The sequence below is a fragment of the Equus caballus genome, chromosome 2 (genome assembly GCF_041296265.1).
Source record: "Equus caballus isolate H_3958 breed thoroughbred chromosome 2, TB-T2T, whole genome shotgun sequence".
Lineage (NCBI taxonomy): Eukaryota > Metazoa > Chordata > Mammalia > Perissodactyla > Equidae > Equus > Equus caballus.
This window is the reverse complement of record NC_091685.1, coordinates 65998700-66287057: the sequence shown is the minus strand read 5'-3', so window position 1 is coordinate 66287057 and position 288358 is coordinate 65998700. Positions and strand designations below refer to the sequence as shown.

Here is a 288358-nt window from a genome sequence, read left to right as displayed (position 1 = left end):
GCGTGGGCCAAGGAGGCAGCAGCCAGGAGGACCTGCTGCCCAAGGCAGCTCCCTCGTCTGAAAACACACACAGGCCAATGCCTGGATCTGAAAAGGCCCTTTGAAATCGTCTCTACAGAGAGAAAACTGAAGCCCAGAGAGGGGAAGGGACTTGCCCAAGATCACACTACGGGTGAGGCCAGAAACGAGAAAAGGCCCCAGGTCTCTGAGAGGCAGCCCAGGGTTCCATAATCCACACCATGTGTATTTATGGAAGGGAGTCAGCCAAAACAGTGGATCACAATCAAAAATTTTTTAATCTTTTTCAACTTTGTCTATTTTGGAAAATGGATACATGCCAAGTTGTGCAGGACTAGAAATAAAGTGGACCAAAATTAATTGCAATCCTTTGGGAACTCTCAGTCTAGCTCTCCCTCATTTGTGAACACAACATGAAGCTGAGCCTCTGGGTGAGAATGACAGGGTTGGAAAGAAGGCCAAACCCCTAGTGATCAAGAGGCTAGTAGGTAGAGTTCCTATTTTCACCACCAGGGGGGGTAGCCTACCTGTTTTTCCAACAGCCAGGCAGGGAAATTGTCTGGGTTTCTCCATCCTCTGGGTCTTTCCAGAGCCAAGACGACCACTCTCGCCACTTTTCCACTTATAGGAGGTAACTTTCAACAACTCTTGGATGAGTGGGACAGAAAACTGCAAAAGTGTGAACTGGGATGTAAACCTCTCATCACACTTTAGGAGCTAAAGGGATGAAATTACACTCTGTTGTTTAGATTTGAGGGGATTTTGCGGGGGAGGGAGATTTAGCTCCATTTTGTAAAGGAAGACAATTTCTGACATGTTAAGAGACGCAAATCTTTAGCAAAGATAAGTTGACAAGATGTATCAGTTGGAGGTGAAGTTTTTTTTAATTGTACATAAAAGTGTATATAGAAGGAAAGAAACTAATTTGGAAAACAAAGGGAGGGCAGAACAAATATAATGGAGAGGTGGTGAAGAGAGCAGCGCTGAAACACATTATGGACGGCAACGCAGCCTCCCTGCGCTCAGGCCCAGTGTGTCGCTTACCAGCTGAGTGATATTAGGAAAAGCACTTAACTTCAGTCACTCAAATGTAAGTGAAAAATAATCATTACACAAGAGGCTGTAAATAAGTGGATGGGGTTAGCACAATGTCTGGCAATCATATGAGTTCAATAGATGTTAGTGTATCTGAATCTATTAGTTGCTGATAAGAATTGATGGCGCATGTCAGGTTCATACTCAGATTGTTTGACAAGAGGTCGGAAGAGACAGGTTCCAAGGTACATGGCAGGTGTTTTCTTATACAGCACTTCTAATCTTCAAAACAATCCAGCCAGAAGGTTATCTTTACTTATAAAGTTTGCCAATACAAACAACAACTAGCTAGAAGATACAATGAAAGAAAAGACTCTACTTACGATAGCAAACAAAAAATGAAATACGTGGAAGTAAATGTGACAAGGGATGTGCAGATGCCTACATGAAGATACTTTAAACCTGTCGAGGGACCTGAAAGAAGACTTGAAGAGATGGAAAGATTTGCCGTGTTCTTAGATAAGAAAGTCTACTTCTTCTAAATGTGGCAACTCTCCCTAAGTTACCCTATAAGTTAAATGTGACCTCATCAAAAACATCAAAAAGTTTAAAATCAAACAAGCCAATTCTAAAGCTCATATGAAAAAATTTAAAAGTAAGGGGCTGGCCCCGTGGCCGAGTGGTTAAGTTCGCACGCTCCGCCGCAGGAGGCCCAGTGTTTCATTGGTTCGAATCCTGGGCGCCGACATGGCACTGCTCGTCAAACCACGCTGAGGCAGCATCCCACATGCCACAACTAGAAGGACCCACAAAGAAGAATATACAGCTATGTACTGGGGGGCTTTGGGGAGAAAAAGGAAAAAAAAATAAAATCTTTAAAAAAAAAAAGTAAGAATCTCATCAAAAGTTCTAAAGACGTTGGGGCTGGCCGAGTGGCACAGCGGTTAAGTTCGCACGTTGTGCTTCAGCGGCCCGGGGTTCGCTGGTTCGGATCCCAGGAGTGGACATGGCACCACTTGGCACGCCATTCTGTGGCAGGCGTCCCACATATAAAGTAGAGGAAGATGGGCATGGATGTTAGCTCAGGGCCAGTCTTCCTCAGCGAAAAGAGGAGGATTGGCAGCAATTAGCTCAGGGCTAATCTTCCTCAAAAAAAAAAATTCTAAAGATGAAGAGTAGAAAAGTAACCCTTCTGGATGCTAATTATTCAGTTTCAATAATTAAAACAGTGTGACAAAGGCATATGACTAGACAGACCACTAAAGTCAAGATATGGACCGGCGTCAGCCCGTGGCCAAGTGGTTAAGTTCGTGTGCTCCCAGAGTTTCACTGGTTCAGATCCAAGGCATCGACATGGCAACACTCATCAGGCCACGCTGAGGCAGCATCCCACATGCCACGACTACAAGGACCTGCAACTAAAATATATAACTAGGTACTGGGGGGCTTTGGAGAAAAGAAGAAGGAAAAAAAAGAAGGTTGGGAACAGATGTTAGCTCAGGTGCCAATCTTTAAAAAAAAAAAAAAGATATGGACCAATACAAATGACTATTTAGAAATGATAGGCCATCTGATCAAGGATTATTCAATAACTAGTGTCAGGAAAACTAGAGAGCCATCTGGAAAAATTACAAGCTTGGACCCTTGCCTTACACGTTAAACTAAAATTACTTCCAAATGGATCAAAGCTGTAAAGGTAATGAGAGGAACCCATGACAGCACTAGAAGAAAGCCTTGAATTATTTTATAACCCATCTACCTGAAACAAAGCACAGGTACTGCTGTGGACTGAATGTTTGTGTCCCCCGAAAGTCTGCTTGTTTAAATCCTAACCCCCAATATGATGGTATTAGGAGTTGGGGCCTTTGGAAGGTGATTAAGTCATGAGGGTAGAGCCCTCATGAATGGGATTAGTGCCCTTATGAGAGTCATGCGAGAGCTTGCTTCCTCTCTCTGCTCTCTGCTGTGTGAGGACACAAAGGAAAAGATGTGAGGACACAGCCACTTGCAAACCAGGAAATGGGCGCTCACCGGACACTGGAACTGCCAACACCTTGCTCTTGGAATGCCCGGCCTCCAGGACTGTGAAAAATAAATTTCTGTTCTTAAGACACCCAGTCTATGTATTTTGTTATAGCAGCCGGAACTAAGATAGACACCATTTTAAAGTAATAAATGGACTATGCAAAACCAATAATTTCTTCATGTAAAAGTCAAATCACTAAGTACAAACTGGGACCGTACTTAGGGAACATGATAAACACTAAATTTTTAGAAGTTAGAGTAAAACCTCCAATTAAATTATTTTAAAATTTTCATAACACCTTTAAAATTACATCTCTGAATAGATATTTTTCATATCTGTTTTTACACTGCAAAAAGTCACAGACAATTCCTGGTAGAGACTTTTAATGAAGAGCTCCTCAAGTTTTTAGTAGTTTAAACCCTGTTCAAACAAGGAGGTGATAAAAATCAACTTAAACCATTTTTACAGTCACTCGAAAGTTTGTAACAATCAAAATTATACATGAAGAGTCTAACAGCTCTTCCTTCTCTTTATTGACAAAGGTAATGTTTAAATAGTTTATAACAGCAAGAATGGATTTTGAATCCATATAAAACTTTCCAAAATAATGATGCTCTGATTTGTTGAACATGTATTTCAAAATAATGATGAAGCGCTAATCTGAGAAAAGTCACCATCAGCTGGCTGGGGTGCCACTTAAAGAGCACATCACATGCAATTGGACTAAAGCAGCCGGAAAATGTGAAGACAGCTCCAGAGCCTCTCCCTAGAGCACCGCCTGCAAGGAGTCCTCACCTAAAGCCTTGCCCTCCCACCCCTTACCAGCCACACCTTGGCAGTACACCTGGCACTTGGGCACCAGGATCACCACCTCCTCCAGCAGCCCCCGGGTTCCCTGGTCTGTAATGGTCAGGCCAGGCTCTGCAGCCAGCAAGGGTGGGTATCAGGGATGGAGTCCCTCTCTTGCCAGCAGCCAGCACTGAATCCAGGCCATCCACAGAGAGCACAGAACCTGCTTCCTGTGGCCCCATGCTGTTCGAGTGCCCTGGAGAGGCTGCAAGCAGCAGGAGGCACCTGGCTGGGCTCCCACTGTCCCAGACCCAGCCCAGGACTGAGGGGATCAACATGTTGTGGCACCCTGGTTGGCAGGTGTCTTAGTCCATTGAGGCTATTATAACAAAATACCACAGACTGGTGGTTTATAGATGGCAGAAATTTATTGCTTACAGTTCTAGAGGCTGGAAGTCCAAGATGAAGGTGCTGGGAGATCCGGTGTCTGGTGAGAGCCTGATTCCTGGTTCACAGACAACACTCTCTCTGTGTCCTCACACAGTGGAAGGGTCCAGGGAGCTCTCCGGGGTCTCTTTTAGAAGGACACTAATCCCATTCATGAGGGCTCTACCCTCATGACTTAATCACCTCCCAAAGGCCCCAACTCCTAATATCATCACCTTGGGGGTTAGGATTTCAACATGTGAATCTGGGGGGACACAAACATTCAGACCACAGCAGAGGGGTTGAGAGTTTTGGACGTAGCTGCTCTGGCTTTCAGGCCTGTTTTTGCTGTCTTTCAGCTTCCCTCTATTTCTGACTCCTTTACTTTGTAATTCACATGTCATATCCCACTCCTGAGGAAGAGGAAGACATTTGCCTCTGTCTGGCCAAGAATCCCAAGATGGGTTTTCAGTGGAGTCCAAGAGATTTAGCCAGCACTAGAGTCAGCATCCCTTTTGCTCCACTAATCGTGCACTCAGGATAATCTGATTATTCTTCCTCTGCGCTCTTTGCTTCCACGTTCCAAGGCCCCACCTGCTCTTATCCACCTCCCATCAAGGGCTTGTCTCCAGCCTTTCTGTTCCCTAAGAGACCCGTCCTTAACTGTACAGTGGAGCCCAGGACCCTGGGGCTCAAATGGTCCTTCTTCTGGTCTTGACTACCTTGATTCCTGGTCGGTCTGGTCTTACACCTTCTTTTAGAAGGACACTAATCCCATTCAGGGATTCCCTCACCCTGAATGGGCTCCCACTTCTATCATCCCTCTAATCTTACCTTGCAACACTCTCTGTTGTTTAATTTGAGTGGGAAGGGCTGACTTCCAGCACAGTCCCTCCAGGACCACTCTTTCCCTTCCGGGAGAGCAGAATTGGTCCAGACTCCGCCAGCAGCTGCAGCACTTCTTGCCCTTCCTGCCCCATCGTGCTGCAATGCTTGCCTGGGGGTAGTACATATCGAAACCGGGTTTAAAAAAACGAAAGATATTAAATGAAAGTGGACACCAATGAGAATCTACCAGTTCATAATGCCAACTCCAGATTGGCCTTCTGGACACAAACCAACTCTGTCACCTCTGGGTGAGGCCTTTGCCATTTTGTGTCAAAGACTTCACCCATCTCTGGCCTTGCAAATTTTCTTCACTTGAAAGCATTGAGCAGTATTTAAACTAAAACGCAGCCATATCTTAAGAATTCCTCCCCTTCACCCAAAGAATCTTCTTCCTTCCCAGTGAAAATACTCTGTATGATATTATAATGACAATACATGTCATTATACATTTGTCCAAACTCATAGAATATACACCAAGAGTGAACCCTACTGTAAACTATGGACTCTGGAGGATAAGGACATGTCCATGTAGGTTCATCAGTTGTAACAATGTACCACTCTGGCGGGGGATGGTGATAGTGGGGAGGCTGTGAGTATGGAAGCAGGGGGTACATGGGAAATCTCTGTACTTTCCGCTCAGTTTTGCTGTGAATCTAAAACTGCTCTAAAACATAAAGTCTTTAAAAAGAGAGAGAAAAGAGTAAACTACTGCTGCTCACCTGAGCGCAAGAGCAGGGTGAGCCTCCCAGACAGAATGATGAGAAAGAGACTCAGACACAAAAGAGCAATGCTGCGGAACTCCACTTGTATGAACTTCAAGAACACACCAAACTGTGACAGAAGTCGTGGTGGCAGTTGTTGTGGGCGATGGCAGGGAAGGAGCACAGAGGGACAGGTCTATGTCTGCATCCAGTGGTGTGACATGGGTATATTCATTAGTAAAAGTGCATCAATCTGTACACATAAGATTTGTGAACTCTGTGCTAAACTTCAACGTAAAAACATTTAAGTGACATGAGGAAGCGTGCCCACTTCTCTCTTCATAAAGATGAATCTGAATCCCAAGCTTTGCTGAGGTCCAGAGAGAAAACTTGCAAAGTGCCTGGGGCTCCTCAAAGACAGTGACAAATGACAGAAGTGCTATAGAGCAAGGCAAAGAGTTTACAGCTTAGAATGTCCTTTAGATTCCTTCCTTCTTCTGTAGAATGGCATAGGGTGCTCACATCAGATCACGGATTGAATCACTCACAGTATCAGCCTGACAAAATTTGCAGGAGACCTACAAATTTCCCAATCCCTGACATTTCAACCAAACTCTCATTTTCTCTTCCAGATTTGCTAACAGTGCACAGACGCTCCTCACCAGTCCCCTGCCCTCCCAGGCCCCCATTCCCACCCACCACCGGCCCCCTCCCCCACAATGGGCACTCCCCAGATAAAACTCAGGCTTTCCAACCTGTGGCGCCAGCCTGGGAAAGGCAGACAGAGCACGGGCCCTGGGGCCCCTCCGCCTGCTCCCCCCAGCCCTTCCCTTCCCTGGCACCAAAACAGATGACTTCATCTGCGGACCCAGCTCCTATCAGCTGCCAGGCCTCCCTGGGACCGGAGTGGGGAAGGAGCCTGGAGGCAGAGGACGGCCTGAGTTCTGGTTACTTTGGCACAGGCTGGAGCTCTGGGAAGTGTCAGCTGCAGCTTTCAAATCAGAGGAGCCCTGGCCTTGTTCTGAGGTTCCTGCTGCCCCGGCCAGCAACGCCCCTGCACATGGCCAGCTCTCCCAGCCCAGCCTCCACCCTCCTCCACACTGCACTGGGGTACAAGGCAGCTGCAACTGGCAGCCACCACTTAGCCAGGCGCAGAAGGGCAGAGGGAGTCTCCTTTTGTCCTTCAAAATAAAAGTTCCATTCCTGGTCCTGAGTTCCCATGCCATGACAGCAGACTATGTTGGTAGTCTCAATCCAGCCCAGAGCATCGCTAATCCAGCTCAGGAATTAAAGTCTCCATCACTGTCCAGTTTCAGTGTCTACTTACCTGCTCCAGTGTCGTGTGAGACTATGCTGAGACCTGCAGGGAGCTTGAGAGATGTGCTCATGCAGGTGATGGCCCCAGGGGAAGTGCCATGTCCTGCTGGGTCGTCTCACTGCTCTGAGGGCTTCACTGCTGGCATCATTTTCCAGTCTGGTCCAACACTTCAGGGATGCTGGTTACTACTCCGGCCAGGCTGGGGCTCGTGCTGTCACCCACAGAGGATGGGCTCTGGAGCTGGACTCTGGCTTCTCACAGCCATGTGATCTTAAGCAAAGTAAGTTCCCTAACCTCTCTGGACCCCAGTTGCCTCATCGGTAAAATGAGGATATAATTTTTACTCTCTCAGAGTGCTATTGTAAGGATCGGATAAATTAATAAATTAATACTTCATGCCTGGCGTGTAGTAGACACTCAATAAATATGTTATTTTTATTACCTGGGTCTATCTGGTGCCAGTGGTCTCTATGATATGGTGGTCAGCTTCCGCCTCACTCAGCCCCTAATAATTTGACTATACTACCCTTTGGGTGTACAAATAAAGACTCTATGCCCCCCAGCCCCCGGCTGGGAGCTCCTGGGCTCCCTCTTGCTGGATCACAAGGCCCACATACGTCCTGGCCTCCATCCTCTCCTTCCAGGCCAGACACAGTGTGATTCCTGGTGCCCAGGCACTTCGACCACTCCCTGACTCCAGAACTCGCTAGATGGAGAAGCAGATTTGGTCAAGCGGACATTTGTCAAACATCAGCGGAGAATTGCATTGTGCCTCTTCCCCATCCCAGAGAGGAGGGCAATGTGCCATCCCAGCAGCTCCCCAGATAAATGCTCTCCTTCAGGTCCACTCTCTCCCTTGCCACTCACTTCCTATGCCTTTCTGGATCCACCAGGCCAATTTACTCTCCAACCTTTGTGCAGACTCTGAGCATCTTCTCTCGGCCAGGAGTCATCTCCAAGGTAGACTCTGCACCCCGCTCTTAGAGGTCGGATGTGGGACAGATGGTCAGGGAGCAGGAAGAGCCTTGGAAAGTAGTTCTCATTCCCTGTGTTTCCCAGATCTCACATTCCTTCTAAATGTCATCTCTTTCTAAAAATCTCTAAAGCTTCCTGCATTTTTTTGAGGCTCTATGCTCTTATCTTTCCATATCCTGACTTTAACATCCCTTACTCCCCAACAAAAGCTCCATATAATGGAAGGGTGGTTTGTATGTCTCCATCTAGTGCCTGTGAACATTGAGAAAGGAGAGAACCAATGACTTGCCCAAGGTCACACAGCTTATTCCAGAATAGGATCCAGGCCTTCCTGTTCTGGTTCTAGAGAGCAGGCCCTGTATCCATCCAGTTGCTCCAGGAGAGGAGGTTTCCTCTCTCCTTTAGGGACAGCCAGGAAAGGGCACATAGGGCTTGCCTCCAGACTCTCTCTCCACAAGTCCTGATAGCCCCCCAGTTGGAGTGATAACCATGCACAGCCTCCTGTTAATGCCTACTGAGGGTCTGCATGTGCTAGGCAGTGTGTGGGCACTGGGAATGTCCAGGCACTTAAATCCCCCCAGACAGTAAAACCCTCCAAGGCTACAGTCTTCATGAGATGGCGTCTTTGAATTATAATGCTGAGTATTGGTGAGAGTGCTCATCAACAGGAACTATAGTGCTTTGATGGAAGTAGTGAAAACTGAAACACCCATTTTGGAGGGTAACTAGACTCCATGGTTCAAAACACTTTAAACCCATGACCCCAAAATATTCCAGCTGTTCTCCATGACCCTCCCCTCTCATTCCAAACCTCACATCTAGCTCAAACCTCTTCTTGACCCGAGTCTGAATCCCTGGCTCCACACCAGCTTCGCTCCTGCTTCTCGCCCATTGTTTGCATTTGGTTTTCTATACATTTGATATCTAACTCTAAATTCTTTTACAGAATTCCTAGACCCACTTCTCTGACTCTTCTCAGTCCAGACAGCTCTGGTCAGACACTCCTATTTATGGTCCCTCATACCCGAGAACAGAGCCCCAGATACATGGTTGTTACCGTGGCTAGGATATCAATGTTCAGTAAATGAGAAAGTAAAAAGTCTGAAGCTTTAGGAGACTGGAGATTTAAAGGCCCAGAAATTTCTAAGGAAAAAGCCAGTAGCTTCTTCAACTAGGGCTGGAAATATAGGGCTTATATAGAATCAGCTCAGAAACTCGCCTTCCAGACAAGTTACCCCTCAAGTCCACTCTTAATGTTTCTTTTCCCCTTTTTAACCATATTACACATAGATGCTCATGTTGGGAGCTCAGGAGGGTATAAATGTGACTTACTCTGTCTACCCCTCCTTAAGGATACAGGGCTCTGGCCCCAAGAGCAAGTGCTGGGGAGCATCTGGCCTCCTCCACCTAGGGGGCGCTGCTGGGTGGAGCCAACTTGCCGAGCTCCCATGGAGATGGCCCATGGCAGGGCCCAGATTTCTCAAGTCCAGAGACCTAGTTTCTTCACTTCCCAGCTATGCAACCTGAGGGGAGTCATTTAACCCTTGTAGACTTCAGTTTTCTCATCTGTAACAGATATGAGAAGCCCTGCTCCACCTCCCTCCCAGGTTGTGAGGACTAAACAAGATCGTTGGTACAGGCCATCTTCACACTCTGTACAGCCCCACACAGTCTCCAGGTTTCCAAGCAGAGTCTCACAGGCTCCAGCCTCTTCTCCCCAGCCCTGGAATGAGGACACAGAGCAGTTTATTCCTCTGGCCTTGTCAGTACAGAGCTACCCAGCAAACTTGAGGGAGCAGGAGCCCCATCCAACACTTGTGGTCTCCCGCACTCCCTTCTCCATGCCTTTACTTGACACATAGAAGAAAAGACTCAACATGGATATCAATAGCAGCCTAGATCAGTGGCACCAAAACCACAAACATCAGACATAGCAGCAAGGAACACAGGGCAGGGAGATGTGGTTTAGAAGTATAACAAAATTATAATGCCAGAGGGATCCTAGACACTTTGCCCGACCATGAGGTCCTTGAGGGCAGAAACTAGGACTTACTGCTTTTTGTATTCTTTAGGACTAACAGAGTACCTGGCGCTTACTAAACTATTATAGAAGGATGCCACAGCGTAAAGCCTGAAAGGTGTGGGAAGAGAGGGAGACACTGGCGGGAGAGAGAGGTCTTGCTGTCAGGGCATCCCACCCAGAGTACCTTGGGCACGGTAGAAAGAGAGGAAGGAGGTTTACAAACTTGTTGTGTGTGCGCCTCAAGCTGAGCCACTTTGCTATCCTCCCTTCCAGGCCACAGTACCAACTTGGGCCCCCTGTGGTTACTCTAATTACCTTGATTTGCTGCTGGCATACCCAGATGATTCTGGGCACCCAGCTATCCTCAGCACCACCACAATCATGAGTTTAGCCCCTCCTCCTAGGTCGCCATCACCTCTACCCCTCTGATGTGCTCAGAGCTGTTCACTCTGCCCCGGTGCTGGGTCTGGCCCCAGGCACAGCCATGTTGGCCAAGGCCTCTCAGGAGGGGCAGGCAGAGGGCTGGGGAGCAGCTGTCAGGCTGTGGTATTATTGTCCAGATCTGGAAGGCCGCTTATCTGGGACGCCCACACGGGGAAATGAGATAGTCCGGCAGCACTTTTCCCACCAATATTCTTATCTTGACTGGAAAGAAGACTCTGTTTGTGTGTGTGTGATTTTACAAACTCTCATGTATGGCTATTCAAGTGTTTTTCACTCCCTGACTTCTGACCATATGGATTATGTTTGTGTAATTTTATGACTTGAATACAAAGTATGAGTCTCCGAAGTATGTCTGTTTGCTATATCAGAAGAGAAGTAGACGGTAAAAAGGAAGACAAGAGGTGGGAGCCACTAAGCAAGAAAAGCAGCATCAGGGGAAAACATCAAAAAGATCAAAAACAATCAGTTTGGGAGAAAGGATGAAAAAATGACTATTTTCATGCATTGATTAGGAAACGCGTGTTTTGATACAGCCCTTTGGGAGAGCAATCTTCCAAATATTAAAATGTTGAAGTTAAATGTGTCTTCTCTTCACTGGTAAGTTGATTCCCCCATCCACTCAAGAGAAATACTTGCATATGTACACAAAGAGATTTACAAGGCTGTTCATTGCAGAAATTATAAACAAACTAAATGTCAATTGACAGGAGATTGCTTAAACATAGTATGGTATATCAATAATCTGGAATACTAAGTATCAGTCAGAAAAAAGATCTTTAAATCAAAATGAAAATATTCCCCAAATATGTAAGTTAAAAAAAACAAATTGCAGAATTTATACGGATTATACCACATAAGGAACAAATTTATATGTATACATATGTATCTATATAGAGAAATAGATATCTCTATCTATATCCATATCCATATTCATATCTAGAGAGAGAGAGCCTGGAAGGTGTACACACCAAACTGACAGCAGCAGTTACCTCTAAAGAAGAGAGCTGGAATTAAAGGCAGGGAAAGCATCTTTTGCTGTATGTGCGTGATCTGAATTGTCTTGCAATGGAAGTAAGTTTTCTGTATGACTTGTGTAATTACAAATACTTTCTAATTTTTTTTAAGAAATCAACAAGACTAGAATCCACTCCATAGACATAATCTAATCTAGACCTGACCTAAACAAAAACCAGGAAAGGAAATAAATATCTTGTTTTCTGTGGCGAACCTGTGATTCAGCCTGGTTCTCATCCTCCTGGTATGGTGAAGGGAGCAGGAGCAGGAACGGCCTGGAGGAAAGGCACCTTGGTCACCAACACACCCTGACCTACCTAGTGTACATGCTGGGGAGGGCCGGGGGGCAGTATTTCTACCTGTGTTGTTCTGGAAAGTAGCTACCACTGCAGAACCCAGGGAGGGTGGCTGAAATTTTTCCCCAGAGAGTTAGATCCAGAAACAGGTTCAATTTGGGCCAATCTTTTATTTATTTATTTATTTTATCAATTGGGAAACTGAGGCCTGGAGAGGTAGAGCAGAGCAAAAATTAATCCTGCAAGTCTACAGTTATTTCTCCTCCTCTTTCTGGGCAGGCAGGAGAGAGGGAAATTCAATCTGTAGACAGCAACGAAGATGTTCACTCCCCAACCCAAAGAGAAATTCTGGCAAACCTCTTAAACTTCAGCAGACCCACAGATACTGCTAGAATAATCCAAAATCTCATTCCCTGGGGAGATGGGAGGCAGGGAGCCTAGGATCAGAAGGTAAAAACTAAAGCTCTCAAGTTCTATTGATGCTCCCCACAAAATCTCTTTGCCCAAGATAGAACCTCTACTCACAAGGGAGGGACCAAAGCCAAGCAGAACTAGTCAAGGAAAACTTGTCCCCCATTCCTCCACCTCAGATCCAAAGCAGTTCTCTCAAACCATAGTTCAGCTGCATATGAAATTCTAGGGCATTCTCCTTTAGCACATTGTTCCATTGTCTTCTGCTTTCGTAGCTGTTGAAAAGTCTGCTCTCAGTCTAATTGCCATACCTTGGTATATTAATCCATCTTTTCTCTCTCGTTGTTTTAGAAATTTTTCTCCTTGTCTTTGATGTTTCACAACGTGTCTGGGAATAGATTTTTTTTTAATCCTGTTTATTGAATCTGAGGACACTTGTCTTTTATTAATTCTGGAAATTTCTCAGACATTATACCTCCAAATATTACCTCTTCAAATAATTTGTTCTTTGCATTCCCTCCTTTCACTTTAGTTTGAACTCCCTGAAAGCAGAGCCTGAGTGAAGGATTTAAGTGCAACTAGTTTATTCAGGAAGCAATCCCTGTGATCAGAAGCAATGAGGTATGGAGAGTGAAACAGGAAAGTTTGCATTATTGGACTGGTTACCACTGTGACTAACTGGGGCTCAGTCCTGCAGAGGATTCTTCAGAGAACTTTACAGAGTATGCCTCAGATTGCTTCAACAAAGAACAGTTGAATTGAGACATTTATTTATTTACTCCCATCCTCCGTTGGTTGAGGGCTGCTGCTAGAAGTGTTAACACCTTCAAACTTCTGAACTGTGTTCATGTGTAAGCTAAGTGGGCTTTTGCAGTGTTGGTGAAAGCCTAGGGTCAGCACAGAGAAACACTGTGGCATGTGGCTCTGTGCACAGAATTGTCCACCACTGCTGCACCAAATCAGGTGGCTCAAGTGATTAGCACAAGGCACCACCAACATCATCTTCAGACGTATAGTGAGATTTCTCAGTCCATCTTTCATTTCTCAAGACTTCACTTTTATGTTTCCATCTCTTTTTTGTTCTGGGCCTCATTTGTGGCAGTTTCCTCAGATCTATACTCTCATTTGCTAATTTTCTCTTTAGCCATATCTAAACTGCTATTCTTTTGCATAATAGCATTTTCTTAGGGTTTCTAGTTCTTCTTTCATCTCTAACATATGTATTTTCTTTCAGATTCTCCCATTATCTCAATCTCTTGGGGTGGTAATCCTGCTGTTCATCATGTCTTCTGACTTTCTATCATGGTAGGCTATCTTCCTGTGTGTTGTGTGATTTATTTCTATCAAACTATTTTCAGTGAGGATTCACTCAGCCCTCACCCCTCGTCTCGCTCCGCTACTGTGGGAACCACATACACTCTGGGAAGAGTATTATTCCTCCAAGCAGCATTTTATTTGATTCTGCCAAACACTCCAAGGGTATCATAAACTTAGGACTAATTGTTTTTATTGCAGTAAAATATACATAACATAAAACGGACCATTTTAACCATTTTTAAGTGCACAGTTCAGTGTCATTAAGCACATTCACATTGTTGTGCAACCATCACCACCAGCTATCTCCAGAACTTTTTCATCTTCCCAAACTGAAACTCTACACCCACCAAACAATAACTCCCTTCAGCCCCTGGCAACCACCATTCTGTGAATTTGACCCTACGTCTCTACGAATTTGATGACTCCACGTACCTCATATAAGTGGACTCATAGAATATCTGCCCTTTTGTGACTGGCTTATTTCACTTAGTTTAATATCTTCAAGGTCCATCCATGTTGTAGCATGTGTCAGAATTTCATTCCTTGTACACCTAAAACTAATAGTGTTATATGTCAAATATATCTCAATTTGAAAAATAAATAAAAAGAATTTCATTCCTTTTTATGGCTAAATAATATTCCATTGTATGTACATGCCACATTTTGTTTATCCATTCATCCGTGGATGGACATTTGGGTTGTTTGGAACCGATTTTTAAGTCAATTTCTCAGCTGGAGTTTTGGGCTGTTCTGTGAGATGCTTTTTCCACCTGGTGCCCCAGGCACAGTCTCCCTCACCAGTGGGTGGGGCTTTAGTCCTCCCTTCACTGAGCATGCAGCTTTCCAAGGGCCCTGACTTAGGCAGGCCTCTCAGTTCCCGTTTTCCTTTCTTATAGGTCTGGGGCCTCATCACATGTCCACGTGAAAGTGTTCAAACCCAAGCCTCTAGCCAATGGGACCCATTTCCTGGTCAGAAGCTGCCCTACTCAGACCCAGGGCCCACCGCATCGGCTCTCACACTAACTACTCTGGCTTTCAATTCCCTCTTCATCCCTTGAAGCTTGGGATCTCCCTTTCCTTCTTTGAAGAAGTGGTTTTCACCTTGCCTCGTATTAGAATCAACTGGGGACATTTTAAAAATCCCAGGATGGGGCCGGCTCCGTGGCCAAGTGGTTAAGTTCACACGCTCTGCTGCGGCGGCCCAGGGTTCGCATCCTGGGCGTGGACATGGCACCACTCGTCAGGCCACGTTGAGGCAGCGTCCCACATCCCACAACTATGAAGGACCTGCAACTAAGATATACAACTATGTACAGGGGTGGGGTTTGGGGAGATAAAACAGAAAAAAAAAAAAAGAAGATTGGCAACAGTTGTTAGCTCAGGTGCCAATCTTTAAAAAAAAGAAAAAAAAATCCCAGGACACAGGCTAATCACATTCAAATCTCTGGTAATCAAAAGTGAAGTTACTTAATCAAAAATATATTATGTAAATAATCATACAAGAGGCACTGGGATATGTAAAAAAAATATGAAGGTGAACCAGAATTGTCAAAATATGGCGAGGCCTGCTCTAGCCCTGCTGCCTTTGGTGGGCAGCTTCGGGGTTCTAGACCTAACAGTGGGAAATTGTGGTCTGTGATCATTTCCAGGCTGCAAGCTTAATCTGCAAATAATACCAATTATCCATTTTAACCACCTCCTTCAGCCACCTGCTTGGGCTCTTGCTTGCAAAGCCAAGATTCGGTGTCGTTAACACTCTGATGTTCCCCACCACAACTTCCTATGAGGAGTGGACCATTTTTCGACAAGAGCAAAGAAATGAGTCTGTCCAGTATCAAACCAGCAAATGCACACATCATCTTCATTCTATCACCTCGATTGAAGAGTACATTCCTCTTTAGCCCATCCATGAGACTTTGGTTGATGTTCAGTTACTTGCATCAACTCCGATAAATCTGTCAATGATACTAATAGCAGCCAGTGGGTATTAACAACTTTTGCTATTTAAATTGCCCTGCTGCCGACAAGGCCAAGAGTGTGGACCCCAAATTTTACATTCGTATTTTTTTTAAAAGATTTTATTTTTCCTTTTTCTCCCAAAGCCCCCCCAGTACATAGTTGTGTATTTTTAGTTGTGGGTCCTTCTAGTTGTGGTATGTGGAATGCCGCCTCAGCATGGCCTGACGAGCGGTGCCATGTCCGTGCCCAGGATTCTTTCGAAGCGGCGAAACCCTGGGCCACTGAAGCAGAGCACGCAACCTTAACCACTGGGCCGCAGGGCCAGCCCCTACATTCGTATTTTTTATTGTCTTTACATAAATGTAATTATACAATATATAATGAATATATAACATATAACAAATAGATAGTATAAAATATACTATATGATAAATATAATAATTATTACTATTATTATAAATTATTTTAAACATAGAGATAAGTGTATAAAAACAAACTCCAATATTACCACCCCCAGGATTTAATAGATGTTGATACTTTGTCATATTGACTTCAGATCTCTTTAAAGGAAAAAAAAATCATTACGTTTTTACCATGCTTTCCATCCCTACCCTCCCCAGAGGTAACTACTACTTTGAAGTTATGTTTATCATTTGCAATTACATTTTATACTTTTTCTACATCTGCACATATTCATAAATAACACACAGAATTGCATGCGCTTAAAGTTTTTCCGTAAACTGCATTGGAACGAGGGGAATGCCCGGTTATCCCACACACGTGCAGTGTCTGCAGACTTCAGTAGATGTCGCTAGCGTTCCAGCCATCGAGGAATACGGTTTTCGGTTCTCAGTGCAAGGTTTGGGATTTCCGGATGTTTTTACTCTCATTTGCAGTTTGAGACGGTCTACGTGCGAGATACAGGAGCTTTATTTTTCAAAACGGAAGAGCAGCACTGTAAGCAATGTTACCTCAGATTAGAGGGAAGGCTTGTGAGACCCGGGGTGTCAAGAAAGGCCCCGAGCAGAGGCGGGAGGTCTCGTTCTAGTCCTGATGCCTCAACTGACCAGCTGTGCCATGCTGGGCAGGCAGGCAGGCTCCCTCCCCGGGCCCCAGCGCCCCCCTCTGCAGAACAGAGACTTGGACACCTTCAGAGAGAGCAATCATTGCATCTCACCCGCCAGCTCTGGTCCTTTGACAGAGGATCCCTGGGGCCTCCTCTGGGCAGGAAAAGAAGAGTTTCCATAATCCACAAGCGATAGAGGGGAACTGGCAGCGTACAGGCCTGGTGTTTGCCATCCCAGAGGCAATCTCCAAAGACCCTCCTGTCTCTGGATCCACCTCCTACCCGTCCCACGTGACTGTGTAGCAGCCGTTGATTCGCAGGCCTGGGGACATGACCATCGTCTCATCTTGGTTGCACACAGATTTCATTTTACTTGTAAAGTGGGTGTGGCTTGTTAAATACCAGGAAGGCTTCTGAGATTAAAACTTGTTGGTGGCCAATTTAGGGTCAGGGAGCCCAGAAGTTCAGAAACTTCTCAACTTTAGACTGCAATCAGGCCTTGGCTTTTTCTAAAACCACATTGCAAATTAACCCTGGCCCCCAGATCCGCAGCAGGGCCCTGAAGGCACGCGTCTCCTACTTCCCCACTCACTAAAATGTGCCAACAGATACAGCAAATTTGATGAAACAAGAAAAAGTCCAGAGAAGGAAGTGCTGCCAGTTTGGTATTTTACCGGGAGTCAGTGGCGGCCAGTGTCTTCCCATTAGACATCTGTTTGTCCTAAAAACTGTTTGGCCTGGAGGCGGGGGCATGGACAAGGGTGTAGGCCATGAGCCTCAGGAGGTCTGGATCCCCCTGTGGCAATCTCCAGAGGGCTCAGAGCAGGCTCCTCCCACTGGCCCCTCCCTGACCTGCCCTCTCTCTGGCCTCAGGGCCCTGGGGGAGGCCTGAAGAGGCCGTGGGAGTTTGGCTACCATTATCCGGCCCTTATCTGAGCCCACTTAGTTCAATGACTAGGAGCCGACCTGAGGGTCACGCCTGTCTCCAGAGAGCCAGTGCTATCTCGGTGACCTGCGGAAACCTTGGCATGAGCTCATGTTTTCTGACGACAAAGAGGACCCCTGCCATATCACGGCCCCGCGCCCCTACTCCCGGCGTCTGGCATGAGCCCGGTGACGGCTCCACCATTACTCACTGAAATAGCAACACTGATAACTGCAGCAGACAGAAATACATTGATGAATTTCCATTCAGAAAAGTGCCTCCTCCCACCATCCCCTCTGTCTTCACGCCGGCTCTCTTGGATGGACATTCAGGCACACAGGCAGGGCCTTTCACAGACACAGCCTCGAAACCGTCACTACCCCACCACCCCACCATGAAGATACGGTGTGTTCATAACCCCTGAAGAAGTACGTGTTCAAGAAATCGTGCTGAAACACACTTTCTCCTCATTCAGGAAAACGCCATGAGGACAGAAACCTTGTTTTATTCATCTGTATTTTCCAAAATCTGACACTGTCTGACAAACAGCAGGCTGTTCAATGTAAATAGACTGGGTTGAATTGGATTGGGTAGGGCTGACAGAACACAGGGCTAGGAAGCAGGCCACGAGGTTGCTGGCCCTGCCTTGACTCCCAGGGGGACCTTGGGCAAGTTAGTTTCTTCTCTCTGGTCCGCGTAGAGTTACACTATACAGTCTTAAAATCTTTGTTAACAGGAGCATTTAGGGCATTTACATTTAACATAATTACTGACATATTTGAATTTAAATCTACCATTTCTTTTGTGATTTTCTTTCGTCTTGGCTGCTCTAGGCTTGTTTTTCTCTGTCTTCTCTGCCATCACTTGACTTCATTAATTTTATCATTCCATTTTCTTCCCTTTATTACCTTAGAAGTTATGAGGCCTGTTTTTATCATCATTACCCTAGAAATTACGACATGCAGAGTTAACTTCTTATCAAATTCTAAAGTTGAACAATATCTTTATCCCACTTCCAGACAATACAACAACCTATAACAATTTAATTCCACTTACCCCTCCAGCTTACATGCTATTGCTATATATTTCAATTTTTCTAGTTATTTCAAAGCCCATGAATTAGTATTACTATTGTTGTATACAGTGCGTGTTCATTTACATTTACCCAGATATTCACTCACTTTCTTTGATCTCTATTTACTCTTCATCTCAGTCCTTCTATCTGGGATTGTTTTGCTGTCTGCCTGAAGCACATCCTTCAGAATTCCCTGACACAGGTCTAACATTGGAAGATCCCTTCTGGTTTTATTTATCAGAAAATGTCTTTATTTTGCTCTTATTCCTATAAAAATATTTTTGCTGTACAGAATTCCAGATTGGCAGTTATTTTCTTTTTTTTGTTTTTTTTTTTTAAGATTTTATTTTATTTTTTTTCCTTTTTCTCCCCAAAGCCCCCCAGTACATAGTTGTATATTCTTCGTTGTGGGTCCTTCTAGTTGTGGCACATGGGACACTGCTTCAGTGTGGTTTGATGAGCAGCACCATGTCCACACCCAGGATTCGAACCATGGGCCGCCTGCAGTGGAGCACGCAAACTTAACCACTCGGCCACGGGGCCAGGCCCAGATTGGTAGTTATTTTCTTCCAGCATGTTGAAAGTATTAGATTACCTTCTAGATTCCATTATTACTGGTGTGGACATCCCTTTTTTTCCTCCTCACCCCAGCTACTTTTTTTTTTTTTGAGGAAGATTAGCCCTGAGCTAACATCTGCTGCCAATCCTCTTTTTGCTGAGGAAGACTGGCCCTGAGCTAACATCTGTGCCCATCTTCCTCTACTTTATATGTGGGACACCTACCACAGCATGGCTTTTGCCAAGCAGTGCCATGTCCACACCCGGGATCCAAACTGGCGAACCCTGGGCCACGGAAGCAGAACGTGCACACTTAACCACTGCACCACTGGGCCGGCCCCGACCCCAGCTACTTTTAAGATTCTTTTCTTTGTCTTTGGTTTTCTGCAGTTCTACTAAGATATGTCTAGTATGGATGTATGTTTTCTCTATTCACCTAGGGATTTATTCTATTATACTTTAACCTGTGGATTAGCGTCTTTTATCAATTCTGGAAAATTCTTGGCTGTTATTCCTTCATATATTGTCTGTGTTCTAGTCTGTCTTGTCTCCTTCTGGGACTCCAACTAAACATACACTAGATGCTCTTATTCTATCTTCTGAATCTCTTATACTTTCTTCTCCTTTTTCCATTGTTTTGTCTCTCTGTGTTGCATTCCATATGATTTCTTGCGGCTAATATCCTTTTCACTAATTCTCTCTTTAGTTTGGTCTGATCTGCCGTTATACTCAGCCATTGAACTTTTGACTTTTGATTATTGTATGCTTCATTTGTAAAAGTTCTATTTGGTTTCTTTTAAGATCTGTTAGGTCACTTTAGAAAGTTTCCTGCAGATATTTTCAAGCTTCTCTCTTATTTCTTCAAGCATGCTAAGTATACTTTTTGTGGGGATACACCTGGAATAATCAGACAGAGAGTGGATCTCTCTCTGTCTGATTATTCCAGTAGTCAAAGTATTTGTAGATCTGCTTCTCTTGTCTGTTCTTTCTGCTGGTTCTCGTCATGGTACCTTGTTTTCTTTTGATACCACATTGCCTTTTATTGTGAGCTGTTCATTATACTTGAAAAAATATTTATAACAGTAATTTCAGATCCAGTTTTCTCCAAAGAGGATTACGCTTGCTTCTCTCAGGTGTCATGTTCCTCCAGAGCTACCTTAAACCAAGTTCAAAGCTTAAACCTTGGACCACCCAGGCAGTGAGAACCCCAATCGCTAACCCTCAGTAGGACAGATGTACATCTAGTTCACCCTTACTCCAGGGACGTAGCCCTTGGTAATTCCAGCACATTGTGGGAGAAATTTTCTATTATGCTTTCAACTTTCATGGGCTTGGACTTTTATTTCTTTCCCCCATCATCCAATCCATGATGCTGTCAAAGGAAAGTTCAAATTTACTGGGATCAGTAAACACCCTCAAGGAAAAAGTGGTTTCCAGATTCTGTGTACATGTCTAGGTTCTTGCTTACACAGCAATTTTGACCTGATAGCTTGGTACTGTTATCTCCATACTAAAATGCTTTTAAGAACTTTTTCTATTCCAGAATGTATTGTATTCAGTAGGAGGTATTTGGCCCAAATAACATAACCTGCCATGGCCTGATCTCTTGAGCTGGTTTAACATTTATTTAATGAATAGTTTGGTAGTTTCCCTCAAGCAAAGAATATTCTGTCTCAGAGGAATATTTAAAGACAGATAACTGCTTGCCACTTTGAAAAGATAGTGTTTGCGACTTCTACAAAGATGTTTAAAACTAAAAGTGTTGCATCTTAATCTTTAACTTACCTAGATAATTCCCATAGTTTTTCATGTTATTTGATATACATCTGTATTTGTTACCCATTGCCACATAACAAATTATCACAGACTTAGGGACTTAAAGCAACATATATTTATTATTTCACAATTTCTGTACATTGGAATCGAGGAATGGCTTATCTGAGTCCTCTGCTTCTGGTTCTCTCAGAAGGCTACAACTGAGACATCAGTCAGGGCTGGGGCCTTGTCTAAAGGCTTAACTAAGGAAGTATCTGTTTCCAAGCTCACTTATGTGTTGTTGGCAGGATTCACTTCCCTTTGGAATGATGGACTGAAGGCCTCAGTCCCCAGCTGACTGTTGGCTAAAGGATGCTTCCAATTCCTTGTCATGTGGGCCTCCCTCCCAAACTTGCTTCATCAAAGCCAGCAAGGGAGTGTCTGCTAGTAAGACAGTAGTCAAAGTCTTTTTAATATAATCATAGAAGTGACATCTCCTTGCTTTGAGGTATTCAATTAGTTATAGGCAAGTGACTCAAAGGGAAGAGATTACACAGGTGGGAATACCAGGAGGGAGGGATCATTGGGGACCATCTCAGAAGCTGTCTACTGCAACCTCCTCTGGGTGAGCTTTCATGTGTGGACACAAGCAAGGCCCCAGGAAGTGCTCAGTGTGACAAACTCCTCTCCATCTAGGGGACACTTTGCTCCAAAGCCCATGCTTCAAAGCCAGCCAGAAGGATAAGAGTCCTGGCTCTATCAGACAATTGTTGAACAAATTACTTAACTTCTCTGGAGCTTAGTTTCCTAATCTGTAAACTGAGATAATAAATATCCTCAAAAGACATACGCAATCCAATATTCAGCCGGCATGCCAACCAGTTCTTGGGATGCTGAAATACCTTCAACCATGCTGGTAAAACATTTGTTTCCCTGAGCCTCCTGGAGGTCCCTTGGCCACTCCAGTATTCCTGATCCTTCCCTCGGGACCTTCTTGCACCCTGCACTATCCAGCAATTACTGGAATAACGTCTGCACAACAGTGGGCCTCTAGGACCACCATGCAGGCCATTTCCACCCTGTCCCATCCTGAATGTAAAATGTTTTTAATACCACTCTGGTTGTTGGTGTTGTATAAATATTGAGGCCACCAAGAGCTCAATAAACAGAACCCCACTTTCCTGCCTGTATTCCAAAAAATTTTGAGAGATAAAATAAACAAGTCAAGATGGAGAGACTGGTTTTGAATCTACTCACCAAGTTGGCCTGACATGGAACCCTGAATGAGATGGTCTTGCCTGTGGGATCCCAGTCAGCAGTGGACCAAGGCCAGCCTAGAGGGCACTCAGGGGAAGCCTCTCCTAGTGGGAAACAGGGTTCTTGCTTCCCAGGACCATGTAGGGAAACTGCATGATGTAGAAGAAGCAGCTTTCCTATTTGCATTTGGAGGAGAAGGTCTGTACCCCAGCTCTGGTTCTGCCAGTGGCGCCGGAATCTGACTGCCTGGGTTCAAACCCCAGCCCCACTAGTAACTAACTGTGTGGCTTGGGCAGGGTTTTTCAGTGGGAGGCCACTTGAGTCAGGCTACAGGGTTTGAATGCCAGATCCACTCCTTCCCTGCTCTGGCCCTGGGTGACCTGTTAACCTTTTTTTGGGCCCCATTTTCTCATGCAGCTACCTCTTAGGGTTTTCATGGAGATCAAATGAGTTCATGTATGTACAGAACTTAGAACAGCATCTGTGCATAGTAAGTATTCAATAAATAGAAGCCACTGTTATTCAATAAATAATCCAGACAAAGCACTCGGCACTCCATAAGTGTCTGATTACAATTATTAATCGTGCCTCAGTTAACTCACCTGCAGAGTGGGAAGGACAATATCTACCTCAAAATGTATGAGAAAATGCTGAACGAAATACCACATGCAAGTTAGTCAATTTTATTTAAATGTCTCATTTCACAAACATCTTTTATCCCTCCCCCAGGTGATGCTAGGGCTGGAATGATGAGGGCAGTCACCAAATGGGAGAACCCGTCAAGAATGGGGCCCAGGAGATGAGGGAGTGCTGGCGGACAGGAGCCAACTCCACTTCTCCCCGACACCACCCCCTGGCAGCCCAGCCAGCTCTGCCACACTGACCTCGTCCAAAGAGCCCTTTCAAGGGCAGGTCGAGAAAGGGTGTTTCTCTCAAGCCCCCTGAAGAGGCCAGAGGCTTGGACCACAGAACTGTAAGAGGCCATGAAGAGCAGCTGGTCCAGACTCAGAAGCCCTGTGCCATTTTGGAAGAGACCCTGAGTCCACACACCCTGACACACCCTGAGTAGCCCCTGCAGCCTGTACAGAGGGGCAAGATGCCCGTGAGAAGGCATGGACAGGGCCCAGGGAAACTTGAACCTGGCCTGGGCCCTGGCCCTGGCCCTGCCCTTAGATACGTGGACACCTTGAGTGAGTCCAGTCACCTCTCTGAGCCTGTTTCTGTAACGGGCATAACGTCCTCGCCCTGCCTACCTCCCAGGTGGACTGGACCTCCTGCAAGAAGGTCACTGTGAACTCTTTACATCTAAGACATTTTACACACGTGAGTCAAGTGCTCCCCCACTTCCCAGCTTCTCCCTGCCAACCCAGGCAGCGAGCACCATCTTCCTTGGCCTCCAGAGACTGCGTGGAAAATGCTGAGCAAGCCAAAGTCCAGCCCCATTTTCACCCCAATAACGTCCCCTCTCACAGCCCCTCCCCCATTCGATGCCTCCCTGGACATACTAAATTGTCTGGGGAGCATATTTCAGGCTTTACTTCCTACCCATTCATCTGCCAAACTAATAGTCTGAACACCTGCTGCACGTGCCTGGCCCCAGGCTGGCTCTGGGGACATAGAATAAGAAGATCCCCTGTCACCAAGGGAAGAATATCAGCTCATGGGGCCAGGAGTGATCAGGGCAACAAAACAGAGAAGTGCAGGGTCGCTAGGAGCACAGAGGAGGGTGCCCCAGCCGGCCTCACCGGCCAGGACAGGCTGCCCAGAGGAGGAAGGGCCTGCGTGGAATCCTCGAGATGAGCAGGTGACGCCTGGGCAAAGGAGGGTGGGAAGGTCATGCCGAGAGGAACAGCCTGTGCAAATGGAAGCAGGGCACAGGGGAGACCTGGAGGGTGCAGCTGTCTCCACGTCTCTGAAAGGGGGGCCACGACTCCTCCTCCCCTCCCAGGGGAGCAGGTGCATCTCCAGGGACTGAGGATACAAGGTGCTCAGAGCAGTGGCAGCAAAGCTGAAAAGCCACCAGCTGAATTCTGAGACCCAGGCTCCAGGTCAGGTCAAAACCTCAGGACCTGTCCCCCAAAATAAGACTTTGTTGTTGTTGTTTTCTTCTTAACTGTGTAAATACCCACACACGTTCCCTGTTCCCCTCAGCTGAGACCAGGTCAAGCCACCGACCTCTGAGTCTTTCCTTCCTCCAGCTCCTCCTCTGTCCCCTCAGCCAAGAGGACCACGGCCACACTGTCCTCCCCCCAGCTGCCCCCCGTCTCGGCTCTGTGTCTGCAGCCACATCCGAGACACGGGTGTCCCTGAGAACAGGCAGACATGTGGGGAGACCTCAGGCAGATCAGGGTGCCGGGCAGGAGAGGAAAACAGGAAGGTGGAGGTGATAAGGGGAGAGACTTGAGGGAACTGGAAAAAACTTCTAAAAATAGCAGGTTTGGGGAAATCCTGGCCTGAAGAGTAGCAGTCCCTGGTCATCAGGATGAGAGCAGAGCTGGCCCAGAAATACTCTTTGGCACAGGGCAGGGGGAAAAGACACAACTGTGTGCTGCTGGGAGTGGCTCCTCAGGGAGGCTGGCCCATTCATTCATTCAATATGACGTTTATGATTGATCTATTTCTTTTATGTTTTGCATAAACACAAATCTGGCAGGTCCCCGTGGGCCAAGGTGACTGGGGAACACCAGGCTTACTTTTCCTGAACATGCCAGGCACACTCTTGCCTCAGGGCCTTTGCACTTGCTTATTCCTCTGCGCAGAATGCTCTTCCACAGATATTCACATCACTCCTTTCTTCATCTTCCTTGAGTCTTTAGTAAAATGTCATCTTCTCCATGATGCCTTCCCTGACCATCTTATTTAACATTGCAGTGACATCCCCCACTAAAAAAAGTCCCTATCCTTATCTTCCCAGGCCTGCCCCTCACATTTGTAAAACCTGGAGCAAGAGTAAAAATGGTGATCCCCAAAATAAGACCCAGCCCCTTTCTCCTCCCACCCCTATTTCCACTTGGCACCTCAAGGAGACTCACACATCTGTGTGAACATCCCAGCTATGTCCCCAGGAAGCAGCCACCCCTTGATCACACTTCGGGCTTAGGGCTACATACAGCTGGGTTCCATTTCACTCTATAAGGTCAGGCCCGGGGAAAATCTACACAGCCCTGAACATGGACTCAGGGCCGTTGGACAGTAAGTTTTGGGGTCCTGGGTAACCAGAGTATGGTATGGTCTCGGGAGGGGACTCAGGCTGCCAGGCACGCCTCCCCTTGGCCTGGCAAACCCCTCACCCTGGAGGAGGGCCAGTGCAGGCCTCTGAAGTGTGGAGCATTTTAGGGCAGTGGTCCTTCTGGCCCAGGCCTAAGGATGGGACTGTCCCTTCCTTACTTTGTTTTTCTCCATCTGATGTACTATATATTTAACTTACGTATTTGGCTTGTTGTCTGATTCCCTCCAGCAAAATGTAAGCCCCGAAGAAGGCAGGGATCTGTGTTGATCAGTGTTATATTCTCTGTACTTATAACAGTACCCATCACATAGTAGGTGCTCAACAAGTATTTATTGAATAAATACCATTATTTGGGGGGTTTGAGATGCCAGGATAGAAGCCAGGCTGGGGGCCAGCCCAGTGGCATAGTGGTTAAGTTCGAGAGTGCTTCGGCAGCCCAGTATTTGCCAGTTTAGATCCTGGACGCTGACCTCTGCACCACTTATCAAGCCACACTCTGGCAGGTGTCAAGAAGCCGGGCTGGGGGATCCCTTGTCTTCATAAAGCTTATTTGTCCTAGAGAGGGCTTCTGGCATCAAGGATGACATGGTGCATGGTGCCAAACTCCTTTTCAAATCTACAAACCCTAGAGAGGAAAGTATGAGTTTTGCTCTTTCGGAAGGTAGCTTAAAAGATACAGTGGTGTATCTTAATTGTATGCATGGTATCTACTTCAATATGAACATAGTGAGTGAATGTGGATTTTGACAAAGACTCTCTCCTCCACCGAACTTAAGTCAGGCTCCCCGGAGCCCTCCTCTCCACTAGGCCTCGACCTTGGCCCCCATCCTGCCTAACCCAGTTTTAGCAAGAAGCTTGCTAAGTCAGTTTACCGAGAATCCCCCCACCCTTAATATCTGATCCCCCAAGATATCTGATCAAATTCCTCACGCCCCACCTTGCTATCTAAGTCCTTGGCCTACCTTTAGCAAGAATCCTATTAGATCAGGCTGGCAAGAATCCCCCTACCTTTGATGTCTCCTCTTGGTCGTTTTCCCTCCACTCACCCCCACCCTACTCCTTGGCTATAAATCCCCACTTGTCGTTGTATTTGGAGTTGAGCCCAATCCCTCTCCCCTACTGCAACTGTCATGACCCCCACTGCAATAGTCTTGAACAAAGCCTTCCTTACCGTTTTAACAAGCGTCAGAATAATTTCTCTTTAACAGGAATGCAAAAATCTATGAGACAGGGTCCCCAGCCTCAAAGAGTTCCAGTCAAGTGGGGAAGTCAGATGCAAAAACCAACAGACAAATACAAGATAACAAGCATGGAAATAAAAGAATGGTCTAAGTGTCATCACATGCAGATGAGAGAGCAACACTCCCTGTGAGGGGTCACATGGGCTGAGTTTTGAAGGGTGAGTAAGAGTTCCTGCTTTCTAGAAGCTCAGTAACTAGCTGAAGAAGCATAATTTTTGCACATTAAACGATGCTAAATATATGTGATCTTATGTTTGTAAAATGCATGCATTTGCACAGAAAAATTTGTCTAGAGGGATAATTAATAAAAAGTAATTAAAAATTAATAGTAGTTATATCAAGGTAGTAGGATAACGGGTGAGTCTTACTTTTTTGTACAAAAGAGCACATATATTACCCTTTTAATTAGAAAACATTAACATAAATAACAGGCCACATCCACACGTCCAACATAGCTTTTGGTCCTGGAGCTCAGATGGCAGACTCTTGTCAGATGTCCCGGAAGGCTCAGGAGCAAGCAGAGCCTTTAAGGATGTGCCAGTTTCAGGCAGAGTGAGCTGGGGGAGAGACCTTCCAGGCCAAGAGAAGGGCTCCACCAATGGTGTGGAGGGGGGAAATCACAGAGATGTTTTGATGGGGGCCAGCAAGCCCATCTGCCTGAGTCGAGAGTAGTTGGAGTTAAGGCTGGAAGAGCAGGCTGTGGCCAGATTATAGGGTCTGGAATTGCAGACACAGGCTGTTGTTCTCTAACCTACAGGCTAAGGGCACGCCCCACAGCAGGCTTGGACCCAGGATGCTCTGTCTTCAGCTGTGAGGCCTCTCACTGCCACCCCCATGTTACAGATGACAAGATGCTCATACACAGCACAGCTGCATCTGGATCCCAAGTCTCTTGACTGCATGCCTTGGGTCAATCAGCACGAGAGGACCTGGATGTCCAGGAAACTGAGTTTGATAAAGAAGGAGGAGGAGGAGAAGGCAGGAATTCCCACGGAGCCCTGAGGGAAAGGAGAAGAGAGAAACCCTCATGCCCCGTGAGATCTGTGGATGTGCTGCAGGCACGGATGGGAGAGTCCCAAGCCAGACCTCAGGACAGGGCTTCCCTCAGGCACAGCCCTGTGCACAGATTTCATTCTCACAGGGACGGAAAAAAGGAAATGCTTAGGTCACAACAGTAGAAGCTACGGAAGTGGCTCCAGCTGGCTTGTGGGCCGCTATTCGTCCTCAATGGAGGAGAAAGCCCCTTCTTGCCTGGGATAGTTTCCACCCTATCCGATCTGGACCAAAGCTGAGCTTTCCCGATCCCCTCCTCCCCCAGAACGCGCCTTGCTTTCTGCTGGTGATGGCTACAGGTCTCCAGGCTGGACGCTGGGTGGCGCTGCAGGCATTAACGGAGGGAGCCGCCGGGCTCCGCCGCTGCTGGGAGGACCGCCTGAGATGTGCCGTGCATCCTGGAGCTTCCTCTCCACCCATGGGCTGGGTCAAGGAAGATCAAGGTTCGTGGTGACTTCAAGGGGCCCACCTGCGGGCCTGAGTTAGAAATAAATACAAACCAGGAGCGCCAGCTCTGGCTGGTGCTCGAGTGAGCTCCGGAAGAGGGTCTGTCGAATCTATGTAAGACGATGGGGCAGGAACGGTGGCTGTGCATTTTAGAGGCGAGGAAACTGGTCCCTTGAGATTACAGGACTCAAGTTTCTTTGGCTCCAAAGTTTGGTAAGCACGGTTGTTTCTCTTTTTGTTCTTTGTTTTGTGAACAGTGCATGTTTGTGCAATAAATAAAAATGGCAGAGGGAGGTGGAATCAAGGGGAAAAATAGAGAACAGAAGATAGGCCTGAACTGTGGTTTGAGAGCTGGTAAACTATGTGGGAGGTCACCTACGTGGACAGTCACAGCTAGGTGATGCTGGAGCCTGCCCTGGGAATGAGTCCACCCAGGTCTCGCTGGAGCGGCTCCTTTATTCCCAACCTGTCAGAACCTCAGCTGGGTTCACTGTAAAATGGGCTCACTGACCGATGCCAAGCCCATCTCAGACGGAAGAAGTAGAATAGGCAAGGGCATGCTGTTAAAACTGTTTCATGCTCGATCAGTGTAAAGAATAGTTAGAATCCTCATCCTAATCGTCACTGTTGGTAAAGTGCCCGGTGATGTGCAAAACCACTCTCAGGGGGCAGAGCAAAGACCACCCAACCCACACCCCCCGCTACTTCTGCCTTACTTGGGCATCAGTTTGGAGATGGGATTCATCTACAGTGTTTACACTTTGCAGCCAAATTTCCTGGTAATTTATATATCCATAGTTTGAAGGATTTTCAACCAGGAGCCATAAGGGAGCTGGGATCAAAAGGTGGAAAGTGGGGTCAGCCCGGTGGCACAGTGGTTAAGTTCGCTCACTCTGCTTTGGCGGCCCGGGTTCACCAGTTCAGATCCTGGGCGCAGACCTACACACTGCTCGTCAAACCATGCTGTGGTGGCATCCCACACACAAAATAGAGGAAGATTGGGACAGATGTTAGCTCAGTGACAAACCTCCTCAAGGAAAAAGAGGAAGATGGGCAACAGATGCTAGGTCGGGGCCAATCTTCCTCACCAAAAAAGAAGTGGTAAGAGGTGCCCAGACTCAATGACCTTCCCAGTCATATGAGGTTATGATGCCATAAGATACCTGCCAACCTCATATCTACCCCGCCTCCTCTGCCGTGTGACCCTCTTTGCTGCATTTGCCCAGGTCCTTACAATTCCCCTCCACCAGCAACAGATTTCTGGTCACAATGTGGGCAGGGAGCTATAGAGGCCAGGAGGGAAACCAGACAGGGCCCACTCTTCCTGTATAAATAACTTACATGTTTATAACACTCTCTGTACTTTGCTTTTATTCACTCAGAAGAAGATAAACAGTTTAGTTTCAAAAATGGGCAAAAGGTGTGAATAAATACTTCACAAAAGGCAATATATGAATGGCTAATAAGCACATTAGTTGTCAGGGAAAGGCACATTAAAACCACGATGAGATACCACACAGCCCCACTGGAATGACTGCACTGAAAGACCGCCCACACCAAGTGTTGGTAGGGATGGGGAACAACGGGAGCTCTCACACACTGCTGGTGGGAATGTAAAATGGTACCAGCACTTCAAAACAGCTTCACGGTTTCTTAAAAAGTTCAGCACACTTACGTATGACCTAGCCATTCCACTTTTAGGTATGTACCCAAGAGAAATTAAAATATCTGTTCACACGAAGACTTGCATTTGAATGTTCGTAGCAGCTTTCTTTACAACAGCCAAGAAGTGGAAACAACCCAAACCTCCATTGACAGGGACAGGTAAACAAATCATGACCTATCTATTCAATGGAATAGTACTCAGCAATAAAAAAGAGTGAACTGTTGACATATGCACCTCCATAGATGAATCTCCAAATAAGAAATACTGTATGATTCTATTTGTATAAAATTCTAGAAAATGCAATCAAATTCATTGTGAGAGCAAGATCGGTGGTTTCCTGGGTTGGGGATAGAGAGAAAAGCAGGAGGGAGGGATTATGAAGGGGCATAAGAAAACTTTTGGAGGTGATGGACATTTTCATTATCTTGGTTAATGTGATGGTTTCATGGTGTATATTCGTGGGTCAAAACTTATCAATGCATACATGTTAAATACAGGCAATTTATTATAAGTCAATTATACCTTAATAAAGCTATTAAAATTTTTTAATATTTAAAAAGGAACGCACTATTGATATACATAACAACGTGGATGGTTGTCAAAATCATTACATTGAAAGAAAGAAGCCAGATGTAAAAGAGAATGTACTGCGTGGTTCCATTTAATTAAATGGGGGGCCAGCTCAGTGGCATAGTGGTTAAGTTTGTGTGCTCCACTTCGGCGGCCCAAGGTTCGTGGGTTCAGATCCCAGGAGCAGATCTACACACTGCTCATCAAGTCATGCTGTGGTGGCATCCCACATACAAAATAGAGGAAGATCGGCACAGATGTTAGCTCAGGGCCAATCTTCCTCAAGCAAAAAGAGGAAGATTGGCAACAGATGTTAGCTCTGGGCCAATCTTCCTCACTAAAAAAAAAAATTCTTGAAAATGAAAACTAATACTTAGTAACAGATAGCATATCAGTGGTTGCCTGGGGGCAGGAGTAGAAGTAGGGGTAGTTTACTAAGGGGCATAAGGAAACTTTTGGGGGTGATGGAAGTATTCGTTATCTTCATTATGGTGATCGTTTCATTGATGTAGGCATATGTCAAAGCCCACCAAATTGTACACTGCATATATGTGTAGTTGACCATAAATCAATTATACTTCAAAATAGTTGTTTAAAACTGCATCAGAGGGGTGAGCCCCATGGCCAAGTGGTTAAGTTCGCGCAATCCGCTTCAGCGGCCCAGGGTTTTGCCGGTTCGGATCCTGGGCATGGACATGGCACCGCTCATCAGGCCATGCTGAGGCAGCATCCCACATGCCACAACTAGAAGGACCTACAATTAAAAATATGCAACTATGTACCAGGGGACTTTGGGGAGAAAAAGGAAAAATAAAAATAAAATCTTTAAAACTGCATCAGAGCATCAAAAAAATTATGAAGTATAATTACAACCAAGGGGATATTGCAGAAATGACCATTTGGCTTCTGAGGCAAAGTCGTAAAAGACGTTGTGGCTTCTGTCTTGCTCTCTCATGGATCATTCACTTGGGGAAGCCAGCCGCCATGTTGTGAGGACACTCAAGCAGCCCTGGGGGAGAGAAACTGAGGCCTTCTGCCAACAGCCAGCACCACTTTGTCAGTCATGTGAGTCTGCCATCAAGTCTTCCGATGACAGCAGGCCCTGGCTGACATCCTGCCTGGGATTCCATGAAAGACTCTGAGCCAGAATAGCCCAGCTCCAACTGCTCCCAAATTTCTAATCCATAGAAACTGTGAGATCGTAAATTATCGTCATTGTTTTAAACTACTGTTTTGGGGTGATCTGTTGTTCAGCAAAAGATAGCTAATGGAGGTAGTGATGGGAAAAAGCACTAAACACAAGACAGAGAGCTGAGTTTCAGTTCCTGCTCTTCCACTTATTGCTGTGTCACTTTCCTCTTTGAGCCTAGTTGTTGTGTGTTTGCACCACTATAACAAGAATACCGTCAACTGGGCAGCTTAAGCAGCAAACATCTATTTCTCACAGTTCTGGAGGCTGGAAGTCCAAGGTCAAGGTGCCAGCAGATCCAGTGTCTGGTGAGAGGCCTCTTCCTGGCTTGTAGACAGCGGCCTTCCTGCTATGTCCTCACATGGTGGAGAGAGAGCTCTTGATCTCTTCCTCTTCTTATGAGGACACTGATCCCATCGTGGGGGCTCCACTTGTAACCTCATATAAACCTAATCACCTCTCAAAGGCCCCACCTCCAAATACCATCCCATTGGGGGTTAGGGTTTCAACATGTCAATTGGTGGGGGACACAAACATGCAGTCCATCACAGTTATCCTATCTTTAAAGAAAAATAGCATGAAAATACAACTTGCCTCACAAGTTCCCTTAAAGGATCAAATGTGTATAAAGCATCCAACACAGTGCTGGTCCCAGGAGGAGACTTAACACATGCTGGTTATGTCCTCGAACCATACTTTTCCCCATTCTCCCACTGAACACAGATCTTCTCCTCTGTGAAATGGACTTGAGATGCCTGCCTCCAGGGTGGCTGTGGGGCTCTAATGGGAGTGTATTTGGGGAAGCTTTGTAAACTCTGAAGGCCTACCTAGTGCTGTGCTCAGCATTTAAGGGCCTGTCTCAGGAGAATCTGCGTAGTGCAGCTTCCTCTATCGGAGGGTCAAATCAGGAGTCCACCAGAAGTCATTGGTATCATGTGGACATGGATGGAAAGCCGAAGAAAGACTTCGCCCCACTGCTGATGTCAGGCCCACGCGCTCTCTATTGCCAAAGAGCTGGGGCTTTATAAAGCTCAAACTCCACAGTAGAGAAAGGCACGTGACTCCATGGTCAGGAGACACTGAGGTCGCTGCGTGGGCCAAAGCTCCAGAAAGGAAGCAAAAATGCCAAAAAGACCTTTCGTAATGACTTCTGAAGAAACAAGCAGAGTTTTGCTGCGCTGTGAAGTCTGTGCCTTGTGCTGAGCGGTCCAGGGTCCCTGTTCAAGGGCTCTGACCTCCCCACCCTTCATCCTGCCCTCGGGTCCTCCTGAAATGGGAACTGGTCTGAGGGTGCCTCAGATAAATCAGGCCTGACAGCAGGCCAGGAAATACACAAACTGGGGAGAGAAAGAGAAAAGAAAACAATCACCATGACTTGGTCAAATTATGCCTGCAAGTCCCTATTCACGCTCTCTGAAAATTTTTCCTCAAAATCTGGATTTCTTTTTTTTCCTTTGTTTTCTTTATTTTTTTTATTCCTTTATTCTAAAATACCTGGACAAAGCCATGAATGAATATGTTTTAAGAGCAAGCTATACATCAACGAAACTGAATGAAGTACAACTATGTAAATCAGTATGTATGAGTGTTAGGTCTATAACACTTGATCAAAAAGCATGTCACAAAATGAGATCACAAAACCTCAAAATAAGTAGAACCAAGTAATTATCATTTACAGATTCGTAATTCATGATAATTCAATTTTTAAAAAGGCAAAATGGTTGATATGTCTTCCATTTTGAATGGCTGTTCCCTCTGGGAAGGAGAGAGAGATAAGGAAAGTGTACACAGATGCTGCGCTTTCATAGCCAATGTCATCAGTCTTAGGTTGGGAGCAGGGTCACAAACATGCATTTCATGATTATGGTCCATAACCTGCATGTTTTTCACATTCTCTCTTAAAATCTGGATTTCTTTTATTCAATTTTCCTAAAATATTTTGCATAGAAGTGAATATAAAAGCATTAAAGAATTTTGAAAAATTAAAAGGGAGCAAATCCTACACAGTTCTACGATCCTATTTATATTTCAGCTCACAGCCTCCTCTCTTTCCCTACATAGAGGGTTTGTTTTTAGCCTAGTTATGATCATACTGTACCTATTTCTGCTTTCTGCTCTGAACATTGTATCATAAGCAGTTTTCTAAATTACCTAGAATCTTCAAAATCATTCTTCTTCATAGCCACATAATGGAATATGTATAATTCTTCATGAAAATTCCAAGAATCCCAGTGACTTCTGTATGGCATACATGAGTTTAAAAATGTAAATATGCTATTGTATTAGTCTCTTAGGGCTGCCATGACAAATTACCACAAACTAGCTGGCTTAGAACAATAGAAATGTGTTCTCTCACAGTTCTGGAAGTCAGAAGTCCAAATTCAAGGTGTCAGCAGGACCACACTCCCTTCAACGGATCTAGGAAAAAATCCTTCCTTGCCTCTCTCCCAGCTTTTGGTGACTCTTGGCAATCCTCGCGCTCTTCGGCTTGTAGCTGATCACTCTAATCTCTGCCTCTGTCTTCATATCTCCTTCTTCTCTGTATGTTTCTTTGTGTCCTCTCCTCTTCTTACAAGGACACCAGTCATTGGATTTAGGGTCAACCCTCATCCAGTATAATCTCAACCTAATACATCTACAAAGACCCTGCCTCCAAATAAGGTCACACTCTGAGGTTCTGGATGGACATGAATTTTGGGGAGACTCTATTTAACAAACTCCAGCTGCCTTCTGCAAAAATCTGAAACACAAAAAGCTGGCTTTTAAACAAGGCATCAATGGGCAGCCACAAGCTAACCAATCCAAGAGTACTGACTGTGGGCTCTTAATCTGTTCCGTAGAAAGTTTGCACTGAAAGAAATCTTGGAGATCTGTCCAAACTTCTATTTCCCAAGGACCTATTTCAGGATTGTATTGTTTATCTCCTGCTGAGTAATAAATGAGCACACACTTAGCACCTTAAAACAATACACATCTATTATCACACAGTTTCTGTGGGTCAGGAATCTGGACACAGCTTTGCTGCCTTCTGCTTCAGAGTCTCTCACAAGGCTGCACTCAAGGTGTCAGCCAAGGTTGTGGTCTTACCTGAAGGCTCAGCTGGGGAAGGATGCGCCTCCAAGCTCACTTGGGTGGTTGTCGGAAGGATTCTGCTCCTTTTGGGCTGTGGGACTGAGGGCCCCAGTTCAAGCTGGCTTTTGGCCAGAAGCCATCCTCAGTTTCTTGCCTTGCAGGTCTTCCCACAGACTGGGTGACCTAAACAGCAGAAATTTATTTTCTCATGGTTCTGGAGGCTGGAAATTCAAGATCCAGGTGTTGGAAATGTTGGTTTCCTCTGAGGCCTCTCTCTTTGGCTTGCAGATGGTTGTCTTCTCGCTGTGTCCCACATGGCCTTTTCCCCTCTCTGTGTGCTTCTCTGGTTTCTACATCTCCTCTTCTTATAAGGACCCCGTCAGATTGGATTAGGGCCCACTCTAAAGGCCTCATTTCACTCAATCACCTCTTTAAAGACCTTGACTCCAAATACAGTTATACTCTGAGATACTGGGGGTTAATGTTTCAACACATAAATTGGGGGGTGGGGGTAGGGGGCACGATTCAGCCCATAACACAGACCTGACCTCATTTTAGCAGCTCCTACCATCATCAGCTCTCACCATCAGGCTGGCAGCCAGTCGGTCCATCTGACTGAGGAGAGCTGCACCAGCAGCCTCAGAGCTCATGGGAGACCTTCTTATGGGGCAGAGCCTGAGGTCCCAGGAGGATTGCTGCATTCCCATGTCCCACCACTGCCTTGGTCTCCTTTACTCTGGGGATTAACCCCAGCATCTGGGGTCCAAAATGGACACCTCTGGGCAGCTGTTTTCCCTAATCCACAAATTCCCACTCATTCCTTAGGGCCCTTTCCCCGACACCCTGGCCCTGTCTAAACTGCTCCTCAATCTCGATTCCTCATAGTTCAGCTGCACTCTCTGACCTGCCAGTGACCCTCACACTCAGCAGGTCTGCAGACAGATCCTATCAGGCACACACCACTGATTATATTGATCTCCTTGGGACAGCGCCTTCACTGGAATTCCACAAAGACACATCCTCCTGGTTGTCCTCTTCCTTAGCTGCTTCTTCCTGATCCCTCCTTGTATCCCTGACCTCTTAACCTTGCAGCATCTTCAAGCTCGCTCCCAGGGCTTGTTTTTTTGGCTGTTCTTGCTACTTTGGTGAACTCAGTCTCGTGGCATCAGATACCATCTGCACACTGATTACTTGCAAATCCCTATCTTCAGTTTGGCTGCTATGAACTCCAGATTTGGCTCTCTCTTCAACATTGTAGCTGGAACATTTAATAAGCTATCTCACTCTGGGCATGTCCAACACTGAGCTCCTGGTCTTCCCCCAGAAAACTTCCTCCTCTGAATCTTTCCCCACTTAACTTTATGGCAAATCTGTTCTTCCAGTTGCTTAGCCCAAAAAATCTTGGAGTCATCCTTGATTCCTCCTTTTCTCTCAAAGCCCACATCAAATCCATCAGGCAGTCTTGTTGGCTCTGCCTTCAGCATAGTCCCACGTCTCACCACGTCCCCTGCAACCACCCTGATCCCAGTCACCCTCTCCTCTCACCCAGATTATCACAGCAGCCTCCTGACTAGCTTCCTTGCTTCTGCCGCTTCGTTCCTTCAGAACCTTCTCAACCCAGCAGCCGGAAGGCGCCTATTAAAAAAGTCGAATCATAGCACTTCTCTCTTCAAAATGCACCAACAGCTCCCATAACACTCAAAGTCAAAGCCAAGGCACAGGAAGGAGAATGGGGGTTGCCAGGGGCTGGGGGAGGGGAAGGAGGAGTCAGCATTTAAGGGGTGAAGAGTTTCAATCTGGGAAAATGAAAAAGTTCTGGAGATGGATACTGGTGATGGTTGCACAGCAATGAGAATATACTTAATGTCACTGAAAATTACACTTGAAAATGGTCAAAAATGTCAATTTTATATTGTGTGTATGTTACCACAATAAAAATAAGTAGATAGATAGGCTAGATAGACAGATTTAATTTAAAAATTAAAAAAAAAAAGCCAAGGCCCTACACATTCTGACTGCCTTTTATTTTCCTGATGTCATCTCCTACCATCCCCAACACACATATCCCACTTCAGTCACACAGGCCTCCTTACTGTTTTTCAGACACACCAGGCATTCAGTGCTTTTGCACTTGCTAATCTCTCAGTCAGTTGAAAATGCTCTTCCCCAAATATCCAGGTGGTTCCACTGCTCCCCTCTTCAGCCTCTACTGGTGGGTGGGGCTTTCCCACGCCATCCTATCTAAAATTGCAAACAACACCCTGTACCTCATTGGTACTTCCCATCCACCCACTCTGCTTTATTTTTTCCCATCACATATCATCATCTGACACACTATATTATTATTTATGCATCTTTTTTTATTGTCTGTTTTCTACCACTGCAGTGGGAGCTCCATGGAGCTGAGATTTTTATCTGCTTTATTTACTGCTATATCCTCTGCTGCTAGAACTGTGCCTGGTACATGCAGATGCCCAATAAAATGTTTAAGTTAGTATTTATTGTGCACTGGCAATATTTTTTTTAAAACTAGAAATCTTATAAATTTGTGGCAAAATTATCATCTTGCCGCACAAATCTTCTGCAAACAGTAAAAAAATGAGATTCTGAAAGCTACATAGAAACAAAGGGAAATGTTTATGATCAAAGTGGAGGTGGCTATGTACATTATCATTGCAAGGACCTAAAAGGCGTATTCGTGTGGGCAAGAATGGAAAGAAATGTGCAAAATGAGAATAGTCGTTAGGATAACAGAAGTACTTTTATTTCCCCTCAGAAAAAAATAGCATTATTATTAGTTAGAATATTCAGACTCTGCTATGTGCCACATAATATTCTAAACAAACTACATGTCTAGTCTCATTTAATCTTCACAAAAATAAGCCCTGTACTATGGTGGTAAGAAGTTTAGTAACTTGGTCAGGATCACACAGACAGTGACAGAAGCCAAGTGAGACTCACGTCTGACTCACGTCAAAGTCTTAACCAATTTCTGAATGAGTCAGCTATATCCACAATGGTGCTGCATAACACGCCACCCCAAACCTTGGCGGCTGCAACCAGGAATTTGGTCTCCCTCTTGCCAGTTTTCAGGTTGACTATGACTTGGCAGATCTATACTAGGCATAGCTGGGGGCCTTGCCTCAAGCGGCAGGCTGCATGTGTGGCTCAGGTCAGCTCCACGTTTGTTCTGAGGCCGGTGCTGAAGGGGCATGTTCTTAACCAGGGTCCTACACTCCTGGTGGCTCCTCCCGTGTCCATGCCATGCTTTTCCCTACATGCGTCCTTTTACTTACGGCATTGTTCCCTTTCCTTGGTGAAGACCTAGGGACCTAGGTTGGTCTTAAAAATTCAATACTCAGAGCTGTTAAATATCTGAAAATCGTGTGCTCTCATGAAAAGAGAGTGAAATTAAAACCTGAGTTGATGGTCTAGTTCCACTCACCAGGCAGGAGGTTACGGGCAAAACTGAAGAAATCTCTAGACTTCCTTTCTCGATCTAAAAATGGAAACCATGTGAGTGATAGTCAAAGAACTTAGTGACCAATTTGCTGCCTGGAGGTTTCCTACTGTGCTAGATATTAACTCTTTCCCGCCCTTTAGTTCAGAGGGCCCCAGGGAGGTCTTGAGAGATGGGGAGGATGTGAGGGGGGGCAGGCACTCAGGGGTCTTACCCACCATAGAACTATTTCACTGTTTTCTGTCTGCTGAGGGCGCACGACTGCGTCCAAACTGACTGTCATCCCTGGAGATCAAGTGTCCCAGCCCTACTGCCAGGACAAAGATGTGTTGATCAAGAAATTATGGAATCAAGGAGAGAGGAAGGTGCCATCATAATAGGAAAATCCCACAGATCTCATAGGTGCCACCTAGCCAGACAGCCTTCAAAACTGCAGGATGGATGCTGCTGAAAGAAAGTCTCCATCACTGGAAACAGAACCTCTGATGATGAGGTTCTTTCTCTGTGACAATTTTGCCTTTCAGGACGTAAAGCAGAAATCAGTACTACCCACAGCCGGTAGAACGAGAGCAGTTCATAGTCGTTTTGTTTGGCCCCATTTCATATCTGTTTGTTCATTTGTTTTTCATTTAAGGCAACATTGAAAACCAAGAGACTTCATCTAAAAAGACAGACGTCCACTTCTACGGAATAAACCAGAAGATATGGCAATGTTCTGCTGGCAACCCTGCATGGCCAGGATCTTCTGGAACTGAGTAGAAGTTATCGTTTGATTTAAGGCCTACGTGCTCTATTTCTCTCCACTCCTCATCACTCCCTTGGTCTCTTCCCAACACAGAGGCCAAGTATTAATTACTACTTATCATAGTCCCTGAACTGTTTTTGTTTATAATCGAGAAATATTTCTCTGTGCAATACTCTTCTCAAAAATGGGAAAAGGAACTCAGAGCTACCGACTCAGGGAAGCCTCTGATGGACTCTGACATGACAAAGACAGTGTATGAAATATGGAAGGGGGCCCACGGGGCCATTGTGCACCCCTGTGCAATTCCCCTCATCACTTCTGTGAGTGGCGCCCCCTAGGGTTGTGCAGCAAACAACCTTCACAGCTGTCCAGTGCATCCTGGAGGCACAAGAAAGATACAGATGTGGCAGAGACCCATGAGAGCAGGGCGGGCAGGCTACAGCCCCAAGTGGGGATGGGGAGTGCACTAAGGCTGACAGAAGGAGCCCTTCAGCTTTGCTAGAAGAAAGAAGAGAAGCAAAGAAGGTTCAGGATTGATCATGACAGCAGACCACAGAAGACAGTGAACGCGTTTAACTCCTTTCTGCTTTCATCTTTGCCAAAGCACATGATCCTCAAGGGGGAGAGGGCAGAGCAAACACCAGGAGGCCTCTGAAGTCCAAGGTTAGCAATTTGCGTGTTGTCCATGTTGGCTGGTCGCTGGGGCTTGCAGAGGACTCTGGACTCAGGAGCAAACGAGGCATAACTGGCCTCTCTGGGTGAGACATCACTGTGACGCTTTCTATAGCAGTAAAAAGGAAGTTTCTGGACACCAAGAGACTAGACAAAATGGGGTGCGTTCCCTTTATTTCCTTACCACTAGCCCTGCCTTGGGCACAGGCTGAAACTTCATGGGGCCTGGGGCCTAAGGGGCTGCCAGAGAGTAGCTTCAAGCCCCTTTTTTCTTCCCCTAGAGCAGAAAGGGGGCTCCCCAAAGACATGCTACCATCATTCTCTGACTGCATTTGTAATGGGGGCAAGTGGTTTGTTTTTTAATTGTCAAGTTGAAACGTTGAAAAGCAAAGATACTTTGTAGACCCAGAGGGGCTGCTGCAAGACATTCTGCAAGCAGGAGTCTCTCTGTTCTTCTGCTTGGCATATTTTCTGGGAGAGGGGAATACAAACCTTGGTGAGGGGTCTCAAGACTAGACAGCAGTCACAGCTTTGTTCCACCTGCTCCTCAGAGAATAATGAATTTATGGTACAGTTAGTGCCAGGCCTCTTGGGGCCCACTGGGGGCCCTCTTGGGGGACTGGCTGAGAGGCTCCCTCCACAGGTGCACGGACTAAATGAGCAGGAGGGGCTGGGGAGGCAAGGACTGAGATGAGAGGCCCACGTGCAGGGCCAGAGACGGTCCTGAGAAGGGACAGAGATGAGCAGGGTACCATCCTTCCCTCCCAGGCCTTCCCAGGGCACTTTTGCCCAAGTAACCACAGGCCTGGGGTCAGGTGACCACGGGGAACCAAGAACCATGAGAAGAACAAGAAGAACGAGTCCTGCGGCCTCAGGAGAGTGAGCGCGCTCTTCCCACCACAGGGATCAATACAGGCTTCAACGAAGAGATGCATTTATTCTTAGCCTGGAGCTCCGAGGTGGAAATGGAGAGAGAAGAGAGCATCTGAAGCAGAGGGCACCGCAAAAACAAATTTCAAAGACGTGGCTGTGGAAGAGCGTATGTGAAAGCTCTTCAGAACTGAAGGCCCACCGGAGTCTATTACCATCTCCTACCCTGGTTAACGCCGCCCCCAGGTCCCACATTCCAGCCACACCCAGCCCTCTGCAGGGATGTGCCAGACCTCGTCCCTGCCAAAACTTTGTTCTGCTGTTCCCTTGCCTGGAAAGATCTGTGACATTGCTCCCCACGTCCCCTCCTGCTGTCGAAATTCTGTCTTTCAGAGTCTAACTCAGAGGTCTCTTTGGGAAAGCCTTCCCTGATTCTCCCAGTCAGAATTCCAACCATGCTCCCTCTTTCTTCCCCTCCTCTCCTGACACAGTGTGTGTGTGTGTGTGTGTGTGTGTGTGTGTGCGCGCGCGCGCGCGTGTTCAGGTGCAAGTCATCCATTCCCCACTTAGAATGCCACCAGCTCCTCGAGATGGGCCCTGGGGCTCCCTCTGCTTTCTGCCCTGCCCTGTTTTCCCTGAAACCTAGCTCAAGGAGGGCCTTGGTTGGTCTTGGTTTCTGCCCCTGCCTGAATTGCTGAATCCCAGCCAAATAAACTGGGTTTGTGTCCTGGCTTTACCGCTGACCAACCGACTATGGATCCTTGGACAGATTACCTCCCTCCCTGTGCCTCACTTTCCTCATCTGTTAAAAGGTCTTATAGTGTTGATCTAAAGCCTGAATGACAGTGTGCACTGCAAGTGCGTGTTGACTATTATTATCATTTATATTGATTTGTTATGTTTGTATAACATATATTTTAAGATCTGTCTTTGAGAATTCCAAAGTCCTTTTCACCTTGAACCCAGAGATAAGAATTTGCTGCAATGACTGCAATTGTGCAAAAGACATGACCCGTCCTTGGGCTCCCAGCTACTCGGGCTATTCTGGAAAGACAGAGGAATTCCTGTCATCCTCTTTGCAGCTCAAACCACAGGTCAGGCTTTTAGAAATCCATAAAATATTTAGGGCAGGGCTTTTGCTACACCAGACTTCTTCATAGCTAGTCAACATTTTTACAAATAAAACAACATTATTACTCATCATAAGAAAGGAGATGAGAGACATGTGGTTTCATTATGTCACCCTAATGTGGAGAAAGGGGAAGTCAGGTGACTTAACGAAGAATCTGAACATCAAAAATTAGAGAAAAAGTCTCTTGCCTTTAGAAAAACCATCTGTGACCCCACTGCATCCGGAGGAAATGGTACTTAGGTCTCAGTGGGGAATGCTGCCCCCCACCTCCACCCTGAAGCTGGACTGCTCCAGAATTGGGTCCATTTTGGAGGCCACGCTTTTAGGAAGATTGTGGCAAATGGTAAGAAGCCCAATCAGGATGATGTCAGCTCTGGGAACCATATCCCAAGAGCATAAACTGATGGTACAGAGCCTATTTGGCCCTACCCCAAAGGCTATGGTAGCCTTGCCCGGGCAGAAAGGGATACTTAAACCTGGAGAGTGAGGCAGGTGGGGCAGAGATCCAACTCTGTATCCGGAAATTCAGAAATCAGAGAGGCCTTGTGAGGTAGCAAGCATCCCAGCATCTCAATTGTTCAAGCACAGGGCCGGTGACCACTAGCCAGCCATTACATATAGAAAGTACTACTGCCTTGCATGGGAGGTACAACAGATGTACAGAATGTTGTAGAAGGTTGACCTCCCTGAAAGCAGAGAGGCTGTCAAGACTCTCTCTGTATCCTGTGGGGGATCGGAATTGGCCACCCCAAGATATGTCTCTTTGGCATGTGGATTATTTTTGGCTAGTTACTGCAGACATGAGGGAAACTCTGAAAAGTAGAAGTTACCCTTTGTAAGAGACATTTCCATTTGTACGGGAAATCTCTGTCTGTAAAGATGTCTCCCTCTCTGTACCAGGAAGAAGTGAAGATGACCTTATCTCTAAAAACTCATCAATGCAGACTTAAATCTGCATGATAATCTTACTCTTGTTTGCTGTGCTTTTCTGGTAATCTCCCATAACTGACTCCCCCTACCCACAACATCCTCCTTGGTAACTGAAGATGGTATTTAAGATGAGAACCTCCACCATTTTGGCAAGTTGCTCAGTTTTCCTGAGTCTCTCACCTGTATACATGTTATAAAGCTTTGTTTGATTTTCTCCTGTTATTCGTAGCCCAGCCAGAAGGACCTAAAGTGGGTAGAGGAAAGCTCTTCCTCCCCTACAATCCCCAAAATCCAGTATAGTACCTGCCACTTATAAGGCCCTCCATGGTGTTTAAGTACACTTCAATTTTAAGATTACTTAGACTCTTTCAAGGACTGTAACATAAATAAAAATGCTGCTGAACAAGACCTTCTGACCAAAGAGGTTCTGCTTATGTGGATATATAAATATCCCCTAAACGCCCTTTCTTCACTTATGCAGCAAACAGCCCATCACAAAAGGCACAAGAGGTGAGTTTTGTAATGCAGCATGTTTTTGACCTGGTGGCAACACATTTTCTGCATATTCCAGAAGCAGCAAACAATTCTCAGTAATACTAGGCCCAGAAAAGTACCTGAGGGTAGACTCGTTGTTTATAGAGCAATGCTGAGCAGGCTTTTCATGTTTCCCTCTTCCTGCCATTAATTAGCTTTTACTATTAAATTCTGTGAAATATACCACTCTCACCCGCCTGCATAATTACCAACTCCCAAACCACAGAAACATTCCAGAAACAGGAGCAGGGAGAAAGAGTCTGGGGAAAGAAATGGCAAGGTCCCATAATGATGAACACCTATGGAGGCCACTACATGGCTACAAGCTTTACCTGGTGTTCTGGGCTGAATCGTGTCCCTCCAAAATTTGTATGTTGACACCCTAACCCCCAGTACCTCTGAATGTGACTGTGTTTGGAGGTAGGGTCTTTAAAGATGTGATTAGGTTAAAATAAGGCCAGGCCTTTGGGGTGGGCCCTAATCCAATGTGACCAGTGTATTTATAAGAAGAGGAAGTTTGAACACAGAGACACACCAGGGGTGCTCAAGCACAGAGGAAAGACCACGTGAGGCCAAAGAGAGAAGGCAGCCATCAGTATGCCAAGGAGAGATCTGAAGAAAGCAGCCCTACCAACACCTTGATCTCAGATTTCCAGCCTCCAGAACTGTGAGGAAATAAATGTCTGGTGTTTAAGCCCCCAGTCTGTGGTCTTTTGTTATGGCAGCCTGCGAGGACAAGTGCACCTGGGATATTTCATTTCACCCTATTTTCCTAATTTTGTCCCTAATTTTGCAGAAGAAATTGAGGCTCAGAGAAGTCAGTTAATTTGTCCCATTTCTCACAGTGAGTGAGTTTCATAGCCAGGATTTGATATTAAGTCTGCGGGTTGGAAAACCCACTGTCTTTGTATCATATCAAGTTGCCTAGAAAACTATGTTTTCTTGAAAATGCTCTAGAATCTATCCTGTACTGGACCAATCAATGTAGAATGTTCCAATGGAAGGGATGTCTTGCTAATATCGTAGGGAAGTCAGGCCCCACTCAATTTAGTCACCTGCACTTGCGTCACCACCCCCCACAGCAATGTCATGAGGACCTGAAGACCTGATGTCGAACTGACAGGGTGCCTCCATCAAGTCCTCACATAGTATTAGAGCCACATAGTGTCCAATAGGACCTGACAGGAAGCAGCTGGGGGGTGGGGGCAGGAGTCCTTTGCCCTCTCTGAAGGAGACACTAACTATTATACAAACTCTGATCTCAGCTCTTATCCTCATGGATATCAGAGAGTGGGGCCCCTTACCTAATAATTATGATGATGACCATCACCTACAGCTTCCATCTACTGAATACTGTGCTGGGCATTTGACAGATGTTATTCCTTTTTTTTTTCTTCTTCTTCTTCTTCTTCTTCTCCCCAAAGCCCCCCAGTACATAGTGGTATACTGTAGTTGTGGTCCTTCTGGTTGTGCTATGTGGGACGCCGCCTCAGCATGGCCTGATAAGCGGTCCCATGCCCACACCCTGGATCCGAACTGGCAAAACCCCAGGCCACCAAAGAGGAACATGTGAACTTAGCCACTCAGCCACAGGGTCGACCCCAGATGTTATTCCTAACCCTCACATCCGTTTTGTGAGGTAAATAATGTTGACGCAAAATAACCAATAACCATTCTATAGATAAGAGAGATAAGGTGAGTGTTACCTGAGCCAGGGTAAGGATTATAATTCGGGAGGGCAGTTTCCACAAAGGAAGAAAGCATTCTAGAGAAGCATGGTTTTCAGTACACTCATACCTTTTTAGAACAAAGAACATACATTAACATGCCCAGGATACATATTCATCAAAGTTTCAAAGAGGTATTCCATTGCAAATTAGCAGGTCAACATGACCCTGATGTTGGGAAAGGGACTACCAGGGGCATTGGGCATTACCAATAGGGCATAGGAGGGGAAGTATGCATTCTTGAGAGTGCGTTCTTTAATGGTTAAAGCAGATGTACAACGTGTGTTTGATAGGCCATAAGTCAGGCTTCTGTAGTTCAAGCCTAATCAGTTTTGAACCAGAAGATACCCCGCATACCTCGATATGTGAAAATCTCTTGTCAATATTATCCCCCTATCACAGATGATACAGAGGATGAAACTGAAGTGACTTAGAAAAGCTCAGTGACTTGCTCAAGAACACACCACCTAGCAAGGCACAGAGGCTGAATTCTAGTTCCCCAAAACCTGTCTTTTGTCTAAATCACCCTAGCTCACACCTACAGAAACCAGAGGACACACAGATACACACCTGTGTAGCTCACTAGTGGTGTTCCCAAGACCCCCAAAAAGAGCCCCCAAGAGACTCCTGAAGCCTCTTCAGTGGGGAAGCCACTACATGAGCCAGGAGACCTCCAGGGATGGCAACCTCATCATCCACTGCTGGTGGATCATCATGCACTTAATTAAATGGAAATCCAGCCAGGAATAGACCAAAGATAGTCTACAGATCATGCGTTCCTGCCAACCCATCTCCCTGGCTCCTAGCAGCCTGTTTTTTTCAGCCCCATGCCCTTGACTCACACTCCAGCAGGCAGTCAGGGGGCTAGGGAAGCAGCCAGCATCCACACTATTGATGAGGATTATTTTAGGCTGGTTACTTTTAAAAACTGCAGATGGGAAGGAGGCTCTGATGAGTAGAATTTACTTACCCTTTGTTAGAGACATTTACATTGTAAAGGAAATCTCCTGTGTAAAGGTGTCTCCCTCTCTGTACCAGGAAGAAGGGGGGATGACCTTATCTCTAGAAACTCTTAATCAATGCCAAAGGCAAGGACTTAAATCTGCATCTTGTTTACTGTACTTGTGTGGTAATCTCCCATGATCAACACCCCCCTCCACCCCAAACATCCTCCTTTGTCTTTAGCTAAAAATAATATTTAAAGTGGTGGCTTCAGCCACTTACTTAATCCAGTTTGATTCTTATCTAAAAATTATAGGACCCCCCCCCAATAACCAGACCCCACCTGCACTGATACCATTTTAATGACTTTTTTTTACATATTCTTTCCTTTGTCTTGTAAAGAGATAACTCACATACCTATGCCTTAAATTTAGCCCTACCCTCAACCCATGCCTGCAGCAGCTCTGACTGCCCATGGGTCCTGTCCCCACGCTATCCCACACTATTCTCTAAATAAAAGAGTACTACTGCCAGACCTTGAGAGTCCAAGAAATCTTTCTTTCGACTCCTTGGCTCACCGATCCCACATCACTATGACCTTGACATTGGTTAACTCTGGTCCTAGAAACACCAGCTTGGTGATGATCCCTATCAGTGAATGCATCATGTGTGTTGACATCTATACCAAGCAGGGTTACCAATCGTCTGAGTGTGCCTGGAACGACGAGCAGCATGGGCACTGCATTCAGATCCACAGTGCTTAATCCAGAAACTAGAGTTCTAGTTAGTTATAGTTTGGATGAGTTGCATGTCCGTGTTATTTCTCTAGGCCTCATCCTCCTCAACTCTCTATTAAGGGGTTAAGTTCAATCATCTCTGAGAATCTTTAAGCACCAGTGTTTTTGGATTCCACTCCCTGGATTTCATCTCTAACCTAGAGGGACTGTATCAAGCTCCTTGTGTTAGTCTGGGTTCTCCAGAGAAACAGAACCAATAGAATAGAGAGAGAGAATGAGAGCGAAGGGGCGATTTATTCTAGGAATTGGCTCACATAGTTATGGAGGCTGATAAGTCTCACAATCTGCTGTCTGCAAACTGGAGACCCAGGAAATCCTGTGCTATAATTTAGTCTGAGTTTAAAGGCCTGAAAACTAGGAGAGCTGAGGGTGTAGCTTCCCTTCTATGGTCAAAGGGCTGAGAACTAGGGGTCACTGGTGTACGCCTTGAAGTCCAAAGGCCCAAGAACCAGGAGCTCAGATGTCTGTGGGCAGGAGAAGATGGTCAGTCATCCCAGCTCAAGAGGAGAGAAAGAATTCACCCTTCCTTTGCCGTTTTGTTCCATCCGGGCCCCCAGTGGATTGGATGATCACCCGCCTCAACTGGTGAGGGCCCATTTCTTTACTGAAACCTAATGCTAATCTCTTCAGAAACACCTCACAAATACACCCCAAAATAATGTTTTACCAGCTATCTGGGCATCCCTTAGCCCATCAAGTTTACACATAAAATTAACCATAACCCTCCGAGATGAGAATCACAGTCAAACTTTATAATTCATACATTTACCCCTTTACTCAATCATTCAGCCAATGTCCACTAAGTCCCTACTGTGAGCCAAATGTTGGAATAGCTACACAAAGATTTTGGAAGAGAGTAGCATACAACTTGACAACCAGGTTTACTAGACCCTTGAAGGTACGCAGCCTCCAGATAAATACCATTGGTTGGGCTGACTGATTAACATCTGTCTCTCCACCTAGATCCTCAGTTCCTTATCAGTCCTGCTTGCCACTCAGGCCCCAGCCTGGTACAGTGCCTGACACATAGCAGAAGATATAAATGTACAGATACTGCAAACCTGAAGAATATATTATTTTTATATTAATACAAACATGAACATATTATGAATGAAAATCGAACTTCAAATGCATTTTTAAGAAGAAAACTTTGGGGCAGAAATGAGGGAGGGACGAACAGGTGGAGCACAGAGGGTCTTTAGGGCAATGAAACTACCCTGTATGATACTGTAATGGTGGATACCTACTGTAATTTGTCCAAACCCATAGAATGTGCAACATCAAGAGTGAACCCTGATGTAAACTACGGACTCTGGGTGATCATGACACGTCAGTGTAGGTTCATCAGTTGTAACAAATGTACCACTCTGGTGAGGGATGTTGATAGTGGGGGAGGCTATGTGTGTCGGGGGGCAGGCTGTATATGGCAAATCTCTGTACCTTCCTCTCAGTTTTGCTATGAATCTAAAACAGCTCTAAAAAATAAAGTCTATTTAAAAAGTGAACAAAAAACTTCCGGGCAAATTTGCTCTCTAGATAGATGTTTCTAGAACATGTTCCCCCTCCCAGGGAGCTTCTGGAGTACAGCGATCATGCCGACTGGGAAGGAGCTGTGTCCCTGCCCAGCTGCTGGGTTTCCCTGCTGGCCAGCTCATCTGCTCTCTACAGGCACAAGCTGGAACGGGGGAGACCAGAACAACTTTGGGTCTCCAGCCATGCACAACCCCACCAGCATTCTTGCCCTGACTCTCTTAGTTCACCTGAGCAAGGGTGGAATTTCCAAAAGAAACTTTCCTAGAGAAGTGAAATTAAAAACAGAGAGTACAGCTGGCCCCAGAACTCTAACTGGTACAGAATCTTTAGCCTGGAGAGGCCAGGCTGGGGTAGATGAGATCTTGTGGGATGAATGTCAGCAAGGACTGAGACTTCAGAGAATGAGGAGGCTGCCCTGGGTGAGACAGGGAAGGAATGGGTTGTTTTGCGGCTAAAAAGGAAGGGGAGAGATGCATGAACGAGGGAGGGAGCCAAAAAGATGGAGAGGACGGGACAAAATGAAATCCAGCATGGTGGGGTCACCAAAGAACATTTTCTGGATTCCTCATGTTCTGGATGCATTTCTGCAAGGCAAAACCCTCCTCCATCTCTTGAACACCTCCTCCCCATCCTCAATGCCTACTCCCAAATCTCCACGAGGGGTCAGGATGTGTGTGAGCTTCAGGTGTGTGGAAATGAAGCCAGGTGTGGAGTTTTATGTCTTCAGAAAGCAAGCACTACCTCCTCCCCCAGCGCTACTCCTTCACCTGGAGATTTGCAAACATCTTAGGGACAGCCAAAGGCCGTGAAATGTAGTATCTCCATCCATTTACCAGGATCTAAAGGGAGGGGAGGCCCTAGTTGAAAAGCTAATGTGCAAGCAAGCAAATAGAAAAGCAAAAAGGGGCAAGTTAACAGATATTTTGCCTTCATTAACTCAGGTTTGTCTTAGATACACAGACCCTGGTTCCCAACTGCCCCCTGGTCTCGAGCTGATGTGCTGGTCCACTGCCAAGGCTGGCCCCAGGCTTGAGCAAAGCCGGTCTTTTTTCCCTTGGCTTCCTGACCTACATCTGGCTCAGCGCTACCAGCAGACTCTGACGACAGGTCAGGTCATGCTAGAATCCTGCCTCCCACATGTCATCTTCCCTCTGTTGGCAGGAGGCTCCATTCTTTTACAGATTCACAAGCCCGTAACCTGAGCCAACCTCCCATGAAGCTCGTGTTCCAGGCCACTTCTTGTTGAATGAAAGGCAATAAACTGAGCTGAGATTATGGCTGTTCCCTGCCCCCATCGAATGTTCAAGCCTTTCTCAGCTCTTGTTGCAAAAGTCACAAACTTCCCCCACCTGCTCCCTGATGACTGATCCACTACTTCCTTAACGTATACCAATGGGTTGATTAACAACTGAAAAATACTTTATATGTCCAGTCACAGACACATCTACCAATTAGGGGAGGTCTTCTCACCGATATAGAACCCTAGATAAACAAACAGGATGGAAAGCTCATGCAGATAAACATCTGGAGGAAACAAAGGATTTCTTGTGTCACGTGGATTTCCAAAATCTGAAGACATGCTTGAGCAAAAGCAGAATTCATGAAAAATAAAAATACTTCTTTGTAGATGAATTTTTGAAAATTGCTTATTGCCCATCTACAGCAAACAAGACATTGTTTCTGAAATCAATAGAGAAATTAAACCATTCTCCATGGCTGAATTCACTGGTATCTAAAACGAGCCAGTGCAATGGTTATGCATTTAAATGGGAATAATTTACGCTTTACCTTCCCTTGGCGAAAAGAATCTCATACACAGAAACTATTTCTGCTGGCATGTGGTAATAAAATCTTTCCCCATCTGGACTGTGGGCTGGGCTGAAAATGATTGAGAAACCCTTGTCAATGCAAAATGACCAATAACCATTCTATAGATATGAGAGATAAGGTTAGTTTTACTTGACCAAGCTGAGGATTATAACCAGGAGGGCAGTCTCCACAAAGGAAGGAAGCATTCCAGAGAAGCATGCTTTTCAGTACAGTTTTATACTTTTTTAGAACAAAGAACACACATTAAACACACCCAGGATATATATTCATCAAAGTTTCAAAGAGGTATTGAGTTGCAAATTAGCAAGTCAACATGACCCTGACGTCCAGGAAAGGGAACTCATCCTCAGGAGTACTAATACTGGAGGTACTGATACTGGTGGGCCTAGGAGGGGGAGTATGCATTCTTATCTTAAAAGCATACACTCTTTTGTTTCAAGATAATGTTTAATGCATTCCATACTTTAATAGTTCAAGCAGAAGTACAGTGTATGTTTCATAGGCCATGAGTCAGGCTTCTTTAGTTCAAGCCAATCAGTTTTGAACCAGAATAGCTACCCCACACCTCAATACGTGAAAATCTCTTGTCACCCTGAATTGGGGTACTTCCCTATTGCCATTCCTCCTGATAACTTTGTCGACTGGACCTTCAATATTCACTGCTGAGGGCATGGAGCTGCTTTTTCACAGAGAGGTAAGTCAATAGGTCTGTCCCTAGGGCAAATTTAGTATCTAGGACAAAAATACTCTGAAACATTCCATGAAATCCCAAGGTATGGGACCAGAAGTAGACTCATCAATTCCCCGTAACTCAAACCCTCTTTGCAAGCTTCTCAGCAGCCCTGGATTGGGTCCAGGACACCACATTGTGCTAAAGAAGGTGACTGTGTTCTCAGAAAGATACAGGAAGAACACTGGACTGAGTCAGGAGGCTTAGCTGCTTAAGTGCATGTGACCTTGGCACATAGCCCAGCCTCTCCTCAGTTTTCTCATCTGGAAAAAGCCTACCTCACAGGGCTGCTAAGAGGCTCCAAGTAGAAAAGGTTATGAGGGTGAGAATGCGTTGTAAACTGTAAGGAGCTATATGAAGTCAAACACAGGCATTGTCAGTAGTTCTGATTTGGAGCAGGCTGAGTGATAGCTCATGTTTACTGAGCTTGCTCTGGGCTGGGCACACAGGGTCTCACATATATTAACTCCCTGCCATGGACTAAATTGTGTCCCCCAAATTTCATATGTTGAAGCCCTAACCCTCGATGGGATGGTATTTGGAGATGGCACCTCTGGAAAGTAATTAGGTTGAGATGAGGTCATGAGAGCACTCTTATAAGAGGAGACATCAGAGAGCTTGCTTCCTCTCTCTCTACCGGCTGGCATGGAGGAAAGATCACATGAGGACACAGTGAGACGGCAGCCATTTTCAATCCAAGGAGAGAGCACTTACCAGACACCAACTCTGCAGGCATCTTGAGCTTGGACTTCCAGCCTCCAGACTGTGAGAAATAAAGTCCTGTTGTTTGAGCCACCCTGCCTGTGGTACTTTGTTATGGCAGCCTGAGCAGACTAAGACACTCCCTTGATCTCATAACATCCCTATGAGATCAGCCCTATCATCAATGCCATTCTACAGAGGAGGAAAAGGAGCCCAGAGAGTTTAATGAACTTGCTTAAGGCCAAGGCCACCAACTGGGAAGAGGTGGAACCAGGATTATGAATTCATGACAGAGACCAGCTAGAGCTCACCTGAACCATTTCTTCCTCCTGAGCACGCAGCTAAACCACCTTTCCCAGCCCTGTGACATCCACAAATTTTTCTTCAGTGTAATGTATGTGAAAGCATTGTATACTGCTCACAAGCTAGTGGGGTGAAGAGGACATGGACATTTCCCCCATTCTCTCCCTTTCCTTTGACAGGGACCTTGGAGTCCATGTGTAGGAGATGGCAGCACAACAAGAAGGGAGCAGCCTGGGTCCCTCAGTGACACTACAAAGCAGAGCACCTCACCCCAACCAACCCTCACTGGTCTCCAACTTTAGTCAGAAATGAGCTGTTGTTGGGATAGGCCTGTTTGTTTTAGCAGCTTGCATTAGTTACCCTGACTAATACATCCCCAAGAGTCCTTCTTAATGGAGACTATTGAACCCTCTCTTGACTATAGCCACAGGCAGCAAGTAGGTGCTACCATTTAGGATGGCTTAACAGTTTAAAGTTGGTTCTAGACATCAAGTATCAGCAAGGTAATCAAACCACAATTATATGTAAAAATGATGACGGTATTTATTTGCAATACAAAAACCTGAATAAATACTACCTTAATTCTTTTATTTTTTTAAAGATTGGCACCTGAGCTAACATCTGTTGCCAATCTTTTTTTCTCTTTACTTCTTTTTCTCCCCAAAGCCCCCCAGTACATAGTCGTATATTCTAGTTGTAGATCCTTCTAGTTATGGCACATGGGACACCTCCTCAGAATGGCCTGATGAGCGGTGCCATGTCTGCGCCCAGGATCCCAACCAGCAAAACCCTGGGCCACCAAAGCAGAGCGTGCAAACTCAACCACTGGGCCACAGGGCCAGCCCCAAAGATATTTTTTAAATGAATATAGGAAAGCTCATTTACTATTGCACTTATCTTCAAGGAAATTTACTTTGATCACTAACACATGCACAGCCTAATCCAACATGGCTTATAGCAAAATTCCCTTTTAACTCCCAGTACCCAGCACAGCCCCTGTCCCACAATAGACTGTCAACTAACATTTGTTGAAAAAAACGATTGGCCTTCGCTCCCTCGCTGTTTTCTGCTCACCACCAGGTTGAGACTCTTATGGTCAGGAATATCCCCAGTCAGTTTTTTCTCTGAGGTTTCCAAATAGCCTGCCTCTTATGGGAAAGTCCAAAGCAGCCCTCTTCTCTATGACAGTGTTATAGACTGAACTATGTTCCTCTAAAATGCGTGCCTTGAAGCCCTAACCCCAGGACCTCAGAATGTGACTGAATTTGGAAACAGGACTTTTAAAGAGGTGATTAGTTACACGAAGCCTTTATGGTGAGCCCCAAGCCAACGTGACTGGTGTTCTCATAAGAAAAGGAGATTAGGACACAAAAAGAGATACCAGGGATGTGTGAACAAAAGGGATATTTGAGCCCATCTTTGAAGAACAGTTTTTGTGTAGTTGTTTTCAATTTATATTTTGTTTTTGTTTCATATGCTTATAAGACTAGAACTTTTAGTCCAATGTGATATCATGAAAATTTCCAAAGACACCAAAGCTGGAAGAATTTTACAGTGAATTTTATGTTGGATATTGGTTCACCCGCCACCCAGATTCTACCTTCAACATTTTATTGCATTTGTTTTATTGCACATCTATCCATCTGCCCATCCCTCGCTTCCTCCGTGCATCCATCCATCGTCTTAATGCATTTCAGAGTAAATTGCAATAACTTCCCTTTCAGCATCCATATCATTCACCAGAATCCAATATTTGCTTACAGTGGCTTCTTTTGATGTTAAAATGTACCTGCACTGATGAAATGCACAAATCTGAAGTGTATTTTCTCCAAGTGTTGACAAGGACATATACCTGTGTAACCCCAAACTCCATCAAGATATAGACTATAATCATCACTCTAGAAAGTTCTCAAGCCCCTTCTCAGTCAATCTCCACCCTCACCATCCCCAGGGGCAACCATTATAGTTTTTGTTCCACCATACAATAGTTTTCTTTGTTCTAGAATTTCAAAGGAATCACAGAGTATGCCCTCTTTGCATATGATTGCTTTCACTCAGCATAATGCTTTTGAAACTGATCCTGTAGTTGCATGTAACAGTAATTTGATGCCTTTTTGTGTTTGGGAAGGATGATTGAATATATCACGGCTTGTTGATTCATCCTTCTACGGATGGACACCTGGTCTGTTTCCAGGTTTCAGCTTTTATGAACAAAGCCACTATGAACATTGTTGCACAAAGTCTTTTTGTGGCCATATATTTTCTTTCTCTTGGGCAAATACGTAAAACTGGAATTGCTGGGTCATAGGATAAGGGTATATTTAGTTAAAAAAAAAAACCACCAGAGTGTCTCTTAAAAAAGTGGCCGTATCTTCTTACTCTCCCACCAACAATATACAAGGACCCCCATTGCTCCACATCCTTGCCAACATTTGGTGTTGTCAGTGTTTTTAATAAGACCAGAAATTTCTCTATATTTGGCTCTAGGCAATAGAAAACGGGAAAGGCTTTGTCATCACTATCTTGAGTCTGTACAGCACTGTGGTTGGTGCATTATCTAATTTAAATTTATTTCTCATAACAACCTGTTCAGAGGCTGGGAAAAGTGAAGTAATTGTGGAACTAGGATTCAAACCCAGGTTTTTCTGGTTCCTTTTCTTTTTGCACACTGGCTAGGAGTAGTGAAACACAGTGTTGAGAAAGGAGATCCCTGTGCAAGGGAGTGTTGTCGACCTTTTCCCATTGGTCAGAGCCCTTCAGGAAGCTCAGAAGAGTCTGGTTCATGGTAGCGTCTGGTGCTTCTGGCCCTGTAGGTTTGGATGAATGGGGACAAGGGATTAGGGGAGAATGAAATCCTCCTCTGAACACCTGCTTCCTTCCACCTGCTAGAGGTCTCAGGAGACCAAAGTCTTGGGCTCATACAAGGCCTGAAGGAAGAATGAGGGGCCCAAGGAGACCTTCGAAAGGTCTTCCCTGCTGCCCGAAGCCTCTGAGGAAAGGAACCTCTGGGGCTGAGGGGTGCTGGTTGCAACTCAAATTCCAATTACAGTTCTGCTGGGATTAAATAATACCCCCCAAATAGGCTGTTTGACCCAGTCAGAGTTAATTCTGTACCTGGAGAGCGCTCAGATTTATTGGAGCGACTGGTGTTCAATGCTGGGGTTTGAGATACAAATGGAGAGGAAATGGAATGAATGGAGCCCCATCTATTTAGTCCTCACAGTTGTATGAGGTGAATATAATTATGCAACCTGTCACTTATCCAAAGTCACACAGTTCCATATGGCAGATTCCAAATTCTGTCCACCTCCTGGTGGAGAAGACTGACGCAGGGGCTATAGGATCCAAGCTTGGAGCTGGAGTGCTGAGAGAACAGTCCTTCCAATCCACGAGACCACACGTGGGAATCCACGCCAAGACAATGTTCTTCACAAGGCAGGCTCAGCTTCAACTGCACCCACTCCGTGTGGAGGCCCCAACTCTGAGACAAAAGGCCGAAGCGTGTGGATCTTGAGGGAAGGGAGAGCCTTCCAAGCTGTCTTAGTAGGGACTAGAGCCCAAAGCAGGCAGAGAAGGAAGTTCCCCTGCAGAGGGAGCCTTGGCAAACTGCAGAGCCCCAGCAAAGAGAGAGCAATTCTTAGAAGGTGTGCTGTGCAACCCCTGGCTACCTCTGCAGGTGATCTATTTACATTTTAACAGCAATCTCTTGAGCACAAAATACCTTGGCCAGAGAAAAGCCACTCTTTGTCCCTTCCTAAAATCCCATCACAGACTCTGTGGCCTACAGGTGTGTGAGTTGTAGCCAATCCTGATTGCCTGATGAAGCTGGAGAGAGGTTGGGGCTGTGGATTCACGTGGTCCTATTATAAATGCTGCTCTGCTCCTAATAAACTGTGTTAACCTAGGATGTATGGGACTTCTCTGAGTCCCTTTTTCTTCATCTGTAATATGGGGGGAATTTTCCCACATCACAGGGTTGGTGAGAATATTTTTTAAAAGGTGTATATTACATAATAGAGTGTATTACATAATAGATTATCAATAATTGTTGTTTTTCATTCTCTTTCCCTACTGTTTTTGGCCAAATAGATTGTTAAGAAGAAAGTTAACTTGTTCTATCATGTTAAATATTGTCAGGTTCCTTCTGGGGATGGTGAAAACCGTTGTCACAGTTTTGCCTGGGGCCTGTGCCCTTCCTTTTGTCCTGTTGCTGTCCTTGGACACCAGTCCAGGTAGGAAGGTTGGTCTGATCTTGTGAGACCCTTACAATTCTAAGCCTGAAGGTAAATTTGAACTAGTGGGTTTAAGCAGCAAAAAGAAAATAGAGGATTGCTCTTATCAGGTGTCACTCTGTTGGGTCAACACTTGGGAAAAAGAACTGGCCAAAGCCAAAACCATCAGAGCCGCCCCCTCGTCAACTACCAAAGAACCTACTGAGTGTGAACAGACCATCGATTAAAAATCTCTCCAGCAAGGATTCTGCCTCCCTGGGATTTAGAAGCTGGCAGAGAGAGATCAGAGGAGAACAAACTTACAAGGGTTTACAAATAAGGGGGAAACAAATCAGGCATTTCTTTGGAAAAGGGACTTTTTTTTTTTTATTTATTTTATTATTTCTTTTTTCTCCCCAAAGCCCCCCGGTACATAGTTGTATATTCTTCGTTGTGGGTTCTTCTAGCTGTGGCATGTGGGACGCTGCCTCAGCGTGGTCTGATGAGCAGTGCCATGTCCGCGCCCAGGATTCGAACCAATGAAACACTGGGCTGCCTGCAGCGGAGCGCGCGAACCTAACCACTCGGCCACAGGGCCAGCCCCGAAAAGGGACTTCTTAAAGGACAGCCAAAAAGAGGGAAAAAAAGGATTGTTTCTACTCTAGCCTTTTCCAGAACTTCCCTAATCAACCCTCCTTTTTTTGGTAATAGGCCTATTGAGATATGACTGACTTACCATAATATTCATCCATTTAAACTGTGTAATTCAATGGTTTTTAGTATGTTCATGGTATGTACCAGTTTAGTATGGTTTTTAGTCATGTAAATCACCACAGTCAACTTTAGAACACTTTTATTATCCCAAAAAGAAATCCCTTATCTTTTTAGCTATCACCTCCCAAATCTCCCATCTTGCCTTCCCCCCAAGCCCAAGGCAATCACCAATTTACTTTCAGTCTCTATAGATTTGCCTATACGGGATGGTTCATATAACATGTGGCCTTTGTGCCTGGCTTCTTTCACTTAGCATAAATGTTTTCAAGGTTTGTCCATGTTGTAGCATGTGCCAGTACTTCATTCCTTTTTATGAATGAATAACATTCCATTGCATGGCCATATGGCATTTTGTTTATCCATTCATCAGTGGATGGACAGGCAAAAATCCTTGTCCTGATAGAGCTTAAGATCCAGGGGGAGGTGAGGAAAATAAGCAAATTATCTGGTGTATTCCTTTCTCCATGAAGCATTCCTGGATGCCCAAGGAAGGGTTAATTCTACTCTAGTAGTGCTTGTTTATTTTTCTTTTACGTCAAAAGTGATTTCTACCGCTGTAATGGCACTCATGCAAAATTCCACAAAATTGGTATAATGTGTGTAAAGCAATCAGCACTCCTCCTGTCACGCTATAAAGATGAGAGAGAGAGAGAGAGACTAATCATGGTTACGTGTGTGTCCTCTCCATTTGTGCCTCCTCTTATTAGTTCCATCGTGGAATTCAAAACTTATTGACATCCATACGGAAGGTGACATGTCAAAATGCTGATTTGCAGTCTGGAGTGCAAGACGGGAGTCTCTGTCCTTCCCGTTGTCCTAAGGTCCTTGGGAACTCCCCTCAGTTGAGGATGTAGTAACCTTGTGCAGACTCTGAGACTTCTTTCCTTCCACTCTTATCCTTAACTGGAACCAAACAGGTGCAAGGACACGTGTCCAGAGAGCTCTCTGATGGGCCCTGACAGGCACGAGGACTATGTGACAGCTGATGGTCAGGCATCTGCAGGATGCAGCAGGTAGCCTGGGCCTCCTGGAGTTCACCAGACCTACAGCTTTCTTATTCCCAGTAGCACTGGGATAAAATACCAGGCTGGATAAATACCAGCCTCTTGAATAAAATTGGGATCATACCAACCTTGCAAGGTTGTCATAAGGATTCGAAACACCTGAGGATTCTTGGGTTTATCTCCGTCAGCCTCTCCAGGCACTCGCCCAAATGAACTCCGAGGGAAACAGTGTGCTGCAGTGTATGCCCCCTTCAGGAGAGGCCTCCTGGCACCCTCTTCCAAACGGATCCTCTGTAGTCCTGAAATTAGTATTCAGTGGTAATAGCTACCATTTTTAATTATTACCACATAGTTGCAATATCTTATAGTCACGTCCTTAGAATATCAACGCTAAAAGGGCCTTTTAAGGCTCTTCCGGGAGGCCCGCCGTCTCTGCAAGCCTAACTCTGGCAGTGGTTTCTGAATGAATGAAATGAGGGATAGTTATCCTTTCCCCCAAGCAGGGATCCAGCAGGCTGCGAATGCGCTGTGTTCAGGCAGCGGCGGACCCTAGGGAATTTCTCTGGGCTGGGAGGAGGCCCTTAGGGCCACTTTCGCCTCCTTCTGTTCCCCAAGGGGCCCAGTCCGCAGGCTTAGAGGCCGGCGGGGCTTAGTGCCCCTATTCCCGGGCTGGCGAGCTGGCTCCCAGCGGGATCTCCTGAAGCCGAGCCGGGCGCGGGGTCCAAAGCGCGAGCTGGGGGTGGGGACAGAGTTGGGGTGCGGTGTCCGCAGTGGGGTGGGCGGGAAGCCGGGGCGGGGTGCGGAGCCCGCAGGGGGTAGGCGAGGGGTGGAGGGACCCGCAGCGGGAGAACAGGGAGCCGGGGGCGGGGCGGCGGCTCGCGGCACCCACGTGACTTGTCGGCTGCCGCGACGCGGGGCGGGGCGGCGCGGGGCGGTACATAGGCGGGGGCGGCCGGGAGGCCACTGCAGCTGCTCGGACCCGGCCGGCTCCGTGGGGCGAGCTCGCAGGCGGCAGGCCCAGGCTCTCGGCGGCGCGGCGCGGTGAGTGCGGGCGGACAGGCGGGTGCGGGCGCGGGTGCGGGTGCGGGCGCGGGCGCGGCGCAAGTGACCTTGGCTGGGCATGGGGAGGTTGGGGCCTCTCTGCGCCGCGCTCCGGGCCCAGGCGCGGTCTCGCCGCGTCCGCAAGGCCGGCGGGAAGGAGGGACCCTCGGGCTGTCGCAGCTGGGCGTGCATCTTTTAGCCGCCTGCTAAAAGTCCCAGTGGTGAGACAAGCAAAAAACAACCCTTCCGCGGGCAGCCGGGCCCCCTGCCCCCACCCCGGCCGGGGAGCTCGCGCGCGCCGGCCCCTACCCTTGGGCTGCGTTCGTGCCCCGGGCAGGGTCAGCCGACCCCGGAGGCGGCCAGGGCGGAGTTGCGGGGTTTTCTGGGGAGATGGAGGGAGGAGCCTGCGAGGAAGAGCTTGGCCCGCGTCCCACTGCCTTTTCGGCTAGAACCTAGCTCCTCAGCCCCTTGTGAGCCTCTGGACCACAGTTCCTCGGCAAAAATTGCTAAGATAATAGTATCTACCTGCATCTATTTTAAGTGTTTTCTTCTTCCAAAGGGTTTGCCTGGGCAACTTTCTGCGCACAATCACACACAATTCCAGGGACCCCGGAAGACAGGAGACTGGAACTGGGTGGAGTACGGTGGAACCCACACGAAGGGTTAAAGCCACGGTTGGGATGAGAATCTGTCTAAGCAGAGAGGAGGCTAGGGGACTGTATAGGGCGTGGGGGAGAGTACTCCACCTGAGAGTGCGGGGAGAGGAAGAGCATGCCACGCCCTAGTCCTTGACTGCTGTGGAAGGGAGACAGTGCCTCAGGCCCGGGGTGGTATGGGAGAGGGGAGAGCAGGGTAGAGTCTCTGGGGCATCACCTCTTCCCTCAGTTAATGACCCTGGTGGCCTGGCAGAGGGAGCATCTAGGGAGCAGGGGTGGCAGTGGGACTGAATTGGAGGGCTCAGCAGACAGTCCAGATAAATGTGAATCATGTTTGCCTTCTTAGTGGGTCTAGGTCAGCCCCTTCTCCGGGCGCTGAGGAAGCCAACAGGCTGGTGCAGGGAGAAGGGCAGCAACCAGGCTTCACATCCCTCTACCTGATGCTATAGAGACCCTCACACCCCGTGGGAGTGGAGGTGCTTGGTTTCAAAGGGAGACCTAACACCGTTTGTTACCTTGGAAAGACTGGTCCTCAAGTGCTGCTTCAAACAGAGGTGAATGCAGCTGAGATGCATTCATCTAATTGAATTTGAAGATGCAGAATGATAAGGGGAAGAGGCTTAGAAGGGCGTCTGGTTTGGTAAAGCTACTTTCCTTTTCTTCCGTCACCTCCTTAATGGAGAACTGTTTCCTGTTGGCACTGGTGATGGTGACCTAGTGCCCTAGAGTAAAGAAAGGGGCTGGGCTGCCCCCGCCCTGTGTCACTTTCCCAGAGAGAATTGAAGGCACCTTGGAGAAAGGGTCTGCTCAAACCTTCTGGGGCGTTTGTCCCAGAGCTGGGGTACTGCTGAGTGGAAAAGTGCAGATCCCTTATCTGGGGGCTTCCCAGCCCCCAGAGGGAGGCAACACAGGCCAGATGCAGCCCTGGCTCCAGTAACTTCCCTGATGTTGGGTCCGGATAGCCCTGTTTCGGAAGTGGTCAGGTGGTGAGGGTGGAAGCCCTTTGGCTCCAGGATGTACCCGCCCACGTGCTGCTGATTCAGCAGCTGGAACTGAGGCCTTTCGTGGAGACTGGTTCTGTCTCAGACTGCTGGACCTGAGAGTTGGAGTAGGAAGTTGCACACATTTTAGGGGTAAGAGAAATTTTGTGTTAGTGTTGGTAGTTGAATGGAGACGCGAAAGGACAGCCCTTCCAGGGGAGCCTTGGAATGACTGGGTGACTTTTCTTAGGTGTGGTAGTCAGCTGTGGTTGTGTAGAATGTCCCTGTCCTTCGGAGAGAAGGACTGAAATATTTCGGGGTGAGGACTCACAACATCTGCCACCAATTTTTTTTTTTTAAGATTTTATTGTTTCCTTTTTCTCCCCAAAGCCCCCCGGTCCATAGTTGTATATTCTTCGTTGTGGGTTCTTCTAGTTGTGGCATGTGGGACGCTGCCTCAGCGTGGTTTGATGAGCAGTGCCATGTCTGCACCCAGGATTCGAACCAGCGAAACACTGGGCCGCCTGCAGCGGAGCGCGCCAACTTAACCACTCGGCCACGGGGCCAGCCCCTCTGCTAGCAATTTTTGATAGATGGGCTTGAGGAAAGTATTAGGAATATGAGGTCGAACTATATGAAATGGGAATTTGTGTGGGTCAAGAAGGTGTGCACTCTGGGCACTTCCATATCGTTCAGTCTCACATGTAGTGTGATGGTGGGGGTTGACAGTAAGTTGAATCAGCTGAGGTACATACAGGTCTGTATCGCACACATGGGATACTGGGAAGCAGTCAGCAGTCTACGCCTGGTCCCATAGCATCATCTCTCTTGGTTTACGCTCTTGGCGCACACTCCAGGAGCCCCCTAAGAGAGGGAGCATGGGAGAGAAATCCCGAGTTCTTCCGTGGTTAATGATGTGCATATTCCACCCTAGGTTGGATAGGGAGAGGGGATCTAGGGATCAAATGCCATTCCATATTTAGACTTTAATTAGTTCTGTTTTTAACCTCAAGCCTCCTCCCCACCGCTATCCAGAGCGCCTGGGGGCCTCTAGGTCTCGGGCGTGTGTGGGGTTTTTAGGGTGAGTGCGTTCCCTCTTGGTCACAGTTCCCCTTTGCAGGCAGCAGGTTTCAGCTTCTTTGCTCTGCAAGTCCATTACCGCTACTGTGCCTGCTCCGCTCTTCCTGAGGGACCTCGTAGCTCCTATCTGCTCTTCTCTTCTCTTGTTTTTTTTTTTTTTTTTTTTTTTGGTACTTTTAATACTTTGTATCAATCCATGAACAATATTATTTAAATCCATGTAACTTTGTACTGCATGTATCCTTTTCCACACCTATTTATGAGAGCTATTTATATTGATACGTATAGATCAAGTTCATTCATCTTAAATGAACAGTGTATTTATCTACTGAGGGAAAATTAGGTTGTTTTTGCTTTTTCACTGTTGCTCACAGAGCTACGCCTCGTATCTCTCAGACGCTTGCAAGAGTTTCTCTGGGGCAAAAGCAGGAGAAATAGAGTTAATTGCAGGGTGGAAAGGTGTGTGCACCTTCCAATTGCTGGGTACTGACAGTGCTGTCCAGTGAGGTTTACTCCTCACTGCGTATACTCCCAGCAGTGTTAAGTGTTCCTGTTCCTAATTTTTACCAACACTAGATATTACCAGACTTCAATTTTTGCCAATCTGATTGGCTTGAAATGGTGTCCCTGTTTTAATTTTCATGACTAGGAGTTAAAATGTAATTCTTTGCCCTAGGAAATTGTTGATTAGTGAAGCTTTTCTGTTTTTGTTGTTGATCAGTGGTAGTGTTTGTAGTTTTAATGTGTTTATGAACAGCTAGAACTTAATAAGGTTTCTTTAGATCCTAACCTAGGTATCTGGACTTCTATATTAGGTAACGTTTTCTAATTTTTAACTCTCAGAATGTGTGTGAGTTTTGGGTACTGGCAGTCTGACTCTCCTACTTTACAGATGGAAAAACTGAGGCACCTGCAAGTCTGTGACATGATGGGGGTCACTCAGATAATTGTGGTGGAATCTCTCCTAGAATTTGGCCTCTTGACCATTCTCCATCCCTGGTCAGCTAGACCATTCAGGGGTTACTCTTCACCTATGAAACAGAAGCATTATACAAGACCAAAGGTCCTCTGCCAGCATCACTGTTTGATGAATGCTGGGTGCTGGGAAGGATGCATGCCTGCAGTCTTATTTATTTTTTTTGAGGAAGATTAGCCCTGAGCTAACTACTGCCAGTCCTCGTCTTTTTGCTGGGGAAGACTTGCCCTGAGCTAACATCCATGCCCATCTTCCTCTACTTTACACGTGGGATGTCTACCACAGCATGGCTTTTTGCCAAGCGGTGCCATGTCCACACCCAGGATCCAAGCTGGCGAACCCCGGGCCACCGGGAAGCAGAACGTGCGAACCTAACCGCTGCGCCACCCAGCCGGCCCCCAGGCCTGCAGTCTTGATTGTGTTATCTGTCTCTACCAGGCCAATAACTCATTTAGTTTGGTCATCAAGATAACCTAGAGTTACTAGCAAGGATAGGGGAGGGGGATGGGCCAGATACCACCAAGATAGTAAACTGATTCATTATAGACCACTGTGAGAACATCTAGATATTCTGCCAAGAGACCCAGCAGGGGCTGGGCTTCTCCATGACCCTCTGATCTGGCTTTGGGGCAGGATGTATGCACACGCCTGCGTGCATGCACGCACACACAAGTCACATGGTCTCCAGGCTTGCGCAAGACCTAGGAAGGTGGTGCCGACCAAGGGCTTCAGCCCTTCAGGGTTGTGGGATTGTCAGACATTAGCTGGGAGCCATCTGCTGCCTGTTCTTGATCCACTTAACCTTACAGGAGTTGGGGTGTGCTTTGTTCTTATGGGCAAGATAGCAGAAGGCAGAATAAACCATCATTTGAGGGCTTGTTGCTAAAAATAGGGGGATCATAGTTTTTCATCCACCCTGGGATATTTTGAGAATAAAAACAATTAGCCTGGGAGAGCGAGAGTTAACTGACCTGTGCCTGGGGAGAGGTATACTCACCCCACTAGTGAATGAGAGACGGTTTCCTGGTGGCAGTTCAGCGTAAGGGCTGCCTGCTCTGAGCCAGGCTGCGGGGAAGGCACTTTCAAAAAAAACATCTCTTTCCATCTCCCAACAGCCTTGTGAGGTATCTCTTCCTGGGGGGTCCAGGAGAGGAAACCAGGACCAAGCCAGAGCCAGAGAGGTGAGGTTTTTCCGTTGCTTGCTTTTGTGGCCGCCAGTGTCTCAGCTGCCGCAGCCGGCAGGGAGATGTAATCTAGCCTAGGATCGAACTGGGGAGCTGCTGTGTGCCTGCAGGCTGGAGAGGCATGGAACACTAATCTCGTGTACGTCTCTAAGGATTTCTAAAAGCCTTTATAAAGTCCTCCCAGGGTCCTTCAGAATCTGGGCAGTGTGCCCATTTTAGAAACCAAGATATGGGGATGTAGTGTCCCCTTCACGTCTCAGTCAGTCTCAGAAGTGATGAGCCAAGCTGGTGAGCACAAGCTTCTGGAACTTTTGCCCAGATTGTCTTGTTTCTCAAGAATACAAAATATTTCGACAGTTGAGGACCTTTCTGGGGTCCATTGTTTAAGCCTAAGATAGTAATTTTCTTCTCTTTGCAGGTTGTGGGCTGCTATGGCTGATCTAAGGCAATGTTCCATTTGTGGCCGCTGTAGCTACAAGGTTTCCAGACACTGTGGGAGAGTAGCTTGAGTAGGCTGGCCCTGCTGAACCTGGTGGGAATTAGTCACTTATTTTGGAGAGATGATTGGCAGGTGGGTAGCAGGGGAAGTACTTCTGAGTGGCCTAAAGGGTTTAGCTGGGTGAGGCAGGCGTGGGGCCTTCTCACTGCTTCTCCTGGTTCCCTTGGAGCCTGCTGGTGGCCAGCTATGGTGGACATCTTCTCTGGGTCACGGCAGGTGCTTGGGAACATTCAGCTGTAGGGAGCCCAGCTCTGGGGGACAGAGCCACCTGGTGCCTGTTGATCCTCATGGCTTTATGGAGACAGGTGATCACTAGGAGCCATTTTTTGTTTTTTTAATTTGAAGATCATAAGCCAAGAAGCAGTTAAACACGTTTCCATTGTGAGCAAAGACATGAAACACGAAAGACCACATCAAGGCTGTAATTCAGACTCAGAAAGGAGGGGTCTCAGGTGTGCTTCAAGTGGATCGGAGCATGTTCGAGATCAGGGCGCTGACGTCGGTCACCACAGCGCTGCTCCAGCATTGAGGTGTAACCGGGCAGACTCAAGCCCAGGGGGGTGAAGGTGTGCCCAGTGTTGTCATGTGGCTGTACTGAAGTGGTCGGCCCTTTGGGAACAACTGCCGTCAGTGACAGCAAGAGACTAGACCAGTCTCTGTGGAAGAGAAAGAAACTTAGAAAGTTCTCTAGCAAGGTCCCACTAAATTTTCACAACCCTCTCTTTCCGCCTTCCCCCCAACCTGTCACCCTCTGCTGATATATAAGGCACAACCTTAATTTGTGGCGATTGGCAAAGTGTGACCACTCAGTTTTTTGATTCTTTAGAGCCAACTGTGAAAGAGGTCAGCAGTGTATGAACAGCAGCTGTGGGCAAGGAAAAGTGAGGTACTGGATGAAAGCCTGTTGGTGGATATTCATTCATCTTTTTCTGTATTGGCCAGAAGATTGCAGCTGGCTTATTTGGAAATTTCAGGTATATATGTCTTTTCTCCTTAGAGCCAGTACAGATTTAGAATTCAGTCTACCTGAGGGCTCTGTAACCTCGTAAGAAAGCTTTTTTAAAAATCAAGGTTGGTGGCAGCCAAAACTGATTTCATGTCCTTAGGGATGTCAGGACTTGAAGCCTCCTGCGACTTGGCATCAGCTCCTCTCCTTCTGTGTTCATTCCACCTCCTTCCAGAGTCCCAAGGTCCACGTTAGTCCCAGGAATGGCTTCAAAGTAGTCTGGGGAATGGTTCTGCTGTGAGGGGAGGTGGAAGGATCGCCTGGCAACAGGTCCTTTTTTGCACACGACAATATTCTGCAGAACTTCAGTGGAACGTGCTTTCATATAAACCGTTAAGTGCTATAGGGGTTTGGAGAGGAAAGAAATGAGAGAGCCCATTAATTTTTAGCCAGACGTTAACTTAGAAAAGAGGCAGGGGGTGTGGTGGAGCCCCCGGTCTGTGAGGAAGTCCAGCTGACCTAGCGCTGGGTGTAGCATCTGCCTGTGGCTGTTCCCCCCAGCCCTGCCCCGGGCCCACACCCTGAAAGGGAGGGAGTCTGGTGACTTGCAAGTTTCTTATCCTGTTTGGGCCCCTCTTCCCTCATGAAATAAGGACTTTCTGTTCATTCTCTCCTATAGTTAAAGAAAAAAACCCATAGAATTGAGTAATAAAAGGGAAGTGTGTGCCCAAAAGACAGGAAGGGAGAGCTGGTTCTGTTTCGTGGTAAGACCCCATGACCGGCTTGTTAACAGCACAGCTTGTTTTAACCACATGTGTGTGGTTTGTCCAGTGTTCCTGATTTGTGTGGCTGTGGAAAGAAAGATGGCTGGTGCTCACTAGAATGAAATGGCCACAGCTCTCGGGTGTCTGTGTCTGTACCTCCAGGAAGAGAAATTTGAGTTAATATTCTTTGGGCTCTCAGCGGTCTCAGAACCCTCAAAATGGAAGCCCATTTGGAGGTTAATTGAGGTTAAAACTTTAATTTTAGGGGGTCAGCCCGGTGGCATAGAGGTTAAGTTTGCGTGCTCTGCTTTGGCGGCCCGGGGGTTCACAGGTTCAGATCCCAGGCACAGACCAGACCCAGCACTGCTCATCAAGCCATGCTCTGGCAGCATCCCACATAAAATAGAAGAAGATGGGCACAGATGTTAGCTCAGCAACAATCTTCCTCAAGCAAAAAGAGGAAGATTGGTAACAGATGTTATGTAGCTCAGGGCCAGTCTTCCTCACAATAAAACAAACCAAATGAAAAAAACCCTTCAATTTTAATTCATACTCTTCTTTGTGATGTTGAGGTACTGGGGACAGGTTTGGAGCCGACTGGAGTTCTCTTGCACAGGCTAGAAGTGGGGGAAAGAAGAGAAGAGAGGGAAGGAAGGACGAAGGGTGGAGAGGCGGACCTGGAACTCAGGAGCCCACGTGAGCAGCCTTCATTGCCTTGTTGCTGTGTGGCAGGCACTGTGACAGCGCTTCTGCCCAGCCTCAGCTCACTCTTGACTTCCACCTCGAGAAACTAATGGTTATTAGCTCCATTTTACAGGTGGGGAAACTGAGGCTCAGTGAAGGCTCATGCTCAAGGGCGCACAGTTAGTAAGTGGAAGAGCCGAGATCGGAATCTAGGTCTCCTGACTCCGAGCCCTGTGCTAATCCTTACTGCCCACTGCAGTGGCTGGTGACCACTTGAACCCCAACTCAGACGCTCTCCCATAGTGCCACAGCGCTGTGCCAGGGGTGCTGGGGCTGGAAGGAAGGGCTTCCCAGGTGCTCAGTCTGGATGGGGTTGGGAGTCGGTGGTTCCTGCTGAGCTACGAGCTCCCGGGTCTGCAGGTCGCCAGGGCCCTGGTTCTCCACTGAGGTAGGGTCATGAGGGAGAATAACGTGGACAGGAAACATGGAGGACCTGTGGAACCAGAGGAAAAGAACAGTGTGTGCACCAAAGTCTCACATCTGGTGAAGTAGCGTGGGGGGCCTGGCAGGCCACAGGCACAGGCCCAGCGATGGCCGCGGCAGGTGTCAGGGCAGGAACTGGGAACCATCTGGGAGATGGGCGTGGCCTGTGTTTTCTTCCACCACAGAAACCAGAGAAATCGTGTTCAAAGATCCAGCTTGCTGTGGAAGTGCTCCCGTTCTCCACTAGCTTATGATTTAACATCCCAGCAAACAGATAGCTAAGCCCCAAGAGGGCCTCTGGGGGTCACTCCTGTTTGACATCCAGGGAGCATTCTGCCAGGACTGCCTCAGATTGCCTCAGGCTCTGGCCATGTGCTGGTCTCCCTGGACAGGTCCTGGTGAGAGCTGAGGATGGCACCCCTTCCAGGTGCCATTCTAATCGGCCCTCAGCCAGACCTCGACGTGCAGGGCGTGCGCACTCTCAGTGTTTCCACACTAGATTCTCCCATCTTGGAAAGATGTTGATGCCAAGGGTAGATCAGAGGGTGTCAATAGAAAGAAAGGAACCTGACCACTTTGCTTCTCTGCCCAGAGGCCTCAGAGAGCTGCCTTGCCCCTTCCACCATGAGGACACAGCGAGACATTTACCTAAGAGTTTGGAGACCATGTGGGCCCCTGATGTGTGTTGTGTGAGCAGCAGCCTCCCCATGAGTCACCAAAAATGGGAAGGTTAAGTGTTTTGAGCAGGAAGCCTCTTTGGTGGCTGGGGAGACAACTGGAGATGCACTGGGGGCTCATGAAAACAAGTGTTCTTTTCTCACTTTGGTGGCACTGGATCTTTCGTAGCACTAGCTGTTATTCTTCCTAAAAGAACAAAACCTCCAATATAATGTTCCTTTAAAAAAAAAAAAAAAAAAGAGGGGCTGGTCCGTGGCCGAGTGGTTAAGTTTGCACACTCCACTTTGGTGACCCAGGGTTCATCGGTTCGAATCCTGGGCGCGGACGCGGCACTGCTCCTCAGGCCATGCTGAGGCGGTGTCCCACATGCCACAACTACAAGGACCCACAAGTAAAAATGCACAACTATGTACCAGGGGCTTTGGGGAGAAAACGGAAAAATAAAATCTTTAAAAAAAAAAAAAAAGATGATATAGTGAAAAATGTCTCCCTGCCACAGTTTCTTGTTCCTTTTGTGTGTTTTTCGTGCTGCGTTGCATGTAGTGACAGGAATGTATGTGGACATTGCTCAAGGGGCCCAAGTGCTGACTGTGACTCACCTGTTCCTTGCTTTCTTTCACTTCCTGGCTGTCTTGGGCATTTTGACTTTATCGGTACAGTATGAGTCACTTCAGCTAGTTCATTTCTTACTGGCTGCTTGCGTTCTGTTATTTAACCATTTACCATTACGTAACAGTTACTGCTTTGTTTCTGGTCTTTTGCTAATAGAAAAAATATTCAGTAGACATCCATGTACCCATATCTTTGCATTTCGAGGCTAGTAGGATAAATCTGTAAATGTCGAATTGCTGAGTCAAAGGGCATGCGGATGGAAAAATGGATGGAGCCGGCCAGGTGGGCCTCTCCATGGTCGTCTTCCACTGGGTCTTCATCACCAATGCGGTGTCTGTTTCCCCACATCCTACAGCCACTGAAGTCTAACAGGCTGTCCAGGCTTTGCTGGTCTGACTGAAGATCAATGCCTCCTTCACTTTTTCTGCATCTCCCTATGGTTGAGCGTCTTTGTTGGCCTTCGTAATTCTTTTTCTGTAAATTCAGTATGACCTTCTGCCCTTTTTCTATGATGCTGTTCTATTCTGAATTTTCAGAGCCCTTTGCATATTAAGGAAATGAAACCTTAGGTATATGTAGGCACAATTTTTTTTTTCAGATTGTCACTTTCTATTTTGTTTTTCTAGAAGAGCGGCTTTATTTTCATGTAGTCAAACATTTTGCCTTTAAGGTTTTGTTTCATGTCAATCTTAGGCATTCCTCACTCCAATATTACGTTTTTAAAAGTGCATTTATTTTCTTCATACAACATCTGTGTTTTTATTCAAGATCTTTGTTTCCTGTAGCACTTTTTGTGTAGGAAATCAAGTGTAAAGCTTCAGCCTTACTCTGTTTTTCAAAATGCCTCCCCAGTTGTGCGAGCACCGTCTGCTCACATGCCGGTTCCTCGGTCGCGTCTACTCCGTACATTGGATTCCCACACGTAGGACGTGCTTCTGGGTGGTCTGTTGATCGGGCTATTCCTGGACCAGCTTTGCCCAGGGTTTTATAATACATCTACTACCCTGGAGGGCCAGGCCCGCGTCCGTGCTCTTCTCCAGAACTGTCTTGCTGTCCTCACACGTTTATTCTTTCAGATGAATTGTTGCTTAAGCAACAGTTAAGTTTATATTTCCATCAACTATAATTCGCCCTGTGGGAGGCAGCACCGTCATCTTCCTGTAACCCTCGCAACAACCTGTGACCTGTGAGGGGGTGAGTTGTTTCACATGGCCTGCTGTGTAAGCCCCTGAGGTCAGGGACGGCACATCCCCCAACACACGTGCGGTGCTGTAGCACCCAGGACCCGTGTCTTGTTTTCATCAGAGCAGCTCGCCTCAGAGGCCAAGCTGGAACTTTACAGTCTCCTGACTTGCAGTCCGAGATCTAAGGCCCACGGTTGTGATGTGATGGTTTTCGTCTCGGAGGCACCGTCTCTGAAAACAGAAGCAGAGCCCTTGGCTGACTGGAAAAACCAGAGGGAATCCCAGGGGACTTGTGCCACTGGCCAGACCAGCTCTGCTTCCCTGCCTCTCCCGAGACTGGCACACGCTGAGCTTGGGTTGGCTGGTGTTTTGCTTGTTTTGTACCCAAAATGTGGCCTGTGGGCTTTGTTTTCTCCTGGATTTTTCTCATCCCGTTGGTCCTCCGCTTGACGTAATCACACAGACTTTTTATGCTTTCAGAGCACTAAGGTGGGAAGAGTCTCAAACTTGGTTCCTCAAATCCATGGAAAGGCAGTTTGGCAGAAGTGGAGAGGTCACTGGACTCGTTTAGCCTGGAGATCTAGGGTTATTTGTTCGTTTGGGATGGGCTTGTTGATACTGCTTGTTGCCTGGGCCCTGGGGTTGACAGACGGCAGGTCAGCCCTGGCGCTGTCCTCACAGCCCACAAGATGGTGGAGGCCACAAACCATCCAATAAACAGTACTGTCTGAGAGTGTGAGCCCTGCCCTAGCTCTGAGCGACAGCCCTGGAGACCCAAGCAACACGTGTCACTGGCCCGAAGCGGCTTGGGGCCCTCCCTCACTGCAGGCCGCATAGCCCCTCTACTTTCTCTCTCCTGGCTCCCAGCCACCTGGAGGAGAAGCACACACCATCTGTCTTAGGCCGTTTGGGCTGCTACAGCAGATTACCACAGACTCGGAGGTTTCTAAACACGTCGATTTCTCATGGTTCTGAAGGTTGGAAGTCCAGGGCATCAGCATGGTCAGCCGAGGGCCCTCGTCCAGCTCACAGACTTCTCACTGTGTCCTCACATGGTGGATGAGAGGAGGGATCTTTCTGGGCCTCTTTTATAAGGGCCCTAATTCCGCATATGTGGGCTCCACTCTCATGACCTAGTCACTCCCCAGATGCCCCACTCCCTATACGTCACATGGGAGGTCAGGATTTCAACGTGAGTTTTGGGGGGGTGGGGGTATAAACATAGTCTGTAGCGCAGTCCTGGGTGCTACGGGCACAGGTTGGGGCTTTGAGATGAGGCCTGGGAGCCCATAGGCACCACAGATACTTGAGGGCTCTCTGCTGCCACGCCCAGGCTTCACAGAAGAGGGACCTGAGGAACAGAAGGGGCAAATGGCAGAGCCAGGATGAGAACCTGGGTCTTTCGACCACTGGGTTGTTCCTGGCCCCAGAACCGTGCTGCCTGAGATAGCGCTCTTGTGTGTGTTAGACACTTGAACTGAGTGAAGGAGGAGCATGCTGATGTCTTGTGTTCTTTCTAGGTGAATCTAGGATCCAGCTTCCAAAATGTGGCAGCTCTTGGCCACCCTCAGCTGTCTGGTGGTGCTGACCAATGCCCGGAGCAGGCCGTATTTCCAGCCGCTGTCAGATGAGCTGGTCAATTATGTTAACAAACGTAACACTACGTGGAAGGTGAGCTGTGGGGGCTGCTTCCTGCATGTGTCCCCTCCGAGAATTGAGCTCTGCACTCTGGTTCCCGAGGGAGGTGGCTGCAGCTGTTTGCATGTCTGAATTTTGGGGAACGCAAACATCCGGTCTAGGGCAGTGCCCCAGCCCCCTTGCTCTGCTGAGTTGGATGGGACCCCTCATCTTGTCAGGCCTTGCACCTGGGCAGTGTGCACACTCACATGCGCCCCCTCCCTGGAAACAACCCCTCTTTTGGTGGGTGACTGCTGTGGGCGGGGCTCTCTTCCAGGCCGGACACAACTTCCACAATGTGGACCTGAGCTATGTGAAGAGGCTGTGTGGCACCTTCCTGGGTGGGCCCAAGCTGCCCCAGAGGTGAGTGCGTGCTCCCCGGGGAGGATGCGCTGATGTACCTGAATGGCTGCCATGTGAGCGGCAGTGTTTGGGAGAGTGGGAAGGACGGAAGAGAGAGGCCTCCCTGGTGTCCGTAGGTCTCACTTCCCCTAGAGCTACAGGGACTCTACTCGAGGTCCAGGGCTCAGCCCCAAATGCCAGAAGTTCCCTGTTGTGCTTCTCCGGGTGTCTCCAAGCCCCTGTGGGGAAGGCCCTGGGGCTGGGTCTCCACAGTATGGATGGGCCCGATTTTGAATAATTTAAGGAAAAGCTAAAGAATAGCCATATGATCTGCCATTACTGTTTTATTTTTCTAGAAAACTTGGCAGTGGACATTCTCATATGGCTATTACTCTTATAGGAAGCGTTAGAAAAATCTCACAATGAGGGTGAGATAGTTAAGTTATGGGACATCACACAATGGTTAAGACAGTAAAAATGGTGCAAGGAACCTGGGCAGATGTTTGTGATTGGGGGTGGGGTGGAGGAAGCAAGAAACACAATTATCTGGACCCTATGGTTAAGACTCTTGAAGAGTATCCATAAAATATTTCTAGAAAGAAGCATATGGAATGATAAGTTGTGTTGAGCAGTAGAATCAGGTTTTCTTTTATAAAATTTCAAGGGGACATCCCTGCACATGTCCTCATCCCTCACTCCCTTTCTAGGTCCCAAGTCAGCTGGCCTTTGCAAGGATTGGGGTGGGTTGAGTGGTCAGATGTGAGCTTGTAATAGAGACCTTCCTTATCCAGAGTTTGGTTTGCTGAGGACGTGGTTCTGCCTGAAAACTTTGATGCCCGGGAACAGTGGCCAAACTGCCCGACCATCAAGGAGATCAGAGACCAGGGTTCCTGTGGCTCCTGCTGGGTGAGCCCTGCTGGCGGGAGGGGCTGGAGCAAAGCGGGAGGAGGTGGGGTGGGAGTGACCGGGGAGAAGGTGTTGGACCAACTGTGACTAGGCAAGTCACATAAACTTCCTGACTCTCACTCTCCACGAATGTAAAAATCATAAAGATCCTAAAATCATGAGTTCTTGCAAGGATTGGGTGGAAGAATGGACGTGTGAAGCACCCTGCGCAGGGCACAGCCTGTGTGTGGGTTGTGAAGCTGTTTATTTCTGTTTGACACACTGTCCTGGTCCATCAGCCAATACCATGACTTTTGACCCCTGCTGTGCTTCTTGAAGCCTCCCATCCGTATCTGTACTCAGTGAACTGTCTTTTGTTTTTTTAACTGTGGTAAAATACACGTAATCTAAGTTTAACCATCTTAATCGTTTTTAAGTGCACTGCTATCACCACCGTCCATCCACAGAGCTCTTTATCCTCTTGCACAACTGAAACTCTCCCCATGAAACACTAACCCCCTGCTTCCTCCCCTCGCCCCTGACAGCCACCTTTCTACTTCCTGTCTCTGACTTTGACTAGTCTGGGGACCTCATATAAGTGAAATCAGACAGCATTTGTCCTTTGTGTGAGCTCTGTCTTTATATTGAAATCCAAAACCACGTGTTTCAGAAATGAACCAAGTGCCCAGGTAGAGGCTTAGGGGTGGGGACTGGTTTCTTGCTTCAGAGCTGAGCTTGAGCGCCAGGACCCTCGCCTGATATCCGGAGAAACTAGCCACCAAGAAGGTCTGAGGTGCCTGCTGTGATCCTCCAAGGTGGTCGCTGGAGGGGCCCGCAGTCCGGGAGTGGGGCTCACCTGGGTGATGTTCCTACAGGCATTTGGGGCTGTGGAAGCCATTTCTGACCGGATCTGCATCCGCACCAATGGGCATGTCAGTGTGGAAGTGTCCGCTGAGGACATGCTCACCTGCTGTGGTGACCAGTGTGGGGACGGGTGAGTCTGAGCTAGCACCTCCCACTGTGGGAGCCTGGTTCCTGGGAATGGCGCCAAGAGACTCTAGGCCGAGGCTGCCTCAGGTGGCCCATGACTGTGAGGGCTCCCTGGGAGTGGGAGTGGTACTCCTTGAGGGTGGAGGGTGGTCCTTTGCTGAGACAGCGTGGGAACCTGGGGAGTCTGTAAGCAGGCCCTAGTGTGGCTTCTGCTTTCTGGGAGGTACCTGAAACCAGGCTGGGCCCTCAGAGCTGGGTGTGGGTGGTGTGTTCTGGGCCACACAGATGGTCTCAGAATATGAGGTTAAATTTCTGGTCACAGGTCTGGTTTTTATCATCCTTCTTCCCTTTTTCGCTCAAGGAAATGTAATAGCCTCTGGGCCTGTTTCCTCATCTGTAATTAAGGATGATGGGTCCCCAAATTGGTCACACAGCACTAAACTCCTCCCTCAGGTGCCTGCCCTCCACCAGCTCTGGCCTTGGTTCTGCAACAGTGGTTCTCAGCTGGGGCTACAGGTCAGAAATACCTGGGAGTTAAAAAAAAAAAAAAAAAAAAAAAAGGTGTGCGTGGGCCTCGTCCCACACCACTTAAATCAGAATCCCTGGCATGGGTGTTTTTTGTAAGTACCCCAGGGCGTTCTAACGTGCTGCCTGATTGAGAATCCCTGTTCTAGAAAAGGCACAGCCTAGTTTGGTGTAGGCATGACTATGAGAGTCCTTCTGTCTTCTGGAGAATCTTAGTGGCAAGGCTCGGAACCTGGGGCCTTGGGCACCAGGCAGCGGTGTGGGAGCAGCTAGAACTTCTCTCATAATGAATTTGACGAATGGCTCTTTTCTTAGCTGTAATGGGGGCTTTCCTGCTGAAGCTTGGAACTTCTGGACAAAACAGGGCCTGGTTTCCGGTGGCCTCTATGACTCCCATGTAGGTGAGTGTCTGCCCTAAGCGCCTCTCTGGCCAGATGGATTTTATAAGCAGTGAATAATGATGGTCTCATTTTCCATTATAAAGTGAAGGTCGAGGGTTGAGGGGAGGAGTGCTGGGCTGAAAAATAGGGTAGACAGACACGCCAGTCCTCTCTGTGGCAGAATTAGTAGCAGGCGCAAGAGCAGCGTCAATGCTGCAGACATCAGGGTAACTATGATCCCACTAGCTGTTGCCCCAGTTCTTCTCTCTGGCCTCAAAGGGCCTCTGTAGGGGCCGTCGGCTGACACCCTCCTTTCTACTTGACCCCCCAGGTTGCAGACCCTACTCCATTCCTCCTTGTGAGCACCATGTGAACGGCTCCCGGCCCCCATGCACGGGGGAGGGAGGGGACACTCCCAAGTGCAGCAAGATCTGCGAGCCCGGCTACAGCCCCTCCTACAAAGAAGACAAACACTACGGTAAGCTGGGGCCCGGGCCACCCAGCGCGCCGGCCGGACCTGCTGACTCCCTTCCCAGGCCAGAGGAAGGGAGAGGCCAGGGCAGTAAGACCTCAGAGTCAGGAAGACAGGATGGAGAAGGGAGGGTCATCGATGCCTCTCTTGCTGGAGGGAACAGCGCACACTGCATTTTCTGCATGTCTCCATCCTGAATTCAGCTTTAGGAATGGTGTCTTAGAGTCACAGACGCTCAGAGCTGGAAGGGACCAAACCCCTCATTTTACGTAGGAGTAATCAGACCCCAGAATCCTTTTGGGTACCACTCTGCCCTTCTTCCAGAGTCTCATGCTCACTGCCCCCTCTCACCACACAGCCCCCTTCTCCCACTTCTGAGCTTTCAGATCCAACTCAGTTATTCCTGCCTCTGGGAAATCTTCCCTGACTGCCCGGGCTGGGCAAGTCCCCTAAACGCACAGTCTTCACCTGGTGACTCCCCATAAATCAGTGAATAATTGGCTGATGGAGATGCGGGAGGCACAGCTCACCCCCGCTTGGCTGGTTCATTTGCCAGGATGCAGTTCTTACAGCGTCTCTAGCAGCGAGAAGGAGATCATGGCAGAGATCTTCAAAAACGGCCCAGTGGAGGCGGCCTTCACTGTGTATTCAGACTTCCTGCAGTACAAGTCTGGTGTGTATTGACTCCCTGATGGCAGCGCGGGGGAGGGCGTCCGGGTTCCAGGGGACCAACAGGACTTGATCAGGGGAGGAAAGCAGGGCCTTCAGGAGTAGGACTGTGTCAGGCGTCCCCTTGCCCGGCTCTCATTCCTTGCAGGCCACTCAGCAGCTGGCTCCTGGCACTCATAATTGCTGCTCTCGGCAGCTTCCCACCTGCTCTGCCCTCTTGCTCGCATTTGATCTTCTGCACATGCTATTGCAGATATCCTCCCCAGAGTTTTTCTATATGGCCAATTTCTACTTATCACATAAAGGCCAGCTCAAATATCTCCTTCGGAAAGCCTGTCTTCACCTCCATGGAACCACTGGCTCCCACCTCTGTCCGCCTCCCTTGCTTTATTGGTGTATTCGCATTGTGACTATAGGTTTGATGTGTCTGGGCCGAGTGACCCTTTTTATTGCCCTTTGTTTTGGCAAAGTCCCAGCAACATGCCTACCGCCGAGAGGATGAGTCAACAAGAAGCACCTTGCTGTGTGCAATGCTGTGGGGATTCAACCCAGGGAACTGGACGGTCCTGGCCCGAGAGCTGTCTTAGAAATCCCCTATTCCAGATGGGGAGTCGGTGCTGACCGCTTCTGTCTCATTTACCTTCTGCTGGATTGAAAACCCCAAAGCTCTCAACTCATAAAACAAGGGCTGGACACAGGGAGACGACTCCGGCAAGAAAAAAATGCCATAAAGCACACAGCTTTTAACATAGTCCCCACCCATATTAAAAAGGATGCATTTCCAGTTTGACAGTGATTCACCAATGAAGGGATAGCCGGGTGGCCCCTCTCTGAGCACCTCAGCTAATATCTTTCTCCACTGATCAGCGTTGGCTGTCACCAGCCCAGCCTCTCTCCTACTTCACCTCTCCAGGGTGTACCCCAGACAGAGCAGCAATTTAAAACTCCTTCAGCCACAAAGCCCTTTTGACAGATAAATCCTTATGTGGAGCCCCAATATGAAAAACAGATAATTAGTATTTTAACATTGTTAAATTAGAATTTATAACTTTAGTTTTAAAGGCAATCAAGAAGCACATTTTGTTGGACTCCATTTTAATATTCACTTAAATGTTTGAGTGTGTTGGACTTTCAAAAATATATTTAAATGATTTCTGAGTGCTGTGGGAACCCCTAGAGCCTTCTGATAGAACACCAGGGTTCGGTTGGAACCCTGTTTGAAAACAACAGGGCTCACCCTTTTCTTGTGGCAGGCCTGCTGGGCCTCCTGGACCCCATTTGTCCTGGCTCTGGGGGTAGCCAGCTGAGTTAGAGGGATGCTGTGGGAGAAGGGGCGGCGGCCTGGTCTCCGTCTGAACAGGTTTTTCCTTTCTCAGGAGTGTACCAACACGTCGCTGGAGATATGATGGGCGGCCATGCTGTCCGCATCCTGGGCTGGGGAGTGGAGAATGGCACCCCCTACTGGCTGGTTGGCAACTCCTGGAACACTGACTGGGGTGACAATGGTGAGTGGCAGCTCCCTTCCTGCTCAGAATAGGGTGTTGTGAGCTAGGTCGCAGTGGTCATCTTGTCCTCTGCTCTGCCTGGCTGCACAGCTCCAAATCCTAGGCTTCTAGGGCTTAGCTGTGACTATCCGGGTGCCTTTGAGCTGGGGTTTCCTTTTGCCACAAGGGCAGTCTCTGATCCCAAGAGAAGGTAGCATGGGCCAGGACACAACTTCAAATTGCTGTGCCTGCCACAGTCCCCATCGCACCAGCTGCAGTGATGGTGACGTGGGCTCAAATGAAGTGGTGTCCAGAGGCCTCATGATATGGAGCTGGGCCGCTGGGCAAACAGTTTAAGCCGACAGAGCACCCTGGTGCTAGCTTGGTGACTGCTTTGGGGCTGGCTTGGTAACTTCTGCTCCTAGGTCTTCAGGGATGAGTCTGAATATGTTGGCAAGGGTCAAAACCCAAGGCACACTCTAAAGGCACCCTGCTTTTACTTTCCAGGCTTCTTTAAAATCCTCAGAGGCCAGGATCACTGTGGAATTGAATCGGAAATCGTGGCTGGAATCCCATGCACTGATCAGTACTGGAAGAGGATCTAATCTGCGGTGGGCCTGTCGGCCAGCCCAGGGCTGTTTTCCCCTAAATAGAGCCAGTTGGGCTATGGGCAGGGGGGCATGTCTTTTATTTTCAGATAAGATACAAGCACTTTTAGACAGGGCCTGAAGGACTGGATTGGGCCAAACCTTGTGTCTACCATCAGAGCTGTCTTCCAAGGAGATACGTCCAAGGCCTGGCTCCCTCCCAGCCCGCTCAGCAGACTGTTGTCACAGTGCACACACTCAGACCACATAAGCCCTGCGGCCAGCAGAGCAAGTCCTTCCCCTTAGACTAGTGCTGTGTGTAGGACCTGCTGCTCCAGCTCCGCTGCAGCCACCTCCTCGGCCTTCCCCATCTGTGCATCCCCAGGCAGCAAGACAGAGACATAAAGGGTTAGTAGGTTTTCCAAAGAGACAGAAAGTGAAATTCCTAACAAGAGAAATTCCCATGCATCGGTGGTAGGTCTAAACAAGCAGCTTTCCAGATTTGGAATCAGTTGAGAAGAGAAATAGTGGGGCGGGCAGCTCTTTGGAGAAAGCCACGTTCTCCTAGGGCCCCTGCATCTACTGAGCTTTGCCCTGTTGCTAACCATCTCTAGTCTTGTCCTTGGCATGATTCTTTTGTAATAGAAGTTTTATTTTTTGTGCACCTCAGCTGATCATGTGAAAGAGAGTCTGATCATTGGAAGAGCCGTGCTAGTTTCACAGATGGGCTCCTTAAATTAAAACTGGGTGGTTATGATTGGGCTGATCTGACCTCTGATACTACAGTGAAACTAGTGTGGGAGAAACCAGCTTTTACTGTTTAAAAATCACTGCTTTACTCTGTTAATTTACAAGGAAAGGAATGACTGTGCCAATAAAAGTGTTCTCCTTCAATGTGACGTCTGTGTTCTGGTGGGATCGCAAAGATCATTTGTCACTGTAGACTTGTAGCTGCTGTCTGTCCTTATCCCCCAGAAAGAAGCACGTTCTCGTGGATATGGGTGCCCTTGAAACTCTAACCACTAACCAGGATCTCTCGCCTCAATTGGGTGGAACAAGATAAATACCTAATTTTAACTTCCTCCTGCCCCAGCCATACTTTTGAACCATGGCTTCTGTCTCTTCATAGTCCCCTGTCATTCTCATCAACCCTTTTCTGAGTCCATCCTCCAGACTGCCCCAAGCCTTGATAAGCTCTGCCGCTGCTTAATTTAAGGAGCTAAGAACGTAGTCATACTCGATCTTTTACCAACCACAAACCAGCAGTGACCTGTCTGAGGGTTCATGTGGGCACGGTGTATTGGTGATGTCCCATTTCCCTGGTGCCCTCCAACCTGGAGTGAGCTGGAGGCAGGGCCTGTGTGGTGTATTTTAAGAGTCCCTGTGACTCTTCAATTTACATTGCTGGTTAAGAGCTATATCTTGGCATAGTCCTGGTTAAGAATCAGCAATGAAGTATACCAGTTCTTGAGGGAACTAGAAGAATTGGTACCCATAACACTGGCCTGTCAACACCTCAATTATTTCCCTTCCCCAACCAACAGTTGGACTATTTCCAAAAGCTTGGAAAGTCTGACTTCTGATTTGACTCAGAAGTTAGGAATCAGAAGCTACCTCAGATAAACTCTTAAACACCTGGTGAACACTGTAGGAAAATTGGTGAAATATCATAGCACTTGTGAAGTGCTTAACAAGGGTGACCAAAGCCACAAATTTGTAATCACTTTATTCTTACAATTCCAGTTAGAATACATTCATAACTTCAGTGAAGTTCTGGGATATTTCTACCCACTCCCAAACTGAGTTGAATAATTCCATTTCGATACTGCTTTCCCCCATCGTCGCCATGTGCCCACCTGCAACTCCATCATCACCCCAGCAGACATGTGCTAAATGAAGGACCAAAATGAATTTCGGGGTATCTTCACACTTGGCTTAAGGCGTCTTTGTTAGAAAACAACAAAATAAAAGGGATTTTATGATTGGGATCGATGTCAGCACTTTAATAAAGCTCAAATTACCCCATCAGTCATCACCTCGTCACGTCAGTTCAATTCCCTAGGTGATAAGTTTTCCTTGGGTGCCTGTCCAAACAAGATGACAAGTGACAGTGCCTTTTCATTCTTTACCTGAAGAAGGGCATATTTTTAGACATTTCAGATTTAGAAGTTTGAGCAAAGATAGGTAGTTGAAGCTTTTCCACTCTTTAATATGCATCAGATAACTATTCAGAGCCTGGCTACTGGAAGTGGTCCACAGCCCAGCAGCACTGCCATCACCTCAGAGCTTGTTAGAAAAGCATAATTTGGGGCCAGACCTCTGCATCGGCATTTGTACTGTAACAAGACTCCAGGTGATTCATATGTTCACTAAAGTGAAGGATTGAAGGATAATTCTTTAAATAAAGCCGTGGTTCTCCAACTGCTCTCCTGACCAGCAGCATTTGTTATCACCTGAGAGCTCGTTAAAAACCACAAGTTTGGCACCAGGTGATTTCACTCATGTGAAATATAAACAAGTACTTGGACAAGGAAAACAGTTAAGTGGTTACCAGGAGAAGGGGTTGGGGGATGGGCACAGGGGGTGAAGGGGAGCACTTATGTGGTGACAGACAAGAAATAATATACAACTGAAATCTCACAGTGATGTAAACTATTATGAACTCAATAAAAAAAAACAATGAAAAACCCCACAAGTTTGGGGGCACCTCCCCGGACCTACTGAGAAAGTCTATGGTCCTAGCAATCTGGGACCGTCAGGCACTAATGATACACACTAAAATTCGAGAACCACAGCCTTAGAGCTCTGCCTCCAGAACTGCTAATAACCTAGAATGCTTATTAACAAATGGGCAGCCATCTTTCCTCCTCCCCTAGTCACACAGCCCCTCCAGCCAGAGAAATGGCTCAGTAGACAGAAAAACGGGGCTTCCAGGCAGTTGCTCCGAGAACTTTACCAAAAGGAGGTGTGCGTGTGTGCAGGTTTAGCTAGAGCTCTAGAAGCTCCCAAAACCTAGAGCTCAGGCTCCTGCTCCCATCTGTTGTAACTGAGTTTCATTTAAAGCCCTACATTCAGAGGGGTCAGCTGCTCCTCTGAGGAAAACTTAAAATATTCCACTGTAAGTAGGAATCAAGTAGACTTATGCCAGCAACGCTATACATTTAATTACCTTCAAAATGGAGTAGAGGGTGGGGTTGCCAGATTTAGCAAATGAAAATCCAGGATGCCCCATTAGACTTGAATTTTGGATAAAGTAATTTTTTATTATAAATATGTCCCATGCTATATTTGAGACATCATTATACTAAAAAAGCACTTTATCTGAAATTCAAGTCCAACTGGGCCTCCTGTATTTTATGTGGCAGTTTTAGCCGAGAAACATATTTATGAGGGAAACAGTCTTCCAAAGAGCTTAGCAGAGGGCATGAGAGCTAAGACCTTTGCACAAGCCCGTGATAGTGAAAATTACATAGCTTTCTGGCTGTGAGGGACCTAAGAGATCACCTAGACCACACGGAAGCTTGGAAGGTCCCACAGGCCACGACTGAGCCAGGAGAGAGGCTTCCAGTTCGTCCACCGCAGATCAAGGCTCCTTCTGCCAGGGTGTCTTGTGCCCTAAGTGAACTTTAGCAGAACTGACCTTAGATTTCAACATACAAATTTTCAACAGTCTTCCTGGGAATCTCCAATCAAGTTTTGATGGTTAAATTGCCTGGGAAATTACTGTTGAGTCTGGCTTACAGTGGCATGTGGCAAGTTACTCTGGCTTCAGCGTGGTGCCAAGTTTGTCCGGGACGGAGCCTCAAAGGAACCGATTAACTGAAGCCTCCATTGACGGAGGCTAAGCCAGCTGCGTCAGACGGCAACAGTGGTCACAGGAGGACAATCAGTGAGGGTGTGTGCAACAATGTCAATCCAACATTATTGCTAGAAAAAACCTCAAATCCAATGATTAAGTCCCTGTACACAAAGGACTGTAGCCAAGGAACAGACTATACATGATATATACTGAGAGCATTAATGGCTTCTGGAAAGTTACTTCAATGCCCTACAACACTGATTCTCAGCCTAAGGGGCTTTTGCAAACGCACCCCTAGCGAGGGGCCATGTCATCCCTGTCCGAGGCGAGAATCTCAGTGAGTCGCTGGGGGAGAGGACACCACAGACTTTGGCTGTGCTGGGGTAAAGAGGGAGGTGAGCCCTGCTAGGAGAATTAGGCGAAGCATCATTCAGCTTTTAAACCGATCACTGGAGAACATCTTTTACCTTTCTCGAGACTTCGGTGTATAAACTGGTAATTTAAAAAAAGGAAAAGCTGAAAAACAACTCTGAATGCAATAAAATTTCAGAACGCAGCTAAGAGAATGAGCCAAAAGTCGAGTAGGCTGGCAGAGTGGATGCAGGTCACAAGGTGGGGCAGTGAGGCCATGTGGCCACTCGCTGTTTCCAGCAGGCACAGGCGCATGGGGCCGGGTAGCTGTGCCCCTCAGTATCATTCTGGCTGGCTTCGTGGTGGCAGCAGACGGTCAGCCATCCATCAGTCACTAACTCCATTCTTGAGTTCCACGCATGCCATGCCCATCCAGGCTTTCAAGTGAACTGCCCTTGACAAATGCAGAATAATTCAATTCTTTATTATAAAAATCTTCTCAAAAACATCAGCCTTAACTGGAGACCAATTTTCTATAGTGGGGCCAGAGGCAATCCTGCTGTTTCTTTCTGAAAGCTAAACTCCCTTTAAACGAGGAAATAACACCAGAACACCCAGAAGTTAATTCCCAGCCTTCATGTGCAGAAGACAGTCTGCATTTCTTAGGAACATGGGTGGGAATATTACCTAGAACTATGAACATTCATATCTACTACATCCAAATCAACTGAAGAAAAAAGGACGAGAAAAATAGGAATAGAACAGAAAGAAAATTCCCTTCATTTTCTATTAGGAGAGGTATTCAAAGCTTGCTTCAAATGAAATACATTTAATTATAATTGTAGCCAGGATTCACACTAAAGAAGACCTCTCAGCAGTCCCATATGCAACTATTTCCCCAAGCCCGCGGCAACGAGTGCTCTGCCATCAGCCCCTGCGCGAGCTGCCACCACCCACAAGCATCCCCAGGTAGCTGAGGATGAGACATCCTTCCCTTTTATTCTCATCTTCTTCTCAACTGCATGTCAGTTTCGAAAGGTCCAAGCCCACAGAGTTCTTTTAGGGATTAAAGCAGGAGGGAAACAAAGGAGGGGAAGCCAATATCCATCCATGAAGAAAAGGTCAATCCATGTCATGGTGAACTTCAGCCCCCAGCCTGGTTCCACGTCAGTGTTCTCCGGTCTGAACATAGTCTTCTGTGACCTGGGACAGGGTGCTCAGGTACTGCCAGCTCAGGGCAGCCAAGAGCATGACAAATGACAGGTAGATGGGGGAATAGTGGCTTCGAGAGATCAGCTGACAATTGGGAAGATTCTGTGTCCTGATCGTGGAGATGATCTGTCTTGTTTTACCAGAAGATGGGTCTGAGTTGGGGATTCTATGATAAATCTGTTGGAGAAAGAGGAAAAAATAGTCAGTGCCACTTATTGAGTCCTGGGAAATTTACAAACATCCTCCGTGTTTCCTTCTTACGACGATCCTAAGCAGGGAGGTATCTTATGCCCATTACCAATGAGGAAACTGAGGTTCAGAGAGCACGAAAGTAATAACCCAAAGCCACTCCATTAAGGAGGCCCGATGTCACTGCAGGCCTGTGTAATCCTGAAGCCCATCCTCGGGAGCAAGCAGGGAGGCCTGAGCACGTGTGGCACCTGGGGAGCTACCCAGGTTCTCAGTGACTGTCGCATCCCCGACACCTCACAAGGCCAGGCGCACACAGGCACCTGGTAATGTCAGCACAGTTTGATTAGCCTGAAGCAGAGTAACATGGAGAAGGGAAATAATATTGGAAAGACTGGGCAAACGCAGCTCAGGGAATCGAGATCGAATCTGTGGTACAGGCAACAGGGGAGAGGAAGGCAGGCAAGAGCAGAAGCAGGGCCCCTAAGAGTCATCCTAGAGTCCTCGCTCCTCCACACCTCCTCCCCCTCTCCACAGACCTCCCAGTCCCCCTCCTCATGCCTATCATTACTGCCTCTGGTGAGGCCCTCAGTGCCTCTCCTCCGAGCTACACCAGCCTCCAAACTGAACTCCTGCCTCTATGCTCGAACCCTTAAATCCACTCATCTGTTCTCCACACTGTCCCCAAAGAGATGGAAAACCACTGCTTGACAACTTCATTGGCTCCCTAGCCCCTGCCAAGTAAGGTCTGAGCTCCTGAATGTGAGGCACAAGGCCGCCCATGATGGGGCCCACCATTGCTCTCCAGCCTCCCTTGCTGCTGCCCACCACCCTCTGCACGCTTCTGTTCCTTTCTTCACTCACACCATTCCCTCTGCTGGAATGCTCCTCCCACAGTCCTTCACCTGGCTAACTCTTACCTATCGTCCAAGTTTCAACATAGGTATTGTATCTTCTAGAAAACCTGCCTTACAGCCCCAGGTCGGGCCAAGCGCCGCTCTCCTGTCCATCCTCCTTCCTTATCACTTACTCTGAAATTATCTATTTGTATTTGTCTCTCTAACTAGACTGTAAGCCTCACAGGCACCATGTCTTACTCAGCCTGCTCTCTCCAGCCTGGCCCTGCGTCTGGCACACAGCGGGCCTCCGTAAACGTCTACTGACCCAAACTGACGAATCAGTAAGAGGTGATATGGTGGGAGGTGACAATGGTCCAAGCCGAGAGGAAGCAAAGAGGATGAGGAGGACAGAGCAGGCATTAAAAACACACTCCCCCCCCCCCAAATTCTCATTTATAATAGGTATTTTTTCCACAAACATATTCTTTTTTTTTTTTAAAGATTTTATTTTTTTTCCTCTTTCTCCCCAAAGCCCCCCGGTACATAGTTGTATATTCTTCGTTGTGGGTCCTTCTAGTTGTGGCATGTGGGACGCTGCCTCAGCGTGGTTTAATGAGCAGTGCCATGTCCGCGCCCAGGATTCGAACCAACGAAACACTGGGCCGCCTGCAGCGGAGCGCGTGAACTTAACCACTCGGCCACGGGGCCAGCCCCCACAAACATATATTCTTGCCACCCTTCCTCCTCCCTGAAAAAAGCCCAGCTACAATTTCATATAACAAGGAAACGAAAGACTGTGCCTCCAGGAATGAGCTAACGATCCCGAATATCTAACAGTCTGCTGCAAAGGACAGCAACAGGGGAGAAAAACAGAGCCGGGATGAAACCACAGTTTCTTCTTTAATTTCCTTAGAAACAACTTTAGATGACGGAATGATGCTTGTAAAAACAAGCAATATAGAAATAAAGTAAAAAGTCAAAATTCCCTTACATTACTCACCTCAGCCACAGGCTGGCATCCTTCCTTTCACACCTCCTCTCGCTATGCCCTTAGTAAGTCTATACATATAAATGTATAAAATGTCCCCTATAGATTGACATAATAACATAATATACTAGTATACTTTTATACCTCTTGCTATGCCCATATAAGCCTATCTATAACACATAAAATATCATGTATATATTTTATGTACTCTATATATGACTATATTATAATGTATAAATATATGCAACTCTAAATTATGCATATAAAATTATACATATCTAAAATTTTATTTTTAAAAAACAGGTTATAAACATATTCTATAATTTGATTTTTTTCACTCAGAACAATTTATAGACATTTATTAATGCCAGAACCTACAAAATGATGTCATGTTTTTTAAACACAAGCCACACAGTATGAATGTACTACAATTTAATCAATTCCTTCCCCATGAGGATTGAGGACAAAATGCTACAATAAGCATCCTCGCAATTTTCTGGTTCTTTTTGTAGGGAAAGTCCTAGATTGCTCAGTCAGAGGGTAACGCACACAGAACTCTGATGAGTATAGAAAGCCTAAAGGTAGATGAGGCAGGACATGGAGATTCCTACACAGGGTTAGGGAGAATAAAGGAGGACTCTGGGACGCCCCCCGGGTCATCCGGATTCCATGCTTAGGTGAATGGCGATGTCATTAACAGCAACAACAGCAGCTCATGACCAAGGTCTGAGCTGGAGGAAGCAAGTCAGGAGTGACGAGCACATGGTGGAGGCAGCAGCCATGGCCATACATGAGAGAACCAGAAAGCTTGTGTGTAGTGAGAGAAAATAAAAATCAAGACAGAACTCAAGAAAATACCAGCTAAGGAGCAAGAAGGGAAAGGAGTAGACAGAGAGCTAAGAGGTTAAACCAGAGGAAGGTGTCAAAGAAGCCACAGGAGGAAAGGGCTTCAAGGAGAGAAAGATCCAGCGTCAAATGAAACAGTGGGATCTTGGAAAAGTTTTTTAAATTGGTTATTAGATTTGTAAATTAGGTCATCAAATCACTTCAGTAGGAAAAGTTCTAATGACGAGGTAAGAACAAAAGCTAGAAGGAAGTGAGTTGAGAACAGAATGGGAATGAATAAATAACATTAAGTACAGCTGCTCTTTGGAGAAGCTCAGCTGTGAAGGCAAGGAGACGGGGCAGAGCTGGCGGAGGCGAGTTCACACGCAGGAAGATCTCTGGTTCCGTCACCTCTTGAAGTGAGTGACCTGAGCACATACATAAACTGAGAGGAATGACGCAGGGAAGAGAAAGGGTTTAGACACACAAAGAGGGCGGATCTTGAGCAGACAGGAGGGAATGAGTGTGTGGACCTGGGAGTCAGGCCTGCACGCGAGAGGCAGACACAGACAAGAGTGGAGGGAGCTCCCAACGTAGAACCTCGCACTTCCTCACATGGTTAAAGGCGGAGTCAGCTGAGAGTGAGAGGCTGGGACACAGAGCAGTACTTTGCAAACGCTACATTCACAGCAATCCCTGGGGGTCGTGGTAAAGGCAGATTCTGATCCAGCGGTTCCAGTAGGGACGGAGACTCCAGCAAGCTCCCAGGGACGCAGAAGCTGCCGGACAGAGGCCCACACTCTGAGCGGAGAGAATAAATAGGGCTTGAAGAGCATGGCGATGCCCTACATTAACCACAGCGAGAGTGAGACAGGAAACTCCGCCAGCTTGAAAAAGACTGCTCATGCCAAGGAATTAACTTTGGCAGAGAAGGAAATAAGGTTTCTGGCTGTTTGCCTGCGCATTTGTTTCTGTCTCAAAATAGCTGGTTGCACTTCTCCCCAGCTGACAGGTATCTAGGCCCCTTCCAAGCTGAGGCTGCTCCAGAGGACGGAGTGCCCTGAGGAGCAGCGTCCACCTGCTCAGGAGCATCTGGGCTTCGCTCCAACTCTTCTTTTAACCATGAGAGCTGCACAAGGAGATCTTGAAAGTCCCCTGCAGGTGCATTATTGCCTCGACCAGTAAGGCCAGGGACATGACGGAAGAAATGTCTTCCTGTCTTACTGCCAAGGACACACTTGGTCAGTGAGGAGAAATAGGATCAGTGTGAGTACGTGGATGCCAGACAACTTGTAGACGTCATACAAAAAGTTTTAACTTGAAATTTATTTACAAAACGTCCTTAATGCTGACATTGAAATCATTTCCACATTCTATTACTTGAGACTCAGCAATCTTCAGAGATTTTTTTGAATCAAATCAACTTAAGCATTTCTTCCAAAATACCTTGAGTTTCACTGGAGTAACTTGAAACAAAATAACGGATGCCTTAAATCAGGGCTCAGCAAAATTTTTCTTTTCTTTTTCTTTTTTTAAAAAGATTGGCACCTGAGCTAACAACTGTTGCCAATCTTTTTTTTTTCCCCGCTTTTGCTCCTCAAATCCCCCCAGTACGTAGTTGTATATTTTTTAGTTGTGGTTCTTTCTAGTTGTGGCATGTGGGACACCACCTCAGCATGGCCTGACGAGCCGTGCCATGTCCCAACCCAGGATCCGAACCAGTGAAACCCTGGGCCTCCGAATGGGAGCTCCGAGAACTTAACCACTCAGCCACAGGGCGGGGCCCTCAGCGAACTTTTTCTTAAAGGGCCAAAACATATTTTCAGCCTCGTGGGGCACCTCCTGTAGCAGCTACTCAACTCTGCCTCTGTATTGGGGGAGCAGCCACAGACAACATGTAAACAAACAGGTGTGGCTGTGTTCCAGTAAAAACTTATTTACAAAAACGGGGTCAGCCAGCTGTAGTCTGCCTACCCCTGCCCTAAGTCAAACTGTGAATCACAACTAGGATTTAATTCCAGTAGTCAAGAGGAACACTAGAAGTCAAATTTTAATATAGTAATAGAACTGCCTACAACACTTAAAAAATGGCTTTCTAAAATTAGGACTCAGAATAAAACTGCAAAGCTAAAATATTTTCTGAACTACATACTACATAAAACGTTTCTAATTTATATAAAATGGAGAAACTGTGCCTAAAATGGCAGTATTCAGTTTAGAAAGAGTAATTCAACCCCTCAGAATCGTGGTGAACAACAGAGGCTCCAAAGTCAGCCGGACGTGGGTCCAAGTTATAGCTCCAGCCATGGGGTTAGGGCCTCAAGTTTCCTTGATATTAATAGTACCTACCTATTCGGTTGTATGCCAGACACATAGGAAGCCCAAAATAAATGCTGGCTATATGGTTAAGCACACTGTCCTGAGTCTTGGCGGTAGCAATATTTTGGTCAATGGCTGGACACTTTCATCTAGTCACTAAAGGGATTTTAGGACTTTGATAAATGTGGTCTTCTCTTATACCTTCTATAGGTGCCTCTGGTGGCAATGCTGAGGTCCAGAACTTGTCAAAGAGAAGACAGGGAGGAAATACAAGGGGATGTGGTATAGAAATCAGAGGAAATAAGTGTTTTCTAGAACTCTGTTTTGATGAAACTGCTGTTACAAATCACCTCCGTGTAAAGGCACAACCGGGGGCTGGAAGGACAGAGCGATCTACGGACGGCAGTGATCTCTGGGGAGGGAGGCGGGAGGGGTCCTTTTATGCTGTCATGTACTTCTGTAGTATTTCAATCTGCAGTAAGAATACACCTAAGGATGTCGGGGCCTCCACTCACCAGATGGCAGTAGGCACCCCCCGCCCCAGTTGTGACAATCAAAAATGTCTCCAGACATTGCCAAATGTCCCCGGGGAGAGGGAGTAAAACCACCTCCATTTGAGAACCACAGCCCTAAGGCCTGGTGATTAGAGAGTTCCAGCCTCTAAGACAAAGTTCTTTTGAACCTAGTCAGATGTCATACCCTCCACAGCTGGAGATTTGACTCGAACAAGGATGTTTTGTTTATAGGATGGCATTGGCATTTAAAAAATGAGATTTGCATTAGAAAATTTAAAAATAATTGTAACTTGATGGTTTCCCTTTGCTGAAATGCCCTACTGTGGTTTCTCAATTGAGGGCTATAATGTAACAGAAAGTACTGGATTGGGTGTCAGGAAATGTGGACTGGGATCTGAGAGTCACTCAGTCGGACAGTGCATTAGCATACACAGGCTGCAGTTCCACACTCCTCACCCATAAACAATAAGGGTAGGTGGCCTCTAACATCAGGGTACTGTGTGTGCAGCTCAGAACAGTCAGCTCCCTGTGCATATACTTTTTCCTAATAAAGGATACCAACTCTGTCTCTTTACGCCATAACAGAGTGAGCTGTTAGGATCATCTGACATCCAAATACAAAATGTTTAAATACTGACATTATTTAAATCATAAAAACAGCTACAAATTATCCAGGTAGTTAAATAAAAACCCACCTCTTCCATATACTGGTATATTATAGCTTTGACAGCCGGCATATTAGTGGCATCCATCATCAGGGTCACTGCTTGCCCTTTTCGAATCTTCACTACTCCTTTGAACACCTGCTGATTATTATAACAGGCAGCCAAAGTAGCAATGGCCATCACCTACAGGTAATAAGGAGAGAGATAAAACACTGATTCATTTCATGAAAAAAGTAAGAAACAGTGCTGTAAGCAATCAGCATCATAAAAGGTAAGAAAACCTTCTGTGGAATGAGAAAGCGCCAAAGAGCTAAGATGTAACTAACCAGAAAAAACACCCATGAAGAAAGGACGTCAAAACTTTGACTTTTCCCACTCCTCCTTTCTCAACAACACACAGAATAAAGGGGTCTTTGCAGTCTTAAATAACTCTGCAATTCAGCCACAAAAGTTCCTTTTTATTTGGAAAAAACAAACACAAGCCAATGCAACATTTTCCATGCTAGAGCAATGAGTTATTAGATCTGAAAAATATGTCTCAAAATAATATCTGGAAAGAATTTTCTATTTTGTTCTATTTTTCGTACATCGAACATAATCATTACACATTAAAAAATAACATGGGGGGGGAAAAAAGAAAAGGGGAGGGTAGTTTCCCAGCTGAAATGTAAATTATTTCTAGGATAAATGGAAACCTAAGTCAGGCACACAGATTTTAGTTCCAACAACCACTCAAGGTTGGTCCTTAGAACAAGACCAAACCAAGTTTCCAAATCAGTTAAATCCTATGACTTTCTTCACTTATTTGAGTTAAAAATTGAAGTAATTGGGAAAGGCATTTAAAAAGTGTAGTCTTAGAATATTGAGGGGCTAAGTCCATAGGATCAGGTTCTAGTAAAAAGGAGAGTGGTGCTTCATTAAGACCTTTATTGATAACAGCTTCACCTACACGAAGCACTCAGCACTGCCATAAATCCAGGCCAAAGCCCTATTCAGCACTGCCATAAATCCAGGCCAAAGCCCTATATTTAATTGTGAGGATAAGGATCTAACTAGTTCAGAATAGTTAATGGAAGAAAAGTTCTGGAAGGTTCTGGAAAGGAGCAGACTTAACCTCGAGGCTGAGTGCGGTGGTTGTGGGGCAAAGGGGAGGTGTTGTGGAACACTGTTTGCCCCCCAGCAAAAGAAAATAAAGTCATCTTTTTAAGGAACCATATCCTTGAATACAGCAGACCAAAATAGTAAAGGCATTTTATCCACCCCCATCACACCATTCCCTTTAGCCTCTGCTTCCCATATACAACAAGAATAGCCCCATTCCAAACCTGTGGAATAGCGCAGAAGTTAAAAACACTTTGGTTTCTAAGTCTTGAAAGGTAGGTGATGACATCTGGGATGTGGTGTAGGGTGTTGGTTATAAGTTCGTTCAGGCATTGCACGGCCGAGTCAATATTCTCTGGCTTAGCAAAATCACTCAACTTCTTCACATACTTGCTCCAAACCTAGACAGATAAGTTTAAAAAACAAGTCAACATGTGCACAGGGGAAGAATGTACAAGTAATATGAAAGGACTGTCACTGAATAAAAACTATGATACCCAGTAAAGTCTTCCTTAGCTGCTGACTTATCTTTCACCAAAACCAAGTCATTTTAAGCTCCATGCAATGGCTATTTATGATTACCAGTCAAGGTCTAATTACAACCTAAGAGTAAGCTCAGTATTTGGGGAAGTCCCTTTGGGACAATTAGTGCACCATGTACCAATCAATATTTTGATGCCCTCAGACTAAAGAGACCTCCTGTTATTCAGAGGGCATTAGTCTACTCCTGGAAAATAACCAGATATATACAAAATCAGCTACAACAGTGTTGCAAGCTACACATTAAACATTCTCAAGATGGCTAGGCCTCAGAATATTAATGATCAACTTTACATTCCCAATTCTGATAAGAATGCTGCTGAACGAGCATATGGGGAAGAGCTGGGGCTACACTGTAAGAACACTACCTCTTGGAATCTCAGCACCTTGAAAGTGAAATAACATCCTTAACTCCAACAGCAGCATTGGCTTGATGATTTTTAATATTATTTAAAGGATTCTCTGAAGCTAGAAAATAACTTACTTTTATTCTTGGGTAATCCTTAAGCTTCCTAAAGAATAACACTCATGGTAACTTTATACACCTCCCAAAATAAATGACTAGGCCTAGAAGAATTAGGAGATTCTATGGAAAGTCAAATTTGTTACCCATTCTGAATTCGCACCTAAACCCACTCAGGCTGACGGTACTAGATGGTTCTGCAGAAGCTGGAGAAAACCCCTATGTATCCAACCACAGCTTCAACAGTTAGTGACATTTGGCCAATCTTATTCCAGCTATATACCCCCTGCCCTAGCCCCAGGACTATTTTAAATTAAAGCCTTGATATATCATTTTATCCACAAATAGCTCAGCAGGAATTTCTAAAAGACTTAGAACCTTTCTTGTACATACAAGACCTCTTATCACACCTAAAAATTAACAGTAAATATTTAATACAAAATATTCAGTGTTCAAACCATTGCATTGTCTAAATTTTTTTTCCACTTGGTTTGTTCAAATAAGGATCTAAACAAGATCCATATATTGCATTTGGTTCATGTCACACAGGGTCTCAATTAGGTCTATTCTGCTCAATTTTTATTTCACTCCTCAATGTGGGGCCCAGCGGAAGAGAGTCCTGACTGGTCAGTGTCCAGTTCAAGGGGGCTGGTCCATGGAGCTCCTGCAGGCGTTGCATGGCTCCTGTGGACTCACCCACTGCTGAGGAAGAAAGTCCTCTCCCCGTTCCACCTCATCTTCTCCAATGGGCCCGCCCCGCTGTCCAGTGAACACCTGTTGGCTCTTTGGGGGCCTCTCCCGTTCTCAGGCCTCTTAGACATGCTGGTGCCAACCTCTGCCTTCTCCCACGCGGACTCCGGCAGCACGCTGGCACTGTGTGTGCTGCTGGCGTTTTGTCTGCATCCACTTGGGTTCTGGGGTTCCTAGGGATGCTCTGTCACTCAGTGCTTTTGTACATGTTGTCCATGGGCCGGGTTTTGGGTATGCTTCTTTTAGTTTTTTTGTTGAGTTGTTTCATCTTTTTTTGTGAGAATTTGGGAAAATCCAAAAGCTATGCTGCTGTCACCACTACTACCATTTTCACAAAATCCAAAATTCTAGCTGATAAATCCAGAAAGGATGATAGAATTAGGATACTACCATGTGGCATCTCCAATGACAATGGTTCTAGGCAGTGACCACCAAGGAAAAGAAAAAGAACCACTACTCGTAAGGAAAAGAAAATTAAGTGTTCATTAGATTTTCAACAGCCAGTCTTTAAAGCAGAAGAAAACAGGGTACCACATGTAAGATACTAAAAAATGTGAGCTAAAAACTTCATATCCAGAAAAACTGACCTTCAAATATAAAGGACCTAAACTATTATCAATACATATAAACCTGGGGAGTTGTTATCCTCATGGGTCTTTCCAGAGCACAAGCCTCAGACAACCAAAAGGACTAGAGACATCAACATAAAGACTGGTCGTGAGCATAAAATTAAGACTAAATAAGGGGGGAAAAGGAGATATTATAGTATGTAATGGCTATCTGATCTGACAATTTAGATATAAATACAACCATAAAAAATAGGAATTAGGGCCAGCCCCAGGGGCCCAGTGGTTAAGTTCAGTGTGCTCTGCTTCAGCAGCCTCGGTTTGGTTCCCGGGCATGGACCTACACGGCTCTGTTAGTGGCCATGCTGTGCTGGTGGCCCGCAAAAAATAGGGGAATACTAAAAAATAGAGGAAGACTGGCATGAATGCTAGCCCAGGGCGAATCCTCCTCAGCCAAAAAGAAAAAAAGGAATTAAACTAGCACATGCAAAAAAACATTTTCGATTGTTTTCAGTAATCACACTTGGTGATAATAGCATTAGTATCACTATTCAGAGACTGCAGGATTTGTAATGTGGGAAAAAAGCAAGTGAATACTTATGGGATATACTAATTCTATCATCTCCTATTTCCCTGAGGAATATGAATCTTGATAAGGAAGAAGTGAGGGAGAGATCTAATACAAAAGAGATTATATTAACAATCCTATAGTCCTGAGTTTGAATGGGAAATATCACTATAAACTTACCAGGTATTTTAGCTTTAAACTAAACACACACACACTGACCACCCTGAGAGCAATGCGTATCCTAGTGCCCACGTGTGGTCTTCAGTACCATTTCCCATTAAAAGAACCAGATGAGACCAGATCTCAGGCGAAGAATGCACAAAATCAGCTCAGAACATCTTGACATATGCCAAATGGCAAGGAAGCCATCAAAGACTATTAGGGTCCCATCAAGAGAACTCAGGAGCCAACGTGAACCTTCTGCTGACCAAAGAAGTGAAATTTTGTGCTTTCATCATGCGAATAATTGCAATAGATCGAACTCAATCAAATATGTTTTAATCCATGAGTTTATAATGATAACAAAAAAATACCTAATTGGTCACCTTCTGAGGATAAGAGAAAACCAATTGATTATCTTAAAAGCTGGGAAAACAAAACATCAAGTATATATACTGTTTCCCCTACATGAACTGTACCACTTAGTAACCAAATAGTAGATGAGGGGAGGCATCTCCTTATAAAATCAGTCCAGCTAATAAATGAAAACAAAATTAATGGAACTAAAAATTTATTATTTTATGCCATAGAATTGAAAGTCCCAAAATAAACTCTCACATTTCAGGTCAGCCGATTCTCAGCTAGGGTGCTAAAATAATTCAACAGGTAAAGAACAGTCTTTTTAACTAATAGTACTGGGACAACTGGACATCCATGCAAAAAAACGAAGTTGGACTCCTACCTCACACCATATACAAAAAATTAACTCAAAATGGATCAAAGAACTAAATGTAAGAGCTAAAACTATAAAACTCTTAGAAGAAAATGTAAGCATAAATCTTCATGATCTTAGATTAGGCAATGGTTTCTTATATATGATACCAAAAGCACAAGAACAAGAGAAAATCAATAAATCGAACTTCATCAAAATTAAAATCTTTTGTGCTTCAAAGGATGTCATCCAGAAAGGAAGAAGATAACCCATAAAGTGGGAGAAAATATCTGCAATTCATCCATCTGATAAAGGACTTGTATCCAGAGCATAAAAAGAATTATTATAATTCAATAACAAAAACACAAACAACACAATCAAAATATCTGAAAGCATTTTAGTAGTATTCAGTAAAAGCATCTGAATAGATATTTCTCCAAAGAAAATGCACAAATGGCCAATAGCTGTATGAAAAGATGCTCCACATCATTAGCCATCAGAGGTTGCAAATCAAAACCACAATGAGATATCACTTCATACCCACTAGTAAGGCTATAACCAAAAAGATAGATAACAGGGAGAGAGGAACAGGAAGTTAAGTGTTTAATAGGTACAGAGATTCTGTTCGGGATGATGAAAAAGCTCTGGAGATAGATGGTGGTGATGGTTGCACAATATTGTGAGTGTACTTAACACCACTGAGCTGCATACTTAAAAACAGTTAGAATGGTATATTTTATATTATGTACACTTTACCATCTATAGTTAAAAAAGTGTACAGTAAGCATTGGCAAGGATGTGGAGAAACCGGAACCCCATACACTGCTGGTAGGACTGTAAAATGGGGCAGCCACTGTGGAAGACAGTCTGGCAGTTCCTCAAAAGGTCAGAGTCGCTGTGCGAACCAGCGATTCCTCTCCTAGGTACATATCCAAGAGAAATGAAAACATATGTCCACACAGAACCTTGTATACAAATGTTCACAGCATTATTAACAATGATCACGTGGAAACAACCCAAATATTCCTCAACTGATGAATGGACAAATAAAATGTGGCATATCCATACAACTGAATATTATTTGGCAATAAAAAGGAATGAAGCACTGGTACACACTGTCACACGGATGAACCCTGAAAACATCATGCTAAGTGAAAGAAGTCAGTCATGTAAGACCACCTATGACACGAAAGGTCCAGAACAGGCAAATCTACATGGACAGAAAGTAGACTGTTGGTGAGGGCTGGAGAGTGGCCGTCAGGGGAAAATGGACGCCGACTGTCAGTGAGCATGGGGTTACTTCTAGGGTAACGAAATGTTCTAAAATTGATTATGGTGACAGTTGCACAACTCCATGGATATCCTAAAAACCACTGAAAACTTTAAAAGGGTGAACTACATGGTATGTGAACCATATCTCAATAAAGCTGTGATAAAAAATTACTATTTTGCAGGGGCCGGCCCGGTGGTGCAGCAGTTAAGTTCGCATGTTCTGCTTCGGCGGCCTGGGGCTTGCTGGTTCGGATCCCAGGTGCAGACCTATGCACCGCTTGGCAAGCCATGCTGTGGCAGGCATCCCACATATAAAGTAGAGGAAGATGGGAACAATGTTAGCTCAGGGCTAATCTTCCTCAAAAAAAAAAAATTACTATTTGCAAGCCTAATAATTAACAGAACGAGGCATGAAGCATAATGACTGCTAACAGCAAAAGTGGGCAAAAATCAGACATTATGTGCCTCTTGATAAAAGAACAAACCACCAAATCTCTCATCGAGGTGCATGTCTGCTTTTCCTTCATTTTGATTTAGATTTAAACATCTATGATGTGTTTCTATCAATTACAGTTTTTGTTCTTTTTGATACTCAAACTATTCCACATGTGGCCAGAGAAAGCCCCTTCAAATTGGCTCCTTTTCACCCAGTCTTTGGCAGCTCGCTTCATCCTGGTGTGACATGATGTCCCAAGCTCATCTTGTATATTTCCTGCCCCTCCTATTCCTCAGGTTCCTTTTAGTGAGAAATGGTATCAAAAGACCACAATTGGGGGCCAGCCCAGTGGCACAGTGGTTAAGTTTGCACACTCTGCTTCGGCAGCCCAGGGTTCATGGGTTCAGATCCCAGGTGTGGACCTACACACTGCTCATCAAGCCATGCTGTGGCAGCATCCCACATACAAAATAGAGGAAGATGGGAACAGATGTTAGCTCAGGGTGACTCTTCCTCACACACACACACACAAAAGACCATAACCGGAACACCACAGGTACACTTTACTATTGGGTTTGGTCATTGTTTCTACACCTTTAAGAAGATAGAGCTAGACTTTTTTTTTTTTTTGACAGAAACCATATCATAAATTCATATCAATATTTCCAATTCAACTTAAGATTATGGGAGTTTTTGCTTAACTTTATTGTTTTATATTTGTATCTTTTACTTTAGACTGAAAATTTTTTTTCTTTAAAGATTTTTTTAAATTTTTCCTTTTTCTCCCCAAAGCTCAGTGGTAATAGTTGTCTATTTTTAGTTGTGGGTCCTTCTAGTTGTGGCATGTGGGACGCCACCCCAGCATGGCCTGATGAGCGGTGCCATGCCCGTGCCCAGGATCAGAACCAGTGAAACCCTGGGCTGCCAAAGCGGAGCACTTGAACTCAACTACTCGGCCACGGGGCCAGGCCCTAGACTGAAAATCTTGATTCCTAATGATATGAATACAATTATCTATTTGCTTTATGCTACAACCTTCTATAATAGTTTCAGTATTTCAATATGATTACTGAAATCATTTTATTACTTTTTGGGTTTTCCTTCCTTTTAAACTATACACGCTGTTGTGCACCTTGCTTTTTTCACTTAATAACAGAACCTGGAGATCACTGCATAGTGGTACAGTGCTTTTGTGCTCCACTGGGTGGATATACCATGGTTCATTTCATCTGTCCTGTATGGAGGGACATCTGTGTTATTTATTGCAGACGATGCTGTGGGCAGTAACCTCCCAGAATCACCATTTGCCACAGTGCTCACCCCAGGGTTGTACCACTGCGCATACGGGGCTGTTGCCCTGGTCTTGCTTAGGGCTTATCAAACTCATGACTATTTGCCAAACTGATGTGAGAAATGCTATCTTACGGTTCTTTTTTTTTTAAAGCTATCTGAACTGACATTTATTAAACACTCTAGGCTAGAAGTTGACTTCATTTTATTTACACCACTATCCTGTGGTATAAAGCAAGCTATGCTATTTTATGTAAGAGGGAAGTGAAACGCCTGCAGGCCTGCAGAGCTGGTGCTCGTGAACAGCACCGGGCGACATGCCCGTCTGAGAGGCAGCGTGGCACGGTGGAGAGACGCCAGGCTGGCACCCGGAGACTGAGGCTTCCCTTCCAGGGCAGCCACTGAGTCACGGGGGCTCCTTAGTCAAGCCTCTACTCTTCTCTGAGCCTTGGGGTCAGTGGAGGGGCGGTCAAGAGCTGTTTCTCAGCCCTGGCTGCACGTTAGCATCACCTGGGAAGCTTGAAAATCTCTATGTCTGAGCTTGGGGTAGTGTTTTGTTTTATTTTAAAGATTTTATTTTTCCTTCTTCTCTCAAATCCCCCTGGTACATAGGAGTGTATTTGTGGGTCCTTCTAGCTGTGGCATGTGGGATGCTGCCTCAGCATGGCTTGACGAGTGGTGCCACATCTGCGCCCAGGATTCGAACCAGCAAAACCCTGGGCCACCGAAGCAGAGCGCACAAACTCAACCACTCGGCCACGGGGCAGGCCCCTCAGGATAGTTTTAATATGATTGTCTCTTATTAGGAGTAGGACTGATCATTTTTTCAGATGTTTAAGGATTATTTGCATCTTTCTGTGAAGATCTGTTCTTATCTCTTTGCCCATTTTTCTCCAGGGCACTGGGCCTTTTTTCTAACTTCTAGCAGTTCTTTTTATATGGGGATATTAACCCTTTATCTACAGTATAAGCTGCAAATATTTTCCCCACTTTGTCCCTTCTCTTTTTTCACTTTAAAACCATTTGGTTTTAGGAAACCAACCATTTTATGGAAAGTACAAGGTAAATACTAAAGTAAAATCAGGAAATAGTCATATTTTCTAGCTTTCCTTCCAAATAAAATCAATGTCAAAGCCTTTCCTTTCCCTGTCCCTTTTTGAATTAAGTCAGAGATCAACTCCTATCTCTTATAACGGACATCTGTAGTTTTTGCCTCACTAGCATCCTTTCCCCCTTCTTGGCAAAGAAGCCTTCTTTCTTAGGGGGAGTCTACTCCATGTGTGCTGGGCAGACATAATCCAGGTGTAGACAGATACTCAGCCCTCTGGCTACAGTAAATGATTAAGGGATGGGCAGAGGAACCAGGTCCTACCAACCAGGCCTTGCTAAGGACTTTTTTGTTAAGCTAGTAGGTTTTGAGTCATAGGATGACATACTCACCACTTGGGGAAAGCCTGTCCAAGAGACAGAAAGTAAGGAGACAGAGCCTGACTACATAGTCTGAACCTCTAGGTTCAGCCAGTCTACCTGGAGCAAACTAAACCTTCACCACATTTTAGACATTCTCTTACGTTGCCTAAGGTAGTTTGAGTTGCGTTCCTGTCACTCGTAACCAAAAGAGTTTAATGGTTTATTTTCAGAGAGTGTTTAAAATTATTTTTCCCCAAATCCCCTGAATGTGTTACCTCTTGAGGCCAAAACTCTCTTCCTTCTCGCTGGTCTTCCAGATAATCACGAATGATGTTTGTCTTCTGCAGAAACAAGCCCATAGAGTTGGCACGCTCTAAGTCTTCACCAACTAAGGGGTCTTCTAACTCTGAGGCCGAGAACAGACGGGAGAGGCCAATTCCCACCAGCCCGGCAACATAGTGACAGTACTGTAAAAGATTATTTTTAAAGTACTTTAATAATGAAATTTTTACTAAAATGGAAACGCTAGAGATCATTAGCTACAAAAAAACACAGGTTCCAAACAGAATGTATAAGATCTCATTTTGATTGAAAAACACAAATATATACTATATACATGTAAGGAGTAAAAAATGTCAAGAAGGATGTGCACAAAAGATTTAACAAAAGTGATCTCTGGCTAGTTGATGTTTTTATTTTTTTACTTGTATTTTCTATATTTCTACAATGCACATGCACTGCTTCTAGAATAAAAGGTTATTGAAACACTAAACTAGTACAGTAAACTTTTTGATATACAAAACTTGAAGTGAAGACAATGAGGGAATAAGGAATATTTGAATAGAAACTAGAATTCTAAGTAGAGTTTAATCTTGAAGACATTTCCAGATCTGGCAGTGTCTCAAAATCCTCACGTAGAACAGAGCACTGCCATTATGTTCTTGACACTGTTTAGAGCACTCTGCAGTCAATCCTCACAAACTTCTTATGAGGTACATACCATTATCACCATTTTATAGATGTGGAAACTGATGCACAGAGAGGTCAATTACCTGGCCCAAGATCACTCATCTAGAAAGTCAGAGGCCAGGGGTTCAAAGCCAGGTAGTCTGGCTTAAGAGGCAGGCTTTAACAACTTTGCCAAAACTCTCTCTCTCTCTCTCTCAAAAGAGACCTTAGTAAACATAATTCTTAATTGCCAAGGAATTTTCTTCCAGGGGCCGGCACCGTGGCTCAGCGGTTCAAGTTCCATGCACTCCACTTGGGCGTGGGCAGGGTTCACAGGTTTGGATCCTGGGTGCGGACCTACTCCACTCATCAGCCATGCTGTGGAGGCATCCCACAAACAAAGTAGAGGAAGACTGGCACAGATGTTAGCTCAGGGCGAATCTTTCTCAAGCAAAAAAAGAGGAAGATTGGCAACGGATGTTAGCTCAGGGTGAATCTTCCTCACCAGAAAAAAAAGAAAAGATTTTTTTTCCCATAAAAGTGGTTTGTCAAAGCTGCCCTCCCCTGAAAAGAGTATTTCAAGACAACTTAATGGAATACTTATAAAATGAAGGCCCAATGGGCCATCTAAGAATGAAGAGTCATTAAAGAAGGTACGCTCTGGAGCAGAGTTAGCAAAGACCACAAAGCAAAGAGTACCTCTAGTTAAAAGCAATACAAAGCCAGAGACTAATCAAGGGGCACAATGAGATGGCAAAGAGAAAGCACTTGAACTATGTTCCAGGAGAGGAAGAATCTGGAAGGAGTGAAGATGTGCTGAAATTAGACAGAGAGAAATGAGCCTTGGACAAATACAAGAAATTTAAAAAGAATTAATTGAAATTGAAAAACATTAGTACATCACAGTGCTGTCCAAAGAAAAGCCTATTTTTATTTTAAGATAACAGTTCTTCGGGTAGAAATACTCCTAGAATGGAAGTATTTATCTTCCTCCAAAGTTGAAGGGAAAAAATATCTTTAAAAATATTCTATTTTATCTGATCAGAACTTCTGTTCAACAACCCGTAATTAAGCTTCCTGAACAGATCTGCACAGCAGGAAAGGAGTTACTATGAGATAACCAGGGCTGGTCTTGGGCAGGAGGAGTTTCACTTGAAGTTTAAATTCATAAACTGATATTCCAGCAGCAGTCACACGCATGCTCACTGGGGAGCATAAACCAGTAGCTCCAAAGAAGCTGCCATTGAGTTTTGAGGCTTGAAGGATTAAGAGGCTAAACTTTGGATCTACTCTCACTCAGTGAATATGCAGCAGTGTCTCTTGTGAGATCCTAACCTAAACAGTATTAAAGATACAAAATACGTAGACAATTTAGATGTTTTATGTCTCCACTTCCATTGGGGTGATGAATTAGTCTCACAAACCCATTCCAATGGAAAATGGGCAAGACTCTTCGCCCCTATCTTGCATTTTGATGTTCAGTTTAGTCCTCATAGTCGATTAGGTTACTCTGTCTAGACAAGCACTCTCTTCCAGGCCCATACTCCTACCAATATCCTACGCGGCTGCAGGTCAGGAATAACCTCTGACCAAATAAAGGTCATTAAATTTTATTTGCCACATCACCTGCTCTCATAGCCCTTTCTAGCTACTCTGTCTCCTCAGGAAGACAGCCTCACCCATGTAGGGTATCCCACAGCTCATCCTCACATGTATTCATTTATAACCAGCATACGAATCAGGAGAGGGGTGTCACGAAACTTGGAACATCTCTTGTTGTCCTATTTCTTAAGGAGATGCTGGGAAAGGAAGAAGTAAGGTATTAGAGAGGCACTCACTCCTCAGCATAACACACCTATGATCCAAAGTTAACACCTCTGGATTCTCACGAACCTTTCCTATTTCTAAGGAAACAGACGCATAATATAATTTAACAGGGTAACTGATAATTATTTCTCCTAAGTAAATGGGGCCAAGCTACACTGAGTTCAAAAGCAATCTTATGTTAAGATGGAACTGGAAATGACTCAGATCCTAAGGTACCTAGACATACACACATACTCGGTAATGGAAAGGAAAAAAATAACAAAAAACATGTTTTTAAGATTTGAAAATTACTGATATCTCTATATAACATAAAGTAACTTGGCCACTTACCTAAAATTTCACAGCAAGTCGAAGACACTTTTATAAGCTTAATGACTGTACCTCTGGGACAAGTTATATCTACTTCAGCTTAACGGTAAACTCTCCAGGGCCTGGGTTATTTCAAGTATTAAACTAGAAGCCCCTATTAAGTGTTTACGATGAGACATTCAAGCTAAATAGACGGGTTGTAAAACCAGAAAACCCAGAACTGGTGGACACCTTTGCCCTTGTTCTGAACTTCGCGATGAGTCCTGCCAGCCCTGTCTTAGGCACCACACACCGACAATGCTTTACGGACACTAACCTTGTCCCACTCCCGTTCAGATGTCACGTGCTTATCCAAAAACTCCGCCATCCCATATCCCATTTTCCGGCAAATGTCAACAATCACTGTTTGGTATTTCTCAGCCAGATTTCGAAACTCGAGGGAGATCTGAAATGGAGATCATAAAAAGACAGAAAGAATGAAATATGTATTTACACTGGGAACCAACATGGTACCTATGGATCATAAAGCAAAGCATAGCAGAACTCGTTATCAAGACTCCCAATGATTCATCTATAAGCCTAACATCTAGGTTATCACCGTTGTCTACATTTTAAATACTAAACTCAGCAAACTTTATAAATATTAAAATAGAAGGGTCTAAAAATGGTAAAGTTCCTAGATTCAAAAGAAGATTCAATGTCTTACTATACACTCATCTTGCCAATGCATAATAAATGAGATGCTTTCACATACAACTGGGCATTTAATGGTAAGAATTTTAGGAAAGGCCTCATTTCAGATAGACCTCATGACAGGGAAGATTCCCGCGTGCAAACATCATCGAGCACGTCCTACGGAACAAGTGCTGTCTGGGCACCGGGGATACACAGCCGGGAACGACCAGAAACTCACGTAAAGTAATTTATATTCTATCGAGGAGATTAGCCAACCATTTTCTATCATCAGTCCCCAAATTTATAGCACCTAAGTTATAGCGTCTCCCCCACGATAAGGCTACACTTTTTAATTCCTTCAACAACTCAACTTAGCTCAATTTGAAGCATAGTACCCAACATTTTTCTTCAGAGCCCAAGCTCCAATGCAAAACAGTAGGACTGATGTTTTTAAAATTCATTGCTACTGCACAAATATGTTATTGAAGTTCAAAGAAGTGTTTATAGATGATCAAAATACAATACAAAAACACCATGGAACTTCTTAAATAAAATGCTACAAAATATTAAGAGCCAACGCATGATACTGAACACAGTGAGCAGACTTCGTTAAACACCAAAAGTGTGAGAGATACTTGGTCTGTGTTGACAGAAAGGTGAGAAAAACTTTCTCAGGAAACACCTAAATTTGAGGACCTGAGGGAAAAGCAGCTGGCTGCAGGGCACTGATGGGATTCAGAAGCCTAACTAGTTTAGGATTACTCCGAGGAGTATCGACTGTTAAACCCATAAAATCAATCCAACCTTTCCAGAACAGCTGTTCCAACATAAAGCCAAAAGGTAACACCTATAGTTACCAAGAGAGCGACTCTCCCGAAGATTACCTGAATCCCTGAGTCTCCCTGGGATCCCGCTCTTTCCACAGATCCCTGGCCGGGTCAGTTCTATTTATAAGAAAGGAAAGGCCAGGGAGGCGGGGGAGGAGGAGCAGCTTAGACTCTTAAAAACAAACACTCCAAAGTAAACACTTCACTGCTGAATATGAACCATCCCTGGCAACAACTCTTTGGCACTTATTACATAATTATATAATTCAAAAAATGAAAAAAATAGCTGGGGAAGAGCGACAATGAAGAGTTCTGTGTTTTCCCAGAAACCCGAGGGAGGAGGGAGAGCACTGCGGACTCGCTCCACACTCAGCGCCATGTTCCCTAGACTAACAGTGACTGCCGAATGGAGTGGGCCAGGATGGCCCTGTGCTGCCCGTCTGGGTAAGTCTGTTTCACAACCACAGTTGATTTCTACGTCCTTGGGTCACTCTCTGGTGGCCCCAAGTCCATGAAGGAAGGATCCCAGGGTGAGTCCACGAGGATAAGGGAGAGAGGCCACATCCCAAGGAGGGCGCAAGGGTAGTGTGATGCTTCCATTAACCTGTAAATAAAAATTCTCCTCATAAACCTTGGGCTGTTATGATCAAAACACTGGGTCACTCTACCTTCACGTACATGTGGAGTTTTATTTTTAACCATTTTTTAAAAGGGGCAGTACAGTACAGCAGTGATTAAACACAAGGGTTCTGGAGTCAGACCTTTTGGATTTGAATCTTGGTTCTGTCAATTAACTTCACAGGTGATTTCAGGCAAGGTCCTTAAGACTCTTGTGCCTCAGAGTCTTGTATCCTCATCTACACGAAATGTGGATAACAGCACATCACATAGATTACCTGTTAAAACTACACTAATATAAAATAATATAAATGGTAAATCAATAATGAAATATATTTTATAACTAAGTCATAGCTCAATAAATATATGCTATTATTGCTATTATCATTTAAAATACTCTGTTATTAGAGGTAGATCTCTAAGACTACTAGTTTCTACTAGTACCAGATGAAAAAGATATACTCTAATTAATCCATAAGATACAATGAGAGGTCTAGAAAGCCGACTCTAAATGATATCAACTAACGACCACTAAGGCATAAAGCGCCAGGGTCACCCTCAATGCAGGCCGACTGTGCGTGGAGAAAGAGTCCACCTGGTTAGCACACTCTAAGCTTAGCCCTAATTCCGTGGGGCCTGGGAAAAGGGCACAAGAGGGGGCCCACATACCAAATGGCTTGAAATTTAAAAATGATCGATCAAGCTAGTAACTCTTCTCCTGCCTTGACAAACACACCTTCATAACAACCTGCAGGACTCACGTGTGAATTTAAAACGCCTGGGCTCTCGGACTTTTGTTCCAAAATGCAGCAGGGCCAAGACTGCGGATCCCCACTGCCGACCCACCCTTCCCTTCCCACCGCAGCTGTCCGGCACTGGGAGGAGGGATCTCTCACTCATGTGTAAGGACACCTCAGCCTGCAGGGCCCTGCTTCATCCACAACCCTCTGAACAGCCGTCCTTGGCCGCTCTCAGGCCTAGGGACACTGTCACTGGTGCACGGCCCACCTTGGAGGAGAGGGGCCTGAGGAAACAGACTGTGGACCCTGGAAGTGGGCTCAGGGAATTAGGGGCAAGCAATTCCAGATACCCAGGACATGGTCTAGAAGGGGAGCCACCTAAGCTCCAGGTGGGCACACTCCCATAGCCCCAGGAACCCCTCACGCTTTCGAGGGTGAAGAGGCCCAGAGTGGGGCCCTTTAAAGTAAGGGGCCAGGCGGAGGGGCCCTCCTTGCCTCACTTTGTGTGAGGCCAAGCTATCTGTCCTGCCCTAGGACCCAGGCAAAAACTGACTGTACACCTAACCCCAGGCAACTGCTTCACCCTTCAAATTGTGCATCTCATCTCAAGGAGATGCTGGGATGGGTCAGCATATACACAAACCAGTCCTTAAGATTAAGGCACCAGAACTTCCATAAACTCCTATCTCAAGCTGAATCACACACTGAAAGGACCTCAACTCAAGGATCTTAAAATTACACTCCCACAAAACACGCAGCTTCACGTATTTCATCTTCATAAGGATATAAAAGGTTAACAGGAGCAGAACAGTGATGCCCGGCCTGTGCTTTGTGCTGCCCTTTACTCCACCAGGGGCAAGTCTGCCTTCAGGAGGGTAGCATCTGCCTGCTCTCTAACCCTACCACCCAAAAGAGGAAAACATGGATTTAATGTTCAAACTGAAACTTGCCAGAACAATGTGCTGTTTTTCCATTGGAATGCTGTATTTATAAAGGAAGAGACTTAGGTTTTGTAACCATATTGGAATACTGTCTAAAAACTTACTAGCTATACTTGCAAAATGATTTTAGCATTCACACATTTTCATATTCTCTCATTTTTGCTGAGTAGATAGGGCTGCCTTGATTTTTAAAATACCTATTACATTCATCCCATGACCAGAAAGTATTTAATTGGTATGAACGTACTCAATTAGGAAGTAGTTTGGGAGGTTGTCCTTGTTTTCGGAGGCTTTAGCTAGAATACATAGTTAATTTTTTAAAGTGAGACTACACTTCAATTACCAATGGGAGGGAGCCTGTTTGCAGCATTTCCTCTGCTTCAGCAGTTGCAAAAGCTTCTGAACGAATGTCCATGGGTTTCCAGTCAGAGGGAATCCATCCTCTGGCCCTGTGAGAGGTGCCCTGTGAGAGCCAAATCACCGGTACCTTCTCCAGGTGAGAGTTCTTAATCCTCCTCCAACTATTCTTTACAGATTCTTTCTTTCTTCTTTTGTATCACACTGTGTCAACTACGCCTAATTATTCTCGAGATTTTTTCCTTTGGTTTGTATTGTACTGTAACGTATTTTTGGTTTTGACACTGAAGATGTGACCTCAGTAATCTGAGGTACCCCTTTGCTCCGAAGGAGTCTTTCCCAAACCTTCTATTGTAATGGGTGGATTCCTCACCTCCCCATTCAGGAATAAAGATTCATTTCAACAGCAAGAGTCACATAAGGACTCTTCTTTCCCCCAAATTCTGGCAACTGTGTACAAAAAGAAGGGTTTCTTTGCACTAGTAGGGAACATGAGACTTCGCTAAATCAAATCTTTATTTAGAAGATATGGAAGAAACACTTATTTGTGTGATAAGACATGCAAATTCCAGAAAACTAGGACCTAGTCACTTGTGTAACATAAACTTGTGGGATTTTCTAAAGTTCAAGATTTTAATTATAACTCACTTAACTCCAACAGAATGGACCGAATAGCTAATATTTACAGAATACATAGTATGTACCAGGCACCATTCAAGTACTTTATATGTATGGACTTATTTAATCCTCGCAGCTCTAACCTTACAATTGAGAAGTTAAAGCTCTTGTCCAGGATCACACAGCTGTAGGTGGGAGAGGATGACCCCGCTTCTCAGTTCTCGCCCCAGCTGCAGAGCCCGCTCCCTGCCCCACTGCGGAGACCCTCTGTGAGCAGCACGTCCACGCTCCCAGGCTTAGGGGACCCAAGAAGCCAGCAGTGCTAGAGACTTAGGCTGCATTATATAGCAACAGGTTTTGTAAGCTAGCCTGAGAAGCCACCTTTTACAACATCGGAATTTGAATGCATCTTTCCACAGGAAGATTTGGACTTCCAAACATATTGGTAATAAGAATAGGAGCTAACACCATTCCAAGAGCTTTACCTATATTAACTCTTTTAATCCTCAAAACAATACTGTGAGGTAGGTATTATTATTATCTCCATCTTACAGATGAAGAAACTGAGGCACAGACTACGTACCTAAGCACCAGTCAGTAAGTGGGAGAGCTGGGATTCCAACCCAGGCAGTCTGGCTTCAGAGTCTTGGCTACCAGAATTCTTAACCATGACACTATATGATGCTGCCTTCAGACTGCTTATGGCACTGTTCACTACAGGGATGTGGGCCAGCTGACAACAACATCATCAATTATAAACACAACTATATGCAGAAGAGATTTGTAAGGCTGCTACCGTTGGGAAGTCCTCTAGCACTTGTCGATCCTTCTCTTTGCTCTCCATGAAGCGCCAGTCAGGTTCATAAAGGTACGAGTGAAAGTTGTGTAACAGTGGGACCTTTTTCTCTACACTGATGGTCATGTCATCTTCCAGAGTGTCCAGAGCTCGCAGAACCAGATAAAATATGCATACTGCATGGCTGTAAAAAAGGAAGAGCCATTAATATATTTGAACAAACATCCAAAAATATTTATTTTAAAGTAACATGTCATTTATGCCAGGCTATTTTCTAAACCCTCTTCACCCGCTACTCTACAGAACCATGAAAGGATTCCCAAAGCCCACTTAACGAAAATCTTAGTTTTCCTTTCTTAGATGGAAGCAACGAACTTCTATAGTTTATTTATAAAAAACCTACCAGCTGGATGTCACTACGCCTCCCAGAACAAGTTACATTTAACTAACGTAGAACAACTGTACAAAGACCAAGACACCAAATATTTAGACAGAACGAATACTTTGCAGATAAAAAAATAAAAGAAAAAAGACACAATAACCCTCAGGATAAATACTATCATACATAAAGGCAAGTGGTCTAAGTTCACGTATGTAATCTGCACAGAGGCAACTTCAGAAGAATTAACCCAATATACTAGAAATGCAAAAGTAGGTAAGTGAAGCCAAGAAAAATGCACGACCTGCTGCCAGGACTAAAAAAGTTAATAAACACCACCCCACCCCAAGCCCCGCCCTTCCCTGACAGAGCTGGGCCTGCAGGGACACTATTAGATGGCGAGGCGCCAGGAAGGGCATTCTAAAGTAAATACACGGGCGTTCCAACCCGACCATTTCCTTCACTCTGGTGGGACACCTTCTGGCTAAGCCACAAGCACGGAGGCTGCCATGCTAGGGGCCCCGTCAAAAAGTAGCTTCCAACGACTCACAGTCCCCCGGGAAAGCTTTCCTCCCCCAAGTCAAAACGAGCTGCCTCCGCCACTCACCGCATTTCCCCGTCCAGCGCCTGGATCACGGCCGCGAAACTGCGACTAGTCTGATTCAGATACTTGTAGCAAGTCCTCAAGCTGCTGCTGAGCGAGTCCTGCGGGCAGAGCACACAGGCGGAGCTGGCCGACGTGGAGGAGCAGCAGGGGGACCGGGGCCGGCGGCCGGGGGCCGGGGGGGTCCGCAGCCTGCCGCAGACGCCCTCTCCCCGCGGCCAGTCCTTGGAGGGCCAGGCGGCGGGCGGCAAGGGGCACCCGCGCGGGGTGGCGCCCGAGCCCGTGCCCCTGGGCGCCGCCGCGGGACTCAGCACCAAGGTCCGCTTGAAGAGGGACATGGCCTTGGTGCCGCAGGCGGCAGCGGCCATGGGAATCGCCGAGCCAACGCAGGGTTTTTCCTCCATAGACCCGAGCGGAGCTGGGAGGCGCCCACCGAGGGGCGGGGCGGCCTCTCCTTCCACCCCAATAGGCTTGGGGCGGGCCCACCGGGCCACCCGACACGTGGGGGCCGCCGCCCGCCCCGCCCCGCCCCGCCCCGCCCCGTCCCGCCTCGCGGCTCCCAACTCCGCCGCCACCCCGTGCCTCCCTCTGGGTCGTCCTCTTCTCTCCAGAGCCCCCAGGCTGCTAACGGGACCCAGTCCTCTTTTGAGAAGCCTGCTCTTCCTCCCTATGACAGAATCTCTCCTTGACCAGACTGTAGCCTGGCTCCTCGGAATCCTCTACTTCTGTGTCTATCTTTGCATGGGCCAATTTTAGCAAGAACCCTCCTAAATTGGTTTGGCCAGAATCCCCCATCCCCATATCTGATCACCCTCACTATCTGACCCGGTTCCTCACCCCCTACCATCCCATCGCCCTGGCCTCCAGCGGGACCTCCCGTGAGGTCGTTTAACCAGAACCCCTCCCTACCCCAGATATTTCTTTCCTCTTAGTAATTTCCATCCACTGATACCTCCACTCTGTTCCTTGGCTATAAATTCCCACTTTTCCTCGTTGTCTTCGGAATTCAGCCCAGTTCTCTGCTGAAGTCTTTTTCTCCTATTGCAGTCGCTTGTCTGAATAACATGTTTTTACCGCTTTAACTACTGTCCAGCTCTCGTTTTGCTTTAACGCTAGGTAAACCTCTACTATCCTCTGGAAAGCTAGCTATTCTTTTAAGATTTCTTCTCATCTTCCCCCTCCAAATCAATGAGTTGTAACCAGCTACTGAACTCTACTCTTTCCTGAGGAAAACAAGAACTGTTTTTCCAGGGGGAAAAAAGCCATATTTTCAATGCAAGCATATCAGAAAGAATTGTTGACTGTTTTTATGTGGTTTGGTTCTGTTTTATAGAGACTTTATATTTTAGAACAGTTTTAGATTCACAGGAAATTGAGTGGAAAGTACAGAGAGTCCCCATATACTCCTCCCCGACTCTATTTTTAAGAGAGAAACGGGAAACATTTCAAATATCTAACAACAGGGGAGTGGTTAAAATATTTCCCATAGTCACTCTGGAATGTTAAAATCGAGACCTGGACCCTAGTGGGTGGGGTCCAGGTGAATTATGTTCTTTTTACTTGTGTGTATTTCCTATATTTGCTACCACGGATGTATATTACTTTGTCAAAAGAGTACAGTTTTAAAAAAAAAATCACATAATTGTGAGAGTTTGACTTTATTGCCATATTCAATAAAAAAATTATTAGTAAAAATTAATATCAGGCTGGCCCTGTGGCATAGTGATTAAGTTTGCATGCTCTGCTTCAGTGTCCTGGGTCATGGGTTCAGATCCCAGGTGTGGACCTACACACGGCTCATCAAGCCTTGCTGTGGCGGTGTTCCACATACAAAATAGAGGAAGACTGGTACAGATGTTAGCTCAGGGGCAATGATCCTCAAGCAAAAAAATAAAATAATATTTACTGAGCACCATATATTAGTAAAATCACTTAGTACAGTGTCTGGCATATAAAAATACTCAGTGAAGCTTTGATGAATAGAGGAATACATTCATAGTGTATTCAAAAATTATTCACCAACTCCTTCCTTCTCAAAATGTGGAGAGGCAAGACTTCACAGTAAAATCAAAGAAACAGGATAGTGGCCATTTGCTGAGCCCCGCGGCAGCTCCTCACACTCGCTGGTGTTATCAGGCCACAATGGTTCCTCTCACTGGGCTGCCACATGTTTTAATCCTCAGCTACAACTAGTAATGGTTCGGGGGCTGATGTCTAATCATGAGTTTCAATAAATGCAAAGGTGCAGCTGCACTGGTTTTGAAGAGCAACCATCTTAAAGAACGCTACCCTCCTCTCCAAGGTCAGTAAATCACGTCCCTCTCTCCTTCCTCCATCATTCTTTCTCCAGTCACCTATTTGTTTTCAGTACCCCACACTGTAACAATAATTTCCTCAAACTAGCAAGAAGATACAGGAAGGTATAACTATTAAATACACTATGGAAAACACTACTCACTATAAAAATTTCCACTGCTCGATTCCCATGAGCTAGGGGGAACAAAAAGCCAGCCCTCCTGCGCCTGTCCCTGGAGCCTGCCAATGTTTTCCACGGCTGTCTGAGAGTGAGCGCACTCCCCAGAACTCTCCAGCAAGAGAAAACAGGGAGAAAGGGCGTTAAGGCAAGAGCGTGCAGTGGCTGCAAGGACAAGACTGAATTCATCAGACTGGTGCTCCGGCCTCAAGCTGAGACAGTTCCACGGTGAACAGCCACCGAGCCTCCCCACAGCCTTCCACGGAGACGTGAAGTAACACAGGTTCCCTCAGAATTGGGGGGACCCCAAAAACTTGAGAACTGAATTTATGTAACAACCAAATTAATAGCTACCATTTACTGGGCAGCTACTACAGGCCAACCACAGCACAATCATTACCTTTAATCCCTAAAAAGCCCTTTGAGGAAGGTCTTAGAGACCTACAATCCACCTGAAAGCTTCATGAATTCAGAATTTTAGAAAACAGGCAATAAAATGCATATACAGCCCCAGTCATGGTAGAGTAGCACCCCATAATTGACTATTAACACTTCTTCCACAAAACATTGAATATTTATATAAGCGGGATCACTTGAATTCAGGTCAGGTTTGCTGGCCAAATTTTGACTTATGAAAAAACTCTTCGTTTTCAGACCATTTTGGAGTTGGGAAGTCGTGGTTAAGGGATTGTGATCCAGCATCTCTATTGTACAGATGAAGAAACTGTCGCTCGGAGGTTAAGTTACCAAAACTTACTCAGCTAACAGTCAGGATTTAGAAACAGACTTCAGATATTAGTCTAAATAACACGATTTAGACTTGCTAGGAGTCAGATGGGCCTGATCACAAAACACCTGCTTTTTCCATTGTGTGCCCTCTGAGTGATGTCACACAACTTGCAGGTGGCAGTAGGCCCCTAGATTTACTGATATGCTCCTAAAAATTCAGTATAAATCAATTCCACCGAATCCTGAGTTCTTACAGCCAAATCCTTCTGTGATAGAAATAATTAGCCCTCAATACCTAAGGTAAATTTTTTTCCAGCTTTACTTAACTTAAGATGACGTTAAGTGAAGGAAAATATTTCTCCCATGTTTCCTCTAATTAGAAGTACACTCAACTATTTTTCAAAAATGGCTTGGGTGGGGGGGTTAAAAAGGGCTCAGAAAAACTGCAACTAACACCACAAATAATATTGTACTGTATTGTTCATCAATCTCAGAGCTAGAAGAGGGACTAGCCCAAGTCTCACTTTTAAAAACATTCAAAAGATTATACCGTGAAAAGTCTTTCTCCTACCCCCTTACCAAGCCCACCTAGTCTCCTCTCCAGGGGTAACCAACGCTACTATTTTCTCCAATAGTCTCATTTTATAGAGAGAAAAATGAGACTCAGAGAAGCCAAGTCTCTGAACCCAAATCACAACCCGATAAATTGTGTGCCCTGACTTCAGACACGCAGATCCTTTGCCCTGCTATTATTTTTCTTTGTAGTACTTATTTCCACCTGAAATGCTGTATATTTGCTTTTTAAAAATTCTCTCTCTCTTCCTCTAGAATGTAAGCGTTATAAAAGCAAGATGTTCACCTATCTTGTTCACTGTTGTATCTCCAGCACCTGGAACAATAACTGGCATGCAATTGTTGGTCACATATTTGTTAAACGAAGGAAGGGGAAGGAAGGAAGAGAGGAAGAAAGGAAGGAAGGAGGGAAGAAAGGAAGGGAGGGAGGGAGGTTGGTTGGTTAATTGGTTGGAAGGAAGCTAATACATGCAGAATTGGGAAGGGAAGAAAGAAACTAGGAATTGTAGAGTGCCTGTGATGTGCTGGGAGCACATGCGACAGCCTGGGATCTGGTCAGCTGTCTGGGGCTAAAGCCTCTGCTCCTTATCCCAGGTGGCCCCCAAACTGGAAGCATGGAGGTCTTCAGACAAGCCTGGGTTGGCATCCTGGAACCACCACTTGGCAGTTGTGTGACCCTTCAAAAGTGATGTAGTTACTTTATGCCACTATTTCCTAATCTGTAAAACAGCAGCAATAACAGTACTTATCTCTTCAGCGTTGTTGTCAACACTGACTAAGGGTGGTAAGTTACAAAATGGCCACAAAAGTTTGTGGCTTTTTCCATCGGAGATGGGGTCTTTTTCCACCTCTTGAATCTGGGTTCCTCTTATGAGTTTTTGGCTAACAAGACAGTAGCAAATGTGACTCAAGCAGAGGCTTGGAAAGTGCACGCACATGGGGTGTGCATTCTTCCACTTGCCACGTGAAGAGTCTGGGGGCTTGCCTGCTGGATGATGAGATCCATATGGCCCAGTCTGCCCTTGACACTCCAGCCTACAGCCTGCTAACCATCAGACTGTCAAGCCACAAGCTGACTGGCTGGCTGAGCAAGACCAGTAGAAATTGACCACGCTCGTCCAGACCAGAACTCCCCAGCTTTCCCAGAGAATTGTGAACTAAGTAACAGTTGTTATCTTAAGTCACCAAGTTTGATTTTTTTTAATTGTGGTAAAATATACATAAAATTTACCACGTTAACAATTTTTTTTTTGAGGAAGATTAGCCCTGAGCTAACATCTGCTGCCAATCCTCCTCTTTTTGCTGAGGAAGACTGGCCCTGAGCTAACATCCGTGCCCATCTTCCTCTATTTTATATGTGGGACGCCTGCTACAGCATGGTTTACCAAGCGGTGCCATGTATGCACTCGGGATCCGAACCGGCGAACCCCGGGCCGCCAAAGCAGAATGTGCGAACTTAACTGCTGTGCCACCAGGCCGGCCCCCCATGTTAACCATTTTTAAGTGTGCAGTTCAGTAGTGTTAAGTACACTCACAATGTTGTGCAACCAATCTCCAGAACTATGTCACTCAGTTTTGGAGTGGTTTGGTACTCAATGAAAGCTACCTGAGATAAGAGACTTAAAGAGCTTAGCACAGTGCCCGGCAAACATAACAACTTAATAAATGCTATTATTATTATTATTAGATTATGATTAATAGTATCACTATTAATTAGACTACTCTAACTCATAATACAATCTCCTCCTAATCTCACTCACCTGCCAAATTAGTGGTCTAAAACCATACTAGCTGGTTTCATCACGTCCTAGTTCGCCCTTTAACCGCTACCTGCTGTCCTGGCTGCAGCTCTGCTTCTGGACTCACACACTCACTTACTGAACTTTGCACTTGTAGCTCACATGCTTCAGCCCCAGCCAGGCTGGTGTCCTTATCTTTCCACACACTGTGTGTACCTATATGTCTTGGCTCATGCTGGCTTTTTCCACTGAGGATCCTCCCCACTAATCTAAACCTAACCTCTTCAAGGCTGACACCTTACAACGCACTTTTCCTGTGTTTTCTCAACGCACTTTTCCTGTGTTTTCTGAAAACTTTCCACTCCAAAACATTGTTACTTCACTAAAATTTCCGGAAAACAAAATGTACTTCAGAGTACTTGGCACTTCCCAGGTGATCTTACTTTTGTACACCTGTTCTCCATGGGCCTGTGAACGTGTTTACGGCAGGCCTTTTCCACTCTGTGTTCATCACACACAAGTGTGACCAACTTTTAGCCCAATCTGGACAATCCTGTGCTTAACGTGTCTCTGTGGTCCACCTCAATGATGAGCAGATGGTGGGGTCAAGAGTGAGTTCTGGAGTCGGACTGCCAAGGTCAAAGACAGGCTCCGCCACTGAATAGTTGTTGGACCTCTGGCAATTAATGAATCCCTCTGGGCCTCTGTTTCTTCACGTATAAAACAGGAAAAATAATAGTAGCTTCCTCATGGGGTTACTGGAAGGTTTAAATAATAGATGTAAGGAAGTGTTGAAAATAGTGCTGGGCACATAGTAAACCTCAATGAATGTTAGCCATTATGGTGACACCCTTTATGTAAAAGGGAAGGATCCAGGTGTAAAAAGTCTTTCGGCAGGGCATCCAGGTGGAGGAATAGGTCCTGAACAAGTGCCACTGGGGATCTGGACTGAGCACAATTTAAGCCCACGGCATGAGGAGACTGCCTAAAAAAGTCAATGAACACTGATGGGGGGGCGGGGGTGAGATGGGGAAAAGGATTTTAGTTGTATCTGGACATTTCTTAAGAAAAAAAAAAATGAAGCAAATATAGCAAAACTTTAAATTTAATCTTAGAAATAGACACAAAATGATTTGTTACAGTATTTTCAGTATTTTTCTATTTTCTTGAAATACTTTATAATTAAAGAAATACAGCATCCATAAGAAAGGAATTTAAAGTTCTGAAATGACCAGACCCCACCTGAAGTACTGTTCAATTTTGGACACGAGACTTTAAAGGGAGAGAGCCCAGGTTGGTAAATAATCTGGAAAGAGTGAAATATAACGAATAACTAAAGGAAAAGCACAGAACGTTTGGCTCAGATATAAGTATTCTTAGAAAGAATATGAGAGTTCTCGCAAAATACTTCAAGTGCTGTGTTACAAAACAAGGATTATATTCTAGCTCCAGAGGGAGAAGAAAGAGTGTAAGTTCAGCTCATTACATGGTAACACTTCCTAAAAACCAGAACTACCTGGAAATGGAGGGGGCAGTCTCCAGAGGTATTGAATTACCTGTCACAGGAGGTGTTCAGGAGACTGAACAAAAAGCATTGTAAAGCAGTGACTATATATCTGTTTTAGGCCCCAGATCCCTTGACAAATCTGATAACAGTGGAAACCATTCTCCTCCCCCCAAAACACACAAATGTATAATAATCTAAATATTTGCAAGAATTTCAGGAAAGCTCTAGGTGAGAACTCTCAGTAAGAATCTCTAATTAAACAAATATCTACTGAGCGAGGAACAGGAGCAATGTAAAGCTGTTTTTCCTTCAGGCATCCCTGAGATTAATCCCTTATCTCAGCCAGAAATGATTTTTCCCTTCTGTGAATTTCCTTATGGCATTTATTATATTCTGCCCTATTTACTTAAGTTTATCTTGTTTAAAAAGCCAGAGGTTTTTTTGAGAGCAGTGCACCCAACTGTTGTTCATTAATTCACTAAAGGTACATCCAATAAGATTCCTATTTTCAAATAACTTAAAATCCAGAATCAAATATAGAACCTTAAATCTGAAAGGGACTCTGGAAATGTAAAACCAATTCACAAATAACCACAATACAAGGCTATGGGACTGACATAAGCTTGAGACAATGGTTCATAGGAAACATGAAAAGGCATCTCCTTATAGTGCCTTCCTAAATTTTCTACAAACAGTCTTATAACGTTTTATTGACCTGACAAGATGGTGAGCTCTCTGAGTGTCTTATTTGTTTATACTGCCATGCTGCCATGCTGCAGCCAGTATAATGCCGAGCACCAAATAAAGGTCTGTGGAACGGTCAAGAGAGGTGGCTCTCATTTAAGCTAGACACTGAAGGATGAGAAGGATTCCGAATTATGAGACAAAGGGAAATTTTTTTTCTGATGGAAAATTAAAGTGTTTTAATAAAGGATACCAAATTAAGAGTACATTTAAACAAAGAACAGTTTTGATTGTGATATTTCCCTTGGGGAAAAAAATTTTAAACTTTTGATATAATCCACTAATTGGGCTCAATGTGTCTATTCATTCAATAATAACTTAAAAGTAATTTTCTTGTTGTTATACCTTTGTAAGCATTCATTTAGCAAAGGGTACAGGAATGAGGCAGATAAAATATAAACAAAACTAGGTCTGGCCTTCAAGCAGCCAACAATATAGTTGATGGACAGACATAGAGATAACTAGTAAGAACCTGGAAGAGTAGATATGTGTTATAAAAACTGAAGGAGCAGCGAGGAAGGAGACTGATCAGACTGCAGGAAAGTGCAAGAAGCATATGGAGGAGGTGGTGTAACCGAAAACTGGAAGGATAAGTAAGGCTTCATTCCAGAAAAGGTATTCAAGTGACAATATCTGCATAGTTCATTATACTTACAAAATTCTCTCAAGTCCTCGCCCACTTAATCTACCCATATAACCTCATTTTGTAACCCATGTATTAGGAGCAGATAAACGTCAATGTTCACGGACATAACGAAATGTGAAGCAAAACTATCTGAAAACCAATGCCTTGAAGGAGCAGAAACATTTTAAGCAGCAAGACAACTTGGGGCAGGGTGGGGAGCGAGGAAGAGAGGCCTGCCGAGGGGATCTAGTCCAGCAGGGCCCGCCGTTGGGTTAAGGAGAGCGGAACCAGGCAGGGCGGAAGGGGCCACCTGATGGGGCGGAAATCTACGCCCCGAGGGAAGGAGGGAGCTTGAGGCTGGCCGCATCCCTCGCCCTCGATTGTGGGGCCAGTCGGCCAGACCCGCAGGCCGGCTGCCCGCAGCCTCCCCACCCCGGCTGGGATGCAAGGATGCTCGGCCCACCTGGTCCATTTTGGGTATCACCTTCCGCCGGCCCCCCATCTGGAAGCGCAGCAGGTTGTAGAACTCCTCGGGGTGCCCCAAGCACTTCACGAACTCCATCCTGGCGGCGGCAGCGGGCTGTCGGACCTCCGGCTCACCTCGCAGACACCTATAGCCGGCACCCGCCAACCCACGGCAGGATTAGGCGAAGTAGGCACGGTGGGCGGGGCGGGGCGGGAGCAGAGGCGGGCCCAGCGCGGCGGCGCCACGCCCACTTCCCGCCCACCCAAACGGCCCTCCGGCTCCTGCGCCGCTTCCCCGAGGCGCGTGGGGTGGACTGAGGGGCGCTGATTGGCCAGAGCTGCTCGCACCAGGAGCACGCCGACCAATCGGTGGCGGGATGAGGCTGGCGTGACGACCACACCCTAGAAGCTAATTGGAAGGTGAGAAAGAGGCAGGCGAGTGGGATTGGTGCTCCTAATGGGGGCGGGCTTTTGTTTTCTTCCGCTTGCCCTGCGCCAGTCCAGAGGTGCAAACCCAGCCCTCCCGGAGCCGGTACTGTGAGAGCTAAGCAGGCGAGAGTCTGCTAGGATTTTGTCGATAAGCCGTCCGCGTGTTTAGCTTTGTCTGTCCTGCCAGCTGGGTTAGCTCTTCGGTGACGCGCTCCGCTTGGAACCGCGTCCCGCGTGAAGCCGCCGAATATTTAAAAGGCTGGTGGGCCCACCACTACGCTGGGTCTTTAGAGCTAACACAGGAAACAAAGCTTGGCAGTCATCCGCCACACCCACCGCACAGTACCTTTTACCTGCCTCCCACATGCAGCCCCGCGGAACACCTGGGACCGGCCCCAGCAGTTCACTTCGCCCTGGGCAGTGTCAGTCACTCCTGAAGTTTCAACTGCCCTCTTTAACGTGTTTATTTTAGATCCCGCTTAGTCCCAAGAAATGATTTGAAGCGTTTCTACGACCTTCACAAGGGTGATGTGGAAATTTATATCTCCATCCTAGATCTCTCACAAGCTCTACAAACTACTTGGTACCGAGGGCCCCCACCGCTCAGCCAGAGATCCTTCTAAAATTTAAGTCAGATCAGATCCCCGCCTAAATTCCTGCAATGTCCCTCGATTTCACTCAGTAAAAGACAAAGCTCCTACAAAGGTCTACAAAGCTCTGCTTCATTAGCCCTCCACCCCATTACGTCTGACCTCCCCTCTTCCAGGCTCTTTCTCTCTGGCCTTAGGGCCTTTTGTCTAGCTGTTCACTAACTTCTTCCTGCAATATTTTCCCCCTAGATATCCAGTTGGCTAACTCCTTCGCCTCCTTCAAAACTGTGCTGAAGTCTCATCTTCTCATTTAGGCCCACCCTGGTCACCCTATTTTATACTGCAGCCTGCCCCACCACCACCACTACTGATCCCCATGTTGCTTTAATTTTTCCCATAGTATTTATCACAGTCTTATATAATACATAATTCACTTATGATGTTTAGCTTTGTTTCCCCTTGCTGGAATGTAAGCTCAAAGATGACAGGTCTTTGTTTTGTTCACTAACACTCCCCCAAGCATCTACAGTAGTGCCTGGCACATGCTAGGCACACAATGAATATTTACTGAATCGAGCACTATCTAGAACACCCCGTTGTTGATGTCCCCCTAACGGTGCAAACTTAACATGTCCATAACTGAAATCTCTCTCCCATTGAACCTGTTTGTCCTATGAATGGCATTAACAGTCTCCCAATTGCCTAACTATAAAATCCAGAAGTGATCCCTAACTCCTCCTCTCTCTCCCTATACCCACCACTTCAAAATCATTCATCAAATCCTATAGAGTCCAATAATTATTCCCCAATCCTATGGAGTCCAAGAAACAAACGTCTCTCATATAATCTCTCCTCTCTCCTCCATCTTGGTTTAAGTCTCATCTTCTCTCTCAAACTACTTTGAGGCCAACTTCCCATCTCTCTCCATCAGTCTCCATGGGGCAGCTAATTTATCTGAAACACACATTTGATTATGTTGGTATCTTGCCTACAATCCTTCAATTTTAAATTCCTCAAAGGAAATGCCTTTCAAGATAAAATCAAGGATTCTGGCAGAGCATAAAAACTCCCTCATCATTTGGCACCTATATTCCCTTTTTTGGATTTTAGCCTCCTATCCAGTCACTCCCCTACTTTCAAATCCTGATCCAGCTCTGACAGCACTTCCAGGTCCCAAACAGGCCACCGAACTTCACGCCTCAGGTTGCGCCTGAATAATTCACCAGCCTGGAATGCCATGCCTTGCTCTTCACCTTGCTATCCACCAGGCCTTCTCTACAGCTCAGGCGGAATCCCCTTCTACAGGAATCCTTTTCTGAAGCTCCCTGGCCTCTCCTTTATCTGTTCTTTGGATTCAACAAACATCCAGTACACAACAGTGTGGCAGACTCTGAAGCTAACAAAGACAAATGAGATGAGGTTTTCCACCCCAAAGAGCTTCCAGTCCAGAACCAGAGACAGACATGTTTGACGTGATGGTGCTATTTATTAGAAACACAGTTGGAGCCTAATCCAGCTCTTCTACTCTGACCTAGATGCCCAACCGAAGGCTGCATGTACAAATGGACAATGGTCAGACCGTAAAGAATAACAGAACTATGACCCACAACCTATGCAACAATTGGCTTAAAATGGTCAGAACTTGATAAATAACTTTTCTATTTTTTGCCCCCACTTTCAACTCAGAACCAACCACAGAAAGCCAAATATGCTCCCCAAACCAATTACATAAGACACCTGGCTTCTAGTTAGCCTGGTGCCAGCTTCCCTGTCCAGCCTCCTCCAACCACAGCACACTTGACCACTCTTACTATAAAGCTTTCCCACTCCCCTGTGTACTTCTGAGTCTCTGCCAAATGCAAATGATGGTGGCTCATGCCCTTGCTATAGCAAGCTCTGAATAAAGAGCCTCATTTGTTCGTTCTTATTTTGTGGTCTTTATTTCCACAATCCTCAGTCCTTCAATCAAGTTCAGTGGTTCCTCTCATTCTGAACTATGTCGTAACTATCTCTTGTCTGACTCTCCACCTCACCATGAACCCCTTAAGGTCAAGAGACCATGGCTAAACATAACACCTGACCCGGTGCCTGCCACATAACAAGTCTCCACTACTTTTTGTTGAGTAACAATGCTTGAAATCGGGACTATACTGGAACTTTTAGAAGACAGATGGCAGTCACTTATCCTCTCCACCCTCACATGGCACTTTTTCCATAACCTACTGAAACACTTTGACACTTTTGTAACAAGCCAGCCTCATCCTATTAGTGTAGGGGTTTTCTTCTCTTGTTTATCCTTGTACTCCCAAACCTAGCACTCAGGAGGCATTTCAGAAATATTTATTTAATTACTAGGGCCGCTGAAACCTAACAATAAACTCCAAGTTTTTCACAGCATTAGTTATCACGAAACTCCAGGTCATGAGATAAATACATCTTTCCTGTAGAATCTGTTGAGTACAAATATCTCACTTCTCCTTACTTCTAAGTGAAACCTGGAGTCACCCTCTATGTACCCCATTCTCATCTGCAGTCTCAAGCAAAAGCCTCTCCTTACATCCAACAGGCACATGGACAACAGGAGTCATTCTCTCTGTTCAACTTCCCACTTCTGCTGTTTCTGTACCACCTCTACCTCTTCTCTAACTCTCCTTCACTCCAATTAGGCTATCTATCCCTTCCCTTCCTCCTTTCAGATCTTGAAACTTTCTGCTGAAGAGCCTGGGAGAGGGGCGTGGTTTCTGTTAGCTGTCCACATTTCCGCTGCCCCATTTCTCCCATGCAGAACCAAGTCCATGTAGTTCTGACAGCACCCACAACGACCTTACAACTCAGCTGCTAGGTGCTATTATTTCCCCATTCTGCAGACTGTAGGTAAGTCACTGAAGTCAGAGGAATTATACGCAAGTCTCCTCCTAAGAGGACAGAGTAGGCATGTGGATTTTTCTTCCACATTTTGCTCTATAAACTTTCGTATTGCTTGAATCTTTTGATGTCTGTAATTTTAAAAATAACTTTAAAATAACAAAATAAGGAGTCTCCTTTGGATTCTTGGCCTTCCACTAGTCTTACCCTGACAACCTTCAACTGTGGGCTAATCTAGCATCCATTTCCTTTTTTTTGTTTTTGATCCTAAACTACTAGACACTGCTGGACAAAGTCGGGAAATGAAGCAACTACCCTAGATCTTCAGTGTGGCTCTAAATTCCCATAATTGTTACAAACCTGCCCATTCTTCCTTTGCACCTCAAAAAACCTCACCTTTGGCAAATTTTCTCTGGATCTGTTTTTTTCTTCCCATCCTAGCCCAGTCATCGTTAAGTGCTGGCACTTGTGTGCTCTCTCCCTCCTGGTTTTTTCCCTCAACTAATCACACAGAAATCCACACATATATCCATCTGTTAATAAATAATGCTCCTCCCTGACTTTCTCTTCCTCATTTCCTTCAAGGCCAACCTTCCTGAAGAGCAGGCTACTCTCATCATTGCCACTTCCTCGGCTCTCAAACAGTTCTCAGCCCCTTTAGGTTGGCCACCACTCTGCACAAATCTCTCTCTTGAAGGTCGTTACGACCTCAAACATGATCAACTGCCAAATTGAAAGGCCTCTTCTCAATCATTCTCCTTCAACTCAGCATGATTCAACATTATGGACCATAAGCATCTACTCAAAGTTGTTTTTCCTCTGTTAGGTTTGATCTCTCATTGACTGGCTTCTCTTTCTTCTCTTGCCCCTTAAACGCAAGACTCTCTCTTAAGGTTTCACTGGGATTCTCATCTTCCTTCATGCTACATGATCACCCTTGTGAACCTTCTTTAACTGACCATCATGCTGAGAAAATTTCTCCAATCTGTGCCTCCAAGCCCAGCCTGCACTTGTGGGGAGCCAGCCCTACTTCCTAGTTAGGTTGTCCACACAGCTTAGATGGGGTGCAGGTCCCTCAAGCTCAGCATGCCTCAACTCGGATCCTCCTCCCCCACAGAACCTGCTCCTCTCCTTCATGATTTTCTGTATCATTTGGGAGGTGGCCTCCTCTGGCTCTCAGGTGCCAGGCTCGAGCCATCTTCAGCTCTTCCCCCTCTCCTCCCCTCCACATCTAGTCAGCTGACGGCCCTCACATCCCTCCCCTTTCCCACTTCCACTGCTGTTTCTAGTCCCATCACTTCTTTTCTTGACAACTGCAACAGCATTTTTCTCTCTTCTACAAATCACAATGGGTGTAGACCCACAGACCCACATGCAGGCCGCGGTGGTCAGCCCAGCCCAGCCCCCCATGTCTGTAGAGCCTCACCATCCCATCACTTCTTGTACTCTGGACCCACTGTATGACAGATGTTGACTTACAGGAAATGGTCTTTCTGGGTACCATCTTTGCCCCTAGCTTATGCCTGGCACTTCATGCTTATATTATCTCATATGGGTTAGAAAGATATATTTGAATGAAGAAAAAATATATATATATATACACACACACACACACACACACACATATCTTTATATAACACATACTTTATATACATAATGCGCAAGTCTGCAGACTCATCTAGATACAAACTTCAATCTATTACTCAAATAGTATTTTCAGAGCATCTGGTCTGGTAGTGGGATTTTACAGACTAATATAAGTTAAAAAAAAAAAAAAAAAAGGAAGGAGAGATGACCTGTGAGAAGTTGAAGATTTTCTCTAAAACCCTTTTGTAGTCTGTTACGGATCATTGTGTGTCCCCGGAGCCCCCAACCCCACCCTGCCAAATTCCTGTGTTGAAGCCCTAACCACACTGTGACTGTATTTGGAGATGGAGCCATTAAAGAGGCAATTAAGGTTAAATGAAGTCTTAAGGATGGGGCTCTAATTCAATAGGACTGGGGTTCTTTTAAGAAGAAACACCAGGAGTACCTGCACACAGAGAAGGGACCATGTGAGGACACAGCAAGAAGACAGTTGTAACTCAAAGGAACTTTAGAAGAAACCAATCCTGCTGGCACCGTGATCTCAGGCTTCCAGCCTCCAGAACTATGAGAGAGTAAACTTCTCTTGTTTAAGCCACCCAGTCTGGGATATTTTGTTACGGGAGCTCTAGCTGACTAACACATAAGCCAAAAGAACTGGCACTTTTTTAAAGAGAGATAGCTAAGGTGCAAGTGTGTAAGATATGTAAAATGTGACACAAAGGAGACATGAGGAAAGCAAGAAGGATTTAGATTAGCTATAAGAATGCCGTGACTAACAGATTGCTGATGCTGGCTGCAGGCGATGGTCTGAAGAGAAAACAGACAGTGGAGACGTACATTTGAATGCAGGTTCAAACGATGCTTTGAGAAGTTTTGGAGATCCTAATGGAAAATAATACCAATTTGTACACCATATTCCAAAGAATAGTAAAGGCAAAAAGGGTTTCATGGTAAAATAAGGTTTGGAAATACTGGGTAGCGCTAACTAAAACAGTCTGCTTTACTGTGGAACTTCCTGGAGCCTTTATGAGCTCCATGAAGCTCCAAGAGTGGGAGATGGCATGCAGTGTTTCTCAAACTTATTTGATCACAGAACCCTTCATCTGTAAGACACCACGGGTGATGCTTCCTCCTTGGATCACATTCCAGAGCTGATGGATCAAAGACAACTTGGCGACTTTGAGGGACATACCCCCAGTGACTTCGGCGAGGACTTGGCCACATCCCGTGGTGCAGCTCCCGAGGCCCCACATGGAGTGGCTACAATGGAGTGGGTGATCAGTGCACGCCCTTGGTCTGTTAACCGTGTGATCTTAAGCAAATTCCTCAGCCTCTCCAGACTTCAGTTTCCTTATCTGTACAAGGACATAAGACTGAGTACCTATCTTCATGGGGTTTTTGCAGATTATATGGCAAGAACTAAGCTAAGTGCTTTACATGCTAAGCACTCAGTATTTATTAACTATTACACAGGTTAGAGGTATGCTAGCAAGTGGCTTTTCCCACTGTTGACAACACTCAATGACTTAAGACAGATGAGAGTAAAGGAAAACCAGAAATATCAGCGACTGTTTTCAGTTTCACTCACACAAATCACTATCTTCTCCATGCCAGAGGCTGGGTCCACAGAACTGAAATCCATGTTTGCTTCACCAGATGTCCTGCCAGCGCAGGGCACCAGGGGCAGAAGAGCAGGTGTGTGTTCACCCCACTCCCAGCCCTGCTCCTTTCAAGGGGACCCATTAGGCCAACTCAACAAGTCCAACATGGCTGGCTGGCCACCTTCACAAAGATGCTCAGTTACTTGGTGTAAAAGTCTTTGCTGCCAAATAAAGACAGTAACAGAAAATAACAGAGGGCTTTATTTTTATGTCACTGTCCTGGTTTCTTCCAGCTGTTGCTAATAGCCTGACAGTGTGTCTCTACAACTCTTGCTTGATTCCAACATTGTTTAAATTATCAGTCACAAATATACCTCCTTGAAGAGAAAACAAGTAGCTTTTTTCTAAAGCCCACTGGGCACACCAGGAAAGTGGCCAGCTCTCCGGTCGCCCTCTTCCCTCCATCCCTTCTCCTGGCGTCTCCATCCCACGGGAAGAGACCAGGCAGCAGGCTGAATCCAAGCACTGCTCTCATGCTACTGCATCCTTACCCCTGGATCCCTCTAGGGCAATGAAGAAATGTTTCTTAAATGGAGGGCCTTAAACAACCGATGTTTCCAAAACAAAACCAAACACCTGCACAGCAATGTTGGGGCACAGCTGTTTTCCACCGGCTTTCAGTTTCATTGCCCCACTGTCCTGGGAGGTTTTTCATGATGATTTTTCTCATCTTTCACAATGGTAGAATTAGACAGGAAAAATCAACCAAACTAAAAAAGAAAAACATCTAGTCCTGCGGAAACTGTCTTAGACATAACTCCAGATAACAGTACTGACAATGCCCTGCCCCACCGTGCCCTCTAATTCCTGTACCCGGTCCCAAGCCCTGCCCACGCCCCTTTCTGGACACTCAGACATCACGGTCCCCAAAAGATGAGGTTCTGTGAAGAAGGTGCCCGAGCGTCTTAAGGGAGCTGGACTTGCTCCGGCTGGCTGGGTGGCAATCTGGGCTGGCACTGTGGGCACCACCAGGTGAGCCTCTGGAAGCCACCTGGAGGCCCAAAGGCCTCCTTCATGACCTGGTGCCCAGCAGGGCACTGCTCCTTCTGGTAGATCTGCGTGTGCTGCTGTTTGCCCTGGAACTTGCCCTGAAGCCAGTCTGCACTGAACTCCACCACATGATCCAGGAGGACCTCAAGTCGTGGAGGACTGAGGAGCGAACCGAGAGAAAGGGGATGGATCCCAGCTCTGTACAAGGCTTCATTCTTAATGATGTTCCCTGGAAGAAAGCAGGGAGAGGACAAGGGAAGAAAAAAAAGACACGTCCACAAGTTAATATAGTAAAGCGAAGCTGGTATGATGGCCACACGGGAGTGCCTCAGAAGACCTGGAACCAGCTCTGCCATGTACCAGGGGCTCCTGCACAAGTCACATATTCTCTGAGTCAACTTCCCTGTCTGCAAAGTGGGTTTGCTAACACTTACTTTGAAGGTTGTTGTGAAGATGAAATGGAATGAAATAAAACTCATGCGTGGCCCATGTTACAGCAAAGAGATTCTCAAAATGGGCTCTGAAACCTGACTGCCTGGATTTGAATCTGAGCTCAACCAGATCCTAGCTATGTGACCCTGGTAAGTTCCTTAGCTTCTTTAAATGTCAGTCTCCTTATGTGTAAAATGGAGATAGGTTACCTGGTTTTTGTGAGCAGTAAATGAGGATTTTCACACATACACATGCACACACACACAAATGCTGAGCACAGTGGCTGGTACATAAAAAGCACTCAATAAATATTAGCTGCTATTGTTTGAAATGTCGAGCAGAACGCCTGAAATACAGAAAGTGTTTGAAAGGTATTATTTTATTATTTTTCTACCCTTGCCTCATTCTCTGTGAAGCTAGCCTTGATCCCTCCTTCCAGGATCAACCACTCTCTTCAAAATGTTCCAACACTTTCTTGAACCTCTACCAGGCATTTATCACAATCTATCTCAAGTCACAGTGACCTGAGTCCATGCTTGCTGGGCCACCAGGCAACAGTCTCCCCAAGGAGAGAAGGTGAGCTTGGTAGAGGGCAGCCATTCAGCACGCGTGAAGTGAACAATGAATGAAATTACTGCTCTTTCCAAGAGCTTCATCATCACGCTCCTGGTTGCACATAAAACTTCTTTCTAAAATTCACTGGCGACCACCTGGATTCATGTCGGCTGTACCGTTTACTAACAATCTGTCCTTTGCTTTAGTTTCTTCATCTGAATAAAAGGAAAAGGAATAAATAACTATCTTACGCAATAGCAGTAAGGATGAAATCATGTGCCTGGCATGTTAGACTCATGGAGAAAATGTTGGCTGTTATACTACTGTTAGTAATAACAACAAGTTAGTAGAGCATTAGCTCTTGCTATATATACCCCAAAGGCACTTCTGGAAGCCTCTTTGCCCCTGAGGGTGCAGGGACTCCCACAGTCCTAACATGATGCAAGGCCACTATCTGGTGAGCCACCGAGGCTCCTCCCCATCATGAGGTGAGCTGTGCCTGCAGCAGACAAAATCAGGCCTTGGATATAAGGTGACTCTGCCATCACCAGCTCACCCACCTGCCTCGGCACATATCACAGGTGCACTTGTTCCCTCAGTGTGGCAATAAGAACGGTAGGTTCTTGTAGTCCAGCTAATTAGCTGTTCTAGTTTTCAAATGGCTCAGCTCTTCTCCCCACCTCAAAATGTTCACAGCTTCACTGCTCAGGACACTTGAACAGAGAGAGGGAAGCTGCTTCTTCATTCATGTCTTATAAGATCCCGATGTAGACCTGAGACATCTGTGCTTTGTCCAGCAGGCAGCTCCATCTGCCCAGGAGCGGCCCCCGTTAGCGAATGTCCCTTAGCAAGTGGCACAGCTTTCAGTTCCTGGCAGACATGGGTCCAGCACTTCCTGTGTACCAGGCACTGGGCCAGGCAGTGGAGGATCCAAGGAGAGAGGAGACACGACCCTGCCCTTTGGGAGGTCATGCTCACTGTGGCTGTCAGGCAGACTACAACCGATAAGACAAGTAGGGTGTGAATTCTGAAGGTAGGAGAGAAGCTAGAAATTACCTAATCTAACGTCCTCAGTTTAAAAACATGGGAAATGAAGCTAAAGAGACTAAGTGATCACCTCGAGACCAGCAGTGAGGGCACCACAGGGGTGGTTCTGTTTTGAGCCTTCCAGTCAAACGACCTGTCTATTAAATCACTCTGTGGGGCTCAACCCTTTCCCATCAGTCATACCTAAGCCTGAGAAGTATCTTTGGTCCAACAATGTATAGCAGACAGGCTGCTCCTGGCCCAGAGCTTCCAGGGCTTGTCCTCGATGGAACTTTTCAGACAAGATGTCAGAGGTGGGTCTGACCACTGGGGAAGAGCTCCAAGACATCTGACAATTATAAAATGCCAGGAAGCCACCACCACCAAAGTGCAGGACCAACCTGGGGAGAAAGAAAAGACTGTAAGTGCATACAACGGCAACTGTATCTAAGTAGAAAATGTACAGGTCACACGCACCTACAGCTCCCACTCCACAGTCAGGATTAACCTACAGAAGCTAAGGTCCCAAAGGAGAAAAGGGATGGCTCTGCCAGGATCATAAAAATCTCAGGGCTAAATGGAGTAATTAAAAGAAAACATACATATCTCTCCATTTGTCTGATCATAGCAGAACATGTTCACTGAAGACAATTTGGGACATATAGAAAAGTCTGAAGTTCAGGAGGTGTGGCTACCTGCATAAAAAGCAGGGCTTGTTAGGAAGGAGGGTAGAGAAATGGATGCTGAAGAGGAACCACTCCCAGGCAAGATTTACCAAGCAAGTGTGGGTACTCCCATGGGCTTCCTAAATCCCAAGGACAGAGGAGAAACCTTTGAACTTTGATAAAGAAACAACAGGTAACTTTGTAGGGGAACATAATCAGGCTGGAATTGGACTCCACATCTGAAGGAGAATGATTCATCTATCTGACCTAGGTGGTACTCTTATGTGAAAGTAAAAGGACAAATTTAGAGGAAGAGGGACTTGGAAAGACTATCTGCACAAAGTATCTGAGGTAATTAACTACTCAAGAATAAATACACACCCTGGGAAATTAAATCAGCCAGGATCTCAAGACAGGGGGAGATGAAGAGGACAGGACACAATGAGCAGCACTAGATTTTCTAACGTTTATTGTGAAATCCTAAAAGAATTATGATTATGATGTACAACTGAGAACTGTAATACAATGTCAGGAAAGAGTTCTTGAAACAAAAGATACCTATTAACATGTTTTTAATATTAATTAATTTAATTATATGTGATTAACAAGATAGTATAATTCATTCATTAACAATCTGGAACTAAAATTCTAAACCCTCTCGGCAAACGCAGGAGATGGGGTGGATACGACAGAAAAGAAGTCGTGAAGCAGAAATCTTTTAAAGGTCTCATCTCAGAGGAATGAAGGACAGTGAGCAAAATACCAGTTTCAATAATAAAGGAGAAGAATTATTAATTTAATGTTATTAAAAATTTGGTATTTATTAACTCAGAAAAAAATAGAGATATAATTTCAAAATAATATTATTAATAACAGAGTAAAGATGAATAGCAATACTTCCCAATTAACAGGGGTAAAAAAAGAAAAGAAACTTGATAAATCCAACAGAAGAAAAGGAAAGCTGGTACAAAACAGCAAATGGAAGAAAATCCAACGACCACGGTTATCCCAGTTCAAAACAAAGAATTTCAGTTTGAGTTTAAAGAGATACAAACCCAGCTACTCACCGTTTGTAAGGAGCATACCTAAAATAAGTAAGAACACACACCTACAACTAAGGGGAAAAAGACCAACGTGGGGGCCAGCCGAACACAGAGCAGTACTATTAACATCAAGAAAAGCAGAATTTAAGACCACAGGCAAAGAGAGGGTATCTTATTGTTTATTAATGAAGCTGCTATGAACCTCTGAGAAGCAGGGACCTGATGCCAGGGACCCCAGGGCAGCAAAAACAAATGAAACACTTAGAAAGAGGAGAAACCACATAAAACCACAATCACCCGGGGGACTTTAATGCCCCTCTTCCCAAGTTTGGCACCTTAAGTAAACAAAAAGTAGTCAGAATGGCTATTATCAAAAAGACAAGAAATAACAAGTGCTGGAAAGGATGGGGAGAAAAGAGAACCCTCAAGCACAGTTGGTGGGAACGTTAACTGGTGCAGCCACTAGTAAAAACAGTACGGAGGGTTCCCAAAAAATGAAGAATAGAACTACCATATGATCCAGCTATTCCACCTCTGAGTATTTACTAAAACACAAAAACACTAATTTGAAAAGATATATACACCACTATGTTCATTGCAGCATTATTTATAATAGACAAGAAATAGAAACACTTAAGTCCCCTCAACAGATGAACGGATAAAGAAGATGTGGTGTGTGTGTGTGTATATATATATATATATAAAATGAACTATTACTCAGCCATAAAAAAGAAGGAAATTTTGCCACTTAACATGGATGGACCTTGAGGGTATTATGCTAAGCAAAATACTCAGACAGAGAAATTTAAATACTGTATGATTTCACTCATGTGCAAACTAAAAAAAACAAAACAAATGAACAAATAAAATAAAAACAAACTCATAGATACAGAGAACAGATTGGTGGTCACCAGAGGTGAAGGGGTTGGGGAGGGAGAAAGAGGCAAAGGGAATCAACTATACGGTGATGGGTGATAACTAGATGGTAGTGGTGGATCACTATGTAGGGTGAACAATACCGAATCATAAAGCTGTACACCTGAAACTTATACAATTGTTTTAAAAGGTAAAAAAAAAAAAAAAATGAGCAAGCACAGAAAGATTTTGAGTTAGCAAAACAATAACCCGTTCTTAACATATACAGAATGTTTTACTTTTAATGAACAGAGTACCTTCATTTATGTACATAAAATATAACCACAGATCAATGCTGTGTTTGGCCGGCTGCAAATCTTAATAGATGCCAAAAGTCAAAAATCTACAGGCTGACATCCTGAACATAATCCAATAAAAAATTACAACAAAACAAAACAAAGGCCCAAACACTCAAGCATTTGGAAAATTAGGAAATATTTTTCCACATAGATAGAGTATATAAAACTAATATCATTTGTGTGAAAGACCAACAAAGTAGATAAAACTCTAGCAAACCTAATTAAGAAAAAAAGCGGAGGGGGGGGGGGGGGGGGGCCAGGCGCGTGGTGTAGCGGTTAAGTTTGGTGTGCTCTGCTTCAGCAGCTTGGTTTTGGATCCCGGGGAATGGACCTACACCACTCGCCATCCGTGCTGTGACAGTGACCCACATACAAAGTGGAGGAAGACTGACACAGATGTTAGCTCAGGGCTAATCTTCCTCAAGCTAAAAAAAGAAAAGAGGAGGATTCACAATGGATGTTAGCTCAGAGCTAAGTTTCCTCACCAAAAAAAGAAACTAAAAAAAAAAGAGAAAGAAAAAAGGGATACGGGGACAAAGCAAAATATAAAATATGAAGAATCAGAAAGGAGACATAACATGACAAGAAGAGATTAAAAAATAAGTGCATGATACGTGTAAAAATAAACATGAAAACCTGGGGTGAGCTTTGTTACTGGAAGAGCACTTCCATTCCCCTGGCTGGTGACTAACTCAGGAACCAGGGCAGGAGCCGGCTTCGGACCCTGAGAGGTTTGCTGGGAGCTCTGAGGAAGCTCCCCTTGCTCACCCAAACTTCTAGAACGACTCTCTCTCTCCCTCTTCTCTCGTGTGGACATGAGGCCGGGAACTGCGAGAGCCCCTTGCTGCTGGTCTAAGGACAAAACTAACACGCGGGAAAGTGAGAGGACTTGAAAGTCACAAGGACGTGAAGCCAGAAGCAGGGAACTGAGGCAACACCAAAGCTTACCCTCCCTGTGAGCTTCCCATCACGTGAGCCAAAAATCTCCTCACCACATAAGCCAGTCTGAGTAATTGTTACAGTCCAAAGCATCTGATTGGCCCTACATCATACCATAAATGAAGACTACAGTTCTGAACATTAAAAATATATATAATTATGAGATTTTAGAAAAGAGAAAAGTAGTGTGACTTTTGGGTAGAAGGGGCCTTGTTTAGCAAGAGGAGAAAACTTAAGAGCTACTCAGGAAAATACTGACCACTGACACAAAAAAATTAAAAACCCTGAATACCAAAACACACAAACACTGACTCGAACCAACACTGACACCACGTATCACAAAGGTTAACACATAATATCCAAAAGCCCCGACAAATTGATAAGAAGTACACGAACAACTCAGTGCCCGTGAGAATTCAGGCAGGCGAGCACTCTGGCAAGGCCACACGATGTTCATTCTCTCTGACCAGGAGTGACTCCTCTAGGAATCTACACTGAGGAAATAATCCTGAACATGGATACCGTTTTACGCACCAAGATATTCTTCTCAACATTGAGATTAAAACCCGGGACAACACTGTCCCTAAATTCAGAGCGTACTAGTCAAGCCACACAACGCGCTTCAGAGACCTCCCCCACTCAAGGGCCATGTTTGTTGGGAAAGTTGTCCCCTTCTCTGGGCTGCCCCAGGATGTCACCATCCCTCTCTGGGTGCACACACAGTCTACTTTCTACTATAGGCAGAGGGAGAAGTACCGTCTCTCTCCTCGGAAGCAGGCTACTGGGGAGGAGGTTGGATGTCCCCCGAGTACCCGCAGAGCCCAGCCCAGGCCCGCCCGGCATGGTGGGGGCTGTGTAGAACCCTGCAGAGCCTCAGACCACAGCCCTCGGCCTGCTCAGCCACGCCATTACCTTGGAACCGGGTCCCTCCAGTCTCCCCTCTTGTTTGCTTTCTTCGCTCTGGAGAACTCATTCACCCAAATGCTGCCAAACAAACCAAAGCGGACCTGCAGCCACCTCTCAGCTCCTCCTGCAGGGCCGTCTCCCCCTAAACACTCCAAAGCATCCTCTCCACCGGGGACAACAACCTCCCGGGACTGGGAGGGCTGGTCAGTGTTCTGGCTGTTGGGCCCCAAGGCCTGCTTTTGGTCCCCAGCCTCTTCCTTTCTCTCTCCTTTTTGTAGAGACTCTGGGAGTGGGTTGTTGCCAGAGGATCCGATTTCTTCATCTGGATCAAATCTAAGGAATAATTTCTTTCCGTGGACCTAGAAAAAAATGAACATGGTCTAAGCCTTTGGTATAGACTTGTTTGTGTCTCCCCAAAATTCATATGTTGAAAACCTAACTGGCAATGTGATGGTATCTGGAGGTGGGGCCTCTGGGAGGTGATTAGCTTATGAGGGTAGAGCCCTCATGAATGGGATTAGTGCCCTTATAAAAGAGACCCCAGAGAGCTCCCTCACCCCTTTCTGCCATGTGAGGACACAGCGGGAAGATGGCCATCTATGACGCAGGAAGTGAGCTCTCATCAGATACTGCATCTGCCAGCACCCTGATCTTGGACTTCCAGCCTCCGGAACTGTGAGAAATAAATTTCAGTTCTTCATAAGCCACCCAGTCTGTGGTACTCTGTTATAGGAATCCAAATGGACTAAGAGAGCCTTACAGACTCAGAAAGGGGAAGACAGAAGAGGTGCTTACAGACATTTATCCTAATGCAATTTCTCCCTTCTTGCCTCTTCCATGAAGCTTTCCCAAGTTGACTATTTTGGACTTGCCTTTTGCTCTTTGCTCCAGTGGTGTGGGCAGTTAGCATACGGTTTTCAATGTGATTGCAAGCTAATGGAATAACTAGATTAGCAATGAAATAGATCCATGCTAGACAGCACAGCCACCTAGAACACCTGAGGAGAAATGCTCCCAGTTTTTTCATGGATTAGCTAAGTAATAAGTACAAACTGTCATTCGTATATTAGAAATAATTAGCACACACACACACGGGCCACACACAAATTGACAGCAGCTAAAGACAACACATTGTAAAATTTGGTACCCCTCACCACCCCCCTGAAATTAGATTTGACAGAAGTAAGGGCCACAAGAGAACTCAATAAAAAAAACTACAATCAATAAAAATTGAATACTGACACAAAAATTGATCAATGAATCAAACCAACACCATTTCCTTTCCACGTATAAGGAAAAGAATTCACTTCATCCCAATGAAAATTATTTCAGTAAAAGAAAATGAGAATAGGGGATGGCCCCATGGCCGAGTGGTTAAGTTCGCGTGCTCCGCTGCAGGCGGTCCAGTGTTTCGTTGGTTCGAATCCTGGGCGCGGACATGGCACTGCTCATCAAACCATGCTGAGGCAGCATCCCACATGCCACAACCAGAAGGACCCACAACTAAGAATATACAACTATGTACCAGGGGGCTTTGGAGAGAAAAAGGAAAAAAATAAAATTAAAAAAAAAAAAAAAGAAAATGAGAATAGAAAATGTGTGTATAAGAATATTCCAGCTGCTTTGTATTCCATTTTCACACTGCTAGCTCTAGCATGTAACATGTATGTGGCCAGATCCTGGGATGGGCCTGTTGTACACGACCTGAAATTCACGGAGTCTTTTAAAGAGTTAAAACCAAAATATCTGGAGCCAGCCCTGATGGCCCGGCAGTTAAAGTTCGGCATGCTCCACTTTGATGGCCTGGGTTCGCTTCTTGGTCATGGAACCACACGATCCATCTGTCAGTTGCCATGCTGTGGTGGCAGCTCACACAGAAGAACTAGAACAACTTACAACTAGGATATGCAACCATGCACTGGGGTTTTGGGGAGGGGAGAAAAAAAAAAGAGGAAGACCGGCAATAGATGCTGGTTCAGGACAAACCTTTCCCTGAAAAAAAATAAATAAAAATCTGGCACTAATAATGGAAATGCCTGTGCTACTTTTTTGACCACCAAAGGTACAAACTTAAAGATCACAGTTCTGATATGATCAATTTGTCAATTAGTATAAAATTACAACTGCAGCAGACTTTTGAAATCCTCTCCCCAAAAGAGGGCATTACCTTTCTAAATAATTCCAGAATAAGTTATCTGCAAATCTGAGCACAGCCGTTTGCTGGCACATATTAGAAATGGTTTAACGGAGCTACTACATAAAAAACTGAGCAAGGAATTAAGTGGGCATAACAGAATTTGTTCCAGAAAACACTTTCTCGATGGAAATTCACCAACACTGGTATAATGTGGATGAAAGTATTTGTCAAATGACCCTCAGGGTCAAAACATTTACCTGGTCGAAAATCCCTAGGTCAGGATTTCCTTGTACGTTGTCCAACTTCGGCAATTTCTACTGTCCCTCTTTTAAATTCCTGTGACAATGCAGTTACTTCAATTAACTGATGGTTAACTGAGCTCATACTGTGTGCCAGGCAGTGTGCTAGGCTCTGAGGGCACACAGAGGAGTAAGTCTCCACTCCTTCCTTCTAGGAACTCGGTACTTAAAGGGAAGGAAGTTCTGACATATGCTACAACAGGATGAACCTTCAAAACATTATGCTGGATGAAAGAAGCCAGTCACAAAAAAACACACATTCCATGATTGCATGCACGTGAAATATCCAAAAGAAGGGAAATTTACAGAGACAGAAAATAGATTAGTGGGTGCTTATGGCTGGGAATGGAGGGTTGGGGCGAAATGGGGAGTGACTGCTAATGGGCACAACGTTTCTTTTTGGGCTGATAAAAATGTTCTAAAATTGATTGTGGTGATGGCTGTACAACTCTCTATGAAGATACTAAAAGTCACTGAATTACACATTTAAAAGGGTGAACTGTATGTTATGTAAATTACATCTCAATCAAGCTTTTAAGTATTTTTTAAAAACTGGAAGATTGAGTAAAAGTCTAAATATGTAGTGCGGTTTGATCCCTAGATCTCCCACCCCACCCAAACTAGGATGGGACAGAAACATTAACAGCCATGCGAGGACTCATTTATCTCCCACGCATCTGTTTTCAGGCAATGCCTGGAGTGTGTGCTCTGCGAAATGAGAGGATAAAACGGAAGAGAAGATGCTACGGACCATGTGTAGACAGACTGCTGCCTGTCTCCCAGTATCCCTCTCTTCTCTCCTCCCTACTAACAAATCTACTGATTGATGGGGACCTCAGTACACTCGCTAAAAATCTCCCAGCCTCCCTTACAGATGGGGTGGCCAGTGAGATGTACACAGGAGTGGTCAAATGTGGTTTCCAGAAACGCTCTTTAAAATGCTTACAGGTCTGTTCTGCCCTTTCCTCCTTCCTTCCTGCCTAGAATGCAGATGTAATGGTTAGAATCCCAGCTGCCATGTTACCATCATGAGGACGAGGGCCACACCCAGGGAGGGGAGAACAGGAGAAGCTTTGTCCCCAGTGATCTCATGTCATTCCCATACCACCCTGGACCACCTCCTCTGGATTTCGCATTACATGAAGAGGAAAGAAAAAAATCCTGACTTGTGTAAGCCACTCTTCTAAGTCTGTTATGAGTAATTAAATACTGATACAGCAACTAGATAGCTGACAAGGACAGTGAAGAGACATACCAGAAAAACAGCTGGCACAGAGTGGAGCCAGTATTTTCCCTGCCTCGTTAACCAACCTTGCTCATTCTATCTCCATTTTCCTCTCTGTAACTGCTTCTCAAACCTGAAATGCCCTTTCCTCTCATTTTGGTCCATCTAAATCCTCCTGCCTTCAAGGTCCAACTCAAGTCCCACCTCCTTTATGACATCTTTTCCTCCAGGCCCCAAGGACGCCATCTCTTCATGTCAAGGCCCTCAGCTGAGGCTTATCCGTATGCTCGCCTCCTCCCTATTTATTGTTACCTAACAGTTTCGCCTATGGAGACATATGTCTTACCTTCCAAGTTCAATTCTCAGTTCCTCAGGGGAGAAGACTGACCGACAGAAGCACAGAGAAGGGATCCCACTTACTACCCACTACTACTACATGCCAGGTAGTCCCCAAGGCCACCTCCTTCAGGCTTCCTTGGCCTCCTCACATCACAGACTGCTGCCTTGGTTTACTGGGAAAGCAGCTTCCAGTTCCATCTCAAGGCTCCCTTCCCACACACTCATCTGTCCACTCAGCCATTCAGTAAATATTCTCCGAGATGGCTCTGGGACGGGCACCATGCTAAGTACTGGGGATCCAGAGACGAAGGGATATAATCCTCCCCTGCGAACCTTACAGGACAGACTGGACAAACAGTCCCAATGCTCTTGTGGGAAGAACATGGACCTGGAGGTCAGGAGGCCTGGCCCCAGTCTCTGTCCCTTGCTAGCTACGTCAACTCGGGCTAAGTGCTCCCCTCTCTAAGCCCCTGTCTCCAAACACAGAAAATACAAGTGAATGTCTAGAAGACCTCTCCCAGTTCTAACCAGGAATGGTTTTACGGCCCCTGGGGAGTGTGTGTCTGCGTGGTAGGTAGTTTATCCCCATTTCACAACTGCAGAAACCAGAGCTAAGTCATTACGTAACTCGCCTAGGAGCACACAGCTGAGCAGCAGCAGAGCTCATTTATTTTTTCTACAGCCAATTACTATATGCTTCTAAGCACTCTAAGTGCCTAAGCACTCAGCTAGGCGCTCAGGATACCGTATTAATGAGGACACAGCCTCTGCCCTGTTTATCTGTCTCCTCCACTCAGCAAGCAACGCAAACTCAGCAATGAGGGTCCAACAGGAGGAAGCAGTACAGGGGGTCCTGGAAGCACAAAGAAGTCTCTCTCCCCCGACCTAGAGCAGGCAGGGCAGGCTTCTCAGAGAATGTGATGGCAAGGCTGAATCCAGAACAAAGACTAGGAATTACCACGATAACATGAGGGACAAGAATGGGGTCAGAGTCGGGAGGAAAACGAAGACCTGCCCAAGCAGGGGAGCAGACTGTCAAAATAAGGGGCAAGAAGGACTGTTAGAGGAGCTCCAGATAGTTCAATATGATTGGAAGAGAGAGTAAGAAGCAGGCTAGAGAGGGAGGCACGAGTCAGTCCACAAGGTACCCTGTGCCTCCCTTGAAGGAATTCTGACTTATGCCCAGGGCAAAGGTGAGTCGGGTGGAACCTAGATCAGAAGGCTTGGCTCTTTCCTTACCTCCTTGCTGGCCCAGTGGGATTAAACATGATTCCCAACCAAAGGTGCACATCAGAGTCAGCTGGAGTGATCAGAATCTCTAGCTCGTGCATGTATATTTTTTACAGTCCCACAGGTCACTGTGATGCTCACTTCTGGCTGAGAAACGTTGGATGGAAAGAGGAGGAGCTGCGTGGAGTCCGAGTGTGGGTGCCTTGGGTTCAAGGAAATGATGCATGAAAAGTCTTGAGATAAAATTCTAGGGGAGGCACAGCTGCTGATGAAGCCAGGACACCTGTGTGACATATCAGACAAGCCCAGCCTAAGAGGATGAACTCACCTGGGTGTCCTGGAGCCACAGGGACTGAAAGCTGGCAGGGTTTAGCTTCTTACTGCTGCCACCTGTTCTGACCACCTGCTGCCCCACAAAGGGGGAGACCAAATGGTGAAACTTCCTCACAGATGGCCCTTCTGGCATCCCTGCAGGCAGAAATGGGGGAAAGAGGCCACTGACTTAGCTAGTTTTTTTCTAGCAGTTCTAATGGGTGCCAAACTCCAAGCTTTCAAGCAGCTACTTTTTGCCACCAACTTTAAGAGTATCTATGGCCAAAAAGGGAGTGTGGCTGGGGAGGGCAGTCAGACCAAAGAGAAGGACCAGCTGTGGCAGGGCGCAGGCCAGCTTCCCAAGAATGGTTTCCCTTTCCAGCCCTTCTCATCTTTCTTCAGGCAGCAAACACTTATTAAGCACCAACAGTGTGCTCAGCATCATCTCATGGGCGCCCTCCGCTCTGATCCTGTGGCAGCTTGAACAGGAGCTGGACTTTGCTACTTTTTGCCTGTACTGTGGGCCCCTAACTCATCTCCACACTTTCTCTGTCCTCTCCTTTCTGCCCCTCAAAACCAATCCTCCCAACCCACTGCTGCTGATTTATTTGCCCCTTCAGCGGAGAGATGGTCACAGAAGAGAAAGCTGTAAGGGACACAAGGACATATGTGGATCCAGCTCTTCCAGGACCACGCCCTAGTAGAGGCACGGTGGATGTGATGACAATGCAGAGCTCAGAATCAGGACAAGTGCAGGCATGGGGTCATGTTGGTTCAGAGCAGGGAGAGGCCACATCCAACTTAACTACAAATAATTGTCCACGGTAAGTGAGGAACAACTGGGGTTCCTCAGGTAGGGTTATCTGTGACCCCCATCTCTCCCTGCTCCAAATCATCCAAGTTCGCTGAGAACTTGTGCATAAGGCGTCCAGGTGTCTGAGTCTGAGTGGTCTGCATCCCGCCTGTCAGACACAGAAGTGCCCCCCACCCTTACCCAGGGGACGCTACTTAACCACCTGCTCCTCACCTGCACAAGTTTCTATAAGTTATGATGAAAACCCAAAGAACTAAGGAGGTACCTGGCATGGTGGGAGCTACTGTATTTCAACAACTCTAAAAAACATTTTAAAATCTCTGAAATGGGGATGCCTCTTACAATCCATGCTTTCGTCTAGTTTAATTGGCAGCACATTCACGGACGTGTATTTTAAATTTGATGCTACTTAGAGTCGCTAAAATGTAGAAATATTTCCCCTAATCAAACCTTCAAGACACTCAAGAGGCTATCCTGACAAAACCGCGGGGCCGCAAGGAGGCTTGCCATTCCGCAGCCGACCTTAACCTCAACCAGCTCTCCGTGCCCTGGTCATCTCCAAAAGAGGAAGCTTCTGGAAAGCCTCCCTCTGAAGCGCACTTAGTCCTTAAAAATCTCTCGACACCCGGGCATGTTTCTTTTAGGTATATTTACGGAGCTGGAAAACTGAGCAGCAAGTTGCCGCTACCATCGCCTTAAAAGATTAGAACCAGAAGGGAAAGAGATTTGGTGGACAAACCATGCCCACCTTCAAGTCCCCTCCCTCAAGCTGTTCACCGCGGCGAGGCTGGGTAATGGCTCGCTATCGGACCACGCTGAAAGCAGGAGAGGAGAGGGGCGTCACCTGCGTCCTCTTTTCTAAAGTCAATCATTCATTCCCGGAGGGAGAGTCTAAAACGGCTGCTTTTCCCAACTCTCTTGGGGGTCAGCGGGGAGAGAGGTGGACCCAGAGACGAGGCTGGAGGGCCCTGGGGGCCTCGCAGCGGGGAAATGCACGGAGGCACAGTGGCAAACAAACAAATTCGGCCCGGGGCGCGGGCTCCATCAGGGACGCTTCTAAAACGTTCAGTAACTCAGGTTCCACGCCGCGAACAGGGTGAGGACGCCGCGCGCAGGCCGCCGTACGGCCGGGGAAAGCCCTGCCTTTAGGATGGAGGGCCCGCCGGCCCGCTCCCCCAGCTCCCCGCCGCGCAGGCCACGGGGAGCGCGGCCGGCAGAACTCACCGGCTCCGGGCCCGCGGCCCCTCGGCTCGGCCCTGCAAGGCCCAGCGCCGGCGAAGGCGGGGACGAGTCGGCCGCCGCGGAGGTCGGTCCGCGGGTTGGGGTTGGGGGCAAGGGGCGTGGCGCCACGCTCCTCCCTCGGGGGTCCGGGCGCGGGGGCAGAGCGGGGCGCCGCCCCGGGGTGAGCGCTGGAGGCGGGGCTCTGTCCTGGAGCGGGCGGGGCGAGCGCGCGGCTCCTCCCCTAAGAGGGCCGCTGGAGGCTGGGAGGCGGCCGAGGGTCGGTGTCGAGCGCGGGGGTGGGAGGCGGGCGGAGAAAGACCGAGACGGAGCCGGTGGTGGAAGGAAGCCAGCCGCCCTTGGAAAGTGGATTGTCTTACTGAGACAGACGGTTATAGAGAAAAGTTGCTGAATAGGAGCGCTTTGGTTGTTTCAGGCAGAGGCGAGCTTTTGAGCTGATTTGACTCGGCTTCCAAGCCCAGCGAGGTAATTGTGAAAAAGAAACAGGTTGTCAGGAAATTGTCATGAAACTTTTGGAGGGGGGGGGAATCTTTCACTTTATGTTATTTAAATATTATTATTTGAATTTTTACCATAAACAGATTTTCCTTTAAAAGTAATATTTGTATATTAAATTATCTCAAAGAATAAAAGAGAGAAAATAGTAGACTATTTCAAAATAAGTATGTTCCTTTGTTAGCTCTCCAAAGAGGATGAGGAGCTGACACTTTCCAAGAAGTCAGCAGGGAAGTTCAGAAGTGCAGGAGCAGGTATTCCAGAAACTGTCCCGGATGGCAGGCACCCTGGACCATAGCTGAGTCCTTGGGAGGACTTGGCCAGCACGGGGAGGCAGGCCCAGTCCCTCCTCGGACAGGTGGCCTTCTGAAGGGGCGAGGGCAGGAAGTGAGGAGAGGAAGGCAGGGAAGGCCTGGGGTGCTGGTACCCACGGTCCTCAGCACACAGGAACTCTAGAGACAGAGGTGAGATTTGAGGACATGGAGTTTCCAAGAGGGATCCCCCCAGAGCCTTCTGGTCTCCCTCTTTCTCTATCTGGCCTCCTCTGGAGAACATCCCTATCACAGGATGCCCCCTGCTGTAGGATCGGGCACACCCCACCAGTAGCTGCTGGAGCCCCCAACTCCCCATTCTGTAGACCCTGGCTGAGCTGGGAAGGACGGCAGAACCATAATCCCTGCCTCACCTCTTGGAATGAATGCCTGGTGCCTAAGAGGACTCTGCTGAGGCCAAAGGGGTATACAGTTGAGAAACCAGATGACTCTGTTGTCATTTATAATAGTAGCTGTTTGTTGAGCACATACTGTGTGCAAGATACCAGTTCTAAGCTCCTTACATATGTTGCCTCATTATTAGCCGTGGGAGACAAGGAAGTCACAATATCTAAATCTATTCATGTGTTAAGTGGGATATCTATTTCACGGTGTTACTATGGAAATATAAAGCAGGGCTTCTCAAACTGTAATGTGCATATGAGTCACCTGTGAATCTTGTTTAAATGCAGACGCTCACTCAGGTTTGTAGCAGAGCCCAAGATTTTGCCTTTCCAACAAGCTCCCAGGTATGCTGCTGCTGCTAGTCCTAGTCCGGGGACTGCACTTGGAGCAGCAAGGATTTAGAGCACAGCGCTTGGCAGTTGGGAGGCACTCATTAAATATTCTTTGGATGAATGATTAAGTGAGATATCAGATACAAAACACTCATACACTGTAAAGTGCGATGCAAGTGTATGCAATCATTCTAAGACAATACGGCTAGGGAATCTGCCTGGAAAAGAGCAAGCTCCTAGAAGAGAAATGTAGAATAGCAGTGAAGAACCCTGTTCCTGCATCTGGCAACGTGGGTCCAGATCCTACCACTCAGCAGGCAGAGCTTGGGCAAGTGATTTAACCTTTCCGTACCTCAGTTTCTTCAGCTGTAAAATGGAGTGAAATGCCTCCCTCACTGGACTACTGTGGGATTTACTGAGATGATTCACTTAAGCCTCTTAGCACTGGGCCTGGCATATAGTAACAGCTCAATACATTTTAGTTATTATTTGCCTCCTGAATTGGAGGCAACCCCAAAGCCCACAGGAGTCCGGACCTCAGCACTTATGGGGGTCAGTGCCCAGCTTTCTAAGGGCCAAGGAGCCAATTCCTCCCTTTTCCTTTGTGCCCCTGATTTCTCCAACAGGGTTAAAGTTTTAATGAACGTGAAAATCGATTAAAATACAACCACCTCAAAGACAGCAAGAAAGGAAGTGAAGGAGACAAGCAGTAGGATCCGGTGAGGAATCAAATTGCCAATGGAAGCGTGTGGGGATTCTGACCACACTGAGGAGGTTTCCCATGTTCCTGGAGGCACCTGGGGAGCAACAAGGGCTGAGAGTGAGGCTCCTGGGGCTGTTCTGGTTGCCCCTCTTTTGGGCTTGTAATTGTGGACAATAAGCCCTATCCCTTGGTTGGTTCTGGTCCTTTTTTCATCATGTCTAAATTGGGAGAATTTGGAACCAAGGATTCTCCCCAGCTTCTAGAAAGATGATGAGAGACTTCATCTTGGAGTGGGACCCAGACCCAGGCTGTGGGGGTTTCCAGCTTTTAGGTTTCCACTTGTTAGGAGAGGCAGGGGTGGGGTATAAAAGCCCAGATTCTGGAGTCAAATAATAGGTGTGGTTTGAATCCTGATTTTGCACGTACTAGTCCTGTGACCTTCAGTGAATTTCTTAAAATCCATGGGCTGTATCTTCTTCGTGTGCAAAACATGGTTGGAAGGATGTATAAATGTTTTATGTGGCTATGTAAAGCCACGCACAGCGTTTGATGTGCAGTAGCGCTCCATTAGTAGTAGGTACTTAACTTCAGCAGAATTTCTGGACTGATTGAAGTTGAGATTGCTTGGAAATCGAGCTGTTACATTCTGGAGGCCACAAGGGAGAGAACATTGTTGCCCCCACATGGTGAGCACGTTAACTGCAAGGACAGCTCCTTCACGCCCATCTCAGGGGCTCCCTAGTGAGGCTAGGTGCTGCTCTTCCTCACGCCAGCTCTGTGGCCTTGGGCAAGTTCCCTTGATGATGGTGGGACAAGAGGACTTGGACCAAATGATCTGTGAGACCTCTTATGATCTGTAAGTGACTCAGGCAGGATCTCCCAATCCTTTGGAGAAAAAGGTGTCCTTTTTCCTAGGGGGGTTCAGTTTTCTTTCCGTTCCTTTAGACTCTCCCCAGGCCAGTTATTGGAAACCTTTGCAATGCTAACTTCCCCAAATCCTTAGCAGCTGTGTCCTGTAACCCCATTGTACTCCCATAGACCCCAGACCTATACCCTCCTGTAAGGAAAGGGCTACCAGGAATTCCTCAGCCCTGTCCTTGTGTGAAAAACTAGGTTTTAGGCTGCAGGACGTCCCAGGTACCTAGAGAAGCTCCAGGGGCCTTGACAGCTGCCCTGGGACTGTTTGACTTCTTGACTTCATAGCGAAACGGGAAGATTTACTCTGGGCCCGAATTGTCCAACCACGTGCCAGGACACCCTAGACAGAGCTGACCTGGTCAGTTTAACCACCACAGCCTTGCAGCGTGGACTAAACCAGAGGCTGAAAGCAGGAGTTCTTAACCTGGGGTTTAAGGAGAAGTTTCCAGAGTTCGTAAAACCCCTAAAATGGTGAATGGTATGCAAAATCTCAGGCAGTGTGTCCCTGTCTGGGAAAGTGGGCATGGCTTTTGTTACATTTTCGGAGAGGTCTGTGACCTCAAAAGTTAAAAAACCACTGCTCCAAATTGCAGAAATGACTTTGAGTGTTCTCTGTGCAGGACCCTGCGGGAAACCTCGGAGGTGTGTTCCAGTTTGGTAACCCGTGGGCGCTCTCACCTCTCATCAATGCGGCTGGATAGTGAGGGGAGACACCAAGCTCATTTGATGGATTGAAGAAAACACACCTGAACTAAAGCATAGCATGCTTTCGTCTTCAGTGTGGCAGCCATCGAAGACTGAAGATGTCTTCCATCACTTCTGCTTCCCTCACTGGGATTAGCTTCCAGAACCTATAGACCATTCAATACCTCTCCACTGAGGGCAAATTTCTATTCTTTGAAGAAGCATTTAGAATCAAGACTGGTGACAAAAATTGGTCAGGTGATCTAATTGTTTGGGGCCCCAAACTAAATGTGGCTAAGAAGCAATAAGTCCGGTTCTCTTAGGGTGATAGGATCGCATCCTGAATACTATCTAAAGGGAGTTCCAATATGTTTTTGCAATGGCTGCAACATTGGAGTAAGTAGTTTCCAAGGTGGCTGCTGTGAGAGACAGTGCTCATCTGGATGGATAGTTTCTGAAACATTTTTAAACCTCATTACTTGGGTCACAACAAAAGTACTGTTTTCCACTTGGAGAACATCAATCTGGAGTCTCCAGAAGGAGCATTTTTTCAAATCTTGGGGCCCTGAAGTTTCATCTGTACCAAGAAGAGTGTGTAAGACCCAGAGAGAGGTGAGCCACGTTCCTCCAGTTTGTGGTTTCAGAGCTGCTGGCCCACAGTCCTGGATGCTAGATCTCATTCAGTGTGACTCCAGGGAATCATTTCTTTATATCTTTTCCTGACCATCCTCACAGCATGACAGAGTACCAAAAAGGAAAGGGGACTTCTGCTCCTCGTATGATACAGATATCACAAGGATAATTTCAGATTATTTGAGCAATCATGACTGCTTAGAACTCAAAGGGACCTTAAAGATCCTCTAGTCCAAAACATTTTACTGATGAAGATGCTGAGGTGAACTGTCCAAAGTCACACATCTAGATGATGGCCAAACCTGGACTAGAATTCTGAGACCTCAGAATCCCCTGTTTTGGGCTCTTTCTTGTGGACTCCTCCATTTTTTGAGGAAGCACAGGTGGATACGGATACAGAATGCATTCCAAGAAGTATGACAGCAGGCCCCTCCTGGAGCCCCCGGGACCCAGAGATCCACCCAATAGGAACCCACAAGTCATTTTTAAATAGTCAAAAAGCCCCAACATCACCATCCATCTAATAGCCATACCAAGACTGCAAAGCAAACTGAATCGACTGTCTTGGCCTCAGACAGAAACTCAATCAGCTTTGTCTATCAACTATCTGGTACTTGTTATCAGAGATTAGCAGTCATGGTTTTTTGTTCTTTTTAAAATTGAGGTGTAATTTACATGTGTTTTTTGTTGTTTTTTTTTTTGATCTATGAGAAATCAGGAAAAGCCCAAATAATTATGTAGATAAAACAGTTTGAAAACATGAGAACTGTGGCAGGGGTGGGTGGGGTAAAGGGGACCTGGCTGTGGTGAGGCTGGAAGCCACCTTAAGGAACGCTGCACCATGAGCTACTGTAACCATGTCACAGAGTGGGGGAAAACAGGTTGCTGTCCTGAAAGTGTTTATGCCTGGGGCAGTCTTTGAACAACACAGTGAAAAGCACATTAAATGGCATTACCCATCGCTTTGTTCAGCAGAGGCCTGGGCCTGGGCCTATTTAGGATTCTGTTATTTGAGTGTTTTCTCATCACATCTTTCCCCCATCCCAGCTCAAAAGTCTCAGATAATCAAAGACTCTAGAAATAATGGTTATTTTCAATTTTTTATTTTCTTGAGTTCTAAACGACAAGGACAGAGGAGGAATGATAAATCTAAGGTTTTTACATCTCTAATTCCAACCCATTTCATTTGAGCAAATCCATCTTAAAGTAGAGGCAGCACAAGAGACGAGGGTATCTTCTTTGTAAGAGGGGTCTACTAGTATTGTCTACGGGTATTGTTTACTAGTATTGAGCTGCTTCTGAATTAACTCCTTGCAATCAGTCACTGATTAGGAAACTGCAACTGCCCAGTGATTAGAATTTCAGGTGCACCAAGTTAAAAACCTCTTATAAACCCAGTGCAGGGTCACATGGTTGTTTCTCAGGTGAAGGGGCCACCACAGCTCCGGACAGAAGGCAACCATTGGAGAGCAGGGAGGGGATGGAGTGTATGTGAGGGGAGTGTGATGAGGGGTTTCATTTGTCACTCTCTTTGAGTCTGTCTGAAGACCTCCCCACATAGGGCCTACAACCACTTCTACAGCCCGGGCCTAAGAGCAGGTGCCTCACAGGCTTTTTCTGATTCCTCTGTTCTTGTTAACACAGGGCACAGCTGTGTGGTCCCCACTCTCTGTAAAACTAAAACCACCATCTCCCAAGGCTTCAGCCAGAAGAGTGAGCTAACAATGCACAGGCCAAAAGAAAACTGGACTTGGAAAAACTAGGTCTGTTTTAATGTCTTGTCCACTTGGATTATTTAGTTCTCCTTGGCACTGAATATTTTGCAAATGCCACTGCCACAGCTACTGGAGGGGAGATAAAAATCACGCCAGAGCCAGAGTGGTCCAGAACAGCAGCGCTCCCCAGAAGGCTCCGGAGCAGAGGCCTCAGGAACTGAAATGAAGGCAACAGTGTCCAGGGGCAGAGAGACCTCGGGAGCATAGATTCCCGGATTTCACTCCCCAGGCTAAGCCTTGAAGCTTTGAGACTGGTCCTTGGTTAAGGGATGAGACATTATTCGCGTTGTGATAGGATGGCATTTTTGTGTTCTAGCTTCACACAAGGCAAGGATGCAATCTGAAGCACACTTTCCAATGTCAGAAAATGATTAAAAAACCAAAAACCAACCACCTCCACTCCACAATCAGCTTTCCAAATGGCTGTTTCTCATGCACCCAATATCCAAGTAAGTATGTCAAGTTCGGGGAGGGGGGGGTTCAGTCAAATAACCTCCACCCCTGCTCTATTTGGTGCACATTCAGTGAATACAACCTTATTTTCACTACTGTCAGCCCAAGCCAAACATAATCACAGCTAAACCTGCTACTACTCACCCCCTAAAGGCATTCAAAAGTCAGATATTAAGATTAATGCTCCCCAACTGTTAAAATGATTTGATCTGTGCTTCAGGTTTTGTCACAGCAAGAGATGAGACTGTTCTGAGGGAATGTGAGCGACTTCTTAACCTGGACAGATGCACACTGGCAGCTTCACTCACGACACTAAGCCAGACATTTACTCTAATGATACCATCATTGCTGGCCCCCACCCCCATCGTTCCCCCAGCCACTTCCCAACCGTCTGGGAACTGCATCCTTTAGAATATCCCGATTGGCACTACTCGGCCTCCTCTGAGGATACATTTGATTTGGGACGGCAACCATGTTTGGTGAGAAAGGTGAATCAAGCTAGATTATACCAACTGGCGTGAAGCACAGGTTACGACTGTATAAGGAAGGAGGTCGATCTTCTGGTATTGTATATAATTTTGTTCTGAAAGCCATTCCTAAAGGGAAGTGGCAAAAATGTTTTCAACAAAGACTTTATCATCAGAAAACACGTACTTCCCAAGGCCAACGTAAATCCTGGTAGGTTTTATTTTCGTTTTTAGATCTCTCTCGTTCCTCTTAGTTGCTGGAGTTATCTGCTACTCATCTTCTGGATGGTAGCTACATTTAATAGGTTTGGGTATCCCTTAGCACGTTTAAAAGCTTTTCTGATTTTACATAGAAGAATGGTTATTATAGTTTTTATTCTTACCTGCTCAGTAATAACAGGGGTGCTGTGAAAGGTCATAGGCCACCAGTTGCCCAATAGGTTTGGCATAAGCCATTTGAGAGAAGCAGGAAGCCAACGTGAAGAGTTCTGAGTGAGGGTGGATTTGCTTGTCTGGGTCCCATTCTACAGGTTCCGAGTCAGAGGGTGGCCTAGGACCACTGCTTCCCACCCCCACCCCACTTTTAAGATGATGCAATTAAGGAATTTTGTAGCCGAAGAAGGTGAAGACCAAAGGCATAAAGGAGAAGCAGCTTTGCTCTGCCCCTTCTGTTGGTGTGGAGCATCACTTGCCTGGATCAAACCATAAAGAAGTGGAGGATGGCAAGAACAGCTCATGGTGACCCTCCAGCACACATCCTTCCTTTTTTTTTTTTAAGTGTATTCTTTTTTTTTTCTCTCTGGGAATGGTTCTCTCTTTTTTTTTCCTCCCCAAAGCCCCAGTAACCTAGTTGTATATTCTAATTGTAAGCCCTTCTAGTTCTATGTGAGCTGCTGCCACAGCTTGGCTACTGACAGATGAGTGGTGTGGTTCCGTGCCCAGGGAACTGAACCCAGGCTGCCGAAGTGGAGCGCACTGAACTTTAACCACCAGGCCATCAGGGCTGGCTCAGCATGCACCTTAAATCAGGTGGGCTGGAGAGATCACTGCCCTGCAGCTCTGCCTCATGCTCCAGCCCCTCGTGTCCCTCAGGGGAGCTCAAAAATGGCTCTCCTTCATTGGGTGACAACTGTTAGGATGCAGGAGCTTTAGTTAACGGCTGGTCCAACCCTCTCCTAGAGGTTACCTGTCAAAGTCACAAACTAGTCAGTAGCAGGGCTGGGCTGAGGGTTCTTTTCACTAGCCACCACCACACAGAGGAAGTCTTGCCCAACTGCCAAAAATGAAGGAAGGGAGAAGATGATTTTAGACGCAGCCTGTGAGCGGATCAGCGAAGGGGCCCTGTGGCTCAAGATCACCTTGCAAAGGGCAGCAGTGAGCCTCCAGTGAAGACCTCCGAGGCAGGAGAAGAGGGAGAAAGGAGTACAGATAAATTTATTAGTTAAATACTGATTTTACAGCCATTTCACCTTAAGACAATGTTAACAGGTTTGTGGGTCAGGGAAGGTATATGAGGGTGCCCTTCATGGAAGAAAGCAATGTAAATAATGATTAAAACAGAATCTTGGTTTAAAGATATTCTCTGCTACAGCCACTAGGATTTTTGGGTGGGGGACTGGGTGTTGGGGGTAGGACACAGAAAGGCCACAGTCAGCTACAGCTCTGTTGAGAAAGAGGACACAGAAAGAGGAGTCTTTGTGAGCCCCAGCATCATGGGCAGAAACAGCAACGTGGAGAGAAGGCCAACTCTAGAACAGCATGGAGCTGGACAGCCCTCAGGGCCCAGCCTCAGTTGTCTGCTCTTATCGGTTGTCGTCTCTCTTTCCATGAGTTTTGTTTTGTTGTGTTTGTTTGCCTTGAATTTATGTTACAAAATCCTTGGCTCTTCACCCCCTGGACAAAAGACTTCTGCTGGAGAAAGGACACAGGTGCGGGTGCGGGTGCGGGCACTACGTGCTCCTTGGACGGACTTGGCCTGCTATCTGACCAAGAGGCACATCTCTGCAGAACATCAGCGTCAGCAAGATCCAAGTGCAAGCAAGCAGAATGCATGGAAGACCCCCTGCCACCCCACAGTCCTGGCCCCAGCCCCGGGGCCAGTGTCCACCAGACATCCTCTCCAGAAGGATCTCAAGTCTTAGATGAGTGTTCGTCAAACTTGCTGTAGCAGCAGAAGCTTTTTTGTTCTTATTCAGAACCCCGTGTATGTGATGGGGTAGATGAAGGATTCTGAGAGGCAGACTTGTAGGGGCTGATGTTTGGCTAAACTGCTGAACTCTCGTTTTGCTGAGGGAGAAATGTTCAAGCTGAAGGCAGAGCTGAATCATTCAGAGCACTGGAAGGGATTTTTATTTTCAGAGGCCTTGGTGGTGCAGAGAAGGAGCAAAGGATGAGGCCATTAGCCAGGGAAAGGAACTTGAGGGAAGGCGAAGTTGCCAAGGTGCCATTTTGTCGAAGTCATACCGTGTGGCGGGTGAAGCGGCCCTCTCCTCCATCTCCCCACAAAGCAGTCAGTAACGTCAGCGCTACACCCAGTGTTTTTGGAGTCAAGATTCGGTATTGAGGGATGCAGGGGGTGCCGAGCCTGGAGGGGAGTGTTCGGCAAGGGCAGGAGCTGCCTGGGATGGGGCCTGTCACATCCAAATGCTCCTCAGTCAGATGCCCTGGTTCAGGCTGGAGCAGGGGTCCCAGCACCCTGCCCCCTCCCCCCCCCCCGCCCTCAGCTCCCTGTGCTGGGAACACCATGGAAAGAGGAGGACATCTCCTCTCTTGTCGGGGGTGGGGTGGGGCGGGGCAGGACAGGGCGGAAAACAAGAAAGAAATCTCTAACTCCACGGAAGGGACTTATGTGTGCTCGTAGTGAAGGGTGGGCTCTTCTGGATCAGAGTCTGGGCTCTTTCCAGTTCCCCACCTTGAAAGGTCTCCAATAAAATCCAACACCCACCTCCCCTAACCAAATCGTCGACTTCAAGTTTCTTCCCAGTTGTTCTTGTGGAGTCATTCCCAGACAGAGCAGGCCGGCCCCCGGGAGCCCCGAGCCTCGTCTCTGCTCTCCTCCAAGTCCCAAGTCTGTGCAGGAATCTGAGGAGGGAAGGAGGTGTCATTATGCGGTGATTATGTCCCCATGACTGTCAGCCAAGGCCAGGCTGTTCCAAGGGTCCTGCTTGGAGCTGGCCTGCGGTGACTGGCTGACAGAAGACGCGTAGCCTTGTGGGGAGAGCTTCAGGGCTGAGAGGACCGGGTGGATGGAGGGCCCGTGGCCAGACATCGCACTGACCGAGAACGTCTGAAAGCAAAAAGCGCAAGATGAGGTCAATGGAATCATCCTAAGGGCTCTGGAGGGGAGGGCTGGGCTGGAGAGGGGAGCCCCAAAACGCAGATGTCCCCAGGCTGGCTCCCACCCAGAGGAAAGGGATGAGAGGAGAAGGCCAAAGGACAAGGGACCAAGCAGCACTTCTCTCTCTTGTTCCTAAGCCCTGGGCTATGGGAAGCAGAGGGTCTGTGTGCTTCATCAGCTGCTTCTGAGCACTATGACCCAGCAGGTTGGTGAATGCTCCACCTTCTCAGAAGGCTCTGATAGTTACATCAGACATTTTCTACAATCTTATCACCATCAGATCTCCACTTTCAAGCAGAAACCATCCTTCCTGCCCGGAAGGCACTCCTGGCTCTCCTGGTTCTATGGCACCGGCTTCTTTTCACCCTAACAGTAGAAAGCTCATTAGGACACCACCTCCCTCAAATACAGGTGGGCAAGAGATCAGAGTTCATGGGAGACTAGGCTTGGGAGCATCCTGATCCCAAATGAGGGGAACCATAGTGGGAAGGGCGGGGAGGAGCAGGGATGCCATCACATCCAAAAGAGGGAAATGAGGGCACTGCTGGCCCATCTGGACACATGTATGAAGCTGAACCTGCAGCCGACAGTCATTAAAATGGCATCCTGCTGGGGACCTCCTCACCAATCCCAACCCACCCACTCTGTCCTACGCAGTTTGCCCACACCAAGAGGGTCCTCCTCCTCTCCTTCCTCTTGTTAAAATCTACTCATCCTTCAAGGTCAAGGTCACGCTACCCCTCACTTAGGAGACAGATTAGCCTAGGAAGCCCCCGCTCTGCCTCCTACAGCCCCCTACAGTTGTACCACCCTCCCTCAATGCACGCAGTCTGATTCAGGTTGTAATTGTGTGTCATCCTGTGTGCCAGCCCTGGACTCCCCTCTCCTTGTCTCCAAAGGTCCTGGCATAAAGGAGCTGCTAAACATTTGTGTATCACAGTTATGTGTCCAAATCACGGTAGCTTGATCAGATGTGCTGAAATACATCCTTGTGCAGACAGCCCCTAGCCCTGGTGGGGCTCTGAGGGCACCAAGTGTCTCCCACTGGCCACCTGCTGGTGCCTCCAGTGCTGGCCTGGCCATCTGGTCCTCTGGAGTCTACTTCCCTGTGGGCAGTCCTGCCTCCCCACCCAGGGGCATACCTGGGACATAGAGCTGCTGTGCCCATAGTGGGACGACAGCCCGGGCTCTGTCTTAATGGGGCGCATCTCTTCACTGCTGCTGGTAGCCACGTTACTGGAGTTGTTGGAAGCGCTGCTGGTGGGAGGAAGGCTCTCACTGCCCGAGGGACCTGGAACAAGGCAGAGTCAGGACACCCAGACCAGGGGCAGAGACAAACAGATGGCAGTCCTTTGAGACAGCCAGGGTAGGTCAGTGCTAATGGCTTTATTTACATTTGCTGGGGAGAGAACCAATGCAGGGCAATGGTTCTCAAAATGGGGCAGAAGTCTCGGAATTTCAAGGGAACTTTTTCAAATGACAGGCTGACCACCCCTTATCCCAAACCCGTGAGGCCACATGTGTTTCAGGATTGAAAACTTTTTGAATTTTAAAAGGGGCAAATTCTCTACATGATAGAATACCTCCAACGGGGTCTGGGAGAACACCCCATTATTAAATATATTAATAGTTCCACAGCAAAACATGTGAATATTCACATATGGGATAAAGACTATAAATAGCCTATGTCTGTTTAGATTAGGTTTTGCTGCCAAATCTAGCTCCCTGGACTTGCAATTTCAGACAGGGGATTGTACACCTGCACCAAATGCTGGCTTTCCCGGTGACTGTGGCAGATAAGGAGAGGAAGTACCCAAGGGAGTGTGCTACACTGATACACAGTGTGGAAGCAGCAAGAAAGGCTGAGGACCACGGCTGTGAGACACAGAAAATTCTGATAAGACATGACTGCCAAAAGGGGTCAGCCATTGTTGAATCTAGAAAAGGAGAACTTTGGTCATGTTCTTGGTAATTCTTGGAAAGGGGAAATTTATCTGACTTTGCTGTGCCTTTGATTAGAGGGTAAACTTTCCATCAGATCAGCCGATTTATTTTCTCTGTGACTGCAGCATTTCCCAGTGAAATCTGTAATTTGGTAGCAGTACTGAGGAGGGTGCACTCTTGATAGGGGATGTAAGCCATCCTCATTCTTAATCTAGAAATTGAGAAGGCAGAGTGGTATATTGGACAGAACATGGACCCTGAAGTGTAAAAACCTGGGTTTTAATTCTAAACCTACCCATTCCCAGCTGTATGGCTCTGGTTAAGTCACTGCCCTCTCTGAGCCTCAGTTTGCTCATTAGTAAAATGGGGATAATAAATAGGGTCTCCTGGGGGGGCTTCAAGGATCACTGAGATAGCATTTGTGAAGGAGCTTTCTAAAGTACAAAGTACGACATGATGTCAGTAGTACGATGGCTTGCAAATCAATCTGTGTGAACGTGACTCTGGGACCCTGTCCTCCTCGATCCATCCCAGTTAGCCCAAAGAGAATTGAAAAGCATTGAGTTCTTAAGTGGCCGCAGCACTTAAGATGGAGGGACCGAGTACTGTTCCTTTCTCCTTTAGGCCCTTGACTAGTCCAGCTGGCCCACTGCAGACTTTGCAACTGGCAATAATCAGGCCACAAACTTGAGTGGAGCCTGCTTCAAAAGCTCCCAGTATGTTCCATGGCGATGTTACTTTTTTACTAGGTTATTCATTCTGTCCTGAAAAGCCAGGATGAAAGATGCTATCGTTACCCTTCGGCAGCCTGGGCTGGCCCGCCTCACTAATACACAATCCTCACACACACACTGAGGACTACTGAGTTATTCCTATAATTACACACAGATCTTTTCCTCACCTGCTGGTGTCTTAGATTTATTAAGGTTCTTTGGCTTCCGTTTTCTGGTTTGAATCCCCTCTTTCCGCATCGCAAGAGGCCTGGGGACCTAGGAGGTCACAAGTGAATATAAATGGTTTTCCATTTGTACACGATCTGTTACAGTATTTAAATACACACACACTCAAACACTGTGAGAAGGCAACATCTAAGCACTTCCTCTAAGAACCTTGGGGCTGAGACTAAGTGAATCAGCCCCTGGAACTCCTGCTGAGAAAGAAATCAATTCTAATAAAAAAAAATGCATAGAGCACCTGTATTACAAGCTGGGTATTATGCTAGATCCTGGAGAAACAGCCTTAAAGACACAGTTCCTTCCCTCCAGAGTTTCACCGTTTAGTGGGAAAGACAGACAAATAGAGAACAACCAGACTCATGGGTGAAGTGGGAGAACAGAGAAGAAACTTTAGACTGTCCTGGACTGGGGAAGAGGGGTAGTGGCCCATGAGCTCATCAAGGAAGACTCTGCCAAGGAGGTGATGCCTGAGCTGTGGGAGGTCGTCAAGCAGACACGGGGCAGGCGTTTCAGGCAGCAAGAACAGTATGTGACAAAGTCTTTACTTTATCAGCCACACCAGGACACTGTGAAAGTGAAAAGGGGGCACTACTACTAATTATGCCAAGAAAACAGGCATAAACCGAGACAGTCCCACTGAGTCAAGACATAAAGTCGCTGTCTTTAGAGCAGCTCTACCCTGCGTGGAGTCTGGCTAGAGCAAACAATGGTGTTTCCAAGGGCAGTGGGAGCAGCAAGAGATTATGCTGGAGAGACTGCCCTGTGGCCAGGTCTTGAGATAAACTGTCCGTGGACAATACATTAATCACATCTGACTTCTCATAAACAAGTGGTGACTGTTGAGCGTGATGCTCTTGAGCCATTTACAGATGGCGAAATAAGTGTCTGGGGAGCAGGACTGCAGGGTCCTCTTCTACTGTTGTTAAATATGCTGCCTTCCCCACATCTGGTTTCTTTTAGGCCTGGCCAACCAAATCTTTTAGCCTCTGGTCTATGCTTGTTTCCCATATGGGACTAATAAAGGCCACACCTGCAAATACTGAAAGAAAAGCAATTACCACTTCAGAGATAGGAACATGGAATTGTTAAGAGAGAAGTGTACGTGAACTTGAACTTGCCTTCCAGTCAACTGAGAGTCAGATGAGACAGCATTCCCACCTTTGGAGGCAAGTGTCCTCCCCTCCCCCAACCTCCCCTTTCCCCCCTCACGCAGGGCCCTCTTGGAGCCCATCCTGACTTCAGAAGAATCTTGCCGTCATGTCTATCCCCACCTTTTCTTAAAAATTGTGGTAAAATACACATAATATAAAATTTACCATCCTAACCATTTTTAAGCATACAGTTCAGGAATGTTAAGCAGATTCACACTGTTGTGCACCTACCACCACGATCCCTCTCTAGAACACTTTTCATCTTGCGGAACTGAAACTCTGTCCCCATTAAACACTAATCCTCACTCTCCTCCCCCAACTCCCTGACAATCACTATTCTCCTTTCTGTCTCTATGAATTTGACTATGTTAGGTAGTTGTGGAATCATACAGTATTTGTCCTTTTGTGACTGACTCTTTCACTTAGCATAATGTCTTCAAGGTTTATCCATGTTGTAGCACGTGTCAGAATTTCCTTCCTTTTACAGGTTGAGTAATATTGTACAGATATACCACATTCTGCTTTCCCATCCATCCATCAATGGACATTTGGGTTGCGTCTGCCTTTTGGTTATTGTGAATAATGCTGCTATGAACATGGATATACAAATATCTGTTCAAGACCCTGCTTTCAATTCTTTTTGGATATATACCCAGAAGTAGGGCCACTGAATCATATGATAATTCTATTTCTAATTTTTTAAGGACACCATCTTTTTAATACCTGCATAATATGCCTCTATCGGTCTCTTTCACCATTCCTCTAGTGAAGAACAATAGTTTCTTTAACCATTTTCCTCATGAAGGTTTTTTTTCCATTTTCACTATTACAGTGATTCAACAAACATCCTTGTATACACTTCTTGCAGAAAGAAGTGTATTTCCTTATGAATATTCTTAACTATATTTTTAGCCATTTTTCTTGTTCATTGTAACAAGAAAACATGAAAAGATGCATGATATTAATAACAACCCCTCCCAACCCACTACCATCAGTCCTGTCCCCATGAGGCAACTTGAGTTAACAGCGTGTTGTCTCTGCCATTTTTTAAAATTCCCAAACATGTGTGCACATATACATATGTCTGTGTGTATTCATCCATCCATCTGTCCATCCAGCCATCTATATCTCTGTGTGTTTAATGCACCCTTACCCCCATGGTATGGCGTCATACTGTGTATATTACTTTGCAGTGTGCTTTTGCATTACTCCAGGTCAAGATATAGGGCTCTAACTTAATATTTTTTAATTTCTGTGCAATATTCCACATTATAGGATGTGCCATAATTTAGTCAACCATTCCTGTACCAGGCTTTAAGATAGTTTCTAACTTTTGCCACTAAAGACACTGCAGCAATAAACAGTTCAAACATCATTATGTACTGATTCTTTTATTATTTTTTAGGCTAGTTTCCCAACAGTAGAGCTACTAAATCAAAAGACACATGTGTTTTTAACCTTAATAAGTAGCGCTAGGTTAATTTCCTGAAAGAATATTTGCAGTAATTCACATACGAATCAACAATACGTGAAGGTATCTATTTGCCCAAATCCATACCAGCACTGCTATTATGACACATTTCAATTTATGCCAAACACATGGGCGAAACAGGGAATCTCAAGGTTGTTTTAATTTACATTTCCTTGATTTTTAGTGAGGTCCAGCATCTCTGCACATGTTCAGTGGCTATCTGGGCTTCTCCTGTGAGTTGTCTGTTCAAATCTTTTGCCCATTCCAGGAAATAAGGGGAAGATTGTCATTTTCTTATTATTCTATAGGATCTCTTTGTTTTTGTTTTGCTTGGTTTGTTTCAGTTTAATTTATATTTGAACAAGTAAGATATGCACACGGACCATCTAAAAGGTACAAAGGGGGTACATGGTGAAAAAAGTGTCCCTCCACCTCCACTGTTCCTTTCCCAGAGGGAACCCATGCTACCCATTTCTCATGTATCCTTGCAGACGTGCTCTAAGTACACAGTATAAGCAACTACATATAAATTATGTTCTCCTTCTTTCCTTATAAAAAGGGCACCATACTATGTACACTGTTCTGTACCAACTGTTTTTTCCTTATTCCAAATTAGAACAGAAAGAGCTTTGTAAAAGCTCTCTGTATTCTGGAAATATTTTCTTTTTCTTTTTGTTTTTTTTTTGAGGAAGATTAGCCCTGAGCTAACTACTGCCAATCCTCCTCTTTTTGCTGAGGAAGACTGGCCCTGAGCTAACATCCATGCCCATTTTCCTCTACTTTATATGTGGCACGCCTACCACCACATGGCTTTTGCCAAGCAGTGCCATGTCTGTACCCGGGATCCGGGCCGGGGAATCCCGGGCCTCCAAGAAGCAGAACATGTGAACTTAACCGCTGCGCCACTGGCCAGCCTCTGGAAATATTTTCTGATAGCTGTGTATGTACTGGTTTTTAGTTTCCTTAGGTATCTTTTTCCACACACTAATATTAAATATTATAAAATTGAATATTTCTAACTTTTCTTTTATGACTTAAGAGTTTTGAAAATTTTCTTAAGAAGTTCTCCCATCCCCAAGTTTGGGTAAATACTTCTCTTCTACATTTTTTTTCTAGTATTTTTATTGTCCCTAAAGATGTTTTGCATTTCATATCTTTAATTCACCAAGTTTATTTCTGTCTTTCAGATTATGTCAATATAATTATTCTTAAACAAATTATCCTTTATCCATCGAATTGTTACCTTTGCTATATATCATACTACTAAATATAGAGAATATTTCTGAGTGTCCTTGTCTATAAAATGGGAATTAGACTTACACAATCTTAAAGATGTTCAAGACCAGCAATGTCTCCGCTATGGTCTGAATGTTGCTCCCCCCTAAATTCCTATGTTCCGAACCATAGCCGTGCAAGGTGATGGTATTAGGAGGTGGGGCCTTTGGGAGGTGATGAGGTCATGAGGGTGGAGCCCTCAGGATTGGGATTGACGCTCCTATAACAGAGGGCTGACAGAGCTCCCCTACGCCTTCTGCCATGTTGCGGATACAACCAGAAGTCTGCTGACCAGAAGAGGGCCCTCACTCGACCATGCTGGCACCCTGATCTCGGCCTTCCAGCCTCTAGAACTGTGGAAATAAAGTCTGTTGTTTACAAGCCACCCAGTCTGTGGTATTCTGTCACAGCAGCCCAAACGGACTCACACAGTCCCTAAGGTCTCTTCCAAATCTACGTATGCATCTCCGTTAAGAAGGGAAACATGAATGACAGTCTGAAGGAAGACGACAAGGGACAGCTCAGCGGCAGGAATGAAAGGGCGTGGGCGCGGGTGGGGGCGCGGCACCCCCTGGGGCTGGGGCTACTTACGCCGTGGAGCTTCATGTAGAGGCCGCAGGCGTTGCACACGGGCTCACCCTCGGCGTTGCGGCGCCACAGCGTGGTGGTGGTGGTCTGGCAGTTGGCACAGGAGAGGCCCACTCGGCGGGAGGCGGACTGCAACAAGGAGACAGAGCCTTCAGTCCAAGTAAAAGGCGGTGCTGCTTCTGCTCCGCAGGAGCGGAGCAAGGCAGGGGGGGCCCTCCCCCTGTCCCTCTCCCCCTCCCCCTCCCCAGACGGGTGGCAGGGGGAGGCCACCACAGCCCTGGGTAAGAACCTCAGAGCCGCCACAGCCAGATTCCCCTCTACCCAAGCCACTCCGGGAGGTGAATGAGGACACGGACTTCTGCTGCAGGAGAAGAAGAGTGAATTCCAGTCCTAACTGTGGCGTTAGCGGCGTTACTAGCCATTCGAGGTCAGACGCACAGACCAGCAAGCAGTGGGCACTCAGCAGAAAAACTTCTCCCAGAAGAATTAACACAGGCATCAGGGGCCAGGCACAGGGAGTGAGTGAGGAATTACTGTCTCCAAGTGTCATCAAAGACTGGATGGGCCTTGGGACCTCAAGAAAGGGAAGCTTCAGGGTAATCCCTTTGTTCCTCCCTCCCTAATAAATGTGAAAGCTAGCTCCTGTTGGTCAAAATCAAATTACAGTAGAAAAGCCCACGGAACCGAGAGCCAAAAACTGAGTTCCAAACTCTTCCTCAGCCACAAGGCCCACCACTGCTTAATCTCCCTGGGTTTGGGTTTTTTTCGGCTGATCAACTGAAAACAGCATAACTAACAGAATATCACAAAGGAAGAGTTAACCTTCCTCAGGGGGCTGATGTCAACACAGGAGACGTACAAGACAACACCAGATGGGGAAGCAGGAAGTCTGGACTCTGGTCCCAGGGGAAGAGTCGGTATCTATGTGACTTTGGGCAAAGGCCATTAGCTTTCTGAGCCTCACTTTTCACTTCTGCATAATTAAGGGATTGAATTAGATGGTCTGGAACATCCTTGTAGCCCAAGGTAAATCCAAAGGAGTAAGAAATTACTATGTTGTCTTACCCACCCCCTCAACCTGCACCTTTTTTTTTTTTTTTTAAGATTTTATTTTTCTTTTTTCTCCCCAAAGCCCCTAGGGACATAGTTGTAGTTTTAGTTGTGGGTTCTTCTAGCTGTGGCATGTGGGACGCCGCCTCAGCATGGCCTGATGAGCAGTGCCATGTCCGCACCCAGGATCTGAACTGGCGAAATCCCGGGCCACCAAAGCAGAGCACACAAACTTAACCACTTGGCCACGAGGCCAGCCCCTGCAACTTATTTTTCAAAGTGAGGAAGATTGGCCCTGAGCCAACATCTGTTGCCAATCTTCCTCTTTTTTCCCTCCCCAAAGCCCCAGTACATAGTTGTATATCCTAGTTGTAGGTCCTTCTGGTTCTATGGGGGGGACCACCTCAGCATGGCCGGAGGAGCCGTGTGTAGGGCCGCATCCAGGATCTGAACCAGCGAAACCCAGACCACCAAAGTAGAGAGCACAAACTTACCCACTAGGCCACTGGGCCGGCCCCTGCACCTTCTTTTAAAGATGACTTGAAATCCAAAGTTCAAAACCAGGGAATGTCCCACCCAGGTGGGAGCCCTGAAGCCCCCTGCCCCCAGGCAGCTGGGCTTGGGCAGTCCAGGCACTTGCTTACCAGTCGGCGCTGGGGCTTGATGAGGGGCCGGTTGATCCCATTCATCTTGTGGTAGAGGCCGCAGGCATTGCACAGATAGTGCCCTGTCCCGTCCCGCCTCCAGAGTGGGGTGGACATGGCCCCACAGTTGACACACTCTCTGCCTTCTGAGAAGTCGTCAAACATATCTACTGGGTGAGAAATAATACAGAGGATTAATTCTACGTTTATGCCCATTCCTTGCAAGGAATGAATGATGGAGCACCTTGGGCTGCCTCGCTCTCCCTTGCTCTCTGACCTCAACCCCTGGGGGACTGGCTCACAGGACTGTCATGGGATGTGGACGTTTTTATTCCTGGGCATCCCAGACACAGCGGGGCTCTCCCTGGTCAAGAGAAAAGGAAGAGTCGGGCAGCAACCACCAGCGGTCTGCATTTTAGTCCTTCTCTCTCCTTCAGAGTCTGTACTCTGCAGTTCTCAACTAACACTGAACACCATTCAGACCTTCTGTCTCTTTTTCCCTTTCAAAGTGGAGATTCCTTTTCCCTTTGAATAAAAATATAATAAGTATTTACTTTGGGAAAAGTAGCAAACACCAAAAAGTGTAAAGAAAATATAAATCATATGTAATCCTGTAACTCAAAGATCACCAGTGTTATTAACATTTTGTTCTGTTATATCCTTTGCAAGACTTTATACTATATTGACATATATTTTTGCCTAGTTGAGGTCAAGCTATAGAATTTTGAGCCTGTTTTTTCACTTAATACCAAAGCACTTTCTCACATGAGAAGTTCTTCATAAACTCATTTTAGCTCAGTACAATATCCCATTATATAAATGTGCCATCCTTTAACCATTATCATTGAACTTTTGCTTAACCGTTACCCAGTTTCTGATTGTTTTGTAAAAACCGCTCATTTTCTTGTTTTGTAAATAATGCTCATTCAAACCTCAGCATTTCTCGTTATTCCTTAAGATTCTCCCCTAGAAGTAGAATTACTGAACCAAAGGGACTATATTTTTTGAAAGTTTCTGAAATTTTCAAAGTGCCCTGCAAAAAAGGCTGCAATTCGTTCTTCTCATTTCAATATATTCATATGATATGCTGTATCATAGTTTGACATTTTTCCTTGCTTATTGGTACATAAAATAAAGATGCATATTATAAGCAATGGTGACTTAGAGTCGCAAATGGTGGCGTTTGTCTTTCTCCTGCACTCACTCATACCTCTCCCTCCCCCAAACCTTCATCTTCCATGTCTGCAGATTTTTACAATGGACAGTTTCACTCATGTCCATTTCAGTTGCCCCTGAGGAGATAGGCTGGGCCAGTCTTATTCCCTGTGATCTATATAAAGCCTGGCTCAGAACTTCCAGAAGTCTCTCTGACTCTGTGTACACTGTTTCCTATTTTGAAAAATTTATATAACCTTTCCAAATTTTCTGTCCCTAAACACTGTTACATTGGTGTCCAAATTGTTCTTGTCCTCCTACCAGAGGCAACAGTGGATTCTTCTGTAGTAAAGGGGGGAGATAATTGGAGAAGAGGGTTTTTAAGAGGTCTCCTTACGTCAGGACCCAGCACATTCTGCTAGATCTGTGGCCCAGCTACCTGCTCTGAGGGAACGTGGATGGTGGGGGTCCCTCCCCTCAACTCTGGGTACACAAATAGTCATTTGCACCTGCAAACAAGTAGCTGTGTGTCCACACCAAGTCAACAATGTGCAGGTGTGAGGAGCTGTTTGCTTAGGCCAGGAGCTGAGCACACAACGGTCACAAGAGAAGCTATTTTTGTACCTGGGTCACACTAAGAACCCTCCAGCAAGGTCACCTGCTTTCAGAGCTGCACATGAAATGGTGACTCCCGTCCACAGTTTGCTTCCCCAAGCCTGGAGGAGGCGAGGAGTGAGCAATGACATGCACGCCACCCTCAACACCATCACTGCAACCTCCACCTCCACGACCCTGTGCTCCCTTGCCCTGGGGCGGCTCAGCCCCACTCCCCCGGCCCAGGCCTTCCCATGAGGGGACCAGAAAAGCCAGCAGAGTTCACAAAAGGACCTGAGATCTAGGAGGGACACTCGCAATGTCATCATTTTGTTGCATATTTGCAGTAAACACTAGATGGCACTACAGCTTCAAAATTGAACCAAGACACCACATTCCTGGCCAAACCACGCCTGGGGATGGAGGACTTTTCAGATCATCTCTCCAGTCCAAACGTAGGGCAACCCTCGTATCCGACATATTTGTTTTATTATGGACAAATTTAAACATGTTCAAAAGTGGACAGAATATAAAAATGAACTCTTGTTTAATCATCATCCAGCTTCCAACAATTTGTGGAAAATCTTGTGCATGTATACCTCTAACCTCTTTTCCCGTTCCTATATTATTCAATAGAATCCCAGATGTTCCATCATTTTATTCATTAATATTTCAATATGTAGCTCTCACAGATAGATTCACACTCCTCCTTTTAAAGATAAGCAAACCAGCTTCTTTGCTATGATCTGATTTATCTGAAGAAGGCTCCACAGGAAAAAGTCTCATAATCCTTTCCTCTTTTTTTGGAGGCGAGATTCCCTTTTCTCTTCACACATTTGGTTTTATATGCAGGCACAGACTCTCATCCAAGAGCCCCCCTAGCAATCCTAGACCTCTGCTGGTTCTGACCTTACGCTGCCTTGAGAAGCCATCGCAAAAGGTCAGCCTTAGAAACTCCTTCCCACTTGCCTCACAGAATGCGTTACACCTCAAGTAACTATTGTACTGCCAGGGAAAGGCAGGAGAGGTTGGCAAACATGTATTTGTCATCGATAAATATTTACCGAGCATCTGCTATTTAAGCGCTCTGATGTCACAGGAGCTAACAGCGAGCCTTATCCTCAGAATGCTAATGACCTAGTTGGGCAAATGGGGCCAGAAGATCCGGAACGAGTAACAACATTACTGAATTGTTTTCACAACATACCTTAAACAAGCTGGGGATCTGGGTGGCAGGTACTTCTTGTCTAGGATAGGAAGTACAGAAGTCCGACCCAGATTGAAGGGTCAGGTGTTACAACAGCAGCCAAAGGAAGAAACTGGATGTGAAGTCAAGGCCATGCTTCCTGAAGGTGCCCCGTCAGACACACCACGTCTCCCCACAACCCACTACACCTCCAAATCTGCAGAGGTTTCCCTATTTTCTGCTAGAAAATCTTCCCATCCAACCTACTTAATGAAATGTCATACAACTTTAAATGGTTATTACAAAGAAATGTAACAATAGAGGAAAATGCTTACCCTGCATGTTAAAGGCAAAATGCAGCACACAGAAAACCGTATACACTGTGATGGGAGCTAAGCCCACCAGGAAGGAGCCTATGTGAGGCTAGTTAAATTGTGTGGACTTTTCTTTTTTTTAAAACGCCATTCTGTAATGTCATAATAGCCTATTTTTAAAAATCTGGTAAATAAAAACAAAGAGAAAAATTTTGATCACCTTAAGAAGGTCCAGTCCACTATGTGGGAAGGGACTATCTTACTCTCTTAAATCTGACATATATATATATATAGTTCCCCCCTTGGACTGAAGAAAGGAGAGAGCGAAGTTCAAACCATGCTGCTTAGCACCCACTCTGGGGAAGTGGGAGGTGACAGCCTGTGAGCCCCAAATCAGCACGAACATCTGGCACTGTGAACCTTGCTAACAACCACCTCTTATTCCTTCATTAGAAAGGCACTGGGTGGAACTTCCCGAAGACAAGGGGGCAGCTGCCTGAAGCCAGTTTCTAAGCTTCATTTCTAACTCGGAAGGGCACAGCTATGGCCTTGACTTATGAAAGCCCCACCCCCCAGTGCTGGGCATCTTGGGAACTGGTCCAACCTCTTAGATGGCAATGGGAATCCAGCTCTCGGAAGTGGGTCAGCATTACCCCACATTCAGAGGAAAGACTTGTAATAATAGTTGTAAAGTACTTTGCAAATAAGAGGAAAAACTCACAACAATAGCTGTAAAGTGCTTTGCAAACACCAAATGAGATAACAATGATGGATTATTGTGAGGGTTGGAGCAGTTGGGAGGGAGTGGGGAAGACCGGGGACAAACCTTGGTGCTGGGTTATTTGGGGGGAGGGGAGAGATAAAAGAGCTGGGAGATTTGGGAATCTGACCTTTTCTCAAACCACCAGGCAGTGCTCCGAATTGTAAATTGTATGTCACTCTCAGACTTGGCCAAGCCTGAGATTTGCAGGCAGGGAATGAACTGGCTGCAAGGTTGACAATGTATAGTTATGAGGACTCAAAGCTGCTGCTTATAGGAAAAATTAATTAATGATAAATGTAGCAATCAAAAGCACAAAATAAATTGTGCCCTAACCCCAAGATTGGGGATCTAACTCCTTACTTCCATCCGTGCCCCACTAAAAAAAATTTTTTTAAAGAGTGAAACAAACTCAGCCTGACTTCTTAGGCATCATTTTAGTATGGATATCTTAGGAATTAAGGTGGATTACTCCCGTCCAAGTGCCTGAAAGAAAAATGTGGACCAGGAGGTTGAAGGATCCCACCCCTGACTTCCCCACAGAGAACTGACGCAATGAAAGCAAGCACTCCGACCTCTCCCCTGACCTCTCCATCCATCTTGGGGAACCCACCCACAGGCAGGGGGTAAGCAAGTCAGGGCTGAGAGAAAGAAGGCGGAAGAGGAAGAGGGGGGCAAGTGGGAGGAAGAAGGGAGAGGAATCAAAGGCCAGGGTCATGGTTGGCAACACCCGCCAGGCATTGCCCGAAAGCTGGATTTGTCTTCCAACTAACTGCTAGAGAGAAAGCTCAGGCTGATGGGCGCTCCCGTGGTTGTGCCAGCCCGCTGGGCCGGTGCTGAAGAGCCTGGTTCTCCTCCACTGCAGAGGTGCCCCACAGGCCTTCCCTCGTTGGAGGGTGTCCCACTGGCTACGGAAAGCTGGGTCTTGAGTCAGAGCCCATGCTGGAGAGACCCTCCTCTCCTTCACCCTCAGGTCTGAGTCTGTCTGATCTCAGGCCTTCCACTGTTTCCATGGGGGGCACTGGAGCCCAAACATTTGCCATTTGCCTGCTCTACTTGCCCCTGTAGCAGTGCTGGACATAGAGATAAAGTAGACAAAACTGGGGCAAAATCCCTACCCAAAGCTGTTTTGGTCTAGCTGGGGGTACAAAACTCAAAACAAGTAATTCTATTAAATGTGACAAATTGCAATGGTACCTGGGCTGTACACGAGCGCCCACCCCTCCACCCAGCTGCACATCCTCAGCTGTCCTAGATCACTGTGCCATCTACTGGGGGAAGGAAGACACATAAACACAGTGGAAATTACCCATGCCCAGGGCAGCTATTCCACACTACAAAATAGAGGGCAGAGGAGCTGCAAGGCCTGGGCAAGAAGAGGGGCGGTACCTGCCCAGAGACCTCCCCCAGAGCCAAAGGGGCTTCAGGAACAAAGTCCCCAGCCCCATCCATATGTCCTTTGCTGAACCCTAGCCCCGAGTCCCATCCAAAGTTCACCAGAGATCATGCGTGGATTTCCTGACAGACCCGGATCTGTCCCCGGGGCTGGCGCCTGAGTCTGGGGCACGAGGAGCAAACAGTCCTGAGGTTTTTCTGGCAGCCCCTGCGCCTTCGGTCTTCTGGGCTTTGTCAGGCTTGGCCTGTGACAGGAGGCTGCCGAGGGGAGGGCAGACACAGCGCAAGCAGCATCCAGGCTGGTGAGGATCACAGCACCTATTTTGGAAGCTCTGCAGCCGCTCAACAGAAGCGGTCCCGCCAGGCTGAGCTGGAGCTGTCGTGGGTCCGGGGCTCTGCTCCAAGCGCCAAGGAACCCAACGCCGCGGCTCAGACCATTACCCGCTACATGTTGACCGCGCTTTCCGGAGGTGCGTAATTTTACAAACAAGGAAATGAGAATAACCTATATGAAACATTTAGCACACTACTTTTCTTAACTGCCGCTGAATAATATGAGAGACCTTTAAACTCTTCTCCAGGTGAATACTGTAATTGTCCTGGAAAAAAATATTCACCTTCACACACACACACACAAAGAAAACACTTTCGTTCATCTAGGAGCCTGGCTTCAGGCTTGAGGTGAGAGTTAAAGAATGTGACCCAGGTTAAAAGAAAAAAATCACAAAGAAGTGAAGATATTCTGCAAGGAAGAAAAAAACCACCAAAAACAAGAAGGAAGGGAGGTGGGGGGTGGGGGGAGAAAGAAGGAAGAGGTTGAAAAACCAATGATAGACTGGAGGAAAAAATTTACGGCATGTTGCCAAGAGTTAATACCCCCTACTATGCTAAGAGAAATTACAAATTACAAAGAGAAAGATGAGATAAGGGCTCCACTAGGCACCCAGTGCCTCTCACTGAAGGAACTGTGGAAAGAATCCCCAAGCATCTGTCTTGCATTTCTGTGGACCAAAGCTCCAAGCCCCCCAATATCCACTTCCATTCCTCTGTGAGTCTGTGTTCCTAGCAGGGGCAGAGGGAGAGATGTTGGCCCAGGAGGGCAGGCAATAGAGGAATGCTAATGTGGTTCAGAAAGTTAGGTCTTGCCTAGTAACAGCAGAGCTGGGATTTGAACCTGGACTGACCAGTCTCAATAGTGGGCCCAAGGTTCCTCCAGGTCCTGCCTGCAGATAGATGACTTGACCATCCTGTTGGGGACTCAGTCTTCTTCCCAGTAGCAGAAAGTGTCAACATGAACAGTTCAAAAATCAGTACGTGAAAGATAGTTTAGGGTCACGATATGACATGTTAGTAGTGAGGACAGTAAGAAGTCCAGGACGCATGCATGCTCTACTTTCCCAGCTCATCTGATCACAGAAGCATCTCAAGGCACATCTGTTTCAATGCTCTTTAGCACACCAGTTGAGGGAAATGCTTCCCAGGCTTCATCTTTGTGAAGATTAGATTTTGAGACCTCCAAGAATCCCCACATGTAGGGATATAATTAGAATATAAAGACTTCCCCGTGAAATGCAGGGTGACTCACTAGCTTCAGGAGAAATTTCTCAATGCTTTACAATTAAAAGTCCATCCTCATGCCCGTCAGAATGGCTATTATCAAAAAGCCAAGAAATAACAAGTGTTGGAGAGGATGTGGAGAAAAGAGAACCCTTACACACTGCTGATGGGAATGCAAATCGGTGCAGCCACTATGGAAAACAGCATGGAGATTCCTAAAAAAAATTAAAAATGGAACTAACACATGATGCAGCTTTTCCCCTCCTGGGTATTTATCCAAAGAACATGAAAACACTAATTTGAAAGATATGTGCACCCCTGTGTTCACTGCAGCAATATTCACAACAGCCAACAGTGGGAAACAACCTAAGTGCCCACTGACAGATGACTGGATGAGGAAGAAGTGGTATACAATGGGATACTACTCAGCCATAAGAAAAAAGATGAAATCTTGCCATTTGTGACAACATGGATGGACTTCGAGGGTATTATTCTAAGTGAACTAAGTCAGACAGAGAAAGACAAATACTACATGACTTCACTCTTAAGTGGAGGATAAACAAACATAGATCCAGAGAAGAGACTGATGGTTACTGAGGGAAAGGGAGGTGGGAGGAGGGTGAAAGGGGTAGAGGGGCGCATATGTATGGTGATGGATGGAAACTAGACCTTTGGGTGGTGAACATGATGTAGTCTATGCAGAAGTCGAACTATAATGATGTACACCTGAAATTTATGTTATAAACCAATGTTAACTCAATAAAAAAAAAGGTGATGTTCAGCGATGACTATGTCCTGGGCCTTCTGCATTGTGCAGAATTAAGTCCATGAAGGATACACATGGCCGCATTTGCTATTAAAAGTTCTGTGGTTGAGAGTATGACTCAGTTTGCCAGATCTGGAAATTTAACACACATAGACTCCCAGGAGATGGTCACCACGGCCCCTTGCTGTCTGTGACCCATGGGCTGGGATACCATCTTTAAAGTAAGCAAATGAACAAAGGAAAGAAGGGAACACTCAAAGATTGTGTTGTGTTATAATTCCTATTTCTAAAACTTTTGCTAATGTCAATATTTTGTCCTTTTAACAATAAACGTTTCACAAATGCTGTTTTGTCCCATTGTCTCCTCGTCCTCCCTGGGCTTCCCTCCCCTGCCTCCTCTCCATTACCATCCAGTGAATGAGCTGTCTGTAGCGTCTTCCTGTGGGACCTCGGGAGGAGGCCTGCACAGCGTGAACCAAGACTGGTCAGTGCGCAGCAGCCTGGGTCTCTACAGGCTGCTGTGTCCAGCAGACACCCTGTCCTACTGCCCCTCGCCCTCTCAAACCTGGAACCACTGGCTCTCCTCATTTCTGCCATGCCTCGGGGCTGACCAAGATGCCACAGAACTTATCATCCACAATGGAACACTTCGGAGAGAAAGGAACTTATTACTAATTATTTTGGGACAACAACCTTAAAACCAGGATGTGTGGCCACTCTTGGCAGAACTCCAGGTGTGAGATCTATATCCCCGACACTCTTACTCCACTGGTTTCTCCCCACTGTCACCACCTGACTTACAACTGGGCGATTTACCACCTCCCGGACAAGCTGCATGCAGAATGCAAGGAAAGAGGTGCATACAATCGCTCTAAATGCCAGTTCCCTAGTTGGACACTGACATCTCACAGCTCCCTGGGTTCAGGCTGGGTTTGGGTCCCTGGGTTTAGCCTTAGGGCCAGCTACAGCCATGGGAGCCACAACTGGGCATCAGCAATTGAAATGTTTGCCACTTCCTGGACTCTGGGTGCTGAGCCCAAACTGCACCCTTCCTTCTCTGGACCCTGCCTTGTTTGGTGGCTATGGCAATGAGTTAGCTCTGAACATCCCCTAATCATTGGTCCCTCTGTGCTAGCTTGTCCTAATTAAGGCTCTAAGGCTGCTGGAGGGCAGGGGGCATAAAGTCTTAAAAACTGGAAGTGATGTTTGGGTGCTTGTATGAACATTCAGTGGAAGAAACCAAGGTCCAGAGAAGGTGAGTGACTCACCTAAACTTCTAGAATGTTCTGTGACATGATCCTTGCCCTCCCCAGCATCACGCTGCTCTCAGGCTGGATCAGTCTATCTGCAGCGCTCTGAACAACAGAAACTCAGTGCACACTGACCGATCAGATTCCAAAAAAATCCACACTCTAAAGCATCTAATGAGGCCACAGTAATGCCAGTAGAATGGTGTAAATCTAAGGGCTCTGCCCCTGGCTTGACTACTGGCCCCCAAGATGCTATGTTTATGGACACATAATAATTCAGCTGAGTTATCTACGCAGGGCTCGGGGTTTTTATATAGATATTATGTGTGTGTATAGAATTGTATATAACACATAGATGAATGGATCGATAAAGAAAAGTACTTCGTGATGCATTAAAAACCAGCCTACTCTTGCTAGTGATAAAACTGCTCTAATAATTCATTGAACTATATCAAAAGGACCCTTCCCCCCCAAAAAAGAGAGAGAGGAATGTTTATTTTTAAGATGTGCATGGCAAAATACTGGAAACGACCCAAATGTCCACTGATAGGGGAATGAGTAAGAAAACTAAGTTGAAATAAAAATTATGAAAATTTGAGTTGATTTTAAAAATGACGACTACATGGGACTATGTTAAGATTTTCTCTTCTTGTAACATGGTTTAAATTCGTTAAATAAGCAGTGAACTAAACAAACATGTCTGTATCTGGGGAAGAGTGTTGGAGGTGGAGGGAACAACAGTACAAAGGCTCTGCGCTCAGGTGGGAAGAGACAGTTAAAAATAACCCCATGCAACGTGAAATAATCCGGTCACAAAAGACCACTGTGTGTATGGGTCCATTTGTAGGAAATACCCAGAATGGGCAGATCCATAGAGACAGAAAGTACATTAGTGGTTGCCAGGGGCTGGGGGAGGGAGGAATGGCAGTGATTATTAATAGGCACAGGCTTCTTTTCGGAGCGATGAAAATGTTCTAAAATTGATTATGAGATGGATGCACAACTCTATGAATATACTAAGATCCACTGAATTGTGCACTTTAAAGAGCGGACTTTACAGAATGCAAATTACATATTACTAAAGCTGTTACAAAATAACTAATAAAAATTAAATTTTACAAAGCATCTCTGTCTAGGAGTTGGAGGATTGGAAACGTCTACTTTATTTCCTCAATTTCCTGGAAGTGTCTTATTCCAGAAACAAAGTGCCTTCTCCACGGTGGGCCCAGGTGCCTCTCCTCCCACAGGGGCAGCCCTCTGGGCTCAAGTATCCACTATGGCACCGACTATTCTTCTCACCCCACAGAAGAAAAAGAAAGGCCTTCTCCACAGGGTGCAGGACCAGCAAGCATGGGGCTGTACCTCATGAGCTAATCAAAAGCCGCCTGCCAAGCACACTGTGGACCAGGTCCAGCGCTGGTCCCAGTTCCTCCAAGTCACTAGGGTGAGTCATCATCATTATCCAGGCCTCCTGCCAGCCTGCCTCAGTCATCTAAATGTGCCCTGGGAGTGGGGATTTCCCTGGGAGAGGGAAACAAGCAGTCTGGGCATTGATATAGAGAGCACGGTATAGTACAGCCCCAGAGGAGGGCAATTTGGCAATAACTTAGCCAAAGTATAACCACATGCACCATTTGATCCAGAAATTCCACTTCCAGGATTCATCCTGCAGATGCACTGGCACTTGTGTAAAATGGCTCACGTACAAGGATATTCGTTGTGGCGTGTTTTTTGCAATAGCAGAGGACTGGAAAAACAAGTTCTATGTTCATCAATATGGGACTGGTTAACTCAATTAGAATACATTATGTGGCCGTAAAGAATGGACATCTTTTATATATTGAGAGGAAATTCTTTCCAAAATATGCTGTGAAATATTAGAAGGTACAGAACAGTACTTATGAACATCTCTTACAAAAAGGGGAGAAGACTCTCTACACAGATTTTGTTTGTATATACAATAAATATCTCTAGAAGGATAAACAAGAAACTGATGATATTGACTGTTTCCAGAGAGACATCCTGGTGGCTCAAGGATGCTTTTCACTGCATGCTTTTGTGAACCTTTCGAATACTGAGCTACGTTAATTTATTACCTATTTACGATAAATAATTATTTTATATGTTAAATAAAGTAAATAAATATGCCCTGACTAGCATCATCACTGTTTCATGTAGTATTATTTTTAATTCAGAGCAGGTTCTATTTAGGGTAGGTTCCATTTTCTGATTTCCCATAAAAGCATCTTATCTCCCACCATTTTCCAACGGGTTCTCAGTCTCACCGACCCCACGGTCATCCCTTGGAGGGCCCTAGTTCCTGTCCCAAGGGGCCCCCAGACCAGTCTCCACTGGCCAGCTCAGGCCCCAGCCCCTGGATCTGGCTTGGCTTCCAATGCTCAGTTATACGCATGTACACTGCCCATTCAGACCTTGTTCCTTTTATTAACAAGGACGACTGAGAGGGAACTTTAGCCAGGCCCTCTATCAGGCCCACTGGAAGAGACTGAAACCAGGCCAGTGGGCCCATTTTGACTCTGCAATCCCTCTCAGCTTGTTACAAACTGGCAGGATGGAAAGGAAACACTGAACAAATTGCCAGACCAGCTCCCTCAGGGACCAAGACAATGGGTCTGGAGGGAAAAGGCTTTTCCTTCCAGTCCAGCAGCCGGCTGTCAAGAAAAAACAACTTCCCTTTCACCTCCTGGAATGGCAGCAGCCAGCCAGCCAGCTGGGGAGATTTATGGAGATATAATGTGACCTCTTTATTGCCCTGAATGCTAGGGAGGCATTTCAGCGCAGATTTACGCCTTTTGGAAGGGGAGGGGAGCAAGCCTGTAGAAACATACGCATGAGGACTAATTTCCCCATTGGGGGTTTCTTGGGGATTACTTAATCAAACCAAGGTTAAATTCAGTCACTAGCACTTTACATCCTCTTCTCTTGCTAATCCATCTGGTTACCTTGCAAACTTTTTGCATGAAATGTGACTCTCCTTAGAGTCAGGAAGATTCTGTTTAACTTTGAGTCCAGTTAACACAAAACAAAAAAATTAAGGAGGAAGACCACACACTGCAGGGCCAGGATACTGTGCCCCTCCTTAGCAACGAACTCGGGCAGTTCCCATCTTACCTACCTATGCCCAGGATCTCTGTGGAAAATGAAGGTGTCAGACCCGATGATCTAGGTCCTTCCTAGTTTGAAAATTATCCAGATTAATATCAGATCAAACACATAAGTTACTCTACAGCAGTGATTTTTCTGTCACTTATTTTTTTAAGCTGCAGAACCCTTTCTTCAAAAAACTCTTGTTTGAGAGAAGCTGACATAAAAAGACAGAGAAGTGCAGCTGATTGGGTGAAACGATGAACCAGACCCTTCCCAAATCCCCGTCTACATATCTATATCCAGATGGTGGCCTTGAGGAAGGTCCTCCAACCGCTAGAGGGCGCCAGAGCATAGTTGCAGGAGTGTTAACTCAGGACTCCAGGGAATGGGGTTCATCCATTGCTTCAATATCACAACTACATTTACCAGACTCAAAGGCTGGGAGCAATGAGACTCAATTCCAGAGGCAATCAGAGGTGGCAATTCAAACAGTAATTTTTCTCTCTCTTGCTCTCATTTCCACAATTCAAAAATGAAATTTTTGGAAAAGATTATGTCTTGCTCCTACTTTTGGAATCATCCGACTTGGCACTACATTGTAACTCTTCTCATTTATGTACTTTTAAATTTTTTCCCTTAATTTATGTTTAAATTGTATATTTCATAATTGCTATAAAAATTCAAATGATACAGAAGGATGTCATATGAAAAATGTCTCCACAATTACCATTACCCCACTCCCCAGAGGCAATTTTTCTATTTTTCCAGACATTTTCTATTTTATTAATTATAATTTTTATCTTAGAAATTTAGAAATTACAGAGAAGTACCAAGAATAATATGCTAATCCCTTTTATTCCCTGTCACCATTTCTTACCCAACCACTATTTTCAATTTAGTGTATATCCCTCCAATTCATTTTTATACTTTTACACATACATACAGTATATTCACCTCTGAACATCAAAAGTACGGTTTTGTGTTTTTAAAATTTACACAAATGGCTTCACACTATACATCACATTTACAAATTTACTTTTTTAAAAAATGAAATATTTTAGTAATCAAGAAAAAAAGAATAAAAATTACTTCTGAACCCACTACCTAACTTCGTCAAATCTTAACATTTTACCGTATTTGCTTCAGATATTTTTAAAGAAATAAAACACTGCAGATACAGTTGATTCCTCTGTGTACCCCATCATGCCAGTCTCCTCCTTCCCTTAGTGGAAATAACCTCTATCCTGAATTCCTGACTCGTGTGAATGTTTTCACTCTTGCAAACATACATGCATATTTTTTCAAATCAATACATAATATTTTTGCATGTTTTAAACTTCATAGAAATAGCATGCTATATATATCCTTCTGCAAGTTTTATTTTTTGCCTATTATTATGTTTCTGAGTTTTAATTTATGTTGATAAATGTGCAGCTACTTTGAGTTGCAGTACAGTTTTCCATTATATTAACATATCATACTTCATTTGTTCATTTCCTTAGTGATGTATATTCAGGTTGTTTTCAATTTTTGCTGTAACAAATGCTGCAACAGGCATCCTTCTACATATGTTTATATACATGAGAACTTTCTCTAGGGTATACTAGACATGTTCAAAAATATATTTATAAAACATTATTTTTGGTTTCGATTCTGTTTAACAATGCATCAGTCAACTTTGCTAGGTTTTGTTGTAACAAACAATCCCTAAATCTCAGTGACTTACTATATTTAAGATGTATTTTCTGATGTTCACATTACATGTCAGCTGCAAGTTGGCTAAAGTTCTGTTATATGTACGTGCTTCACTCCAGGATCCAGGCTGAAGAAGCAACCTCTATCTGTGTCATGCCAGCCTGACGGCAGGGGGCAAAAAGTGACGTCAGAACCGCATAATGGCTCTTAAAGCCTGTGCTTGGAAGTTGCACAAGTGACTTCTAGTCACATGCCATTGATGAAAGCAAGTCTTACAGGCAAGCCTATGTTATCAGAGTGGGGGATATAATCCTCCCCTAGGAAGGGGACCTGGGAGGAACAGTGCCATCTGCCCTGAACACAAATAGGATCATACCATTCAGACTCTTCTGCAGCTTAGTATCTTCACGGAAGCACATCTATTTGGACATTTTCCCATATCAGTAAAGATCTACCTGATTCTTTCAAGAGGATTTATTTGTTTTACATTGTAAAGGTACATAACATTTACATCCTATTTCATAATCCCCACAGTTGTTTAGCTGTACTTTGATATTTGAAAGGATACAATGCTTAATGCCAGTCTTTTCATACCAGGGCGTCCCTGTTCCTAATGCCTCGGCTGTATTTCAGCAAGTAATTTCTCACTACTATTCACAACAGGGCTGTAATGAGCATCATCGCGTTAATTTCTGTGCCAGTATCTTTTTATTTTTATTTGTTCTTATTCCTAATAGGGCAAGTTCTCCCTTCTTAAGACTTCTTTATAAAAAACTATCTTGGCTATTCTTGTACAATAACTCTTCCATATAAATTTTATAATCATCTTGACAAGTTGCATTTAAGAAATCCCATTGGGATCTTTACTGGGACTGCATTAAATTTATAGATTTGTTTGGGGGCATCTGGAAGGAAGAATATGCAAAGTTTTTCAATCTTAGAACATAGTATATTTTCCCATTTATTCACATCTTCTTTTATGTCCTTTAGTAAAGTTTTATAGCTTTCTCCATAGAGATCTTACATATTTGTTTACCAAAGTTGACTATTCTTTCATCTGCAAATAATGAAAACATTGCCTCTTCCTTTCCAATCTCATTTATTTTATTACCAGGGAAATTTACACCCGGCTGGAGAAGTGAGAGAGCTATGGATCAGCACTCCAAGTCTTTCCCTCAATGTGGTCTGAATTACCATTATATTTAAGAGTATTTCTGTAGTTGGGGGTATGAGTTTTTTCCTAGTTTCCCTGGAGGTGAAATTTTCACTCTATTTTTGGGTTCTTTTCATCTGATTTGTTGGTGTTCAGGAAGGAAAGGGAGAAAGGATCCCTTTATTCTGTCATCTTTCACAGGAAGTCTCCGCCTCTTCTTCACAATACATACACCATTCTCAAATCCTATCCCCTTCTTCCTCTTCCCACCACGAGCCTTCCCAGACTGAGCCAATGTTTCCATGGTTTATTTGGCAATTAATCACATCGATCCTCAACTACCTATTTTATCCTTGTCCTGGAGCATCATTTAGATCTTTTGGCGTTACCTCATTCTTTTCTCCCAAACTATATTTTGTCCTTAAGCCAAATTATAAGCACATAGAGATCAGGACATATTTCATACTTTGTTTATTGGGTTAGTTTTATTTTCTTTCTCCTTTTTTTCACTCTAGCCTCAGAACTCTGGAGCCAAGCATTTACACATTCCGTATAAAGAAGTGGAGCTTCTCCGCAGTGGGGGCGGCAGAGAGTCCAGCTCTCAGCCTGTCCTCCTCCCACCTGAAGCACGGCTGCTGAATCCCAGTGCTCCTGGAGCACATTTGATGACAAAGGTCTGTCAGTTCAATCCATCTTTTACAACTTTGATGTACTTGGCAGACATCTTAGGAAAAACGTGAAGCTGCTACAGAAAAGCAATCTTACAGAACAAACTCAGGAGGGATAGTAATACCAACTGTTCCATTAATACTGCTGACACCTTTGGGCAGGGAAACAGAATGCGGTGTGGTGGAGAGAGGATGTTTACAGTTGATTCTTTACTTGCCAAGCTTTTACATTGTCTCTCTCTTTCTATTTTTTATTTTTAATTGTGGTAAAATACACACAACAAAATTACCATTTAACCATTTTTACGTATACAATTCAGTAGGGTTAAGCATAGTCATACTGTTGTGCAACCAATCTCCAGAACTCTTTTCATCTTGCTAACTGAAACTCTGTACCCATTAAACAACAACTCTTCCCTCCTCCAGCTCCTGGCAACCACCAATCTACTCCCTGTCTCTATGAACTTGACTACTCTAGGGACCTCATCTAAGTGGAATCATACAGTATTTGTCCTTTGGTGACTGGCTTATTTCACTTAGCATAATGTCCTTGAGGTTCATCCATGCTGTAGCATATGTCAGAATTACCTTCCTTTTTAAGGCTGAATAAATATTCCATTGTGTATATATAGAGAGAGATAAATAGATACATACTGCATTCTGTTTATCCATTCATCTGTCTATGGACACTTGGGTTGCTTCCACCTTTTGGCTACTGTGTCTCTTTTTAATCAATAATGTATTCATCTTCACAAAAAAATTAAAACTCAGGGAAAAAATGCAGAGCTATGCATTGAATTTAAAATAAGTCCATCAGGTTTTGACCACTATGGCTCCCATTTGCTGACCTAGCTGGGGAGATTTCTCACGGCAGGGTCTTTATAAGACTTGGTCTTCTAGAAAGAAACTCAGAGGTAGCTACAGCTGCAGAAAAGGCACGAGGAAAGGAAAATCCCATGGCAGCAAAGATCCCAAGGGAATGGGGACGGTTCAAGTAGCCCAGCCCCGAAACAGCTGTTCAGGCGCATGTGCAGTGGCCTCAGCGCCCACAATTCCCTGAAATGGGAGGGTCCGTGCCATCAGCGCAGCTGACACAAGGGAATGGGAAGGGCACTGGCCCCGGAAGTCAGGCTGATCTGGGTCCTGCCAGCCTCAGCCCCTTTGTGGCCTTGGGCACCCTGTAACTTTGGTTTCTTCACCTGCCAGTGGACATTGCAACTCCTGCCTGCAGAATGGTTGTTGGGAATAAATAATAAAACAAGGCCAGAGGAGAGCAGTGAACACCGTAAGCTCTGAGTGTTTGCTGGGCCTCGATGCCACCACCAAATGTCGCAACTTCCTTCCAAACTGCTCATCAGCTGAGCAGGCTAGACGTGGCCATGGATGGGGACCCAGGCTACACTGTCCTCTTTGCTACCTGTACCTCCCGCCCAGTTGCTGTCTTCAGACCCTAATGGAAGAGCCAGACAAAGCCCTTTACTCCTGATAGTCATAGCACAAATAATCATCCATCACTTCTTCCTATTTTTCACACTCTATTCCTATTTTTGGTAGAGTCATTAAAATGCCATGCGCCCACCCCCCGCTTCCCCGACACACACACAGATGGTCAGAGCTGGAAGGGCCCGTAGGTATAAGAGCCGTCTGGTTCCAATTCATTCATTTTTACAAAGGAATCAGAGCCTGGGAAAGCCCATATGGACGATGCAGTTTCCACCAACACTCTTTTAAAAGATGGCCTGATCACTTCCTCTACGACGGACGGACACCAAATCCACATCACTGCTGCAGGAGGGACAGAGGCGCAAAGAAACCTGGATCCTGATTCCAGCCCATAAACCCAGTCAGGGGTAGGAAGTCCCAGGGAGACACATATACTGGGTTATTTAAAAAATTTAAAAAACAAACTAATAAGCAACTCCTCCTCTTCATATCCTTCTCCAAACCTGCTGAGAATCCAGCAGCCACCATGGGTTAGATGCATCTCCTGGCAGAATCCACAACGCAGTCGACTTGCTTCCTGCTTTTCAACAAACACAATTTAGCACCATAATAATGTCAACCACAGTGACGCTTGATTGGGACCCTAGGAAAGACTCTGCTGATGCAACTCAAGGCAGAAGGAGGTCTCACTTATTCTCAGAAATTCCAGAGACAGACCCTGTCTGTCTTTCTCAGAACACACAAACCCTCCACAGCTGCACCCACCATCCTTCTTCCTTTCTGAGTGCAAACCAAGTGGTTTCTTCATTTTTTTTTCTTTTGTTCAGACCTCGCTGGAGGCAGATGACTTGTTCCAGCTCCCTTAGAAAGATTTTTAAAATATTTGAAAGCTATGACAAAAGTCACTCTTCAGGTCTCCATAATCCCATTTAGCCGCTGAGCGTGTAACTGCGCCCTCCTATGGAGAAGGAACTATAGACATTAAGTTGGATATGGGTTTATGTCCCCAAACGTAGATTAATACTGAGAAAGAAGACAAATTCTAACTAATACAACACCCTCATGTAACTCAACTTGACAGCCTCCTGTGCAACCTAACCTTTATTAGTGGAACTCAAAAGATCCTATTTGAAATAATATCTCCTTTAATGATAACAGCAAACATTTATTAATGGCTGACTAAATGGCTAACATTCGAAGATACTTACTGCATGTCAAGCACTATGCTTTATGAACATTATTCCCATTATACACAATAACCCCATGAAGTAGCTTCTACTCAATCTTATGGACATGAAAACTGGAGAACATTGTAAGGGGTAGAGCTGGAATTTTAAAACAGGTGTCTGACTCCAGACCCCCTCCCTTAACCACAAGACTCTCCTGCCTCTCCTTTATCAGCTGCCAAATAGTAAAAAGTTGAAGCTCTCAACGAGGAATATAAGCAAAAGTTCTGAAAATGACCAAAAAAAATCCAGCTAATGGGCTCTGCCTTCACCAGGAACAGCTGGTTGGATGGTCCATTTGGCCAGCTCTCCCCTTCCCAGCAGATGCGTCCTCTTCGTTCTTCTCCCCCCACTGCCCCTTCTGCTTTGTCCTGAGGAAAGGGTCCCCTTTATTAATGCCATTCCTGGAGATGTGTTTACACAGGGCAGGAAACTTAATATCAACATTCCCCACAGGAGAGTGTCTTGTCACTTCTGTGAAGCACTTCAGGCAGGCAGAGACCAGCCTCCCAAATCAACAGGCACTTAGGCCCTTTAAACAGAGTCTGACAGGAGAGTTTGTTTCTACAGAGAATCTTTGAGTCCCTGGGCCCGTTTGTTATGATGAGGTTGAGAGGCAGTTACCACATATACAAAACTCTCCCTGGTGCCCCAAGAGGCTCTCTAAGAAAGATCTCGGGGAATCTAGTCAAAGTAAGGAAGAGGGAAAACAGTGGTGTTAGGCACTCAACAGGTGGGAAATGACAGACCTGATGAGCGAACTTCTACAAGTCTCTATAAACTGGCAGGGACAGACTGTAATACAACTGGCTCCAGGCCCAGACACTGACAGAATGTGAAGACCTCGGAGGAACTTAAGAAGCCCATGGGGGTACCATCAGGGCCCAGGAGAGCACCATAGGATCAAGGAACGAGCCCTTGCAAATGCGAAACATGGAGGGCACCTGACATCCGTTTTTTTGGCTTCCTTGCTTGGCTCCTCTTGCCCAGCATCTGTTACCCTGCACTGGCCCACTCTCCCCTCCCACTTTCCTTAGAGGCCAGCTCTGCAGAGCTCCTCTGCCTCTGTCACTCTCCCCACCACCCTGGGGCCTGTCTCTCTCCTGTCCTCAAGGCTTCAAACAGAGATGATCCCACAGACTCCAGCCCATACCACCTGCCTCCTGGACATCTCCACCTGCAAGTCCCTCCCCCATGCCTCAGACCCACTGTGTCCAAAATGTTGGTCTCACCCGAATATGCTCTGTTTCCTTATTACCTTTGAGAATACACCACTGGAGTTTTCTACGTTCTCTCTCCTCCTGGCCTTCTAGATCTGGGCTGCCTTTGCATGATTCTTACAGCTCCTCAATCTCCCAGTTCACGCCCCACAAAGTCCCTCTCTCTATAAATTATTGATCATGGATGGGGACATGCTCGTCCCTGGACTTCTGAGTTTTGGGTTCCTTTTACAAGGACGGATCCTCTCCTCCCTGTCAATGTCTCAGTAGGGCCAGACTGCAGGTATGAACATGTGAGCCAAAGGGGCCATATACTTTATGATGAATTTCAGACTTTCTTTTTTCAGATAATGAACATTTATTTAGTATTTACCACGTACTTGTATCACAGACCCCAAAATGAATGAGGTATAATTCCTGCTGTGCAAACACTTCCAGTCTTGTGGAACTATAATCCAAATAAAAGGCTAACATGATAAATTACACTGAGAACACTGGCTGCGTAGGATTCCTGGGAATTCTGCCTGGAGACATGTCAAAGGCTGCAGAGACAAGCTCACAGAGAGATTCCGATGAGAGATCTCACCCCAGCTTTTGTGCTTTCAAGACAAGATGCACCTTCTGCTCCCTCTTTGCTCCCGAGAGGCAGTGTGAACCTGTATTCTTTGATTCTTCCTCTTTTTGCTTCTAGTTTTTCCAGAGCAAGATCAGTGAGAACAAGAGACAAAAGTCATCTGCATAAAAAGCCACCATAGAATTATTAGGGTGAAAAGAAAAAAATGAGACCATCAGGTACCAGACGGATTGCCAAGGCGCTGAGTAAGAATGGCTAACATCGTGAAGCACGTCCTGTGTCCATGCTCTTCAGTACCATGATGGACAAAAGCAAGGCTGTCCCTCTAGAGTCAAGAGCTAGGTGCAGAAGCTCCAATTATTCTGGCCCTCAACAAAAACCAAGACTCACCAAGCCTAAGCGGTAAAACACGAGGGACTGTCTAGATATACAGTAGAATTTACTCTTCTCTCCATAGGAGAGCAGTCAAATAAGAGCCTCCATTCTTGCACAGTGCCCTTCTTCGAAGTGCCATTTATTTCCCAGGCTGTCCCAGCAGCCACAAGGCTGCCAGGCAGGAGGGGGAAATGATTAATCAGATTATCCAGCCCTCGGGCAAGACAGGAGGCTTAAATGGGAATGTGGGGTGAGAAATTCTACTCAACCATTCGATCAAGTCCATATTCAAAAAGTTCCTCCAGATTTTTCCAATCCAGCAAATTAAGCTGTGAAAAAATGGGTAAAAGTTCCTGATGGGTAAGTGGAATCCCACAGAAGTGAGGAAATGACATTGGCCCGGTCAACATAACTAGTCAGTGATGTGAAGCCTCAAATCCAGGATCCCTACCTTGATCCAGTGTCCCACTTGTTACTGCCTGTCTCCCTTTCCTCACCCCTACTCCCACCAGGAGGTCATCAGCTAAGCAGGAGGGCCTACACAGTGAAAGGAGTGACTCTCCATGACAACATGGACTCTCAAAAGAAATGAAGCAAATTCAAATGCCATCTCCGGGTGGGCAACTTCAGGATAACCCACCCCCAGCCCATGTAAACTGGTGGGGAGATACATGTGTGGAAGTTGTTTTACGCATACCTCCCACCGCTCCTTCTACTCAAACTGGCTTTAGGAGCTCAAGAGAAAGATAATGACCACTGTCTTTACCCATGCCCTTCCTTGGCCAGTTTGGCCTGGTGATTTCCCCTGGCTTTTCCTTCCATGTCATCTGCCATTATTCACTCATTATCCAGGCTAGAGAATGCCTCTGATAGCCTTTCAGTGAGCCGTTTTCTGTCTCCCTGCCAGCTAGCTACCTCCCTCACATACACACACACACATCTCTGTGTGTATGTATTTCCAATTTACTGAGTCAATCATGTTTGCCCTCTATTCATAAAGCCTCAAACTCCTCTGCCTGATTTTCAAGGCCCTCCATATCTGGCCCCAACTGTGTCAACCTTGCCAATTCCTAAAGGGGAACCAGGCTGCTGGAACGCTGGTAAAAGGTCTGAGACATGGGTGATGATGTCCAAGATGTGCAAGGTGGCCATCTAGGGTGGAGCACTGCATCAAGGGGCCAGAGGCAGAGAGTCTGTTGTGAGGAACTCAGCTCATGTAGTTGAAGAGCTGCCCAAGGCCAAGAGCTAGAAGCTCTGGAGGTAAACCCTAAGTCCAAAGGCAAGGAATGACCAAAACAAACAGACAAAACTGTTTTCAGTAACTGATTGTTAGTGAAAGTGTTGGTACTGTTTTTCTGAGACTCTCTGGATGTTATGGCATAAAGCAAACGAGGAATTACGTCAGGTTGTTGAGAATGGGTTTTTTGGTGTTGATGAAAAGATTTATAGATGTAGAAATGCATGAATGATGTAAACTGGTGCAGCTGCCGAGGAAAACAGTATGGTGGTTCCTCAAAACCACAAAAATTACCATATGATCCAGCAATTCCACTCCTGGGTGCAGACCCAAAAGAACTGAAATGAGAGATTCAAACAGATATTTGTACACCTCTGTACAAATAGCAGCATTTTCGCAATAGCCAAAAGGCAGAAGCAACCCAAGTGGCCATCCACAGATGAATGGATAAAACGTGGTCTATAGAGACAACAGAATATTATTCAGCCTTTAAAAGGATGAAAATTCTGACACGTGATCTAACATGGACGAACCTGGAGGACACTGTGCTAAGTGAAATAATCCAGACACAAAAAGACAACTACTGCACGATTCCACTTATATGAGGTAACTAGAGCAGTCAGATTCACAGAAACAGAAAGGAGAATGGGGGTTGCCAGGAGCCAGGGAGAGGGAATGGATACAGTTTCAGTCGAGAAAGATGAAAAAGTTCTGGAGAAGGATAGTAGTGATGGTTGGACAACAAGGTGGATGCACTTAATGCCACTGAACTGTACACTTAAAAATGATTAAAACGGTCAATTTTATGTCATGTATATTTTACCACAGTTTAAAAAAAAAGATGCATAAAGGGAAGTGAAAGCCTTTTAGCTCTAAATTTGAATTGGAAGTATTGTTCTCAACGCATATGTAATGATGTATTTTATCTTATCTCTGGGTGGGGTTGGGGAGGTATTTCCTAAGTCTCTATATTGCATGACTAATCCAATAGCAAAAAAGCACAACTAGCAGAGCTGGCTCTAAGAGTGGTGTGCAAATACCACTCCTCTCTAAAAGGAGCCAGGGCTTCTCGGAGAAATGGCCAAATCCAGATCTGGGAGGAGACAATGCATAAGAAGAGCCTGGAACATTTTGTAGTATGAAAAGCAGGAAAGGCTCACACTAAGATTTTTGTCAAAAGAATTCAGGCCAATTTGAACAAGTTCCTACTGGCAAGGATGGGACAATCTGAGCATCAACTAGGATAATAACTACATGGATTAAAACACATCATATATGTTTATATCTACGAGTTCTTAATGATACTTTAAAAATCTATTTCACTGGTAATCTTTGAAGGATGCTGGGGAACTAATTCATTATTTTGAACATTGAAAAGTAAAGTGAAAGAAGCAAGCATTTAACCTGCCTTTCCTATACAAACTGTATCTCAGGGTAACCAAATATTTGATAGACTGATTTTTTTTTTTACTGTTACAGATGTATTCCAGCTAATAAATGAAGAAGGAATGAGAGCATTAAAATGTCACCATTTACAACCCTTAGTGAAACAAATAATGGATCTAGGCAATGGCCATCAATGGCTGCTGAGTGTGATCAAACCTATTTCTCTAAGCAATGATTTACATGGAAAACAGGACAGAGGAACATGTTAAATGTCATGAAGGGAATGCAATCAACAAAATCCAGGCTGTGGGAAACTCTACAAGAAAAACCTAGTTTCTTTAGCAAATGTATTGCAAGAAAAAGAAGAAACAGTGAGATGAGAACCTATAGATTAAAAGAAACTTAAGAGAGGTATCAACAGAGGATCTTATTCAGATCCTGATTTGAACAAACTGCTAAGGAAAATTAGACAAATGGGAAATCTGAACACGGAACGGATATTTAATGATATTAACCAGAGATGGTTAGTTTCTATCAGCGCAATACTGGTACTGGGGCTAGATTTTTTTTAAGTGTCCTTGTATCTTTTAGAGATACATACAGAAGTATTTATAGATGAAATGATAAATTGTCTGAAATTTCCTTCCAAATAACATAGCATGGGCCAGCCCTGTGGCCTAGTGGTTAAGTCCAGTGTGCTCCACTTCAGCGGCCCGGACCTGCACCGCTGTCCGCAGCCATGCCATGGTGGTGACCCACACACAAAACAGAGGAAGACTGGCAACAGATGTTAGCTCAGGGTGAGTCTTCAACAGGAAAAAAAATAAAAATAAAAAATAAAATAACATAGTATGAGGGTAAGGAGGGATACGGATGTAATACAGCTGGTCATGAGTTGATATTTGTTGAAGCTGGGAGAAAAATAGCTACTCTCTACTTCTACAACGTGTTCGAAATTTAACATATTAAAAAACTTGTGTAAAAGACAATTAACTGAACTTAAAATCCTCATCTTCACCTCTAAACCTCCTGGGAGGTAGGTGCTCTGGCTAATCTATCCCATGGGGTCCAGTGATGCACACCTGCATAAACAGTATTTCCCACTGTATTTTATCTATATTCCTATTCAAGGCCACTCCTGGCACCTACCTCACCTTCAGAGACCATGCAAGAAGAGGGTAGCATTACAAAAGGTTCTGCCTCCTGGGTCAGATTAACCATGCCCCTCTTCCTTCCCAGGGCAGGGATCTGGTTGGGAACTAGAATGGGCCTGGATTTCAGCCCCTTCTGTCTGCCTCAGCCTGGACACAAACCACACAGCCACGCTGTGCCCTATGGCTAAAGCACATACACCTAACTCCTCCAAAATATCCTTGTGTAGCCTTCGGCTGGAGTCCTTTCTCTAATTGGGAATAGATGCAGAAATGCAGAGGGAAGGCAGCCATCACCTTACAAGAGTGAGGCAAAAACAAAACTAACAGCCACTGTTTTTAGCCTTTCTACTCCATAACCAAAGTGATATATCCAAAATGCCACTTGAATCCTGCCCCTCCATGTTCTACTTCCACGTCTTTTCTCACCAAGGCCAAGTCTGAACTCTTCAGATGCTTCTGCTTGCTCTCCAGCCTGATGTCCTCCCACCTACACTGCAGAATAGCCAGACTCAAGAGATGTCCTCAGCCTATCATGTCCTTCCCCCCATGCAGCAAACTCCTAATCAGCGTTTAGGAGTCCCTTCCCCAGGAAGCCTGGTCTGAACTTGTGGTGACAAGGCCAGTTTAAGCATTCTAAGGGCTCCTGTGGAACCCAGATTTACCCTGCTATAGCCCTCCATACACTGCTGAGACTGCACATCCACTTTTTATCTCCCCTTACCTGCTGGGATACAGAGACCATCTCATTCATTTCTCTCTCTTTTTTTTTTATTTGAGGAAGACTAGCCCTGAGCTAACATCTGCTGCCAATCCTCCTCTTTTTGCTGAGGAAGACTGGCCCTGAGCTAACATCCATCTTCCTCTATTTCGTATGTGGGATGCTACCACAGCATGGCTTGGTAACCGGTGTGTAGCTTCGTGCCCATGATCTGATCCGGCAAACTCCAGGTGCCAAAGCAGATGGTGCGAACTTAACCACTATGCCACCGGGCTGGCCCTGGTCATTTCTAATCTCCAGAGCCTGGCAAGTGCCCAGTTCACAGGAAGCAGACAAAAACATTTGTTGGCTGGTTGACTGATGAAGTAAATGATGTGTCTGGTACTGGTGTTTGTAACGGAGCTCTAACCTCTAAGGATCCCCACGGCCTCCTAGAACCACAGACACTGAATGGGCTTAGTAATAACAGAAAAGCAAAACCAAAGGAACAATAAACTGAGACCAACAATAAACTGAAGTCACATAACTCATGGTTTCCCAAAGTTGTTTTTATATTTTAGTAAAGTATTTTATTATGTGTAAAAAATAAAATTAGCCCATCAAACACAAGATTTCACAGATACTGTTGCTCAAAATGAGTCAGGCAGCCATGGAAACCTACTTTACACAGACTGCATGACTCGAGTTTGATGCTCAAGGAAGCTCATGAAGGTCTCATGTTACTATGGTAGCTTTGGTATGAGGAAAGACAAAGCCAACATGAACGATTCCCACGGGGGATGCCATAAGACCCTGGATTTTAAATATCTCAAAGGGCCCTAGGGTAGCCCTTCTCACCATTTCTGTGCCTGGCCTGACTTCTTAACCTTACAAATGCAGATGCCCAAGCTAAGAGAGGCATATAAGTTGTCCAAAGTTACACAGCAGGAAAAGGAGAGCACAGGACAGCATCCCAGGGACCCTCAGTGCCAGACCAATGTGTTTCCACCTCACTGATCTCCCCTTCTAAAAAGCGGGTTGAAAGCTACTACTCACATTTCCCAGCAAACCGGAGGCTCACAAATCAACAGATCCTACAATGGGTCACTTCATTTCAAGGGGGCAACCATTTATAACTTATAAATATGCTCTAGCTTTTTTTTTCTTTAAAGATTAGCACCTGAGCTAACAACTGTTGCCAATCTTTTTTTTTTTTCCTGCTTTTTCTCACCAAATCCCCCCAGTACATAGTTGTATATTTTAATTGTGGGTCCTTCTAGTTGTGGCATGTGGGATGCCGCCTCAGCATGGCCTGACAAGCAGTGCCATGTCCACACCCAGGATCTGAACCAGCGAAAGCCTGGGCCACCAAAGCAGAGCGTGTGAACTTAACCACTAAGCCATGGGGCCAAGCCCCTGCTCCAGCTTTAAACTGGCTATACATAATATACTATCAGAGTGGAAAACTGTTTTGACACACAACTCTCCCATTTGATTGGCTATTTATTATTGGCAGTTCTTTCAGTCAATTTCCCATTTTTGCTCTATTTAAGGGATCCATCTTCAGAAGCCAGTCTGGGTCACCAATCTTATAAGAATTTTCTTCATTGCAGAAATAACTAAACGGTAACTTTTATGACTGTTTACATATATAGAAGTACACATGCCTGTATATGTATGGTAACTAAAAGGTAAACGATTAATGCCTAACAGTGGTTATCTTTGGATGGTAAGATTATCAGCTAGTTGTGCATTGGTTTAAATGAGTTTTTCATTTTTCCATATTAAACACACATTGTTTAATACAGAAGGGATAATTAAGTTTTACCAATACTATTTGGAAGACAAATACTGTTTGTTTTTCTGAAGCCATCTTTGACCTGGAAAACATTTCCTCTTTTCAAATAAGCAGTATTTTCCTAGTAAGTGTGCACTCCGTGAGAACCACATTCTTCATTTAGGGTCAAGTTAAGTTCTCTCTATATGCTAGGGAAAGGTTTTATTTGTTGTTTGTTTTTCCCCAGCCTACTCAATTTTGAGGGGTAACTGGTATTATTGCCTCTCTTTACCTGGTTTGATTTATGATCTTGGAAGTCAGGTCATTCTTTGCTAGGTCGAAGAAAGAGAGAAAAAAAAAAGGTTTCCCCACCTAATACCTGATAAAATATCTGAAAAGGTCATTGCAGACCTTGACAGAAACACATACAATTTCAACCCAAACTGATAAAACAACAACTAGAAAACTTTTATCAGAAGAAAATGTAACTTGCTATTTCCCAGCTCAATTGACTGCACTTTTTTTTATCTGAAAGGACAGACATCATAAGATAGGAAAAGCTGTAGATAAGAAACCAAATTGAGTTGTCTTGAATCAGATCCGATTGTCTGCCCCTGGTTCAGGCTCCCACACCTGCTCTGAATGGGTCAATGAGAGTCTCTTGGCATGGTCCCTGAGGGGTTTAGAAACATTGCAAAAGTGGTGAACTTTGAGACTCCAGCGTTTATTCTGTGATTATAATTAACCTGCTCACCAGTTGCTATTGATCAATTCTGAATGGAGGTGATAAAGTTTGACTGGGTTTCTAGAAGTAGAAATGGAGATTTAAACTGGGAAGAAAAAAGGAAGATTAAAAAAGTAAGGACTGAATTCAATTTTAAGAAGCAAAAATGAATCTGTGATTGGGGAATCCCAAAGCCTATGGCTTGATAATCCTCAAAACTTCCCACTAAATTCCGTTGGTAACTCCTTGATTTCTCATCCTCCAAAATAAAGTCTATCTGTGACTATTCAACATAGAATGAAAGACAGCCTCCCATTCCACTTGCAGAGGCTTTTCAATGACTTTAAACATGGGGAATGGCTTACCTGTCTGGATTATATTCCTCCTTTGGGGGAAAAAAGATATTTAAAGACACGAAGGCAATTTTGGGGCTCCTGCAAAATGCTGAAGGCCAGAAAATCAAATTCCCTTCATTCAGATAAGCAGCTTGAATATCCTGGCTCAATTCTGATTACAGAGCAGTAATAGATAAAACCATAGGCCTCCTGCCAGAAACAAAAAAGCTTCCACTGCTGGCTTCTGTGTTCAGCTCAGACCAATTCTATGGGGCTCTTCCAACCTGGAGTTTTATTCACTGTCTTGAACCATGCCCCTATTCTCATCTTCATTAAAAACATAATTACTGTGCTTTCCTCCTCTCCTTTCTCTGCTCATACCACAAAAACACTGAATCTTCAGAGAAAAGGGAATACAGAGAAGATGGCTCTAGTTTTCTTTCAGGAAAGGGATTTTTGAGAAAGCCATATGATTTACTCTTCTTATGCAGCCAACAGTCCCCCCTGAGTAAGGAGAATCCTCTGGTTTGAAGGGTCTGAATTCTGGAAAATCTCTCTTTAATTCTCTGAATCACCAGAATCAGAATCAGGAGGCTGAAAAGGAAGTTTGTACAAGGCAGAGATTCCTAACATTGCACTCCCCAATTGCAGGTTCTGCAGTATCAGAAGAAGATGGAAGGTTACTCGGGTAGACATTGCACCTGGAGAGACATTGGTGGAAAGCAGGAAAACACAAAAGAGAAACTACGTTGGGAAGAGGGAGCAGGTGGTGAGCCAAGTAACAGACTATCCTAAAGTGTGAGTCCTTCAACCACCATGCACCTACCGGTTCTGAAGAGTAAGTGCTCTTATCTCCAACTTGGCAAATGCAAAGTGTGGTAAATGGAGGAAAAGCATGGTCCTGGAGGTTGGACTTACCTGGGATCTAAGCCATAGCTGTTATTTACCACCAGTGGGAACTCGAACAAATTACTTAATCTTTCTGAGCATCGGTTTCCTCTCCTGTGAAATGGAGATCATAATATCTACCTCTCCAGAAGGACTTAAAAGTCTGTGTCACCTGACAACTTCCTCAAGGGTCAGCCCTTGATAAAGGATCCAACTTACTATATATAAGTTGCATATGTATAGTGCAAGATACAGGCATATATGTATTGCAAGATACAGGCTACTATTCCGAAAGGGTTGTTAGTTAGTTTCCAAACATTAATGTACCCAAACTTGTAAATTTATTTTGTATAAATTAAAACAGAGATCAGAGGTAATTCCTATTAAAACCAAACTCATATTATCTTCACTACCGTCTGTAGAAGGAGACAAAGAAGCAGCTCCATAGAGAGCCAACACAATGTTTAAATAATCCTTCATGGAGTGTGTTACATGAGACCATGTCAGGGACCACAGAAGGTCAATATTACACAGTGATACCCATTCCCAATCCACGAGAGCCTTATCACCTGCAACTTATTAGGGACGTGCAGGCCAAAGAAATCACCAGCAGACAAATACTTTCAGATGTCAAAAAGGCCCCTTCGAGTTCTTAAAGCAGCAGCATCCCAGGGCCGGCAAGAACTGCCCTCTTCTAGAGCTAGGCAACAGAAAAACCAGCAGTCCTTCCTCTTTTTTATGCAAACAGAAGCAGCAACATTTGCAACCGGCTTCGGCTCTAAATTCGGTACAACTCAATTGTCTTAAAAGGACAGCCTGAAAAACATTGGTTAAAAGATTTACCTGGCCCTGGAGGAAGGTAATTTGTTTTTCCAACACAATCCCATCACTGCCCTAGGTTAGTGGTTTTCCTGTGCTGGCCTCCATATAACCGGAGGAATGGTCACCTGTGTCTGTGCCCAGGAGGGGAGCTGAGGAAGACAAGCCAGTGTGGGGGTGGGGCATCTGATGATTGCCGACTGAGATCTGCTACCCATAGACAGTATTGAGAGCAGAATAAGGGTTTTTTGTCCCCTCAGGAAAGCAATCTCCTGTTGGATAAGCAAAAATCAAAAGCCAAATTCAATACACAACAATTTATGTTTTAAAGTACTTTTCCTGTATATAGAACCCTGATGTAAAAAAAAGAGGGAAAGAGCCTTTCAGGAAGTTAATTCATAACTAATGTATGTCTCTTTAAAAACTTAATTGGCTTAAGTTTTTTTAAGTTGGTAATAATATTCATATGGTTCAAAATGCAAAAGCTTTCATCTGCGCACCCATGTTCACAGCAGCAGCATTCACAAGTCAAGAGGCAGAAACAACTCAAGTGTCTGTGATGGATAAATGCATAAACAAAATGTGGCATATATGTACAGTGGAATATTAATTAGCTTTAAAAAGGAAGGAAATCATATCACATGCTCCAACATGTACGAATCTCGAGGACATTATGCTGAGTGAAACAAGCCAGTCACAGAAGGACGAATACTGTATGACTCCACTTAGATGAGGTATCTAAAGTAGTCAAATTCATAGACAGAAAGATTGGTGGCTGGGGAAATGGGGAGTCGTTATTTCATGGGCATAAAGTTTCAGTTCAAGACGAAAAAGTTCTGAAAATTTGTTTCACAACAATGAATAGACAACACGACAGAACCGTACATTTAAAAATGGTTAAGACGGTAAAAAGTAAAATAAAACTTAACTTTAACCTCTCTGTATTTTAAATGTATTTTCTTCTTATTTAATGGATTAATAAAGGAGGGCAGAAATGACTATTAAAGATGGTTAAGATGGTAAAAAAATTCAAAAAGTTCCAAGGCATATAAGGTGAAAGTCGTTTTCCTAACCTATCCCTCATTTACCAACCCAGTTATCCTCCCCATGGGCAATCAATGTTACTAATTCCTTGTGAATATTTCCAGAGATAAATTATCTTCAAATGCACGTAATCTTTTCTTCTCTTTTTTTATGCAAATATCGTGCTACACACATATCCTGCACTTATAAATGTCTTGGAGAAGACTCCATACCATTACATAATGAACTTCCTCATTTTTTATAGCCGCATGATATCCTATTGTTTGTATGTACCATAAGTATACAAACAGTCCCCTAATAATGAACATTTAGGTTATTTCCAATGTTTGCTATTACGAACAGTGCTGCAACTAACATGTGCCTGTAGATTTGTGGAATACATTCCTAGAAGTTAAATTTCTGGGTCAAGGGTATCTACTTTGTAATTTGTCAGATATCACCAAGGGCTCTCCATAAAAGTTGCACCAATTTACATTCCCACCCACAGGTATCAGAGTTCCTGTTTCCCCATACCTCAGAGTATGTTTGTTTTCTTAGCTCATTTAAGTGAAAAAAAAGAAAAAAAAAAAAAAGAAAAAAAATGGGGAGGGATACAGAATAAAGTGTTATCTTAAAACTGTCTCCTGTGCATCATTCCACCTGAGAATGTTCCTGGCAAACGTGGCCTGACCTTTTGATGGGATACAATTGGGCAGGTGACAGATCTCACTAGAAGTAGTGACACACCCCTGGCCACCCCTCCCCCACCACCTTCCCCATTTAATTGGTTCTCAACCTAGCACCACAGACCATCCTGAGCTCTCACTGACCTGCCCAGGGTGGTAACCGGAAAATTAAACAACTTTGGTTTTGTCAAAGACTGACAAATCAATCTCTAGCCAAACAAGCTACTTCAGAGTTGATCTCACAAAGTTCCCTACAGAAATGAACCAGCTCTGAAAGCAAGTGGGTTCATTGATAATAAGTCCCCGAAAGATCCAGAGAACACTTCCGAGTTTTCCATCCACCTAACAAACTCTTAGGACGCCCAGAATGAAGCAAAGCTTTTGAAGAAACCATTTGGGGTAACACTGAGTGATGTATATCTATTTTATTGTTATTTTTTTAATCGACCCTTAAAGTGATTCAAGATTTCTGAGAGCCTTCGAAAATATAATTGCTTGTTTCCCTGTTACACAAAAGAATTGTTATTCCCTAATAAAATACATTTTCATAGCTTTTCCAGTAACATCTGCCACGATGCTATTTCCTTCAAGGCACATTTACATATAATATCCATTGTCTTCTTTTCAGCCTTAAGTGTTTATAAGCGTTAACTGGTACACAAATCAACTTTATTGTGGAGTAATGTACATACAATAAAATAATCCCATTTTCATTGTACATTTCCATGAGTTTTGACAAATCAATATACCTGTGTAACCACCACGACTGGGATCTTTAAGAGGAGACAGCTGTATTATCCTGCTATGGCTATTTCATATGCACACAAACATGGGCCCTCACCCTCAAAATGCAAGAATTCCCTGCACAGCTCCACTGGCAGATGCCAATACAGTCTCTCCTTACGTGCTTTCAGTGTCAGGGGTTTATTACTAAGACAAGCCATAGTCCATGTTCCATTCCAACAGCTACAATCACGTGTGAGAAAGTATTCTTCTCAAACCTAATACCTGCTCACCTGGAGCAACACAAAGTTAAAAGGCCACAGACTTCCGCCTTTTAGATATTTGTACACGTCACTCTCTCCCTCTCTTATCCACCCTGTGACTTCTCCAACATAAACAGCTCTGGCAGTTTCCCAAGGTTCCCAGAGCCCTCTGCCTCTCTGCTCACTGTTGCCCGAGGCTCTCAACTGGCCTCGGAAGCAGGCATGGTGTGTGGTTTGACCTGGGCAGAGGATGGCAGCAACTGCCTCCCAGATCTCCACCCAAATGTTTGCTGAGTGCCCAGCATGGGCCAGGCACGTATATGTCAGTAAGAGTCTTTACCTGCCCTCAGTAAGGTCACATTAATTCCATTAATGCAGCCTAATTAACAATTACAACAGTTGTTTCAGGGTCGTGACTCATATTGAACTCGGAATGAATTAAAGTTCATATATATTGCAGTCAAGGCAGAATAACCCCTTCCAACCTAAGTACAAGGCTTTCCAGAGGCCCCTGTTAGTAAATTTTATTACTTTGATTTTTTGCCTTATTCCAATAACCAACATAAGAACTCTGGCAAGATTTTAACTACCGTTAAGACTAAGGCAGTTAATACTTCATAGAAAAATAAAGGCGTTCTCTTATTTCTCCTCGTTGAAAGTAAAAACAGTTTCTGAGTGAAGAGTGAGTTAGTCTGTGTGGTTTTACCTATGGTGATAAAAATATTATTTAAACAAAAGCCAAGCTGTGTGATACTATTTCATAGAACTACACAGTGTGATAGTAAACGAGGGCGTAACTTTTTCTTTTTTTAAAAATTGCAGCTACTTTTCCTGGCAAACTCCTACTCACCCTTCAGGACCAAATGCAGATGGCACCAATTAGGAGAAAGCTTCCCGCTTCTCAGACAGAGGAAGACCCATCTCTGTCTTCTTCCTTTTGTCTCAGTTCATCACTGTAGCATGCTGCTGGGTCATTTACCCATTTTCACGTCTGTTTAGGGTGACCAAACGTCCCTATTTTGGGGGGAACTGTCCTAGGTTTAGCAGTAAAAATCCTAAAGCCTGGAAAACCCCTCAGTCCTGAGCAAATCAAAAAAACTGTTTACATGACAGTGACTGTTTAATAAAATAGCCATCACTTATGAGAGGTCAAAGCCAAGTACTTCACATACATTACCTTATTCTTATAATTTAAGACAGAACTAAAAGTAGTTACGATACCCCGTTTTACAGAAAAAGAGAGGAGACCGAGAGAGGTAAAGAACTTGCCCAAGATCACAGAGGCACCTGGAATTGAATCTAGGCTGGCTGAGTCACCTTAGGGCCCGGTGGCAACTCCCCTTAGCAAGCTCTTGATAAATATCATAGAATCAGAAATCATTTACAGCATCCTTCTATCACTTAGCGGCGGCTAATATGCCGGTGCTGGTCCTCCATAAAGCTACCAGGCACTTACAGGAGGGTTCACGTGATGGGAGGAACACATAAAGGCATATTGACATGCACTGCTTTTAACTTCCTGTATGTCAGTGCCACCTGAGAACATGCTGATGATGAGAATGCCAATAAATTCAACGTCTCATGTTCCCTCACAAAGATAACACGGACCCTATCATGACTTGACCATTTAAAACACTTGACTACATGCAGAAGAGCAAGTCCAACTGCTGGGCCAGGTCCAAACGCTGTCTTCAGGTGGGTCTTCCCCAACTGGTGGGAGACAGCTCAGAGTGCCTGAAAGGCCACAATTCTTGGCAAAGAGGTGCCCCTTGGAGGTCAGCTTGCCTTTTGCTGACACTGGAATTTGCAAAACATTACTTCAGCGCCATCCTGCCGTGGTATGAGTTACATTTGAGAATCTAAACACTCACGGTGTGCACTCGCACAGTATCTTTTTTTTTTTTTTACCTAGTTGTAACTGTAACTCTGATGACCAAAAGGTATCCTCCATCTTTGAATTTTGAACTTCTCTTTTTTCCCCTAACCAAACATCGAATTCTCAACTCCAGAATTGCAGGGGTTACGAAACAACCTCTCCACCCCCAAGTGAAAAGGAGTGGAACTATGGGGACCATTCCTCCCTATTTTAAATCAGAAGTTCTAGAGAGAACTCAAGGGAGTTCTAAGAATGCGAGGCCAAAGCGACCCCCCCACCCAACACGCCCCCTCGAGCAGTCATTGTATGGAGATGCAGCACGCGCGCTATCTCGCGCAGGTCCTCCCACAGGCTCCAGAGCCGGTTGCCCCTCCTGCCCTGGGGGGTGCCGTCTGGCTCCCCCGTGACGGGCAGAGGGAAACTACGAGCCACAGACCCAGCCCGGCGCCACTTCCACGGTTAATCAGTTTACCTGGGATGTGTATTTGGCCCGAACCCCCTGGGGACCTCCCCTGGCCACCCAGGGTCAGAGGATAATTTAAAAGCTCTTCAAAGCCCGGACCCTTCTGGAAACCAGCCCAAGACTGGAAACCTGAGAGGGATGGGCTCTACTCTTCAAAGTGAGAACAAATGCGAAAGGATTTAGCACTTAGTAGGTAGTCAATAAATGTTAACTTTGTTTCTCAAGTCTGGACTTCCCCTCCCCTACAAAAGTCATCTCCATCCTCACTCGATCCCGTCCCTTCACGAAATTCCACAAGACCAGAGGTCGTTTGCATTTTGAACTAATAGTGGCTGTTTCCCTTTCTCTCGGAGCCCAGAGCGCCGAGGCTCTTTTTCATACTTCACTTTGTTCGTCTGTAAATCGGGCGACGGCGGCACACGTTTGCGGTCCTCTCCAGGTCTGACATTCAGAGGAAACACTAAATTGTGCCCATCATGATTGTTATTTCTAACCCCAGCCCTCGGGACAAGAGGAGACAACACGTGGATGCTACAGAAAGGCTCCATCAAGTCAGGCATTATAAAGAAGCCCCTCTGGGCTTCCTGTGTTCCCGGACACCGACGGGCGCGCGCTTGCAACGCACCCCTGGGCACATCTGCCCCGGCAGACCAGCACCACTGCACCACACGCTCTGGCCCCAGCCACCCACGAGGTGCCGGCCCCAGTTCAACCCATCGGATCCTCCTTTGTTCCCGGTGTGAAATCCCAGGCAGAAAAATCATCTGACACCCCCCCCCCACCCCCACCCCGGGATCCTCCAACTGGGCCACCAAATGGCCCAGACCTTGGGTCCAAGCCAAAGTAATCAGTGCCCTGCGGAGGGCTCTCAGGGAGGGCCGGGAGGAAATGGGAGCAGAAACCCAGAGACCGCCAGCGCTCTCCGCCCAGGGCACCCGGGGCTGCTGCTCCGGCTCCCCAGTGAGCCCGTCGGACCCCGCAGTCACCTCCAGATGGGCCCGGCCGGGCGCACGGCGGGCCGGGCACACCCGGTGTCGGGCCGCGCGGAGAACGCACTCAGACAGACACCCTGCAGTCTTCTCTCTCTTTCAGAAAAGGATCTAGAGGGCAGGTCCCAGCTCATTTAACCGAATCTGGCCTCCGTGGGGCTGTGACCTTCACCGCCACCATCACCCAGAGCCACCAGCTTCTGTCTACCAGTTTCCCTTCGTCGGAAACTCACGCATATCCCGCTCCCCGCCCCCCCACCCCCGCACACATACTTGTGAAAAATTAAATGCCCCAAACAGGTCTTCGGACAGCCTCTGTTCCAGTCCCCAGCCGGCCCCGGTCCTCGCGCTCAGTACTCACCGAGATTGGGGTGTCGGGCGGCGGGGTTGGCCCGGCCGGGCAGGCTGTGGAGGACCGGGCTGTCGAAGGGACCGGCGGAGGCGGCGGCGGCCGCGGCCCAGGACGCGCCCACGTCGGCCATGTAGGCCGGGTAGGGGCTGGAGTAGGAGCCCGCGAAGCCGGCCCGCCCGTACTGCTCGCGGCCGGCAAGGCCCGTGCCCGCTGCCCCGCCGCCACTGCTGTAGGCCGCGGCTTCCCGGGCCGCGGCGGCGGCGGCGGCAGCTGCCAGGGACCCGGTGGTTCCCGGGAAGGAGAAGCGCGGCGACACGGGCGGCGGGGTGTAGGCGGCTCCCTCGGCTCCCGCCTGGCTCCAGCCCGGGCTGCCCTGCTGGGTCCCGGGCCCGGCACCCGACGGGGCCGCACCCGAGCTGCCGCCCGAGGCGGCTCCGGACGCGGCGGCCCCGCCTCCGCCCTGGAGGTAGGAGAGGCCCAGCACCGAGGAGGGCACCCGCGGCGTGGGCACGTAGACCGGCGAGGAGGCCGCGCCCGCGCCGTGCATGAAGGCGCCCGCGCCGCCCGCCTCGTAGGCCCCGGGCGGGGGGCCGTGGTTGGCGGCCATGGCCAGGCTCTGGTACATCGCCCCTGCGAGCTCTCAGCTTCCGAGTCCTCTCGCTCACTTGCGGGGCAAGGAGCAAAGCGGGAAGAGAAAATAACAACAACAACAACAATAATAATGTACAGCTGAGGGGCTGTCACAAAAAACGAAGATCAAAAACCAAAGGTAGAAAAACAAATCCCTTGAAAATATATACGCATGAAATCCAGCATTGAGCAAAGACTCTAGGCTCTTGTGTACTCAGGAAAATCCCAGTCTGAATTTTCGGTTGTTCCCAGAGGTGGTGGCGGAGGGGCCGTGTCCACCCCAGGGCCCGGAGGTCCCGAGCGCGCACGAGTGGCAGCGGACGCGCGTGGTGCCCGTGGGTCCCGCCGGGGCGACCGGTGCGCGCCGTCTTCAGGCCCCGCGCGGCCTCGGGCGCAGGGGGCGGCGCGCTGGCTCCAGTGCCCAGGGCCGGGCCGGCTCCTTTCCTCCTCGCTGCAGCCGCGGTCCTAAAGGAGGAACGACAAAACGGGAGAGAGGTTCATCCCGAGCTTTCAGAGCCCGCTTTCCCTACGCTCGGTTTCTCCCGAACTGCAAAGGAAATCGCCACTCCCGGGGCCCGGCCTCGGAGGCCAAGCGGCTCCACGGGAAGCTGCGCTCTTTGTTTTGCGGGGGCCGTGGGGTCTGGCTGGCGGCGGGAAGCCTCGCAGACGGGCGCACAGAGACATGGGGCTCCCGGTTATTGGACATGTAATTATTGGTTGTGATCTAGGTCAATTTTTTGTATTGCTTGTCAGGAAGCACTTTAATTTTGCCTTATTTTTCAAGGATATTCTTGTCACGGTATTTCCCAAGTCCATGGGTTTCGCGTTTCCACGGAGTGCCTGGGACTCAAGAAATCTTGCTCATCTCATCTGTTCCCTCACCCATCCCCAACGGTTCCTTCCATGAAAGAACTTTAGATTGCCCATGGAAGACGACGACAAACTTTACAAAAACCAGCACCTTTACATTTCTGTTTGTAGTCTTTTTTTTTTTTAAACTAGAGGTAGACTTTAAATGTTTATAAATGAGCATGGTCTGCTAAATCTCAGTGAAAAGAATTGTGGTATCTCTTAACCATACACTATACCATGGGGATGTCCAATCAGACGAGATATACGTTTCTTGTAAATAGTTATATTTTAGAGATTTTGCAGATTGGATATTAAGACTGGAAAAGTGGGAGGAATGTACAAGGTCACTTTGCAGAACTACTGCTGGACCATTCCAACTCATGGAATGGGTTTGTCATTTAGAATCAGTGGTCCATCCAGGTATGGAATTGACACCAGTGAGGCTGTTCGGGGAAAGACCCATTTGCAGGACTTGATTATATCCTTGCATCCTGTTTTGATTTTATCAGGCAATTTTTCTGATAAAATAAGTGCAGCACAAGCACCTGCTCTGTTCCAGATCCTCTTCTCCACAACTCCACTAAGGAAACGGGTCTCTTCTCATTTTTACAAGAGGGAACTGAAGCACTGGAAAGTTCTGAAACTTAGATAAGGGCAATTAATGGGGGTGGGGGGACGGGATGCATAGAGCTCTAGGGGTTTGAGGCTGTCCACCACACTCCCACTTTTCTCCTTAAGCAGCAGCAGCTCCTCCTAATAGTGGTTTATTTTTCGTTGCAGTAGTAGACTTAGAAGAGTACTAACTGAACTACATACTAAATCCAGGCTCCGCCACTTAGTCAATGAATGACTTTAGACACAATACTTACCCTCTCTGTGCCTCAGTTCCCTCACTTGCAAAAATGCAAATATTAAAGGTATCTCTTCTATAGAATCATTGTGAGGATTATAAATTAATATATGTAATGCACTTATAACAAGGTCTTATAAAACTGGTACAACAGGCACAAGGAAAGTTCTACATAATTCTTGGCTATTATTATTACAGATTTCTAAGAAAGTTCCTCAGATGTAATATGTACTATAATAAATGGTCATCTTTATTATTGTAAAAAATTCTGGAAATGGACTAATACACACTATTTAATGCTTTTAACCATTTTTGCAACATCACTAGTAATAATAATGGAATAGCAATATATTATACAGTCACATGTTAACTCCTAACTGGTTTACTATTTACTTTCAAAACTACACAATAAATTATCGGTTTGGTGGACATTTCCGTCCAGTAAGAAGTTTGGTTAAAGGGTGGGTACGAAAAATTTGACCTGGTATCACTAACTTCCCCTTTGAAAGTGAAGGCAAAATATTAATACCTTATAGGAATCTCTGGGCTTCGATAAGTAAATACATAGGCTTACCTTAATAAAATATTCAGTATTTAATTTTTAAATCTGTAATACTCAACTTCTGCAGTTCTAAAACATAATGTCATGTTTTTTTTCTCACATAATTGCAGGAAAGGAAGATTTATAATTTTGAAATACAACTTCCAGTATACATACAGATGCTAATTTACAAGCTTTAAAATGTAAAACTCTAACAATGCCATAAACCAAACATTTGTCTTTATTACATTCTCTGCCTTTTAAATGGCTGATACATTACCTCAGAGTTGGATTACTGAACAATAGAAGGTGGAGAAAATACCCCTCTGCACCATTCTGGGAAGACAAGAAATTAACTATTCTCTTAAAGTGACTCTTGCTTGTTTCTGTAATCGAGCCTCGGTGCAGGCGTCCGAGGGCAGCGAGAATGGCCCAAGAGGTGTGGCCTCGCCAGGGGGCCCAGGCCTGCACCCCCGTTTTGCCTGGCCTCTTGATCACTCATCCCAGTTCACCCTAAATTCACAGGCCAGACAGGAGATGCTTTCTCCCTTCGTGATTTAGCCCACAGCCTGTTTCCGATCTTTTTTCTGAGAGCGGAGGACCGAGAGCACCCTAACGTTCGAGGCCATTTACAGGTCACTCCGGCCCTTGGGCTCAGCTCGCGCCTCCGCTCTCGGCCTGCTGCGCAGAAACCTATCATACACTAGCTGGTGACAATGGAGCTGGCCGCTGCCGGGGACCAGGAGACTCAGAAGTGTGGGAGACATCACCCCGTCACCTCAGTGAAACCTTTCTCTCTTTAGAAGCCTGAAACCTGCTCTTGACTGCCCGTTCCTTTTCAGAGAAACACAGGAAATGCTTCCCCAACCTTCCTGGCAGCCCCAGCCGCGCTGCCCCAACTCCCACCGGCCACGGGTCCCTCACCACCCTCCTCCCCCAACCGAAAAACCCCTCATTCCCTCAACCTGGTGGCAGTTCACCACCTGGGCATCCTCCTCTCCCCTGGGTGATCCCCCAGCCCAAAGCCAAGCGCCATAATATCGTGGACCCGGGCAGCTAACCGTGGCCCGTGGCGGCACGTCACTGCTCTCCGCCGTGGTTCCGGCCCCTAGCTACTTTCCCCCAGAAGCAGCGAGGGCGGGTGCACCTCCGTGAGGGGCGTTTAGCTCCCTGGATCCCAGTCAGGAAGGAGAGGAGGCTGGCCAGAAGGGCATAAAAAGTCCGGGCGCTCAGCAGCCGTTCCCGACTTCGGAGCGCCTCCCTGGGGCCCGAGGCCCAATTGCGCTGCCTCCCACCGCCACTCTGCGTCCCCGGAGTCGCCGACGGGAGACATTCCCCCGTCTGAGCCGCTCAGTGCTCGAGCTGCTGTGCGGCCTGTCCCGGGTCAGTTGGCCAGGGCGATTTCGCACGGCCATCACCACCACCCAGGCCCTGGCTTGCGAAGTGCAAACAAGGGCTGGAGAATCTGCACACGGGGGTAAGAGGGTATTAAAAACATTCAAGTTCACGCAAAATTCAGAAGCCAAAAGCACTTCAAATATCCCTCTCTGCTTTCCCCCCAAATCTCACTTTGATTTAAAGAAGGTGCTAAGCTAAAGTTAAAAGTAGAGCCAGCTTTGGCCAATTTTGGGGAGGGGGAGTGACCAAGGTCTCCATTCCACCTACCGGTTACCATTCTACTCCCAAGCAAACAAGCACGGAGGAGCTCTGGGTTTCGCGAGGGGCGGGAAAAAGCAAGGAAAGGAGAGAAAAAAAGCCGTACCTGCCGGGGCTGGAGCTTCCTGGAGGGCCGGCGCGCGCTCCCCTGGGCGCCCCGGGAGCTTCGGCGGCGGCAGAACCTCTCGCGGCCACTGTGCCGGCCGCCTCCAAGTCCCCCAGCTCGCAGCGCGGGTCCCTTCGTCCCTGTGCTCTTGCTCGCCGGCGCTGACTGGCCGGTGGGAGTCACGTGCAAGGGCGGGGGGCGGGGGTGCGCCGCAGCTGCTGCACCTCCGCTGGGCGCTGGGCTGCGGGGCTGTTCGAAAAACTCCCCCAGCAGGCAAAGTCCAAGCGCAGGAATCGCCTCGGAAAACGCCAAAAGTGCTATCGCCCTCGCGCCGGGCCTCACCCACCGCCGTGCCTGAGGTCGATTCGGTTTGCAATTTTGCCCAGGGTCTGCTTTTTAATGAGGCCCCTCTCTCCCACCTCCCACCTCCTTCCTCCTGCCCCCGCCTCCTGGTGTTCCGGGTCCTGCTGAGACCCCGGACTCGTTGGGAGAGGGGCGGGCCTAACAGGGGAAGGTGACCTCTTGGGCGAGACCCCTGATCGAGTTTGGGGCACTGGGTCACCAGGGGTGCCTGCTGGCTGCAGGTCTTTGGGCGGTAGCGGCTAGTGGGGAACCTCCTAGCCGCAGACTCCGGGTAGGTGGAAGACACCACTGGGACTGCCTCCCTCAAATCTGAACGCAGAGACCGAAGCCTTCCTTTCGTCTTCCCAGCAACCCCGGGAGTCCGCAAGGCGCCGGCTCCAGCCCTCAATTTTACGTGTTTATGCAAAACGTGCACCCCTTCCTGGCGGAGCTTTCCATCTCCTGCGGCCTCCTCCCTTCAGATCTTTCCGTTTTCTCTGCAGCCTGCAGAGCCGCTCCACCAATCCAAGGGTCGTGGCTGGGGCTTGGGGAGCTCGGCAGTCCCGCGGAGCTTCCCCACCGGCCGAGAAGGCTCTTCCTGCGGCCTCAGCCCCCTCCCTAAAGAGGGGGCGGGGAGGGTGGCAGGCCTGGGTTTGGACTCGGCGTCAGTGGCTAGAGGCCCCAGCTCAGCGGGGCTGCGAGCCGGAGAGTCCCTCAGACAGGTCTAAAGGTTAATAGAGCAATCACAGGGCCCTATTACCGCGTAAAAATAACCCATCGATTACCGCAGCCTTCAGCTCCAGATAACAGCCGGCCGGTGGCTCTCACGCTTTCGGTTAAACTTTTTTTCCCCTAAGGCTGCTCTCTCCCTAGCGCAGGTTTCTCATACCAGATTAGAAGGGTCGAGAAGGGGCCGGGATACCACCCTGTCCGAAACCTGTGCTCCTCCAAAGGAAGGGCAACACCTGCTTCCGCAGTTGGTAATCTGTTGTGGATTCTCGGCCTGCGCGAGGGCAACCCGGGCGCTGAGGATGAGGCTAGGACTCAGGGCTGATTGGAAGGAAACCCCCCAAAGGGATCGCGGCCAACTCGTGGGGATTCTCAGGAAAATCCCAGAGGAAGGACTGAGCGCGGCTGCGCCGGGAATTCTCTTTCCCGAGCTAAAGGTGCGGAGGTCCAGAGGGGCCCCCCAGAGGAGAGAAGACTGAGGCGCCCCGCCGAGCGGCGGAAGGTCTGCGCCCGGCTGAGCGCACCGACGCCGCCTTCCAGGCTGCTGCTCGCCGGGGCCCCTTTGCGCCACGGAAGCTGAGGGCGGCTTGCTTAGGGTCCCTTCTCCAGCTTCCCCCAACTCCTCGCCAGCGCCTCTGCAGAATTTGGGGCTGCAGGTCGCGCGGCTGGGAACTTAAGACGGAGTGGGTCCTGGGGATTCTGGAGGCTGGAGCTGGGGAAAGGCGGTTTAGCGAGGCCGCTCCGACCGGTGCACTTTCAGACGCAGCCGAGGAGACGGGTACGCCACCCCTGTGCTGTTTGAAACGGGTCCTCATCCCCGTTGGGGTGCAGTGAGAGAGGCATGAAGCCAACAGCCTGCGTCAGGGGCCTACCAGGGCCTTTTGGAGAGTTGAAAGTCTGGACCTGGACGAGCCGGAAGCTGCCCCGGCCTCTCTCTTCTCCATAGCGATTTGTGGCTCAAGCGATGCCCGAGGTCTCATAGCTGCCTCCCGCGCGCGACACTCAGAGAGCGAAAAGGGCTGAGCCTGGTGACTGGGCAGTGGATTTTCTTAGCAACAAGCCAGGAGCTTGGGGCTTAGCCTCTGGTGGAGAGACCATCTGAGCGTCCTTACCAAAGTCAAGGACACAAGCCGCTCCCTCGCGGGCTTCTCTCAGCAGTGCGGGGTGGGCCACGGTGCCAGCGCGTGTGTGCTAAGGTTCGCATTAGCTGGGCGCCCTACGGCGAGCCTCGCCCCACTCCACCCCCCTCCCTCCGCCAGCCTCCTGGAACTTCGGTCTCCTCTTCGGTACAGTGATGGGGGCAATAACAGGCCCTGCTCTCTGTGGCTGTTCTGAGACCTTTGATGGAAAAGCCAGCTTTTTCTAAGCGGTTGCTTGCGAGGAACCCCGGATTCACAGGCAGGCCGCTCCTGGCCAGGCCCCTGACAGACCCCCTCTACCCACGCCCTTCGCTGGTGCTCTCTTGGTGGGCTGAAGCCTGGGAGCCCGTGATAGATTCGTTGCTTCTAGAAAGGCTCCTGGGACCGAGAAATTTGTCTGTTCCTGTGGCTTTTTTCACTGGGCCCAGGGCCCCAACTTTCTCCCCAAAGGGCTCAGCTCAAGGACGGTCCAGAGGGTGGTTGGCGAGCATCCTGCTCTTTTGGGGTATTTCATTTTCCCTCGTTCCCTCCTTCCTTCGCTCGCCCCCTCCCTCCCTTGGGCAAGACAGGAGCCGCCTGGGCCGCCTGCGTTGCCAGGAGCCGGGGGCATTTCAAGGCCTCGCTGGCCCGCCGGCTGGAGGAGGTTTATCGGCTGCCGCTTGGTTCCCAGGATTCTCCCTCGCTCAGGAGGCCTCTGGGAAGGGGTGGGGGGTGATTTGAGGTTCGGACTCTTGGCTATTTTTAAGATGTCCCTGGGCTGGCCTGGGATGGTAGCCCAACCCCACTCACGTCCTTTTTCCGCTTTTCTTTCCCATCGTCTACAGGGAAAATTTAATACTGTGAAAGTCTTTGACCTCTTTTTACTAAGGGCCTGGGTCTAATGAAGAGTCAAGTCGTGAGGTTTTAGACAAGTAGGAATTATTTAGATGTACTGTACGTTTAAAAAAAAAATCTCTCCAGGATACAAGAATAAGTTGCATTTCCTTGCTCCATTAGGGCCTCTGGGACTTGAGCCGGTCCGTACCCTAATAGAGACGCAGTTGTAGGCTGGACGTGATGCACAGAGGAATCCGAACTCTAGTTCCCCGAAAAAATAGTTAATAAACAGTGGACGATGTAGCTCACAGTGACACTAGCGAGGGTCTCCCTGCGCGGGGTTCCCCTGATTTCCTAGCGGGACCCGAGCGGGTGGCTTTAAGCGCAGCGCAATGCCGGGCGCCACGACCTCAATTTCCAGCTGATGAGCGGCTGGACACGCTGTGGAAATCAGCCTCCGCGGCCGCCGGCTATGCCCCCAAACCAACGACCTCTGAAAAAACACGGGACCCCCAAAGTCTTATAATCGAGAACAAGAAGCCCCCAGAGAGAGAGAACCAGACAAGGGACTACAGAAGTCTCCCCTGGTCCTGTGTAACGAATTCCTCAGTGCTGTAGACGCTTATCTGCGGACTCGCGCTCAAGGGCTCCAGAATAGACATGCAAAGTGACCCGCGCCGAACGTAAGCCGGCTCCTGGCGCACACAGCCCTCGAATTCCCTCCCGCGCTGGGCCTGGGGCACGATTCCTCCTCCCTCTGCGACACTCGGTCCTCGCTCTCGTGGCCCGCACTGCCCCTGCGCAGACCCCCGCGGATGGAGCTCGGAGAAACAGGGTGGAGCAGGGCAGGTCCTGCTGATGGAAAAACGGAGAACGAATTCAGCTGCAAGGCTAAGTAAACCATCTTCCCCTCCTTGATGCTGGTACCTTGGACACTGAGAATTCTTTATGGGGGCGGGGGGGGGGGGGGACATAGAGACCCCTGCCCCTCCCACTGGGAACCGAGCTCTGGACCCCAGGAAGCAGTCACCAGCCTCCTGCTGGCACGTCTTCGGAGAGAAGGCAGCAACGCTTTTTGATTGAATTGCTTTTAAAAACTGTTCGGTGTTGCAAAGCAAAACCACGCTCTCGCTCACAGACCTCTGCAAGCTCTCGCTGGTGCTTCCGGCCCCAGGCACCACAGTTTTTGGCAGACTCCCTCATATTTTATGGTCATTTCCAGATTACAGAACACCCTCGAATTCCATTTTTTCTCGAGGAAACAACAACATCGCCGCTCTCGAGGGAGGGAGAGAAGACGTTACCGCCCTCATACAAAGGGGAGCACCGGAGACCCAGAGAGGTGAAGACGCTCGGTGTTGCGCTCGGCAACAGGTCTCGTATCTAGATTCCTGAGACTTAGTTCTTTTTTCCATTCTATTTAATATCGAGTTTCTATAATGAAACACTTTTTTAAACTCTCGTTTTGCTTTTCAGATATTTCTAAATTCCCTTTAATGAGTACGCCTGACATTTAAAAATTAAAATCAATTTAAAATAAAACAGTTCGCGTCCCATCCTGTAAGAGCCCGTGGGAAGGGAAAGAAAAGTGAAAAGGAGTCTGCACACTTTCATTAAGTTCGGGAAGGATGCCAGAGGCTTGCAGAACCGGGAGGGCGCTCCACAGGTCCCGGGGAGGCCGAGCCAGAACTGAAACCCAGCCCGGCGCCCGCAAGTCCGGGCACTGCCGCCAGCGGGTCGGCGAGCGCCCAGCGCCGGCTGCTGCGGCCACCCTGACGCCGCTGTGCTGCCCCTCTTCCCCGTCCTAGCCTGGATCCCTGTCCCCTTCCTCATCCAAGGACCTCAAGAACATAGCAGCAAGCGGGAGCTTCCAGCACCCACTGCCCAGACTGTGCGACACCGGCTCCGGGCCTGCAGACTCTGAACTGTCCCCCAGGACGCTTCTCTTGAAGCTGTCACCTCTGGGTGGGCCCCAACTCTTTCAGTTGTGGGTCCTCTCTCCCTCCTCCCCTGTCAGGGACTTTTAAAGTTGCAGCCCTGGCGGTACCCAGAGCAGAGCAAGAGAATGATAAATATTTGGGGGATATATAAAATATTAATTTGCTTTATTCATGGGCTTTATGTTCCTGGAGTTATAAGTCCATTTGTCTGTGGTTGGTTACACATGCCCCCTCCCCACACACACCCCAGAGGGTAAGCTCTAGGAGGGTAGGGACCACAGCTGGCACATGGTAGATGCCCAATTAGTGTTTGTTGAATGACTAAAATTACAAGAGGGATTGCTAACAGCATCTCTCAGAGTTGCTGGGAGTTGGAGAATGGAACACTGGCACACAGTCAGTGTCCAAAGTCGCCACCATTTCTCACAATAGGATGCAAGTCAGACACAGAGAGTGGCGCAGTCTGGGTCACCAGGGAGCCGACAAAGCTCCTGCCCAAATCTAATCTGCCCCTAAGGGACCCTCAGAGTCCCTGGGGTCTGCAGGAAGAAGGGATTTCTGGGTGCATTGTCAGGATTTGGGGAGTGGAGTTCAGGTAGGGAACTCAGTTAGGCGCTGAGGCTACAGCGACTGGCCTCCTCCTGACAAAGGACCCAGGTGCCCATCTCCCATGGCACGCAAGGCCCATATCCATAAATCCTGGAAAGACGGAGGAACACAGTCAGACACTAGGATGGAGAAGAAATGAGAGGGGATGGAGAGAGACAGTAACAAGAGAAACAGGTGAGATACAGAGGAGAGAGAAAAGACAGGGGCAATGGTGAGTGAGAGGGCCTGAGGAAGCCGGAGAGGGACGAGATTCATGAGATTCATTCATTCTTTCATTCACTTATTCATTCCACATTTAATGAGCACCTTCTCTGTGCGAGGATATTTCGGGGTGCTGGGACTCAGCATGAAACAAAATACTGAAAAATTCTGTCTCTGGGAGCTTACTTTCTATAAGAAGAAGATGTGCAATAAATAAGTCAAATATAGGGAGTGTTACATGGTGAAGTATTATGGAAAAAACAGAGCAGGGAATGGACAGGCAGAGAGAGCAGAGAGGAAAGGAGAGAGGAGGGAAGACAGGAAAGAGAAACAGACCCAGAGAAAGAGGGCGACACAGGAGTCAAGAGACCTGGCGACAGAAATACAGATCGAGACCCCTAGAGAGAGGAGAAAGCAAGGGAGAGAAATGGGAACGAAAGGGCCGGGACTGGATGGGGGAGAGGGGACCAGACAGCGACGAGGTCAATCCGGAGTCTAGGGCTCCCTCCGACCCCCGCCCCGCTCCTGGGGAGGGCAGTGGTGGTGATGGGGACACCAGCGGCTGGAGCGCTGCCAGTCGCCATGCCCCAACGCGCATATCGGGGGACTTGTGGGGCCACCAGAGACATGGTGTTCCCAGCGCCAGGTCAGGCCGTTTCCGCACAGGCCGCCCCCTCCCCCGCTGGCCCGGCACCCTTCCCCTGGCCACAGAGCCCGAGGTGACCCGGAGTTGGAGAAGACGCCCAGGCAGGCGCCGCGACCTGGCGCGGCGGAGCGAGAGACAGGAAAGTGTCAAGGAAGCGCGAAGCCCAAGTGCGAAAACAGCGGCTGGCGGGGGCGGGGGCGGGGGCGGGGGGCGGGGGTGCCGGCGCTGGAGGCCTTGCGATCCTTCACGCTGGTGAAGATCCACTCCCGACGGACCTGGGCTTCCCTGTGATGGACACGAACGTCGCTTCACACGCCAACACCCCAGGTGCAGCAGGTGCCCACAGAGAGCGAGCTGCTCTCTCTCTAACACCCATTGTTGCCCGGAGGTATTTATTAATTGTTTGGGAGTAACGTTTCTGGCAACAGCAGGAGGAAAGGGGAGGCATGGAGCTTCCAGTAGCTAGACCTACCTATTTCTGTCAAAAAGCTATTTACTGTATTCCCACCTGAGTGAAGAAGACTGGAAGATCCTTGGCAATCCATTTCTTTTGGCTGGTTTCAACTTTCCCCCGCATTCACCGTGTATCTGTGTGTTTGATTGAAAGACAAGCGTGCTCTACTTTTACGGTTAGCTGGTTTGCTTTCTTCCGCAGCCCCAGGCGCTTTTCAGCAGAGGTGCTAATAAACAGCAAATTGACAAAGGGCAAGGAACTAAAGGGAGAAAAACCTAGAAGCAAAGGGTCTCAGTGAAATGGAATAATCAGCACCTAGATAAAGGGGAGCTGGCAGGATTTCAATTATGGAGGTGCAGAGCTCACCCCAGGAGTCTCTGCTAACTTTATCCCATCCTCCCTCCCCCATCTCATACCACCTCCTCACAGGGGCTGGGTCCTTTCCCTGTGAGGGGAAGAATCCCCCCACCCCAAGTCTCTGGAGATGCCCAGTTCCAGTAGCCCACATGCCACTGGTCGGGGGTAGGGTAGGGATGAGGTGGAGGGCTCAGAGCATATGGTATAAGACACAGCCTCAGCAGTAAACAGTGATCAATTTCGCAGTCTCTGTGAGAAATTTGTCTTTACTCCACTTTAAAAGCCCTGAGTTTTCATCCTCTCTCTCTCTCTCTCCACACACACACCCCTCTCCATATTTTGTCAGGAACAGTGACATCCTCACCCCAAACTCTTTGAACAAGGCTGCTCAGCAGATATATTATTTGCAATATGCCTCAGGATAAGAAAAACTAAATGTAAGTTGTGTTTTAATCTATGAAAGAGAATTGCTGGTATCTTCCAAAACCTACAGTTTTATTCATAATCACTCCAAACTGGAAACCACACAAATGATCCTCAACCAGAGAACAGATGAACAGAGCTACATCCGTACAGCAGAATACTACTCAGCAACAAAAAAGAATGAACTGCAAACACACCCCACAATTTGAATGAATCTCCAACGCACCAGGGCTGCATGAAGGAGGCCAGACTCCAAAGACTAAATGAATCCATTCATATGACATTCTTACAAAAGCAAAACCCCAGGGACAGAAAACAGATCAGCGGTTGCCAGGGGCAGGGGTTTGGGAGAGAGGTAACTGCAAAGGGGGAGGAGGACACGTGGGGGAGTGTTGGAACTGTTCTGTCGCTTCATTGTGGTGCTGGGTACCCCATTTGTGTGTTTGTGAAAACTCATAGAACCGTACACTAAAAAGGGTGAATTTATTGTATGTAAATTTCACCTCAATAAATCAGACTTTTTAAAAAGCAGGGGAAAAAGAGTATTGCTGGGGTAAGATGAGATTCTTCAGCCCCTGTTCTCTCTACACACGTCCCCAGTTTTTAGTGAAATTCCACTTCCTGGTACATGTTTGACTCCCACCTAAAACACTTCAGAAGAGTGATTTATATATGAAGGAAAGCCCTGCATCTCTTTTAAAAGGATCTGGTTTCCATGGTTGGTCCTCTCTCCTGCTCATCCTTCTGCATGGTCCGTAGGAAATGCCACAGCCGTCTACCCTGGACACAGCTCCAGTGCCCATTGTGCACATGTTTGACACACATGCACTCATGTTTCACGGTGAGCTGCAGGGAGGGTGACATCTGAGCAAGGGTTATTCTGTTGTCTCATCCTGAGAGTCCTGGAGCCAGGTAGCAGAAGCTAGAAAATTGCTAAGTCACTTCCAACAACACTGCCACTCCCCAGGCAACCTGCTGGTGGAGAATGGAGAGGCCAGAGACCTGGTTGGCCAGAACCCAGTCAGTCAGGGGGTCTGAGCTTTGTCTAGCCAATCCTGTGAGGCAAGACTAAGCCAAGGCCTGGCCTTGAAGGAAGGAGTTTGCCCCTGAGAGCAGGACTGTATTTCCAAATGGGCAAAGGGGAAAAGCCTTTGGTGAAATATGGCCTTTCCTGTACCTGATCATTTTCAACCCTCACAACAGTTCTGCAGGATAAGTTGTTTTGACTCTGATTCTTACATCAGTTTTCATTACACTCAGCTGTGTTCATGATGTGCCCATGGATGGGCTACCATGTGGGCAGATGGGAACTGGAAGAAAGTGTGCCCTGTGCCAGATAAAGCTACACTTTGCATCTGTATTTACAGAAATCATAGTCTAGTGGACATCTCAGGGGAGCCTGAAAGCCGCCGACTTCCTGGGCCATAGGACGGCTTTGCTACCTTTCCTTCTCCATAAAAGTGGTGTGTGTGTGTTTCTACCCCTTCCCGGAGTTGTTGATAATATCATTGTTTTTAACTCCAGTCAAAGCACCCTGGTAATGGAGGAAAAATGAATGTTAAGGTTAACACACACCCATTGGTCACTGGCTTTAATCTCATCCTTTTCACTTGAATTAAAACAACAATAATACCAACACTAACAAAACCCCACAAAATATTGCCTTTCCCTCTAGAAACAAAGCAAACAGTTTGGCTTTGTCGATTTTCCGGTTCCTCTCATCCCCATCCTCGGAGAGGTTGCTAATTAAGGAGTGGAAGAACCAAAAGGTGGGAAAGAAACGAAAGAAGTGAAGAGGATGCAGGAATCCACAACTAGGAGAGCAAGGTGGCAGGCAACATCCTGGGAAAAAAAAGGAAGGGAATCCTGGGGGCCACGATGGATCTAACCTGGGATCTAACTGACCCCCTGGGAGGCCAATCAGGGGCAGCATTGTGGGCCACTGTCTCCCTCTTATGAAATGAGATTGGACACCAAGATCTGAGAGTTCTTTCAGCCTCAATGTCCTCTGAACTTGAATCACTTGAATTCCCTTACAAGCGCTGCAATTCGTATAGCAAACATTTATTGAACGCTTACTAGGTGCCAGGCACCATGAAACTTTGGAGCTCTAGAGATGAACACAAGTCTCTACCTTCAAACTGTTCAGATGGGTGAGGAGAGTCCTGCAAACAGGCAACAGGAGAAAGTGCGGCTACAGATAAGTGCATGAAGAGGCACAGTGTTAACTCCCTGGGGGAAAAGGGTCGGTGGGAGGAGGAAGGAAATGAATTCAAAGAACTGTATTATTTTTATGTGTAGGTGTCCCTGCCCCCCATACTTTTGCCTCATTTACTGCCCTTTGTCGGGATCTCAGTGCACACTCAAACATCCACGGAGGCGGTGGCCTGATTTGGGAGCGGGAAAAGTTCACGCATTGACAGGCACACCCAGAACCTACAACATGCACGGCTTCGCCCATTTCACACATTTGATGCCAAACACGCATATCAGTCATGGGTGCCGCAGAGTGCCAGTGTGGCTCAGCGCAAGGGCTGGGAGTCGGAGGTCAGCGATGTGGGCACCCAGTTTCCATCACCACCCAGCTGTGTGACCTCAGGCATGCCCAGCCCCCCACTCTGTCGCTCAGTTTCCTCATCTGCGAAACGTACGGGTTGTGTAAGATCACATCTAAGCTCCCTCACAGCTCTTTAAAAACCAGTGAACACACGCTTAAAAGACACTAGGATTAAGAGGTGGAAAAAAGTCAAATATTTGTTGATTGATAGAAAAATGCTGCCTCCGAGCCACGCGGGTACGTTCCGGGCTTCCCTGAAGTCGGCCCGGCTCCCCGGGGAACAAGGGTCCCGCTCCGCGGAGGGGGCGGCCGACTCCCGCGCGGGGTGCCCCGCGCCAGGCCCGCGCCGGCGGCGTGATGGATGGCCGCGGAGCCGGCGGCCTGTCAGCCCTTATTGATGAGGTGCGCGCTGACGGCCGCCGCGTAACCCGAGGCGGCAGGAGGCGAGCGCGGGGCGGCGGGCGGGCGCAGACTCGGCGGCGCTCGGGGTCAGCCCCCGGCCGGCCGCCCCCGCCCCTCCGGCGCGCCCGGCCCGGCTCCGCGGAGGGGGCGGCGGGCGCGGAAGCGCCTCCCGGGCCTGGCGCCCGCTGCGCGGTCCCGCTTCCTCCCCGCTTCCCGCCCCCGCGCGCCTGCGCCCCTTCCCTCGGGGCCTCGGCCGCGGCCTCCTCCGGGCGCCGGCACCTTCCCTGCGGAGGCCCCCTGCAGCTCTGCCTGGCCCTCCGCTTCACCCGGGTGGCCGTGGGGAGGGGGGGAGCGGGGGGGGGGGCGTGCAGGGCCCGAGGCGCTCCCCACGAGAGGGGAGACCCCGCCAAGTGAAGGGGCCGCGCCCTTCGAGGCGGGACTCCGCGGGCAGAAGGATCAAATGCAACCCAGTTTAGAGGGAGGAGAGACAGTTTCAACACGCCGTAGGTGAGAGGAGAAAGATCAGGAAGCCGGTGACCGGTCCCTTTGAATTTATTAGAATTCTTATATAGTGATAGATAAGAAGATGGGTAGATAAAAGTAAATACACTTACATGGAAAGACGGTAAGGTACCAGCGTGGTAGTTCCCCCCACCCCCATTTTTATACATTTCTGATTTTCTAATTGAGCAGATATTCTTTTATAATAGCCAAACACTTCACTTGCGCTGCTTGAAAATTTAGTTCAGCTCAGCCTCTCGCCCAGTTTCTCCCGGTGCCCCACCTTCCTCCATCTTGCTTTTGCGTCGTTTTTCTACCCATCACCCTTTCAGAACGCGAGGAAAGGCTGCCGGGCAGGGATCTGAGCGCCTGACAGACTGCGGAACAAGGGCAGTTTCCTTAGTCCCTCTGCCTTTCTGGTGAGAAACCCCAAGGCTGCCTTCTCTGTTGGTGACACTAATGTGAGGATCACGAGCATATTACCTGCAAAGCACTTTCAGTTAATGAGAATTCAAGGAGTAAGTCAACACTGAGACAACACGGAGCCCTAAGGGGCTCAGGTTTTTGGTTTTTTCCACACTTTGAGTCAAGGGCTAGCCCTGAGAGGTCAAGGGCCCTAATTCTACATTAAATGTGACCCAAGAACTGGAAAACAGGAAGTCTTTTTCTCTGAGGCACAGTGGAGAGAGTGGAGGGAGGGAGCCCAGGTTGCTGCCATCCAAGAGACTCACTGCAGGACGCAGCTGAGGCCAGGGACCGCAGGGTCTAGGCAACAGGTGTGCGGTGGAAGCTCACTGATCTGGAAGTCAGGGGTCTCGAGTTCTAATCCTGACTGCCCCCAAAGGCAAATCACAACTTCTCTAAGCTTTGGTTTCCTGTCTGTAAGATGAAGAGACTGGACCCCTTCTTGCATCAACATTTTGTGACTTTAAGGCTCCCCAGATGGATATCACCAAATTGTGCCATTCTGTGCCTCAAACGGTTCTATATATCACGGGGCTCCTTCTTGGTCCTGCCCCGTGAAAGGGTGGGAACACCAGGCCTCTAAGTCTGAACCCAGTCTTCGCTGCAGATGAGTGTGCTCAGCGAGGAACGCAAAATGTGAGGCCCATCTGAATGTGTATGATAAAAGGCTTAGACTGCAGATGAAAACTTCAACCCATTTCCTAGGCAAACGTTTATCAAGTAACAGCTAACACTGGGCACTTACTATATGCCAGGCTCGGAGCCAAGTATGTTGCATGGATTAATTATCTCATTTGTATACACAATTACTCTGTCCCCCCCATTTTACAGATGAAGTAACTGAGGCACAAAGCTATTAAGTAACTTGCCCAGCTTAATAGGTGGCTGAGGCAAGATTTACAAGCAAGTAGTTTGATTCTTGAACCCAAATACTGCCACTATGAGCAAAGCATAGATACTGTGAGGGACATAAAATGGAAAAAGCTTTCTTCTCACATATCCTCCTTAAAAATTTTTTTAAACTTCCATTCCCAGAATCAATCCCTTTCCCCCTCTGTTTCCACAGCCTTTAACATATTGTATTTCAGTTTAATCTCTCCACATGTCTACCTGTCTACATACCCCTCTCCCAAATTTCAGTCTTCTTGAGGGCAGAAATCCCATGTATGATATCTCTGTATTTTCCATAGTTTCTAACGTGTAATAGATGTTTTTAAAAGTTTGTAGAACTGAATTCAGAAAACTCGAATTTCCAACTTGTCCTTACACAGTGTAAGTTTCTGTCTTTTATGCCTGAAGATGTAGTATAGAGAGGTGGCTGAGACACGTGCCATGGTCCCTTCTGTGGTAGGCAAACACAGAGAAGCTCACGTGCGGAAGATGCCACGTGACGCCTCACCAGCACCTTAGCCCCAGTGCACCCATTGGTGGGATGACCATGGCCCCAGATACCTTCAGCCCACTTATCGGTCACGGGACAGCATTTCTCTGATGCTAACACGGACGTGGAGCACAGGAGTTGCAAGAGACCTCAAGGATTCTGATCCAATCCACTCATTTAGTAGAGGAGGCAGTTAGGACCCAGGAAGGGCTACAGACTTATCCAGAGTCACATAGCTATTTAACGGCAGCGCCAGGAGTAGGTAAGCTGGGAGCCTGGTCTTACCTTGCTCTTCCATTTCAACATGCTGGTGTAGGAACTGATCTCTCCCCTCTATAAATCTGAATCCCAAGGCCAAGCTTTCCTTACCCTGATGCAATCACTAGGGTAAGAAGATTAGCGATAAGGCAGCCTGGAGCCCTGGGGTAGTCTGGGAACCTGGTTAGCACTGCTCCCCCCCTACCCTTTGCAGGAAGGTGCAAACAGTGACCCTGGCTCAGCCCTGGATTGGGGGCAGGTGGGGGCAGGAGGATGTGGTGAAGGGTCTTAAGGAACCATAGATGTTCAAAACTATAGTCATTCCATGCCCCTCTTAGTGTGAGGATAGACCAAACTAAAGGCATTCGATACACAATACACTTGTAGACTGAATGACTTCCAGCTATCCTGTGGACTCGTAAACATCCCAGCCTTCCAAGTAAAGGAAATAAGGCAGCGAAGTCGGGGAGCGGCATAGTGGGCAGGGTTCCGGACTTGGTCTTGTTCTGACTCTCCTTGTTTCATAGGGTGATCCGAGGTCCCAGTTTATGCCTGCCATCCTGTGTAGTTATCGGTAGTACACACATTCACTCATAATTTCACATAAACTAAGTGATCACGCCCTGTCACACAAACTCTCTGAGCCTTCATTTCCCCATCTACACAGGAAAGGATTTTGAGTAAACATCTTTCAAGTTCTCTTTTCACTGGAAAATGCTTCAATTTTATGAACGTAGGGCTCCAGGAGGAGCCTCACGGCTTCTTTTGTCTGGGCAGCTGAGAGCAAAGTCACTTATGGATTGGTGACTGCTCTGTGACTGACACTGAACTTTGGGCCTCAGGTTCACCTTTTCCAAACTGGAATTAAAAATAATAGTAATAAAAGAAAGCAGCCCTTCTGAATAACACGTGAGAATTCATTAGAGCTCATCTCCCAAATAAGCAAGTCATCTGTTAATTTTATTTATTTTCAGCATATGGGACAAATATCGTCACCACTGTTGGCACCCTATCAGTCGCCTTCCATCTCTCCACCAGTTTGTTTGTATTTAACATCGAGTTAAATGGAGGAAACAGGATTTTAAGATTCGGTTCTTAATTGGGGCCATCAATTCACTGTGTCGTTTTTTTTTTTTCTGCCTGTGACGTTTCCCAACCCTGTTCTCATGATAAAGAAATGTTGTTGGGGACAAGTTTGTGGCAAGGCCACCTCCTCAGTGTGCTCCTTGTTGTGGCTACCCCAGCAGCCACGCAGTCTCTCCTTTCCTCCTGTTCCCACACACACATGCCCTTTACACCCGCTGACTCTGCCAGGTTCAAGAGTGTGTGTTTGTGCGTGTGTGTGAGTGTGTGCTTTATTTTGTCACTTCATTAAGTTTAAAAGGTCCTGGATGGATGGAATAGTATTTAATAATTCTCTGTATCCCTCATGGCGCCCTGCACACAGTAGGTGCTCATTTTATACTCAAAAGAATGAATTAATCATTGCATAAATATGAACAAGAGATGTGCCTATTTGTGAAATGCAGATAATTTCCCCACACTTATTTACTTGCTCACGTTTCAGGAGAGCTCAGGCACAGCTGCATTGTGAATGTGTGGCTTCATAAACCACTCCATTTGTACCATTTTGATCTCACATGTGGGGGGGCTCTTAAACTGCTATTTGCTTCACTTTGTAACTTGCACCTTGCAGCGGCTGAATGATAAATGAGAGATGAATAATTCCTTATTGCTACTTATCTGCCGAATCTGTAAACTAGTGTCAGCATTTGCTCAGTTGGGTTTAAAGCTGTGCCTGGTATACTTATTAACCTGCTTAAAATAAGCCATAAAAATGGGCTTGGTAGGCAGTTGTTTTAACTAATTTTTTAAAATGACATTGGTCATTTTCCACTAACTCATGGGGTGACCTTTGGCAAATCACTTAACCTCCCTGGGCCTCACCTGCAAAATGAAAGGGGGGGGCCTAGATCAGCTTTAAGAGACTTACAGCTCTGTCATTCCTTGATTCCATGATTTTCAGATGAGTAAATTAAGGGATCTTAATAAGACCTTTTAGAGCGATTACAAATCAGTTCATATGGGCTGTCTCCTGAGTCCTCAGCATAGCCCTGAGGGTGAGGGAGTCAACACCTGGTAGTCAGAGCAGGGCATTTTGAGTTTTATTCTGTTACTTACTAGTGGTGTAATCTTTGGCAATACAGCATCTCTGAGTCCCAGTTTCCTCATCTATAAAATGGGCATAATACTCTAATAATACCCACACTGATTACCCCAGAGGGCAATGAGATGTGAGGATCAATGTGATATATATGTGAAAACACTTTGATAAATGTTATTCATTGTCCCCAATTTACAGATGAGGGGATCAATTGAGGTACTGTTTGCTTAACCAGTTTGTAGCAGGGCCAAGGAAAGGATTGATTTCTCTCCTTCTATTTTGATTGCATGTGGAAATTATTTAAAAACTATATAAAGACTGAGCACTTTGGATACTTCTATGGGGTCTAAGGTGGTCAAGAAAAACCTGTCCCTGATGAGACATTTCTGGGAATGCTAAATGGCATGGTGATAAGAAAACCAGTCAGCACCTTGCTTGCCCACAGACCTAGGAACTCCTACCTAGTAGAAAATAAAGCGTTTTTCGAAGGCATTGGAACTATGCACCCTTCCCAGCCCTGGTTCTCCTCACTTCTCAGATCTCTTGCTTTGGGCTGCATCCTGGCCATGTCAAGGGTACATAGGGTCTACCCGAGGCTTTGGGTTATTCCCTTCAGAGACATATGCAGAGAAACTAGTTTTTGCTGAGAATCTTTGCTGTAGAGAATCTAGTCAGCAAAAAACCCAGTCGGCGTCTGGAACGTGCCCTTGTGATAATCATTCTTCAAGACAGTACCTACCACCATGCCTATACATTGCAGGGGGCTGGCAAATGTGGTGTGAAGATAAATATGGTGCCCTGTTTGCCTTGCAGATGGAGAAGGGTGGAGATGAACTGACTCCAGTCTAGAAAAAACTGAAGTTCTGCAGTTCTGCCCAAATTCTATTCATACACCTTTAGCAACAACCAATCGACCAACTAAACAACAAAAAACCGAAGGCTGACCTCAAAGTAAGAAGAAAAGAAGTATAGAGCTTAGACAAAGAGGATAGGAATGCTATTTTAAGTCCATATCCTTACTGCACTCAGACTACAGGGGTTTTTTTGATGTACAAACCCTTACTTTTTTTTTTTGGTGAGGAAGATTGGCACTGAGCTAACATCTGTTGCCAATCTTCCTCCTTTTTCTTGAGGAAAATTCAGACTACAGTTTTTTATTTGCTAGTTAACAACGATGAACTGGCCTTTAGCTCAATATTACTTTTATCTTTCATTGACCAGAATGTGTTACATTAAATTAAGAATCTCACTATGAGATCTTTTGAAGTTCCTGGAGCTTACAGTGGGATTTTTTTTCTGTTTCTTTTTGTTACCACTCTCCCTCCAACCCCACGCCACACTCTTATAAAGGCAGCCTTCATCTTTATAAACTGCTACTTATTATTTCTTTACAAATTACAACAATTTCAGTTTCAAAAGTGGCAGTGACATTCATTAGTATTTGTGTTGTAGTCCATTAGGTCTTCAGGTGCATTCTTAGTGGTTAACTTTCTTGCTTTCACAGAGGTCCTCCCTTCTGAACACCCTCTCCAGCTTTTTGGCCGCCACTGAAAATCTGTCTTCCCTCCCCTGCCCAAGTGCCCTCCTCTTCTCCTAGGCTGGGAATAATCAGCTTCTATCTGCAGCTGGGCTAGCACCTGGCCTTACATTCCACCACATCCTTCTGCCAGCAAAGGGAGTTTTGAGAAGAGAAAAAGTTACAAGAATTTAGACTATTGTTTTCAATTTCAGAAACACTCAAGGTTACAAGCGAAATTCTGGGACAATCTGGGTGGCTATGAAAACAGTTTCTAATGGGGGAGGGGTAGCCTGGTTGTGGAAAAATCACTCCCACCGATTATAAATGTCTCCAGCCAGGAATCAAGAGTTCAGGACTGTTCTTTGAGTTTGAGTCCATTGAGTTTTGGGGACTTGAAAGCTGAATTCTCTAAAACAGATAAGCATTTGTCATAAGTACAATAGTCATGAACCCTTAGGAAGTGAAACCTATCCTGGATCTGATCAATCCTCCCCACCCTTCTCAAGATATTTCTTTTTCTACTTTCAGAGAAACAAGAACTCATTGTAGTTCATTAGGAAGATACAGAAAGCTATAACAAGGAAGACAAAATCTATCCTTAACCATACCACCCAGAGAGCACCCTTGAGAACATCAGTGTTCTCTCCTCTCTCTCTCTCCCCCAGTTTCACACTGCATGGAGTGTTTTGCAATCTACTTTAATATATTTAAATAACATATATTGTATAGTTTAAATAAATCTATTTAACATGTTTAAAATATGTTATAAGACATTTCCATATCATTAAATATTTATAGAAAATGTTTCGATGGCTATGTTGTGGATTTTGCATAGCTTATGTAAGTAAACTCTTACTGTTCAGAGTTTATTTCCTATTTTTCACTACAATAAATAAATATTTGATGTGTCCTTGTCAAGTCCACATAAATTTTGGTAAGTAAAGCATCTTGTAAATCTCTGATTATTTCCTTAGGGTAAATTTCGTTACAGGAAAAAGCGGGTCAAAGAAGATAAACACTGGTAGGCTTTTGGATACATATTGCCAAATTGCCTTCCAGAAAGCTGGCATCCAGTATTCCCACTACCATCAGAAGCACTCAATTTTGGGTAAGATGATTTGAAAATACATTTATCAGTTTGTCAGGTAAATTTCCACTTATTATTAGACACATTTAATTTCTGAAGCATTTTGAAGCCACAGATTAAGAAACAAAGCCAAACAAAACCAAGGGGGACATTGATGCCCTGCCAAAGGAACCACACTAAGGAGATTATCTCAGGGACCGGGAGAGGTCCTGTCTGCCCTCTAAGGTTTGTGAGGATTTCAAAACATAAGAAACGAAGCACAGACAGGTTAAGTAATTTGCCTGAGATAAAACAGCCAGTAAGTAGTAGAGATGGGATTCAAACTACATTATTCTAACACTAGAGTGTAAACTCTTACACTGACCTAGGGACAACGTACACTCGGTTCTTCATCAGATCAAAAGTTTCCAGAACGTTCTCCGCGATGAGCTTGTTGTCCACAAGTTGCCTTTTGTAGCTTTTCAGCTTTTAACTGGCAAATGAGAATAATTTCAGATTGTTTCTGAGGGGAAATTTTATCTTTGCAAAGGGTGACATCCTCAACTATTGAGAGGCACATTCATCTTATTCCTGGAATATGCCAGAAATAGAAGTGAAATAACTTGCTGGAGGTCACCCAGTCTGTAGGCATTTGCCTTGGGACTCGAATCCAGGCTCTGGAGAGCGTTTGGTGCCGCTTATAGCGCTTTCTTTGACCTGGCAGCAAATATCCCTGAGGCAAGCGGCAAGAGAGGAAGGCCAGCTTGACTAAGGCCCACAGTGCCTTCAAGTTTCATGGGGTTAGTGTCCCAAAGCTGGGCATCTCCATCCCCAGGGGAAGGTTGAAGAGGAGGAGTCACAGCTGGGTTGGTGGTGCACCTGGGGGTTGCAGTGGCGTGAGGGGGTTAGCACGCTAAGCTCACGGGTGCGCAGGCCAGAGACTTCTTCCCCCAGGGAAAGACCTTCCAGTCCACGGAGCTGCTTTCCAGCGGGAAACCCACGCGGGAGGGCGTTCCGAGCAAGAGGAGGGTGGAGCCTGGGGCCTCATTGCGGGCCTTCTGGAAAGGGGATTCCTGCATTGAATGGAAGGCTGGACCAGATAACCTCTAGAGCCCTTCCAACTCCCAACGTCTCTATTTGTACGTCTTACGGAAAAGAAGTGGACTCAGGGGACTGGAACGGTTGATTGAGGGTCCCGCCCTAGTCGCCAGCCAGCGTTGTCCTCATCTTGGGCAAATAATTTAACCTGTCAGTACAAGGCACAATGCCTGGCGCGGCGTAAAGCTTTGTAAATGTTTGCTGAATGAATGAAAGAATGGGTGCATGGATTTAAGTCCCGAGTCCCAATGGATACTGCTGAAAATTGGAACCTTGCAGCGCCCTTTGATTGGTGTGGTTTGAATGAGACAATGTAAAATATATTAAACGTCTTAAAAGAAAACGTGACCCCCCCCCCCCCCCCCCGCCAAGCCCAAAGGGATTCTAATTCGTCCTTACCCTCAGAATGGGTAGAATGGTAATTTACCAGCATCAGTCAGCATACTACCCAGTGGTGAGCTTTGAGTCCACAGAAAACTGTTTCATTAATCCCCCCGCCGCCAATAGGGCAGCTCCGCGCCTCCCAGGGCCGGGTGGGGCAGGCCAGGCCGCGTCCCTCCCTCCTCCCCCGCCCCGGATAAATGCCGAGGTCTAATGGATTGTTCATGCTGCTGTCCAGATTAGATAGCGAGCCCCTCCGTTATCGCGGCTGGAGCAAACCCGAGCGGCCACCAGGCTGAGAGCTTTCTAAGACAGCCCCGCGCGAAGCCTGGGAGGCTAAGGGCAGAGAGAGCAGAGAGACGCTGAGGCCCCAGGGCTGTTTCCACCTAGCGCCTCCTCGCCGAACTTGCCCTAAACGCTAAATCCTGCCCGCACTCCCGCAGCATTTAACGCAGCAGGTATCCCATGAGATCGCTAGCGACCATCCGCTGAATTCTAGCCTTCGAGAAGCTAGAACACTTTGCCGACCCCACCCCCTTAACTCGAGAGATGCTTTTGCACCAACAGGGGCTACTGACTGGTAGGGTCGCATCTTTCCTAATTTTTTGTTGTTCTTGAATCATTGAGGAGGAAGCAAAACTGACTTTCTGACCTCCGCTATAAATTCCCCATGGTCAAGTTTTTACCTGTTAAAGATCTTGTTTCTTAAAGAAAATTTTCTTTGAAGTTTTCTCTAAGTTTCTTAAAGAAATAAACTTTTTTTTTCTTATGAGCTATTTTATTTTGGTCTCCAGTCATTTTCTGAAAGCAAAAAGGATCTACTATCAGCATGTTATGGAAAATAAAATTTTCACGTATGCTCTAACAACAAATTCCACATAAAACAAATGAAAAACCCTCAACATCATTGTTTATCTACAAGGAGAGACTAATTGTTCTATCATTATTACGATAGAACTACTGTGATATAACAGAAAGCAAATAAAATCTTAGCTGGTGAACAACAAAAAGTTATCTATTTATACCATATCAATTTCCTGTTAAATCTTTGGAGTTAGTGAAAAGTCCTAATAAACGGTGTAGCAGGCCAAGTCACCTGGCTCAGTGTCACACGTTTCCCCAACATCAAAAACAAAAACCCTGCACCACGATTTTGAGTGAATCAATCTTGTCAGACATCCACCTAGCTGTTGGAAAGTGGTTTTGTAGTGCACTATTTATTTAGAGGTGGAAATTTAAGAAATGTCTTAAGGGCAAGCAAAACAGCTACTATGTGGTTTGATATTCAGAAATTAAAATAATTCGCCAACAAGAAGGCTTCTGATTCATTGAATAAGACATTTTATCGAGTAACTTCTGCGAGCAAGCAGTACATCCGAGTTAATAAAAACGAATCTATTATGAGGGGTACGGGTCTTGGGTTGGGATGGAAAAAGACTAAGCTAGAAGCAGAGGGAATTTAAAGGTGGGGTGTGTGTCTGGGACCATCCCGGTCACTAAAATCAGCAGGGTCTGCAGCCGGCCAAGAACCGCGGCGAAATAGAAAGGCTCACAGGTAGAAAAGAAGAGCGAGTTACACAGATAAAGGACAGAGTAAGGGGAAAGGATTTTGATTAAGCAAGAAAAGGAAACTCTGGAGCTGAATTAGAAAGAGGGGAACGAGAAACGGAGAGAGAAAGAAAGATTAACAAGGGAAAGCAGAAAACAAGTTAGGACAATACTAAACGAATAAAGAAATCCCTGAGAACGGAGAGTGGATGAGGGAGTAACAACACGTCTCAGTAGCTAAAGAAAAAGTAGCAGCCATTCCAGCTCGCGCCCAGCGCCGACCCTGGTGACGACCCTGGTGACGGCCGCACCCGGCGCCTGGACAGTGGCCCCCTGGTGCGGGCATTTGCGCGGGGACAGCAGCTACTGCCCCCGGGTTTAGCGACATAGGGTGTTGAAAGGGTCCGCCAGGGGGTTTTTCTAAGACCAGGAGGAGGCGTACTGTGGAATTGTCGAGTTTGGGGCGCGGGCTGAGAAGTGATTAAAGACAGCGTCCTTCCCCAGAACCTCAGCGGGCCCAGGCCTCCGAATCCTGTTGCTGCTCCGCAAGTCCCAATTCCAGAAGCTGCGCGAAATCTCTGCCTCCAGCCTCCACGCCGGCAGGGGACCATGCCTGAAATACTAAGACTCTTCCAACGGGGCTGAGGGAAACTCCCCGAATCCAGTCTCCGTGACTGCTAAGCCCGCCACCCCGGGTTGCCATCTATGCCCCTCAATAACCCTCGAAACCCGATCCAAGAAAGGATTGATCCAGCGCCTTATGGACTGGAGTCGGGGTTTGGCTGTAACCCTAGGTGTCTCTCTGTACGGGGATATTGAGGTGCAGGACAGCCTAACTGGGAGGTGGGGGGGGGGGCGGCGGTGGTGTGTGCGTATATGTAAGAATAACCGCTTTGATGAAACTCCTACTGTGATTCTTGGCCTATTTAGGGACCTCACGTAGGCGGTCGCGAATGGAAAGACGCCAAGGGGGACCGTGCTTCGCTACGCGCCTCGCTGCCCTGACCATGGGGCAGCGGCGCTGGCGCGAGCAGTTCCAGAGTCCTCTCCGGGCCCGTGGTGAGGGGATCGCAGACGGCGGGCGGAAGCTCTGCCTGTCTTCTCCTTGGCACCTCTGGCGTCGGTGCATCCAGCATCCCGCAGGTTCTGAACTCCCCAAAGGGGTCCTCAGCGTAGAGGGCGACCCTGGAAGTGTTCTGAGTAGCGCCAGGCCCAGGCCTCAGTTCGGACTCTACTGCCTGCGGCCTGGGCTTTCTCGCCCACCAGCCCTGCGCTGTGGTCGCTCAGCCCCGCCGGAATCCTGAGGCCGGAGACGCGACCCTGAAGACCGAGGGCGCAACACCGGTCCGAGGTGACCTGGCCCACATAGCGCCATATTGGTTAAAATGTCATCAAACTAATCCAGCCTTGGCCTTGCCAGCAATAGAAATGATGAGAGGGAGCTCCGTGGCCTCGTGGGCCGAGGGCGGGACGTGGCAAAGACCTCAAGAGGTCTGATTGTTTATTTGCAAGGATCCTCTGGTTCTACGGTTCGTTGTCGCGCCGGTTGGCGGGGGTCCTCCGAGCCTCCGGTTGCTGAAGGAGCCCTCTCCATCACCACCACCTAGTCCCCACCTGGCCACGCGGGCTTGGCACTGACAGCTCAGCCGCAGGGACCGGAGATTCAGACGTTCAAAGGCCCAAAGCACCCTATGGGAGAGCAGCGTTGTTTCAGGCTTCCACCGCCCAGTTTCCGCGCGCGCTGCATCCATCTCACTGGGGCTCTCTCCAGGGAAGCTCTCTGATGAGGAGTTGTTTAGCAACCGGTTTGAGCCCCTGTGCGGGAGCCCCGGCGATGTAACTTCGGGCAGAGTAACCTCTCTCAATGTTTCTTTCTTCTGGTTTCGCGAGGAGTAGGAGAAGCGACACCTCGATGTAACATGAATTTGTAAACTTCTAAGCCCCTTACAAAGGGATTAAAATTGGTCACTGATTATTACTACTGTTTTCCTCTTCCTAACTTTTCTTATTTTGGGACAATTCTCTGCCTCTTTGAGGGGTCCCTGAAGCTTGTCTCCATTCCCCTTCCTCCGTGCTTTAAAAAAATGTGACTTTCGTTCTCTTCTCCAAACTCTCGGCAGGGTTAGGACTGTTCGCCCAGGACCTGGCCCATTGAGCTCTCCCCGGGACACTTTTAAGGTTGCCGTTACTCCCGCCGGGCTGCCCGCGGGGACCCCACCCAGCCTGCTCGCTCCGGCTCCCTCTCCCGGGCTGCGCGCCCGGCTCCGCCGCCCAGAGCTCAGGCCCGCGCGCCCGAGGCCGGCGCCCGGATTTGGAACTCATCCGTCCTCGGTTCCTTTTCATGTCGCCGACAGCCTTAATACTGCTCTCTTCCCTTCCCGCCCCTGTCCTTTCCGACCCTCCGCCAGAGCTTGACGCCGCCTGGTTTATTGACCTTAGATGGGCCCCGGGGCTTTATCAGACCAGCGGGGGCATCCAGCGGCGCACGCCCCCTTCCCCACTGTGGCGCGGCGGGAACCCCTTTTAAGCTTTTCCAGCAAACTCTCCTTCCTGCCGCATCCCCGACTCCGCTCGGAGAATGGACAGAAAAATCGCCAGCATTCGCATGATTGTGGAGAAAACCCAGGCAAGGCCTTCAGGGCCACGGACATTTTCCTGGGCTACTCCTTTATCTAGATAATGCAGGTGAAAGTGCCTCCCTCCCCCCCAATTATTCGGATAATTGTCTCGAATCTCCACTTGGTGCTGTGTTTAGACAGTTGAAGATTGATCGCTTCAATTTCTTCAGTCTCTAGGCTGCCGCAGCCAATCCCCTCCTCTCTGTTGTCCCGGCCCTGAAACATCTCTGGACTTACACATGCAAACTATAGTTTTCCATCCTATAAATCACTTGGCAAATATAACAAGGCATTAGAAAGTCATTTGAAATGGATATTTCATAGGGCTTGAGAAATAGGGCAGGGATAAAGAGCAGCTTATTAATGTTTCCTCGATACCAGCCACGGCAAAACCTCCTTGAAGAATTCCCCCCATCCTGCCAATTGAACTGGCCAAGGCAAAATCACTAGAGGCAAATTGTTTAGAGAAAGAGGAAACCTCTATGTTGCTCAAAATGGACTCTAATGAATTCTGTAAAAAGAAATTCAAAAAGTGGGACTTTCAAATATCCTTTTACTCTAGGCTGATTTATCCAAATCAGACTAGCAGAAACAAAACACTTACGCCACTTACTACTAACAAATAAGCCAAACCAATTCTGTGATGATAAATCATGGGAATCTAGCAGGCTTTCACAGTAAGGTTTTCCCTCAGTTCAGATCAGCACTTCCCGGATTTTGTCCTGCTGAAAACTTCTCAATTTCTCTTAACTTTGGAGAACATGCAGAGGAGTGAGAACCTCGGCGCTGGGAGAAAATGAGGAGGGGTACGGGAACCAAAGTTGGGCAGGGGAAAGATAGGTAAAGCAGATCCTGTAAGGTTGGAGACAATTGTGAATTCACCCCGCTGGGAGCCGGCAGGGCTGCCGGAGAGGAAACTGACCAGAGGGAACAATTTTCCATTCTCTGCTTTGCAGAGCTAATATTTGTAGTAAGTGCACAGACACTGAGACTTTGCACTAAATCCCACCCAATTCCAGAAGGGCACGCACTTAGTCCTCCTGAGGCTACAAGAGTTAAAATGTGCCATTGTCTGTTTTCAACGTTTGAGCAAGCAGAGGACGCACACACAGCCCCGCTGGGTTCAGACTCTCCCAGCTGCGGTCATTAAGCAATGCTTCCCTCTGAGCTCAGGGTCTCCTTCTCCACCCGTGTCTTCTCAAAGCTGCCCCTCTGTCTTCACCTTTGTCTCTCCTTTTCTTCTGGACTCAGCCCTTTTCTCAGTTACAAATAAGATTCAAAGCTCATTTGCCCAAACTCTGGATTTATAGGAAGCAGAGGTAATCTTGACCTGTGTGTAAAAGCACACACAACCAAGCTCTTCAAACACGCAGCGGGCTCGGGGAAGGAAAGCGCAGTTACTGTGGTACACCTGCGAGACCCACCCCCACCTCCCTTCCCGTCACACGTCTGTCTCCAGAAAAAATGAACCATTAAAGGCCACACCACGCCTGGCTGACGCTTGGCCTGTGAATAGGCAAAGAAAAGTATCAGCTCCTGGCGGCCCTGAGGCCTATTCACCGACTCACCAGTGAACCCAACAGGAAACACCGGTGAGCCTTTCTGCCTCGAGAGCATACCAGGCAGGTCTGGCATGGGTCAGGAAGGGGGTCTCTCAAGCTTTCCAAGGGGGTTCTCAAGACAGAATGCCAGCAGCAGGCACCGGGGGAAAGCCATGCGATCTGAGTGTGTTGGAGGGAGCAGAGGCAAGAGGCCCAGGGGCACCTGGTCAGATGCGTTTGTTTTTTTGTGTGGTGTGTATTTATCTGTTTTTTCTTGAGAGGCTGACCATCCCCGTTGATGTCTGATTGTTGGAGTGGGAAGCTGAACCGGGAAATACAGAAGCTATAATGTCACCCAATTGTGAGAAAGAGAAACAGAGAGAAAATGAACCAGAGAGAGGAAGTGGGAAAGGAAGGCTTGCCTGTGTGGCTTGGCCTGGGAAGAATTTCATCCTTTCTTCCTGTTCCCAAAGGTCTGAGAGCCTCTTGCATATCCTCCGTCACACACTGGCTAGTGCTTTCCCTCCCCTCTCTCCCCACCTCCCTTCTCCCGCAGTCTGATATTCAGCGCGATCCCCACCGACCTTCTATGCCTCCAGCCCTGCGGCTCCTGGACCTCCCGGCCTTCCTCCTGGGCTCCCTCAGTGCATCTCCCTCTCTGCCCTCACAGAGGGGTCACCAGGAGGGCCAGGAGGGGACTCACCCACGGTGGGAGCGATGTCCCAGTGGCTCCTCACACCGGCGCGAGGCAAACTCTCAGGGACAGTCTTAGTTCCTCAGTCCCGGGGATTCCAGGCTGTTCTCAGCGGGTGGGAGGGAGGCTTGTGAGCTGCATCTCCCAGCTCCCTCAGAGCTCCCAGCTTTCCCCTCGGAATTAGATAACAGGAAAAATAGATAAGAGAAGTGGTTCATTAATTCAGCAAGCCCTTTTTTTTGGTATGTGTACAAGTGGAAGGAAGCCCTGCTAGGGAATGCAGCCCTGTTGGACATTTTTAAAAAAAATCAACATTCACAAGCTTCCAGAGATCCATCTGAAAGGTCACTCAGAAGGGCCTGAGGTTGACAGGAAACAAACCTAAGGAGTCATTGCTCATGGGGAGAAACGCTGACTTCACGGCGTCTTTGCCCCAAGTCTCAGGCACTAGACCTGCCTTTCTGATGAGTGAGAATGCCTGCTCTGTGGTATTTGTTTAGGTTGTGCAAGCGTCCTCTGAGGGTAGAAATAATAGTAATGGCAGTACTACTCTTCCTAGTATGGCAATAAAAAATAACTGATTTTCAAAGCACTTGCTCGTGTAGCATTTTCTGGGCTTCTCACCAGAGGAGCAGCAGGCAGATTATATAATAATAAGATATAATGGAGACAATTGAGCTCAGAGAGGTTAGGAACGTGCCTGTGGTCCAGTCACACAGCAAGGAAGGGTTGGAGCCATGTTGGGTTCCAGATCAACTGATTCCTAATCCAGGAATAAAGAAATCAATGGATTCTTAGAATTGGAAGAGACCTCAAATTCCAATCTCCTGCCCGGAGCAGGAATCCCCTGCCAGGTGATTATCCATACCCTGTTTGAATACTCCCGGTGATAGGGAGCCCATCCTTCTACATGGCATGGATGTACAGCTCTACTGGCCGCCACGATTCCCTGCCCCCCACATGACCCAGGGTTGCGGGGCCGTGCCAGGCACACAGAAAGAAACAGGGAGCGGCAGCTGTGGCGTGATTTGAGGAGCCGGGAGAAGCAGATGACTCTTGACAGGCCTGCTGAGGAATTCTCTCTTCTCATGCCTAGCACTGTTAGGGTAAGTCTTGCCTGTGGAGTCAGCATCTCCCCAAGGCAGTTCTTAATAATAAGAATAAACACAATGCTTTGATGTTTTAACCTATCTCCCACTTCCCAGTCTACCGGAATCCTTACAACAGTCTCTGCAAGGGGAGGAGACAAAGTACAAATTATTACTTATTTCCAAACATAGACCAGGAAACTGAAACAGAAGAGGTGAGTGATTACCAGAAATCAAAGAGCAAACGTATGGTGGCACAGGAACTAGAGAGATGAAGGCCTGGGAAAAAGGGGAAAACATTCGGGAAAAATGAGTATTTTTCCTTTCCAAGAATTTTTAGTTATGAATATTTTTGTAAGTGATGAATAAGGTGTCTATTATTGTTATCTGTCTTTGCACTCTTCCTCTGCCAAATAAATTGCAGAAACTATGTCACAGGAAGATTTTAGTGTAAAACTCCCCGTGGTGTCAGATCATTAAAATTCCTGAAGAGTGAGCTGAACAGTACAAGACATCGGTGCAGAAGCACGGGCCACGCCTTCGTTCTCCAGAGGGGTCTGTTGTTTTCGCCAGAGGACTGGCTTGTTCCCATGTAGCTTCCCTTTATGGAGTTTTAAAAAACTATTATGGTAAAATAGGTAAAACATAAAATTTACCGTCTTAATCATTTTTAAATGTACAGTTCAGTGGCGCTAAGTACATTCACATTGCTGTGCAGCCATTGCCACAATCCATTGCTAGCACTTTTTTCATCTTCCCAACTGAAACTCTGTCCCCGTGAAGCAACAACTCCCCATTTTTCCTCCCCTCAGCCCCTGGCACCCACCATTCTATTTTCTGCCTCTGTGATTTTGACTATTCTAAGTACCCCATATAAGAGGAATCATATAGTATTTGTCCTTTTGTGACTGGCTTATTTCACTTAGCATAATGTCCTCAAGGTTCATCCATGTTGTAGCATGTGTCAGAATCTCCTTCCTTTTTATGGCTGAATAATATTCCATTGTACGTGTATACCACTTTTGTTTACCATTCATCTGTGGATGGACATTTTGGTTATTGTGAGTAATGCTGCTGTGAACATAGGTGTGCAAATATCTACTCTAGTTCCTGCTTTCAGTTCTTTTGGGTATATACCTAGAAGTGGAATTGCTGGGTCATATAGACCAGTCTATGTTTAATTTTTTGAGGAACCACCATACTGTTTTCTACCCCTTATGGAGTTTTGATCTAAAATTTGGACAGGAGGTCTCCATCATTCTAAGTAACAAAGAACTGGAAGCAGCAACATCCACTTATCCCAACTGGGGTTCTATAGGAACAGATTGCCCTGCCTGCTAGAAGTGTTGTAAACGAGAATGATTTTTTGATAGGGAAGAAGGTGGAAGATGAGGTTCTCTTGGAAATTACATTGGTGTAGAGAGATCACTCACTTCTTTATTATAAGATCAAGGCGATAACTCCTGGCATCAAGGTGCGGTAACCAGAGCACCTGTGTTCAAATTTCAGCTCGGACATCTTGCCTCAGTCTTCTACACGTGACCACAAGAATCTGGGGGTCTCACAGCATCACTGTTGGGGCCAGCAATGTCAAGGGAAGAAACACAAGTCATAGGTAGCACATTTTGTGTTCAGAAATTGAAATGTTAAAAATAATCATGGGAACATTAAGAAACTTCACATATTTCCATTTCTCCATATATTTATGAAATTTTTTGTGAGGTAGAGGGAAGCCCGTTTTCATCTTCTGTGGTCTCAAACTTTCCAGATCTTTTACATATTTTGGGGAACCTGAAACTCTGCTGTCCTGAGGCCTAGTTTGGGGCTCTGCGGATCCAGCCCAGGCCAGTGCCAGTCTTTCCTGGGAGGGATGGGAGCCCTCGGCCCCTCACTGCCCAGGGCATCCAGGTGCACTTTGGGTGTAGTTGGCAAAGCCACCTGCCAGCTACACCTTAGTGTGCTTGTCAGCAAAGGCTGGTTGTTGTATATGCTCCACGCTTCTTCCATTTACTCGGAGGGTATGCCCCCGAGATCATGAGGACGATGTAAGCACTGATAAAATCAGCCGGAACTCTCTAAAATTCACTCAAAATCCACGCCAGGGAGAGGGCCAGAGAGAGACTTTGTAGGACCACCTGTTTTAGGTCTGCGCTCCCTGTTCTTTAAGCAGATGTACACACACACACGCACACTTTTTATTGGTTTTTATTATCGAAGTGTTACATATTCACCGCTAAAATTCGAAGTACTGTAGAAAGTAGAAAGTGACACTCTTTCTCACCACCTGCCCCTCCCTCACCAGATAATTCTTAAACTCTGACTTTCTATCTGAAGACTATCCTTTTTCTGGGATGTTTGACGTTAACATGTGATTAAGAGTCTATCCTCAGAAATTGCATTTCTTCCTCTTGTGTAGGCAAATTAATTAACATCTTTAAGTGTCAATTTTCAAATCTGTAAAATGGGCATTATAATAGTTCTTATCTTATAGGGTTACCGTGAAGCTTAAATGAGACGGGAATCACTAAGTGTGATGCTTGTTACTAAAAGAAATAAGTAAAGCTATTATTAATACTATTAGCCGTGGGCCGAATAGCAGCCTGGTGTTCAGTCCAGTGATCCTACCTATGTCACCCCTGTCCAGGGCAGGAAATCTGTGGGCAGCTGTCGGATATGTTGGCCAGAGGTCCACAAACCCCTCCAGACCCAGGAGCTCATGGCTGTGCCATTCTTGGCAGGCAGCTCCTCCCATTCTGGTGACATTACTGCTTGTAAGAGCATGCCCTTGGGACCAGGAAGCCCTAAGGTGACTAACTCCTGGTGAGGGTGAGCACTTTCTTTGGGCCTGAGTCTCCAGAAGAGCTCGTTGATTCTAGAATTACCTGAAGTCCTTGTGGCTTGGGCAGAGGTGAGGACAATTTGAAAACAAGTGGCCTGCTGGGCCAGATTCTGACTTAACTCTGCGTTTCAGCCTTGTTCTGACCTTTCTCTCTCCTCCAGCCTGTCAGGCTTCAATTTTTTAAAAACATTGGAATATAATTCACTCTTTTAAAATGTACAGTTCAGTGGTTTTTAGTATATTCACAAGCCTGTGCAACCATCAGCACTATCTAAATCCAGAATATTTCCGTCACTTGGGCTGCAATGTGATTTGATTCCATAGATGTTGTCCTTGGGGTCTTGTTAGTCTAACTCGGTTCTAGCTTGATCTTCTGGGTCTGCACCTCCAACTTGGTCACACTTGCTCCTCTTGTTCTGCGCATTGACCTGGTGAATCAGGACTGTCCCTCTGAACGGCGACTGTTGTTCGAGTTATCATTGGGGACCAGGACTACATTGAGCATTGGTGTGCATTTTCTCATATCCTTTTATCTAATTTCACAGAAGGGCTCTGAACTCAGGTCTTTTAGCTTCAACCCTGACATTCGTCTCGCTGTGCCAGCTGGCTTGGAACGCTCGTTGTGCCTCTTCTCAGGTTCCGGATATGCTCCTCATGCTCTCTGCTAAATAATGCCAACAGCCAGTTGTGTAGAGTTTACCACGTGTTCAAAGCTGTGCTCCCTTTTGACCCTCCTGTTAACCTTGTGTGTCCAAGAGGCAAAATACTCTCCCTCTTTGAAAGTGCTTCTGGGAGTCTCCCCACGCTAGATTCCTGGCCCTCCAGTCACTTCAGGGACCAGTTCAGGATTTCATTCTTCACACTTTGCTAACGTCCTGTTGAGATCAATGTCTTTTCATAAACTAGAGGTTCAATGTGTGCATATTTGCATCTCCTATCTCTTGATATTTGTATATAAATTGTGCGTTTGGGTCTGTCTTGTTTCTTCTTTTGGAACACAAGGTTTGCAGGGTCAGGGATCATGTGGCAATTTCCCTTTTAAGAGTGGAGAGGACTTTTTTGGAGGGCTGGTCCCAGCACTTGGCCTCTCTCCTACCTTCTTCAAGTGGAGGAATCTCTTTCCTTTGGTACATCTGTTCCTCATGGCTTATTGGAACGAGGGTCCCAAGTTGTCCAATTTGAAGATGCACTCGGAATTTTCCTGAGACTTTCCAGCTGGGGCTAATGATGAAAAAGCCCTCTGTCTATTGGGGTTCCAAAGTCTGTAGGATGTGCGTCTTCAGGCTTCACACGTGGGAGAGAGCCTGCTGGGTAATGAGGACCCTGATGACATATTTTGACCCTCTAAGGTCAATTAAGCCTTTATTCAGCCAATCTGAATTATTTTAGACACTTCCAATGAAAGAGTAGTAACACAGGGCTGCACACACTGATTGGCCCCTATAAATGAGGAGACTGTGGACTTGAATAAACTGATTCTCCTCTCTTCTTACAGTTTGACAATTTATATCAAATTCTAAATAATCAAGCCTTCCTTTGATATCACGTGTTTTAAAAGGAAGAAGGTGCAATTACTGTTCTCATCCCTGACCATCATCCATATGTCATTAAAATGTGAGGAAAAGACTGACAACAGCCGAATTATCTCCCTTTACAGGCTTTACTCATAGGAAAGTCCCTTGGCTGCTAATTTACCACGGATTTGCATATATGTGCAAATATATATACATATACACAGGAAGATGCAAAGACAGCACAGAGATTCCATGGACTCTTTACCCAGATTCTCTCAATGATCACACCTTACATAATTATAGTACAGTATCAAAACCAGGAAATTGGCATGATGCAGTGTGTGTATATAGTTCTATATCATTTTATCGTATATAGATTCATGTAACCACCACTGCAGTCAAAATACGGAACTATTCCTTCACCACAAAGACCCCCTTTGTCCTTTAGAGTCACACCCATCTCTCTCCCTCCCAACATCCCTAATCCCTGGTAACCACCAATTTCCTCCATTTTTGTAATTTAGTTATTTTGAGACTGTTACATAAACAGAATCATACTGTACGTGACCTTGTGAGATTGGCTTTTTAAAAATCAGGATAACTTCCTTGAGATCCATCCAAGTTGTTGCATGCATCTTTAGACCATTTCTTTTCATTGCTGAGTAGAATCCCATGGTACGGAGGCACCACTGTATATTTAACCATTAAGCTATTGAGGGACATTTTTGTTGTTTCCATTTCTTGGCTATTACAAATGAAATTGCTAAAACTAATTGTGTACAGGTTTTTGTGTGGACATACGTTTTCATGTCTCTGGGACAAATGCTCAGGAGTGTGATTACTGGGTCATATGGTAAGTATATGTTTAGTTTTGCGAGAAACTGCCTAACCATCTTCCAGCATGGTGGTACCATTTTACATTCCATCAGCAATGTGTGAGAGATCTAGTTTTTCTGCATCTTTGCCTGCATTTGGTATTGTCATTATTTTTTATTTTAGCTATTCTGATAGGTGTGCAGTGATGTTTATCATCCTCTTAATTTGCATTTCCAGGACAGCTAGTGATGTTGAAAATCTTTTCGTATGCTTATTTGCCATTTGTATTTCCTCTTCGGTGAAATGTCTCTTCATGTCTTTTGCCCATTTTCTAAATGAGTTGTTTTTCTCACTGTTGAGCTTTGAGAGTTCTTTATATATTCTAGACATGAATCTTCTGTCAGATATGTAGTTTGCAGGTTTTTTTGTCTCTAACTTATCTTTTAATCTTCTTAAGAAAGTCTTTCACAGAGAGAAATTTTTAATTTTTATGAAGTCCAATTTATTGGTTTTTCTTTTAAGGATCATATTTTTAAAATTTTATTGAGGTCATATTGGTTTATAGCATTGTAACAATTGTAATTTCAAGTGTACATTGTTATGGATCAGTTTCTGTAGAGACTGCATCGTGCTCACCACCAACAGTCTAGTTTTTATCCTTCACCAAACATTATGGATCATACTTTCAGTGTCATGTCTAAAAAAGCTTCACCAGGCCCTGGATTCTCAAGATTTTCTCTTGTGTTTTCTCCTAAAAGTTTTATACCTATACATTTTACATTTAAATCTGTGAGCCATTTTGAGTTAGTTTTGTATAAAGTATGAGTTTGGTTCAAAGTTTATTTATTTGTTTTAAATATAGATATCCATTTTCTCCAGCACCATTTGTTGAAAAGACTGTACTTTCTCCATCGAATTGCTTTTGCACCTTTGTCAAAAATCAGCTGGCTGTACTCGTGTGAGTCCATTTCTGGGTTCTCCATTCTAGTCCATTGATTTTTGCGTCTATTTCTCTGCTAGTCCCATACTACACAGTCTTGGTTATTATAGCTATATGTTAAATCTCGAAATCAGGTAGAGTGATTCCTCCCACTTTACTCTGCTTTTTCAGAATTATTTTAGCTATTCTACTTATTTTACCTTTCTACATAAAGTTTAAAATAATCTTATCTGCAGCTACAAAAAGTCTTACTGAGATTTTCACAGGAATTGCATTAAATCTATATATGAATTTTGGGAGAATTGACATCTTTACTCTGTTGAGTCTCCCAATCCAAGGACATGATATGTCTCTCCATTTATTTAAATCTTCTTTGATTTCTTTCACCAGTGTTTTGTAATTTTTAGTGTACAGTAGTATACATGTTTTGTTAGACTTACTCTTAAATATTTAATTTTCTTGCTCAAGTGTAAGTAGTATTGTACTTTTAATTTCAGTTTCCGCATGTTCATGGCTAGTATACAAAACTGTAGCTGACTGTTGATCTTGTATCCTGTAACCTTGCTGAATGCCAGGTTCTAGAAGTTTTTTTGGTAGATTCCTAGGGGTTTTCTATGTAGATGATCATGTCATCTGCAAATGGGTGTGCTTTTATTCTTCCTTTCTTTAGCCTATTAGTGTACATTGATTGATTTTCAAATATTGAACTATATTTGCATCCCTGGAAAAAAATCTCACAAGTCATGGTGTATAGTTCTTTTTTTATATTGCTGTTTTCTATTTGCTAATATTTTGTTAAGGATTTTGCATCTATATAAATGAGAGATATTAGCCTGTAGTGTTATTTGGTGTATTTCTCAGTCTTGTTTTGGTATCAGAGTAATACTAGGCTCATAAAATGCATTGGGAAATATTCCCTTCATTTCTATTTTCTGGAAGAGATTGTGTAGAATTGGTCCTATTTCTTCATATTCGTAACATTTGGTAGAATTCTTCAATAAAATCATCTGGACCTGGATATTTCTTTTTTGGAAATTTGAATTACAAATTCAATTTTTTAAAGAGTTATAGCCAATTCAAGTGGCCTATGTCATATTAAGTAAGTTGCGGTAGTTTGCACTTTTTGAGGAACTGGTCCATTTCATTTACGTTGTCAAACTCGCGTGTGTAGAATTGATCATAGTGTTCCCTTGTGATTCTTTGCTGTCTGCAGGGTCTGCAACGATACCTTTGTTTCATTTCTGATCTCGGTAATTTGTATTTTCTCTCTCTTTTAAATTTTTAGTTTTGCTAGAGTTTTGTCAATTTTACTGATCTTTTCAAAGAACCAGCTTTTCGTTTCATTGTTTTTTTCTATTATTTTTCTATTTTTGATTTCATTGATATTTACTCTTGCTTTTATTGTTTCCTTCTTTCTACTTGATTTGGTTTTATTTTGCTCTTATTTTTCTACCTTCTTGAGGTGGGAGCTTAGATTTTTGGTTTGAGACTTTTCCTCTTTTCTAATATAAGCATTTAGTGTCATAAATTTCCTTCTCAGCACTTATTTAGTATGTCCCTCAAATTTTTTTAACGTTGTACTTTTCATTTTCATTCAGTTCAATGTTTTTTTGATTTTCCTTGAGTCTTCCTCTTTGAACTGTGGATTATTTAGAAGTGCGTTGTTTAGTTTCCAAGCATGTAGAGATTTTTCCATTTATTCTTCTTCTATTATTTCTTGTTTGATTTCATTGTGGTGGGAGAACACACTCTGGATGTTGTCAATTCGTTTAAATTTGTTGACGTTTGTCTTATGACCCAGGATATAGTCTATATTGGTTCCATGGACATTTGAAAAAAATGTGTATTTTGCTGTTGTTGGGTAGAGTGTTGTACAGCTGTTGATTATATCCTCTTGGTTGATGGTGTTCCTATGGTGTTTTTGAATGTATCTCTTTGTACAGCTTTTTTAGTGGATGCATAGATATTACATTATATGTACATAAATCATCACTGTCTACTGGTACCAACATTTTACTAGTTTGAGTGAAATATAGAAAACTTACTTCCCTTTATGTTCCTTTACTCTTTCCACATTGTATCTTACATACATTAAGTAACGTACAATGTCATGTCTATATACATTGAGAACCACATCAGTGTTATAATTGTTGCTTCAACTGCCAAGTATAATTTTAAAAACTCCAGAAGAGAAGGAAGATCTATTGTATTTACCCATATTTTCCTATTTATGTTGTTCTTTCTTCCATCCTGATGTTCTAAAATTCCTTCTTTTACCACTTCTTTTCTGTTTAGAGAACATTTTTTAGCCATTATTTTAAAATAGGTCTTTGGCAACAAATTCTCTTAGTTTTCCTTCATCTGAGATTGCATTGATTTACCCTCATTCCTCACAGATATTTTTGCTGGATATAGAATTCCCAGGAGACAATTTTTTTCCTTTATCACTTAGAAACTGTTATGCCACATTTTTTTGGCCTCCATGGTTTCTCCTGAGAAATCTACTGTCATTCCAATTGTTTCTTCCCCATAGGTGAGCTGTTGTTTTTCTCTCACTACTGTCAAGATTTTTTTTCCTCTGTCTTTGTTTTTCCATAGTTTGACTATGATGAATTTTGTCATGAATTTCTTTAGATTTATCCTGTTTGAGGTTCACTCAGCTTTTCGAATCTCTAAGTTTATGTCTTTTGCCAAATTTGGAAATTTTCAATCTTTTTGTGGTTGTTGTTGAATACTTTTTCAGCCTTGCCCTCTTCTCCGCTCTTTTCAAGTTCACTGAGTCTTATCTCAGTGCTCTCCATTCTGCTATTGAGCCCATCTACAGAATTTTAAATTTTTGTTACTGTATTTTATAGTCCAAAAATTTCCTGTTGGTTCTTCTTTATCTTCTCTTCTCTTTCCTTGCTAAGAGTTTCTGCTTTTTCATTTGTTTCAAGTGTGTTTGTAATTGCTTGTTGAAGCTTTTCTTTTATGGCTGCTATACAATCTTTGTCAGATAATTCTAACATCTGTGTCATCTTGTTGATTGTCTTTCCTTATCAAGTTGAGTTTTTCCTGGTTCTCAGTATAATGAGTGATTTTCAGTTGAAATCTTGACATTTTCCACACTATATTAAAAGATTGGATTTTACTTAAATCTTTTGTTATAGTAGATTTCTGACACTACTGGGAGTTCAGCCTTCCCACTACTCCTCTACTAATGCTGTCCTGTCTGGATCATCAGAGGTGTCTTGTTACAACTTTCCATGTGGCCTCCACTTACACCACAAGAAGAAGGGTGGCTTTGTTATCAATGTGTGGTGGTGAAAGTCCTGACTCCGTTGGGCTTCCTCTGACACCATCCCAGCAGACAGTATTGTTGCCTCATTACTACTGGGTGAAGTTGTGAGTCCTGGCTTCCTATGTGGTCTTCAGTGACAATGCAGAGTGGAGGCCTCATCAAAAATTTAGACTCTATTGAGGGAGAAAAAAATGGTAGAATAAAAGGAGAAACATAGTGTTGTCTTAGATGGGAAGCTTCAATATTGAAACATACATTGATATTTTTTAGTATTTCACAAATTTACCTTAAAATTTGTTTGAAACAATGAAAGAAGAGTAATCATAGAGAACTTGACCACCAAATATTAAAATATATTATGAAGCTATAATCAAAGCAATGTGGCATTGAAGAAATAATATGTAGACGGATTAATGGAACAGGAATACGTAGTCCAGAAATACACATAGGAATTTACTACATTATAAATGTGGCATTTCAGAAAAAACAGATTACTCAATAAATAGTGTTTGGACAACTGGCTAACCATTTGCAAACAAAGTATAATGAGAAATGTTATCTCATACTGTGTAAATAAATAAATTTTAGTTGGATCAAATATATAATTAAAAAAAAAAGATTGAAAAAAAGCCAGCCCTGATGGCCTCATGGTTAAAGTTCAGTGTGTTCTGCTCCATTGGCCTGGGTTTGGTTCCCGGGCATGGAACCACACCATCCATCTGTCAGTAGCCATGCTGTGGCAGCAGCTCACATAGAAGAACTAGAAGGACTTACAACTAGAATACACAATTGTGCACTGGGGTTTTGGGAGGGAAAAAAAGAGGAAGATTGGAAACACATGTTAGCTCAGGTGAATATTTCCCAGCAAAAAAAAAAAAGAAACCATAACATTTGTAGAAAAAATATACTGAACATTTATGTAATTCCGGGGTAGGAAAGACCATTCTATGCGTGATACTGAAGGTAAAAACTATAAGGAAAACATTTACAGATTTAACTAGATAAAAATTTAAAACTCTGTATGGCAAAAATTACTATGAGACATTGGAAGAAGTTATTTGCAACTTACATGTCAGACAAGAGTCAACATTTTTAATATATAGAAAGTTCTTACAAATCAATAAGAATAAGACAAAGCTCCAGTAGAAAATTAGATGAAGGATATGAAAAGACATTTCCCACAAAAAGGAAATAAAAATTGCCAATTAACCTGAAAAAAGTTAAACTTCACTAATAATCCATGTAAATGCAAATTAAAACATAAATGAGATACCATTTTTGTTAATTGGAGTAACAAAGATGAAAGATGGTCAATGTGGCTGGAGAGCAGAGTAAAGTGGGAGAAGATTGGATCAAGATGAACCTGGAGAGATAAACACGGGCTAGTTCGTGGCTGTATCAGTCACGGTAAGGATTTTGGGTTTTATCTTCAGAAAAATGGGATATCTTTGAAGAGTTTTAATCAAGAGAATTACATGATCAGATAGCTATTTTGGAAAGCTCTCTTCAGCTAAAGTGTGGTGACTATAGAATGTGCAGAAAGAACAGTTATTTATGCATATATCTATGTTATCTATTTGTGTTGGGAAATGTCTGGAAGGAGACACAGTTAATTCCAATATTTTAACAGTGGTTGTTTTTGGTCATGATACACCTGGTGATTTACATTGTTTTCTTTTTCCTAATCCATGCTTTCCAATTTTTCGGCAAAGATTATGTATTACTAACTTATTTTTTTATTTTTAAATCAGGGGTGTGTGGAGATGAAAAAGCACAGGATGCAGAATCAGAAGACCCTGTTTAAGACCTGGTTTCCTCGCTCACCTGCTGTGCTGCTGTTGAAAAAGACACCTAGTTCCTCTGAATCCCTCCTTGTAGGGAAAATGTCTCCGTAAATATAAATAAAATAAAGTTTTCCCATTTAAAAATGGGGATGATAATAAATGCTTAACTTCCAGGATTTTCATGAGGATTATATTCATTGCACAACAGAATTAGAAAGTATTTTATAAACTACAGACTATATAAATGTTAGTTGAGATGATGATGATTAGTGTGACCCACAGTTAAACAATGTGCGGTGGAGATACCTAAGCAGAGATATCTAAGACACCCATGTGATTGATTTCAAAGACTAAATGAAGCACCACTGCCCCTTTCTGACTGAAGGTGTGAAGGAATTGTTTGGAGCCTGTACACTTTGACAAGGGTTTGTTGGATTCTTTGGGAGAAATTGGGTAGTGTCAAGATTAGGACAAATTTTGGAAGTCTCAAAAAAGATTATTTAGGGGCCGGCCCTGTGGCCAGCTGGTCAAGTTCATGTGCTCTGCTTCGGCAGCCCAGGGTTTCGCTGGTTTGGATCCTGGGAAGGGACCTAGCACCACTCATCAGGCCATGCTGAGGTGGCGTCCCCCATAGCACAAGTGGAAGGACCTACAGCTAGAATATACACTGCGTACTGAGGGGCTTTGGGGAGAAAGAAAAAACAGATTATTTGTCATTTGTAGCAAATATGCCTAAGGAAGCTTCCCTGTCTGAGTTGGTGCCACCCATTCTTTAGACTATGCTTTTTGAACAAATAAAATTATCAGACAGAATTATCAAATAATCTGGCCAGTGGAGAGGATAGCATTGCCAGATAAAACTCAGGATACCCGGTTAAATTTGAACTTCAGATAAACATCCCATACAATAGTTGGGCTATACTTGGACTAAAAATATGATTTGTTGTTTAATTCAAATTTAACTGGGTATCCTGTGTTTTTACTTGCTGAAATCTGGCAACTCGAGTGATGGAGAGCCTGTTGCAAGTGTTTTGGGTTCAGCGAATGGGGGTGTGTGTTGATGGGGATGGTGTGTAAATGGGGGGATCCTTATACTCGGGGGCTGGTGCTCGGGGCACCACATCATGAAAGTACCCTGTCCCAGAATTTGGATTAGTACATTATGAGAACACAGAGTTAGGAATAAATGAGCATTATACGAAGATTGTGTTTGAAGTGGGTCATGAAGGATGGTGAACTTCTCAGGAATATTATCCATACACATAACATAATATGTTGGACATAACGCCTGCCTGCTCCACCTACCATCCCCATAATGCTTGTTTTATGATTTGTTTTTCTCCAGTCATTTGCGATCACTGGCTCTCTGACGTCTGAGAGCCTCCCTCCAGCAAGCTGGCCTCTGACTAAGCTGGTGGTGACTGAGTCCACAGGCCAAGGCACTGGGCTGCTCTCGGGTGAAGGGGAAGGAGCTGGACCACGAGGAGCCAGGATGAGTCAGTACTTTTCTGGGAGTAAAGTCTCCCCTTGGGGAGGTGAATGAACTCTGTTCTCACCCTGCTCCACAACTCACATTTTCCTGGTCACTTGGTGGAGAGTGCATCCTCCCAGCTTCAATGGCTTGTTGTCACAGAATGACTTGTTCCTGAGTGTTGAATAGTGATACCTGAGGGCTCCCCCTACTAATTAAAAAAGCATAAACACAAACATTTAGATTCATATCTATATCTAAGAAAGGTCTGGAAAGATGCTGCAAATTTAGTTAGTTTCTCTGGGAGAATGAGATTAGGAGATTCAGGAGGAAGTGGGGAGGCACTTTTACTTTTTACCTTTTATACAGCTCTGTATGGCTTGGCAAAAAAAAAAAACTTTTACAAAGAGAATGTATGTAATAATTCGTTAATAGACCAGTAACAAAGCAGTAACATCACAGACCAAATTTTAAACTAAAACTCACTCCCAAACACAACTATTTTCATTTTCATTTTTTTTTCTGGTGAGGAGGATTGGCCCCGAGCTAATATCTGTTGCCAATCTTCCTCTTTTTGCTTGAGGAAGATTGTCCGTGAGCTAACGTCTGTGCCAATCTTCCTCTATTTTGTATGTGGGATGCCACCACAGCATGGCTTGATGAGTGGTGTGTAGGTCCATGCCTGGGATCCGAACCCATGAACCTGGGGCCGCCAAAGCAAAGTGTGTGAACTTAACTACTACGCCTCTGGGCCAGCCCCCATTCATTTTGAAATACTGCTTTTCCCAGGCACACATAGGGAACGCAGAATGCACGTAGTCATAGGATGTGTACTATTTTGTATTCTGCTATGTGGCTTCACATTTTATCATAGCCACTTCTCTGCAATGCTGAAAATTCTTGGTAACACTTGTTAGGGCTAGAAGGGTGGACTCAGAGTTACCAGCAACTTGCAGCATGAACTTGACTTCCCTGGGTACTGACCTGACCAGCTGAGGAAGGTGGAGGGGTTCCTCATTTTTTTTTTTTTTCATCTGGAAAATGAGGCACTGAAAGTAGGTTCTCTCTGGGGTCCCCTCCACATATCATCTATTACCTCTGTGAAGCACATCATAAATAATGATCATTTGGACATAATTCTTTGTAAATCTTTATATAATCCCTCAGCCTTCCTGTTTTAAGATCACTTGGCGTAATGCAGCTCATTTATCCTCATGATGGATACGTGGTGCTAGATATAATTTTCCCTTTCAGAGATGGAGAAACTGAGTCCAGAGGTGTGGGATGATTTACCACAGCATTGGCCTCTTATCAGGGCAGCCCTGGGTTTGGGCTTCGCCATGTTCTGGGTGATGGATAGCAGACGAGGTCTCCACGGAGTAGACAACTTGAGGCGGCTTAGGTATGATTATTAAGTAGATCCATCATTTTCCTGCCACCTCCCTTTTTATCTCCTTTGGATTCCAAGTCACTGTTTCTCTGTGGCATTTCTTTGAGACATATTCATGAATAAATCCTGGAAACCAACACATACACAGACACAGACACAGACACACACACACACACACACACACACACACACACACACACACACACACACGACAATTTGGTCACACCTATAAGGCAGATAAAGCTGAAGGGAGCCTGCAAAAGGATCTGGAGATAAAAAGTCCGGTATCTGGGCAGGTAACACCCAATTACAACAGAGCAGTGTTGACTTACACTTTTCCTTATCGGGGAATCAGGTATTCGTGTAACTCAGAAAAGGGTTTGATGGATGCTACTTCATTGGAGTTTCTAGCCAAAGGACAGGTTTGGTTAAACAAAATATATATTCTCCTTATCTACAGTGGCAACTATCATGCAACTCCCTGTCTCCCTCCTACTCCCCCAGGCCCTATAAAAACGAGGGCCTTATCTCGAGTTTGTGAGAGCCTAATGTCTAGCAGAGTCTGTGCTAAAATCACTCTGACAACGTTGCAACTCAGGCCTAGCCCAAGCCATTTGGGCAGACAGATGATCTTTCCTTATCTCTAATTGTCTTGGCAATAAATGTCTTTTTCTTAAGATGCGTGTTTAGACTACCTCAGGGGAAAAGAACAGGTACCGTCTTGCTTGATGGGAGACATCTTTAAGTTCTGGAGACTTAAACACTGGCCCACTTGCTCTGTGAGGTTCGTGGGCTGTGGTGGGAAAGAACACAAATTCTAAGGAGGAGGCAGCAAATTTGTAGAGTAAAGAGAATGCCTGCCACAGTCACAAGAGACAGGGAGGCTGGGGCCGAGCAGGAAATCTGCGTTTTGGTAATAGAGAAATAAGGATGGCGACTGACACAGAGAGGTGAGGAGAATCAAAGGAGAGAGAGTTGCTTAAATTAGTCATGAAGAAGTTGCCAAAATCTTGGCACTGCTTCTTGAAAAAGATGGCAGCCTCTCGGGATTGTTGGTGTCTGGCTGACGATGGCTGGGGGTGGTGCGCAGATGCAGCGCGGTGGAGTCGCAGACCTGGGCGAGGCTCTGCCTCTGAACTGCTTGGAAACCTTGAACAAGCCCCCGTCCCTCTCTGGGCTCCAGAACTGGTCTTTGTTGAGTGTGCTTCATGGCACTCTCTGCCCAGGGGCAGCAACACGCACCTGCTCTGCCTGCTTTGCCCGTGCTGGAGGTGGCTGGAAACTCCCAGAGGTGGGCAGAAAGCTGGGTGGACACAAATCCCCCTTGAGCCTTTTCCACGTATCTATCTTGAATTTACCTTTCCTCTCACTCCTATGTGCGCTCGGTTTTCAGGCACAACAAGGGAATTAGTCAGAGTGAAAACCCTGGGGGTGGCCTCCAAGTCACCCAGTTCAGCCTCCTATGAGAACTTGCACATCATCTCCAGCTTCCCCCCTAAGAGGAGTATCTGATCTTGTGCTTCAAGCTCCCCCAGTAAAACAGGTGCCTCCCTCTTCCGGGGAAAACTGCTGCAGAATTGCAGGGATCTGTCCACATCTTCCCTTGAGCTGTTTAGCCTAAATTTATTTTCCCTTTCCTAGTTTTGATTTGCCTTTCCCTAATGATTAGAGATATTGAGCATCTTTTCAGGTGCTTATTGGCCCTTTGTGTGTCTCTGGAGAAATGTCTACTCAAATCCTTTGCCCATTTTTAATGGGGTTATTTGTTTTGTTGTTGCTCTTGTTAAATTGTAAGAATTCTTGATATATTCTGGATACTAACCCCTTATCTGATATAAGATTTGCAAGTACTTTCTCCCATTCTGTAGGATGTTTTTTTACACTTTTGCTTGTGTCCTTGCATGCACACAAGTTTTAAGTTCCATGTAGTCCCATTTATCTATTTTTTTCTTTTGTTGCCTATGCTTTTAGCGTGATCCTTTCTTAGTTTTAATCCATTCTTTTTGGTCTGTAAGGCAACCAGGGCTCAGAACGTTAGCCCAGCTTGGAGAGAGTGGCCTTCTGTCATGTATCTTCATGACATTTATGGCAGTGTACACGGAGGGACCAGATGGCAACAACCTTGAAGTCCCAGGACTGTCCTCTCTCTGCAACCAGGGGCAAAATTTGAGATTCATTCTTGGTTTTTATTTCCTCTCTGCTCAGCCAACTCAGCTTTATTTCAACAATATCCTGTCATCTTTCTTCCCAAAGCCACAATTTTCTAGATTTTGTGACCTCTTGCCTTCCCGAGAAGCATACAAGTGTGGAGACCACACTCGCAGACAATTTCAGGGCCCTTCCGGTGTCAGCTGGACAGACTGTGAGACATGGGCTGGTCTTGGAGATCCGGGGACATGGGATTCCCATGAGCACAGGCAGGACCCCAGGCGGTGGGATGAGCAGGGCGTTATAGCCTGTCTTCTCCCTGGCCCCAGGTCTCCTGGTGAGTGTGTGTGTGAGAGAGAGGGCGGTGGTGGGGAGAGAGAGGTTGTAGCTACTTAATCTCTTTCCCCATGGAGGAGGCAAACCCTTCTGTTCATATTTGGGTCAGAATCTATCTTTTCCCTTCAAGGCCGACTCTGGTTTCAGACTCTCCGAACCTGTCCTGTAAAGGGACCATTTTGTTCTATTTCAGACACCAGCCTGTAATTCATTTTATTTTTATTATGAAAAATTCTATTTTAACTATGAAATTAATTCACGCTCACTGGATACATTTTGGAAAATATAAACATATACCAAGAAGAGAACAGGAGCCAGCTGTAAAACTGCTGTTCAGATAAGGCCTTGCCTTACTTTCTGACGCCTTTCTCTCTAGACCTGGGGAGTGAGAGGTGGGTTGGTATGTGGACAGATACTTAGATAGACAAACAAACAGAGCTACACATATGTAGAGGTCTATTTTTGTAGTTGGTATCATCCTATATTTCATTCCTTTTCTCTCCCCAGACCTCCTGCACCTCCTCCTCTTCCTCTCTCTCAGCTTCTTGTCTCATTGGGAAAACAGAAGCCACCCTGCCTCACCCACCTCCCTCTCTCTGGGCCTGCCTGCCCCTCCTTCCCACCCAAGCATGGCTGCACCGTCCTTGCTCTTCTGTAAGGCCACACCTTCCTCTCCTTGTAGGCTAGACCCCATTCCTTCTGATGCTCAAGGACATGGCTCCACAGTCCTTCTCTCTCTCCTTGACTCATCCCTTCTTTCCTTCTGGATCATTCCCACTGCCATCAGACACAGTATCATAGCTTCCTTCTTTAATAGTGAAATTCTCCCTTAGTTAATTCTACATTCCCTTGAAAGAAGGAAAGAGCCCACACACCTTCTACAAAGGATGAGTAGGTGCACGTGGCTGTAGTGCGAGGTAGTTAGACTGGGGTCATGGGAGGCGATTCTGGAAGGAGAGGCTGGGGTCGGCGTGCTCAGGGCTTCGAGTGCTTTATTCTATAGAAGATGGGGTTTTCGAGAAAGGAGGCCATGGAGGACTCTGGTGTTGCCTTGCTGAGGTTATGCTGGCAGCAGTGAGGTGGGGTGGGGAGAGCCATTGGGAGGTTGATGTCCCAGCCCAGGTGGGAGGGGACCATGTCCCCAGCGATGGAGGTATCTTGGAACAGAGAGGAAATGCTCTGCAAGAGACCTGGTCTAAGGACAAGTTTTTTAGTCAGGGGAATAGAGTGGACATGGGTGATGAGGAGGGGGAGCAAAAGATGCCTCCCGCAGTGGCACTGAACGTCTGTGAAAACGGGGTTCTTTCACTTTCTAACAATGGGCCTGAGAGGAAGATGAAAAGGCAGGGGGCTCCTAAAACGTGGAGCTGGGAAGATTGTTCAGGACGTGAGGCTTCTACCCAGCACAGAGATTGGAGATGAAGGTTTTGTTCCCTGGGTCTTTTATCCTAGAGGAGACTAGGATAACTGACAGCAGGCAAGGAAGGTCAGAAAGGCTCTCTGGGAATGGAAGAGCAGGGCTGGCCCTGCCTCTCCTGGAGTAGGCCTGCTCCTGGTGGCAGCAGGGGAGTGGTCCATCCTGCCACGTGATGCTTGGAAGGAGGTAAGGGGGCTGCTTGTGGGGAAGGTCCCTTAGTTTTATTCTCCTTCATTTGCAAATACAGTGAGAGAGGCCCCATAGTGGAGATTTCTTGGGAAAGCAGGTAAAGGGTTTTGGAGAAGGACTTCACTGATCTGGGATTCTGGGAAGGAAGATGGGCATGGGGTGAAGGATTACGGTGGGGCTAGGGGACGGCTCGGGATGGTTACAAGTAACAAGGCAGCCGGGAGTCAGACGGCGGGAGATGGGGTGGGAGACAGGATGAGGGGGGAGCTGTAGAGGAGTCCTGAAGACGACTTCAACTGGGGAGGGAGTCCTTCTGGAAGCAGACGATACAGGGCTCTGAGGGGAGCCTGTCAAGCTTCTTTACAAGACCTCTTGGGTTCCTCTCCTTATTTAGGTGAAAGGTGATATTTTCACTCCTGAACTTGGAAAGTAGGACCCAACCTCTCCCCTGAAAAGGGATCACCAACGGCCAATTGGTTATTTCTTTCTTTCTAATCCTGTAGTTTTATGGGGCCGTAAATGAGGGCAGCAGGGAATTAATGAAAAAGGTGTAGCCAAGACAAATAGCAGAGTCCTTGCCCATGTGGCACTTGCAGTCTAAAGGTGTGCCTGATGCAATCCGTGGCCATGCGTGTTCTCAGGAGGCCAGGGTGGAGCTGCTCTGGGCAGTCTGGGGCAGCCAGGAGGTGGTTGGGATGGCCAGGTGGCCTCGAGCCTCAAGGAGTGACTGACAGAGGGTCTCCTCTTAGAGCATTGAGGGGACAAATGGCAGGTTGGTGCATGGGGGCACAGGCAGGGAGCGAGACGGTGGAGCAGCTGGAGAGAAGCAGGGTGGGGAGGGACCTGTAGATCATCTTCATTCTGGAGAAGTAACAGGAGAGGCTGTAGTTGGGTGGATGGAGTAAGTGAGCAGAAGACTGGAATCAGACCAGCAAGTGCCCAGCTTTATGGCAGAAGCTCCTCAGGGCCCCCAGACCCAGGAGGCAGTTGGTGATTCAGGGTGACTTCCCCGAGGGAACCACCCCGGGGGCGTGCTTGGGGATGTTTAATCCCAATGAGATTAAGGGGCCTGGGCAGCTCTCACTGGAAAGCGTCCCCCAAAACAAGTTAGTGAAAAGTAATCCTGACATTTTGGGGACTTTAGCAAGGTCTAGGAGTGTGTAGAAATGAAGAAGAGGGCTCTTCCCATGCCATGGCTTTATTGGAGGGTGGTCCATGGGGACAGAGGCCAGTGTGGGTTTGTTGGTGCTTAGCTGGTGCAGGCCAGTTGGCATCAGATCCCTCAGCAGAGATGAGTGACTCTCCAGGCCACAGCAATTTGGGCAGAGGATTCTTAGAATCCCTAAATTCAACCTTGAAGACATTATGCTAAATGGAATAAGCCAACCACAAAGGACAAGTGCTCTATGATTCCACTTACGTGAGGTTCCTAGACGAGTCAAATTCATGGAGACCGAAAGCAGAATGGTGGTTGCTAGAGGACGGTGAGGGGGAAGACGGAATGGAGAGTTTGTTGTTTAATAGGGACGGAGTTTCAGTGTGGGAAGATGAAAAAGTTCTGGAGATGGATGGTGGTGATGGTTGCACAACAATGTGAATGTACTTAGTGCCACTGAATGTGTACTTAAAAATGGTTAAGATGGTACATCTTACGTTATGTGTGTTTTACGACAATGAAAAATGCATTAAAAAATCCTAAATTCCCTTTGCATGGAATTTGTGCATATCAAGCTGGCTCTGACCTTGATTTGGCTTCCTGAGCCAGTAGATGGTGGCTGATAGGGTGCCAGGCATTCTGCCACCGTCTGGTCATAATAAACGGATAAACACTCCCCTGTTTTCAAGTAAGTCTCTGCTGAGTGGTGGTCAGACCTCCAGAAGCTGCTCACCTCTGCGGGAAAGTGAAAGTCCAGCCCTGAGCCTGCGCAGCAGAGGCCCAGGGTCTGAAGCATCAGCGCCCACCACCCCTCCCCTCTGCTTCACCACAGCCAAGAGGCCAGGAAACAGCACTGATGGCACTGGGCGGCAGCAGCTGGCTGTTTAGACGAAGCATGGGTTTTGGAGGCTGACATGTCTGGGTTTGCACCATCATCATTAATGGGCAAACGGCTAAGCCACCGTAAGCCTTAGCTTCCTGTGAAGTGGTTTCAATAATATTATTTAGCCCTCAGGATTGTGAGAGTTCTGTAATATAAGACATATAAAACACAGAGCATGGTGACTGCACAGAGTAGCTGTTCAACCAATGTGGCTTACCTTCCCTAGCCTCCCCTCTCCCCCGCTTTTTTTTAGTGCTATATGTCTCAGTGCCTTTGGGCAGCTATAACCAAGTACCGTGCACTGGGTGGACTTAACAACAGACGTTTATATCTCACAGCTCTGGAGGTGGGAAGTCCAAGATCGCAGTGCCTGCAGACTCGGTGGCTGGTGAAGACCTGCTTCCTCATAGACAGCCTTGTCGCTGTGGCCTCACACGGCAGAAGGGCCTAAGAAGTTCTGTGAGGTCTCCTTTATGAGGACAGCAATCCCATTCATCACCTCCCAAAGGGCCCATCGCCAAATACCATCACTTTGGGGGTTAGGATCCAATATATGAATTTTGGAGGAGCACAACATTCAAACCATAGCAATGTAACTTTTTTTACTTATCTTTCTTTTTTTTAATTGAGGTATAACTGACATGCAATGTTATGTGAGTTTCAGGTGTAGAACATAATGATTTGATGTTTGTGTGCACTGAGAAATGATCATCACAGAAGGCTAGTTCCCATCTGTCAACATACATAATTACAAATCTTTTTTTCTTGTGATGAGAACTGTTAAGATTTACTGTCTTAGCAACTTTCAAATGTGGAATACAGTATTATTAACTATAGCCACCATGCTGTACATTACACCCCCATGACTTATTTATAACTGGAAATTTGTACCTTTTGACCCCCTTCACCCATTTTACCCCCACCCCCACCCCCACCCTACACCCACCAATCTGTTCTCTGTACCTATGAGCTTTGTTATTTTGTTTTGTTTTGATTTGTTTGTTTGTTTTTTTAGATTCCATATATAAGTGAAATCATGCGGTATTTGTCTTTCTCTGTCTGACTTATTTCACTTAGCACAACATAGCATTATAATTCAAGAAATACACAGAAAGTTCTTTTCTTTCCCTTGAGATTTCTAAGAAGAGGGCGGATGCCCTTCTGTCATGCAGCTTTGGAGGCAGGACAGGAACAGACTATCTTCTGAAGTTCCTTTAACCCTAAAATCCTGATTCTTACAGAAGTGGCCTTTTTATGTGTTTGGGGTTCTTTGGGACTGTCTTTTCCAGAGTAAGCTTATGAATATCTCTGTGAAAAATCCACCTTCCGCCAATGAGCAGAGAGTCTTTTTAGCCAATCATCTGTAGAGTTGAAGACCTCTTAATAGCCCTCAGCTCACAGCTAGACCTTTGCAGAGTTGAGGCCCAGGGTTGGTGGCCATCAGGACAGGTTCCCTGACCCACCCACAGTCAGGTCGAAGTAACCTCCAAGAAGCTCCGGGCTAGAAAGTGTGAAGTCATGTGGATTTTATTTTATGTGATGCAAAACATCAGAGCACCCGTTCCCTGGCATAAGCAGAGAGAGATTGGGAGCTACAGTGAGTTAAAAAGAGCTGGGGAAACAGAAAATAACAAGTGTTGGTGAGGATGTGGAGAAGTGTGAACTCTTGTGCACTGCTGGTGGGAATGTAAAATGGGGTAGTCACTATGGAAAACAGTTTTTCATCAAAAAACTAAACATAGAATTGTCATTTGATCCAGCAATACCACTTTTGGATATATAGCCAAAAGAACTGAAGACAGGGTCTTGAAGAAATATTTGTACGCCCATTTCACAGCAGTGTTATTCACAATAGCCGAAAGGTGGAAGCAACCCAAGTGGCCATCAACAGATAATTGGATAAACAAAATGTGGTCCATCCAAACAATGGAGTATTTGTTCAGCCTTAAAAAGGAAGGAAATTCTGATAGATGCAACAACATAGATGATCCTTGAGGACATTATGCTAAGTGAAATAAGCCAGTCACAAAAAGACAAATACTGTATGATTCCACATATATGAGGTCCTTAGAGTAGTTAGATTCATAGAGACAGGGAGTAGAATGATGGTTGCCAGATGTTGTGGGTAGGAGAGAATGAGGAATTGTTTGATAGTTACAGAGTTTCAGTTTGGGAAGGTGAAAATACTCCGGAGATGGATGGTGGTGACGGTTGTGCAAGAATGTGAATGTACTTAGTGCCGCTGACCTGTACACTTAAAAATGGTTAAGATGATAAATTTTATGTTAAGTGTATTTCACCATAGTTAATAATAATAAAAAAAAGAGCTAAGGATGTAGATCTGGGCAGGATTTACTCAAGTGATTGAGAGGGAGGGGCGGTCTCTACTCTCAAGGAATGACTGACAGAGGGTCTTCTCCCAGAGCAGTGAGGGGACAAATGGCGGGTCGGTGGAGGTGGGCACAGGCAGGGAGCAGGACGGTGGAGTAGCTGAATTGAAGCAGGGTGAGGAGAGACCCAGAGTTCATCTCCTTGGTTTTAGAGAAGTAAAGGGAGGGGTTTGTGGTTGAGCAGAGGGAGCAAGCGGGCAGAAGACTCAGTTTCCTCATCTGTAAAATGGGGCTTGTAAGACATCTTCCTTAATGTTGTCCCTACAACACGAGTCCTTGAGGCTTTTGGCATATGGCTAATCCCCTGGCTCCGATACTGGGAGGAGCTCCCCGGGAGAATCCTCAATAGGATTTCTGGGGATGGGAGAGGATGCGGGGAGAGTCCTGGGGCTTCTGTTGCCATCAATCCAACTAGGTTCTCCCTGTTTTTCCTCTGAATTCTCTATCATCCTACCCTCCTGCCCTCCTCTCTGAGCTGCTATTCGCATCTTACTTGTCTGCCACCCTCTTCTGCTGGACACCCCTCCTTGTCCTTCACATGCCAAAGCACCAAGGATGCCCCACTTTTGTGTTAGGCCGACTTTTACTGAAGGCCAGGGTAACAGGGAGGGGACGTTCGCCTCTCAGGACAACACAGCAGACACATTTAAATGCAACATCGGGAGTTATTGTCCTGGGGTTCTGTGGCCACCTCACGAGAGAATTTAGTGGTGGCAGCCCCCTTGCACATGGTACCAACTGCCATGCTGTCCCTCGCCGTCCCAGACTCTCCACCTGCTCTTTCCTTTTCTCCTTCCCACACTCTTGTCGGGTTGCCTAGAAACTCAAAATTCCTTTCACTTTATTATGAACAAGAAGGCAGCTGTGTGTCTGGCTGTCATGGCACCCGGGAGCTGCAGTTGGGGAGGTGGGACGAGATACTCACTTTTCTCTTCGGAGAAGACTCAGTCAGGTGTCTCCTGAGAAGGAAAAGAGAGAATGTAGGTGAGGACTGGAGTGTGCAGAATGCAGCTTAGATGCAAGCAACAATCATCACCATTGACCTGGACCTGTGGGTCTGCTCCAGGGATGAGCAGGGGCTGGGGCAGCAGGACAACTCCGTGGGTGAGGGGTCCAGGAGAGCCATCATCCTCTCCCATCTGGCCTCGGCTCTGCAACAGGACAGGAGATGGGCTCTGTCCCAAAGCCTTGGGGACGGTGTTCCTAGGGGTGGGGGTTGAAGCCCCGGATTGAGAGCTCAATGGCCAAATGTGTGGAAAGACAATGAGTTTGTATTTGTGACCTGTGGCTCTGAGATTCGAGGTGAAGAAGTGCCATAGCATTGGAGTGAAGAGGTCAGGCTCTCAAGTAGACACACACATCTTAGCTGGGTGACTGGGCAAGTTATCCCTCTGTGCCTTCTGTGAAGGGTAGAGATAATAATGGTCCACTTTATTGGGTTGTTGCAAGGAGTCAATGAGATGTCAGGTGCAAAAGAACCTGGTATGGTTACTGCTCAACTAAACTCGGGTGCTGGCATAATGAGGCTATCATGGCTGTTGTGCCAAAGTCCCTGGGTTGAAGAACACGGAGCTTGGTAGGGAGGCCTGATATGTAATGGCACCAGGGAAGTCCAGCCTATCTGCTCTGCCCCACTTCTGTCCCCTTCATGATAACACTCAGGACGCAGGTCTGACCCCTTGTTCACAGTCCTGCCTCCCTCCCCTCCCCTCTGCCCTCTCCCTACAGGTGCTTGAAGTGAGTGTAGGGTGGCTAGAGGGGCTGCAGGCCTGGTTCCAGTGACACTCTGCTCAGGAGTTGGGGGCAGTGGGGCAGGGCCAGCTGGGGAGACCCTGGCAGGTGATTGGGGTGGGTGGGCAGGGCCAGGTATCAGGCTGTCGTTTCCAGCGAGCAGGGCATAACTGAGGAGGCTGTTAGGCCCTGCAATAGGCATTTGTCAATCTTCCTTGGAAGGTCTGAAGAAAAGGAGAGAGACGTCTGTCTTTTGGGGCAGGTTTAGAAATCACAGTTCCTGTCACTGGGAGGTGGCCAGGATGATGTCCCAAGTACTCTGCTTCCATTTAATGCTTGGCAGAAGAGTCTCTCTGCCATTGGACACCATTCCTGAGATAAGGCAGTTGGAGGAATATGGACCAAACGAGGCTTCCCAGGAGAAGTGGGTTCTGAAGGATGAATAGGAGTCAGTGTCACCAGGCTTGTTATGATGGCAGTGCTCACCAGGAAAGGGGACAGACACCTTTTTTTCCTTATAATCCACAAATTGTTTTTTTTTATATTAATCTTTCTAAACTTTATTTTTTTTGGAGTAATTATAGGCATCTGTTTTAGAAATCGGTAGAGATAATAGTACATTTAAATCGCAGTTCATACAAATTCTAAAATCCAGTTAAAAGAGTGTTATAAGAATGTTTTACAAATATGCATTACTCTCTCTCTAAGGACAACTAAACACAATACACTAAATTGCTAACGAGGAAATTAAATTCATAGTAATTTGCAATGAAAAGCAAAAACAGCATAAATTCCATCACCAATTCAAGGCAAAACAGATATTCCATCAGTGATAAAGCTTTTTTGATCAAGTTGTAAAATTCTCAAAATCTAAATGTGCCCCCCAGGAGATTTCGTACTTGCAAAGAACTGCATGTTAATCAAGCTTTTACAAAAATTACTGAATAGTCTCTCAGGAAATTCTGACTTTTATGAGGCATTTTTACTTCTAGTATCCGTTATTAACACATTGAGTTATTTACTAGCAAATTTAAAAAAATAAATAAAGACCAGTTTTCAGCACAGGTGAATGCGCCCATAGACTCAGGAATATAATAATAAAAAAATAAATAAACAGCTTCTACTTATTTAGCATTGATTAAGTGGCAGGCACTGTTCTAAGGGCTTTGTGTGTATTCATTACTTATCACTCAATCCTTCAAACTCCTCAAGAGTATCAATGGAGTAGATACTAATATCAACTCATTTAAAGATAAGGAAACTAAGAGACTGCATAACCTAACCTGGGTTGAGAAGTTCCTGGTTTCAAATCCTGTCTCTTCCACTCTTTTTCTGACTTTCACCAGTCAAATGATTTCTCTGGCCTCTTGTTGCCACCTCTGTGAAGTATCTGGATTTTATTTTATTTTTTTTATTGCGATAACATTGGTTTATAACATTATATAAATTTCAGGTGTACATCACTATATTTTGATTTCTGCATAGATTACATCATGTTCACCACCTAAAGACTCATTACCATCTATCACCACACGCATGTGCCTAATCGTCCTTTTCCTCCTCCTGCCTCCCCACTTCCCCTCCAGTAACCACCAATCCAATCTCTGTCTCTATGTGATTGCTTGCTGTTGTTTTTGTCTTCTACTTATGAGTGAGATCATATGGGATTTGACTCTCTCCCTCTGAGTTATTTCACTCAGCATAATACCCTCAAGGTCTATCCATGTTGTCACAAATGGCCAGATTTCATCCTTTTTTTACGGCTGAGTAGTAGTCCATTGTGTGTAGATACCACATCTTCTTTATCCATTCGTCCCTTGATGTGCACTTAGGTTGCTTCCAAGTCTTGGGTATTGTGAATAATGCTGCAGTGAGCATAGGGGTGAATGTATCTTTACACATTAGTGTTTTCATGTTCTTTGTATAAATACCCAGCAGTTACAAAAATTACTGAATAGTCCTCAGGAAATTCTGACTTTTATGAGGCATTTTTACTTCTAGTAACCATTATTAACACATTGAGTCATTTACTAGCAAATTTCAAAAAATAAATTACATATGGTAGATCTATTCTTTTTTTTTTTTTAAAGAGTGGCACCTGAGCTAACAACTGGTGCCAATCTTTTTTTTTTTTTTTCCCCTGCTTTTTCTCGCCAAATCCCCCCAGTACATAGTTGCATATTTTAGTTGTGGGTCCTTCTAGTTGTCGCATGTGGGATGCCACCTCAGCATGGCCTGATGAGCAGTGCCATCTACGCGCCCAGGATCCAAACCAGCAAAACCTTGGGCCACTGAAGCAGAGTACATGAACTTGACCACTTGGCCACGGGGCTGGCCCCTGGTAGATCTATTCTTAATTTTCTGAGGACTCTCCATACTGTTTTGCATAGTGGCTGCATCAGTTTGCACTCCCATTAACAGTGTATGAGGGTTCCCTTCTCTCCACATCCTTTCCAACACTTGTTTCCTGTCTTGTTAATTATAGCCATTCTGATGGGAGTGAGGTGATATCTCATTGTAGTTTTGATCTGCATTTCCCTGATAGCTAATGATTTTGAACTTCTTTTCATGTGCCTGTTGGCTGTCTGTATATCTTCTTTGGAGAAATGTCTGCTCAGATATTTTGCCCATTTATTAATTGGGTTGTTAGTTTTTTTGTTGTCGAGGTGTATGAGTTATTTATATATCTTGGATATTAACCCTATATCAGATACATGGTTTGCAAATACCTTCTCCCAATTGTTATGTTGTCTGTTCGTTTTGGTGATGGTTTCCTTTGCTGTGCAGAAGCTTTTTTAGTTTGCTGTAGTCCCATTTTAAAATTTTTTCCATTGTTTCTCTTGCTCAGTCAGACAAGGTACTTGAAAATAGGCTACTAAGACTGATGTTGAAGAGTGTACTGCCTATGTTTTCTTCTAGAAATTTCATGGTTTCAGGTCTTACATTCAAGTCTTTAATCCATTTTGAGTTAATTTTTGTGTATGGTGTAAGGTAATGGTCTACTTTCATTCTTTTGCATGTGGCTGTCTGGTTTTCCCCACATGATTGATTTAAGAGACTTTCCTTTCTCCACTGTATGTTCTTGGCTCCCTTGTCGAAAATTAGCTGTCCATAGATGTGTGGGTTTATTTCTGGGCTCTTGATTCTGTTCCATGGATCTGTGTGTCTGTTTTTGTGCCAGTACCATGCTGTTTTAGTTACTACTGCTTTGTAGTATATTTTGAAATCAGAGAGTGTGAGACCTCCAGCTTTGTTCTTTTTTCTTAGAGTTCCTTCGGCAATTCAGGGTCTATTGATTCTTCATTCTATTTCTGTGAAAAGTGTTGTTGGAACTTTAATAGGGATTTCATTGAATCTGTAGATTTTAACTATGTTAATTCTTCCAATCCAAGAACATGGAATATCTTTCCATTTCTTTGTGTCTTCTTCAATTTCTTTCAACAATGTTTCAGGGTATAGATCTTTCACCCCTTTAGTTAAATTTATTCCTAGGTATTTTATTCTTTTTGTTGCAATTGTAAATGGGATAGTAGTCTTAATTTCTATTTCTGCTACTTCGTTGTTAGTGTATAGAAATGCAACTGATTTTCGTATGTTGATTTTGTATCCTGCAACTTTACTGTATTCATTTATTATTTCTAAAAGTTTGATGTGGATTCTTTAGGGTTTTCCATATATAAAATCATGTCATCTGCAAATAGTGACAGTTTCATTTCTTCCTTTCCAATTTGGATCCCTTTTATTTCTTTTTCTTGCCTGATTGCTCTGGCTAGGACTTCCAATACTATGTTAAGTAAGAGTGGTGAAAGTGGGCAATCTTGTCTGACTCCTGTTCTTAGAGTGATGGCTTTCAGTTTTTCTCTATTGAGAATGAGATTAGCTGTGGGTTTGTCATATATGGCCCTTATGTTGAGGTACTTTTTTTAATCCCATTTTATTGAGTTTTTATCACAAATGGATGCTGTATCTTCTCAAATGCTTTCTCTGCATCTATTGAGATGATCATGTGATTCTTATTCTTCATTTTGTTAGTGTGGTGTATCACGTTGATTGATTTGCAGATGTTGATCCATCCCTCCATCCCAGAAATAAATCCCGCTTAATCATGGTGTGTGATCTTTTTAATATATTGTTGTATTCCATTTGTTAGTATTTTGTTGAGGATTTTTGCATCGATGTTCATCAGTGATATTGACCTGTAATTTTCTTTTTTTGTGTTGTCCTTATCTGTCTTTGGTATCAGGGTAATGTTGGCTTCAGGGAATGAGTTAGGAAGCTTCCCTCCTCTTTAATTTTTTGGAAGAGTTTGGGAAGGATAGGTATTAAATCTTCTTTGAATGTTTAATAGAATTCACCAGGGAAGCTGTCTGTCCTGGACTTTCATTTTGGCGAGGTTTTTGATTACTGTTTCAATCTCCTTACTGGTGATTGGTTTATTCAAATTCTCTATTTCTTCTTGATTCAGTTTTGTAAGGTTGTATGACTCTAAGCATTTATCTATTTCTTGTAGATTATCTAATTTGTTGGCATATAGCTTTTTGTAGTATTCTCTTATAATCTTTTGTATTTCTGAGGTGTTCGCTGTAATTTCTCCTCTTTCATTTCTGACTTTATTTATTGGAGCTTTCTCTATTTTTTTCTTGGTGAGTCTAGCTAAAGGTTTGTCAATTTTATTTATCTTTTCAAAGAACCAGCTCTTAATTTCCTTGACTTTTCTGTTGTTTTTTTAGTCTCCACTTCATTTATTTCTGCTTGGATTTTTATTATTTCCTTCCTTATACTGATTTTGGGCCTTGTTTGTTCTTCTTTTTCCAGTTCCTGTAGGTGCAGTGTTAGATTGTTTATTTGAGATTTTTCTTGTCTGCTGTGGTAGGCCTGTATTGCTATAAACTTCCCTCTTAGAACTGCTTTTGCTGTATCCCATAGATTTTGGCATGCCATCTTTTAATTTTCATTTGTCTTTGGGTATTTTTTGATCTCTCCTTTGATTTCTTCATTGACCCAATCGTTATTCAGTAGCATTTTTGCTTAATCTCCACATATTTGTGGCTTTTCTGGTTTTCTTCCTGTAGTTAATTTCTAGTTTCATTCCTTTGTGGTCAGAAAAGATGCTTGGTATTATTTCAATCTTGTTAAATCTATTGCACAGTTTTTGTGGCCTAATATGTGATCTATCCTGGAGAATGTTCCATGTGCATTTATAAAGAATGTGTATTCTGCGGTTTTTGGATGGAATGTTCTGTATATACCTACTAAGTCCATCTGATCTAATGTGTCATTTAAGACAATGTTTCCTTACTGATCTTCTGTTTGGATGATCTATCCATTGGTGTAAGTAGAGTGTTAAAGTCTCCTACTATTATTGTGTTACTATCTATTTCTTCTTTTATGTCTGTTTATAATTGCTCTATATGTTTAGGTGGGCTATGTTGAGAGCATAGATATTTACAAGTGTTATATCCTCTTGTTGGATTGTTCCTTTTCTCATTATCTAGTGCCCTTCTTTGTCTGTTGTTACAGTTTTTGTTTTAAAGTCTATTTTTTCTGATATAAGTATTGCTACCCCAACTTTCTTTTCTTTTGCCATTTGCATGGAATATCTTTTTCCATCCCTTCACTTTCTATTTGTGAATGTCTTTAGGTCTGAAGTGTGTCTCCTGTATGCAGCATATATATGGGTCTTGTTTTTTTAATCCAATCAGCCACCCTATGCCTTTTGATTGGAGCATTTAGTCCATTCACATTTAAAGTAGCCATTGATAAGTATGTTCTTATTACCATTTTGTTACTTTTTTTCTGGCTGTTTTAGCAGTTCTTCTCTGTTCCTTTCTTCTTCTCTTGCTCTCTTCCCTTGTGGTTTGATGGCTTTCTTTAGTAATATGTTTGGGTTCCATTCTCTTAATTTTTTGTGTATTTATTATAGGTTTCTGGTTTGTGATCACCATGAGGTTCATATATAATAACCTATATATATAGCAATCGGTATTAAGTTGATGGTCTCTTTAGTTTGACTTCTTTCTAAAAGCTCTACTCTTTTTCTCCTCTCCCCCACATTTTGTGTTTTTGATATCATATCTAGCCTCTTTTTTTGTGTGTGTGTATCTGTTACCCTCTTATCATTGAAATAGGTAATTTTGTTACTTTTGTCTTTTGACCTTTGTGTTATCTTCATAGGTGGTTGATTGTCCACCATTACTGTATTTTTCCCTTTGCCAATGATTTTATTGCTTTTGTCCGTTTTTGATAATTTTCTTATTCCCATTTGTGGTCTTCTCTTTCCCACTTAAAGAAGTCCCTTTAGCATTTCTTGTAAAACTGGTTTCCTGGTGATAAACTCTAATTTTTGCTTTTCTGGGAAACTCTTCATGTTTCCTTCCATTCTGAATGATAATCTTGCTAGGTAGAGTATTCTTGCCTGTAGGTTTTTTCCTTTCAGCTCTTTAAATATATCATGCCATTCCCTTCTAGCCTGTAAGGTTTCTGCTGAAAAGTCAGATGATAGCCTTATGAGGTTTCCTTTGTGTGTAACTTGTTTTCTTTCTCTTGTGGCTTTTAGATTCTCTCTATCTTTAATTTTTGGCGTTTTAATTATAGTGTGTCTTGGTGTGGGCCTCTTTGGGTTTATCGTGTTTGGTACCCTCTCTGCTTCCTGTACCTGGATGTCTGCTTCCTTCCTTGTTAGGAAAGTTTTCAGCTATTATTTCTACAAATAGATTTTCTGCCCCTTTGTCTCTCTCTTCTCCTTCTGGGACACTTATAATGCAGATGTTAGTGTGTTTGATGTTGTCACCAAGGTCTCTTACACTGTTCTCATTCTTTTAAATTCTTTTTTCTTTTATCTTTTCCACTTGGGTGATTTCCTCTAGTTTTTCATCCAGCTCGCTGATCCATTCTTTTGTACCATCTACTCTGCTATCAAGTCCCCCTAGTGAATTTTTCATTTCCAATACTGTATTCTTCATTTCTGATTCATTCTTTCTTATGTTTTCCAATTATTTGTTGGCATTCTCACCAAGTTCATCCATTTTTCTCCCAAGATCAGTGAGCATCCTTATGACTTTTTGTTTGAACTCTTTGTCAGGTAGATTGTTTATTTCTGCTTCATTTAGTTCTTTTTCTGGGGTTTTGCCCTTTTCCCTTACTTGAAACACATGCCTTTGCCTCCTCATTTTGCTTATTTTCTGTGCTTCTATCTGTGTATTAGGTGAGTCAGTTATGTCTTCTGATCTTGGAGAGGTGGCCTTATGTAAGCGATACCTTATGAGGTCCAGCAGTGTGCTTCCCTCTTGTGACCAGTTCCAAATGTTCCAGGAGTGACCCCTGTGTGGACTATGTGTGTCCTTCTGTTGTGGCAGAGTTGGTCTTGCTGCAGGTGCCCAAGGAGGCTAGGCTGTCCTCCTGGCCAGCTGGCTGTAATGCTCAGCTGCATGTGGCTGCTATGGACCCTTCAGTCACTTTATTGGGTGTGGAGAGCCCCAGCAAAGTTGGCTGCGAGGTCTAGTAGCACATTCCTCTTGTAGTTTTTCTGTTAAGTGAGTAGGCCCACAGCATGGCTGGTTGTGAGGCTCAGGGGCTTACAATTGCTGTAGACCCCTGGCCTGAAAGGCTGTTACCAGCTCTCTCAGGATTGCAACTGAGTGGGGCTGGCTCCAAGCATGGGAGCACCCAATTGTTTCAGGCTTTGGAAGGTGGGGTCGATCCCCTATGTGGCTGTTTGAGAAGCACAAGTTTTCCGCAGCTGAGAAGTCCCACCACCCACAGGAACACACTCATCATCAACACAGTCCTCCCTGTGCACACATCCTGATCCCCTGAAGTGGACCAGTCACCCCACTGCAGAGGCCCCACACACTCCACCAATGTCCATCTACTCCACCTGCTCCTCATGCATGCCTTGCCCTGCAGAGGTTGACCCACTTGCCTGACTGCAGAGGTTCCAGGCACACAGCCTATGCAGGCCCACATGTTGCCTGAGGGCTTGCTGTTGGGTTGGGCCAGTCCCTAGGAGAGGCTGCCTGCCTTGGCTGAGCTGGATTAAATCTGTGCTCTAGTGGGTGGGGCAGACCCTCAGCTAACAGGCCAGTGGGTGAACTCCAATGGCATCTGCCAGCATCTGTGTCAGCAGTCCCATACTAGGTCATAGTAATGGCTGCTGCCGATGTCTTAGTCCCTGGAGAGTTCTCACTTCTCAGTGAGATGCACCCAGAGTCTATCAGGTGAGTCTCTTTTCACCAAAGGACTGTGCACATGTATTTACAGTGATTTTAGGTTGCTTTCTGAATAGGTGCATTTGTGCATGGGCCCTTTAAGAGCCAGCTTTTTTCCCCCTTATGTCTGATATAAGTGCACGTACCTTTTCTGGGGGTATTCCCCATTGTTGTTAGTATCCAGCAAAGCCAGATATTATGAGACTCATCTTGGTTGTGCTGAGTGCAAAGGATGCTTATCAAGGTGATGTTCCCCTGATCAGGTCCCCTACTCCTCCAGGGAAGGCGGCGCATCTTAGGATTGCTTCTGGCCAGCCATGAAGCACCATGGCTTGTGGAGGTGGCTTTTTTTCTCTCCAGAAAGGATTTTTTGCTTCTTCCACCTCAGTTAGGACTGTCCCTTGTTGCAGAGTTCTTTTTATCCAGTTTTCAGTTCTCTCTCAGGGGTAATTGTTCCAAGAATAGTTGTAAATTGGTTGTGTCCATGGGATGAGGTGAGTTCAGAGTCTGCCTATGCCACCATCTTAACATCTCGAATCCACAAATTCTGATGCTGAAGATCTTGGGGAGGGGTGGAGAGTGTGTGGGCAGAAGGGACAGGCAGGAAGGCATAGAATTTGAACACAGGTGCCTGTACAGAGAGACATGAGGAGGATTTTGGGGTGATGAATATGTTCATTGTTGTGACTGTGGTGATGGTTTCATGTGTCAAAACTTATCAAATTGCACACTTAAATAAGTGTTCTATTGTATATGGGTTATGCTTCCACTAAGTTGTTAAAAAGACTATAGGTGCTTCAAAATTTCTAGTTGTTTTTAAAAAATGTTTATTTTTCAGTATAAGACTAATACAAAATCACCAGAGAAATTTGGAAATTCGTGAAAGCAGGAAAAAGAAAGTAAATCACACATTGTCCTTCCTTTTTTTTTTTTTTCTTGCTGGGGGTGGAGATCATTATTACCAAAACCAAAAAGATGTGCACAGGGCTCACAAGTGAGCAAGGCTCCTGCTTCAGCTCCAGTGGCCCAAGATGCTCAGTTGCACTGAATGGAGAGTCCCCTGGGGACTTGAGTCCTGCAAATGTCCAGCTGCATTCCCATCCAAGATTCTGACTCAGCAAGTCTGAGAGGGAGACCTGGAATCTGAATTTAAAGCTAGCTTCCCAGGTTCCTCTGATCCAGGCAGTCCACAGTCCGCTTTTTGAGAAATGCTAAAATAGAGAATGGGTCACAAAGCCCTGCTGGTCCTTGATCTTTTCTCCTTTGGCCCCAACCATGCGCATAATACCCCAGATCCAGCGATGGGGTTGCAACTGTGTGGTGAGACAGAACCGGCTGACTCCAGTCTTGGGAAACTTTGTAGCAGCAGCAGTAGTAATAGAATGGTAGTAACAGGAGTGGTAATATATTTTTTCTCTTTATTTATTTATTTTTTAACTGAAGTATAGTTGACATACAATATTACATTAGTTTCAGGTGTACAGCTTAATGATTCATAATTTATGTATGTTATAAAATGATCATCATGACAAATCTAGTAAGCATCTGTCGCTATACAATTAGTTATAATATTATTGACTATATTCCCTATGCTGTATATTACATTCCTGTGAGTTATTATTTTATAACTGGGAGTTTGTGCCTCTTAATCCTCTTCACCTATTTTATCCATTCTTCCACCCCCTCCCCTGTGGCAACCACCAGCATTCTCTGTATCTATACATTTGTTTTTGTTTTATTTTGTTTGTTTGTTTTGTCTTTTAGATTTCCATATATAAGTGAGATCATACAGTATTTGTCTTTCTTTGTCTGATTTATTTCACTTAGCATAATACCCTTAAGGTCAAGCCATGTTGTTGTAAATGGCAGGATTTCGTCTTTTTTATGGCTGAGTAATGTTCCATTGTGTATATCTATCAATCTTCTTTATCCGTTCATCTATCAGTGAGCACTTAAGTTGCTTCCATATCTTGGCTATTATAAATAATGCCACAGTGAACATAAGGGTGTATATATCTTTTTGAATTAGTGTGTCTATGTTCTTCAGATAAACACCCAGTACTGTGATTGCTGGATCATATGGTAATTCTAGTCTAATTTTTTGAAGAAATTCCATACTGTGTTCCCTTAGAGGCTGCACCAGTCTACATTCCTACCAGCAGTGTACGAGCGTATGGAGGGTTCCCTTTTCTCCACATCCTCACCAGCACCTGTTATTTGTTGTTGAGTAGTTACCACATACTAATGGTAGTTGTTGTTAACATTTACTGAGCACTTAATGTATCTGGGGCACTGTTTCAAGAGCTCTCCAGCGGTGATCTCAGTGCTAGTAGCTGAGGGCGGGCTCCTGCAGCTACATGTTTGGGTGTGAACTTCACCCTGCCACCACCACCTTCTCAGACAAGTTACTTAAAAGTCCTAAGTTTTCACATTTCTCCAAAGAAGATATACAAATGGCCTACAAGTACGTGGAAAGACGCTCAGTATCACTAATCATTAGGGAAACGCAAATCAAAACCACAATGAGATATCATCTCACACCCAGGAGGATGGCTGCTATCAGAAAGACACAACATCACTGGTGAAGATGTGGAGAAATTGGAACCCGTGGGCACTGTTGGTGGGAATGGTGCAACCACGGTGGATGACAGTTTGGAAGTTCTTCAGAAAATTAAACATGAAATTACCATTTGATCCAGCAATTCCACTTCTGAGTATATACACAAAAGAATTGAAAGCAGAGGCTCGAACAAATATCTGTACACCAGTGTTCATAGCAGCTTTATTCACAATTGCTAAAAGTTAAAAACGACCTGAGTGCCCATCAATGGATGAACGGATAAACAAGATGAGGTACATAACATACGATGGAATATTATTCAGGGATAGAAAAGAAGAAAAACCTGTCACATGCTCTGACACGGATGAACCTTGAGGACATTATGCTAAGTGACATGTCAGTCACAAAAGGACAAATACTGCATAATTCCACTAATATGAGGCACCCAGAGTAGTGGATTCAGAGAGAGAGGAAGTAGGATGGGGGTTGCCAGGGCCTGGGGGGAGGTGAGAATGGGGAGTTCTCGTTTAATGGGACAGAGTTTCAGTTTGGGAAGACGAAGAAGTTCTGCAGATGGGTGATGGTGATGGTTGCACAACAACGTGAATGTCTTTAATGCCACTGAACTGTGCACTGAAAAATGGTTGAGGTGGTAAATTTTACATTATGTATATTTTACCACAATTTTTGAAAAGAGGGGAAAAAAGTCCTAAGTTTCAGCTTCCTTATTTCTAAAATTGGGAAAAAAGCTTTAGCTACCTCCAAGGTTGTGAGGGGTGAATGTGTGAGTACAGCGAACACCTGAGGAATGTGGCTGGCCCGGAGTAAGCCAGTGCTTGGGGATCGTCAGCCCTTTTCCCTGCACCTCTCTGGGCCTCAGTTTCCTCACACAGAAAAGAGGAGCTGGGATCATTGTCAAGTCCCCTTTCCTCCCCTAACTATGATGCTCCGTGCGGGCTGCCCATCGGAATCACCCTCCCAAATCCTCAAACTGACATCTCAGGCTGGCTTGGCACCTCTATTCTGATGGCAGCGAGGGCTGAGGTGGCTCTGCTGAGGTGGTCCATGCTGCAGTGACGTGGGGAAAACCAGTGTGAGTGACTCATGTTCCTGTACCTGGAGAAGCCAACTCTGGTGTTGGACGGACCTGTCTCCTACACCTCGAGGCAAATGGTCCTGATATGTGCACGCGTGTGCCTGACTGTGTGTGTACATCCATGCGTGAATATGTGTGTCTGTATGGGGGCGGCTGGAGGTGGGAATAGCAGGAGAGGGGGTGCCATGCTGAATGCCACACGCCTTGAGGATTAGGGACGATAAAGAGTCTTTACTACATTTGTGGATGGCAGCGTTTTTGGGGTCTTAGCTGCACATTGGGAAGGCTTATAGCCCACCCCTGAGGCTCTGATTTCATTGATTTGGGGGTGGCCTGGGCCCCAGAATTTTTCAAAGTTCCCTTAGGGGGTTTACTGTGCAGCTAGGTTAGGAGCTGCTGCTCCCTGGGCCGAGGAGGGAGTCCCCAGCCCAGACGTGCTGGGGCTGAGCCCAGTCCAAGGGCCAAGGAAGCTGGTGTGGTGTGTGAGAGAGGCTACCTGTAAGTTGTTTATTGCCTGCTTGAATTACTGGGTAAATATTGACCAAGGCTCCAGTGTCCCGGGAGCTACCTGTTGTTTCCACGGGCACATCCCTGGTGCAGTGGGGGCACCTTTGTCTGGTTTGGACTCTGCCAGCGAAGAGTTGGGTGACACAGCAGCGAGATATCCCCCGTGGGACATGGTGCCAGGTCCTTCAGTGGAGACTGGGTTTTGTGTCCAGGCACCTCGACGTGCAGGAGAAGGCCGGGCAGTGGTGTCAGGCTAACTTTTGCTCCTATGAGCTGGGAGAGCTTTGGCAAATGTTCTACGCTGTCTGAACCTCAGTTTCCTAACCTGTGGGGCAAGGGTAACAGTAGCTGTCTGCAGGGTTACTGTGAGGATGAAATGGCATACTGCACACATACCCATCACGTAGTAGTCACTCAAAAAAATCGGCATTTTTTTCCGGACTAGATAACGAGCTGGCTGCCTGGTCTGTGGGAAGTTGTTTCAGTCTTGCTGTTGTCAGTGTGTATTAACCAGCGACAACCTGAAGGCTCCTGGGGAAAGGTTGGAAGAGACAGAGCTCATCCCTTTTCCAGTTAAGGGCTGAATTGTGCTCTCCTGACCCCAAATTCCTGTGTTGAAGTTCTAACCCCTAGGACCCCTTAAGAATGTGACTGTATTTGGAGATAGGGTCTTTAAAGAGACAATTAAATTAAAATGAGGTAATTGGGGTGGGCCCTAATCCAATAGGACCAGTGTCTTTATAAGAAGAGGAGGTTAGGACCCAGGCACACACAGAAGGAAGACTGTGAGGACACAGTGAGAAGACAGCTGTCTGCAAGCCAAGGAGAGAGGCCTCAGGAGAAACCAACTCTCCTGATGCCTTGATCTTGGTCTTCCAGCCTCCAGACCGTGAGAAAATTAATTCTTGTTGTTTGAGCCCCCAGTCTGTGGTACTTTGTTATGGCCACAAAAGCATATTACTACAAGTCCCCGTAGCAAACCTGCTCCAGACCTGGCTCCACATCAACCACTTCAACACTCACCCTCCTCCTGAAACTTGACCTCTTCCTCTGCCCCCATACAATCAGTCACTAAGTCCTAAAATCTCCCAGCTTTTTCACTGTCATAACTCCTCAGCCACCTCCACTCTGCGTTATTTTGCTGCATCCACTCACTCATCTCCCTGCTCCAGACCATTCTCCATACCGTTAATTTTTCAAGTCCAAATCTGATCACATGACTGGGCCCCTCCCCACCCCTCTCCTTCACAGCAGGCGGGCTATGCTGCAGCTGAAAGGAGCCCTGCTTAGTTTCTGGAATGTGCCATGTTACTCTTACCACTCTGGGCCTCTGAGGCTCTGAGCCCACTGCCTGAGAACTTGTTTTCCCTTCCTTGTCATCAAACTTCTCTTCATTCTTCACAGCCCTTTTTCAATGTTCCCTTCTTTGAAGCCTTCCTGGACCTTCTGGGAGCAGGATCACCCCTTCCTCTTCCCTCTGCCCTCCTAGCCTTGTGCACAGCCCCTATCACACAGAGTTTTGAGATGCTCTCCCTGTGTCTTCCTTCCTATCTGAAGTGTGAGCTGATCAAGTGTGAGATCAAGGACCACACTTTAATTGTGTCAATTCCAAGCATCCAGCTCACTGTCTGGCATGGCTGGTGCTTAGTAGCTGCTTCTCAAATGGAGGGATTAAATGAATAGTTTAGGCCAAGGTTCGGGACAGAGAAGTCCTTTTTGTGGGGACTATCTTGCACACTGTAGGACATTTAGCAGCATCCCTGGCCTCTACCCGCTGGAGGCCAGTAGCACTGCCCCCTCTGAAGTTCTAACAACCGAAAATATCTCCAGATATTATCAGATGTCCCCGGGGAACCAAGTTGCCCAGCTGAGAACCACTGTTGGGCTTGCAGAGATCTCTGAACCTCTGGAGAGAAACCCTGTTGGTACATCCAAGGTTAGAAGGACACTGATGTTGATTTTTTTGGAGCATGAATCAGAGATAAACAGCAATTCTGGAGGCTTTGTGCTGAAGTGGGTCCTATGAGAAAATGGTGGCTGGGACAGGGGGTCCTTTTCTAGTAATAACATTGAGGTGACCCTTTTTCTGAAATTTTGGCTTGAGTTTCCTATTAAGTTGGGTGCAAACCCAATGGGAGCATCTACACTGTTACCAAGCAGAGCTCTGATGGCAGTCAGGACTACGGTTTTCAGAAATGGGATTGGCACCCATTCCACCTCCCTCCAAATTCGATCCCCTCTTTTATTTTACTAGTTTTCTCCAAAATCACTTTGGCCCTGAAGCTTCCTCAACCTGCCCTCCTTCTCCACCCCATGAGCATCAGTGGCCTCAGAGCACTTTGTGAAGACCTCATTTTATTGGGTTTGTTCACTAAGCATCTGGGTGTCCCTCTGTATCCCTGCTGCTCATCTCGCTCTTCCGAGCTCAACTTGGTGGCTTGAGGAAGAGCATGTTCCCTCCCTAATTGACCCCAACCTGCTCTGGTTGCCTCTTTCTTGGGGGTGAACTGGGGCACATTTTCTAATCTCTCCACACTCAGTATCCACTTTTGTAGAAATGGGATCATAATATCTACCTCACCGTGAATGTAAAGTGGTAAGTACTCAATAATGTTAGTGCTCGTTAGTCCTATGGGCCAAGGCACAGAGCCTTATTATTTAGCGACAAGGTGGAAGACTGCTGGATAAGCTGCCCTTTCTGATACAAAGCAAATTCTTGGGCAGGGAAGGCCTCTTACCTGACAAACTAGTGCAGCCCACAGATCCTCCCTTTGAACCACATCACTGTCCACTCCTGTCCCCTGTTAAAAATCAACTTCCCAGAAAGAGCCACATGTTAGGTCTCAGCAGTGGAACTGCAAGAAAGAAGATAGGATGCCCAATTAAATTCAAGTTTCAGATAAACAACAAAGAACTTTCAGCATAAGTATGTTCCAAATATTACACGGGACATACTTATGCTAAAAATTATTCATTGTTCACCTGAAATTCAAATTTAATGGGATGTTCTATATTTTTACTAAATAAAATAAAAATTTAAATTTATTCATATTTTTTAAAATAAAATTTGCTAAATCTGGCAACCCTACTTCCCAGCCATTGACATCTTGGGTAAATAGATTTGTTGGATTCTTTTCAGAGAGCTGGTTAGATAGGAAGAGAACGTGAAGTGAATGGACCTTCCTCTTAGTGTAACCAGTGACAAAGAATCTTTGCTTAACCAGACTTTAGTCAGGCTCCTGAACCTTCTCCTAGGTCCTTCTGTGCATTGCCTTGTAAAATCCAGTTTTGGCAAGAACCCTGCTAAGTCAGTTTAACCAGAAGCTGCCACCTTTGATATCTGATCAGGTTCCACATCCCCCACCTTCCCCCAGGTGATGTCTGATCTTCCTGGCCTGCCTCTGATCATCCTGGCCTGCCTTCAGCAAGTATCCTGTTAGATCAATCTAGCCAGAATCTCCCCTGACGTCTGATGTTTCCTCTTAGTAATTTTCCATCCACTGACCTCCACCCTGCTCCTTGGCGATAAATTCCCACTTGCCCACTGTATTCAGAGTTCAGCCCAATCTCTCTCTCACTGTAAAATCTCATTGCAGTGGTCCCTACACCTATTGTGATGGTCCTGAGTAAAGACGGCCTTACCATCTTTAACAAGTGTCATTGATTACTTTTTTCTTTAACACCAGTATGGTAGCCCTGATGGGTCATTTTGTGTGGATTGGTTCACCAGCTGAGTTTTATCTGTCATGAAACAGTTTTTCAAAAAGAAATAAAGAAGTCTAGGTCCCATCCATCCTGTGGCTTTTACATGAAACATGCGTGTAAGGCTTCTGTGCTGGCCCTTTTCCTCAAAATTTTTGGCAAGGATGACCAAAAAATAGCTTCTGTGGAAATTATTTATTTAGTATTAATGGGGCAAAGTTAGATCTTGGCGAGACATTTCAAGTAAACAGGATCACTCTGCATAGAGCTGTTTGAAACCAGAGATTTCCTGTGACCCCCAGAGTTTTAACAAGAGTCAGAGAAGAAGTTATATTTATAAAAACCTCGTTAATTTTACCCCCACCCCCACATCTAATCCCAAATACAACAAATCCCAGAACGTCTGCAGACAGTGGCCTTTTTGATGGATGAGGCCAGGAGGCGATCCCTTGATGCAGTTGTGTTGATAAATGGAGGGGAGGATTGGGTTGAAGTTGTTACAGTGGGACCGGGGGTGGATGCCAGTGGGTATACAATATTGTCAAGAAGCTGCAAACACAACCAATTAATAAAAACATTAACCCGCAGCACACAGTGTCTTTCGGTCAAGTTTCTTGGAGGGCTTTGCAAATCCTTTCTGACCTCAGCAACTTAAAAGAGTTCCCAGGCAGAGTTGGAAGCACTGTGACATTCTCATTTTTATTCTTGAGCAATCCACCATCTCTGTCTAAATCCTCAACATTTGCTCATGTGCTTAGTGGAGGCCGACTTTGGTGGCAGTCTCTGTGGGGGGCGCTATCAGTTGGATAGACTGCTGTAATTTAGAAATTAGAAATTTCTCCTACTCAAGGACCTTCCTAGTCCAGTCAGAGGTTGAGAACTAAGAGAGATTTCCAAAGGTAGAGAGAGGGAAGAGGTGAGAGTTTCCGGAACTGGAAGAGCCCTCCAATTATAAAGGGGATCAACAAAACACTGGGTGGGGGTTGGGGGAAAGTAGTGGTAGAAAGAGCATGAGAAGATCCAGTCTCAGTCCTGGCCACAGGTGACCTTGGGCAAGTCACCTAGATAGTCTGACCTTTAACTTTTCTCATCTGTTGAACAAGGGAATAACATTACCTGTCCTGCTAGGTTGTTCTGAGGGATTTCTAGTGAGATAATGCGTGTAAGCGAAGTATCAATTGTTAATGTAGTCAAAAGCTGTATGGGGTCTGAGCTGAGGCATGTCCATTGGATCTAGAGCAGCAGGATGACCCATGGGGGCCTGGGGACCTCATCAGGTCATAATTCCAGCCTTCTCTGAAAGGCCTGATGATGACTTCCAGTCACACCTGAGAGTATGGCTCACTAGTGGCCTGCTATCCCTTCTGGGGCCCCCTGGGGCCAGAAAGTAGCTTTAGTCACCACAGTCCTCCTTTCAGCCGGTGTATGTCTGATTACAAGCAGCATTTCTTTGCAACGATAGAGAAAAAAGACAAGAAGAGAAAATCCTGGAATGCATTGCAAATAGGGTGAATATCAGTTTGCGAAGCTTTTGTTTCAGATATTTTATACCCATATACGTATGTGTATTAGATTGCAATTGAAAAGATATTTCTTACTGTGAGTTGTGCTTAAAAAAAATCAAAAGTGCTGCTTTAAGCAAAGACAAATATGATTTCATCACTTGAGCAGCTTTGAGGCCAAAATCCGGCTAAGGAAGTGAGTGCTAACAGAGTCACCGAGGCGAGGAGCCCAGAAATGCCTTCTTGATTTGAGTCATGGGACTGGTGTCATAACTCCAGCATGGTGCCATCAGACAGGTTCTAATCCCAGCTTTTAACTCGGTAGCTCGAAGCCTCTCTGAGCCTCACTGCCTAACCCTCGGCACCATGGGCTGGCTTACGTGTGCTCCAAGGCCTTTCCCAAAGCTAGCTTTCTGGGGTTGGTCACCTTTTTGTTCTTAGGGAACCTTTTGGGCTTCCTCAGTATGGGAAGCAACTGAGCCACACTTCTCACACCTCAGAAACACTGCTCTGGGGATGGCTGCCTCCCACATCACCACACTCCACTTTCTCCTGGGGCTCCCAGACTGTGCCTCCAACACCTTCGGAGTGTGTGGAGATGGAGATGTTTTCTGTTTCCCTCTGCTCCTCAGAGGAGTCAAATTCTCCCTCTATGCTGATAGTTTTCACCCACTCAGACAACACGAAGGACATTTTGGATAGTTTTGGCTGGGTCTTTTGTCAGCAGCAGGGTTGGCAAACCCAGATGTCTCCCGGCTTTGTCCTCCAAAGAGGCTTTCCAGCCACAAGGCCGAGGGTCCTTCCATCACCCAGATGCAAGCCATGTAAAGGGACCCATTCACAGAGCTGAGAGGAGCTCTTCCCTCATTCTCTCCCTCTCTGTCTTCATCTTTCACTTTCCTTCCTACTCTTCCTTTTATTTTCCATCTAAATCCTGCTCTTTCTGAAGCAGCTTCCTACTTTGTAAATAGACTTAGCTGGTATAGTTTTATTTTAGAGAAAATGTTTCCAGAGAGGTAAGTAAAGTTAATCCGTAAAAGTGTACCGCTTTGACAATTTCATATTGTAAATATTATATAATTGTTGAAGTAGAGATTACATCAACCTGAGGTCCTTAGACTGTGTATTTTGACTCCTAACGATCCCTAAGTCAGAGGCTTATTCATCTGGAATAGTTTCTCACTTCTTTTGAGAATGGGGGTGGGGATGATGCTTTTCCTTAATTGCCTCCAGTAGTTGTCTAACAAAACATTTAAAGACACAGCCACTGAACAGTACAAAAGTGATGACCACCTCAACTGTAGCAATCAGAAATCAAACAGCTTGGTGGGTTTTTTGTAGAGTGAATGCTTTATCATCTCTTCTTTTAATCCCAGTAAAGATTGTATTCCTGAAATTTCTTAACTACTAACAAAATGGTATTGAAATATCTTCCTCCCCAAACGCTTGTTGTACTCTGCACCTTCCCCTCCTTCTGTATTGCGTGGGTGTCGGCATCTCAGAGGTGGCATCGAGGAAAGGCGTTCATGAAGCAGAACGGGACCTGCCAAAGCCACCTAGGTTAGTCTTGGTCCTCCAAGAAACAGATGCCAAAACAGGATCAATGCTGGTGGGAGAGAAAATGGAGCCAGGAAAGCTGGGAGAGCTGTCAGTCTGCAAAGCAAGTCTAAATGGCGTGAAGGAGAGAGGGAGAGAAGTGGGTAGAAGTTTCTTGATTAACAGGCAGTCATTGGCTAGGAGCAGCCCCTGGGAAGTGGGGAGTGTGGCCTTTCTGTACACATTGCCGTGGATTTCAGAGCACTGCCTCTGGGGGCCCTGCTCAGCTAAGCCCTCTGTAGTTGGGGTCTGCCAGGTGCATTCTCATGGCCACACTGCCTGATCTGGCCATTTTTGTACCTACCTGTTAAGAATCTTCTGCTCTCTTCACAGCCTCTCTTCTCTCCTCAAAAGATACTTTTGAGTGGGCAGGACATTTTGTTGTGTTATTAGTTACTAACTGAAGGTAATCACAGATCAATTGTGCTACTTACCACACAGCAAATGGACCTCCTCCAGAGTTTGGTTAGCAGATTCTGGGAGGTGGAGAAAGCAAACAGCGCAGGGAGTGGCTGTGTGGGACCAGAGCGTTACTGAGTTCCGATGGGGTGACTTCGCAGATGCCCCCTTTATCATTCTGGTGCCAGTCGGGTGTATGTTCTCAAGGGAACTGATCCAGGTCACCTCCTTTGCAAGGAAGTAATGCACATTTTGTGTTCCATAGCACATGAGAGGGTAACCCGGCACTTGGCAATTTAGGTGAAGTTGGCTCTGATCCTGTTCCCAGCCTGGGTAAGCCCTGTGGCCTCCTGGGATTTCTGTGAATGGCCACCTTCACTTCCTTAGGGCCCTCGTCTCTGCACCTGCATCCAGGTGTGCCAGCTCCTTTGTGCCTCTTGCCAGCTGGTGCCACTTTGGGCCCTTCACTTCTTAAGCAAGAAATCTAATTACACGTGAATTTCCTAAAGGTTAGTAAATTTACTGAAGCTTTGGGTTTTATGGGTAGGGATCACCACAGGGACATCCTTCTACCATCTTGCTTCGCCCTCCCTCCTCACTCCATGTCCTTTCCAAAAAGCCGTGTTCTCTGCAGTGTCAGGTCCCTCAGCCCACACTCAGGCCCTCTGGAGAGTATACCCTCCTCCGCAGTAAGTGTTCCTACCCTGGACGCCTCCCTCCCCTAAAGCGCCTTCCCCAGGCCCCTGGGATTTTGGGGGCAACGACTCTCCATCTCCTTATGATCATGATTTGCAGAACTTTTTTGTTTTCAAAATACTTTCAAACTTACAAAAGAGTTGCAAGAATACTACAAAGAACTCTCACATACCCAGATTTCCCAAATGTCCACATCTTAAAGAACCACAGGACAACGACCAAAATGAAGAAACTGACATGGATGCTCTTTATTACCTAATCTGCTGGTCTTCTTCAAATTTTGCCAATTGTTCCACTAACGCCCTTTTTCTGATCTAGGATTCAATTCAGACAGGCTCCCATGTTGTACGTAGTGGCCAAGTCTCCCTACCTCTTTTAATCCAGATTCTAGGTCAGAGGTCAGCTAACTTTTTCTATAAAGGATCAGATAGTATTTTAGGCTTTACAGGCTGTGCAGCCTCTCCTACAATTATTTTTATTTGTTTTAAGTGAAAACCTGCCAAATCTAGGCCAATGGATTCTGTAGATGAAACAAATGGTCCCTCAAATAGTATTTCTGCATTCCTTTTTTTTTTTTTTTTTAGGAAGATTAGCCCTGAGCTAATTGCTGCCAATCCTCCTCTTTTTGCTGAGGAAGACTGGCCCTGAGCTGACATCCATGCCCACCTTTCTTTACTTTATATGCGGGACATCTACCACAGCATGGCTTTTGCCAAGCGGTGCCATGTCCGCACCCGGGATCCGGGCCAGCGAAGCCTGGGCCGCCAAGAAGCAGAACGTGCGAACTTAACCACTGCTACACCGACACCGGGCTGGCCCCAATTTCCCCCAAGTGCCAGATAACCGTCTGCATTTATTGAGTGTATTTTAAGCAAACTGCTCTGGTGAATGAGGAATGGGAGACATGTCCATGGCTGTGGCTGAGTTCTCTCCATCCTTGTTTAGGACCCAGAGGAGTAAGTATTTTCTAAGTCTGACAGCCCAGGCAGTGGGGCCAGTGCTAAGTCTGGGTCGTCTGCTGTCTGCCATCATTTAGATAGGCTGCTCAGGTCCTGCCCCCACCTGCCCAGCTGTCCTTCCCCCACCCCTCAATGAGAACGCCTGGGGAACGACTCTCCTCCAGATTTCCTCCTCCCTAAAGTGAGACCCTTGGAATCCCAGACAGGCAGAGTCAGCTGAGGACGCCTGGAGAGGTCGAAGGGAGGGGGAGGAGAGGGATGGGGGGCAGCCCTGCGCCTCCTTGGCAATCAAAGCCAGCATTGTTCTCAAAGAGTTAACCTGCATACCAGTCTTGCAATTAGCGAGGAATAATGGGGTGTGATGGGTGTAGAACAACGGCTGGAACTGATTTTCAGCCTTACAGTGAGAAACTGCCCTGCTGATTCCTCTTCCTTATTTCCTGGTAACTTGCAGGCGGCAGGCTCAGTAGAGCAGAAATCCTTGGGGGAGGGGAGGGCGCAATCTGTCTTTGAATAATTTAAACAATGCAGCACAGCCAAGCTAAATGGAGCTTATCAAATGTTACACCTCTTAAAGCTGCAATCAGAGGCGGCAGGATATTAACTGTAAAGCCCTCGTTCTGCTCAGAGGGAAACCGAGGAACAGATTTGCTACTTACTGGAAAGAAAGGGGAGTTGAGAGGTGGCGGGAGAGAGAACAGGGTCCAGTTTGAAGGCCAGATCAACAGCATGAAGGAAGAAGCAGATATCTGAGGTCAGGACAGAGGGACAGCATTTTCTGAGCACCTACTGTATACGGGGATGGCAGGCCCCTTTACATAGCATATTTTCTTTAACCTTTGCTCCAGTTCTAAAAGGCGCCTGCTATGATTCATACGCACTTTTAAATAGAGAAGCAAATCACTTAAGACCTGTCTACTTCAAATGCTAGAAAACCCTGACGTCAACTGGCCCGAGCAAAGGGATTTTTTCTTCTCGTGTAGCAAAGATGTCTAATGGACCCGCCTGATTTAGAGCTCAAACGATGTCACCAGGACCGTGTTTCTCTCCATCTCTTGGCCCTGCCTTCTGCTATGTTGCCTTTGGGCTCAGGCTCCTTGAAGAGGTAAAATGGCAGCAGCAGCACCAACTGCTGTGTCCTCTGAGGTTCGTGCTCAGCGAGGAAGAAGAACTCTCTTCTCTGGAAGTTGAAGCAGGACCTCCATTTCCAGCCAAGATGCAGTGAAAGGGACCAGACTCAATTCCACCTTAAACAATTAAAACACAGGGCACTATATAAGCCAATGGTTTTTAGACGGAGAATATAACAAGCAGTGCAGGACAGGGATCCCTGAGAGAAGGGAAACGAGAGAGAGTTTCTAGACTGCAGCAGTAGAGGGGAGACCCAGGTGGAGCCTGGTAGTCTCCATGGGGAGGTCAAGGCAGCTAGAGTTCACAGGACAGGGTAGTGGGGAGGAGAGAGCTGCCCAGAGAGAGAGCTTTGGAGAGCAGCAGAGGGTCCCCCTCAAGGATTCAGCAGAGCACTGATGGACGCATTCGTGCTAGGGAACTATGGGAGGAAAGAACCCCTTAAAGGCAAAGGCATAACCATCCCCAGAGTCCACACAGATCAGGAATAGTTCGTGTTCCCACCAGCCAGAGTGGAAAACCCAGTAATACCTGGGGCGTTGAGTAGAGTACTCAGAAGGTTGTGGCTTCCGTAGTGGCAATAAGTCTGATTAGCCCTAGTCTTAAGGCTGCTCTGGTCCTGACTAACAAGTCTTACACACATCCCTTGAAAGGAACAAGTAATTTAACTGAAATTACTTGTTCCTAAGCAATTTAACTGAATTTCAGAACAAAACTCAAGAATATTGAAAGGGGCCCTTGCTTTTTTTTTTGAGAAAGATTAGCCCTGAGCTAACATCTGCTGCCAATCCTCCTCTTTTTGCTGAGGAAGACTGGCCCTGAGCTAACATCTGTGCCCATCTTCCTCTACTTCATATGTGGGACGCCTGCCACAGCATGGCTTGCAAAGTGGTGCCATGCCTGCACCCGGGATCCGAACGGGTGAACCCTGGGTTGCCGAAGCAGAACTTGTGAACTTAACTGCTGCGCCATCAGGCCGGCCCCAAGAATACTGAAAGGAATACAAAAATATCCAGTACTTGAGAAGGTGAAATTCACAATATCTCTAAGCCAATTAAAACTTACCAAACGTGCAAAGAAGAAGGAAAATATGACCCATACTGAAGAGAACTATCAATCAATAGAAACAGACCAGAAATGCCAAAGGTGATAGAATTAGTAGACAAGGACACTAAAATAGTTATTGTAAGTATATTCCATACATTGAATAAGATAGAGAAAAGCATGAGCATGACATGCAAAATATAAAAAGAGATTCAAATATAACTTCTACAGATGGAAAAAACATCATCTGAGATAAAAATTAGGCTGAATGAGATTAACAACAGATTAAACATTGCAGAAGAAAATGTTAGTGAACTTGAAAAAATAGCAATAGAAACTATTCAGTATGAAACATAGAGAAAGACTGGAAAACCCCCGAGAACATCAGTGAGCTGTGGAACAAATTCAAGTGGCCTAATATACATATAATTGGAGTCCCTGAGGAGAGAAGGGACTTGTGCATGGAAGATGCTCAGCTGTTGAATAAGTACATGACCCCCTGTTGCTTTGTGGCCTTGAATCTTTATGTTTCTGTGATGTTGGGTCTCATAATGACAGTAATAATAATGCTGATAGTGATTCATTCGTTGATCACAGATGATGTGAGAACACTTAGAATCTTTTATTTTACCCTTGCAACAACCCTGTGAAATCTGTCATTATCCTCACATTACAGATGATGAAATAGGCATATGAAGTCTGTTTCTTCCAGGAAGGTGTACCGGGGACAAATATCTTGGGCGACCCAATTTGATTGTATAAATTCACATTATTCTGTGAGAAGCTAAGACCCTGGACCTTGGATGTGATTTGAGCCAGAAGATTGGTAATTAGGGAATGTCCCTGGTGTATCTCTGAATTAACTTGTGTACATGGCAAATCATTTTCCATCTCTGGCCATCATATTTCCTTCCTATAATATGAGAAGGTTGGAACAAAGTGTTCTCTAAGAGCCCTCCCAGTGTGAACATCTGAACCATTTGTATTGGTTCCCATCACTTGTGTGTTCCTTTCCCCCAGGGCTCATATCACATGGGTGAGAGGTATCTCTTGAGTGGTGTGGAAATCCGGAGAACAGCCTCACTTTCCCAGCTGAGGCCACATGAGAATAGTCATTGTGTTGGAAAAATTTAATTTTGTCAAGTATCTATAGATACCTACCTTGCCAACCATTGAGACACTGGGGAATAATTCTCTTGGATAACTGTTAGGATGTGGGGGGAGACACACAGCCAGGTCAGGTGACAAATGACTGAAGAATTTTTGGCAGACATTTCACAGGAGACATGACCCTGGACTTAGGGTAGTTGAAGGGTTAATATGAAGAAGGAGGGTTAGATTTTGTAGGGTATGCATTTAAATCCTGTGAGATTGGAAGTCTGTTTTACTGCATATCTGGAACTGCGACCTTAGAAACAATGAGCAGCCCCCTTTCCCACCCCACCCTTCTTTGGGACACTGTAGCCCAGAAAGGTGCTTTTCTGTGAAAGAAGAGGGATTTGAACTCATCCAGAACAACTGGACGGTGAGATGGAGAGAGCCACAGGGCTTTTCTTGTGCTTGGCTTTGTTTTTTTCTCCATTTCTGTCCTGAGGTCCTGGGAGAGACTCTGTACCCTTGTCATAAATTCTCCTTATGCTTTAAGTGAACTTCAGCTGACTTCTGTAATGTGTAACCTAGCTTTATCAGGAGTCCAGCTGGGATTACAGGTGGCCATTGGGAGAAATGCATTGCACCATAACCTAGAGAAGAAGTGTTAAAGACAGCTTCTCAAATCTGGAAAGGACGGCTTTCAGAGGGGGCGATCCCTCATCATAGATGCATTGGGCATTTAGGAACGGTAGGATGGACACAAAAGCTTTTTCAGTAAAATGGGATAGATGGCATCCTATGTTCCCCCACTCCTTATTCTAAGAATAACGCAGATAATACACACATATATTCTTCGCAAGAAAAATCTATTGCATTCCGTACATACAAGTTAGTTTCCAAACGTGTCTTTTAGTGGGTTCTTTTGGATGCTGACTAAATATACCTCTAGGGACTTGAGTAGTCATTAATAATTTTTGACGATGATAAAGAATATTTCTTTGTGCTTTCCCTGGTTTTCTTTGGACCCAAGAATTGTCGAGGTTTTTTTTCTTTTTTTTTTTGATTGGCTCCTGAGCTAACATCTGTTGCCAATCTTTTATTTATTTATTTATTTATTTATTTTCTTCTTCTCCCCAAAACCACCCAGTACAGAGTTGTATATTCTAGTTGCAGGTCATTCTGGTTGTGCTATGTGGGACACCGCCTCAGCATGGCCTGAAGAGCAGTGCTGTGTCCGCACCCAGGATCCAAACCAGTGAAACCCTGGGCCGCTGAAATGGGGTGCGTGAACTTAACCACTTGGCCACGGGGCTAGCCCCCCTGAGTTTTTGAAATGTAGAAAAATAAAGAAGGTCTATTTTTTACTGCCTTGATTTATCCTGGGAATAAAGTCGTTCAGGCTATTCTATGACAATCACCTTTGGTTATGTGGCATTTCTTTGTACAGTACATCTTCATAGCACTAATATTCTGCTAAATGACACTCTTGGAAACACAACTTTAAAGAATGTTTCATGACCCTAAAACTGGCACATAGTTCCCCGGTTCCCTAAATAAAGGGTACTACATAGCTTTTTCCTGATGATAAGAGTCATCAGATAAGCACCATCTCTTGTACTTTACAATAACACACTGATGTCCTCCAAAACCATTAAGATGTGTACAGCTATTTGCCCTTAAACTAAATCACCACATTGTCTACTTTTCAAGGGTTAAGTTTTAGTAAGCTCACTTTTAGGCTGTCGGCCCTCAGTTTCTACTAATACTAGTGTGTTCCTCCCCTCCAGTTTGCTGTGCGCCAGACACGATGACAAGCACACATGCTTGTGCAAGCACACTTGCACACACACTCCCTCCCTCCATCATGACCACCTTTAGGTTGTAGAGTTGGTTTTGCGCCTGTGATCCTAACTGGACGGGTGTCATGTGAGCCCCGTGCAGGGGAGGACCACAGCGTACGTGCAGCATTGTTTCCGTGTGGGACCCGTCCCAGAGTCCTCCCTCCGGGCTCCTTGTCTTCGCTTCCCCACAGGCTGCTCAAGCTTCCCTTGGTTCTGGCTCTTGAGTTTCCAGCACAGCCCAGAACCTGGTTTTGATTCTTGAGTTGTTTTCTGGGAAAGGGGCTTTGGATCTACAAGCTCTTGGCCATTGCTAAGTTCCGTTTTCATTCATTCTCACAGTCATCTCTCAGGCATTTGATCTCCCCCCGACCCCCCACGACCTCTCAGATTCCCCTTTACTGCACACACAGTCCCTGACATCCAAGGGTCTCCCTTTGTCATTAACATAATTTTGACCGGACACACTGACTTCATGTTGCTGAGATGCTGAGAGCTATGCCACTGGTATTTCAAATACCAGCAGGGTCACACAGGGTAGGCAGATTTCATTGGAGTTTCTAGACTAAGACAGACTAGGAAGAAAGAGCTGGCCACCCACTTCCAAAAAATGATCATAAAAACCCTATGAACAGCAGTGGAGTGTTGTCTGATATATAACACTGGAAGATGAGAGCTTGGTGCAAAAAGACCAGGCAGGTTCCACTCTGCTGTACACAAGGTCACCAGGAGTCAGAATCTACTCAATGGCATTAACAGTAACAGACACTGACCTCACTGACACTGCCTTAGCTCTGGCTGCTAGAAGGGAACACCGTAGGCTGGGTGCCTTCAACAACAAACACGTATTTCTCACAGTTCTGGAGACTGGAAGTCTGAGATCAGGGTGCCAGCATGGTTGGGTTCCAGTGAGGCCCTATTTCTTGTCCCTCACATGGTGGAGGAAAATGGATCTTGTGTCTCTTCCTTTTCTTATAAGGACACTAATCCCACCATGAGGGCCCCACGCTCACGACCTCATCTAACCCTAATAACACCTACACACCTTTTTAGGATAGATTTATAAATGATTTGACCTGTTATACATAACAAACAACATGATATGAATCTATTATCAGCATAAACAACAGTTGTAATTACTTTCACAAGGTAATTGCTATCTCATAGTGTCTCTAGCTTGCAGTTTCTCATAACAGCATTTTTCCTTTCTAAACTGATGCTTATGCTGAAGTATTGTAAAGTGAACTACAGATACCATAAAACATTACCTCTAAGTATTTCAGATTGTATCTCTAAAAATTAAGATCATTTTCTTACACAGTCAAAATAACATTATAATACAAAAAAATTAATAATAATTACTTAGTATCCTCTAATACTTATTTTGGATTCAAATTTCTCCGGCTGTCCTGACTAGAATCTCATCTGTGATCATGCATTGTGCCTGGTTGTTATACCCCTTAGATCTCTTTTAATCCAGTGGCACTGACTTGCTGAAGAGACTGGAGCCAGTACTTGTGCACAACGTCCCACCTTCTGGATTTGTCTCATCACTCCCCCATGGTGTCTTTTAGCTTGTTGCTCTGTCTGCTGTTTATCCTAAAAGTGGGAAGTCCTGTGGCCCAAGGGCTCCAGATGCCTCCTCCCCTTACCCCGCAGACCTTGTGTTCTGATCTGTGGCTCGACACCTCCACGAAGGGCAAGAGAACCCTGGTGAGAAGCAGTCCCAGGGAGCAGAGGGAAGTCCACATGCCTTTCAACCTGCCTAATCTCCTACCTCAGGGATCCCTCCTGATTTCAGAAGATTTTCTCAGAGAAAGCAGGCAAATACTCATGGCTGAACTTGATCACTGACACTCTGGCTTCTGTTCCCGGCTCCACTCCATCCTCCCTGCCTGCTGGCCACCCCTCTTCCCAAGCATCCTGCAGTTTAGTTTGGTTCTGTTTGACAAAATGTATGGCGCTCCCACTCTGTGCCAGGCATGGTGCTAGGCGACAGGGTTACAAAGCCGTACAAAGCATATCCTAGCGCTTTAGCTCAGAGACTGGTGGGGAAGATGTGGCTATCATCAGAGAACATCAGTACAGTGCAGTCAATGTTTTTCATTTTTAGTTGTGGCAAAATAAATGTAACATAAAATTCGTCATCTCAACCCCTTAAGTGTACAGTACAGGAGTGTTAAGTGTACAGTACAGTGTGAGCGTTACTCACACTGTTGTGAGTAAGTGTTTCTGTGTGGGGGCCTCAGGGCTCAGAGGGGGGCACTTTGGCCAGGGGGGCTCAGAAAGCTTCCTGGAGGTGTTTCCTGTGGTGCATCTTGCAGGGCAGGCAGGCATTATCCAGGCAGAGGAGGGAGGGAAGGGCGTGCAGGCACAGCCGTTCCTTCAGGAAAACCACAGACTGGGTGTCTTACAAACCGCAGACATTGATTTCTCACGGTTCTGGAGACTGGGAAGTCCAAGATTTGGTGTCTGGTGAGGACTTGCCTCCTGGTTCTCAGACGGCTGTCTTCTTATCGTGTCCTCAAGTGGTGGAAAGGGCAAGGGAGCTCACTGGGGTCTCTTTTACAAGAGACCAATCCCATTCTTGAGGGCTCACCTTCATGACCTACTCACTGCCCAAAGGCCTCGCCTCCCAATACCATCACATTGGCAGTTACAGTTTCAACATATGAATTTCAGGGGGACACAAACAGTCAGACCATAGCACAGGGGGTGGAAACAGCCCAGGTAAAGGCATGGGGGCAGGGAACAGCATGACGGTCTTAGGGAACCATTAGCAGGTAACGATTACTATAGCATGGACTGTGAAGTGGAAGTGGGAGAGGTAAAGGCTGGAGAAGGAAGCAGGGGCCACATCATGGAGGAGGAGATATGTTCTACGAAAGAGCCTGGACTCTTTGTTGTTATTTTGTGGGCAATGGGGACTCACTGAAAGACTTCAAGAAGCGGCATGACATGGTCATGTGTGCATGTTAGGGAGCTCATGCTGGTGGAGTGAGTATGGGTGGGAAGGGGTGAGATGCGGCCTGAGCATCTAGGTGGGGGCTGGTGCAGAGCTGGTGAGAAATGCTGGGGCCTTGACTGAGGTTAGGCAGTGTGGGAGAAAAGGGGCAGAGACAGCCTGGGGGCAGGTCTGGAGGGACTCTGATTAGTAGAGGGTGGGACTAAGGGAGGGAGAAAAGGAGGACGTGACAGGGACCAGATTCAACTCCACCTTAAATACTGGATCCTGGCCTGGATTGCTAGATGGATGTTAGCGCCCATTAATAGAGCAGGGGGAAAGGGTTTGAAGAAGACACATGGGTCAGGATTAGGAATGATGACTGTTCTTGGAGACATGGAATTGAAGGTGGCTGGAGTGCCTGCATTTTGCTCCATGCATTAGGAGCTGGTCAATCCAGATGGTGGAGCATGCGTGTCTGCAGCTCTGGGAAAGATCTGGGTGTTGGATGTGTTGTCAGCAAGTTAATGACAGTTAGAATCATGAGAACGAATGATACCACCCAGGTCACAGAGGGAAAAGTGCAGCAGGACACGGGTGGCAGAAGGGTCAGAGAAGGTGGGAAAAACAGTGAACATGGTGGGCAGAAGCAATAGGAGAGAGTTTTAAGAACAAAAGAGAGATTCATAGCACTACACACTAGAGGTCCAGTAAGACAAAGTCTGAAAAAAACGCCTTAAATTTGGGAATAGGAAAGCCATGGGGGTTCTTTGCCGAGGCAGTTTTAGCAGAGTAGAGAGATGCAGTGAGATAACTTTCCAAAAATGGAGAATTCTGACTCTAGGAGAGGGGCAGATGGGATCAAAATGAAATTGTCAAAATATTCCGAGTCAAAAAAGGTCAAATAGGTGAGGTCAATGTCACCTCTGTTCCAACCCAACCACCTGTCATCCTGGACTGAAATCAAAGCTTCTTATCCGGGCTTCAGTGGTCCCAGGAATTCCAGCTAGACTTCCCTCTGCCTCCTCACAGGCCTCCATTCTAGCAGATCAGCCCTGAACACAGCAGGTTCTCCCTCCTCTGCACTTCTGCTCACGCTGTTCCTCAGCCAGGAACTCCTGCCCTGACTTCTCTGTCCCTCCAGGTCCTGCCTACAAGGCTCAGGCCCTGCCCAGCTTTCTTTGGGAAGACCTCCCTGTCCCCTCCAGCAAAAACCATCTTATCACCCCTGATGGGGAGGGTACATTCTGTTCCTCTCAGTAACTGAAGATCAAGTCTATTTTTTTATTGGTCAGTCTTCTCTCCCACACATTTGAGATGTCTTCCCGACCAAATTAACCCCTTTGGGGCTAGTTACTGGATCTTCTGCCTTTTTTTTTAACACCCTCCAAATTACTTAGTTCAGGACCTGGCACCTGCTGGGTGTTTAGCTGTGGAGGAAAATCTCAAAGCGAGACAGTAAGGCCATTGGGCTGGTTTCCTGGGCCTCGCACATGGATGAGTTTCCATAAAACACCACTTGCTGACTCTCCTTCCAGACCCGGACAGCAGGAGCTGTGGGCGGGGCCGGGCCCTGCCGTCAGCTGCGTGAGACCTTGCTGCACATACCGCGGGGCTCGCTTGGTCCGTCAGGCTTTACTGCCAACCTGAGAAAAGGGCACATGCTTCAAGAAGGAGCCTGGTTCTCTCCAGAGGGCGGGTCAGCAGAGGCTCCACCCAGGGAGACGCAGATGCTATGCTGGCGCTTTGTCCGTTTCATCTCCTTTATTGAAACCATCACTGCTCCCATCTGTGAATGCCTGCGGTGGCAGTGAACTCTCAGGAGTGGGTAGGCTCGTAGGTGCAGACCACAGAATCAGTATTAGTGAGCAGTTAAGGCAGGAGAGAATTTACTAAAGGGTGTAGGTGAGCTCCAGGCTCTAGGTTGATCTTACAGGAATGACTCCCAGAGGCGTGCAGAGCTGGCCAGTTTGGAGTCGCTGCTCAGTGGCCTCTGCTGCTCCTCATGGCCCATCGCACACCTCCACCCAGCTGCTTCCCTGCGAACAACTCGAAGTCTCAGGTGGGCACATAGCTCCGTGCATCTAAGTCACAGGCCTGCGCCCTCGCAGTAAGGGAGGCTGGGAAATAGCTTTGTTTTTTGTTTTGCTTTTTAATTCTATATCGGGAAAGCAGATTTACAATGTGGGGAACTGCGAAAATACAGAGAGGAGGCTCATGAGGGTTTGGGCAGTCACGTGTGATAGTGCTGCACATGTAACAACTCATGTAAATTCAGATCAGCTTCAGATTTGACAGCTGGGGACTGAGGTGTCGACCTGAGTCACACAGCTGGTGACAGGGCAGTAGTGGGGGTTCAGGACTGTCCTACATCACATCACATTCCACTCTTTCCCTGTGGCTTTGAGAATTAGACTCTCAAAGCAGGAAAGTGATGGCACCTCTGACAGCAACAGGGAAGCAGGAGAAGCTTCTGCGGGGGATGAAGATGGTTCGCAGTCAAAGATTTCAGAAAGGCTGAGGGGACTGCAGGCGGCCACATCCTGCAGGTGGAGGATGTGTATCTGCAGGCAGTTAGAGACTGAGAACTGGAGCCATTTTACCCTGTCTTCTCAGCCTCAGGAGGGTTCTGGACAAAACGTTTCTATAAAATCAGCCTTGCCACCAAAGCAGATAGCTCCTCTATGCCCTTCCCAGCACACACGCACACGCATACAGGCATACGTGTTAACTCATACACAAGACACATTGACACGCACACACATACACACATGCGCGCATGTTGGCATATGCATGCACATTGACACACAGACACACATGCTTCGACACACACGTGTGCACAAGCACAGGTAGCATCGGCAGCCTATGACTGCAGAAGCGCTTCTGAGTGCCTTTCTTTCTTGTCCTTGCCTGGTGTTTAGAGCACTTGGAAAATGTCAGCCGGGGGAGGCCTTTTAGTCTTGGGTTAGGTTGAAACTCCCTCTGCATATTTGGAGGGCGTCCAGGCCCTGCGAGTGCGCTCACGGAGCAGATAACAGTGACCTTGCTGGTGAGGGAGGACAGCCTAGCCGGGGCCAAGGAGCCATGCGGCCGAGCTGAGGTCACTTCCCCTCCCCCGCTGCACCTGGGTTGGCTCTGATGTCAAAGACCCGGTCCGGCATTGGGCAGGAACACAATGCCCGATTCTCAAGGAGGCGGCTGCGAGGGAGTGCTGGCCTTGCAGGTTCAGGGGGAGACAAGCCCATCTCCCCCCGGGGGCCCACAGGCTGATGGTCAAACTTCAACTTCATTCTCTTCCCAAAGGCACAAAGTCACCTCTCCAGAATGGTAGCAGGTTTCCCATCCTAGCTGGGGCTGCATCCTGATCCCCAGCAGCTCTGAGGCCCAGCCTGGCTGGGCCCTGACTGGGAAAGCTCAAGTCTGCACCACGACTGGTATGAGTATGTGGAGGCAGCCGCAAAGTCAAACTAACCCTTAGAGTCCTAGAGCTAGAAGACTATGGAGCTCATCTCACCCGAACAGGATCCCCTCTATTGCCACCTTCTTCAGGGGGCCTCTTGTCCCACTTAATGACCACAGGTGATGGAACTCGCTATCTCCAGGAGCAGCCAGGTGAGCCCCACCAGCTTCCTGCCTCTCCGTCGCTTCCACTCCCTGGTCCTGATTGTGCCTCTCTGAGCCACTCAGGTTAGGACCAACCCTTCTTCCCATGACAGCCTTTCAAATATTTGAAACCAGCTGGCATTCATACGTTTGTCAAATACTGATAGGTGCCCGCTAGGCACAAGGCCCAGTGCTGGGAGCTGGGGGCAGACACGTGCTTGGCCACGAGCAGCTGGTGGTCTAGTGGAGGCGGAAAATGGGACAGGAGAGCAGGCCCTGTAGGTGACGAGCCTTCGGTGCTGGGGGAGCATGTGGGAGCTGCACTGTGCAAAGGAGAGGACAGCAAGCCACGTGCTGGAGGTCACACAGAGGGTACTCAGATGGGGTGCCAGGGACTATAAGTGCTCCAGACAGAGGGAGCAGGACACGCAAAGGCATGGTCCCCAGCATAGCAACTGTGAACAGCAGCTAATTCAGAATGTGTGGGTCACGGACAGCTTCAGGACACGCTGGGCAATTGCAGGGGGAGTGGGTGGGGGCATACCTCAGAGTTTTAAGGGGCGAAAGATAGGATCAAGTGTGGATTTTAGTGAGGCCACTCTGGCTGCAAGGAGGAAGGCACTTCCCGGGCTGTCCTCCGGCTTAGGCAGAGTCCAGGAGGGGCTGCTGGAGGTGTGTAGGCCGGAGGCGATGGGTGCCTGGGTCAAGGTGGTGGCCACGGTGTGGAGCGCAGTGGGCTGAGTTGAGAGACAGAAACTAGGGTTCCAAGGGGAACTGACAAGCTTCTCCTCTGCACATGCATCTCCAGAGTCTGCTTGTACTTCTCATCAGACATAATTTTGAAGCTTCTCATGAGCCAGCTCACCCTCTGGGATTGGGTTCCCATTTACGATTAAAGAAAACTTCAAATGTGGTGCCCAGGTTAGAACACAGTATGTTAGACAATGTGGGGACGGTGTGAAATATCTTGGTTCTTTATCTCCTTCCTTTAGTCTTCTTTCTGTCAGCAAGGTTGACATCAGTGATCTGGTAGCCACAGCCCACAGTTGGCTCGTGGGAAACTCATACTGTCTTCTCAAACTCATGAACCTTCTCCACACTGGCTATCTCAAAGCTACACACACCTATTTAGAACTTGGGCAGTTGGTTTCTAGAACCTATTAACAGGAACTCACGCTTATTATTTTTATTTACATTTATTCCCAAGAAATTCAGTTTTCTTAGATTCAGCGCCCCTGCCTCCACCACATTGCCCCCACCCCACTGCCCTCATGAGGCAGGAGCCCTGGGTTACAAGCTGCAAGCTTTGGCCTCCAGGTAGTATGTGACTTTCCACTGTAGTTTCATCTGCTGTATAGAAGAACAAGTAATGTCCTTTTTCATTCCACAAGGTATGAAAGAAGAATTTTATGTTTTTTAAAAAAGTTTTCTCTAGAAGTTACTGCCTAGGATGTTTTGCTTTCCATCTTGAGGGGACAATGCATTGCTCTTTATATGGTACAAAGAGGCAGTGGGGCGGCCGGCTGGCTCCCTTCACCTTCTTGGAAGCCCACAGCTGGACTTTGGGCTGCCTCTGGTAGGCCCACCAGGCAAACTAGGGGAAGGGTACAGCGTCCAAGCCAGTCTGCTTTCCTGAAATAGCTCCACTGGGGCCTGGCACAGCTGCCAGCTGGGCTTGGACCTCCAAAAGACCAAATAAAAGTGCAGTGTGAGTGTGTGTGTGTGTGTGTGGGGGGGGGGGGTCAGGTTATTAGGGGTGGAGGGAAGGGAACTGTTTGATTAATGGGTGTCCTGTGAACCTGCACATTTGCCCAAGGCTGCATTCCTGGGCTTTCAAACCCAGGGCAGTTTGATAAGCTGAGACCAAAGTCCTCTTTCCTCCCAGCAAGGAGAACAAACAGGGCCACTTCTAATCCCAGCCCTGGCCTCTGGGGCCGTCTCTCAGCAACCAGTCCACCAAGTGGCCTTTCACAGGCCAATCAATGGGGCAGCCCTGGGACCTGTGGGAGGCCCCAAGCCAGCTTGCCTGAGCTGGGTGGAAGGGAGGCCAAGGCTTACCTACCCTCCAGCGTGTAGTCTGAAGGCCCATCCTTGGCCAGTGAGGCCCTCCATAATTACAGCACCTGCTGAGCTGGCCTTCTCTCCCTCTCCTTCCTGCCACCCCCTTGCCCTGCAACCATTCCCACCTGGGAAGCTTATCAGTAGGGCTTTCTCCATTCCTCCAGTGCCTGCCCAGAACATTCTTCCCAATCCCCACAGCCTTCAAACTCCTGCCCTGGTTCCTCCTCCTCCTGGAAGCTTTCCCTGATCACTCCAGCCTACATGGAATCTCTTCTGCGGATTCCTAGTGCCCTCAGTGTCATGACTCACAGCTTAGTAACTGACACTTCTCCAGTCAGCCTGTGTATGTTGGCTTGACATCACCAGCTAGATTGTCAGCACCCTGAGGGTAGGGCTTACACTTTGAGGACCCCTCCCACCTGCAGTGGAGGGCACACTGGTAGCTTTGGAAGGATCACATCAGTGGGCAGGGCTTGAGGGAACAGGGGATGGATCAGGGGAAGAGGTGGGCAGCTCTGAGGCTGAAGCACTCAATCCCAGGAAGATGTGAGGGCAGGCTCTTTCAGACGAAAGGCAGCCATAGGGTTGGGGGCAGAGAGGATGTTTATTTCTGGGGAGTCACAGTAGATACCTGGGGGGTGTCTGCCCAGCCTGTGGCCACCCTCCACCCTTCTCTGAGAACTGTTTCTTTTCTTGCGGGGGGCCGAGGCCACGGAGCTGCATCTGCCTTTGCAAAACTTGATCCCTCATTCCTGGCTGGAGAGGGTTAGGACTGCAAATCCTGGAGGGCCCTCCAGCTTCTCTTCTCCAGAGACTTGGGTTGAGGACTGTGCGAGATGCGTGTCTGTCTCTGGGGTGTTGACCCTGAAAAGATGTAACCCAGCTATGACTTGGCTCTATGCAAGGAGGAGCCATGGAAGCCAGTGTGGGAGAGAGAAGGAACCAGCCGCGTAGAGAGAGGCCAGGACTGGGAGCACGTAGCTCGCCTAACAGCTGCTCTTGCTGCCTGTACCATCTAAGTCAGTGCTTGCTGGACTCCTGAGAGCAGGGACCGTCACTATCCTCTCTGACTGATGGGGAAAATTGGGCTTGGAGAGACACAGTAGCTAGCCCAAACACACTGAGCCAGTAAGGGGCGGACTTGAACTCTGTCCTGCCGGATTACTGAGTCCAAATGTAACCCTCCGTCTGCCTTTGTTCTCAATGGCTTTGTAGATCCAGGCCCTGCCTTTTGTGAGACCCGGCTCTCCATCCCACACTGTGGTTCCAGGAGCTAAGGGAAGAAGGTGACCAAAACTGTGGCAAGGTTTTGCCCTATCATCTATTTATCTATCCATCCATTATCTATCTATCTATCAGTTATCTATCTACCTATTTATCTATCTACCTATCTATTATCTATCTATCTTCCTATCTACCTATCCATCCATCATCTATCAATCAACAATTGTTTATTGAGCCCCGCCATGAGCGAGGCACTGTGGCAGGTACTTAATGTGTTTCCGTCTTGGCAATTTGGCACGATGAGGGACAGTAGATGATCAGGTGTCAACCTGTGTGTGTCTCTTAAGATTCCCCTGTAGGGATCATTACAAATGTAGATTTGCTGGCTGCCCCATCTCAGGGAATCTGATTCAGAATGGGACAGAGGCTCAGGAATCTGCTTTTCCAAGTTCCCTGGAGAAGTCTGGTGTAGGGGACCCTCAGACCACAACCTGAGAAACAGCTGTCTGGAGAGTGCTGTTCAGAGGAGGAGAGGGTCAGCGAGGCCTAAGATGGTGAGGGAAAGCATTGGGGGTCAAAGCTAGGCACTATGACATCCCCTGAAAGGCTGGGGAACCCTAGGAGAATGTGATGTGGCAGGGGGAGGATGACCCAGGGTGGCAGGCATCGTGGACAAGGGCCCAGCATCTTCCCATGATAGTGAGGGGCACGCCCATGGGGGCAGAGGGCTTTTCGTAGGAAGTAAGGTGGCAGGAAAAGTCGGTGGTTAGCTTTTGCTCAATAACAATAATGTTGCAATAGCAACTACAAAAAAGTTTCCTCTGCTTTGCATCAGCGGAAGGGGTAAGCTCCTGCATTCATTCCTAGGGGCTGAATGGATCTTCTGTGGCCAAGAGCGGGGAGGTGGTACCTAGTACCTGATCCAGGATAAAGAAACAAAAAAACCCAAGAGCAATTAGGACTGGGGTGGAGACGGGAACAATGAGAACCCGGGAGGTCCTGAGTTGAATGAGGACTGAGGGACATCACCATCATCAAACTAACATTATCTGTTGTTCACACTCGTGTGCTTTGAACAATGCCTTGTTCAATCCTCAAGCACCCCTAATTTATGGAGGGGAAGGCGGAACAGGCTGGGAGCCATCCAACAACCTGTTCGGATGGCAGGAAGTGGAGTGAAACCAGGCCCTTAGGCTGCCTCTGGTCTTGGCTTCTCCCTACAGACGGGGCAGCCTCGAAACACACCAGAGGGTACAAATTTGTCTTCTTCCCTAGCCTCGCCCACAACACAATGTCCTGGCCAACCCACCACTGAGACCACCATGAGAGACCAGATCCTGAGCTCACTCTCTTGGTCGGGGCTTCTGTCCCTGTCACTATTGCCAGCGCCAAGCAGCCTCCAAGCAGATAGTGTCCCTACCAACCCCCACCCTACCCAACTGTTTTCCCAGTTCAGGAGTCAGTGCTCACTCCTCCTCATCCACATCCCCCAGCCTCCCTCAGTCTTCAGCAAAAACCCAACGCCCTGCCTCAGCCTCCCCAGC

At 46.0% G+C, this 288358-nt stretch overlaps 4 protein-coding genes and 3 long non-coding RNA genes across 19 annotated transcripts; 3 read left to right on the top strand and 4 right to left on the bottom strand.

The window, feature by feature from the left end:
* The first annotated feature begins 28116 nt into the window (after nucleotides 1-28116).
* On the top strand, nucleotides 28117-43780 carry LOC138923273 (uncharacterized). The gene is made up of 2 exons (XR_011436670.1): nucleotides 28117-28459; nucleotides 38838-43780. It is a non-coding gene; the product is annotated as an uncharacterized lncRNA (long non-coding RNA).
* Nucleotides 30396-36449, bottom strand: LOC138921736 (uncharacterized). 2 transcript variants are annotated; one of them, XR_011434584.1, is made up of 2 exons: nucleotides 36289-36449; nucleotides 30396-33008 (listed from the first exon to the last, which is right to left on the bottom strand). It is a non-coding gene; the product is annotated as an uncharacterized lncRNA (long non-coding RNA). The 2 variants fall into 2 exon arrangements; XR_011434583.1 differs by having other exon boundaries at nucleotides 34759-36330.
* Nucleotides 43781-58484: 14704 nt separating the features above from the next.
* Nucleotides 58485-78311, top strand: CTSB (cathepsin B). Of its 7 annotated transcripts, none has more exons than XM_070261320.1 (12): nucleotides 58548-58680; nucleotides 63975-64127; nucleotides 64882-65029; nucleotides 70927-71077; nucleotides 71361-71446; nucleotides 72217-72331; nucleotides 73186-73304; nucleotides 74141-74226; nucleotides 74537-74683; nucleotides 75234-75350; nucleotides 76723-76851; nucleotides 77338-78311. In XM_070261320.1, exons 4-12 carry the CDS (start codon nucleotides 70952-70954, stop codon nucleotides 77433-77435), a joined length of 1023 nt encoding a protein of 340 aa, XP_070117421.1. In that variant the 5' UTR covers nucleotides 58548-58680; nucleotides 63975-64127; nucleotides 64882-65029; nucleotides 70927-70951; the 3' UTR covers nucleotides 77436-78311. The 7 variants fall into 7 exon arrangements, with proteins under 7 accessions (XP_023492038.1, XP_070117421.1, XP_070117418.1 ...); XM_070261321.1 differs by lacking the exon at nucleotides 58548-58680 and adding an exon at nucleotides 63493-63553; XM_070261317.1 differs by lacking the exon at nucleotides 64882-65029.
* Nucleotides 78312-82030: 3719 nt separating this feature from the next.
* Nucleotides 82031-117203, bottom strand: FDFT1 (farnesyl-diphosphate farnesyltransferase 1). Of its 2 annotated transcripts, XM_023636258.2 has the most exons (8): nucleotides 116879-117203; nucleotides 108029-108126; nucleotides 107043-107226; nucleotides 101787-101915; nucleotides 98662-98853; nucleotides 90445-90621; nucleotides 89150-89302; nucleotides 82031-82956 (listed from the first exon to the last, which is right to left on the bottom strand). In XM_023636258.2, exons 1-8 carry the CDS (start codon nucleotides 116975-116977, stop codon nucleotides 82735-82737), a joined length of 1254 nt encoding a protein of 417 aa, XP_023492026.1. In that variant the 5' UTR covers nucleotides 116978-117203; the 3' UTR covers nucleotides 82031-82734. The 2 variants fall into 2 exon arrangements, with proteins under 2 accessions (XP_023492026.1, XP_001915483.3); XM_001915448.5 differs by lacking the exon at nucleotides 116879-117203 and having other exon boundaries at nucleotides 108029-108434.
* Nucleotides 117204-122392: 5189 nt separating this feature from the next.
* Nucleotides 122393-139651, bottom strand: NEIL2 (nei like DNA glycosylase 2). 3 transcript variants are annotated; one of them, XM_070261322.1, is made up of 6 exons: nucleotides 139363-139577; nucleotides 137341-137480; nucleotides 132340-132455; nucleotides 131789-132141; nucleotides 127220-127416; nucleotides 122393-125231 (listed from the first exon to the last, which is right to left on the bottom strand). In XM_070261322.1, exons 3-6 carry the CDS (start codon nucleotides 132415-132417, stop codon nucleotides 124918-124920), a joined length of 942 nt encoding a protein of 313 aa, XP_070117423.1. In that variant the 5' UTR covers nucleotides 132418-132455; nucleotides 137341-137480; nucleotides 139363-139577; the 3' UTR covers nucleotides 122393-124917. The 3 variants fall into 3 exon arrangements, with proteins under 3 accessions (XP_070117423.1, XP_023492035.1, XP_023492036.1); XM_023636267.2 differs by lacking the exon at nucleotides 137341-137480 and adding an exon at nucleotides 137022-137295 and having other exon boundaries at nucleotides 139363-139527; XM_023636268.2 differs by lacking the exon at nucleotides 132340-132455 and having other exon boundaries at nucleotides 139363-139651.
* An 8317-nt stretch (nucleotides 139652-147968) lies between these two features.
* Nucleotides 147969-195570, bottom strand: GATA4 (GATA binding protein 4). 3 transcript variants are annotated; one of them, XM_023636260.2, is made up of 6 exons: nucleotides 194810-195570; nucleotides 158970-159139; nucleotides 157279-157404; nucleotides 152736-152823; nucleotides 151033-151181; nucleotides 147969-149839 (listed from the first exon to the last, which is right to left on the bottom strand). In XM_023636260.2, the coding sequence occupies exons 1-6, from the start codon at nucleotides 195423-195425 to the stop codon at nucleotides 149657-149659; spliced, it is 1332 nt and encodes a 443-aa protein (XP_023492028.1). In that variant the 5' UTR covers nucleotides 195426-195570; the 3' UTR covers nucleotides 147969-149656. The 3 variants fall into 3 exon arrangements, with proteins under 3 accessions (XP_023492028.1, XP_023492033.1, XP_023492031.1); XM_023636265.2 differs by having other exon boundaries at nucleotides 147969-149634; XM_023636263.2 differs by having other exon boundaries at nucleotides 158970-159136.
* A 28950-nt stretch (nucleotides 195571-224520) lies between these two features.
* On the top strand, nucleotides 224521-237705 carry LOC138923271 (uncharacterized). The gene is made up of 2 exons (XR_011436669.1): nucleotides 224521-224641; nucleotides 237513-237705. It is a non-coding gene; the product is annotated as an uncharacterized lncRNA (long non-coding RNA).
* Nucleotides 237706-288358: the final 50653 nt, after the last annotated feature.

Bases quoted from the DNA above. Each gene is read 5' to 3' on its own strand.
- NEIL2 (XM_023636267.2), bottom strand. From the start codon at position 137,073: ATGTGCACCTTTGGTTGGGAATCATGTTTAATCCCACTGGGCCAGCAA. The intron at 132,456-137,021 runs GTAAGGAAAGAG...TATTTCTCACAG, and splicing joins CCCACTGGGCCAGCAAGGAG to TTCCGGAGGCTGGAAGTCCA. The intron at 127,417-131,788 runs GTAATGGCGTGG...CTTTCTCCCCAG, and splicing joins TGGAGGGACCCGGTTCCAAG to GTTGGTCCTGCACTTTGGTG.
- GATA4 (XM_023636260.2), bottom strand. From the start codon at position 195,425: ATGTACCAGAGCCTGGCCATGGCCGCCAACCACGGCCCCCCGCCCGGG. The intron at 157,405-158,969 runs GTAAGCAAGTGC...TCCTTGTTGCAG, and splicing joins TCAAGCCCCAGCGCCGACTG to TCCGCCTCCCGCCGAGTGGG. The intron at 152,824-157,278 runs GTAAGTAGCCCC...GTGACCTCCTAG, and splicing joins TCTACATGAAGCTCCACGGC to GTCCCCAGGCCTCTTGCGAT.
- FDFT1 (XM_001915448.5), bottom strand. From the start codon at position 108,429: ATGGAGGAAAAACCCTGCGTTGGCTCGGCGATTCCCATGGCCGCTGCC. The intron at 98,854-101,786 runs GTTAGTGTCCGT...AATCTTTTACAG, and splicing joins CTGAACGGGAGTGGGACAAG to TACTGTCACTATGTTGCCGG. The intron at 82,957-89,149 runs GTGGGTTTTTAT...TTTCTCCAACAG, and splicing joins TATACCAGTATATGGAAGAG to ATTTATCATAGAATCCCCAA.
- CTSB (XM_023636270.2), top strand. From the start codon at position 70,952: ATGTGGCAGCTCTTGGCCACCCTCAGCTGTCTGGTGGTGCTGACCAAT. The intron at 74,227-74,536 runs GTGAGTGTCTGC...TTGACCCCCCAG, and splicing joins CCTCTATGACTCCCATGTAG to GTTGCAGACCCTACTCCATT. The intron at 75,351-76,722 runs GTGTGTATTGAC...TTCCTTTCTCAG, and splicing joins CTTCCTGCAGTACAAGTCTG to GAGTGTACCAACACGTCGCT.